The sequence below is a fragment of the Scleropages formosus genome, chromosome 2 (assembly GCF_900964775.1).
Source record: "Scleropages formosus chromosome 2, fSclFor1.1, whole genome shotgun sequence".
Taxonomy (NCBI): domain Eukaryota; kingdom Metazoa; phylum Chordata; class Actinopteri; order Osteoglossiformes; family Osteoglossidae; genus Scleropages; species Scleropages formosus.
The window spans coordinates 7094990-7324595 of NC_041807.1; the positions used below are offsets into that span (position 1 = coordinate 7094990).

Consider the following 229606-nt stretch of genomic DNA (forward strand, 5'->3'; position numbering starts at 1 on the left):
TCAAATGTCTCTTTTTTGTATTTCAAGGCTAAGTAAGGTACACCCTAGATGGGACGCCTGTCCATTATACTATAATTGCAAAGTGTATATAAAAAAAGAAGTGTCTTAAATGCATAATTTCTCAAATCTGTGAGGTCATGTATGTGTCAAAGGGGTTTTGGAAACTGGTCAAATCATGAGTGATGACAGAGAAAAACATGCTTGCAAAGATCATTTAATTATTTCACATTAAACCAATAAGATTCAACGAGTTCCACCACCACAAGAGTAATTATAAAACCAATCACTGACACAATGCTCTTTAAATTACTGCAATCTTGATTGATTTCTCTCAGCTATGCCTGGAACCCAAAGAACATAAAGCCATTTGAGAAAATCCCACGTGAAAGGTAACTTTAACAGGTAAGATGTTGCCAGACATCCACAGGAATGGCACATGTATGTATGTATGCATGGAAAGAAGTGTCAGAATCAGAGGGAAACTACATGACCAGAACACTGCAGGTTTACATTACGGCACAATTTTTTGTGAAAAGCAGCATGTGTTGCAGATGTTCTCAGGGCATGTCTCATTGAGGTTTGAACAGGTGTAACAGCAGTGCTGGTCGTCCCACTTCCTGAGTGCCTACAAAGGAACAAGCGCAGCGTTAGAGGACAAGTGCAAAGGAAAAAGAAAACCCGCCACAGAAGGGGATTGGTACCTCTCAGCTGCAGTGTGAAACATGGTACAGTAAAGAACGGTACCTGTGCACATGTCAGAGGTGGACACACTCTCTCTTTAATCCGAATGCCATCCAGCTGACAGCTGTAGGACACACAAGGGTTGTTGCCTTTCCACTGGTCCCCGACCTGGAAGGAAACAGATTCATATGTTACTGACATACACACACACACACACACACTTTGTTAAAACATACAAACAATTTTGTACATCGTCATAATGTCATAGTCCCTTTGTTCTCTCTCTCTCACACACACACACACACACACACACACACACACACACACACACACACACACAACATTTCCAGTGTTATTTAGCCCTGTTGCTCACTCAACATGTCATAGGATCATTAAAGTGACTTTCTGAATACCTTGTATTTTGTCCCGTTGTACTCACAAGTCTTCTCAACTGCAAAGAAATGTAAAAAATGCTGTAATAATCAGTACAGTGTTCTCAGAATGACACATTTTGAACAGAATGTTTATCAGTGGTATAAAACCATTTCTAAAACAAAATAAATTGTATTAAGAGTTCAGATACCATCTGTTCTCATTCTGGAATCTTTTTTTTTTTTTTTTTTTTTTTACAATCCCCTATTCAGTGAAAATTCTTCCGATTACCGAAGTAACGTGTCCTGTACTATCACATGGATATACAGATACATCTAGAGAGTAAATGTATTACCGCAAATTGCCATGGGACAGGAGTCTGTGCTGTTGAAGGTGATCAGCATCTCGTTGTCCTTGCAGGTGGGAGGTGCTAGTTTGGGTTTGGGTGTGCACTCCTCTGTCATTGTGATGTTATTACAGGTGCATATGTTGCACTTGGACTCCCAGGTTTCACCAGGCTAAGAGGGACAAATTCATCAGAACACAAAAGTCTCCTCATGCAGAACACATAACAATGGAAAGTAAAATAAGAGGATTTCTCTAGTGTGTCTGCAGTCAATTTTAAAGCTTGGCACGATGGCTCAGAAAAGACGTTTAGCATCTGAAAATGTCCTTGATCTGACTGGATGCGTTCAGATTATCAGTTTTGTTATTGTCAGCCCAAACAAGGACTTAAAATTTCAGCATTACATTTCACGTATTATACTTGAAAATCAATTTTTGAAATAATAAAATTTAAGTAAACTACCGTAAACTTCACTCAATCGTAAGAGCCAGGACGCTTACCTGCTTGGGCTCTCCAAGTGGACCCTTGCAGGCTGAGAACAGAATTGAGATATTTGAGTGTGTACAGTATTTCCATTTAAGTAGAAACCTGTTTCACCTTAAGATCAGTTTCTTGACCCTCCTTAAGACAGGCACATGTACTCTACTAAAACAGGTCAATCCTACAGGTATCTAGTATGTTTTAGCATGCAGACAGCTACACAGACACACTACTAAATTGATTATGAATCTTCTTAACTTCAACAGTTGTGACTTCTGCTTTCTCTGCATGTTCTAGCAGTAAAAAATAACTGCACCTTTAAAGATATAGCAATGCCGCCAATATCAATATGAGAATTTGTATGAGGTCCACACAATTCAGATTAATGATTTATTACGTTTACATTTGTTAATTTAGCTGACGCTTTTCTCCAAAGCGACTTACAATGTTAAGGTCACAATTATTACATGCTTACAATCATTTACCCATTTATACAGCTGGGTAATTTTACTGGAGCAATTTAGGGTAAGTACCTTGCTCAAGGGTACTACAGCCGGAGGTGGGGATCAAACCTGCGACTAATGTAAATGTAAATGTAATGATTCAACTAGTAGGAGAACAGCAGTGGAGTCTCACTTACTTGTGCACTGGTGGACACATATATCTTTGTATTTTTCTGCCCGCATCGTGTTTTCAGGGCAGAAACACCCAGGCACTGGGGTGTCATAGCTCATCCCACTAACGCGGTTTCTGAGAAAGGACATGCAGGTCTTACTAGGAATGGAGCCACTGGCGTCACATAAAACATTTTCAATTCAATGACATAACCCATCGTCATACCCTTCAAAGAGGTAAACACTCTTACCTACAATCGCAATAGTCATCAGCCTTGGACCTGCACTCTTGGTAGATCAGTCCATTGCTACATGATACATCTAAAACAGAGAGATTAAGATACAATTCAATTCAGTCGCACAGTGGTGCAGCAAGTAGCACTGCTGACACAGTACCTTTGCTCTTCAGGCATGAGTTTGACATTGGATCAGTGTGTGCGGAGAATGCATGTTATCCTCATGTGTCCGTGGATAAGTGGTCTGAAGACACAGTGTGCTTTGGGTAAATTGTGTGCAAGTTGCGGCAGCTATTTGTGTAATGTGTGACAACAAAAACGAGGAATCACATGCCTGCATCTGTGCTGGAACATCATATTATGTTCACATGAGTTACACATTGTCCATGATATTAATGTTTCCTAGTTTATTTATACATAACCCAGCTGGTTTCAGCCCGAAAAGGCATCGTGGGGGGGCCATGTGGGCCCACCACCTGCAAGGTCCATCATGGGGGTCAGGTGCAATGTGTACCAGACAGCAGGAGGGGGCGGCGTGGTGCATGGCGTCGCAGCCCCTCGCAACAGAAACTGGTCCTTGGGACGTAGAATGTTACCTCACTGGGGGGGAAGGAGCTGGAACTGCTGCAGGAGGTTGAGAAATACCAACTAGATATTGTTGGGCTCACCTCCGCTCACAGTGTTGGCTCTGGAACCAAACTCCTCGATAGGGGGTGGTCTCTCTCCTACTCAGGAGTTGCACAGGGTGAGAGGCGCCAGGCAGGTGTGGGGATACTCACAAGCCCCCGGCTACCTGCCATACAGTTGGAGTTTGTCCCGGTGGACGAGAGGGTTGCCTCAGTGCGACTTAAGGTTGCAGAGAGGAAAACTTTGACTGTTGTGTGTGCTTATGCACCAAACAGCAGTTCAGAGAATTTAGCCTTCTTGGAGAGGGTGGGTGTGGTTCTGGACAGGGCTCCACCTACAGACTCCATAGCCCTGCTGGGGGACTTCAACGCTCACATCGGCAATGACTGGGAAATCTGGCGGGGGGTGATTGGGAAGAACGGCCTGCCCGATCTAAACCCGAATGGTGAAATGTTATTGGACTTCTGTGCTAGCCATGGTTTGTCCATAACAAACACCATGTTCGAACACAAGGATGTTCATAAATGTACTTGGTACCAGAGCTCCTTGGGACAAAGGTCAATGATCGACTTTGTAGTCGTTCCATCTGACTTGAGGCCACATGTTCTGGACACTCGGGGGAGGAGAGGTGCTGAGCTGTCAACCGATCATCATCTGGTGGTGAGTTGGATCAGATGGCGGGGAAAACTGATGGACAGACCCGGTAGGCCCAGACATCTAACGAGGGCATGCTGGGAACGACTGTTGGAAGACCTTGTCCGGAATGATTTTAACTCGCACCTCCGGGAGAGCTTCTCCTATGTCCCGGAGGAGGTAGGGGACATGGAGTCTGAATGGACCCTGTTCAAAACCTCCATTGTGGAAGCAGCCATGCACAGCTGTGGCCAAAAGCTTGTTGGTGCCAGCCAGGGTGGCAACCCGTGAACCTGCTGGTGGACACCGGTGGTGAGGGAAGCGGTCAAGCTGAAGAAGGAGGCCTTTAGGGCCTGGTTGGCTCTGGGGACTTCTGACTCAGCAGACAGGTACCAGCAGGTGAAAAAGGCAGCAGCAGCTGCGGTTGCAGAAGCAAAATCCAGGGCATGGGAGGAGTTTGGAGAGGCTATGGAAAACAACTTCAAAGAGGTTCTGGAGAACCATCTGGCAGCTCGGAAGGGGTCGGAGGAGTTTCACTCAGGCTGTGTTCAGCAGGAGTAGAGAAAATCTGACCTCTGATGAGGACATTGTAGGGAGGTGGAAGGAGCACTTTGAAGAACTCTTAAGCCCAAGTGATATGCCTCCCTTACAGAAGTCAGGGCCTGAGGCTTTCGGGCTGTCAGAGTTCATTTCCCTGGTGGAAGTCACTGAGGTAGTTGGTAAGCTCCACAACGGCAAAGCACCGGGGGTGGATGAGATCCGCCCGGAAGTGCTTAAGGCCCTGGATGTTGCAGGGCTGTCATGGTTGACATGCCTTTGCAATGTTGCATGGACCTCAGGGACAGTGCCCTTGGATTGGCAAACTGGGGTGGTGGTCCCTATTTTTAAGAAAGGGGACCGGAGAGTGTGTGTCAACTATCGGGGTATCACACTTCTCAGCCTCCCTGGGAAAGTCTATGCCGGGGCGCTGGAGAAGAGACTCCGGCCGATAGTTGAACCTCAGATTGAAGAGGAACAATGTGGATTCCATCCTGGCCGTGGAACAGTGGACCAGCTTTTTACCCTCTCACAGATAATGGAAGGGGAATGGGAGTTCACTAATCCAGTCAGCTGATCGGGCTCCGGGTGCATAAAAGGGCAGCCCGGACCATAGGAAGCTGCGGAACCTTGTTCAGCCTTGTTACTCACTCGCGCTGCTAGTAATTGCTCTTCGCCCCGCTCCTCGCCTCCTCGCCCCCTGGCCCTGCTCCTTGTACTCGACTTCCTGGTTTGCCACAACTCCTTGCCTGTCTTCTGGATTACGTTTCTCGGATTCTCCCTTCGGACTACGTTAGTACATCGGTTTCTCTTGCCTGTCTCCTCGACCATGTCTTCTGGATTGCCCCTTGAACAACCTTCCTGTGTTCTGCACTTGGGTCCAGTACACCCGCTCCGGGGAGACACCGTGACAGAATCCCTGGATTCTGTTCCACTATCAAGGTGTTTTAACTCAGAAGGAAAAGGAAAACAGGATTTATTACCGCAGTTTCCATTGGTCAGGTATCTCCACTCCACACAGACATTGGCTGCCCTGCACACTTCAGCCGCTTGACTTAGTGATGAGCAGAGACCTTTCTCGGTTGTGCTGTTTGATAAACACTTGTCTATCCTGCAACTTTTCTCAATGTCATCCAGGATGGTTGAATTGATCTTCTCTCTACAGGAGCTGAACACTCTAACATAATAACAAAGTTTGTGTTATGTGTAGCCAAAACATTTTTGTAGTTATACAGATATGCCATTGTTATTCACACTGTGCTGTGATCCACAACACTTAACTATTTGAAGACTTCTAAGATGTAGTCATTTAATCAATTTCCTTCTATTTCTGGAACTGCCAAGTTAACAGAGCATATCTGCCTCCTTTTTCTGCTGAGCTTATGGTTAAAGTAAAAGAAAGGTGTGAATTAGCAGTATGGTTCTTGGTGGACAAAAAAACCAAAGAGCTAAACACAGATGGACAATTAGCCACACTTAGTTTGTACCATATTGTTGAGAAAACCTCATCACAGTGTCCCACTGTAGCAAATTTCACTGGTGAGAAGATGAACACAGCATGGTCTCACCATGGTATTGCAAGAGTTAGTGAAAAGTGTGAATTATTTCAGAAATGCTGACTTTTTAAATGCAGCCAGAGGACTTGGGAACTGGATTTGTCACCTCTTATGTGTTACAAGATCTTAGTTTCTGATAGAATGCTTGAAATCACAAACAAAATGTTGAGAACAATGAAAAAAACAAAATGTGGGTGGAATTGTACAGTGTCCCTTAAGCCTTAAACATGATAGGAAAGGTAGCATATGCATGTCCTTAGCATTACTTTATTTCTGTACTTGTTATGGGCACAGTACATGCTCTAAAAAAACATAATTTCTATATTTTTAGTACTTATGTTTTTGAGAAAAGCAACTTTCAATATGTGGTATGTGTTATTTGTTTTCACAGAATCTGCAGTCACGAATACAAATAGGCTTCAGAAATAAGCAATGCTTACTTATGTTTGAGGATGTCACAGATGGTGCCGGTTACATTACACTGAGGTTTAGGAGTTGGTTGGGTGCAGGGGGCTTCTCTTGGTTGGCAGTGAGGCTTAGTAGGGTCATTATACACCCACGAGGAAGCTGTCTGTGGACAACAATTGTCATTCTCAAGTGCACCACCCTTGCGCACACAGGATCCTCCAGCACAAACACCTGTGCAACAAGGAATGAGGGTTTAGTCACACACACATATCCAAAGGGCCACATATGTCAGACACACTCAAAGGTACATGAACATGCAAATGTATGATCCAAAAAAAAAGAAGCAAACATGTGATCAGTGTTCATCAGTGATACATATATCCTAATACTACACATGTATAGCTAGATTTATGATTCCAAGCCACAATACCACTGCCATTTTGTACACACACATCTAAAGAATACAAATCAGTTGTATGCCCCACAAGCACACACATTCAACAAATTAATGGAAAAGAAAACATACCACATTGTCCTTCAGTGTTATTAGCAAAGTGTTCCATTGCCACATTCACAATAACACCTCTTTCGCTTGTGACTGTGACACTTGACCGGATTTTATCCATGTACATAATAACCTGAGTTCCAGTTGTCTGAAAGCTTATTCCTTGTTTCTCAGTAGGGGGGAATATGCTGGCTTCATTGAGTGTGCACTGCAAGAAAGATTGTAAGCAAACATTTAACACAGAACATGCTGAAAACAAGTCTAATGTGGTATAACATAGTATAATGTTATCAACATTTATTTATTTATTTCTTGATTGATTACCTACCACAATTTTTGGGTTTTTAGCTGAAATTTCACAGACAACATTGCTCTCATTATATGTCACGATGACCCTTTTAACAAATGACTCAAAAAAGAATGGGCTGTAGAAGCTATTGTCCACAGCAACAAGGAAGTTGTACTGAGGCTTCTTCTCTTTCACAAGGATATAAGTGCAGTTCTCAAAGAAATCGTAAGGTGTTCCCTGAAAGGTGATGTAGTGAGGGTCTCCATAAACATCACACCGACCTGTGAAGAAATTCAGAGAACTTTTGAGTTGTGTTGGAAGAGCATGTCAGGCAGGGGAAATACATACTTTCCGTTTTCCATTTGTCACATGCAACAAGAGTGACTTGTTAGTAAGGTGTGGAAGTAAAAAGTAAAGCATTTGACTCAAGGGTCAAATTCCTTTTCCACATCCTGTAATCCCCTCACAGCCTTAGTGTCACGGGGTTTTCCCCTGGTCGGAGTGGCAGACTCAGGCACGGAGCACAGGCAGGGTTTTCAGGGGTTAAGCCAGAAGACAGAGTCACGAAACAGGCAAAGGGTCACCGATGTGCTGACAAAATCCAAGGGAGGATCCAAGAGACGTAATCCAAAGACAAGCAGTGAGTCATATAACCAGAGAGTCAAGCCGATTCAGGGGAAGGGTCAGGGAAACAAGGACGAGGACGAGGACGAGGACGGGGACGGGGACGAGGACGGGGACTCAGGGAAGACGGGAGAGCAAAGGTAAGTTCCATAAGCAAGAGAGAATGCTAAACAAGGTTCCATGTTTGTGTGTGCTCTGGAGCGTCCTTTTATGTGGTCGCTCCCTGATCTGCTGCAGGTGTCCCTCGTTTCACTGAGGGGGGCGTGACACTTAGCAACTCTGTCCGTTACTGATGTGATGGACTCATTAAACACAAGTAACAACAAATTGTAGATACAATTTACATATGTGTCAAATACTGAAGAACAACATACTAACCGCACAAGAATTTTTTTTTTTAAATATGAGCATACAATTAGGTACCATCAGGGCTTTTGACAAAGAGCCCTGACTGATGTAAGGATGACACACACACACACACATTTTCCGAACCGCTTTGTCCCATACGGGGTCGCAGGGAACCGGAGCCTACCCGGTAACACAGGGCGTAAGGCCGGAGGGGGAGAGGACACACCCAGGACGGGACGCCAGTCCGTCGCAAGGCACCCCAAGCGGGACTCGAACCCCAGACCCACCGGAGTGCAGGACCCGGTCCAACCCACTGCGCCACCGCGCCCCCCATGTAAGGATGATTACTTTTATTATTATTTTCCAAGTTATTTTCTTTACTAAGGCCTTCATCTGATATTACAGTACAGAATTTAAAGCAAAAACAAATATGTACAATATCGCAACTGAAGTATATTGAGCATCAGTTTAATGTGGGTTAAATCCCTGCTCAGTCTGTGTGGAGTTTGTATGTTCTCCCCATGTCTGCGTGGGTTTCCTCCCACAGTCCAAAGACATGCTGTTCAGGTTCACCCATAGTCTGTGAGTGACAGAGAGAGTGTTTCACTGATGTGTGGATGAGTGACCCATTGTAAATAGTGTATCTAGCAGTGTAAGTCACCTTGGTGAATAAGGTTGGTGGGCTGATAGCACTACATAGTAGCCATTGGAAGTTGCTTTGGAGAAGCGCATCTGCTAAATAAATGTAAATGAGAAAAAGAACTGTGCATTCCTAGACCACATCATCTCCATATAGCAGGGCACTCAAAATTAATCATGTAACAGTAATAATAAAATCAATACCAATGTCACATGAAATAAATGCTTTCCCTTTTAAGATAGAAAGGTTAAATAACTGAAAAACTTTAATAAGTTTTTTAACAAATTGTTAACTCATTGAGGAGAAAGATGGAGTATTTAGTATTCCACTGGGTTTGGGTTGGGTATTAGGAAAATACAACTCACAATAAAGCTTTCAATGATCTGTCATCGTGGGGGTGCGGTGGTGCAGTGGTGCAGTGGGTTGGACCAGGTCCTGCTCTCCGGTGGGTCTGGGGTTTGAGTTCTGCTTGGGGTGCCTTGCGATGGACTAGCGTCCCGTCCTGGGTGTGTCCCCTCCCCCTCCGGCCTTACGCCCTGTGTTGCCGGGTAGGCTCCGGTTCCCCGCGACCCCGTATGGGACAAGCGGTTCAGAAAGTGTGTGTGTGTGTGTGTGTGTGTGTGTGTTTGTGATCTGTCATCTAAATTAGACATGAATGTCATTATTCAGTATTTGTCATTCTAAACTGTATGCCAAACTAATTTTTTGCTATGCAGATTGTTATGAAATGAATTTCAGGAGAAATATGTTATAGGGAAAGCACAAAAATACTCGGGGAAAATGTGCAGCAGCAAATTCTGAGCTGCAAAAAAAAAAAAACAGTTTAAAAGGCCTACTGTTTGAAAAGTAACTCAAGTTAGAACTGAAAAGTTTTTCTTGAAATTTGCCTTAAGAAGTTTGCTTCTTGTCACACCCGCTGCCTCATCGGCGCCACCTGCGGCTTGTCAAGTGATCAGAGGATAAAAGGGCACCCCAGAAGCCTGTCCATGTGGAACTTCTTCCAGAGCAACTGCTGCCCTCTGTGCCATGGTGTGGGCTGTGGTTTTTGCTTTCTGGTTTCTTGAGTTCTCGCCTGGCTTTCCCGACTATGATCCTGATTACTCCTATTGATGATGTCTGTCCCTTGCCTGTCCACTGACTACTCTTCTGTCCAAGCCCTTCGAGCACTGCACTTGAGTCTGTCACTCTTACTTGCCGGCCGGCATGACACTTCTGAACCCTTAGAACTGACTGCATTCTTGTGTCCTTAATTAAGCTAGACCAGTACAAAAGAGTAAATAAAGAGTAATGGGGAATAACATGAGGAAAGACAATTGAGTAATAAGAAGAGAAATTATACGATACATGGTAATGACTATAGGCAATGATAAAGTTTTGTTTGGTGGAAGGAAAAAATTGACAGAGAAAAAAATCAGATTGTACTTACAGTCACATGTCCATCTTTTGCAACACCCATCTGAGATTTCTTTCAAGAGTCCTCTAGGACATTCTGGCTGACTTGTTTCTGGACACACACAAACTAGAGAGAGGAAGGGGTGACATATATATATATGTGTGTGTGTGTATGTGTGTGTATGATAAATATATTCATATATTTATATATATATTATATATATATATACACACACACATTGAATACACTCATTAAACATGCATTCTTTTTTAATAAATAGACCAGTTCTATTATGTGCTGAGCAAATTAAAGGACAGTTGTGGCTGAAATTAATTACACCAGTCTCATAACATTCTGCACTGCTACAATGGCTTGAGTCTGTCATCCACTTGACTAGAGAAAAAAAAACATGCACAGTAGCAACAAAGCAGTGAATACTTGAGAAGCCTGCTGTTACTGTATTGATACATACACACTGCCCCTTTTCAACAGTGATGCACCATTCCATAAATCAATAAAAATTTCAGCTCTTGCACAATATGAAGGCTGTAACAAAACTCACCAGTTGTTGTTGGTTTTGGTGTGGTAGTACTGTATGTAGTTTGGGTTGTTGCAGTGGTTAATATTGTTGTTGAAGTTGTAGTCGTAGATGTTGTTGCAGTTGATGTCGTTGTTGAAGGTACTGTGGTGGCAGATGTTTCAGCTGTTGTGGAAGTTGTAATTGTGGGCGTTGTTTCCGTTGTGGAAGCTGTTGTAGGGGTCGTTTCTGTTGTTGTGGAAGGTGTTATTGTGGGGGTTGTTTCTGTTGTGGAAGATGTTGTTGTGGAGGTTGTTTCAGTTGTTGTGGAAGGTGTTATTGTGGGGGTCGTTTCTGTTGTTGTGGAAGGTGTTATTGTGGGGGTCGTTTCTGTTGTTGTGGAAGGTGTTATTGTGGGGGTCGTTTCAGTTGTGGAAGATGTAGTCGAGGTTGTTTCTGTTGTTGTGGAAGGTGTTATTGTGGGGGTCGTTTCAGTTGTTGTGGAAGGTGTTATTGTGGGGGTCGTTTCAGTTGTTGAAGTTGTAATTGTGGGGGTTGTTTCAGTTGTGGAAGATGTTGTTGTGGAGGTTGTTTCTGTTGTGGAAGATGTTGTTGTGGAGGTTGTTTCAGTTGTTGTAGAACTTGTAATTGTGGGGGTCATTTCTGTTGTGGAAGATGTTGTTATGGGGGTCGTTTCAGTTGTGGAAGTTGTAATTGTGGGGGTTGTTTCTGTTGTGGAAGATGTTGTTGTGGAGGTTGTTTCAGTTGTTATGGAAGTTGAAATTGTGGGGGTTATTTCTGTTATTGTGTAAGGTGTTATTGTGGGGGTCGTTTCAGTTGTGGAAGATGTTGTGGAGGTTGTTTCACTTGTTGTGGAAGGTGTTATTGTGGGGGTCGTTTCAGTTGTGGAAGATGTTGCGGAGGTTGTTTCAGTTGTTGTGGAAGTTGAAAATGTGGGAGTTGTTTCAGTTGTTGTGGAAGGTGTAATTGTGGGAGTTGTTTCAGTTGTGGAAGATGTTGTTGTGGAGGTTGTTTCAGTTGTTGTGGATGTTGAAATTGTGGGGGTTGTTTCAGTTGATGTGGAAGGTGTTATTGTGGGAGTTGTTTCAGTTGTGGAAGATGTTGTGGGGGTCGTTTCTGTTGTGGAAGATGTTGTTATGGGGGTCGTTTCTGTTGTTGTTGAGGTTGAAATTGTGGGGGTTGTTTCTGTTGTTGTGGAAGGTGTTATTGTGGGGGTCGTTTCAGTTGTTGTGGAAGTTGAAATTGTGGGGGTTATTTCTGTTATTGTGGAAGGTGTTATTGTGGGGGTCGTTTCAGTTGTTGTAGAAGCTGTTATTGTGGGGGTCGTTTCTGTTGTTGTGGAAGGTGTTATTGTGGGGGTCGTTTCAGTTGTTGTGGAAGGTGTTATTGTGGGGGTCGTTTCAGTTGTGGAAGATGTTGTGGAGGTTGTTTCAGTTGTTGTAGAAGCTGTTATTGTGGGGGTCGTTTCTGTTGTTGTGGAAGGTGTTATTGTGGGGGTCGTTTCTGTTGTTGTGGAAGGTGTTATTGTGGGGGTCGTTTCAGTTGTGGAAGATGTTGTTGTGGAGGTTGTTTCAGTTGTTATGGAAGTTGAAATTGTGGGGGTTATTTCTGTTATTGTGTAAGGTGTTATTGTGGGGGTCGTTTCAGTTGTGGAAGATGTTGTGGAGGTTGTTTCACTTGTTGTGGAAGGTGTTATTGTGGGGGTCGTTTCAGTTGTGGAAGATGTTGCGGAGGTTGTTTCAGTTGTTGTGGAAGTTGAAAATGTGGGAGTTGTTTCAGTTGTTGTGGAAGGTGTAATTGTGGGAGTTGTTTCAGTTGTGGAAGATGTTGTTGTGGAGGTTGTTTCAGTTGTTGTGGATGTTGAAATTGTGGGGGTTGTTTCAGTTGTTGTGGAAGGTGTTATTGTGGGAGTTGTTTCAGTTGTGGAAGATGTTGTGGGGGTCGTTTCTGTTGTGGAAGATGTTGTTATGGGGGTTGTTTCAGTTGTGGAAGTTGTAATTGTGGGGGTTGTTTCTGTTGTTGTGGAAGGTGTTATTGTGGGGGTCGTTTCAGTTGTTGTGGAAGTTGAAAATGTGGGAGTTGTTTCAGTTGTTGTGGAAGTTGAAATTGTGGGGGTTGTTTCTGTTGTTGTGGAAGGTGTTATTGTGGGGGTCGTTTCAGTTGTTGTGGAAGGTGTTATTGTGGGGGTCGTTTCAGTTGTTGTGGAAGGTGTTATTGTGGGGGTCATTTCAGTTGTTGTGGAAGGTGTTATTGTGGGGGTCGTTTCAGTTGTGGAAGATGTAGTCGAGGTTGTTTCTGTTGTTGTGGAAGGTGTTATTGTGGGGGTCGTTTCAGTTGTTGTGGAAGGTGTTATTGTGGGGGTCGTTTCAGTTGTTGAAGTTGTAATTGTGGGGGTTGTTTCAGTTGTGGAAGATGTGGAGGTTGTTTCAGTTGTTGTAGAACTTGTAATTGTGGGGGTCATTTCTGTTGTGGAAGATGTTGTTATGGGGGTCGTTTCAGTTGTGGAAGTTGTAATTGTGGGGGTTGTTTCTGTTGTGGAAGATGTTGTTGTGGAGGTTGTTTCAGTTGTTATGGAAGTTGAAATTGTGGGGGTTATTTCTGTTATTGTGTAAGGTGTTATTGTGGGGGTCGTTTCAGTTGTGGAAGATGTTGTGGAGGTTGTTTCACTTGTTGTGGAAGGTGTTATTGTGGGGGTCGTTTCAGTTGTGGAAGATGTTGCGGAGGTTGTTTCATTTGTTGTGGAAGTTGAAAATGTGGGAGTTGTTTCAGTTGTTGTGGAAGGTGTAATTGTGGGAGTTGTTTCAGTTGTGGAAGATGTTGTTGTGGAGGTTGTTTCAGTTGTTGTGGATGTTGAAATTGTGGGGGTTGTTTCAGTTGATGTGGAAGGTGTTATTGTGGGAGTTGTTTCAGTTGTGGAAGATGTTGTGGGGGTCGTTTCTGTTGTGGAAGATGTTGTTGTGGGGGTTGTTTCTGTTGTTGTTGAGGTTGAAATTGTGGGGGTTGTTTCTGTTGTTGTGGAAGGTGTTATTGTGGGGGTCGTTTCAGTTGTTGTGGAAGTTGAAATTGTGGGGGTTATTTCTGTTATTGTGGAAGGTGTTATTGTGGGGGTCGTTTCAGTTGTTGTAGAAGCTGTTATTGTGGGGGTCGTTTCTGTTGTTGTGGAAGGTGTTATTGTGGGGGTCGTTTCTGTTGTTGTGGAAGGTGTTATTGTGGGGGTCGTTTCAGTTGTGGAAGATGTTGTTGTGGAGGTTGTTTCAGTTGTTATGGAAGTTGAAATTGTGGGGGTTATTTCTGTTATTGTGTAAGGTGTTATTGTGGGGGTCGTTTCAGTTGTGGAAGATGTTGTGGAGGTTGTTTCACTTGTTGTGGAAGGTGTTATTGTGGGGGTCGTTTCAGTTGTGGAAGATGTTGCGGAGGTTGTTTCAGTTGTTGTGGAAGTTGAAAATGTGGGAGTTGTTTCAGTTGTTGTGGAAGGTGTAATTGTGGGAGTTGTTTCAGTTGTGGAAGATGTTGTTGTGGAGGTTGTTTCAGTTGTTGTGGATGTTGAAATTGTGGGGGTTGTTTCAGCTGTTGTGGAAGGTGTTATTGTGGGAGTTGTTTCAGTTGTGGAAGATGTTGTGGGGGTCGTTTCTGTTGTGGAAGATGTTATGGGGGTTGTTTCAGTTGTGGAAGTTGTAATTGTGGGGGTTGTTTCTGTTGTTGTGGAAGGTGTTATTGTGGGGGTCGTTTCAGTTGTTGTGGAAGTTGAAAATGTGGGAGTTGTTTCAGTTGTTGTGGAAGTTGAAATTGTGGGGGTTGTTTCTGTTGTTGTGGAAGGTGTTATTGTGGGGGTCGTTTCAGTTGTTGTGGAAGGTGTTATTGTGGGGGTCGTTTCAGTTGTGGAAGATGTGGAGGTTGTTTCAGTTGTTGTGGAAGTTGTAATTGTGGGGGTCGTTTCTGTTGTTGTGGAAGGTGTTGTTATGGGGGTCGTTTCAGTTGTTGTGGAAGGTGTAATGGTTGGAGTTGTTTCAGTTGTTGTGGAAGGTGTTATTGTGGGGGTCGTTTCAGTTGTGGAAGATGTTGTGGAGGTTGTTTCAGTTGTTGTGGAAGGTGTTATTGTGGGAGTCGTTTCAGTTGTGGAAGATGTTGTGGAGGTTGTTTCAGTTGTTGAAGAAGTTGTAATTGTGGGGGTCGTTTCTGTTGTTGTGGAAGGTGTTGTTATGGGGGTCGTTTCAGTTGTGGAAGGTGTTGTTATGGGGGTCGTTTCTGTTGTTGTGGAAGGTGTTATTGTGGGGGTTGTTTCTGTTGTTGTGGAAGGTGTTATTATGGGGGTCGTTTCAGTTGTGGAAGGTGTTGTTATGGGGGTCGTTTCTGTTGTTGTTGAGGTTGAAATTGTGGGGGTTGTTTCTGTTGTTGTGGAAGGTGTTATTGTGGGGGTCGTTTCTGTTGTTGTGGAAGTTGAAAATGTGGGAGTTGTTTCAGTTGTTGTGGAAGTTGAAATTGTGGGGGTTGTTTCTGTTGTTGTGGAAGGTGTTATTGTGGGGGTCGTTTCAGTTGTTGTGGAAGATGTTGTGGAGGTTGTTTCACTTGTTGAAGAAGGTGTTATTGTGGGGGTCGTTTCAGTTGTGGAAGATGTTGTGGAGGTTGTTTCAGTTGTGGAAGATGTTGTTATGGGGGTCGTTTCAGTTGTGGAAGTTGTAATTGTGGGAGTTGTTTCAGTTGTGGAAGATGTTGTTGTGGAGGTTGTTTCAGTTGTTGTGGAAGTTGAAATTGTGGGGGTTGTTTCTGTTGTTGTGGAAGGTGTTATTGTGGGGGTCGTTTCAGTTGTTGTGGAAGATGTTGTGGAGGTTGTTTCACTTGTTGAAGAAGGTGTTATTGTGGGGGTCGTTTCAGTTGTGGAAGATGTTGTGGAGGTTGTTTCAGTTGTTGTGGAAGGTGTTATTGTGGGGGTCGTTTCAGTTGTGGAAGATGTTGTGGGGGTCGTTTCTGTTGTGGAAGATGTTGTTATGGGGGTCGTTTCAGTTGTGGAAGTTGTAATTGTGGGGGTCGTTTCTGTTGTGGAAGATGGTGTCGAGGTTGTTTCAGTTGTTGTTGAGGTTGAAATTGTGGGGGTTGTTTCTGTTGTTGTGGAAGGTGTAATTGTGGGGGTCGTTTCAGTTGTGGAAGATGTTGTTGTGGAGGTTGTTTCAGTTGTTGTGGAAGTTGAAATTGTGGGGGTTGTTTCACTTGTTGTGGAAGGTGTTATTGTTGGGGTCGTTTCAGTTGTTGTAGAAGTTGTAATTGTGGAGGTCGTTTCAGTTGTTGTGGAAGTTGAAATTGTTGGGGTTGTTTCTGTTGTTGTGGAAGGTATTATTGTGCGGGTTGTTTCTGCTGTAGTAGGTGTTGTGGTCCTTGTTGTAGTCGGTGTTGTTGTGGTTGTTTTTGTTGTTGTGGACGTTGTTGTAGTAGGTGTTGCTGTAGTAGGTTTTTCACACGTCGTCATACATTTTCTTGTGTTCTCATCAAAGTATGGCTTATCCGGGGGACATTGTGGGTAGCAACCTTTGAAGACATGGAAGCATTTTCTGACACTGTAGTTCAGTTTCTTCAACAACATTTTGCTATTTGTAAGTGATAATACAGGACTAACAACCAGGATGTGAAGCCACGGGAAATGACCTGTTACCTTCAAGGCTCTCAGAGAATTTGAATGGCTTCCCACAGGTCAGTAATTCTGGGCTGGGCCCACATGCTCGGTAATGCCAGGTGCACTCATCCTTTTCATTGTAGTAGTCGCAGTAAACCGCTACAGTGGACACAGACATGCACATGAGTCTCACCCTTCCCCATTGACAAGCAACGCCATGGATGAGGGCTCATAGGACTATTTGCAATACAGGTAATATAGCAAAGTGGATTTCATCGCCAAGTGACAGATGGAAGCAACAAGAAAGACCTGGGTGGTTTTTATTTAGCAAGGTGCATACATTTCATAACCTGCCTTGATGTAGTTAATGTACTGTATGTGGCTATCCAAGGAAGGGTAATTCATATTAGGTAACAGCAACTGTATATACAACCTTTCTCTGTTGAATGTGTCAGTAAGTAACTTTAATTTCTTGGGCACTTGAGAAAGAGTACATGTCGTTGTGTTCACTGCAATACGTACGACACAGGTCTGGTGTCCTCCACTTGACACAGGTGCCCTTTCTACTGCATGCATCTGCGTAGGCTGCCACAGCAGTGCAGAAACCCAGGAACTTCCCCTCAAACTGACAGGAACACGTCTCTTTCACACAAGCCTCCAAGTAGTACTGAGGGTCCACCTAGGATGACCACAAAACAACCATGAGTAGAGAAATCCATCGCTAGGCACCCCAAGCAGGGCTTGAACCCCAGACCCACCAGACAGCAGGACCCAGACAAACCAGTTGCACCACTGCATCCCCTGGTTAGAAGCATCATTTCCTGCCAAACAGGAAATTGACTGGTGGGAAAAATGGGCTCCTCAGAAATGCATTACTCAAACGTCTGGAACACATAGGGCAGCTGGTATCATAGTGGTTAGAGCTGCTTTCTTCGGAACCAAAGGTCAGAGGTTAAATCCCAACTCCAGCTGTAACACTGCTGAGCAAGATACTTACCCTGAATTGCTCATCTGTGTGGGTAAGTAGTTTTACATTATAAGTTGCTTTAGAGAAAAGCATCAACTAAATGAATAAATGTACATGTACGGCATATATTACAGCAGTCAGAGGTTGTGGCAGTTGTACTGACAGTAGAAGTGTTTTGAAATCTGAGAACGTTCAATGTTACTTTCTTAAAGATTCTTTCTCGTGACTCTTTTGATAAGTTCTCATGACCTGTTACGATTTCTTAATGAATGAATGAATAGCTTTACATTACACAGACTACACGAGTGAAAGCAGCAGACATTTTTATGAATAAGAGCAGGACAGCATACCTTTTGGTGACACTCTGTGAAAGTGTCCATTATGAGGGCCTTGCAGCGATGCTCTGCCCACGCAGCACAGTAAGAGAAGCGTTCACAGGGAAATGTCTCATTTACAGCATCTAAGCAGGGTGGGGTGGTCGTTTTCCAGCTATTTCCAAACTCCAGCGCGTTGGTCACTTGAACCAGTGACCGTGTTTGCAGGTCGTTTGTCTCATCATCATCAAAATTCCCACACAGTCCACACACTTTTTGCTGTTAATCACACCAAGAAGGTCAGAGGTGAAGATCACACAGGGAGCCCATATTTTCAGAAAAATGTGCACTCATTTATTCTGAATTTAAGTTGTGTTGATGTCTCCCCTCAAACAAAGTATTGGCTGTATTTTCTCAAAGTCTCATTCATTCTCAGTGTGGTGTACTCAGTCAGGTCAGGGTCACTACTTTTTTCCATATGTTAGCAATATATGTGTGTGTTTTTTTTTTTTTTTTAATCATTCTGAGAATTGTACTGTAAGTTACTTTTTAGTGATTTGCTTTCATAAATGCAGTATAAAGAATAAATGTTATGCTTTTAGTAACTAAACTGATACAGTTAACTGTATGTTAGAAATTGTATATAATGTCTATTAATTATACAGTATTTCAATATTTTATATTTACATTTTATATTAAGTTATTAATGCATGAAATTTTAATGGTAAACTAATTATTCCAAAACATGGAACACTATACTTGTAAGGTGTCCTTGCTGAAATTAGTTTTAATTAAGTTCTAATCAACAGGAATGAATTCAGGTTCTGAGTTCAGGATATTTTGAAGGTCCTTCATTTTTAACGTACTCTCGCTGAGGAGTAATCCTGCCTGTGCTATAGTACACACGCTACAATTTTACAACAAATAACTGAATTACCAACCTTCAACATTTCGTCAGCTATGATGGTCAGTCGGGTATTCTTGTCCCAGATGACAGTCAAGCCCATACTGGGAATGGATATTTCAATGTATAGGCCAAAAGTGTGGACTGAGTACAGGACCACATTCTCAGAGGACTGTGGCTGAAGAAGGTTCTCCTTCACATTCATATCCTCAAGTGTCAGTGTAACCTCACCCTGTTCAAACGACAGCAATTTGTGAAAACGTCAGACAAGAGTCAGAAGAGGAAGAAGAAGTGAAAGCATTGTGGAATGACACAGGTCCAGCACCTTAAGATTGATCACAATGACGCGAGCACACGTTAGGGCTGCATCACAGCATGGAACACTCTCAGCCGTGATGGAGAACGACCCACTGGATCTGCCACAGGAGTCCTGCGAAGCAACAAGGCATCATAAGAAACTTGACCAAACCGGAACCCTCTGTTTTGCAACAGCATGAGAACTCATTGCACATCTGAGTTTTTTGCAGTTCTGTCTGTCTGTGGTGAAGTGAATGACTGTGTCGATCAAAGCGTTTACAGCATCAGTTGTGTAAAGCCACATTATCAGAAATTTGTGGACCTCAGCTGAAAATCAACTTCTTAATACTTTTCTGGCCTTGTGTTCCTCCACAACAAATACTGAATTAGCCCACAGTGTGTCCCTCAAGGTTTAGCAGGTCATCCTGCATCTCACTCATATTTGTTGATGAATTAGTGAAATTTTGTGCTGCAAATCTGTCTTCTATGGAGACACTAAAGGTCAGGAAACAGTCTGTCATTCCCACTCTAATACAGCAGTTTTTAAAATTGTTACAACTACTGCAAAGCGTGGAAATGAAGTTGATATTTCACAAGTTCAGTGCTCAAGCTCAATATGACATCCTCTGATCTGAACTGTAAAGAAGCTACAAGCACATCAGGCTAGAACTGCAGCACCAGAAGGTATCTGGAACCCACATTACTGCATCCTGGGAAAACTGCTTTGACACAACCAGCAAAGACTTTGGTATCACACACACACACACACACACATTTTCAGAACCGCTTCTCCCATGGTATCATCTTGTATTAATGTTTCCCGAAACATTGTGAATAAAGCAAGAACCCCAGACCAGAAGTAGTAATCACTGTGAAATTTACCTCAACCAAAGTGTACTGACAGTGCCCATCAAAGTGGTACCATTTGGAGTCAAAGGTCTTATAATGTCCATTCCCGTACACCTGACACTTCCCGGGACATTCTTGGGAGAGACAGTTCCATTTCCCACCCTTGCAAGTGCTGTGGAGTCAGGGTGGAAACCGCTGTGTTATACACATTTTCACAGCTTTATGATATTACATTAAAGTTCAGAAGGAATACCATATAAGTAACATATTTACAACTGCTATCATTAATGAAACATCTGGTACTGCAGTGGTTAGTGCTGCTGCCTTTAGACCTGGAGGTTATAGCTTCAAGGCCTACTGGTAGGGCCCTTTAACAAGGTACTAACCCTAAACAGCCCCAGCAATATTACCCAGCTCCACAACTGAGTAAATAACTATAAGTTTCTTTGGAGAAAGGTGTAAGATAAATTAAGAAATGTATTGCTTCCCAGTTCATTCAGAGTGGGGATTCAGGTTTCAACCTGTTGAGGAATTACAAAATTATTTATAAATGCAAACATCACACATGTAAGCAAAAGAAAAATCAGTCATCGGAAGATTTCTGATCTGGAAATATGAAGGCTCTGCTTTCTTCTTGGGGCAGAAAATTGCATACTCACCATGTTTTACAATTGTCTTCTACCACATCTCCAGATCTGTATTTTTCTTCACCAGACACACAACTGCAGCTCTCACGTGGAACACAATTGCCATAATGGTCTTCATATAGGTCAGTTGGGCAAAAACAGCCGCTCTGACAAAGCTTGTCCTCAATCTAGAAATGGACATTTGTTGGCACATTGTTACGCTGGAAAGAGTTTGTTTACAAGGACTCTATTATTATTGTTGTTGTTGTTGTTACTGTTTCTGTGTTGTTTTCAACTTACCATAGGTTTTGTCAAGGCATCACATGTTCTTTGAAGTCCAGAACAGTGCTTGTATGTTTTTGGCAGAGGGCAAGCTAAGAAACGGTAAAACACAGTAAAAGTGCACTTCCTGCACTTCATACTCATAAGCTTACATAAAGTAGTCAATGGATGCAGTAAATTTACAAAGTTGAAACAAATCCTTCCTACTTTGGCTATAAACCTCTCTTTGGTGTCACAAAATCAAAGTGTAATTATTACATGAGTCTAAATCAAATCCATATTCTTCATAAACATATCTGACAAAGTTTACCTGGTTTCTCTGTGCAAACAGGCTTTCCGTGTTCACATGTGCTAGAAAAAGCAGTAGAGATTGTAAGCTTCTGCAATATGATGTAATTCCATAAAAGTACCACATTAGTTCCAATAGCTATTGACGTACTATCAGTGAAAAACCCCAGAGGTTACATTTTTGTAGGTAGTCGTGTTTCTGAATGACATTCTTCACAAAACGTACCATTTTTGTCCATTGACCTCCACTGGCTCAGAGCCTGAGAACACCTTTCCCCCATAGTAACAGGAGCATTCTATCCTGGGCACACATTTAGAGTTTTCACTGAGGTACGTTCCCTCCGGACACCCACAGCCCTCGACCGGGTCACTGACCCCCTCACAGGTGGGGTCCGGCTCCGACAGAGACCGGCAGGTACGGTTACAAGCCTGCATGTTGTACTCAAACTTTTGGTTGTGGTCGCACTCAGTCGCTGCAATTCAAAATGACAGAACAATGTTTGAAACGCAGAAAAGGCCGCGTTCTCTCATAATTCTGACATAGAGAGAAGCAGAGTTTGAGCATGGAGCGGATGGACTTACTGCAATCTATGACTGTCCTCCAGCCCTCCACTGTTTCCCCCTGTTTGGCACAAGCCTGGGCGTAGTTGGCCAGCACCACACAAAGGCATTCTTCCTTATTTCCGGAACAGCCGCACTGGCTCTGCTCACAGGCCTGCAAACATCACGACACATTGTACAGGTACAGGAACACAGCCCAAGTGTGTCTCTACTCTTGTTTCCTTGCAGACACATTCTTGGGTGTAACCATCTCATCTCGCTCTTTAGTCCACAAGGTCTCTTAAGACCTCATTCCAAGTTCCTACACCTTTTGAAAACCACTGGCATCAGACTGACAACCAAGGCAACGCAGCTTCAGCTCCATCACATGCTCAGTACACACTGTGAGACTGTCTTGCATATGTTTTGCTCCATATCTGGCTCACAAAGTCTGACTTAAAAATGTTTGGCACACGCAACATGCGGCAGTGACGATATGAGAGAACAGAGCCACCCAAAGTGAAGTGCGACAGCCTCCATCAGTCATAACTGTCAGCAGCGTACATAGGGTCTGTTGCAGCTGTGGGCCTGTGTAGTGGGTTCAAAACTGAATAGAAAAAAAGGGAAGAGACGGCACCTGAAAACAATTTTTTCTTTTGCGTTGCGCTCAGTTGTTGCAGAACAGTTCATAATTGACCAGTGTGTGAATGCTGCTCAATAAGAGAGCCTGTAGCTGGTAGCTGATAGGTTCTGTGGAAACTGTAAAAAAAAAAAAAAGTTAAAAAAAAAAAAAGTCACCGCTAGAACCGGTTACATGCTAACTCGTACCTGGTCTCCTTATCACTTTTCAGTTCACTCCCACTCAGGCACCCTTGTCTGAGAGCGGGGTAACAATTTTGGGGCTCGTCTGGGATCTGCGCCACATAGTGGGTGGCAGCTAATAATCACAGAACTGCTGGAATCTGACAGCAAGTTCCGGAGATCAGCAAGCTGAGCAATGGACTTCACGTGTTCAGTCATGGCTGCACTACCTGAGCTACGGTAGGACATCCAGAGACAACTTCATCATCTGGTGAGTGCGGCAAACACCAATGTTCTGTATGCAGTCTCATGTCAGGATGAGGTAGGAGAGGATTTTCCTACAGCGGAGGCGACAGAAATGGAACTCTTCGATTTCCTTGTTGACTTCTTGAGAAGTGAACAACTGCAGAGTCTGGAGGACCAAGGGATGGCCCGCTTGCTTGCCTTCCGTGACCTCATTGACGCACTGCAAGCACCAACTACAGACTTGGTGTCCCATGGAAATGAGAACACTGAGTCAGCAGAGTCCATGGGGCCAATGGGCTCGCCCCCTGCAACAAGCTCACAGGTACAATCAATATCAGGAGTTGCAGCACCCTCTGGGACTGGTCCGATGACACCACTGGTAGAGGTAACTGAACAAGTGCCGGGTGTGGTTAAACTGTCTGATGTTGTATCATGGTTTCCCCGCAGAGAATTCAAGATACATCAGAGGGAACAGTAATCAGGCAGATAGCATCCGCCTAATTGATCTACTCTCTGAAGCTATGAACATACAAAAGGACACTGCTAAGTCTCTAGTTTCGTCTGTGAATGCTTTGCTCCACGAAATGCCAACAAGCTGTGTTGTGAAGACTGGGAAAGGTGGAGTTTACTATCCACCATGGTCAAATACAGGAGCTGAAGTGTCGTTTGGGGTCCTGGCCAGACGGAGGCACAATGATCTTTGAGCCGGCCCTGGACCAAGGCTGCCCAGAGGGATTGGAATTGGAACTGTTTCCGGCTCTTGTAGATGTGCCTCCTGGTGTCTCTAAAATTGTAAGAATCCCTGTTCAGAATGCAGCGCATCATGACATCTACCTTCCTCCAAGATTAGTGTTAGGTAGCACTGAGCTAATTGTAGAAGCCAGACCGGTAAGTGCTCAGTCTAGTGCTCCAAGACCAAAGGATGAGATCAGTGACATTTTGCTGTACTCATCGCAGCTCAGTCCTGTTGATACTGTTTGTGAGGGGAAAGAACAGCCAAATGAAGGTGGATCCATAGAAAAATGGCACCTACCTGTTGATCTCAGTCACCTCAGTGAGCATGAACAGGAGGTAGTAAGACAGCTGCTTTATGAGGAATCAGACATATTCGTTCGTGAAGATGGAGACATTGGATGCATTCCCAGTTTGAAGTTGAAAATCAACCTTGTGGATGATACCCCTGTTCAGAAGTGCTATAATGGTATCCCAAAACCTATGTATAAGGAAGTTAAAGAATATGTGGAAAATCTTTTGGAAAGAGGTTGGATTAAGAAATCCGTGTCGGCTTATTCCTCGCCAGTAGTCTGTATACGGAAAAAGGAAAGTAGCTTACGCCTCTGTGTAGATTTTCGAGAGTTGAATCGTAAGACCATACCTGATCGGCATCCCCTGCCAAGGATACAAGACCTGCTGGATAGCTTGGGTGGCAATGCATGGTTTTCCATTCTGGAACAAGATAGTGCCTATCATCAAGGCTTTGTCAGTGAAGAATCCAGACATGTTACAGCTTTTAGCACACCCTGGGGGCTATATGAGTGGGTCCGCATACCCTTTGGATTGACAAATGCCCCAGCGGTATTTCAGAGATGTATGGAAGAAGTGTTGGAGAGTCTTAGAGATGAATGCTGCATCCCATACTTAGATGATGTGCTTTGCTACTCAAAGACCTTTAGTGAACATGTGGACCACCTCAAACAAGTACTGCATCATATGTGTGAACACGGCATAAAGCTTCGACCAAAGAAGTGTGAGCTGTTTAAAAGGCAAGTGAGGTACGTTGGTCACTTGGTGTCAGAGGAAGGAATTCAGGTTGATCCAAAAGACCTGGAAGCAGTGATGGCACTGAAGGACAGGAAACCTCGCACAGTCAGAGAGGTTTGCACATTGTTTGGATTCTTCAGCTATTACAGGCCATTCGTCCAAGATTTCTCTCGGCTGGCAAAGCCTCTGTTCGAATTGCTCCAAAGCCCAACACATACAAATGGTAGAACCCCCAAAATGTAGTCCAACAATCTGAGAGGTAAAGGTCACAAGCAAGACAAAGGGCAGTTACATTCCAGAACCGCGATCACATGGACTACTGAACATCAGAGTGTTCTTTCAACACTCGTCGATATGTTGACCAATCCACCCATACTAGCTTATCCAGATGTTGAACTTCCTTTTATATTGCAGACAGATGCCTCAAATGAGGGACTAGGAGCTGTACTCTACCAATGGCAGAGTGACATATTACGCATCATCGAATATGGGTCCAGGACATTAATGCCAGCAGAGAAAAATTACCATCTACACTCGGGTAAACTGGAATTCTTGGCATTAAAATGGGCAATTTGTGATAAATTTCGTGATTACCTTTACTATGCTCCAACATTCACGGTTTACACAGATAATATGTCCTCAGCACTGCCAGATTAAACGCTGTGGGTCATCGATGGGTTGGTGAGCTAGCAGATTTTCATTTTAACATAAAATATAGACCTGGGAAAATTAATACGGATGCGGACACACTGTCAAGGTATCCTTTAAAACTCCAGGACCATTTGAAAGAGTACATAGAAACATTGTCTCCAGAAATGGTGTCTGGAGTGTGGCAAGGCTGTAAAGGGGTGAGAGATGATAATATTCCATGGGCAATAGCATTGCAAATGAACTCTGAGGATGAAGATAATCTAGTGGTGGGAAGTGTCTCAGTTGTTACACCAGAGAACATTAAAGAAGCTCAAAGAGAAGATAGTGCCGTCAATGAAATCGTTTCACTGAAAGAAAAAGGTTGGATCCTGAATGAAAAGGAGAGGAAACACCTGAAGAAAGAAACTAGGCGAATATTGTATGAATGGAACAAACTGGAACTGGAGGATGGAATTTTATACAGGAAGACAGCACAACACAAGCAGCTAGTACTCCCCCAGAAACTTAAAGGGATGGTACTAAAGAACCTGCATGATGACATGGGGCACGTGAGAGTAGAAAAAGTGACCCATTTTGCCCGAGAAAAGTTCTATTGGCCCTTCATGCAGAAAGAGATAGAGGAATATGTGACAAAAAAATGTGCCTGCATAAAACAGAAGCACCCTCATGCCCAGCACAGAGCACCAATGGGCTCCATTTCCACCAGTTCACTATTTGAGTTGTTGAGAGTAGACTATTTGCATTTGGAAGCAAGTAAAGGAGGATATGAATATGTCCTAGTCCTCGTTGATCATTTCACACATTTTGCCCAAGCTTACCCAACAAAGGATAAGTCTGGAAAGACAGCTGCTGAAAAGATATTCCAAGACTTTATCCCTCGATTTGGATATCCTGAAAAACTCCACCATGATCAAGGACATGAGTTTGAGAATAGCTTGTTTCAAAGACTACAACAATTGTCAGGAGTTACTCGTTCACATACTACTCCATATCATCCTCAGGGCAATCCAGTGGAAAGGTTGAATAGGACGCTTCTTCAGATGTTGCAGACTTTAGAGGAGAGGAAGAAAACTGAATGGAAAGACCACCTGCCCCATATAGTGCATGCCTACAATTGTACAAGTCATGAAGCAACTGGATATTCTCAATTTTTTCTCCTTTACGGAAGGGCCCCACGATTGCCTATTGATTTGTTGTTTAATCTCAAACCGGAGACTGGGACATCAGACAGTCATACTTTTGCGCAAAAGTGGGCAGCCAGATGCGAGAAGCTTACCATATTGCAACAGAAAATAGTCGGAAATCTTCAACCAAGGGCAAGAAATACTATGACTGGACAGTGAGAGGTGCTACCCTGCAACCAGGTGACAGAGTGCTAGTGAGGAACCTGTCTGAGAGAGGCGGCCCAGGAAAACTGCGTGCCTACTGGGAGAAGGAAGTACACCGGGTGGTGGAAAGAGTGGGAGATGGTCCGGTGTACAAGGTACAGCCAGAAAGTGGCAGCCAGACCTCCAGGATACTACACCGTAATCTCTTACTGCCCGTCAATGACTTACCCATTGAAAGCCAAGCTTCTGTGGAACAGGAGACAAGGAGAGTAAGACAGAAAAGACACTTAGAAGCTCATCCTGTCAGTAAGCCAGAGGCTGATGACTCAGATGAGGAAGAATACGCTTACCATTATGACCTTCGAAGACTACTACCTTGTTACCAACCCTGTGAACCTCAGCCACAGAGCTTGGACAAGGTACAACAGAGCCCTATACACCACTCCAACCTTCGTGCAACAGCAAGCAAATTTTGTCCTTCCATGGAGAGGATTGTCAGAGAAAGTCAGTATACAGGTCTGGTTCAAGATGAACAGGTACAGTCTCCCCAGCTCCCTAGTCACCAGCAAGCAATGGAAGATGGAGATCAAAGAGAGACAGATGAATTGGAGATGGAAAGGGTGGATGAAAGAAAAGAGGCAGAGAATGTAGAGAGAGGAATGGATGCAACTGAAACGGAAGGGAATGCAAGGAGATCTCAAAGGACTGGAAGGCCGAGGGAAGTATTTACTTATGACTCCCTCGGTCAGTCATCATACAGACCGTAGAGAGCGGAAGTGAAGTCACTGTGGTATATCCCGGCTTGGTGCACACTTCACACACCTTACCACTGCCCTATGTTCAGTCATCCGTGCTGTTCCTACTGTCATGACCATGCTTATTGAAGAAATAATGGAGTAAATCACATAGAAGATAAAAATAGAAAAAATTATGGAGGGTGCAGTGGGTTCAAAATTGAATAGAAAAAAAGGGAAGCGATGGCACTCGAAAACAAGTTTTTTTGCGTTGCGCTCAGTTGTTGCAGAACAGTTCGTAATTGAAAAGTGTGTGAATGCTGTTCAATAAGAGAGCCTGTAGGGGGTGCTGGCAGTGATAAGGAATCACTGGTTCTGGCAAAAGGGTCAAAAGTTAAAAAAATAAAAGTCACCACCAGAACCAGTTACATAACGTGCTAACCTCGCACCTGGTCTCCTTATCACTTTTCAGGTTAGTAAAACAGTTTAAAACCTCATAAATGTTGTGCGGTGAGTATGAAGTGACTTACTGAATGTTGTACATCATATTAAATGTGAAATTAAATATGATATTTTACGTTTTGGGAAACAAACAGTTGTCCAATATATTTGTTTTATAAATTAGTTTAAGCTAATGTTGCTCAACTGGAATGCTATAGGCAGGCAATATATAATATGCAATGTGAATCATAATGCGAATGTTTGTGATAATCTGTCACAAAAGTGTGCTGCTATGTCTTAGTTTGTGAAAACTAGAAATTATTTTGATGTTGGTGTAAATGCCGTGATGGGTAAATGTGTTGGTTTATGTGAACTTTTAAAACAATTTTAGCGGCGCAGCTACTGCTACATAGGAGTGTTAAAATGGTAAAGGTTGGTTGTCTTGAATAGAAGTGTGGTGTTGATTACTGAATTAATGACTGTTTTTTTGGATTTGCATTGTTTCTGTGTAAACTGTAAAAAAAAAAAAAAGTAAAAAAAGAAAAAAAAAAGTCACCGCTAGAACCGGTTACATGCTAACTCGTACCTGGTCTCCTTATCACTTTTCAGTTCACTCCCACTCAGGCACCCTTGTCTGAGAGCAGGGTAACACTTGTCAATACCCAAAAAGGAGCATGTGTGTGTCAACAAGACCACCGTGTCACATCTTTGGTTTCCAGTCTTTGCATGGGCCTCAGCGAGGGCTCCTTTCCACCTGTGTACTATACCATACGGTGTTCACAGTAAGTTCCTGCCAAACAGCTGGTAGCGTAGTGGTTAGAGTTGTTGCCTTTAGACCCAAAAGGTTGCAAATTCAATCCCAATCTCTGACTGTACTATGCTTGAACAAAGTAATTACCCTAAAATTGCTCCAGTAAAAATGACCCAGCTGTATAAATGGGTAACTAATTGTAACCTTAATACTGTAAGTCATTTTAGAGAAAAGCATCAGCTAATTGAATAAATATAAATAGAAACAGATGGAGAGCTGAAGAGCAGTCCTTTGCAGATCTTGCACACTGTTGTTCACTTTCACTTTGCCTGATGGTTTGCTCCTGTCACATGGTCCAGGTAAACCATTTATATGTGAAACCACTACACTTGGACCCGCCTGCCTGCCTTGGGCGTTGTCCTTATACTAACCGTGGCAACACTAGTATTTCTCATGGGATGCCACAGGTCTCAGACACATATTGTGGAGAAGAGTGCCTTACCTCAACAAAACTGTCAACTGTTACCATGCTGTGGCACGCAGCAAACTTTCCATTTGGATCTTTCAGGTACAGACATTTAGCTGCAAATTTAAAGAGTTAATGTTGTTGGTTTATGTTACACAACTTTGATTGCTTATTTTGCTACGCTTCTGTGCAAAAAGTTGGTTCTCTACATCATAATAAATATAATGTCGACTGAAGCAGCTGAGTCATGATAGAGGGTAAGAGGAGCGTTACCTGGGGTCTGTGAGATGGTGCATTTCTGACCAGGTGTGCATCCTGGCTCAGCCCAGGACTGCGCAAACACCTCCGACGAGCTCTCAGGATATGACGTAAAGGAGATGAATTCATCCGTCGTGATATCGTTATAGTTTCCACAAATTCCTAAGAAGTCAAAGAACTGCCGCTTCAGCGAACAGCGATTAAACTAGAGGGTTTACTGTATCTCACAGACAAAGTCATACCTTTTGTTTGGCCTTTCTCTTGTGCTGGTAATGTCAGATACAGCTGGACTGTTGGAGAAACTCGAACTTGTAAACTCATCCCAGTGGAAGCGTGCAGTTGAACGAACATTGAACTTTGCCAGAATACCGTAACATTTTCTGGGGGAAAGGAAGCAAAAAATGAAATAATTCTGTTACAGACAGTATATTCAGATTTGAATATCCCTCCATCCATCCATTTTCATTAAGCGTTTATCCTGGTCTGGATCACGAGGGTCCGGAGCCTATCCCGGAATAATTGGCCACAAGGCTGGGGGGAAAGCACCCTGGATGGGACCCCAGTCAAAATGGAACATTAAAATACAAATATGTAAAATCAAACCAGAGAAGGTAAACGTGACAGTGTCTCTCTGGGAGCAGTGTAAAGGGCAGTAAGTAATGTTGTATTCCTCTCGGAGGTGTCGCTTTGGAGGAAAGTATCTGCTAAATGAAGAAATGTCCTTGCACGGGTAGTATTTTGTGAAATAATAATAAATTGTGTTAAAAACAGTACTGTATTTGAGTATGTCATACATCAGGAAGGGGGGTGCGGTGGTGCAGTGGGTTGGACCACAGTCCTGCTGTCCGGTGGGTCTGGGGTTCGAGTCCCGCTTGGGGTGCCTTGCGACGGACTGGCGTCCCGTCCTGGGTGTGTCCCCTCCCCCTCCGGCCTTACGCCCTGTGTTGCCGGGTTAGGCTCCGGTTCCCCGCGACCCCGTATGGGACAAGCGGTTCAGAAAATGTGTGTGTGTGTGTGTACATCAGGAAACTGCTCTGTATGAAATAACAGTCAAAACATGTAAAGAGAAAGCACCGTAAATTCCTTTTACATTATATATATATTAACAGTCCAGCAGTCAAGTTTATTTCATATGATGCACTTGTATATCAACTTTTCACACTATTTTAATGCCACATTTAATGTATTTGTAGTATTCACTTACCTTTTTTCTATATTGTGGAGTTTTATATGAAATAAGTACTAACTGACAGCTAAAAATGTTCAACATTGCTCAGGTTATGAGGAAAACTTGCAACGATAACATCTTCCACAATCATTAAGTATAACCTGCAACGTAACAAATTCTGTGAGTAATTCTCTTTATTTTGTTTCATCAGTATGAAATAAATTGCTTACTACAATCGCAATAATTATTGTGTTTTTCTTGTGCTCTTCTTTTACCATGGTGGGAAAATGCAAAAAAACCAGCTGCTGTAGCATTAGATCATTTTTGATTATACAATGTTCATGGAAAAATTATGCACAGAGATGACTAGACTATTAAGAGTGAGAATTACTTGTTCTCTGCTTTCTGGCAGAATTTGTTTTTATTTACCATTTTTACTGGTTTTCCAGAATGACTGTGGTTTACCATTAAAAACTTTGTTCATACACCTTTCATGGATGTAATATTTAAGACACATAAACTTACTGAACAATCAGAGCAGCAGTGGTGTACTGGCTTAAGCTGTCACTTTGTAACTGAAGGATACAGGTTCAAATTCTTCCCCTAATTTAGTACCTTAAATGAAGTTATTAACCCTGAAGTGTCTTTGCTAAAATTACCACAAATGGGTACATAATTATAAGTAACTGGGTATAGTATTGCTAACACTGTAGGTCAGAATGGAAAAATGTCACAGCTAAATGGTTAAATAATGACACAAGAGAAATAAGGTCTCTGTTATTCATACAAACCGGTGCGATAGACATCTTTGATGTTTTTATCACCAGCTTGCACACTGTCCATGGAGAAGGTAAATGTAGTCTGCAGGGGAAAAAAAACAGCAGATTTCAACATAACTGACTGCAAGTAACACAATTTTATGCTGACAAAAAGATTGAAATATTTATGCTGATAAGAAACAGGACATACCTCAAACATTTTCAGCAAAACTTGGCTAACAGTAAAACTTGTGGTAGAAAAGGAAACTGAGAGAGTCCAGTATCTCCCCTAGTAATAATGATAAAAAAAAGCAAAAAAGTGACTTTGGCAGCCAGTTCACATCTGCAGTTAAATAATGATCAAAGCTGTTGCTCTTTCAACTGTATTTTTGCTTTTGTAAACCTACCACAGCATGATATTTACACGTCCCAGGTAAGGTGTAGTATTTGCCATCGAAAGTGGTCACATATCGTCCTTCGATTGTACAGGTGGCGGGGCACGTCTTCTTCTCGCAGGTCCAGTCTCTGCCTTGACATTTACTGTCAAAAAGATGGGCAGTTTCTCTTTTTCAAGACAGCACTCTCAAGGATCACGAGTATCCAGTGTTTAGCGGATTCCTCACCATGTCTGACACCGTTCATCCAAAACAGCACCATGTGGAAGCACTTGGCCGTTGTGGAAACAGGGACAGTTTTGCGGAGCAACACAGAGATTCCCAGGCTCCAGGTCGTTGAGAACAGTACCTAAGAGGCAGCAATTCCACTGACGGTGTTTACTTCACACTCAGCTGCACCTGTAGTCCTGCTTACCACAAAATCAAAGTATCTGAGGCCTCCATCGACTTGTGCGTATGTATGTGTGTGCATGAGGGTGCGCTTGTGTGAAAGCTGTTTTAGGAGGTGAAATATTTATGAAGGTCTGCTTGAGCTTGATGCAAGAGGCATTCGGTTTGAAAAGCTCCTGAACAAACAATAACAGGAAGCCCTTTGTTTGAATAAATATAGTGCAGTGCTCAACTTGGCAAAAATGATCATTTATTTAAAATCATGTTTTGTGGCAAAATAATCATATCTCATGAAGGAACATTCTAGGGAGAGCCAAGTTATTCGTCAGTAATGTCAAGAACACACACTTTTTGAAACCATTCAAGACACTCACCTGGCGGACAAAGACATGTGGTGATATTTTCTGAATTTGCCACATCTGACTGTGAGCTTGAGCAAATCGGTGAGAAGGCGGGCCCAAATTCTTGAAATATAAGGTTTCCAGGGCAAGTTGGTTCAGCTACATTTGAATAAAGAAAACGTGTTTTAAAATGTGTTCTATGTTAATCCAACAATCCGTTTGAAAAACGCATCAAATGAAGTTCACTCTGATCAACACTCAATACCACAAAAGAGGGTATAAAGAATAAAGAGTATAAAAAATTTCAGGGCCAAAAGCATTACAAAGTGAGACATCAGGCCCTGTATTCCATTCTCTAAAACTACCACACTGAATGAATTCACAGGAGCGTTACCCTTGATTGTTGTTTCAAACATAAATAGCACAATTTCTACTTCAAACGCTGCAACTGTTGTGAAAACGCTACTCACGGCAATTAGTTCTAATCCTCCAGTCTGAGACTTCAGAATAAAACTCCGAACAGTTGTGGGCAATTTCATGAAAAAATGGACAGTAAATTTCCGGCCGTTTTTCAAAGCCGTCGACATTGTGCCCACAAAGTGTCATTGTCCAGTCCAAATCACTGAAACAATTTTTCATGTAGGACAAAGCTTTACAATCAACCTGACAAAAAGAGAGTGACAAATTAAATATCTGGTACGAAATGCAGTTTCAATATTAACCTCAGAGAAAGTTGTTTCATTTTGTCTTAGATGTTTGAAACACAAACCTTTGGAGAGGGTAGCGACTGGTCTGAGTCCTGTGTATACATTGCTTGGACAAGACACTGTTCTCCTCGGAGTACATCATTTGCTGGGTTACCATCTGCAGTGAAATGAAGAGACACTGAGGAAGGTGACACTTCTCTAGTCCTTCCGGCAGCAATTGCAGCGTTAAATGAAAAAGTACCCACCACAAAAGCCGGTCAAGCCTTTGATATCAGATGTGTCCAGCTCCACCTGAAATGGCAGCATTGTTCATCATCTCATGTTGAGCGCATGCATGTGACACTAAGGAGTCCCACAGTTCCAAGATTTCAAGACAGTTTGGCTAAAAGACCCATGACCTCTTACCCAGAATAAACTGATCTCATTCCCAAAACTTTGCCATAAAATGGAGAAAGCTGCTGGCAGGACCTTGCTCTTCATCTTTGTGTAGATGCCATACTGGAAGATGTGCCGATACATGTCATTGTAAGGAACAGACACGCTGGCGAAAGGGAACCACAAGAAGAGTTAACCAGGGCTTTGAAAGTCATCCAGAGACAAATCATTTATCTTTATTTATTTACCGTGCAGCTCACTGTCTCTCTTAACATTTGCTCTTCTCTCACGGGGGTGGCACGGTAGCACAGCAGGTAGTGTTACTATGATACAGCACCTGGGCTTTTAGATGTAGGTTTGAATCTGCTTCAATCTCTGCGGAGTTTGCCTGTTCTCCCTGTGTTCACGTAGGTTTCCTAAACTGCAATAGTGTGTATGTGTGTGTGTGTGTGTGTGTGTGTGTGTGTGTTTGTGAGAGGCTACCCTGCAGTGGACTGTCACCACCCAGTGATCCCATATCACCACCGAGATAAGTGGTTAACGAAAACTGAGTGACTTCTCTCACAGAAATGTCCATCTCCTCAAATCCACCAACCTTTGCCAAAAAACTTAAGCGACTTTGGTGCTATTATTCTAGAGTACTCTGTTAGCATTTGTCAAGTGTAAATATAAAGTAGTGAAAATACATCCCTGACTGGACACACAAACATGCCTCAGTTGGCGTGCTGTTAATAGGATGGAATGCACTAAAGGTCAAAATCAATGATCCTTTGAGCGATCATATGTACAGCTGTTATTTAAAATAGTGAGTATGGTGCAGGGGGTGCGGTGGCGCAGTGGCGTAGTGGGTTGGACCGCAGTCCTGCTCTCCGGTGGGTCTGGGGTTCAAGTCTCGCTTGGGGTGCCTTGCGGTGGACTGGCGTCCCGTCCTGGGTGTGTCCCCTTCCCCTTCCGGCCTTACGCCCTGTGTTGCCGGGTAGGCTCCGGTTCCCCGTGACCCCGTAAGGGACAAGCGGTTCTGAAAATGTGTGTGTGTGTGTGTGTGTGTGTGAGTATGGTGCTCTATTTGATAGTGGTCATGTCTAAAAAAGAAAAAGAAGAAGTTACTGACCTTTGGTCCTCCACAATGATGTGACCGTTCTCCAGAGAGATTTTGGCATTGTTCACATTGATTACAGCTCTGCTGATGAGGCCACTTTTTCCACGAGTCAGAGTGACTATGACATCCACCTTGTCGTGCGTGAAGGTAATGAAGTTGAAAGGACATTCGGACCGCACATAGAACTTTTCTCCTGTAAGAGGCTGAGTGATCCCACTCCCATAGGTTTTACATGCTGCAGAGTAAAGGAGAGTAACCACAGAACATGAACAAATAGGTGAGCAGGGCTGTCACAGCTTCTCTGCTATTGTTACTATTTACCGCAAATACAATAAAATATGGGAGAAAAACTACTTTGCATGACTGAAGGACCATTTAGATTTATTTAGTATGTTATACAAGGATCCTTCTAAAAAAACATTACTGTTACTAATAGATACAATTGTGTTAAAATGTACTATGCATTATTTTGTAAATATAGAAAATACTGTAACACCTTGCGGTGTTATTTAATTGCTAAGTAAGTTTGTTGTTACGTTCATGCATTTTATTGTGTTATTTCCCATCCAGCCATGGTTGTTCACTGTTCCTTATCTCAGGCCGTGGTTGAGAGAATGCGTGTAGCCTAAGGGTTGTGGGAGTGTGCATGAGGGGGAACGAAAGAGTGAAACTGTGAGAGAAGCTGTGTGGGATGAAAATGCACACTTGGTCTATTAGATTTGTTCTTAAAGGTGTTTATGTCAATGGTTGTGGACGAGACAGCAGTCCATCTTATTGACTGGAACCATAATAAACCCCAGTCCTTTTGAAATTATCTCAGAATCAGAATCAGAACGAGCTTTATTGCCAAGTATGTTCACACATACAAGGAATTTGTATTGGTGACAGAAACTTCCACAGCACAGACAGAATGACAGTGACAAGACAGATGAGAAGATAGAAAATGTGAATGAGGGATAAAAAAAAAAAAAAATATAAAGTACCCAATATACAAAAATAGTCACTAGACGTATGTATGTTCAGGTATGTTCTATACAAATGCAATATGGTTCTGTATCATTCGGGTCATTACAGTAAAATAAGCTAAGACAATGGCTTCACTGCTCTGTACACATATAAAATAGGCAGTTATTTGTATTTAATGTGGGGGGTGTGGTGGCGCAGTGGCTTGGACCGGGTCTTGCTCTCTGGTGGGTCTGGGATTCGAGTCCCACTTGGGGTGCCTTGTGGCGGACTGGCGTCCCATCCTGGGTGTGTCCCCTCCCCCTCCGGCCCCACACCCGAAGTTGCCGGGTAGGCTCCGGTTCCCCGCGACCCCGTGTGGGACAAGCGGTTTGGAAAATGTGTGTGTGTGTGTGTGTGTGTGTGTGTGTGCGTATTTAATGTACAACACACATTTTCTAAAAGGTGTAAATAACATCATATGACAATTTATTATTATTATTATTTATAATTAATATAGTATGCAACTAATACCTGTATCCAAAGTGACTGATAGGTATAAAGTACTTACAATGTACTTACAGTGATTACTATGTACACTGTACTAAACTCCCACACAATCACTCAGAGTTTAAAAAGCAGAGCAATATAACACAAACACACACACACGCACAAAAAGCAATTTAGAGTCATCATGCAAACACACAAACTCTAGACACACTGAGCAGGGATCAAACCCACATCCAATTGCACAGCCCAGGTGCTGCAGGACACTATGTCAGCTTGTTTGGTAGATCTGAATTTATTTGCATTGTTTTCATTGATTTATTTAATCTTTAATGTCCTATAATAATAATAATAATAATAATAATAATAATAATAATAATAATAATAATAATAATACTCAACAACAACAAGCCAAACAGTATTATACAGTAATTAATGAAGGGAAAATTTTATGTTGTGTTATGATAACTAATATCAACTATTGAAATAATTGCATTAATTTCAAGGAATTTCATGTTTTACCATAAAATTTAATAGAAATTAGTGCCAGTTTCTTTACTACTGAAATTAATGGTATTTATGTCTTTATCAGTATTTACTATACAAGGGATTTTTTTAGGAACCCATTACTGCGAGGAGGGGGAAGGCTTTGTTACTAACACTAAGGACAGAAAATATCTGGGAAAGGAAGAGCAAACAGGTCCAACGTAACAGTTAAATTTACATATCGGGTATTTGACTATAGGAGGGACATGGTGGCGCAGCGGGCTTGGCTGGGTCCTGCTTTCTGGTGGGTCTGGGGTTCGAGTCCTGCTTGAGATGCCTTGGGACGGACTGGCGTTCCATCCTGGATGTGTCCCCTCCCCCTCCAGCCTTATGCCCTGTGTTGCCGGGTTAGGCTCCAGTTTGCCATGACCCCAGGCAGGACAAGTGGTTTCAGCCACTGTGTGTTTGACTGTCTGTTTGCCTCGGCTACCAGCCCTTCTAGGGGCTGAAACTGAGCTGAACTTTCGTAATAGTGGCATTTCTGACAGTAATATTGCACTGTAATACTGTTATAGTGCAAAATAATATGTCTACAGATAAAATCTTTTTTTGAAAAGTATCCTACTTTAAGCTTCATCTTAAGAATTTTCACTGAAAAAAATGTTTCTACTTTAAATTTAAAATACTCTTTGTCTTGGGGGGGCGTGGTGGCGCAGTGGTGCAATGGGTTGGTTTGGGTCCTGCTCTCCAGTGGGTCTGGGGTTCGAGTCCCACTTGGGGTGCCTTGCTGTGGACTGGTGTCCTGTCCTGGGTGTGTCCCCTCCCCCTCCAGCCTTACGCTCTGTGTTGCCGGGTAGGCTCTGGTTCCGCACGACCCCGTATGGGACGAGCGGTTCAGAAGGTGTGTGTGTGTGTGTGTGTGTGTGTGTGTGTGTGTACTCTTTCTCTTCTGCAAACATCTCCAGTTTTGTTTAAAGAATAATATCGCCTTCAGAGAAGTTACATGAAACTAAATAGCAGGCTAGTAAATGTATCAATGACACATTGTTTTAGTTTGTTAATGATAGACAGTTTCACAGTATTCGCCAAACGAAACATCAAAACTGTGGATTTCCATCATCATATAAAATGTAGAGAAGTATATACCATATCCTGTATATGGACTGAACATTTGACCCTCTTGTCTCTACATCACCTAACTGCTGCATATAGTTGCATTACATTCACTGGTCACAATTACTTTTGCATACTGGCAAAAACAGTGGTACTAGATGCACTGTCCATCTCTGCTTCAACAATCACATGTCTCCATCTGTGACTATTCATCTGTTGTGAAATGCAGTGATTGATTTGAATTGGACATTTCTTTGGACTAAAACATCTGATAAATGAATAAATGTAAATGTCTACTGTTTTGTTTGCTGTATGGAAGTGCTGTAACCTACTGCACTTCATTATATTATGGATATACATACCTTCCAGTGCTGATGTTTTGCCAGCTTTACCTAAAAAGCAAAATTTATAAATATTAACATTTTCCAGTACAAGGAAATCCCAGTAGTTGAACAGAATTGAAGGAAATAAATACATAGAGAGTTTAACTTTTTGATAAAAATCCTGAAAATATCACAAATGAAGTGTTTACTTACAGCTAAATGAACCTGTGACAATGCAGTTTCACGTTAACTGTAAACAACTACTACAAAATTAAAATGCAAAATATATCTCCATTACATTTTCCTGGCGCAAAAAACTATTTTTTTTTCCATAATCACAATGATCTCCTGTGTAATTTCTAGGCAAATTATGTTAATTGAATGGAGTCGAAAATAAAAAAAAAACTGTGTATTTCAAAATAAGCTGCAAGCACTTTGAAACAAACCGATTAAAGTCATTATGAGGACCGTACCTGAGAGTATTGCTAGGATGCCCATAAGTGTGAGCCCCCAAAGAGCTGCCATGGTGCCTGACTGACAGTCGGGTGAAAGTAGAGCACCTCCTTTCACACTGGGCCTTTTATTCCTTGTGCGCACACCTCATCTGAATAGCCCGCCTTTTCTTTGTTCTTTGTTATAAACAAGGGAAATTAATAGATTCCTAGAATGTAGTGAAAATATTTTTTTCATATATTTTACTCATATACTTGTAGAACCAGAAAAATGAATTATATCAGCAATTCAATTATGATGGATGGAACAAAAGATTACATTTCATGTATTTAACACACGGGGGTGCGGTGGCGCAGTGGGTTGGACCACAGTCCTGCTCTCCGGTGGGTCTGGGGTTCGAGTCCCGCTTGGGGTACCTTGCGACGGACTGGCGTCCTGTCCTGGGTGTGTCCCCTCCCCCTCTGGCCTTACGCCCTGTGTTACCGGGTAGGCTCCGGTTCCCCCGTGACCCCGTATGGGACAAGCGGCTCTGAAAATGTGTGTGTGTGTGTGTATTTAACAAACTGCATTGATATTTTATTTTTTCTTGTTTTCACAAGTGATGTAAACTTGTTGATCAAAACAGGATATTATCATCCTGTATCACATTGTTAAACATGCAAACAAAGGGAATTTTAATCATAACATCTTAAACTAACACTGCAACTGGAAGACTTTTATACCCCTGATGTTTAATTCTAAAAATATTGATTTTCATCCACTAAATATTTCTGGGTTCCTATATTAACTATGTAGAGTTCCACAATCACATTATTCTTTTGTATACTCTTATTAGACATGGTTTAGGGTTAACAGTGTTCAGGAACGTGACACCAGATTTTTTAAATTCTATTTTCAGTATTTTTTAAGAGCACTAAATCTGCTGTAATGTTAACTAGGATAAGCACATTTGAAAATGTATGGAAGGACAAAACAGGTATATGAGTAATGTGACGATCTGAGAAAATCCAACAAATTATTATTTTTAAAACAGATTATTTATGATTTATCTGTTGATATTCTCTGATTTAGTTTTTAAATATCTGTAGAACATTAAAACTTTTGGGGGGGTGCAGTGGCACAGTGGGTTGGACCACAGTTCTCCTCTCCAGTGGGTCTGGGGTTTGAGTCCTGCTTGGGGTGCCTTGCGACGGACTGGCGTCCCGTCCTGGGTGTGTCCCCTCCCCATCCGGCATTGCGCCGTGTTGCTGGGTAGGCTCCGGTTCCCCGTGACCCCGTATGGGACATATGTGTGCGTGTGCGTGTGCGTGTGCGTGTGCGTGTGCGTGTGCGTGTGCGTGTCTTAAAACTTTTGTTTAGAATTATTTGCTAACCAAGTATCCAATTTATACTTTTGTTGTGGTATTTTATACCTGTGTCACAGAAAAGGAGCACTCTTTAGCTGTTTTACAACTTTGGCAACAGTAGAAGCACATTAAACTATTAACAGCAGAAATGCTACCCCTTCCACAAAAAATGAACTATTGAACTGCTGTAGATATACTGTGTGTGTGTGTGTGTGTGTGTGTGTGTGTATGTGTGTGTGTGTGTGTGTGTGAGTGTGTGTGTGTGTGTGTGTCTGTGTGTGGCCATTATGATCAATAGAGTGACCATTTCTTTCAATAACAAAATCCTATAAAAGCTAACATTTTCTGAACCGCTTGTCCCATACAAGGTCGCGGGGAACCGGAGCCTAACCCGGCAACACAGGGCGTAAGGCTGGAGGGGGAGGGGACACACCCAGGACGGGACGCCAGTCCATCACAAGGCACCCCAAGCAGGATTCAAACCCCAGACCCACCGGACAGCAGGACCCGGTCCAACCCACTGAAGCTAACATCTAATTCACACACACACACACACATTTTCAGAACCGCTTGTCCCATACGGGGTCACGGGGAACCGGAGCCTACCCGGCAACACAGGGCGTAAGGCCAGAGGGGGAAGGGGACACACCCAGGACGGGACGCCAGTCCGTCGCAAGGCACCCCAAGCGGGACTTGAACCCCAGACCCACCGGACAGCAGGACCCGGTCCAACCCACTGAAGCTAACATCTAATTCAATGATAAATAAATTGAGGGGGTGCAGTGGCATGGTGGGTTTGGCCAGGGCCTGCTCTCTGGTGGGTCTGGGGTTCAAGTCCTGCTTGGGGTGCCTTCTGACGGACTGGCATCCTGTCCTGGGTGTGTTCCCACCCCCTCCAGCCTTGCGCCTTGTGCTGCCGGGTTAGGCTCAGGTTTGCCATGACCCCGCTTGAGACAAGCGGTTTCAGACAGTGTACGTGCGTGATAAATAAATTCTCCACCACAAAAAAAATGTGTTTCTTTCATTGTTTTATATTACCAAGTAAACATCTCCATATATGGAAAAAAATCTACCCATACATTTTCATTAACACCATCTCCTGAGCATGGTCACCTCAATCTGGAGCCTATCCCAGAATCACTGTGCCTAAGGCTGAGGAGTGGAATACCCTGGATGGGATGTCAGCCCATCACAGTGTAGATGCATGGAAATATTTCCTGGAAAATGTTGATTCAATACAATATTTACAGTTGGTGTGGAGCTGGCTGTAAAGCAGGTTCTAGGACTGTTAATACTGAATAAACATCTCTAGGTAGCTTAGTGATGGTGATCTGCAAGGAAAACACTAAAGGTATCAGAAAAAGAGTGTTTTTGGTCATAAAATCATAAAATATATGCTGATGAATATTCTCGCTTTAGCTCTGTGGGCAGATAATTTTAATAAAGGATGACTGCTTCCATAGCCCTTATTTTCTGAACACCAATACTACAAGTACACACACACACACACACACACACATTTTCAGAACCGCTTGTCCCAGACAGGGTCACGGGGAACCGGAGCCTACCCGGTAACACAGGGCGTAAGGCCAGAGGGGGAAGGGGACACACCCAGGACGGGACGCCAGTCCGCCGCAAGGCACCCCAAGCGGGATTCGAACCCCAGACCCACTGGAGAGCAAGACTGTGGTCCAACCCACTGCGCCACCGCACCCCCCGCTATACTACAAGTAATTGTTTAAAATTTCTTTAAAAACCTTTAAATCTGGAAGAGTTTCCTGTTAAATACACACAAGCAAACATATTACATATCACCCTGTAGAGATAAAGGAAAATGAAAAAAATTAGTATAATATTTTCTTCATGTGTTCTTAAAATATTTTCTTTAACATGTTCTTAAAAGCCTTTTGCTTGGGTTTCAGCTCTTTTGCCCACACATACATGTGTGTGTTCAATGGTTAACTGTGTAACTTTTGTGCCATTTTTAAAGTAAACGTATTCAGTCTGGTGTGTTGCATTCCCTCAGCTACAGAGATCACAACAAATGGCAGAGATGGGAAATTGAGTTTTTAAGTCAGTGAAACCACACACACACACACACACACACACACATTTTCAGAACCGCTTGTCCCATACGGGGTCACGGGGAACCGGAGCCTACCCGGGAACACAGGGGCGTAAGGCCGGAGAGGGAGGGAACACACCCAGGACGGGATGCCAGTCCGTCGCAAGGCACCCCAAGCGGGACTTGAACCCCAGACCCACCGGACAGCAGGACTGTGGTCCAACCCACTGCGCCACCGCACCCCCCTCAGTGAAACCAAGACGGAAAAAAATTAAGTGTTAATCCTTAAGAACGAAGCGAAGTACTAAGAACTGTTGTATCCTGATCTTGACAGAGACATGGTTAAACCACAACATTCCTGACTCTGCGGTGGAGTTAGCAGGCTGCCTGCTGTTCCGCACCAACAGGACATCTGCTGCCAGCAAGAAAACAGAAGGCAGACTTTGTATGTAGATGAACAGGGCTTGGTGCGCGAATGCAGTTGCCACGGGTAGACTCTATACTCACGATTTAGAATACACTATGGCGAAGTGCAGGCCCTTCCATCTTCCTAGGGAATTCTATGTGGTTTTTGCAATTGCAGTTTACATACCACCGCATGCTAAAGCTAAGTTAGCACTTGAGTTACTACGCTCGGCTGTTAGCAAAACAACAGAACTCAAATCCAGAAGGAGTCTTTATTGTAGCAGGTGATTTTAATCAGGTAAATCTCAGGTCAGTTTTTCCAAAATTTTACCAGAATGTTAAATGCTCAACCAGAGGTAAGAACACACTAGACCACACACACACACACACACATTTTCAGAACCGCTTGTCCCTTACGGGGTCACGGGGAACCGGAGCCTACCCGGTAACACAGGGCGTAAGGCCAGAGGGGGAGGGGACACACCCAGGACAGGACACCAGTCCGTCACAAGGCACCCCAAGCAGGACTCGAATCCCAGACCCACTGGAGAGTAGGACCCGGTCCAACCCACTGCACCACTGCGCCACCGCACCCCCTGCCTGTAGTTCATCCAGGGCTAATGTAAGGTGAGCACTTTGCCCACTTTGAGAAAGACAGCAATAGTAGGGAAACAGTTATGCCTGCACTGCCACTTGATCAACATCAACTGCTGACACTGGACACTAACAAGGTTAGATGGGTTCTGTGCAGTGTCAATGTGAGGAAAGCGGCTGGTCCTGATGGTGTCCCAGGCCATGTACTTTGCAAATTCGCCAACCAGCTGACAGGAGTCTTTACCAGCATTTTCAACCTCTACTTGACCAGCGCCGTTGTCCCCACCTGCCTCAAAACACCGATTGTGCCCATTCCCAAACAACAAAATGTGAGTTGCCTGAATGACTATTGTTCGATTGTACTTACACCCTTTATATCCAAGTACTTCAAGAAGCTGATTCTGGCACATATTAAAAGCATCATCCCTGCTACTCTGGATCAGTATCAGTTTGCCTATTGGGGAAACAGATCAACAGAGGATGCAATCAGCCTCGTCCTCCACACTGCATTGGAGCACCTGGATAGGCTGAACACATATGTCAGAATGCTCTTCGTTGACTTCAGTTTGGCCTTTAACACGGTCATCCTCAATATACTGGTGTCCAACTCCAGAACCTAGGCCTAAGCACAGCCGTCTGTAGGTGGACTCTGGACTTCTTGACCAACCATCCCCAGAACGTTAGGTTAGGAGAGCACACATCCTCCAATCTCACCCTGAACACTGGTGCTCTGCAGAGATGTGTGTTGAGTTCTCTGCTCTATGCACTCTTCACCCATGACTCCCCACACAACATACGCCATTGTGAAGTTTGCAGCTGACACGACATTCATTGGTTTGATTATAATGATGAGACCACAAACAGGGATGAGGTACGAAACCTCATAGCCTGGTGTTCTGTCAACAATCTGATTCTTAACACCAGGAAGACAAAGGAGATTGTGGTTGATTTCAGGAAGAAAAGGAGAATTGATCTCAGTCCTCTGTAATGGCAAGGCTGTGGAGAAAGTCTCCAGTTTCAAATTCCTGGGCATGAACATAACATTATCTATCTATCTATCTATCTATCTATCTATCTATCTATCTTACTGTGTTAACTGTTTAATTTTTATTTTTATACTTAAGGTTTGTGTCATGTCTAGAAGACATTATTAGTTCTTTTTTGGGGTTTGGAACGTTTTCGTTTGTTGATAAAGTTCGTTCAAAATTGAACACATCACTTCCTCTTTTTCCGAGCGCACCACTTCCTGTTTTTCGCGCATCACTTCCGGTTGTCAGACCAGGAAAAGCAAGGAAGCCACATGGCCAGAAGCATAAGGATCTGATTGCATCCACAGCGAAGGACTGAGAAATCAATGTCGTAAGTGACTGGAATTTATTATTTAGAGTTTAAAGATAGGATATTAAGAATTATTTTATAAAAATATAGAATAATTTATGTTCTAAGAATGTTTTTACAAACGAACATGTACATGTAAGCTGTATGGTTATGTTAATGTTTGCCACATGTATATAATGTTTTGTTATGTAAAATAATGATACAGACTATTTTTGTAAATTGATTTTCTTTATTTTTTTTGTATTTTGGTTATAGTTTTCACTCCATGTCTTGGTGAAGGAGTCATCAGTAAAGTCTCAAAAAATACGACGACGACTCGTCTCTTTATCTTGAATGGAGTTTAGCTTGGTGTTTAGTCTGCGGTTGTTACACCTTGACGAGAACACTAGAGTGAAAAGACAAGAACGGATCAGTAATTATCAGGATGGCTTCCAAAAGTTCAAAATCAGTTGCAAGTGGAAAATCTCAAAGGGTAGCCTCAAGTGCAAAATCTTCAACCTCTTTTGCCAGTACTGCAGGACGTGCACGAGCAAAGGCCGAAGCAGCTAAGATAAGAGCGGAATATGCAACTAAACAACTCGAGCTAAAGCTGGCAGCGGCTAACAAGGATTTAGAGGCAACTAGAAGAGATGCAGAGGCAACTAAAAGAGATGCAGAAATACAGTTTAAAGAACGAAACTACAAGCAGAACTCGAAGCCTTATGTTCTGCCCGCAGATTTGTTTAGTTCATGTGATTAATTGCTTTGTTGAGCGGAACCTTTATTTCCGTAAGTTATACGCAATTTGTGCACATGCGCTATTTCCATGATGCGCTACTGTTGCGATAGGCATAGTGGAAGCGTCTTGAGTTCTGTGTGCTTTCCTACGCCCGTGGAAGCAATAACTGTAAGTTGTGAAGTTCTTGCAGACATTGGCTAAAATGTTTACGTGCTTTTAAGTTTGACCTTTGTAATGTAAACTCTGTTTATTCAGCCGTAACTCCACGTTACTGTTCTTGTAAAACGCGTGTGTGAGTTCGCGCTGTGTCATGCTAAGTGTGCTATCGGCAAACGATTTAACTAGTTATTATAATGATTGTTGTAATTAGACTAAGTTTCCTTTACTGTTTCTGTTTATTATAGTTTCACTCGCATTTTCACATTTGGAGACAATAAAGGAGCAAGACGCTCATAATCCTGGCTCGTGAGAATCGAGTTTGGCTTGCTGTTAAACTGCGTTAACGTACTGGGTGTGCACAACACGCAGGGAGAACAGTACACCTTACATCTACAATGTGAAGCTGAAGCAACAGCCCGTGAGGCGCAGGTTTTGGAAATGGCTGAAGATTTACAAATTGTAGATGAAGTAGTGGCAACAGAGCTTCAAGATAAAACGGAACTTACAAGTGAATATGTTCGTTCACAAAATGCTCTTAAAGAAAGCGCTTCTCCGCCACATTTACCTGTTGAAAGCCAATCGTACAAAGACCAGGAGAAAAGCTTTTTAACCCATCAGACATTGGCAGATGACGCTGCAAAGCCTTCACGTGGCAGCATTACAAGAGATTTTGAAGAAAGGGACAACATGTACTTACCATTAATAACGAAAGTGAAGAAGAAGATTAAAGGGACAGATATTAAACAAGAAGGAACCATAAATCAAAACTTCCAACCATACGCTCCAAGACAGTTCAACGTGCAATGCTCAGCCTTCTTTCCCAAGTAAGGATCCTGCAGTCTTACCAACACCTGCAACAGACCCTTTAGCACAGTACTCAGCCAGACAAGATCTCACAAACTCGGGCCTGTACCAGTTTGATGACAAACCTGAGAACTATCGTGCATGGTACGCATCATTTACTAGTATAACCAGTGACATTCAACTAAGTGCAGTTCAGCAACTCGACCTCATGATCAAGTGGCTTGGGAAAGAATCCCGTGAATATGTCAAACGCATACGGGCAGTTTATGTCGGCAATCCATCCGAGGCACTAAACAAAGCATGGGAACGGCTGGGGGAGTGTTATGCTGCTCCAGAGATAATAGAGAAGTCACTTTTTGAGCATCTTGAGAATTTTCCAAAGCTCAGCGCAAGAGATCACGTCAAGCTCCGTGAGCTTGGAGACTTGTTGACAGAAATACTTGGTGCCCAAGAAGACGGCTATCTTACCGGTTTATCTTATTTGGATACCTCACGTGGCATTTCACCAATTGTAAGCAAGCTACCCTTTGGCCTCCAAGAAAAATGGCTTTCTGCTGGATCACAATACAAAGAGGACAGTAATGGACGTTTTCCTCCTTTTCGGTATTTCTGTGCATTTGTGTGTTATGAGGCAAAAAAGCGAAATGATCCCAGCTTCCCGAACCAAGGGAGCGGCACTGTCTCCTCAAAACAAGACAGGCCAACTTCAAGAAAAAACGACAGAATTTTCTCAGTACAGAAAACAGATATTTCTTCACCACAATTTAACAAAGCAACAAATGTTGATCTCACAAAAACCTGCCCTTTGCACAACAAACCGCACTCACTACAAAGTTGTAGAGCATTCCGGAACAAACTTATAGAGGAAAGAAAAGCCTTTCTCAAAAAAAAATGGCATATGTTTTAAATGCTGTGCTTCGACTTCGCATCTGGCCAGGGACTGTAAGGTATCTGTAAAGTGTCTGGAGTGTGATACCACCTACCACGTCACAGCCATGCATCCAGGCACATCGAGTCAATCATCAAAGGCCCCTCGAACACCACAGGTGGACAGCGGGGAGGCTGAAACCACTAATGCAGACACAGCTGTCATAAGTTCAAGCTGCACGGAGGTATGTGGCAAGGGACAATTCAGCCGCTCGTGCAAAAATATGCCTTGCAAAAATATACCCACATGATGCTGTCCACAAAGTGGTAAATGCATATGTGATAGTAGATGACCAGAGCAACCGCTCATTGGCCAGACCAGGGTTCTTCAGCCTGTTCGGTATAAAAAGTCAGCCTTCTTCATATCAACTGAGAACCTGTGCAGGTTTAGCTGTAACAGCTGGAAGACGCGCTGAAGGATTCATGATCAAATCCATAGATGTCAAAGTGGCAATTCCTCTTCCACCACTTATTGAGTGTAGTGACATCCCAAATAATCGCACAGAGATTCCAACTCCAAATGCTGTGATTCATCAGCCCCATCTACAACATATTGCTAAACATCTCCCAGAACTTGACTCGAATGCAGAGATCTTACTTCTTCTGGGTAGAGATGTATTAAGACTACACAAAGTAAGACAGCAGGTAAACGGGCCACACAATGCACCGTTTGCGCAATGTTTGGACCTTGGCTGGGTAGTAATAGGAGGTGTGCCTAGGAAACATTCATAAGCCAATCATCAGCAACTTCAAGACCACCGTGCTGGAAAGTGGCCGTCACTCCATCTTCCGGCCATGCACAAGTTACATGCAGATAAAGGAATCATTACCCAACCTCAACCAAGCCCCTAAGATAACAGAGGAAACACTAGGAAAAACAGTGTTCAACAGAACTGATCAAGACAACAGACCTGCTCCATCAATCGAAGATGCAATGTTTATGGAAAAGATGGATACTGAAGTCTACCGAAACAGTAAGGATACCTGGGTAGCACCACTTCCGTTTAAGGAGCCACGACCGCACCTTCCTAACAATAAAGAGCAGGCTGTTAAGAGATTCATGTCACTGCAGAAAATGCTCAAAGGGAACCCCGTAATGCAGAAACAGTACTTTGCATTCATGGACAAAATCTTTCAAAATGGACACGCTGAAGTAGCACCACCACTAAGGGACAATGAGGAATGCTGGTTCCTTCCTACATTTGGAGTATATCATCCTCGGAAGCCCGACCAGATTAGGGTGGTGTTCGATTCAAGCTCACAATACCAAGGAATCTCCCTAAATGATGTATTACTGACTGGCCCAGATTTAAACAACACGTTGATCGGTGTTCCGCTCCACTTTCGCAAGGAGAAAGTAGCCGTGTTAGCAGACATTCAGCAAATGTTCTACTGTTTTGAGGTAAGCGAGAACCATCAAAACTTTCTTAGATTCCTATGGTACGAAGAAAATATCAACAAAAACATCATTGACTATCGAATGAAAGTTCATGTTTTCGGCAATAGTCCTTTGCCTGCCGTCGCCATCTACGGGCTGAGAAGAGCCATTAGCGAAGGTGCACCACATTATGGCGATGATACTGTTCAGTTTGTGGAAAGACATTTCTATGTCGATGATGGTCTCATATCTGTACCAACTGATCACGAAGCAATTGACCTGCTTAAAAGGACACAGGCCTCTCTAGCGGAATCAAACCTTCGCCTTCACAAGTTCACCACAAACAGTCAGAGCGTCTTAAAGGCCTTATCCCCAGAAGACTGTGCAACAACTGTCAAGGACTTAGACCTCAGCGGAGAGACACAATCCATCCAGCGCAGTTTGGGCCTCCTGTGGGAGATATCAACAGACACCTTTACCTTTTCTGTATCAACAGATACAAAGCCCTTCACTCGTCGTGGTGTGTTATCCACTGTACACAGCATTTTTGACCCTCTAGGTCTGCTGGCCCCTGTCACTGTCTGTGGGAGAGCCCTTCTTAGAGAGCTCACTGCTGACCTCCCCGATTGGGACACTCCTCTCCCAGAAGAAAAACGTGATAAGTGGGACTCATGGCGCGAATCGCTTCACGATCTCAAGCAGATGCACATACCACGAACCTATACGGACATGTCACTTTGCAACAGTGAGCACATTGAGCTTAGTGTGTTCTCAGACGCCTCGACAAAGGCAATTGGAACCGTTGCATATCTCAAGACCGTTCAAAAAGATGGTCACACTGAGATCGGATTTCTCTAGTCTTCATTCACTCCTTAGAGCTGTTGCATGCCTGACTCACATAGCTAAATCCTGCAAACAATCGGGCAAAGTTAGGGCGTGCAAAGGGTGGCACTGGTGTAAACAACCACGTTCACCCGAGGAACTTGACCAAGCTATGAATGTTATCCTCCAAGCTGCACAAAGATCTGCCTTCCAAAAGGAACTTGTGGCTCTGCAGGCTAAAAAGCCCATTCCAAAGGATAGCTGTCTCCAAAAGCTTAGCCCGATCATCACTGATGGCTTGATTCGCATTGGAGGCCGGCTACAACATTCGAACTTAGAAACTAATGAAAGGCATCCTGTGATTTTGCCTAGGAACAGCCATGTAGCCTTACTGCTGACATGCCATCACCATGATCAAGTGAAACATCAGGGACGCCACTTCACGGAGGGAGCCATACGAGCAGCAGGATACTGGATCTTGGGTGGCAAAAGGCTCATCAACACAGCCATTCATAACTGTGTGACGTGCAGGAAGCTTAGAGGTAAAGTTGAGGAACAATACATGGCAGACTTACCTACAGAGCGTCGCCAAATATGCCCTCCATTCACCTATGTCGGACTAGATGTTTTCGGTCCGTGGATGGTTACTGCTAGGAGGACCCGTGGAGGACACGCAGAAAGTAAAAGATGGGCAATCATGTTCAGCTGTTTAAGTTCTAGAGCAGTACACATAGAGCTGATAGAGTCTATGGATGCATCAAATTGCATAAATGCACTTAGGCGCTTTTTCGCCATCAGAGGACCAGCTAAGCAGTTGAGGTCCGACTGTGGTAAGAACTTCATCGGCGCAAGCAAATAACTTGGAATGGATAAAAACCAACTGGACTCAGGAATACAAAGATACCTCAGCGAGAAAGGATGTGTTTGGGAGTTTAAGCCTCCTCATGCTTCGCATATGGGTGGCAGTTGGGAGAGAATGATAGGCGTTGCTAGAAGGATCTTGGACTCTATGTTGCTAAATGCCCGCCTCACCCACGAAGTTCTCTCTACATTAATGGCGGAAGTTGCTGCGATTATGAATGCGCGACCATTAGTACCGGTTTCTACAGACCCGGACAACCCTCAGGTTCTTTCTCCATCCATGCTTCTCACCCAAAAGTCAGGTGCTCCACCACCACTTGGTGACTTCTCGGAGAAGGATATGTACACTAAACAGTGGAAACAAGTGCAAGCACTGGCAAACCAATTCTGGACACGATGGCGCATAGAATACCTGCCTTATTTACAGTGCAGACAAAAATGGACCACCCATCGCAAAGACTTGCAAGTTGGAGATGTGGTCCTGCTCAAAGACAAGCAGGCCGAACGCAATTGTTGGCCTATGGCAAGAATAAGCTCCACATTTCCTGGAACCAATGGTCATGTTAGACAAGTCGAGGTTAAAACAGTTGAGCAGGGTACTGTGAAGACATTTCGCAGATCAATTACAAAAGTTGTTTTACTTCTCCCTGAAGATGTTTAGGTTGACCTGCGTATACATATGGGTAGTGACCTCACCGAGGTCAGGTGGGGAGTGTCATGTCTAGAAGACATTATTAGTTCTTTTTTGGGGTTTGGAACGTTTTCGTTTGTCGATAAAGTTCGTTCAAAATTGAACACATCACTTCCTGTTTTTCTGAGCGCACCACTTCCTGGTTTTTGTGCATCACTTCCTGTTTTCTGAGCGCATCACTTCCGGTTGTCAGACCAGGAAAAGCAAGGAAGCCACATGGCCAGAAGCACAAGGATCTGATTGCATCCACAGCTAAGGACTGAGAAATCAATGTTGTAAGTGACTGGAATTTATTATTTAGAGTTTAAAGATAGGATATTAAGAATTATTTTATAAAAATATAGAATAATTTACGTTCTAAGAATGTTTTTACAAACGAACATGTACATGTAAGCTGTATGGTTATGTTAATGTTTGCCACATGTATATAATGTTTTGTTATGTAAAATAATGATACAGACTATTTTTGTAAATTGATTTTCTCTAATTTTTTTGTATTTTGGTTATAGTTTTCACTCCATGTCTTGGTGAAGGAGTCATCAGTAAAGTCTCAAAAAATACAACGACAACTCATCTCTTTATCTTGAATGGGGTTTAGCTTGATGTTTAGTTTGCGGTTGTTACACCTTGACGAGAACACTAGAGTTTGTGTTTTCTATTGTTGTCTAAAGGCCTCAGGGAGTACCACTATAGTTTCATTGTATTCCACAGCAGTACAATGACAATAAAGTCTTCAGTTCAATTCAGTTCAGTTGGGGGTGAGTGCCTTGCTCAAGGGTACTACAGCTGAAGGAATCAATCTTGCAACCTTTGGAGCCAAAGGTAGCGGCTCAAACTAATACGATACCAGCTGTCCTATGAAATAAATTTATCTCCTCCTTGTGTCTCCTGAGGAGAGAGTGATGATCCATGGGAGCAGGACTGAGTCCTCAACTGAGTCTCGACACCTGGGAAGGAAGACAGAAGGGGCAAAGAGAGACACACCCCAGGAGCTGGGAGAAAGACACACTGTTGGCGCTAAGCACAAAGTATTATGAGGATTTTTTTACATAGTCAAACAAATTTATTGTGGTCTGTAATGTTTTTAAATGTTCCCATGAGTGCTTATGCCATGTTTACTTGTTGTTGTACCAAATAGATGCTCTGAATGGTAACCAGATAGAGGAGTTGTGTTGTTGGGAATCAGCTATGTGCGCTTGAAAACACACACGTGTGTGGTTGTACGACGTGTTGTGTCTCTGTCAGGATCATGCAAATGACTTGTATGGAAGTAGAATGACCAGAGAGTGAGCAAAAACACCAAAAGCAGTACTGAAAATGGTAGATATTTTTACAAGTTTTCATTGTACTGGTCCCTGTTCTGTGAAGGACGAATGTAGAATAACCAAAGTTATGTCTGCTCGTCCATATCCACATCCATGTCCACATCCACTGTCTGCTTGTGTTGTTTGTGTTACTGTGAACTAAAAGCTGCTCTTCTACTCCCACCCCAGACTGCAGAAACCCGCCTCAGGTGTTTCACTGGCATTGCTTAGGAAACACCTTCAGACAAGGTTTCAATCATCACATCTGCAAAGATTGCTCCATGTACTCCATCCCCACTGTCAAGTTTCTCTTTTTGCTCAATATTACACAATTCAGTTGGATCCCCACCTTAAAGACCTTTCTATCGCTGCTTGTTTTTTGTTTTCTTTTCTTTTTTACTTATCTTATTTATTACTGTTTGCAAGCCCTACAAACAGGGCCATTGCTAGTGGGGTGAAGGGTGGTGACAATTATAGGGGCCCCCACTAAATCCAGTAGTTATGCTATATAGGCCCTTACTATTGTGGCACACAGCACTATGGGTTTGGGCAGGGTGAAGAAGGGTGCAGAAGCAGCATTCATTACAAACGGTTTATTGGAACACCAAGACCAAGAAAATAATGCTCTCAGTCCCAGGACCCGATTTTCTCTAGGACCTGCACTTACACCCAGGCTTTCCAGCCTGCTTAGTGCACCCAGGCTCATCCCCTCAAGACACTGGCAGACACAGCCACCCCATTATTTTCTCCTTAAGTGGCCCAGTGGTTACACACACATTTAACATTACTTCCCATAATGCAACTATTTATATTAGACGGGTTTCCCTGCTAAATACAAGTAATGCGGGTCGTTACAATATATTACAGTTTCAGCTTGTATGCCTGAGAATGTAAGGAAAACCATAAAAACATGCAATTTTGTTAAAGTAGCTCCAAATAGCTCCTCTTCCCTCCATAAAAATGGTTTAGTCCGATGGTTATCAATTATTTCAGCTCAGTCAGTGGCAAACAGCAGAGGGAGCCAATAAAATCGTAAGTCCCACCCCAGCTAGTGAACATTAACCAATCAGAGTTGGGGTTGATCTGCGAACAGTTGAAATTAGAGTTGAAGTTACAGTGGAAGAACAGGAGACTGAGTGTTTGAAAATGTCGGGAATACACACACGCACATTTTCTGAACTGCTCTTCCCATACGTCGGGAAATAAAAAAACATAAATGTGGATACTAGAAACGTCATGAAAAGAAGGAGAAGGAGACCAGGAGAACTGCTGGATCCCTATCTATAAAGACCTTCTTTAAGAAGACAGGTAATGCACTAGGGTGTCATTACGATGGGGTGCCGAACAGATCATTTCTCCCCCCGATTTTACTTTCGCGGGAACAGGACACCAATACTAACACTACATAAGAGTTCATTAGAAGTCTCTTTGGAGAAAAGCGTCTGCCTAAATAAATATAAATGTAAAATGTAATGAGCTGCTGCTGCTCCCCCCCGCCGCTATTGTCACATCATTTTCTCATTACTGTACTGGCGCGCGCTCACCGAATGATACACGCTCAAAGTCCCAAACGTGAATATAAATCGCTTCTTAGGTGGATATATATTAGCTTCACGTGTATAATATGGCGCGCAGCACTGTGGGTTTAGATGGGGCAAAGAGGGACACAGAGATATCGTTCTTCTCGCATGTTTTCCACCCGCCCACAAGGAAGCAATGCTCTCGGTACAAGTACCGTTTTCTCAAAGACCTGCGTCTTAACTTAAGACAATACTTTAATTTTAGCCGAAAAACCAAAATTTTATTTTTTTTAACAAACTTTATTTAATAAAGTTATCAATAATACACACAACCAAAACAATACATTAAAATCCACAATCAAACAAACCCAACACCATTTTCTTAGTTGGTCAACAAAATTACTAAGCAACCATTACATAAAATACATTGTCAAGGCAAAGTCTTTCCCATAACAACCCCCTTTCTGACTACGAAAAATATAACTGACCCATGTCCTCCCCACACCAACATTCCCAAAAAGACGGTCCCCCAATAACAGCTCAACCGAAGCCACCATGCTTCCTTCAAAACACATAAAATACTTCCAAATTACAATATAAAACTTGATCATACCCCTAAAAACAGATAAATAAATACAAAACAAACATTCATATGAGTAATCATCAGTATAAAAACTCAAAGTGCACAGAATCACCTGATAAAACAAGGCCATTAAAATCTGTAGACAAAACACTATACAAATAAAACCCGCAAGTTAAAAATGTTAGTTAAAAGTGCACAAACCCAACAACACAAAATTACTAAAATCTGTGAATAAATATTGCACAAATGAAAACACACAAACAAATATAAAAGAAAAAATATACAAGGGGGTAAGATACAAGAAAGCACAATATGTTTTAAAAGAATACAGTTCCATAAAGCAGACATCCATCCTCATAGCTTCAGACACATTTATCCATGAGGCCTTTCCATCTGTCCTTTGTCTCGTGGTAGCCGAAAAACCAAGAAGCAACTTAAGACAGCGTTCTCAAGCTGCTTAGCACCCCTAAACACAGCTTAGACACAGTCATCCCATCATTTCCCCCAGAACCGCCCCGACTGGTTCCACACGTTATTTACAAGGTACCCACAATGCAAGTATTTACATTAACCAAATCTTCCGCCTAAACACAGTAACGCGGGTCATTACAATAATATGTTCATAGTCAATATGTTCATTACTAATGAAAATTTCTTTTAGTTAAGATTTTTTGCTATCTATTTATTTGTTTTCATATTTAATTTATTTGTTTTTATGTTTAATTTATATTTGCTTTTTCCAATATTTAGTAAAAACCTTTATTTGCATTTATTTATGTTGGCTGTTTTGTTATTTTGTAAGAAATCCCTATGGCACTGTAAATGTGGGCCTACATGCCCATATCTTATACCGTATATAATATGGGTGGAGGGCGGTGGGGTCCCACATCAGTATTTTTTCAGGGGGCCCAGAACTCCTTAGCTTCGGCCCTGCCTACATACATTCAGCTTTAATGTGTTCAGTCGCATGTTGTCTGGATTATGTGTCCACAGTGTTCATGTACGTCCAATTTGTCTTGAAATATCTGTGTATAACTCCTCTGAGTACTGTTTCTAATATTGTTTTGTCCCCAGTACCAGGTCACAGGCTGTTACTCCCCGGTCTACGTGTTTTACGAGTTTCACCTCAGCTCCCATGAAACAGTGGCACAATTAGGAACTTTTGCCTTCCAGGGTGCAGAGTTCAAGGCCCAGCTGCTGTTACAGTACCCCTCAGCAGGGTATTTACAGTAAAACCTACCAAGTGCTTGGGGCGTACAGACGTAAGGATACTTAAAAATAATTAAGTAGGTTGATGTACAAAGCTAATATGGCAAAATATCTTGGGCCAAAGTGTCACTTCAACAGAGAGTACCACACTTGTGTCTCAACTTATAAAAGCAATTGGGCCTAGAAATCTGGCCGTGACTCAATATGTTTGTAAGTCAAATCACTACTTTACAAAATATGAAACATATATTATGTATAATACAGCTTAACCCTTTGAAATGCACATACGTGAAATTCTGATATATCAGATAAAATTACATTCTATTAAAATTCTGTTTTCATCAACAACTCATATAATGCAGATGTCTCATTCTTGTCCTATACTGAAAATATCAGGCATGAAATGAGGAACATGAAAAGAATGAAGAATTTATTCCAGTAAAACTACTCAGCTCTATAAATGGGTAAATAATTGTAAGGCGCTAAATACAGTAAAACAAAGTGTAGTGCAGCTTGTGTAGTAATATAATCAAAGTGTGTACCATTAAAATACTGTTAATGTGTTTTGTGCTTAAATTGTAACTAGAAAACCCCAAAACGGAGTCAAAGGGACCAAAGCTCTTAAGGGAATAAAAGGTGCTCCTGAGCAGCCAGTGTTATGAGTTTACAGAGGTCATGAATTGTGATTTAACATGTTGTCTAGTTCCCTTTAGATACTTCAAAGTGCTGGGCATTCTGCCCCCCCCATACCGCCACCTCTCTCAACAGATACGGCTCTGGAACTTAAAATATATCAGTTCGGTTAAACATTCATGGATCATGATTTTACAGCCTGTTTTCAGGCTTCACAAATGATGAGCGAACGGATGTGAGAACAGAGCAGTGCGAGGACTCACTGAAGATCCTCATGGTTGCTGGTACAAATGACCTCTAGTTATGTAGTGCTCCTTGGAACACCACAACTGGACTGACCTGTTGCTGAAAATGCCACTTTCTTTACAACAGTAGCATCCAGTGCTTATGAGTTATTGTCCATGATGGACTGGAGTTTATTCAGAGTATGCCTGCATGACATCCGCCAAGGAGACCAGCTACACTCCCAGGATTGAGGCGGCATTCCTGACTAACTTGTTGAGTCCATTGGCATCTCCCATGGTAAAGCTTGTGCACCCGCATCCACCTGCAACAATCAAGTGGTAAAACATCAGGACACAGTGGATGAGTCAGCCTGCTTGGACCAAAGGTTCACTCCCATGACCCCAGGCTGTAAGGTGTTGAACACACAGGAGAAACCACAGAGTGTGGTCCTCACAGTGCTGGTTGCCCTGTCCAGGTGACAGTTGTTTCTGCTCAGAAGGAAGATGATGGCATGAGTTTCGTGCTTCTAAGGGCTGACAAAAATAGATAACTCACTGAAGCTAAAATGAGAAAAAAGTAAGCAGAGCACAAAGTACCTACTAACAAGAAATAATTTCACTAAAGTACTGAAGAGTGTACATAGCACTTGCTACTGTTGCATGTACATTTATTCATTTAGCATATGCTTTTTTCCAAAGTGACATACATTTCAGAGAAAAATACAATGAGTGCATTACATCAATAGAAGGAGAGATTTGGATGTAGACACGTGATTCTAAAGTACAGTTAATTTGTCACATTCCACCATATGAACCAGTATACATTACACAAGTAGCTGCATAAAGGTTTATCCATTCAGCAATTTATAATCACAAAATTATTAAATATTTACATTTATCTTGCAAATGTTGTTTAAACATTTACTGTACTTCAAACCATGTAGCACAGCAGCTAGTTTTAATCATAAACTGCTTAAGGTAAAACATGTTGTTTGACTGTCAGCTTGACGTGTCAATAAGGAAATAAAGGAAGGGTCCTATTTTATGTTTATTATGCAAACATTTTAATTTGCCTTCCTCTGTTGCTCAGGGGTTATATTAATATATAGTCATGCCAATACCTTGTAAATTACCACTACTGAATTTCCAGTGAAAAATGGTGACACTCAAACCTGTTGACATTGGTTGTGAAGTCGACTAGAAGATCCTGGATTCTGATCCAGCGGGCTACTGGATAAATATTTTTAAGTCAACTTAGTTAGGAGGGAGGGTGACGCAGCGGGCCTGGCATTCAAGACCTGCTTGGGGTGCCTTGTGACGGACTGGTGTCCCATTCTGGGTGTGTCCCTCCCCCTGTAGCCCCATGCCTCGTACCACTGGGTCAGGATTCATGGAGGGAGGGGGCACAGTGGCACGGTGGTGGAGCGGGCTCGGCTGGGTCCTGCTCTCTGACGGGCCTGGCGTTCAAGTCCCGCTTGGGGTGCCTTATGATGGACTGTGTCCCTCCCCCTCCAGCCCCATGCCCTGTACCACTGGGTCAGGCTCCAGCTCACCGCAACCCTGCTCAGGACAAGTGGCTTCAGCCAATGTGTGTGTAGTTAGGAGGGTCATCAAAGAAAGTGGGGGCAAAGAATCCAAGTGTTAAGTTTCTGTGTAGTTAGGGATAGCAAAAAAAAAAAAAAACATCGCTTATACATGTGATCAGACATGTATACAGATTATATAGTATATTTACTGTCAGTCCCAAGGCACCAGATCTTTACCAAAGAACAACCCATTCCAATTAAAAAACATTTAATGAGACATAAGATTTCACAAGACTGGATTTTACTGAAAGTTAAACTCTAATGATGACAGTCATTACTGAAAATACACAACAGTGCTGTAATGTATGATGGACAATGTAAAGTGTCGGATAAACTAAGCTATCCTCAAATTAAGATGAAGGCAGTCATGACAAAAGCAGTTCAGATGTTAGCTTGAAACACACATTTTCTGAACCGCTTGTCCCATTCGGGGTCACGGGGAGCCAGAGCCTAACCTTGCAACACAGGGCGAAAGGCCGGAGGGGGTAGGGACACACCCAGGACGAGACGCCAGTCCGCTGCAAGGCACCCCAAGCGGGACTCGAACCCCAGACCCACCAGAGAGCAGGACCCGGTCCAAGCCACTGCGCCCCCTTCTAGCTTGAAACAAAAACAGGAAAATAATTTCCAACTATTTCACAATCTGTGCGAGTTCAGTGTACAGAACAATGCTATACAATGACGTTAGAAGAACCTGGAAAAACTAGGTTTAAAATTGTCTTTAAAAATGCAGTATGTCCTGAAACTAATGTAATAAATGTCTCTCAGCTTCAATTTTTATAAAGTTTAAGAATCATTCCGATAAACACTTCTGCCCTAATTTCAATATGCTTTTTAGTGTGAATCTTCAGAGCTGTGATAACAAACACACACAGACACACATCTCCAGATTAGGAGTCAAAGGAAACACACTGTTGATTGTGAGGTGCATTAAAGTACTTCACATCCTTTTAATACATATGAGACAGAAACAGTTTTTTTCTAACAGGTCCCTTTGTTGAATAAATTTCCGTAGACATAAACATTCAAAATAATGCATGAAATAACCAAATCAAATGGCTGAAAAAGTAAATGCAAGTGAATCCATGAGGAGTTTCTGAGATGTCCATTATAGTGTTCAGTCATGTAGTGGCAATCTTATTCTTTCTGTTATTTCTTTCCTCATGTCACAGTGCTGCTGCAGGTCTCTGACCTCCTGCGGAAAAGTGCTGTTCCACACCAACAGGACCGAGTCCTCACCTGGGTCTGGACACACAGGGCAAACCGAAAAACATAATGGTCTGGGAGACTGACATTTTTCTAATAAGCTAAGGTCTGAAAAGCTTAGTTTTGAAATCTGTGTTTTTTATTTTGGGAAATCCACATGCTAAAATCAAAATGTCACTAATAAGAGATTATAATTATAACAGTGATAATTTTAAAGAAAGTCACTGACTACTTTTTAATTGAAAATGGATAAAATATCAAATCTTCCTGAACCACGTGAGTAAAATATCTTTATCAGAACAATGTGTGGGAAAACATTAAACACAATATTTTTTCCAGTGAATTTACTGCCATTCTCAATGACCCGAGAAACACAAACAAGGAAGGGAGCTAACGCTGAGGAAGAAAGATTATAGACACAAAAGGTAGGGCAGCAGACAATCATGCCCTTTGACCAGTAATTTCAGAGAATGTATACAACTGATGTGGAACAACTAAAAGGAACTCAGCATGGTTCAATGAAAGTTGTTAGAATGTCAGAAACTACAACATAAGCGAAATAAACTAAACTGAAAACTGTAACAGACAACATGGATTAAACGTGTAAAAAACAGGAGAATGCACTTTTTATGGCTAGATCTGAATACAATTCTAAATTAACTGTTGAGGATAGAAACAATCCTTGCATCTTTTTAAAACAGTGGTCAATTTGGCCAGTAGGAATTCGAAAAAGGCAACTTAATATTATTCCTGTTACAAATGATGACTTCATGATCTTTTTCAATAATGAATTAGATACCATTGGAGTGTCAATTATTCCACCTATCTCAGATTCTGTGAGTGAAGAGGGATTAGGCTCTAGTCTAGGTATAGCTGATACTACTATGGAGTGTACACGCTTTAGTAATTTCAGTAAAATACTTTAAATGGATATTATGGGCCTAATCTGTACCATGGAAACCATGAATTGTCCTCTAGACCCAGACCACACCAAATTATTAAAAGACCCAATGTCCCTTCTTGCAGAACCTACAAGTAATATTATTAATCCTTCCTTACTTAGAAATGAACGAGCAATAACTTTTTATCTCTAATCGCTGACATAACAGAAGTACTTATGGTAGATGGGGATGCAGTAGCAAAATAGCAAAATCAGTTTTACTTTATGCATTACAGTGAGAACAGCAACATCTATCCATCCATCCATCCGAGTGCAGTAAGAGCTCGTCCTGAGCAGAGTCGTGGTGATCTCAAGCCATCCCCGGAAGCACTGGGTGCAAGGCTAAGGGGAGCACACCCAGGACAGGATCCCAGTCCATCGTGATAAGACCAACATATTTTATAATATTTACAACAAAAATATTGAATTATCACTGATTTTTCAAATAATTAAAACTGGTACCATCAATTGTGCAGGACAGTAAAGTTTTTGGGTTATCAATGTTGCCTTTGGATTTCAGCTTGTAAATAACAAGCAAAAAACTGTTCATAGAGAAACTTTTTTTTTTTAAAAAAAAATTCACGATGTTTCAGTGAATCCCATGAGCTACCATCATTATATGTATAGACAGTGCTAACAGGCTCTGACTAATATCTGATTAGATTCACATTGTAATGGACTCACCATTTTCTGCTCTGGATTCATCTTTCCGTAGCCTACTGCTTCGCCCCAGTCCAATAACGACGTTCCTTGGGTTTAGCGTTACTACATTAAGGAAAACAAAACTTCAGATGAACATATAAAACATCTCTGAGGAGGACCAATACAGTGCTGAGAAATATTTTGGTAGGAGAAATTATGGGGAAATGACGGCAGGAATTAACACTTTTGGGATCCAAGGTTCTCTGAACAGTACTGCAATCTGATAACAACATAAAAACTCCACACAGCACAAATAATTATGGACCAGTGGTGGGCTACTTGTGTCCTGCCGTAACCCATTGTGGAAGTATGTTAGTTTCTAACTTCCACAACACTGCAATGGTGTGAGAAGTGGGATGGTGCTGGAATCATACTCCTGCCATGTCAACTAATACACAACAACAAACTAAGACACATAGTGAACATCTGCAATATTTTAAAACAAGGACCAAGAGAAGATAGAATGAATTTTGTACAAAAACAGAAGAATATTTACAGATACAATATTTATAGTGTCTCAGAAACATTGTGAAGGATGAGAATGATGAGGAAACAGAGATAAACAAAATCTGAGCACAGCTGACTCTCATAAAAGAAAGGAAGGACAATAATGCACCTATATGTGCTGTTGCCAAGCTTCTGACAGACTGGCAGAGGTATCCAAGGACTCGAAGGGGCCGACAGGTCGACAGGTCCAGGAGGATCACATGACCACCCCTGGTTCCAATCCAGAGGATAGCGTTGGGTTGTATCAGTAGAGCTTTCACACTGGCGCTGGAGAGTCCTGTGCCCGGGAGAGGCCACTCTTTCCCTGTACTCAGATTCCTGCTGAGACTATGCCTGGATGGAGAGCACAACACATGTCACTCTGTTCCACTCTTCCAGCATTCCCAGTGGCAAGAATGTAGACATTACAGCACTGATTTTGCACATTTTAGATTATGCAATTTGCATAGGATAAATACCTTCATCATGCATGCAACCACAAACACACAGAACATTTGTTCACATGCTGCTTAATTTTCAAAACCATTTTTATACCCAAAGCTTATGCAACCGGCACAGTATGCATAATGTGTCTTTTCACACGCACACAGGCTGAAACTGCTTGTCTTGAGGCAAGCCAGAGCCTAGCCTAACCCGACAACACAGGGTGCAAGGCTATAGGGGGAGGGGACATACCCCGGATGGGACGCCAGTCCGTCGCAGGCACTCCAAGCAGCACTCAAACCCCAGACCCACCGAAAAGCAGACCCTGGCCAAACCCACTGCGCCACTGTGTCCCCCTATTGTGTCACTGACAGTTTATTTAGCAGATTTCCACCTTGCTCATGTTTCAGACAGTTTCAGGATTTCCTTCTAGTAGAACAGTCCATTTTTCTGCTACACACGTTCCAGGACAGCATGCCAAGCACTGAAGCTGTTCTAACTCCAAAGAGAAGCCTTGCCTATTACATATAAATAGGTGTTTCAAGTATTTTGTACACCATTGCTAAAATATTAACTCATTCTCCCTATGAATGAATACTGAAACCAGTCGAACTCTGTGAAAGAGAGATGCTTGAAATAGGATGCAATTTGAAATACGGTGCATGCAGCAGGATGACATAAAGCTGACCTCAGTATCTGGGCACAGTCAATGATGTCAGTCATTTTCTCGCTTTTCTTGTCCCACAGTTCCACTGTGTGCTCCCCTGCCTTGCTCACACAGATGTGCTTGTCCACCACTAGACGGAACAAGTTGGTGTCACTGCTCTGCTTGTGGCCACGCCTGGAGAACCACAGATATGTTCACTCAGACACTGAGGGGGTAAGCAGATGTTTACCCTGTTTTACACAGCAACTCTCTCAAAACTGCTCTCACTTCATCTAATTCAAACAATGTCCTGCACAGGTCTCTACAGGCCTCATTTCAGCTTATACATAAATTTGTCTAAATGGCTAATACTAGTAATGGTTTCACTGCCCTATAATGTGATACAGGTGGTCCCCGATTTACGATGGTTCAACCTACGATTTTTTCGACTTTACGATGGTGAGTTGGCAATAAACATTCAGTAGAAATCATACTTCAAATTCTGAATTTCCATTTCTTCCCAAGCAAGCGGTATGTAGAACAATATTTTCTCGAGATGCTGAGCAGTGGCAGCGATCCGCACCTCCCACTCTGTCACGTATAGGTGTGTATTAGGAGTATTAAATGCATTTTTGACTTACGATATTTTTGATTTACGATGTGTTTTGTGGAACGTAACCCCATCAGAAGTCGGAGACCGCCTGCATATAGATTTAAGTAGAAACTGAAGTTAGTTTATTTAACAATCTATATATCTATAGTACGGCTCTAAAAGGGTCGTAAGTATTAGTACGGGTGTAAAAGGGCTCAGAACTGTAGTCACTCCATACTGTGGAGACACTGCTGTAAGCAAACCCTGACATCCTGCTTTCTTTTTTGGCTAAATGTACACTGGTTCCTCTAAAATAACTCACTGATGCAGGTTGTTGGATTTGGTTTCAATACTCTTCCAGATGTCATAATCCTCCGTGAGGGACAGGACTCGAGTTCCACAGCCGGCCCAAACTGTGGTTCTATCCAGTGAGTGACTTGACTGGCCAAGGCACATGAGTGGAGTGTTGACATTTCCAATCACTAGTGTCTTCAGTGGCTGGCCATTGTCACGCTGTGAATTAAATCCAAGACAAGCAGCAGTACTGGTTTATTAATGTTCAGCTAGAAACCACGGTAACTTGAATTGTTCCTATTGTGAAAAAGAATTTGAAGTACAAAAGAAGTTGACACGTATATAGCAAAGTATTTCATATCCCCCACAGTACCTGGATCTCTGAATCTTCATAAACCACCAGAACTCCATCTGCAGTTCCCACTAACAAATGGCTCTTCTTTTTGCTTTAACAGGAATAAAGGCATGAGCTGAACAAGGAATCCTCTCTTTTACTAAACAAGAGTAACACAACACATGTTCATGTTTACTGAGGAATCTTAGCCTCTGTACGCTGGCTCTAGACCATGTCATCTTTTCCATGTACGCAGCTGATGGTGTCTTACTTGAGTACAATATTTATATACACCTACCTGTCCTGAAGGTGCGAGTGAAAGTAAAGAGAAGTCACCGCGTCAGTGACGCTCTGAAGACAGTGTTGAATTAACATGTCCCTTGGGCTTATTATTATCAAAGCCCCTGACTGTGTTCCTGCAACCAGCCAATCAGAGCCACTCTCTGAGACTCGCACTGTCGCCACACACAGGACTGGACTCTTGTCAATCTCCTGTAGTAGGCAGGGCAAAATGCTCAAATCCTTTGACAGTGGGTAATAATTTTTTTCAAAACACAGGTGTGAAGAATTACAGTTCTGTTATGATATGTTCATTGTCTTAATGAGTAACCAGAGAGCAAAGCAAGCTGTGTCTAAGAGAGCTGAGCTTTCAATGGAGGAAAAACGAACGGTTTACTATGCACCTGGGTGGTCAGTTTCCCAGATTCCAGCTGGACATATGTGACGCAGCCACGGCTCTGGCTGCTGCTGCCCCCACCGATGCAAATGCATGGCCCGTCGTTTCCATGGGCCACTGCGAAGCACTCAGCATTTGGTGTCCTGCATACTGCCACCTCCCTCATGAGGCACAGCATCTCCCCCGAATTGAGCCTGTCAAACACCTGGAGGTACAAAACACCACCCATGTGACACACCAAAGGACACACCCACCTGACGCAGTCCCAGCAACAACCATCTCCTAATAACAAACAGGACAATATCTTCCCATTTTTCATCAATGTGTGGTTCATGCCTGAGAGGATGTGGGTCTGTCCTGAGGGTTCTCCTTCATGCACTGCTTCATCAGATCCTCAAAATGTGGCCATGGGGAACAGCCATAGTGCTTCACTGGATCTAATGGCAAAGGGAGACACCGTCAGCTGTCTCCTTCACCTCTGGTCACCACTTCTGCAAAGAGCTAACATTTAGTCAGTTGAAAGGGTACCTGGGAGCTTCCCAAACACTGCCATTTCATCAAACTCACTGGGGAATTTCATTCCATCAGAGATCCTCTCGCCACAGGTCAACAGATCATACATCAACAGACCAAAAGAGTACACATCTGCCTGTTGATTATATATTACATTTCCACGGGTAACCTCAGGTGCTCGGAACCCTATAAAGTGAATAAGGAAATTAGAGTGAGCATGGAAACTAGACCTTCTTTATTGTCATGTATGGTAAATGCTGAAAACGAGGCACTGTCTTCCTTGACACAACAAGCATTTTTACATCCAAAAATATATCAACTGGATGTTAACAGTCAGTCCAGTAGCCAAGTCCTCAAAAAAGTTCAGATTTACTTTGTCCCGTCCAGGGTATACACCAGTTAGCCTTGTGCCCAGTGATACCTGGATGGGCTCCAGACCGCAGCAAGCCTCACCATGACAACAGGTTGCTGAAAGTGAGTGAGTGACTGATTTACGTTGTGATCAGGTGATTCTAGTCATACCCCCTCACAAAGGCCTTCGCCTTTTTTATTATTAAACTGCATTCATAGGAAAAAATTACCCCTTGTGATTAAATTTTAGTGAGGCTGACAGCTCATTTGCAAATTGTTCAGCCTCTCCTAACAGCAGAGACATTGTTCTGCACAACAGTTTAACCAGTGCGTTGATTAATGTTGTTTCGGAAATGAAATGTTGACTCTCAGACATTTGTGTTAATAATATTCCTATCTTGTTTGATGCTGGTCCCAGTGTTGCTGGACATGAGTGTAGCGTTCAATACTGTTCACCGTAGTATTTTATTCAGTAGACTAGAACCCTTGGTTGGACTAACAGGCACTGTTCTTATGTGGTTCGATTCCTATTTATCTAACCTGAAACAGTTTGTACTAAATCTGATTACTGCATCGCTTTGTTCCTGTACAAGGTAATGGTGTGCCTCAGGGTTCTGTGCTTAGTCTGTTATTCCTTTTACTTTATATGCTACTACTTGGTGATATTTTTGTGAGCATAATGTGAGTTTTCACTTATATGCTGATGACTATCGGTTATATGTTTCCTTTAAGCCTGATGAAGAAAAATTAATTTTTGCTCAGCAGGCTTAAAGGAAACATATAACTGAACACAAACTACTTTACCAATAAAGAACTATGTGTCACACTCTCGACCAGGCTCCAGCTGGATGCACCTGATCTGAATCAGCAAGGTTGAGTATAAAGGATGCCACACCACCACCCACAGGTTGAGGAATCTCGATGAGATAACTGTCCCCTTGGCGTTCGCAACCTAACTCCTACTCTTCGTCCTGCATTTCAAACTGCTTCTTCCTTGTCCAGCTTTCCTACCCCCACTTCATACACCCCCGGCTTTGACCACGGGCCTGAATTTTGACAAGGGAGAAGGATTCAGTTTCCTTCTCGGTTGCTTGACAAACGCTTGATCCCGACCACGATTCCCGTCTTTGCCCCATCAGTTCACAACCCATGATCCAACACTTGGATCCTACTGTCTCCCGGCTCAGCATTTGTGACAGAAGATTCTGACTTATCAAATAGATCCAGCGAAAATCGAGAAACTCTTGACCACCGCTTCTACCCAGAAGAAATTGCTCGGCTGCCACGACCAAACCCTCCAGTGACTGCCACCTCCCTTTGTGAGATTCTGCAGATTCTGCAGCAGTGAGAGGCATCTGTGGTGGAAGACGCATCTAGGTTCATCACCTCACCACCCGCATCAACTCCTATTGCTACCGCAACGACACCAGCAATGGACCCCAGTCTCGCCACGCCCCTATGATACAATGGCTTGCCAGATAAGTGCCAGGGGTTTTTGCTCCAGTATGAATTGGTGTTCTCCAGCCTGCCTCATGTTTATCATTCAGATGTGAGCCAGGCAAGCACCCTCCTGGTCTGGGCAGTTCAAAAACCTGGTACCAATGCAATTGGGACACGGATGCTTGATCCCAGAAGAAAGACAACACCAATTCAGGGAGGGCCTTTGCTTGTATTGTGGGGACTCGGATCACTATTGCGTGCAGTGTCCGATTCAACCCAGCCCCAGACCACAGCACCAGGAACCTCCTGAAGGTGAGTAACCTCCTTCGGCCCTCCTCGCAACTACTTGCGACTATCATTCTGTCATGGGATGGGAATCAGGTGTCCACAAAGGCATTTCTGGATTCCAGAACTGCAAGTAATTTTATGGATATCGCCTTTGCAGAGGCCCAGGGGATACCTATAAGGGGTTGTGACATGGTGCTTCGGGTTAGTGTCTTAGACGGCCAGCCTTTAGGAACCAGTGTCGTGAAATCTAGGATGGCGCTTCTTCGCTTGTTCGTGCCTGTAGCAAGAAAGACATTTATTTTTACCTCATTAAATCCCCAGACAACCCTGTTATCTTGGGGTACACATGGCCGACTCAGCATGACCTGTGTTTTTCCTGGAGCACGGGGGAATTAGTGTCCTAGGGGTCCAAATGGGCCACGCTATGTTTGTTCCTGCCATGTAGGACCACGTCCATTGAAAGTCCAGAGGCAAAACGCCCCATCGAGGTTACTGACGTCTATCATGACCTCATTTCTTTGCAATAAGAGATAAAGGACGAGGAGGAGGAGGAGGTGGCGGAGGACACAGAAGGGATGAGAAGGTGGCAAAGAGTCTGTGTGGTTTTTTTAGTTACAGACTGTATTTTGTTGTGGTAGAAGGAGGTTTTAGCTGAGGAGACAGCAGAGTGAAAAGTAGCTAAGAGTAATTGGTAGACATCCAGGTCTGAGTGAGTTCTGGATTTTTGCCATCTTCATTCTGCAGCCCAGAGTTTGGTCCTGTTAACACCTAACGTATCAGTCAGCCATGGGGAGGCACTGGGGCGTGCTGGTCTGGAAGACAGTCAACAGAGAGAGTCAAAGGTGGAAGATAGGGCAGAGAAGAAAAGGTTAGTGGCATCGTCTGTTGATAGATCTGAGAATTGTGCAGCAGAAGGGAGAGCGTTGTGAGTAGCAGGGGATTGGGACAGGGAGAGGTCGAAGGACTGTAGGCCACTTGAATGAATGCCGTCGACATGCAGGTTGAAGTCACCCAGGAGAATCAACAGAGCGTTGTACCCAGGGAGAGAGCTCAACAAGATGTTAAGGTCATCCAAGTAGGAACTGAGAGGGCCAGGAGAGCAATAAAGAACAACCACAACAAGAGTGACTGGGTCAGTGATAGGGGGAGCATGCCATTCAAAGGAGGACAGATCATGCAGGTGAAGAGGGAGAATAGAATATTCCCACCGGGGAGAGATGAGCAGGCCTGTGCCTCTACCTCTGCCGTAGGGACGAGGGGTGTGAGAGGAGTAGTATTTAGTAGAAAGTGCTGCGAGTGTGGCTGAGCTCTCTGGGGTGATCCAGGTTTCAGTTAGGGCCAGGAGGTCCAGTGAGAGATGGAGGCGTAGGCTGGTATGAAGTCAGCCTTTCTCACCGCAGACTAGCAGTTCCAGAGTCCCATGGAGAAATTAAAGCAGAATGGAGGGTAACTCAGGTTACTGTAGCAGCGAGAGCGTTCAGGTGTCCGGTGGTGGTGACATCACATGGCTCGGTTGCTGTAGACGACTTTGATGGTCGATGTTTTTGATGCATGATCCCTCATGGAACATGGTACCAGTGGCCTTCCTTGGGGGACTCCCACAGGTAGACTCCCTCGTCTTTGCACCAAGAGGCTGCTGCTACGAGTCACCAACCGCTATTTAAACCGGGCTAATTACTGTCAGCTGAGATTCCTAATTGAAATCAAAACTACTCCGACACTGGCGACCAATACAAACAGATGTGATTAACTGACTGATGGAGTCACGCCCACTCCACACTATGGGACACAGAATTGTTTAGGTGAATGTGTGCCCTAACAAACCACAAAATACAAGTTAACAAATTAATAAAAATACCAGCCACAACAACTACACAGACACACAACCAATTGTGTCCGTCTATCCACAGTTACACAAGAATTTGCGTCAGAAAAAAGCGGTAGCAACAAAACACTTACCCAAAAAACCACGAGCTGCAGCGACAGACCTCCAATGAAAAATATGGTGCACAATGAACAGGATCGATAGCTTCCATGGTATTTAAGGGGTCAGGGGCGGAGATTCCTAATCAAAACTACCCAACAATTGTGACCAAAACAAACAAACAAACAGACGCAATTAATCGATCGACGGAGTCACGCCCACTTCACATTACGGGAAAACAAGTGAAGCACATTAGGCTGGTTCTGAGACAGCTATTGAGCAACTGTCTGTTTGTAAAAGGGGAAAAATGCTTGTTCCACAAAGATCATGTCGCGTTCCTGGGTTTTATCCTGAGCCTGAATGGTGTGGAAATGGAACCCAGAAAGGTTCAGACTGTTTTTAACTGGCTCCAACTAAGGTCAGCGAAAGCCTTGCAGAGGTTTCCGGGATTTGCAAATTTCTACTGATGCTTTATACAGGGTTTTAGTATGGTCACAACCCCCCTGACCTCCATGTTGCATGGGAAGGGAATGAGGCTTATATGGTCAACAGAGGCCCTGAACACCTTTCAGGAGCTTAGGGAAAGATTCACTTCTGCCCTGATACTTTGTCACCCGGACCCTATATTACCATTTGTGGTTGCGGTAGATGCCTTGGTGATGGGGAGGGGCTGTTTTCTCCCAGTGTCAGGGGACCTCACCAAAACTGTTCTCTTTCCCATATTTTTTGCAAAAATTAACCCTGCTAGAGCATAACTACAATATTGGAAACCAAGTTGCTGGTGATCATGTTGGCTTTGGAGGAATGGAGGGGGCCGTTCCTGGTTCTCACAGACTACCAAAACCTGGAATATCAGAAAAAAGCTGGGAGGCTTAATCCGGGACAGGCACAGCAGGCATTGTTCTTTACCTGCTTTCATTTCTGTTTCGTATTGGCAAAGATCCAAGAATACCAAGGCGGACACGGTATTCAGGATCCAGGAACAAGACCCTGAAATGGCTGCCCAACTCCTGTTTTGTCACACCTGTACAATGGCAGTTCCTTCAGGACCTCCAAGCTGCCCAGAAAAAAAGAGTCCAGGCCGGCCAACCGGCCCGAAGGGAAAGACTACATCCCGGTCCGGTTCCACTGCAATCCTCACTGCTCCACTTGGGAAAACGACTCCCCGGTCACAGGACATTCAGGCTATCGGAAGACCCTTGACATGATACAGAACAAGTTCTGGTTGGCCTCCCTCCAGGAGGATGTCCAAGAAAACGTGGAGGCGTGTGGGGTACATGCACAGTTGAAAACCTTGTCCAGAAACCTGCGGGGCTGCTGGCCCTGGTCCCACATGGCCATAGACTTCCCCCATCAGTAGGTTGTGCCGTCATTCTAGTCGTCATTGACCGTTTCTCCAAGGCATTTCGACTGCTGCCTATGGCCCAACTCCCATCAGCCCTGGAGACAGCCAAGCTCCTGTTTTAACAGGTGTTTCAGATCTACGGCTTTCCTGAAAACAATGTCTCAGATAGATGGCCACAGGTTACCTCTCAAGTGTGGAAAGCGTTTTGGCAGAGACTGGAAGTGTTGGTGAGCTTGACATCAGGGTACCACCCACAGCATAATGGACAAGTGGAGCACCTGAACCAGAACCTGGGATGCTTTCTGTGCAGTTACTGCAACTAGGATCTGGTCCAATGCTCCTGGTTCCAGCCGTGGGCCAAATATGCCCATAGCTCCCTGACCCACTCCTCCATGGGGCTGTCCCTGTTTCAGTGTCTTTTAGGATACCAGCCACCTCTTTTCCCATGGCATCCAGGCCCTAGCAAAGTACCAGCAGTAGATGTCTTGTACCAACGAAGTGAGAAGGTCTGGCACTCTGTACTGGACCACCTACACCAGAAAGTACAGCAGCACAAACAACAAGTGGACAAGCAGAACCAGACCATTTTGTTTCAACCAGGACAGCAGGTATTGTTATCCACCAGTATCATTAAATTGAAGGTGCCCTCTAAAAAACTCAGCTCCAGGTACATAGGCTCCTTCAAGATCCTCCAGTGCATCACCCCAGTCACCTATCGCCTACAACTGCTTCCCCAGTTGTGCATCTATCTCAAGTTTCATGTTTCCTTGCTGAAACCCTATAAAACCTCCCTCTTCTATGCTCTCGCCAAGGCCATGCCTCCTCCCCCGCTGGAGATGGATGGCTCCCCGGCCTACTCAGTCCATTCCCTCCCAGACTTATAGTTCTCACCTTCCAGCAGCCCTTGTTTGCTAGTTTCACCTGTTAAAATCAGTGATCATGGATCAAAGAGTCACGAAATAGCTGAGTGAGCGCAGGTACTCATTCGGTATTATAGAGTAATTAGTAAAGTGAAACTGCCTTGTTGTGTTGTGTTATGATAGCTAATATAAATGATCAAAGTAACTGTGCCCATTGTAATGGGATTTGGTTGCAATTCAGCATAAATGGATGTCACTTCTGGGGACTCAGGAACACATGACATTTACATCTTTGAGTTATGAAAGTTCGCACTGAAAAGGGTTCTTCTGGAACGCATTACCTTCATAAGGCAGGGGAGCACTTTACTTGAAGAGCCAAAAAACTTTATCCCAGGCTGAACTGAGCAATGATGGTATTAATGGTATTTTGTTCTGGAACAAGCCCTACAAGGTTCTGTCTCAGGCAAAGTTTTTATTATTACCCTCTGGAAGCCATGGAATATGAGAATATAAGCTGAGGTGGACTGTACCAGGAGTTCCTTCAGATGTGCGAACACCGATGCTGCAGCAGTACTGCGCTATGCCGTAGTCCGTGATCTTCGCAATGATCTCAGAGTCCATCTTGAGGTTGAACAAAAGTATATTGTGGGGCTTCAGGTCCCGGTAAACAATCATGGAGGCATGAAGGTATCTGCCAAAAAGAATAGTGACAGTAGAAAATTTGAGCGGCCATAAATTTCTATTGAACTTGCCTTGCATCACTCTACGTGTTTTAAAAATATATCAATAGCAGTACTTTCATTTGCCACATAACTGGGTCCAGTACAAAAAAATTGCTATAGCAGCTTTTGTAAATACATTTTTTCATATAATGGTCTTATAAATTCAGTACAACAGCATTTTTGTCTGTTTTACATTCATAGATGAGCCTGTGGTCCTGACAAGGACACAACGGCCAAGTCAACAGCACATGCACTCAATTCCACAAAGGCGATTCTCAATAACATCTCACATCCCAGGTGATCAGTTCACTTAAGTCATTTGGCACAACAGCAATAAAGTAAATGTTCATGGGAGCATAGAGAAAATTAACAAAAGTCATGTTTTGAACAAGGCAACACAGAACAACTTCCTGTAAAACAGAAAATCTCAACCAACCACAAATATCATTAATGTCAAACTAATATCACAGCTGAAACATTAGATTCATTACTATAATTATATTTCATCATTCCTCTCAATCAAATGTTTCAATCGGTTATTGATGAATTCAGAACTCAACAAGAGACCAAAGAAATTCATCCAAGCACTTTGCACAGAAAATATGTGGTTCCCATCAATGTGATCTTCTGAACTTCGGAGGCATTTAGTTGGCCTGGGAGCATCTCCAAGTAGTCAGAGAAGCCTCTCTTGAGTGTTTTTAGCTATTCCATTACTACTGCTACCACTCTGGTCTGACATTCCACATTCTACTGACCTCAATTTCTAGGTCCTTATACTTGCAGTTTTTCAGCATCTTTCAGCATAATGTTTGCATCATCTGTGATAGCTTTATCAATCAATAGGCAGGTCTTCTCTTTCTTAACATGCAGCACTATGTCAGGACGATTTTCTGATCGTGTATGATCTGTGACTGTTGGTAACTTCCAAGTCCCATGGATTTAAACTAAGCATTAACATTGAGAAAACAATCTTTTACTAGAATCATGGGTAAATCAGCATACATACACAATCACGGTCAATCAGGCATCTCCTGATGACATCACAGACTTTGGGGGTGAACATGGCTCAATACATTATAGGCTATATCTTCCATTTCTGTCTTTAAACTATGATCCTACTATAAACTGCAAGCACAAATTTAACACAAACACTCAGATAGTACCCAAACTGCAGACAAGCTCTCAACCTGGTCTATGTGACACATCTGCCATGTCCAAACTCAAGCAAAAAACTATAAGACAACAACAACAGTGGACAAAAGAGCAATACAAGGATATTATGTGGATCCTATCCAACACATTACATGGCCAACAGCTATAAGTTATAACCAGATGTCCAGTTTGGACACTGCAGTGAGCACACCTGAGTCCGTCAGCCACCTGAAGGGCAATCCTATGCTGCAGCTTGCGGTTGAGGCTGCCGTTCTCACGCTCAAACAGTGAGTCCAGGGACCCTCGAGGGGCTAGCTCCATGACCAGCAGAGGAGGGCAAATACTAGCAGCCAGGAGGGACACCAGGCTGGGGTGGAACAGGTGTCCCAGCACAGTCAGCTCCTGAAGAAGGGAAAAAGAATTAGAGACACTGTCATAGCAGAGTTAAACGGACACCACCGAATCCAGAAAAGGCATCGTCTGTCATTTCCTCCTGAAAAGGAAAGCACACATTTCTGTTTCAAGGGAACTGCAACGGCTGTAATATTAATATATTCCTTCATGTCTATCATATCAGGAGTCAGAGGCAAATGTCATATTTAGTGTATAAAACTGCTTACAATAACAAAACTTTTTTTTCTATTTTTGGTTTCTGAAAATATCACTGGAGGAAATACCTTACTATGTTTCTGTGTAGCTTCTGTATCTATCCTGTGACAGAGTACCACATTTTCAACATTTCAATCAGTATAGCAGGCATCGGTCCTAGTTTTCATGTGAGAAGACTAAGTACATTTACCTGTCTAAGCAGCCTGTGGATGTGCACCTTTGATGCATGCTTGTTGAAAATTTTGACAGCCACCTCTTCGTTCTTATAGAGAGCTCGATAAACAGACCCAAATCCTCCATGTCCTTAATTCCAAAAAGGAAAACAACAGCCTCTATTGAGCTTCTGAAGCAAGTGGACACTGCTAAAGCACCCAAACTACTGTTTATGAAACCTTCTGAAACAAAGTTATGTTTAAAAATGTCTGGTCCCCCAAAGTATAGTTACAGAAACAAACAGCACGTTCTGATATGCACCAACATACAAATCCATGAAAACAGATTGGAAAACATGGCCCGAAGATCATTTCTGTGAAAAATACCCCACCGTAAGCACATACCCAGCAAGTAGTCTTTGGAAAAGTCTATCTCTAGTTCTTCGCTGTTCAACATCAAAGTTGAAGGTAGATCACTCAGAAAGAGATCTGGAGCAATCTGAGAAATGTGAACTGTGGACTTAGGGTTCCTTGGATTCACCAGCAGGCAATCTGGGAAACAAAGGCAGGACAAATATCACACTTGGATAAGGGTTGGGCCTGAAGGAGTGGCGTGACATGACAGCAGAACCTTCTGAGAATCATAGGGTCCGTATCCTGGTTCTGAGTGTGTCATTCCTGTCTTCTTTTCAGCTTCCTCAAAACCTCAGCTGTCCTTCAATGAACACAGAGCAGTCAAGATTTACATTCTACCCTGTTAAGGATTTAGAAACTGAGCTTACCTTCATTAATGTGTGTGAACAGCTCTTCCAGCAGCATCTTGTTCCACTGCTGTCCATCCTCAAAGCTGTACAGCACCCACTTCTTTAGTAGTGTTTCACCACTTCCATGGACATCAGTGGTGAGAAGGCCAGGGAACCATTCTTCCAGAAGGGAGTCAATGTGGTCCACAACTTGAGCCAAAAGAACACGACCTGGAAAACAAATTACACTCAGGAGCATATTTATTCATCACTGATCTCTGCACATGTCGATGCAGAACTCACTCACACAGTGAGAGAGATGTGTGCTTGGGGGCATGGTACCTTTGCGAGAACAAGGCACTGTTATCTTGATAAAGCTCTCGGGAGTGTTCTCCATAGTAGCAGACTCCACCAGGCAGTAAGCCTCAGGTGACCAGCTCAGATAGATCCCAGTCCTCCAATAGATACGGTTTGGTCTCAGACCTTTTTCTGGTTAAAAAAAACTAAATATTTTAAACCAATAACTGACAAACACTGAGAAATATGGAATCATTTCAGTGAATCTCACAGACTATTTCAGTCATTTCCAGAACAGCAGGTGGCATAGTGGTCATTTACTTTGTTGCTGCCTCGGGATTTGTAGGAGCCAGGTTTGAATTCTACCTCCTGCTCTAGTGCCCTTGAGCAAGGTTCTTACCCTGAATTGACACAGAAAAAATGACCCTGCTATATAAGCATTTAACTACTTTTTTGTTTCTGACATACATACTATACACCGATCAGCTACAACATTAAGACCACCTGTCTAATATTGTATAGGTCTCCCTTGTGCTGCCAAAATAGTTCTGATCCATTGAGGCATGGACTCCACAAGACCTCTGAAGGTGTCCTGTGGTATCTGGCATCAAGACGTGAGCACTAGTTCCTTTAAGGCCTGTAAGTTGTGAAGTGGGGCCTCTATGGATCAGACTTGTTTTTTCAGTACATCCCGCAGATGCTTGACTGGACTGAGATCTGAGGAATTTGGAGGCCAAGTCAACTCTGTGTCATGTTCCTCAAACCTTCTGAATAATTTTTTGCAGTGTGGCAGAGCCACTGCCATCAGGGAACACTGTTGCCATGAAGGGGTATACGTGGTCTGCAACAATCTTTAGGTAGGTTGTTTTTGCTTGCTTGTGTATCTTATAATATAAAAAAAAAAGAAAAAAATTGGTAGGAGGGTATCAGGATTTGTCTGTCCTTTGTTTTATGCACCTGCTTGAACAATGAACCTCGGTGCAGCAAGTGGTAGGCAACAAACTAGGTTTACTTGAGTCATGTCTGCAGCTATGTCTCTTTCTCTTAATGTAATGCATGAATTGTACTTTTGCTGAGATGTACGTCGCTTTGAACAAAAACTTCTGCTAAATGAATAAATGTAATGTAACATAAATGTAGGTGGTACATGTCAAAGTAACATCCACATGAATGCCAGGACCCAAGGTTTCCCAGGAGAACATTGCCCAGAGCATTACACTGCCTCTGCCAGCTTGCCTTCTTCCCATTGTGTAACCTGCTATCATCTTTTCCCCAGGTAAATGACACACACCCAGCCGTTCATATGATCTAAAAGAAAATGTGATTCATCAGACCAGGCCACTTTCTTCCATTGCTCCATGGTCCATTTCTGACGCTCACATGCCCATTGTACTTGCACTTTCAGCAGTGGACAGGGGTCAGCATGGGCACGCTGACCGGTCAGCGGCTATGCAGCCCCATACGCGGCAAGCTGCAATGCACTGCGTTCTGGCACCTTTCTATCATGGCCAGCATTAAGGTTTTCAGCAATTTGTGCTACAGTAGCTCTTCTGCAGGATTCGACCAGACAGGCTAGCCTTTACTCCCTATGCCCATCACGAGCCTTGGGTGTCCATGACCCTGTCGCCGGTTCACTGGTTGTCATTCCTTGGACCACTTTTGGTAAGTACTAACCACTCCATTCCAAGATCACCCCACAAGACCTGCCGTTTTGGAGATGCTCTGACCCAGTCATCTAGCCATTACAATTTGGCCCTTTTCAAAGTTGCTCAGATCCTTACACTTGTCCATTTTTCCTGCTTCGAACACATGAAATTCAAGAACTGAATGTTCACTTGCTGCCTAATATATCCTACCCCTTGACAGGTGCCATTGTAACGATCAATTTTATTTACGTCACTTATCAGTGGTTTTAATGTTGTGGCTGATCGGTGTATATTATAGTTACCCCTGTGAGTGCTGGCCTTACGGCCCTATAACACTTTATTTCAGTTTGTTTCTAGAGCATTCAGCACCAGTTGTAACAGTTTCTCCTGCATTTTTCAGTGAGCATGTATTTAATCTTGCATTAAATGTATTAAATCAAATAAGGTGCTAGGTTGTGTACCTCTCCCACTGAGCATGGTGTACGATATCTCGAGCAACCGGTTTAACTGCCTGGACCAGAAGCCCATGGGGAAGTAGGGCATCTCATAGAGTCGGATGATGACTTCAGAGTTCTCACTGTGGGGGAGCTCTATCACCGGCCGGTGGTCCGACAACCTGTAAAGAAAACCAGCAAGTCTGTAATGGGGGCTCTACATTGTGAAGGCAATATGCCAAATACCACGTCTACTGCAGGAAGTGGTGACATCTCCTACCTGCTCGGAATAAGAAGCTGGTCTTCACAAATGGGAAGGGCAATCTGGAACTTCTCCAGCAGTTTCAAGTACTGGGTCAAGTAATGCCTGGGAAAACATTTGCTCTCCAAGAGGAACTTCTCTACAGAAGAGCGTTGCACGATGCCTTTGGGATGCTCGGAAAAGCCAGAACTTCTCAGTATTAATATCTATGTGAACAAAGAATTACTTTTTGTGAGTCAAGTAATTAATCCTTGAAATTCCTGCCTTTTATAACTTCCTCATTGCTATAATGTCTGAATTCTCTGCATATTACTTTTATGACTTTCATTATCAAGGGCCTAACAAAAAATGGCTTACCCAAAAACACATTTAACTAGGTGTAAGAAAATGTTTCTGAGCCTTTGGAATTTGGAATAGAGATTTCTCAGCGAATGCTACCTAAAATGTAAACTAATTTTCATCTAAGTTATAATAATAAATAAAGTCTTGTATAACAAACAACACAAATTTTACAGTTCAATTTTTTTTATGAATAAATGGTTCAAACAATCAAGATCAATGACAGAAAAGTATGTGAAATCTCCTTTATTGGCAATAACCTCAACCAAGGTACCAAGGTATTTTGCCCTTTTCCTCCATTCAAAATTGTTTCAGTTCATGTATATTTTTAGCATGTCTCGCTTGAAAGGTCTGCTTCAGATCATATCACAGCATTTGAATGAGACTGAGGTCAGGAATTTAATTTGGTCATTTTAAAATACAGAACTTCTCCTGTTTCAAACCCTCTGTTGTTGAGTTATTCATGTGTTTTGGATCACTGTAATGTCCCATGACCCAACTTTTTTGAGTTTTAGATCACACACAGATGTCCTGACATTCTGCAGAGAAGTTTCCTGGTACAACCTGAATTCATTGGTTCCTCAACAACTGCAAGCCATCCAGACCCTTAGGTAGCAAAGCAGCCCCATGGTATTATACTCCCTCCACAATACTTCATAGCTGGGTTGAGATTTTGATGTTTGTATGCAGTGTTTGTTTTCTTCAAAAGTAATACTGTGTACATTTATTAGAAAGATCCACAGAACACTGGCTGCAGAGCACCCCAGTGGTCCTTAGAAAACTTGAGAAGAGCAGCAATGTTTTTTTGGAGAATAGTGGTTTCCTCCATGGTGACCTTCCCTGAATACCACTCTTGTCCAGAGTTTCTCTGACAGTCAACTCATGAACACAAACGTTGTCAAGTGCCAGAGATGCCTACAAATCTTTAGTTATCATTCTCGGGATCTTTTCTGAGGATCGTGTGGTACGTCCTTGAACTGACCTTTGCAGGATGCCCACTCCTAGGGAGAGCTGCAATGGTGGTGAATGTCTTCCATTTCTAAACTATCTGCCTGACTCTTTACTGATGGAGGTCCAAGTCTTTAGAAATGCTTTTTTATCCCTTTCTAGTCTTATGAACTTCAACAAACTTTCTTCTGAAGTCTTCTGCAATCTCTTTTTATTGTACCATAAAGCACTGTAACAGAGTTTTGTTGTGAAGAGCAGGTAACCAAAATTTTGTTTGTTTTTTTTTTTAAACAGAGCATTGCATGCCAAACTCACATCTGAACTGACTGGAACACTTGACTCATTGACGAGAACGCTCCAATTATTGCCTTTTCAGGATTTCCTCATCCTAGAGCTTCACACACTTCCATCAATGACTTACTTAAACCCTTTAAGCAATAAAGATATGAAAATACAAAATGTGTGTTGTTTGCTAAATAATGCTATCTTTATTATTATACCTTAGATCTGCCGTTCATGCAGAAATGAAGATAATTCCATAGGGTTCAAATGTTTTCTCACAACTGTGGTTTTGGCAGAGGAAGCACTATGTGCCAAACCTGTGAGATGATGCTGCAGAGCCACTGTGGTTTAATGAAGTAGAGTTCCCGAAGTTGGAGAGCTGGGTCATCAAAGTGCAAAAGAACACCTGAACACAAAAAACAGTAACTTTTCAGTTTCCCCATCAAAGCCACATGCATCTGGCACAAAACAGCAATACTGTCTTTCTCCACCTTACGGAGGAAATTTGTCCCTGAAAAACCCATTGTACCTAGGGAGGTATGTGAAGTCCAAATTTGATCCTCGTAGATGCAAATAAATGTCTAGTAAGCCAAAGTAGGGCTGTAAAATGAAACCATTAGTAACTTCTATTTCTCGTATCGAATTCTCCCATCTCGGGAATGAATGGACCATGTTTCACTTTATTAAACACGAAAAAGATTTTTGAGAGGTGGTGGAAGCCCTCTCTTTGAAAGGGTGACATCTGGGTACCTGAAGAGATAAGAGTAGGGCTCAGGGTTGGGCCTGTGGGTTCTGTTTGATCCATACCAGCTTCACTGAGGAAGTGCACAGCATGAGCCAACTCCGTCTCGTCCAACTGCAGCTGCTGCTCCTGGACGATATCCATGAGCTTCTGGTGAAGGAGCACTGGAAAGTGGGGGGGCCCTCGGGACCTCTCCAGCAGAAGCCTCCTCTCCAGCTCCAAATAGCTGTCTGGGATGCGCTGTCCAATCACCGGCTGACCCTGGATCTGTGGGTGGCCCAACAGATACTCGTCAGAACACATTTTAAACGAGAAAACCTGATTCCGCTGTTGTAGAAAGGGCTGTAACACAAAGCACCAGATATTTGTCATTTAAGTAGCTGCATTTTAACTTTATTGCCAAAAGTGATATGAGCACTGCTGTGAGCTTTCCTGGACAACATTACCAGACTTAATGATTACGGGCCAGTCGCTTTAACTTTGGTGGCTAAGAAAGCCTTTGAACATCTGTTGCTGGCCTACCTTAAGTTCATCACTGATCCTCTCCTCCACCCTCTACACTTTACACACACATTTTCAGAACCGCATGTCCCATACGGGGTCGCGGGGAACCGGAGCCTAACCCAGTAACTCAGGGCGTAAGGCCAGAGGGGGAGGGGACACACCCAGGATGGGATGCCAGTCCGTCGCAAGGCACCCGAAGCAGGACTCGAACCCCAGACCCACCGGAGAGCAGGACTATGGTCCAACCCACTGCGCCACCGCATCCCTCGCTCCTCTACACTTTACTTGTAGGGCAAAATGCTCAGTTGATGATGCAATCAACCTGACTCTCTATAACATCCTTAAACATATGGACTCCCCCAACACCTGCGTAAGGTTCTTGTTTGTGGATTTTACCTCCACCTTCAATGCTACCGTTCCGGAGTTACTCCACAGCAATTCAACCCCCCCAGTACCAGCTATCTTCACCCCCTCAGTACCTGTCAGTGGATTACTAATGTCCTGACAAGACAGAGGGAGGGCGTAATACTGGGTCCCCACCTGTCTGATCCAATGCCAGGTTTGAATTCCACCTCCAGCTGCTGTACCTTTGAGTAAGGTTCTTACTCTAAATTGCTCCAGTAAAATTACCCAGCTGTGTAAATAGGTAAATAATTGTAGATATCTCAACACTAAGTTGCTTCGGAGAAAGGCATCATGTAACTGGTCTATACTGCATATTTATACAAGCCTATACATTTACACTATTTGCACAATGTTATCCTTGGCATTGTTGTCTTGCAAATTGTGATTGTCTTGTATATCGTTATTGTTCTGCTTTTTAAGCTTGGCTCCAAACCACTACCAATTCTTCTATGTTTTACATACTTGTAATAAAGTGTGCTCACTTCCATTTATAAATGAGTGTAAACATTGTAAAATGTTTACAATTACATAACTGTTAAGTTGTTAATATTCTTGGAACATGCTTTTATCCAAAAACACTCCGGTATACGATTTATGATTTTTAATTCAAACAAGTGAAGTAAAATTAAATGCCTGTTCTATCCTAGGTAGGCATAAACATTCATGTCTTCAGTCCAGGATCGTATCCCCCAATCCACCTGCATCCAGCATGTGAACATGAGGTACCTTGAAACTGGTGGCCTCCCTCAAGATGGCCCTGCGCAGCTTCCTCAGGGAGTCAGACTCCTCACAGGCATTGACCATGTGATGCTCTCTGATGGTGGCGAAGCTGTGGTGAAGCACAAGCTCTCCTTTGAACTTCGCCATACACGCCTGCAGGTGGTGCTCCTCACTCACATCAGTATGCGTGCCCACCACTATGACCGGGGACACAGGAGCCATGGCCTTGTGGAAAAAGACCAGAACACTTAAGAATTTGGTAACAACCAGGCGATTTGAACTGAAGAGAACAGAAACATCAGAAAATAGATCAGATCAGATACACCAACGTACCGAAAAATTTTCCAAATCATAATTCACAGTCAGCTCACCGAAATTCTGATCCGCTACTGACCGAGGACACTGACTTTTTATGATTTCTATTAATTTACCGAATTACGTGCCCTTCGCAGTGTTTTATCCTATTAACTATATTTTTCCTTTCTGTATGTTTTCATTATTTATTGATACCCCAAAATGTTGCAACACTTAACTTCTGCAGAGCATTCTAGAAACTTCAGCACAAAGCACCCATTACTGTAACTTTCCATAAAAAGAGATATAAGACTATATGAGCTTGGATGGCTTTTGTTGTGGAAACACATTCATAAAGTTTATGTCTTGGGGTGTCCTAAAAGGCCCAAATGTCTTTCTATAGTGTTCTGCCCTGTAGCTGCTGTCAGAAAACATCTGGAGGAACTCTGCCCAAAATAAAACACCTTTAAGATTTAATGCACCTCATCGCTGAGTATCCACAGAACCAAGGACTGTGTGGGAAAAAAAAAAAAAAAAAAAACAGCTCCAGCTGTGTTGTCCTTGGCCTCACCTTGATGTTGAAGAGCCAAGGCTTCAGCGCGTCCACTTCGCCAGAACCTTTGCTGAGGTCATACACAACGAGGTACAGCGCTCTCTGGGTCATGAAATGGTGGTGTGAGGCCTTGTACTCCTCCCCACCTTGGGAAGAACAGAAAGCTCATGAACATGTGTTAGACAAAAAACATTCACATTTACAACAGAAGTCTGAAGTAGCGTGTGGTGGAGATTGAACACTTCAGTTAAAAAAAGAACATTTCGATGTGCTCCCTTAAAGCACAACGTACTTAGCATTTCACAGGCAGCTAGTGGCTGGTTGGAGCTGCTGCCTTTGGAGTCAAAGGACCCAGGTTCGAAGCCATCCTCCTGCTGTTGTAACCTTGACCAAGGTACTTACCATGAATTCCTCCAGTAAAAATGACCCCGCTGTATAAACGGGTAACCCATTACAAACACCTTAACATTCTAAGTCGCTCTGGTGGAGAAAAGCATCAGCTAAATGACTAAATGTTATTTCACCAGTACACCATGGAATTTATGCAGCGAGTCAACGTACCTGAGAAGTCCCACACATTGAGCACTATGTTCCTCTTCTCTCGGTCCCGGATTGACCAGTCTTTGATGTCGATGCCCGAGGTTGGTAGCTCCATGTGCTGCTGTGCCCGCTTCAGCTTCATCAGCCGACGCAACAACGTAGTCTTCCCACTCCCAGAGTTCCCCACCACAATGAGCTTCATCCTGAAGTAGGGTGTAGCGTTCTTCAGACGCTGTTGCAGAAACCTGGGCTCCGGGAAGAGGGAGGGGTCCGGAAAGAGAGGAGGGTCACTGTGGGCTCAGCACCAGCACTATGCGGTCTCACATCCGCCACAGAGAAGAAATGATAGACTCGGAGAAATAAGAAGGTTCAGCCTTTGCAGAACATCACAAATTCATCACACCAAGTGCGGAAGCTGAATTCCCCAGCAGCCTGGCCTCCTTAGTATTATACAGTTTCTGGTCTTTTTCTGTAAGGCTATTTAAGAGTAGAAATACGTGGGCACTGTGAGCATTCCTCAAAGCGGCACCCTTGCGAGAACTGAAGTAAATAAGAACATTAATATTACTTGCCAAACTCTCGGCACCGTGCTCTACCTTACAATGTCCTTGGTCCTGCTGCCAATGTGCTTCAAGTCGAGGTTCAGTTGCAGTCCCTCCAAAGGCAGGTCCCACAGCCTTCCCAGCATGCCCATCTCATCCGGAAAGGAGCAGAGGCCCTCGTTCCTGCTCACATCAAGGGACGTCAAGTTTTCAAGCAACCCAATGCTCCCAGGGATCTGAAACACAACAGACAAAAAAACATGTCATTTCTCTTGAGTGCTTTTTTGTACCATCTCCCATCCCATCATCTCCCAGCCACTGTCAGCCCCCCTAAATGGTCAGATATCTGCTGCCCCCACACACTGTCTGACCCTCAGGCCACTGTTTACACTCTTTTTTATCTGTTCACTTTTTCCATCAGAGAGACCCACAATTGTCCACCCATTTATACAGCAGGGTAATTTTTACCCAGCAATTCAGGGTGAGTACCTTGCTCAAGGGTAATACAGCAAGAGGTGGGATTCAAACCCAGGGCCTTCGAGTCCCAAGGCAGCAGCTCTAACCACTGTGCTCGCTGCTGTTTTCTTTTTCTTTAGATATTTCCAACCTACTGCTGCATGACTTACTATCACAGATTTATATCACTGATTGAGAGCGGGCAACCTTCAAAAAATAATTAAAAAAAAAAAAAAATCACGCAAGGAGTTTGTATTTCTACATACATGTTTGTAATACGGCGAGGTGGCCCGGGAAGGGGGCGGAGACGGGGGCAAAGCAGCCACAGCTGGGGCTAATTACGTTCCCTATTTCTTCCCCGGTGCCCAGCAGTAGGGAGGAGAGACAGATGAGGAGAGCGAATCCCAGCAGACAAGCCCGAATCCAAACCCGAGCCCAGAGATGACGCCGACATCCAGACCGACCTGAGGCTCCCAGCCCCCCTGACAAACACGAAGCCCCATCCTACCTGTTCCCTGGCCCCCCTTTTCCATCCCCTTTCTTCTCCCTGCACTGAGACCAAATAAAACCTCTCACAAACGGGCACCCCATCTGTTGTCTCCTGCCTCGTCTCTTACAATGTTATAGTCTGTTTTCATAGAATTTTTTATATGGCTATGTCACACCCACAGCTGCGGGCTCAACCTCCCCTGCTGCAGGGCATCAGGGCATGGGGGTATAAAGAGGCGTAACCCGACCGGAGCACATCACGGAACATCCTTTGGAACAACCGCACCGGTGCCTTGTGCTCTGTGCTGGTTTCTGTCTGCGTTTCGCTTACCTCCTACTCTTTTCCCCTTCGGACGACTCCCTTGGCTTCTCGACTTGTGCTCCATTTCTCAACCCTGATTTTCGCCTACCCCTCTTCAGATGACATTTGCAAATCGCTTGAACCCTGATCATTTCTGACTATTCTCTTCGATCGCCCCCTTGGAATAAAGCACCAGCACTTGAGTCTGCCGAGTTTGTCTCCTCATTGCGCAGTGACAGGTTACAGTTACCCTTTATTGCATACTGCCCCGATGAGTGACTTTGTTCCTCTACACAGGGACTGACATTGACACAGGCTTCTCAAGTCACAAACGGAAGGGGGACTGGAAGTGTTTCTAACGCATTTTGCCCACATGTAACTCCAACGTTATTTTTACCAGTAAACCACAATCAATAAATGACTAATAATACAGACATCCTTCAATGCATTGCCTTCTGTAAATATATCAGGTATAGCAATAAAAAATAAGAAATACTTAAGACTTTTAATTGTAATATTTCTTATTAACATTGACCTACATTAACACAGAAACTCATTTAAATGTGACTTAAAACAAAAGCACAATATCTTCCCAAACTCCTGTGTGCAACATTCAGCCTCTTGTCACTGATCACCGACACCCAGGAAGAGCAGACACAAGCTGTAATCACCGTGGCAGTGAGTTGAACCAAGGCGCTCTGACTCACATTTTGTTTGCATGCGTTTTAATGGCACGTATCTGCAGGGCAAATAAATATAGGGCACTTAGAGAAAGTTTTGAAAATATGTGAGCGAGGAAAATGGAATTAAAGAAATAAAGTGGAAAATGTTGGGATCTCTGAAATTGCACACTCGACCTTTGGTGACACGGATAGCCAGCGCACTCTGCACTTCGGCACAGTAGCTAATAGCCATAACAAGCCCCGTCACCCACATGTGACTTCGGTTCCCTCGGCATCCAGCAAGGGTCGTGGCACTACCTCGGTCAGCCTGTTCTCACTGAGGTGCAACTTCTCCAGGCGGGTCCACTTTTCAACAGGGTCCCTGATGTCCAGAGTGGTGATGCGGTTGCGGCTCAAGATGAGCTCTCTCAGGTTCACGGAGGTCCATGCTGACGGACCAGGCAGGAACGCGATGTCATTGTTCCGCATGTCCAGGGATCGTAAACTGACACCACGGAGGAACAAAAGAGAAGACAAATGTTTCTTAGCTAATTGCTGGACGCTTACTGAATACGCTTGACACTCTCGAATGCTGTAATTGCACTTACTGAGGCAGTTGGAGTACAACTTCAGGAATACAAGTGAAGTGATTGTCACACAACTTAAGAGTAGCTATTCTTGATGGAAGGAAGGACAAATGACCTGTGGAATGGAACCACAACGATAAACCAGCACATTCCACGAGACATGACCTGGTGAGGGCGGTGCCACAACACGCCGTACTGTCCAAGGAAACATCGGCCAAACACACTCACAGAGCTTGTTCACAGAGGCGCTGAAAGTCTCCAGCTTGGGGCAGCCGCACAGGAAGTGGGGGGAAATGTGTTGGATGCTGTTCTTGCTAACATCCAGGAGACGCATCTCAGGCAAACACAGCACATTGCAGAGCTCTGTTATCTTATTTCTGAAACACGTGAGAGAGACAAAGTGGTGATAAACAGATTGGGGGGCTTGCAGATGCTCAAACAACATGTTCAAACGACACAAGAGAACTCCTGAACACACTTCAAGCTGCACTTTCCAGCATCTCCTCTAGTAGCATGCAGAGCAGAGTGGTAGCAGGACACACCCTTCGAGACTGAGCTCTTCCAGTCTGTCCAGCACGTGGCCCACATCGCTGGGGAAGACGGCGATGTGGTTGAAGGACAGATTGATTTGTTTCAGTGAGGGACGTCTTGTCCCCTGGGGCAGCATCAGCAGGGGCCCCACGCAGTTCTGGGACAAACTGAGCGTGCTCAGGGATGGCAGGCTCAGCAGCCCTGCCGGCAAGGACTGGAGACGGTTCCCGTGGAGGTCCAAACGGGTCAGACTCCTCAGGTTCTGGACAAAGCAGTTTTCATATATAAAATGTTATATATTTTTTTCCAAAGGAAAGGCGCAGATGAAATGGCTCTGATGGATACAGATGCTGTGAAACCCAGAGGACAAAAATATTAGACTGATACATGCAAAGTACTGTGGTAAATGAAACCTAGCAAGGAAAAGTGAAGAACGTAATGTGTGCTGCTAAGAAGTCAGAGCATGAGTAAAAAGCACCGCGAACGTAATGTTAACGAGAGGATTACGAAAGAAACCGTACTTTTCACACCGTTAAGCAGGGCTGCTGGTCCTGGAAATCAAGGTCCAGACCTTACGTGTTCCAGAGAATAAAGAGTACCGAAAGTACATGTGACACGGCACATGTGAGACACTTACAAGCTGGCGCTTTGAGACACTTGGTCCCAAAGAGAGTTACCTCACAGAGTAGATCGGGAAACTCGCTCAGGTTGTTCTGGCTCAGGTCCAGGCGCACAATGTGCTCCAGGTGCTGCCGAATCAGGTCCTCATCCGTAAGGCAGGATAGGTTGTCTAGCTCATTCCCCGACAGGTCCAGCAGCCTGATGTGCTCTCTGGCTCTGCCCACCAGGGACAGGCTTTCCACCCCACCTGGAGCTGGGGACACATTTCCTACCATCGCACGAGTTCCCCTGAACAGACATTTGAAAGTACGACATGAAGTGGAAAGTCTGGCAACACTGACCTCCATGGCTCCGGGCTGCCCGAGAGAACCTAGGTTCCGAATCGGCACGACTTCCCTGCAGAAACACAGACTGGTTGTTTCAAAGCAAACACAAGAGTATTCGGTTTAGGAGAGCTTGAGTTATGAACAGTTTGTTCCATAGCCCTACTTCATTGTACAAAACCTTGCTTTGCACGTATGAAAACCGAATCTGGATTTTGATCCTCCCAACCACTGAGCACTTTGGACTGTCCAGACCATGTCCGTCTGTCCACTGAGTGTCACCCCACACTCATTAAGTGTCAGGTGTGTGTATGTTTTGGCTTTGATCAAGTTTTAAGCGAACGTAAGAGCGGAACACACAGGCACAGCATCACATGCCATTATTAATGAAGGAAAACTGCAGTGTTGTCACATGTCATGATAACAGATGTTAATTAAACTGTGTACATTTCAGCGGTAACTACTAAGGTAACTGTGTCCATTTTAATGGAATTTGGTGATATTTTAGAAGAAATTTTGGGGCTCAGGAACACGTGGGGGGTGATGTGGCATGGCGTGGCATGGCATGGTGGGTTCAGCTGGTGCCCACTGTGTGGTGTGTCTGGGGTTCAAGCTCTGCTTGGGGTGCCCTGCGACAGACTGACGTCTCGTCTGGGGTGTGTTCCCTCCCCCTTTAGCCTTGTGCTCTGCATTGCTGGGTAGGGACCGGCTTGCAACAAGCGGTTGCAAACGTTGGCTCAGGAACACATAAAAGTTTTTACCAGTTTATGCGATTTCTCTTTTTCAGGAACAGCAACTACTATCGCAAAACGGAGGGAATGTAAGAGGTAAAGGAAGCTGGTGAACAGACCATTAGGAAACGTCGGGGTTCAACGCTCATTTATAGACCTGTTGCCAGACCCGGTCATACCTCCCAGCTGGGCCGCCGCTGTTGAACTTTTGGCAAAGTCACCAGCTGTCCATTGTGATCCTCAAAGACGTCACGCTGGCTTTTACTCTTTGCATAAGACGTCTCGTCACTCCCTGTGCAAAACGAGAACCCTGCCCTCAGCACTAGAGTTGAAAAAACTGATTACTGAGGGAACAGCTGAGAAATGAAAGTGCACTCCAGCCCAAAACCTGACTTACCATCACTCTCCAGGTCTTCACTGGTGAAGACAATGCTCTCATCCATGGAGATGTAGCTGAGCTCATCGCTTTCATCTGACAGGTACGCTAAGGAAGAGGGATCACTGGGTATCCTCTGAGAACAGAAAGTGGACTTTCTCCGCTGAAAGGACAATATGGCCCTGGCCAGAGACACTCCTCTACCTGGAGTGCAAAAAAAAAAGCAGAGTTAATCCATAACAGGCAATGAGGATGAAGAGCCACAACCATGGCAACCATCTGCTAAAAGCAAGAGAAAAAACCATTAGAAAATGAGACTCACTGCTCCTTTTCCTGTGACTCAGAGCTCTGCGCTCAGAGACCAGCGGAACCAGCCACGACGCCTCGATGTGGCCCAGGCGGAATCCCCCCAAGCAGAGGGCGTTGTTGTTGGTGTCGAGGCCCAGCTTCCCAAGCAGCTGACTAACCACGGGCCCATCCTGCTGGTGCACGCTGGCGCTCAAGGTGCTGCGTAGGTTCTGCTCGTGGATTCCACTGGCGAGGAGCAGCTCCACCAGCTCCAGTGGCCCACCTCTCTCGCAAACCTACAGCATACTCATGTGACTTTCCCACTTTTTCCAACTAACCACGAGCTCAGTGACAACATAATCGGCATACACTTAGGGTTTGGTTTATGCAGTCCTAACTCATTCCTGAGAATGGGTCGCATATCAAAAAGATGGATAATGGAATTACTTCCACTATATCTGTGTGACACTTTTCTCTAAAGCCACTTAAATTGTTAAGCTACTCACAATTATTGACCCATTTATATAAGTGGGTAATTTTACTAGAGCAATTCAGGGTAAGCACATCACTCAAGGGTACTACAGCAGGAGGTGGGATTCAAACCTGCAACCTCAGGATCCCCAGGCAGCAGCACTAACCACTATGCTACCACCTGTACCATTACTGCATTGCTTCTTATGGGGAAAAAGTGTAAATTTCTGCATTAATTTTCTGTATCAACTGCAAAAGCCCCCCCCCCCCATGTGCCGCAGTTTATACTTCACTTGCAGGCAGCTCATGGTAGCATTTCTTGTGGTTTAACTCTCACCTGGTAGATGAGAGACTCCGTCTTTGTTTTTCTGTTGACATCGGCGCCCAGCTGAATTAAGCACTCTGCCATGATGACATCGCCATCCATACAGGCCTTCTCCAGCATGGCGTACCTGATGTCACTGTCAGCAGCCATCTGGGAAAGGCACGAGCAGCTCAGTTTCTGCAGCTTCAACAGTGGAGGGGGAAAAAAACAAATGAAACAAAAAAGACAGTTAGTGCAATTAGGAATTGTCAGCACCAAGCATTTCATTAATCTTTACACACAAACACTCAGTACACTTTACACACTCACTGGACCAGGGTTTCTTTCTGGAAGACCTGCTCTCAGCTGCTCAAAGATGATCCTGTCAAAGTCTTCTCTCTCCAGTTGGGCAGCAGATCCTGCACAGGAATCCAGCAGCTTTCCTGCCACCTGGAAGCCCTGTGGGGTAATGGTCCACGTCTCAAGGTGCACAGGAAGTGCTGAGGAAGCGGCCAGGGCATTTATGGCACATGTACACACGTCTCCAGGTAGAACACTCATTATTCAGTTATTCTGTCTTTTCCATGTATCCCATCCTAGATTATTAATACCGCTTGTCATTAATTGCTCCAGATTCTCATTTGTAAATTCTCTAACGTCCAGTCAGAGCGTGTGACGCTTGGGTCGGCATGAAAAAACAAATAGTTCATTTGGAAACTAATCTGTCTTCAAATAATTTGCATTTATTGTAATTTGCATTCATGTATATGACATGTATAACTCCAGAACCAAAGGAGGTAGAATCGCGGTTTAAATGGCACAAATCGGCACAAATGTAGCACAAATGAATGAGCTCCAATTCGAGTTCCTGCGGGGTTGTAGGGGGACTGGAGTGACATCACATGCCATGTAAACAACCTTTAATATCTCCAGTAAGAAAAGAGATAGAAACGCAGTGTGAACGGCACAAACGTAGCACTAACGAAATATATGTATTTCTTTATTTGTGCCGTTTGTAGTGGGGGGAACTTCATGGTTCCGGGTGACATCATGCGAAATACTATCCTTTATATTTAAAAAAGTAAAAGAAACAGAACGGCGGTTCGAACGACACACATCGATACAAATGTAGCACTGACAAATGAGCCTGAATTCGACTTCCTGGAGTGAAATAAATAAATGTTAATATCTCAAAAACTGCAACAGCACAAATGTAGCACTAACGAATCATAAGGCTAATTTCATTTGTGCTGTTTGTCGGGGGGTCAACTTCACGGAGCTCCAACATGTCTGTGTGTCAGTGACTGCATTGTATTTACAAACACGTTGTTTCAGTCATAGAACATTTCCTTTATTCGGCCACTACTCTGGCACTGTATTTGCTTATTTGTGTATCTTATAATATTTTAAAAAAAAAAAAAAAATTGGTGGGAGGGTATCAGGATTTGTCTATCCTGTGTTTTATGGACCTACTCGATCGATGAACCTCCATGCAGCAAGTGGTAGGTAACAAACTAGGTTTGCTTGAGACTTTCATGTATGCAGCTATGTCTCCTTCTCTTAATGTAATGCATAAATTGTACTTTTGCTGAGATGTACGTCGCTTTGGACAAAAGCGTCTGCTAAATGAATAAATGTAAATGTAAATGTAAATGTGATTACATTCAAGTTCTTTTTCACAATGCATAGCAAGTGAAAATTTGAGAATTGTAGCAGTGCGGAAAAGAAAAGATAGAAGAAAACATTTAGAAATGACAGAATATTGATAAAAATAGTAGAACAGCATGAAAACTGAATTCATGCTATTATGCAATATTGTTTTACTGTAACATCAGTAACATGAGAATTTATGAAAAAATAGAACAAAATGAATCAACCATATGAACCCTACGTATTCATGCATGCTAACTGTTTATATATCTTTCTGGGTCATACGATACAGTGTATAGGGATTTGGGGCTTACAATGAACTCGACCTTGGACAAGGTCACCATAACAGAACCCCATTGTACGTTAAGGACCACCTGCATTCATTTCGCAGATGCTTTTCTCCCAAGCGACGGACAACTCAGTGACAACAGAGGTACATTCGGATGGAGATGCAATTCACAAAATACAGTACAGTCAGTTAATCCAACACCACCATTATTCATTTTCCCCTTCAAAAGTAATGAAATAAGTAACTTGTGCTCACTGCGCAGTTTTAATACAGTCTGTTTGTTTCTAGGATATGCCAACAGGGGATAAGTGCACACTGGAAAAGGATCCCGAGCATCTCAAATCGTTGTGGTCTCATACCTTTAGGACGGTACTGACATGTACGGGACAGGAATATGGTGAGGACAGCAGAAGCTGACACACGAGGACAGGAAAAGGAACACAATGAGGTGGTACGATGACAGTCAATATTCAGGATGTCAAGAGCAAGAGAGCTACCTTTAAGAGCAGCTCGGTGTCCGTTTCATATCGTCTCAGAGAGCTCACAAGAAGAGAGGCCAGGACAGGCAGCGCGGTGCTCGACACTTCCTTCTTCAACACCAGGCACTGCAGCAAACTAAGGCCCCACAGTTGTACTTCTGTGAGAACGAAAAGGAAACGTATCGGGTCTGAGTTGAACATGACATCAGGGCTCCTTTAAAGCACTTGTCTCGTGGCTCAGAGCAACTCACCCCTCTCACTCGGGAACATCAGCAGGGCATGAAGAGTAGTGTCTATCGCCCCCTGCTGGCAGAGAAGCTCCAGTGCACCGGAGCAGTCGGCAAGTGCGCACAGAACACGGAGGCCCCAGATCTGAATGTGCGGCATCCCGATGAACTGGACACGGAGACACAACGAGAGCACCTTACTTTGCACGCACAGGCAAAATGAGCAGGCGGGAGCGGTCGAGGGATCACAAAGCGTCATCTCAATTGCAGGTGGGAGAGGGGGGCACAGAGAGAACTGCATGCCTACCCTGTTGAGGGCCTCCAGACACACCGTGAGTGCGCCCTCCAGCACACACTGGTTCTTCAACACCTTCAAGGAGATGTCCACGGTGTCTGGGTCTCCAACTGAGGCTCCGTGTTCCCTCAAGCTCCGGTCTGCTCCAGAGACAAGTGAGCCAATGGGGTCAGTAAAACACACACAACCTTCAATACACGGTTAGAAGAGTTCGCACACACAGTCGGTCCAGGCAAGAGGCAAGACGGCGCAATGCAACAACACAGAACTGGACATCAGCAGCTGTCCCACTGTCATACTGTCCGGGACACCAGATCATTTGCTTCAGTTTTAGAAACCACACAGGTAGAGTCATTCTCATACCTGTCCAACCGACAGGTGTACAATAAAATACGGTAAAACATGAAGAAATTTCAGGCAAAATGGTGATGGCTGGCAGGGGGTGCGGTGGCGCAGTGGGTTGGACCGCAGTCCTGCTCTTCGGTGGGTCTGGGGTTCAAGTCCCGCTTGGGGTGCCTTGCGGCGGACTGGCGTCCCGTCCTGGGTGTGTCCCCTTCCCCCTCCGGCCTTACGCCCTGTGTTGCCGGGTAGGCTCCGGTTCCCCGTGACCCCGTATGGGACAAGCGGTTCTGAAAATGTGTGTGTGTGTGTGTGTGTGGTGATGGCTGTCATAATAAAGAAACTGTCGAAATCTGTCAAAAAATAAAGTGAAATAGCCACAGTCTCTTTTATATTCTGAGCATTTTCTTTATGTGGGAGTCCTTTGTTTAGCATACCTCCTTTCCAGGGACACTCTGATCAATTTTCACCCATTCTTATTATGGGGTATCTCCCTATTTCAGTGCTTATTTTTGGTTTAAATTGTATTGCAGGAAAAAATGTTGTGGGTAAAAGTGAAGAACAATAAATGTTTGTGTTAAATTCCTTTCTATTAAAAGATATGTTAAACCTAGATATTTACCTATTTTTGCCTTTCCAATACGTTCCAAATTTGGACAGGTGCAACATGTGATGGGACATGTACAAAGTAAAATGTACCTGTCTAGTGGACAACAAAACACAAAAAAAAAAAACACAAAAAAAAAAAAAAACAATGACCCATGCAAGGTTTACCTCTAGGAGACACACCGGGGACAGCTACTAATAAACAGAGCGCCTTATTTCAATCAAGTTTCACATCCGTGAACAAATGCAATATACAGAATGACCCCATAGCATGCACTTCTCATGCTGAACACTAGAGTACAACTAATTATACATTTGGTAGAAAAAGGGACCAAACCGCGCACCGGGGTTCAGAAATGTCAGGCTCGCTTTGAGAGCTTCGAACTGGACCCCAGGCAGGAGGTTGTGGACCTTCATGACTCTCAAGATCTCACACATGGCCATAGCCAGCTCGTCGAGACTTGCAGTCCTGCAACAATGTTTGTTTAGCTGGCAGTCTCACTGTACTCCACAGGCACATTGGCTAAAAACTGCCATCGCTGTTAGCGTGGCACATCGAAGAGAACGCAAAAAAACATATCATTAATACGCTGGACATTGCTAACATTTATTTGTTTAGCTGACGCTGTTCTCTAAAGTGACTTATAGCATTCAGGTACCTATAATTATTTATACAGCTGGGCAATTTTTTACTGGAGCAATTTAGGGCGAGTACCATGCTCAAGGGTAGTACAGCTGAAAGTGGGATTTGAACCTGTGGGTTCAAAGGCAGCAACTCTAATCACTACATTAGCAGCATGTCACCATAACTTTGTGTTCAGAAAGAAATTAAATATAACACAGAGCATACACTGTGCAACTATTTGCCAGGTTATCAGTGCATGAGTTCCTGTACTACGCAAGTAAGCAAAACATGTGGCGTACCTTCCTTGGAACAGTTTATAGAGCAGCTCACACGCACTTTCCGCAACCTTGGGAGAGGAAGGGTGTTTTTTCATCATTTCCACAACGTTGATGTGGATCCCACTGGACAACAATAGCGCCCGTATTTTACCTGGAAGAGCGTTGGTGAAACAAGGCCAAGTGAACAATGAGAGCACTAAGGAGACACAGGGGATGAGAGTCAATTTACTCGTACAACAGCTACTAGTTTATACTGACGCTCCGAAGCTCTTATTTATCGTGTATCTAAAAAGCAAGGCTGCGGTCAGGAAAACTGACGGTTCTCGCTGGCCTTACACTATACTCATGTTCATGGACATTTCCAAAGGACATTCCGGTCTTGGATTTAACAGTGTACAGAGGCTGTACGCTTACCCTCCCTAACACACTCCTGTGAAGAGGTGAACAAATGTAAATCATGGTGAGCCAGCTCTAACAAGTATCCTTAAAACACCTAGCAGTATCGTCATCTGAAGAGCACCGAGAACAAACCAGTCAGGTATTCTGTTAGTAGCTCTCTGAATTTAGCGGAAAGCGCAAGAGGGACGTGACCCACTGTTGTGGTCGATGAGGGTCCCCAGTGTGGAGGCAGCAGTTTGGAAAACTCCCCGAGAAGACGAGTGCAGCAGCATGACAGCCATGACCTGTCTGTGGATGGGCGTCCTGGAGCACACAGAAAAACACTGAAAAGACAAACTGCTAAGTACGGCCAGTCCAATACAGACACCCAACTGACTGGGCGTTACATAGTGCAGTCCCTGCCGAAATGCGGCAGACGCAAACAAACTTTGCTTTTCTTCAACCATTTGTCCTGGTGCAAAAAAAAAAAATACAGAGGCGTAGACTATCCCCAAGTGCAGCACTCACCTCCTTTAGAACACTTTGCATTTCATGGAGACGCGGAGCAGATGCATGGCTTTAACTCATTAGCATGTGAACACTGAGAAACACTGTCGCACCCTTTGCTGTGGGTTATTGCGATACGTACTCAATGCCTTGGGAAAGGGCTGCCCTCCAGTCGCTCTTCACAAACACAGCAGACCCCTAACAGGCCAGGCTGGTTTCCCTTACCTCCCGTCTACATCCCCAAACATCTGGTGGAGCTGGCTGTTGTGCAGCAGAAGATTGTTCAGCGCCAAGCATGCAGCCTCCTGGAAGAGCGTGAGAAGAGACCAGTCAGATACACCTTTATTCGCGAGGGACAGTGTATCTCCTCTCTGAGGTGGCAGGGGGTACAAAGAGAGAGGGAATGTTTTCGTCCCTCCCGAAAGCTAACGACGCCATAGAGCAGCGCAGGCTGGTGTCCGGGACACAGTGAACCTCACGGAGACAGAGCATGTGGCCTTGTATACGTTACTAGGTCTCCTAACATGCGGTTTTTCATGTATCCAGTCCACAACTATTAACAGCACTTGATCACTTCAGACTGTCACTTATCTTCTCTGGGACACTGAAGTTAATTGAAATTTCCGTGAATAGTTTGCCATTACCCTATGGAACCATTAAAGTTTGAAAAACAGGAACTGTAAAATACATGTTTAATTTATGCATTAATTTTCACAGTAGTTGAACATAAAATACAGTGAAACAAAAAACTTACTGTACCTTATTCCAGGTGTAGACATAAAAAAAACTCTCAGAGATAGAATGGTGAGAAAGCTATTTACATAGAAGCCAATATTTGCCACGGCAGGGCACAATTCAAAAAGCATTGTGAACATGCTCGAATGATAAAATTAAAAGTGTTTTCAATTATTTTCTGTGAACAAACTGTGAAAAACATAACAATATAAACATAAAATTTTAATGTGTTATGCTGCTTTTTCTTTACAGTGGGGTGCAGCGGCGTAACGGGTTTGGCCAGGTCCTACTCTCTGGTGAGTCTGGGGTTCGAGCCCCACTTGGGGTGCCCTGTGGCATCCCATCCTGGATGTGTTCCTTGTGCTGCCAGGCTTGGCTCCAGCTCACACACATATATACTTTTTCTTATGACATTAGGCATCATTTATAGTGATTCTAAGGTGAATTTGGGACAGGCTTGGAACAAAACAGAGTCTTTCCACATAAAAAATGCTGGAATATTTTAGTTCATGACCTGGTTTTGTGATATTCAGTCCATTTCAGGAACACATTAGGACCTCATAACAGAGATGAAGTGTACACAGTGTTGCCTCTTTCTATGGTACACATGCTCATTTGGAGCTAAACAGGAAAACTCATCACTGGTTTTGGATTAATCACTGTGTAGCAATGGTGAATTGCAATATGAGAGTAAATAATGCATGAAGAAAACTATTATAGGGGGGCACAGTGGGTTGGACCAGGTCCTGCTCTCCGGTGGGTCTGGGGTTCGAGTCCCACTTGGGGTGCCTTGCAATGGACTGGCGTCCCATCCTGGGTGTGTCCCCTCCCTCTCTCCAGCCTTGCACCCTGTGTTGCCGGGTTAGGCTCCGGCTCACTGCAACCCCGTATGGGACAAGCGGTTCAGAAAGTGTGTGTGTGTGTGTGTACTAGTTAGTATTACTTAGCCATTTATTCAGCAAGGTAATTTTTACTAGTGTTATTAAGGAAAGTGAAACTGGGTTATCTGAATGCAAGGGTAACAGTCCCAACCACTATGCTGTATGCTGCCCCATACGATACATTGAATCAATGAATATTGGTTTAGGATCTGTGTTTTGTGATTTGGTCTTTTGTTGATCTGAGTTTTGTTGTGCCCTTCCACATAAATACAAAGGAGGCTTTTTAAAGGATATTTATTTTTTTTTGCAGGAGGGTGGTGCAGATGTATGCTGATGGTGTATTCATTAACATTTCTTCACTTAGCAGACGCTTTTCTCCAAAGCGACTTCCAATGTACTCTATGTAGTGTTATCAGCCCAAACTTACACTGCTAGCTACGCTACTTACACTGGGTCACTCATCCATACATCAGTGAAATACACTCTCTCTGTGACACTCACACACTATGGGGGAACCTGAACAGCATGTCTTTGGACTGTTGGAGGAAACCAGAGCACCCGGAGGAAACCCATGCAGACACGGGGAGAACAAGCAAATTCCACACAGAAGTGAATGAAAGTGCTTCACGTGTCTCCACATTCGCAGTGGAGACATGTAAAGAGCTTTCATACCTACTGTATACAGTTTCTGCTCCCCTTAGCCACTTAATATGGCACCTCTGGCATAGAACAAGTTGCTACCATCTACCATCAGGTGAAGAAAAACCCTGAAGGATGTACGGTCATCCTTCTCCTAGACACAAGATGCGATACTCACCTGTACCTGGGCAGAGGCAGTGTGGAACTCCAGGGCTCTGCAACAGATCCCTTCCCAGCTCAGCTCCTGCGAAGCCTTCCCTGCGCTCTGCTCCTCCTCCAGCTCCTTACTTAAGAAAACTGTGTGAGCTGAAAGGGTGGAGTTAAACACGAAAAACTAACTCAATTCATTTTTATAAAGTTCTCTTCATAACTACAGTGTCCATCAGAGAGCGCTCAACAACAGAGCACACAGAGCAGAACAAAAGTTACGACAAAATCAAGAAAAGACAAAATAAATGAAGGAAGCGGTTTGCTAATGTATTATCCTAAAATGAGCCATCTGGCAGCTGAGGAGAGGACAACAAGCACCTCCGAGGCCAAGGAAACGGGAGAATACTAATCCTATGTATGTGTGTGTGTGTGTGTGTGTGTGTGTAACTCACTTAGTGCAGCGAGACAGAACAATCCAGCAGCCTGCACTTTAGCATTGTCCTCATGCTCAGCACACGCTCTCGCGATGACTCTGTGCACTCCATTCAGCACCAGGATGTCATAGTAGCTGTCTGCAGGGACAGCAGTGAAACAAATTCACACATGGACCACCAGATCACCAACACCTAACCACCTTCTTTACCGCAGGTGTTGGAAGATAGGAAATTACTAATGCATCTTTATTGCATGATGTTCTCTGCTAAAATAGGCTGGCCAACAGCAAAATATCCAGCGATCACTGTTGGATTTCGACCCCTAAATATCAGCACAAACCTGACATAAATTTCTGGAACAAGCAGCACCCAACTTCTTGCAGCGGCTCGTTGTTTGGAAAAGACTCCATGGCAAGCTTTATAATACTGTAGCACTTCTCATTTCCCGACATCAACATCTCCACATTACCGGCTACAGAAGAGGTGACAAAATAAACAAAGAAATTACTTTATGCTGAAATCCCCCAACTGCTTGTAAAAAGAATCTTGCTCTACATTTAACTGGTTTCTAATTTACAGGGGACAGTTGGTAGCATAGTGATTAATGCTACTGCCTCTGGATCCAAAGGTTGCAAGTTCAATCCATCTCTCTGACTGTAGTACCCTTGAGCAAGGTACTTACCCTAAAATTGCGCAGCTGTATAAATGAGTAAGTAACTATAATATCTTGTAATAAGAGTAACCGTAACATTGTAAGTTGCTTTAGAGAAAATGTCAGCTACACGAATAAATGTAACTTGATCATTTCTGGGAAATTCACAAGAACCAAGTGGGGGAAAAAAAAAAAAAATTATATTACTATTTACATTTCTCATTATTCTGGTTGTGATTGTGTATATGGATTTATATACAATACTTTTCCCTTTCAACATGATATATTTTGTTACATACAGGTAGAACAAAATAATTAAATGTAATCCTATGTACTGCCGTGTGTTACAATCAAGGGGCTGACAGACTGCTGTTACACATCCCGTCACATCCTCTTGCACTGGACATTAAACAGCTGATTTGCATATTTCAAAATGACTTACCTGGATCCGCTAGTGGGAGTAGAACCCTGAGAGCTTGTAGAAGCACCTCCTCAGAATTGTGGAACACGCGGGCTGCATCCAGAACCACACTGTGGTCCTGCTTATTGACAAACTCCAGCAAGTGCTCCTCTGGGACTGACGATGGAGAGAAACGAGCATGTGACACACACAAATCACACCTATTTACGTTTACATTTATTCATCAACCACACACAAACCACACAAATCTCACAAATTAATGGTGGGCAGAAATGTCACGCTGAGGCCAGTCTAAGCTCTGCCATTACCTTGGTCCAGAAGCTGCTGCAAGCACCTGCAGCCATGAACGAGGATTTCTTCACTGGTGTGGAAGCACCTCATGGCATGGACCAACAGGTCAAAAACATCCATGTCGTCTTCCAAGACCAACAACACTATGACATCTTTCAAAAAGTAATGTCATTAAATTTTGATGCAGAAATTCATCTTGAGCTATTAATCATGAATTAATGGTTATACCAACACAAAACAACAAACACTATTAAGCTGCCAGTAACACCATTCTTTAATACTTTTGTCCAGGCGATTTCCAATGTCAGGCTCATTAAACTACTTACCAGCATTTACTCCTTTATACAAGGCCAGTAGCTTTTCTCAAAGGTACTACAGCAGGAGGAGGAATTTGAACCATGGTACCATCGTGTTGCAAGGCGACAATTGTTAACACTAGGCTAACTGCTTCCACTATACAGATATACAAATTTAAGACATACATGAATTCATAAGAGATGTCTAGTTGTTCTGCAACATACTGGACTGCAGCCTGTCATGTAAGATGGTTGGACATTTTGGAGAGAGTCATGCAGGATTCTAACCTGACTTCAGAAGGGAAGCCAAGACTTTAAGCACAACCAAAATCACCCCGCAGTGCCTGGCATGTACCGACAGCACCTTGAGAATTTGCCTGTCGAAACAAACACACACACACATGCACTGCTCAAAATAGTACAGAATGAGATCAGACCCCAGCAACACCCAAGTCACTACGCAAAATGGATGTGTTCATCTGTATACGTGTTTTATAGATAAAAAATAAAACAGATTCACTAGATTTTATTAAATCACGTAATTACACAAATGCTTTCAGGTGAGGGATACTGTTATTGTTCTGGGGGAAAGTGCATTTAAATAAAGCAAGTTAGGTCTAAATAACTGACTTTAAGGACACTCAGCGACCCCACCTCATTCAATAGCAGACAGAAACATGCTGCATCTACGTTAACTAGACAAATTTTTCAAAATGATAATTTTTTCATAACTGACAATATTTTGTGTCCAGATCATTAGTTTGAGTTGTTCTTCATTTTCCTTTTTCGGCAAACAGAGATGTGTTTCTGTAACTCTAATGGAGCAGCGTGTCCCTCAACTGCGCTATTATAGCCAGGTTGGTTGAGACTGCCATGGACTTGGTAAAGATCACCTACTGTAAGACCAGCAAAGCAGCCCCGCATCATGATGCTGCCGCCTCCATGCTGGACAGTAGGAACTACACAGGCACAGCTCATGTGGGATACTGTCACTGTGTCTTATGAATACTCGGGCCCAAATACAAATATAACTCTGACTTATAGGTCCATTAGCATGTCATCCACTCAAATAGCCAGTTCTTGTGTCTTTGTCCTATAATGCCTGTTTTCAAACAAAGTGACTTTTGGCACTCAGACTTTTTTGTCCGGTGCTGTATTTCTGTGTTTATATGTATTATTCTTTTTAAAGTGTTCTGAATCTATCTATTGGAATGGAACCTGCACAAAAATAAATTTAATTGGCTTGAACTGAATGTGTGTCCAATATGACAATATGAGACTGTTCCTCTGCAGCATCTAAGAATTGAAGCTAAGGAGTAGTTCAGTTTTTCCTAGAAATACGGATATGTGCCCAAGCCCCAGAAAGTGGCTTGTTTTGTTTATGACTAAAAATATCCTCAGAGTCTTAACAGTCGTCTGCACCTTGACGAACACCCCATTGTTTCCCGTGAGGCGGAAATCTGACACGCTGCTGGACAGCGTGCCCAGTCGCCCCCACACACTCACTGATGTATTCCCAGGACATCCCAGTCACCCCCTGCACACAGTGGTCTGGACAGCTGGTCAAGAGTAGCAGAGCAGATTTCCACAAGGCGACCAAGTAGCGAGAATCCCACCTGCAGAGCAAAGGAAGAAGCCTGAGATGGCAAGATGCTCGCCCGTAACTGAGGTTTGGACAGCTGAGCAGACACGCGTCACAGGGGACAGAGAGTAATCCAGTGCCCTGGGTCCTTACTACCTGCTGCACAGCGGGACTGTCTGTGTAGGAGCTCAGCACCACCATCAGGGGCTGGAGGACTTCACTGTCTTCAAAGAGTTCTGGGGCTGCGTGCAAGGAGAGGGAGCGTGTAGTTCCAGAAAAGACGAGTTCATATTTTGAGAGAGAGAGAAGAACAGGACAAAGAGAAGTGTGCAAACCTGGCCAACTCCACTTAGTTATTACCACGAGCCTTTCCCAAGGTGACTTACATGCTTAAATGCCTACACTGACTACTCCCCCACACAGCAGAGTATTCTCACTGCATTAGCTGCGTGTAAACACCTTGATGATACGGGTGCTAGAGCAGAGGACTAGGATTCGAACCCACCACCTTCACACTACGCCTAGCGCTACACTCTCCGCTGAGCCTCGTCTCATTTTAAAACGATCACATAACCGCAGATTTCAGGAAGAAGGAACACCAACAGGAAGAAATGTGCAGCATCATGACGTGTGTATTATCTTGACACGTAGTCCCCTCACCGGAGTCGTGGGCGTCCGCGAGGTCGAGCAGGTCCAGTAGGATCTGGACCAGGGTGTCCAGCTGCTTCCCCTCCTGCATGTTCCGCAGCCGTACGGTCAGTTTCCGCAGCCTGGCCCGCAGTTCCTCCGTGTCGCCCGTGTCGCCCCTGTGACTGTCGCACATGCTGCCCGCGGGACGGGGCGCGCGCCCCCCACGCGCTCGCTGCGCGCGTTAGCGGCGCCCTGTTGGGGCGAGCGCGGGGAATCGGCGCAACGGGAACTCACGCGACATTGCGGTCACGCACCCTGTTTTACAGCGAAAGCAGCACTTCCCGGCACTCGGTCCTCCCTCATATGAATCATATGACGCCTGAGCTGTCACTTCCTTGAGGCGGAGGAGCGATCGAATTTGAAACCTTTCCGTCAAGGTATCCTTCGCTCCGATTCATATTTATTTTTAATTAATCTAACATTATTTCACTTATATGTGCTCGGTGCGATTTTCGGCGAAGCGCTTCGTCGTATGCGTTTGAGATGTTTAGAGGTGTTTTGAAATATGAAACTGGGGAAGTGAGGGGCGCGAACCACTTTACGGCACAGGACGAGCTCGCGCCGTCCTTCGCCCCTCTGTCCGGGTTTTTTTTTTCGCTGATGGAGCGCGCTCACTTCGCAGCCGCACGTCAGGCAGAACTGTACGACAGACGCGCAAGTTTGACAAAGCGGTGCGAGTTCTCTGAAAACAGAATCGTCCCTCTTAAGCACACTAAATGGGGAATTCGACTTTGTTACGTACATCACAACCTTGACGCCACACTGAGTACGGATATTTGATTTTTGCACTCATGTTCTTAAATCAGCGTGGTTTCTGCGGTAATTGTGTGTTCTACACTGAGTCACTGTATCGTGGGCAGTTATGGTCATCTAGCAGATGCGATAGACGTGTCACACTGCTGTCTGCCTGCAGACGGCGCGCGGGGTCAACCCTCGGTAAGTAATACATACACATACAGTACAGTACTGTACAGTGGAGTAGCACACTGACTCTGCACAAGGCTTCAAGGACAGCACTTAAACGGCGAAAGTGAGGAACGGGCAACAAATGGTGACCCGCTCGCCTGCTCATTGATTTAAATAGAAACGACCTTCTGTCGGATCTGTCTGCATTTCCGTATGATCCTCATCGTACTGTACTGTGTCTCTTATTACAGATATTATATCTCCTCATGGGATATAGTTCACATAAGTTTTAAATATAATATATAGCTCTACATATACTAATAGACCATGCATATAACAATTATCGAGTAAAAATGTTTTAAAGGAAATATAAAATATAGATCTTTGATGGTTTAAATGATAAAAAGTGGAAGGAAAAACTAGGTTTCACATTTTTGCAACTATGTTTCACTTTCCCTAATGTAATGCACAAATTGTATTTTCTCTGAGATGTACGTCGCTTTGAGAAAAGCGTCTGCTAAATAATGAATAATGTTAATGATCTATATATTAAGAAATTCACCGAAGTACATATATTTTACAAGTTTACGCTTATTTGTAACTCAGGGCGACCGTGACGTACTGTTTTTTTATGAGCCTTTGTGACTCTATGGATTTGTACTAAGACGCCTGTTCCGGGAACACGCAGCTCTTTTCCTTAAACGACCTGAAGGCCTAGGGGGCGCGGTGGCACAGTGGCGCAGTGGGTTGGACCAGGTCCTCCTGCTCTCTGGTGGGTCTGGGGTTCGAGTCCCGCTTGGGGTGCTTTGCGGCGGACTGGAGTCCCGTCCTGGGTGTGTCCCCTCTCCCTCCGCCCTTACGCCCTGTGTTGCCGGGTAGGCTCCGGTTCCCCGTGACCCCGTTTGGAACGAGCGGTTCAGAAATGTGTGACCTGAAGGCCTTTCCTCCATGTTGGGTTTTTAAAGAGCCGCGGGCTCCGCGTGACGCCGCGCACACGCCCGCTGTGACGTGTGGCTGAGTCCACACCCATCGTCTCACTGACGGTGACGTGTCCCTTGGCCCCGCCCCCTCTCTCGCTCTCCGTTTTTCCACGCTTGTCATCTGCATGTTGACGGCGCCGGGGGCTCAGCTCGCTCGTCGCGGCCGCGGAGATGGTGCACGGAGGTCTTCCTCGACAACTTTTAGTCCGCTGACGCTTTACTGAGCGCTTGCGGTTGCGCCGCCTTGCTCTGGTTGTGCACGTCTATCGAAGCGCGCGCTCTCAACAGTTTGTGCTCTCTCTCTCGCCTGTCCTATGTCCCGGGCGTCCAGCAGCGGCAATGACTACACCCTCCAGAGAATGAGCAGCCTGATGGAGCAGCGCGGGAAGAAGGCGCGGGACGAGGGCGAGCGCAGCCTCATCGAGGCGCGCTCCCACAGCGACCTGGGCAGCAGCGCGGGAGCGGCGGCGGCGTCGTCGTCGCGGGAGGAGCTGGAGCGCGCCGCCCGCGAGCAACTCCAGCGCGACGTGACGCCCGCCTTCGTGTACGTGCTGGCGCTCTTCTCTGCCCTGGGGGGCTTCTTGTTCGGCTACGACACGGGCGTGGTGTCTGGGGCCATGCTGCTGCTCAAGAGGGACATGCACCTGAGCGCGCTCTGGCAGGAAGTGCTCGTCTCGAGCACGGTGGGCGCCGCGGCGCTGTCGGCGCTGGTGGGCGGCTCGCTCAACGGGCTGCTCGGGCGCCGGCGCTGCATCCTCATCGCCAGCTTCCTCTTCTCCACTGGGGGACTCGTCCTGAGCGTCGCGCCCAGCAGGGAGGTGCTCCTGCTCGGCCGAGTCGTGGTGGGGCTCGGGCTCGGTGAGTGGGTCCCGCGCCACCGAACCCACCCGCCACCGTCACCTACACATTTGCAGGCCAGCAGGTGGCGCAGTGGTTTGCGCTCGGAAAACTGGGGTCTGAATGCCCGCCTCCTGTTGCAGTACCCTTGGCCAGGGTACTCACCCTGAGTGGAAATGATACAAATTACCCAGTCGACGTGTAACCGACCGAATCGGTGCAAGTAGCTTTTGAGAAAAGCATCAGGTAAAGCAGTGGACACATATTGATCTTTCATTGTCTCGCTCCCTTGTCCAGGGCAACGTATGCTGGTAGGCACTCAGCTTTTACCGGAGATCCATATTCGTATCTCCGGCGTTGATGGCCTATTGAGTCGTGTTTCCGCACTCACTCAAAATGCAGTTTGCTGTTGGTTTTCCCTCAGAAATATTTTTTTTAAAAAAAAAAACAAACCATAACTCTTGTTGCTCACAGGTGTAGCAGCTTTGTAAATTGTTGATCCATAACAAACCTGACCACAGCGACAGGGTGGTGTGAAAGTGAATATTCAGTCGTTTTTAGTTAATGAAGTCTAAAGTGTGCAAGACATTAGAATATTAGTAAGTACAGTAGGAATATTTCTATAATTTGTGTAAAATTCTCTCTGCACCCTTCTAACCCGATTCATATGAGCTCATTGTTTGCCCTTTCCTTTTCTACTATATTACCTCACTTGTTGGCCTCGTGTTGCCCTGTGGAGCTCCTGCCTCCAGGGCTGCCGTGACTCCTCCCAGGAGCCTGTTTTACCTGTGCCGTGCCATTCAAAGCTTTGTTTTGCTCAGGACGGCTTGACGTCAGCAGGCGAGCCAAATTACCCTTGGTTTCAGTGGAAGGATTTTTGTGTGTCTGAGCCCTGAAATTTACACCCATTTATGCGAAAATATCACCGAATTCAAAGATGGACACAGTTACATCAGTAGTGAACATTAGTTGTTGTAATACAACATAAGTGCAGTTTCCCTCCATAAATGACCATTAAAGTGTATTACTGTTCCTACACTCATTCAGCTCTTCCGTACCTATTATGTATTGTACACTTAACGACTGGGTGTCGTATGTATGTTTATCTATTAATTTAACCTTTAATGCAAAGAACGGAGCAGTAAAGACAAAAGAAAATAATGAAAACGGTGTAAATGAACTGGCACTCAGTGGACAGGTGGACGTGGTTTGGACAGTCAAACCGGGGACATGATCACTGAGATTATAACAGGTGAAAGTAGCGAACAAGGGCTGATTCGGGGTGAAAACTGACTGCAGCATGACACAAACTCACTGTGAAGAAACACTTGTGGGTGCTCTGGTTTCTGCTCAGCTCTAGGGAGGTGTGCGAAGTGCAAATTTGGTCCGCTTAAATGTGAAGAAATGTTTAGCACATCGAAGCAGGGAGGAGGGCAAAATGAAGCCATTTATAATATGCATGAGTTCTCAAAAGCAAAGCGCTTGTGTCTCGGCATCATTGTCTGTGTCCCCTTAGCCCGGGAGGGTTGGGGCCGGTTCCTGTTGCTTTTCTTTGGAACCTTTTTCTCTCACTTAGTGCCATTTGAAATGAATTTAGTGTGGCCCTTATGCCACCAACTGTGTTGAAGGTGTTTGTCACACGTTCTGTAACAGCTGTACCAGTTCGACTTGTATGGCAGGTGACACCTCTCACTCTTTGTTCTCCGCACCGTTCCGGTTCTAGCCCTTTGTTTGCTGTTGTTCATGGTGATGCTGGAGAGCTCTTTATACCGAATGAGATATTTCTCTCAACCCTCACCGCGAGCTGGAACCCGTGCGCAACGCTGCCTGCTGAGCCTGTGAGGGGACCGACTCGCAGCATTAATGACAACATTCACTTAGTGAAGCCCTCCTGCTTTGGACCAGTCCTGTAATGTCACCTGCTCGGGAAAGAATGCGGCGGTCACTGCAAAAAAAAAAAAAAAAAGTGTTCTCCAAGAGGGGGTATGCGAAGACACTCGCAGCCGGAAGGACTGTTGTCTCTTCTGACAGGAAGTTGTCAATGTCCACAGCCCTGCAGAGCACTGTCTCTTCAGGAAACAAAGGTGTCACTGCGCTGACCTCGGTGTCACTGCAGCGTCTCTGTGGCTGCGGGGGATGAAATCCGCCACGCTATGAACTCGCGTGTCAGGTGGAGGTCACTGAGAACGCAAAGCCCCGCGCGTCTCGGAGACATAGTGGGACGTGTCAGCAACATGTAACCCTTGTTCGCGAAACGCAGGTGTTCCTTGAGTTGTGCCGGATGTGAGCGGCGACAATCTGCACTTATGATGGTCACTGTCTTATAACCGGGTTGTATTTTTTCCGAGTCCTGGTGTTCGGTCCTAATGTCTAACTTGGAGCGATCCGTCCGTTGTACTTTACCACGGTACGATACCACGGGCGCCATGTTCCTTATTGACTTAGTGTGTCTGTGTGTCAGCAACTTACAAACGTGTTTATGTACATAACCTTTTGGTTGTGTTTCCCTTCAAGGCAGTTTTTTTTCCCCCTTTCAACATCAGAAGCGAGTTAATTCATGAATGTACACTTAACTGCAGTGTTGATAAATAATCTGTAGTGTTTTATTGTTGCTATATTTACATTATTACTTAGTAATATTATTTTAACATGAATAATGTGTGAAATTTGTGAGGGGAAAACACAGCAAGGAACGAAAACTTTATTAATCAGAGGAAACTTTACTTTGGTTGCAGCGGCACAGTGTAAAACACACACGCAGGACACCCAGCCAATCATGTAAGTATGTGGGGAAAAAATAATGTTATCAAATGAAATAAACACACACACACACACACGTTGGCTGAAGCTGCTTGTCAAGGGGTTGTGGTGAACCGGAGCCTAACCCGGCAACACAGGGCATATGGCTGTGGGGTGGGGGGACACACCCAGGACGGGACACCATTCTGTCACATGGCACCCCAAGCGGGACTGGAACCCCAGACCCACCAGAGAGCAGGACCTGGCCAAACCCACTGCACCACCGTGCCCCCTACAAATGAAATAAGCAGAGTACATAAATGAAGTGAACAGGCAGTCATGTTTCAATGCAGATAGAGGGAGGAGTGGCTGAAGACGCGCAAAGTGCGTGAGGACAGTGCAGAAGGTGCAAAGCAGCGGAAAGGCGAGAAATGTGGTGCTGCTGAACCTGTCCGCCATCCGGCGCAGTACCACCCATATGGAAGCCCTATAGTGCGGTACAGCTGAGGGAGCGCGTGTCCTTGCGCTACTGTTGTGAAGTGAAAAGGGCTTTTCAGCTAATGGCGCAGTGGACTTACCACGGGTGCGCAGGGCCAGAATTGCGTCGTAGGACAAAGGCCACCTGTCTGCAATAAAGTTTTGTTTGTTTGCTAGTCTACTTTGTCAGATCGTCACACCTTTTCCAGCTCCCTGCTTCATTTTTAAGGAACAAAACCATGGGCTGACTTGTGGATATTTTGGGTGAGGTTCTGGACAGTTTGCTTATGCAAATCAGTATATGATGTTTGAGGTGCAGTTGTGTACTTTGTCATGTGGTGTGTCCTCATCCTGCTCCTTTATCTCTGAGCGCTTCGCTACCTGTGACTGACAAACTACTGCACGCAGAAACCAAACGGGCTGTCTTGTTACCTTAGAGGGAACTGTGACAATCACTGTAAAATGGCATTTGTTTTTCTGCTACAGCTGTTTTGACAATAAATGTGTGGTTGTGGATGTAAAATTCAGCTTGGAAAATGTGCATGTTTGCTTGATTTTTCTCTTTCCGGTGCACCCAGGTGCAAAATTTGTTGGTACAGGAAAACTGTACTTGTCCTGTGGACAGGCAAGTACATAAAATCAGCGTTTTGCCTTCAATGCTGGGAATAGGTAGCGCCATTTCTACTTTTTTATGGGCATCTTATCAGTAGCAGCACAGCTTTGCTGTGGCTGTCACTCGTCTCGTTGAGTTCGACCTGCAGGCTGTTCGTCGGTAGAGATCCTTCGTGCGCCAATTAGACTACAGGCTGCTAAACAATCGCCATTTTCCCCATTCTGACTGCGAGTTGTGCACATGGAGCCCTGTTTGCCCAAAAGATTTGTCAAATTAATTGCATAGTTCTTTTGCAGAGATGAAAGGGCCCCTTCAAATCTGGCAGAGGACCAGACCGTTGCACTGGCATGATTTTCTACCGTACTGTTCCGTCTCATGTGTTTTTGTCCAATTATCTGTGAAGAGACTTTTATCAGCGCTCCCGGCAGAGTGACCAGTATGGATCTTCCTAGAAGTCGAGCATCTCCAACAGCCAGAAAAGCTCGTGCTGGCTTGGGTTCGGCAGTACCTGGTCTCCTGGAGATGTTTCCATTACTCTCTCACAGTGTGTCTCGTTTCATTGGCCGGGTTCTATTAAATCCGGGTAACAAATGTGGTGTGACCAACGAGGTACACTACTCGCTATTCAGGCCGACCTGTAAAGAGCAGAATGTATTGGGCAGATGAGCAACTTGAACGTAATGTGAATTTTTAAGCAGGGATACAGTGGAGGGGGGAGGTGGTCTGGTCAAATAACTTACTTTCTACATTACAGGCAGTCCTTGGATTACGAACGAGTTCCATTCCTAAGTCTGTTTAAGTTGGATTTGTACGTAGGTCGGAACAGTTAGCTATGGTTGGCATCTAATGTAAATTACTGAAACGTTTGTGTTAATATATAGTGTGTTTTTCTGTGCATAAAAACATTAAAGAAACACTTCTGGATACACTAAAACACCTTTAATATAACAATACAGTAATACGATGTAACGATAGTAACAATAAATGTAATAGTATAATAGAGAAACGTAGACAATAAATGTTACTACAGTATAATAGAGGAGAAAGAGAGAGTGTGTGTAGGTATAAAAAAACATTTGAAACTGTTTGCTTTTCCAATGTTCATTGGTGTTTCATCTTTTTCCAGTAGCTTTGTTATTTCCACTTTAGTTTCAATCGTGATAATTTTTCCTTGATCCATCACCATCACTTGCATCACATTTACTCTTTGGTGCCATGGTTAGAAGGGTAAAAACAAAAAAACTTATAGTAAATACAGTAATGTTGTCCATGTCATACTAAGCAGACTGGAGACAGAGGTCAGTGTGTGTGGACCCAAGTGGCGAAATCTTCATTGTCGGTACACAAGGGAGCAGGTAAGCTTCATGGTTGGGGAAAGGCGTGGGTTGGTTGATGGACAAACGTAGGTCTTTGGGAGAATCCGGTGTCGTAGTTCAGGATCAGGAGCAGGAACGAGGGAATGAGCAGGACGAGGGACTTGGACAGGTGGGTAGATTGTCGATGGTTCACTTGAGCACTGGAGAAACGGGTTTCTCAAATGAGATCCCGTAACCAGGGCATGCACATACAGCTTCTTTATACTCTGCTGCTCTGATTTCGGGCAGGGGCAGACGTTCTGGGCAAGGTTGTAGGTGTGACAGTCTGTCGTTGTCCTACCTCAGGCTCAGAAGTTGACAAACCGCTGTAACGAAGCAATGTTATAATGCCCGTCGCAAAGTAGCGCCCGTTTATTACAAATCATTGTATGTAACTCAAATTTTTAATATAGTAGACCTTACTTTTTGGGGTTCTGTTCGTAACTACGGGTTGTGCATAAGTTGGATATCCATTACCCAGGGACTGCCTGTATCGGCAGCACACATGACAGCTGAACAATGAGCAGTACTCTGGTATGGGACCTGCAGAGGTGTGACATCACAGCCTAGAGCTATTTATGTCACTGTGCTTGTCCTGGTAGCATGCCCTTTAGTCTTTACTGTGGGCTCCCCATTCCCTGTCTGTAGCAGTGCTGTCTGAATCAAAAGGAGGTGCTAAAAGTCATTCCATGGTGTCTATGGCTGTAACCTCTTTGGAGACTCAAGGTTTTCGCTGCAACGTGCCAGTTGTTCCTCAACTGCTCTGTTAGTTGACTGCTAAGGTCTGCACTTTCCCCACAGCTCCCTGCTTGATGTTGTTGAACCATTAACATAATTCTTTTTTATATTTATTAGGGAAAACGAACAATATAGATATGCTGCGAGTTACATATTTCCCGTGTTTTTATAACGTCACCCCCAGACTACTAGATGAAGAGTAAAAGGGTGTAGCACAGAGGTAATAAGTGCAGCGTAATACGGAACACGCAATACACAAGATATTGATTGGCAGTTTGGTGGCTTTGTGTTCTTGGGCCAAAGACTGGTTACAGTTTTATTCTGAATTAATCTGGAGGAAGAGTTTCCAGTAGGACTTTGGGGTCCCTGGTCTCCCGAAATGTTTTTGGTGACCCTCTCAGCATACGTGATCCTTCCTCATGTGAAGAACAGCGTAAGGTCTCTAAGCTTTCAGTGGATGCGGTCATTTCCAGGGTAACAAGAAGAGAGGCAAACGTTGACCTTATTCTTCACCTTGGAGAATCGCTAAGTGGAGCCGGCCTGTCCGGAAGATGGACGAGAGCCACTTGGGCTGCTGCTTCACGTTGAATTCATCATTAGAGAGGCTCCACAGGGGTTCAGCGTAGGTCGTGGTAGGGTGCTGAATAAAGGTCCCTGTAGGACTCCTGTGTGAAAGGTCTATCCATCTCCACCTGCTGCTTTTGGTAATTTTAGTCCTGACATTCACTCATTTTTGCCAAGAATTTCTCCGGTTTTACTTTCTACTTGTAATACACATGTCCCTTTGGAACAGGTCACTCACAGTGCCATTTGAATGAATTTGGCCATTTCTTTGTATTGAGACAGATGCATTGAGAGAAATGCAAATGTGTGACACGCACCTCACAGTGGGGGCATGTCTAAGTGATTGTGTGAGAGCCGTGAGAGCCCTGCGTCAGGGGTCTGCAAGGCCAATCAGGTGACCCCCAGCAGCTCTCTCTTCTTTCCTGCTCCTAATGAATCTGCTGGCCTTCAAACCATGGATTTCAGGGCTCTCCTGCACTGACCGGAAAGCTTACCTCTACCCAATCCTCGTGGCGTCCAAACCGTTTCAGCGATTGCAACCATGTTCTTCTTCTTCTCATTGTTCTAACCCAAGCAGGACGCTCCTGGCACCACGGTTTGGTCCCCGGCTCTATGGATTTTTGCAAAACACTTTGTTCTTGCTGACCTTTGTACAGCTCGCAGGGCAGAAAGGAAGACGTGTCAGAGTAGTGCTTCACTCCAGAAGAATGTGAATTATAGTTTGCCATTAGGCTCAGATGCTGAATTTGCCATTTTTGATTAACTGTCACTTAAGATGCTTTTGCTTGCTTGCTGAGGAGTCTAAGATATTACTCATGCTTCAGTGAATATACCATGAATTTTTGTCTGCACAACAGAGCTATGTAGCACACACACACACCTCCTCCAAGGGCAATCCATTCACCAATCCACCTGACACACGTCTTTGCAAAACCAGAGCACCTGGAGGAAAGCTGCACAAATTGAGGGGGGATCAAACCCACGTCAAGTGGCCCAGTCCAGGTGCTGTGAGGAACCCTTTTTACATGTTTTGTATCTAATGAAATGTCAGTGAAGCACCTTGGCCCTTTTTCTTGGACCATTGCTCAGCTTTGCATTCAGTCTTGCGTCCAGAAGGTTCCCATGGCAAGAGGTACGCTGTGAGCCATGAAGCTGTGCACACAGACTTATGTTTTGCAAGCAGGGATGACGTTCCCATTTTCTGATGAATTTTTATATATGTATATAAAGTGGTTTGTTCTATTTTTGTGTCTTGAACGGCAGAGAGACACAGTTCTACAGTACCTGAGCTAAACCATTAAAGTACACCCACTGTTTTTGCCAGGAACACTTACTGCCTTCCAGCACAGTTATTTGTTGCAATAATATTCCTTCTTGTAGGTACAAATAATTACTTTTTCACCCTGTTCAAACCCTCCACAGGAATAGCCTCCATGACGGTGCCAGTCTACATAGCGGAAGCATCGCCTCCCCACCAGAGAGGCCGGTTGGTCACCATCAACACGCTCTTCATCACGGGGGGCCAGCTCATCGCCAGTATTATTGACGGGGCCTTCAGCTACCTGCGCCGGGATGGCTGGAGGTACGGTCCTTGATGGGTACTCCATCATGACCTCGTCTTGTTTTATGTTGTTACCCAGCCTGGCCACAAAACACTGACAAGATCTTATCGAGTTTGGTTTTATTCCATGCTCCATGTTCAGGTGTTCCAGGTGCTCCAAATACTAAACACTTTTTTTCAGAATTCAGGCAATGTTCCGAAATTATTTTGGTAATTTGACAGAGACAAGTGTGAAAAATCAGCAGCTGTGCTTTCAAACATTTTGGTTACCAAGAAAGCTGTTTAAAAAAAAAAAAAAAAAAAAAAAAAAAAACAAAAAAAGGGGGTGTTGGTTTGTATCCCTCTGCGTCTCACTACCGTTTGCAGCACGTTACGGCGCCAAGCTGGCAGCAGCTGGTCGTGTACGGCATGCGCTCGGTAACCTTCTCTGGACCTTCTCCATCTCTCACTCAATGACATTTACAGCAATCTTGTCAAAGGTGCAGCAGAAGCTAATAAATCAGAGCTCCATGTTAGCGGCCAACTGTCTACGACTGGTAATTTGCTTAAATTTTCATGTCAGACGGATAAAATCATTCTGTTACCAGACAGATTTGTTTTAAGGAGTACTGTGTGGTGAAATTCATGCGAACTATGGCTGGCAAAAGGAGGAAGCAGTCGACTGTCAGCTTTTTTTTTAATGCATAGATGTGGTGTACTTGTGGTTTTATGGATACATTTCCCTGGTTCAGTTCTGTGCGTGTGTACACTCTCTGAACTGCTGTGAGAGAACAGGTTGTGGTTCCAGTGAATTAGTAAACTTACCTCAGATAAATCCGGATCAAACACACATGTGACTGGAAATTCAGTACGGGGAAGACATGAGAAAGGACCGATTCTGTCACATCTGTTATTTATGATCAGTTGTGGCAGTGATGCAAGAAAATGTCAAAAACATAGTCAGAGACAAAGACTGGGAAGCAGGTCGGGGAAGCAGTTTAATGTTCTACAGGAATCTCCCGACATCCAAGTATTTGGGTTATGAGAAATAGAGTTGCTCCTGGTCATCCCCTCAGGCTCTCTCAAGTGGCCGTCCACAGGGCTCAGTGCTGGGCCCCCTACCACTGCTACGCTGAAGACATCAAGCCCTTCTTTTCGTTTACCCCCTGAGCGACAGATGTTTCTTCACTTGTCGCCACCAACCTATCAGACATCTCTGCCTGAATGTCTGATCACCATCTACAACTCAACCTCTCCAGATCAGAAACCCTTCACCTCTTAGCTGGTCTGTGCTCATGTCTAGGACGCTCTGTCGAGCTGGACAGCTTACCCATTTCACCAAGCTCATCGGCTAAGAGCCTGAGCATAATGGTCAACTCAAGTCTGTCTTTTTCTCAGTGTGTTGAAGCTACAAACCAGACCTGCAGATACATCTTCAAGATCTGCCCTCATCTCACAACAAACTCTATACAACTTCTGATCCAGGCCATGGTGATATCCCGTCTGAACTTCAACAGCTCTCTCCTGTCTGGCCTTCCAGCCTCCTCCGTTAAACCTGTCCAACCGATACTTAATACCGAGGCATCAGATGTTTGACCTAGCAAAGTGTTCCTATGTGTCCACCCTTCTCACCTCTCTGCACTGACTTCCTGTGGCTGCCTGTATCAGATTCAAGACTCTGGTTACAGTCTACAAAACCATCAATGGATCTGTTCCCCAATACTTCTTGGGTATTTTAAGACAAATGGATATCAGTTTTGGGGTTCAATTTTTACCATTGAAGGTTATGCCTTTGATTTGTAAGAATCAACCTTATAGAGATGTTCTTTCTTTCCTGAAAAACCTTTTTAAGGCAGGGAAAGACTACTCACATTTGAAATGGGTCCCCACTGCATGCAAACACACATCACCTCAGGCACAGAAACCTGAGAGTGTGTTCTGTTCCCTCGTGGGCAGTATTATCCATGGTGGAGCTTGAGTCAGAATGTCATCACAGACGTTGGAAATCTGTCCTCAACAACTTTAAACATTTGCACTGAGCTCATGAATCTGCTGGGAGGATAAAGTCTTTTGTCCATCTCTATTTTTGTTCCAGTTCCTTTGATTATGCTGAAGCCTCTGCCAGACAAATGATACATGTGGTTGTTGTTACTTAGCCGGTGCATTTGGTCTAAAGAATTTGTCCTCTTTGCTAATTGGCGAGCAGTAATAATAATAATAATCATAACGTAAACCTGTAAATGCAGTTGATTATCCTTTTTAGAAGTGAAGATTATGGAGGTGGCAGTTGTTTTATCAGACCTTCAGGTGCTATTAGTGAACAGAGAGAAGCAGGTTCAATCCAATCAGTCTCCATTATGTGAAATGCAAAGGTCTTTTATTAATGTCAAGTTACATGTGCTCAGCCTGAGGACTTTCTTTTAAAGGTCAAGTATTGCTTTTTAGACAAAACCCACAAACTTTAAGTGTATGGGATTATCTGTGGGGTTGGAGGGTTTCAGTGAACTAGTTGACAAAAGGCCATTGTTGCTGGTTCTCGAACCCTTGAGCTGAGCGACAGCAGGTCCTGCAGGAATGGACGGAGGTGGCGAAGAAGGTTCAGTGGTCTCCCTGTTGGGTGTGTTTACAGAGCGCGTATAGGCTGTAGTGTGGGGTGTGATTCATGAGTTGAACACTTCTAAGATGTAGACTGACGCACTTGCATGTTGGCTGATGTGTGAAGGAATACAAATTTACAACAGATTCCCCACGTCGTCACCAGATGTTCACTTGACCCTGGTGCTTCGTTTCAAAGTTCTTGGTGAAAGGAACTCCACAGTTTTCCTTCCCATTCAAAACACTTTGCAGTGTTGCATGTGTTTGTGGGTGGACAGGGTGAGCAAAATGTTTGCATGAAGAATTCTGATGAAGGAATAAATAATAAATAAATCGAACCTTGTTCTCTCCTTGGTGTGAGGCCGACTATTAAATTTGTCCATTTTGAGTCAATTTTCAGTTCTCTGCCTGTAACCCTGCTTTTCCCGTAAGCCCTGTTGTTCTCGTTGCCTTGTTTCCTGTAGTTCAACAGCCCCACAGAAACGAACTATCGCATTACAGAAAATGCTTTGTCCTTGGGCTCTTGCCAGTGCCTTACTGTGCCATCATGCACCAGTGTTTGCTGGGATGATTGCTAGGATGATTACTAGGATGATCTTGTGACCCTGGCTGGGGAAGCTCTGAGCGTCGTTCTTCTCTTCTCCTTACAGGTACATGCTAGGCCTGTCAGTTGTTCCCGCTGTGCTGCAATTTGTCGGCTTTCTCTTCCTGCCCGAGAGCCCACGCTGGCTCATCCAGAAAGGTCATGCACAGAAAGCACGTCGTGTGCTCAGCCAGATCCGTGGGAACCAGAACATCGACGAGGAGTATGATGCCATCATCACCAGCATCGGGGAGGAGGAGAAGGACTCTGGAGGGGGTGAGCAGCTCTGTCGCACCGCCATGCTGTGGCTCAGGCCGATGGGGAACCCGAGGTATACAGGGTCCTGACTGCGGTGACAAACAGCCATCAGGTGTGAAATAGCGTTTCTTCCTCCTCCCCCCCCCGATGCAGCACTTTGCAGGCAATAATCGTTTTTGTTGAGCACCAATAAAGGGTAATTGAAGTGGACATCTAAGGAACTGGGCATGAAAACCAAGGCCTGGCAGGTAGTTTAGGGGATAGAGCTGTTGTCTTCCATCAGAATGATTCGGGTAAAATCTCACCTCCAGCGCTGGTACTCATGATCAAGGTAGTTACTCTCAACTACTGCACAAAAATTACCCAGCTCTTTAAATGGGTAAATCATTGTGAGTGGCTTAATACCGCAAGTCTCTATGCGGAAGGTGTCAGGTACACAAATAAATGTGAATGTCACGTGATGTTAAAGGCCGGGAGCGTGGTGGTGTTTGCAGTAAGACCTCAAGCCTAGTGAGGAGGCATCTCCTTCTTACCCTGCTGGTCAGTGCAACATGTGTCAGAAGGTGATGCGATCGCCACAGCCTCGCAGGTCTTACATAGTGGCCTAAATGATGAGCAGCTCTTTCACTCCAGGGGCAGCACTTCGGTGAAACACTTGAACTTGTTTGTCAGAGCTAAGTACCTTACTTTACCTCTCAGATTGTGTGCTGTGGAACAGGTCACCTCTAGGGCTTTGGACCCTGAATCCAAGGCTGCCCAAGCGCTCGTACTGCACAGGCCATGGGATGCGTTGGGAATTCAGTTTGGTTCGGTTTAACGTTATAGAGCTCTTCTCACACAGTGACACGGAGCGCTGAACAAAGGATCAGAGACTCAACACGAATAACAGCTTCGCTATCTGTTAAATTACTACAATAACTATGTCATTATTAAAATGTCCACTCTGAACCTACAGAATGTCCCTTAATGCTTCGGAAAACCCTTTTATGCATTTTCTTCTCCCTCCGGTGACATTTTGCTAGAGGATTAGTGTGAAATGATGGTGTTTACAGGCTCGGCATAGCAGAGCTGCTGGAGTGCAGCAGCTTGACCCTGAGACTGCAGTGTGGTGGAGCCTTTGGTCCCGGGATGTGTACAAGACGACAATGGCTACAAAGTAACAGTAACGGTGAAAATGACGGTGACGACAGGCTCGCTAAGTGCCGTGCGCCATAACCACCACTTTGAGTTGCTCTGATTTGCACAGGTGTAAGATGAGTGTAACAGACAGAGCGAGAGCAGTAAACACAACAGCTCTCCTCACAGGCGTAGCTGACGGGCGACAGAGCGGGACACCAGTATAAAAACATACGTGGGTTGAAATCCCCGAATAGTGACGGCTCTCGTTAAATCTAGAATGCCTTTTTTTCCAAGGGACATCAACACACTATTAACTCCAAATAATAGGCTAGTCAACCTCGAGATTCAATTCTGTGTATAAGAACTAATGTCATTTAATAGCCCTGCTTCAATGTGTAAAACACTTAATGTTTACAAGGATTAAATTTGGACTTTACACACCTCCCTAGAGCTGAGCGGAAACCAGAGCGCTCATGAGCTCTTCGCAGTGATAGTGCGTCGTGCTGCAGTCAGTTCTAACCCCCCCATCAGCCCTCGTTTGCTACTTTCACCTGTTTGTGATTGGACTGTTCAAGCCATGTCCATTTGTCCACTGAGTGTCGCTCCATTTCCATCGTTTTCAGTATTTTCTTTTCTCCTTACTGCTCAGTTCTTTTCATTAAAGATTAAATTAATACATAAACACTGAGTGTCATGTGTGTGTCTCCGTCTAAGTGTGCAGTGCATAGTGGGTACAGAAGAGCTCAACGAGCGCGGGTACATACTAATACAGTACTAGTATTAAGGTATCAGTCACAGTATTAATCATACACTATTATAGCGTAACGAAGGTGAACCGCGCTCATGTGTTAAGTTAAATGTTAACCTTTATATGTTACTCATACACACAACTAAGGTGTGCGAGTCGCAGTGCGGTGAGCTTTACTCTAGAAAGCTGAACCCCATCACACTGACTCCTGCTTTACAGGTGTTTCGAAGGAGAACATCGCTCACGTCGCTACAACTCAGCTTCCCCCCCAGAGAGCTCAAAGGGTTTACTGTGTTTGTGCTTGGTGCTTATTTGTGTGTCCAGGAGTTCAAGCTCGAGTCATTTGTAAACATATTAGTGAACGGAAGCATGGAGAAGAATAGCAGATTGAGGGGGAAACCAGACTCCCGCTGAACGGTGGATCTGCACTTGAAAATTCACTTGGGGAGAGTGTATGCTGGATTTAATTTGATTTTCAATTATTAATGAAGGGATAAATGGCAGTAAAGCCTGCTAATTTCCTCAGCATTACAGTTTTCCCATTACTTTACATCAGACTTCCTCTTCAGAGCTTCATTTCAGTCTAATTGGAAAAACAAGATTTTTTTGTTACGCTGATGACACTTTCTACAGGCTACCGTTTCCAATTGAGTGTCATTTTGAATTAATGGAACTTCTGCTGATCAGATTAAAAAAAAATGCTTTATATATTACAGGCATACCCCATACTTTGGCATGGGTACATTGTTAATTTTAACTGTAACATGGCGTTACATTCCCTGTCGAATTGAAGTCTCAACTAAAACCATTCTTAGCTCAGCCGAGACGGTCCTGAGAGAAGCGCTGCGTTCTTGATGTGCGGTCACTGTTTACGGTGACGCTGCTGTCCCTACGGGGTCTTTTTTCGTGATCCTGTGGGGACAGCAGGACACCAGCGTCACTAGTGCTTGACTGCCAGTGATCAAGAACTGCATCGTTCCATGTCCCGACCCAACCTCGACTTCTGTCTGACCTAAGGGGGAAAATGCCGTTCAATCTTCGGTCACGTTTTTTTCTACAGTGTAATCTAAAATTTGAAAAATCCAATTAGTTGTGCCATTTTGAGTGCTTTCACAGAAGCAGCTTTTGGGAATCTCGGTGGGAGGCCATTTAGGAAGGTGGGTGCATTTTGGGGCTTTTTTTTATTATTATTTATTTTTTCTTATTTGTCAGACAGGCGAACACTGGGTTTCTCTGTGTTTCACTGATTTATTAACTCAAAACACTTGCTGCAGAGATTTCAGTCCCAGCCCTACGTGCACTTGCTATGGAGGGATGGCTTACTGTCTCGAGCATAATGATTGGTGGCCTCTGTAGTCAGGTGACCTGGTGTGGTGAAATGATTGGCCGAGGTGAAGGTTACTGTGACTGCGATGCTGTGTTGGTGCAGTTGGGGGCGGAAGGAGCTCAGTCACTCGGTGTTAGACTGAAAAGTTCTCTTTGTTACACAGATGAGTTGCAAGGGATTGGTGATGCACTGCGCAGTGCATGTGCTCCTCGTTCCTGCTTTGGACGGTGGACTGCTACCGTGTTCCGGCTCTCGCTGCGCAGATGCTCACTAACCCAGTCCGTACCCGTCCTGCAGAGTCTGGGTCTGTAACTTGTGCTCCGCGCTCCATGTTTCGCGCTGCAGTCTGACTCTTGATGGCACTCAACTTGTGTCACGAGAAGAATTGAGGCCCGCTCTCACCGCTGAGACGCCTGGGCTTCTTGGGTATCCATGTCCTCTCCGATGGACCACAGAGGCGCGCAGCTATTAAGAGTTCCATCTGCGCCTGTGGTCACGCGTACGGGGCCTCCCACCAATTTACGTGTGCAGTGTGTGATGGGACACTAGATGGGCCGTGTGTGTTCCTCAGTCACCCAAATCACAACTGGGATATGTGACACCAGAACCTGTCCTGGGCCGTCCTTACGCCACATTTACTGTGCGTGTGTGCGCTCGAATGTATATGTTCACAGCAGTGAGTTTTATGTATGTATCATCACTTTGTGTGTCGGGACCCTTTTTTTCCTCCTCCTTGATGCCATGAATAAATGCCTGTCCCATGAGTGGTGACGGTGTTTGCTGGCGGTGTCTTTGTACTAGCAGCTGTCACTGAGGTGTCCAGAGACCATGGCTGAAATGACATCACAGGTAATACTTTGCATGCATAGGTGGTCTTTGTTTATGGTTACCGCCTGTAAGGAAGGAAGGAGCCTCAGTACAAATTTATGTGCACAGTCAATATGCATTATTTACATTGACAGCAGGCATTATGAACACATTATATACAGAGGAGACAGAAGATGTTCAGTCCATACACATTATATATGCAGGCAGTGTTACGCTGTGTTGAAAAAACCAGAGATCTATAGCGGCAATGTGCGGAACCAGTGTTTACCAGTCTCCCCTCCGTTCTCTGTTGTTTTTACGCAGTAAAAATCAATGTGGACTGTACACACAGTTGAGTGCACCAGTAGAGTTGAGGTCAGTGTCCGCAGCACCTTAGTGTCTTTTAGACGGATGTTCAGCCCTGCATTAGTCAAGGGGGCCTTAAGTGACAGTACAGTATGGTACTCTGTTCACCGCAGGCATGTGTTCGTGAGTATTCATCAACAATGAGCCTTGTTCTCCTCTTGATCACTAGAAATATTCATAGGATAATTGTTTGGGGTCTTCATTTTGCATTAAAATGTTCCATTCCGTTTTGCTGAAGAACTCCCATTAATGTAGAGAGGCACTGGTGAACGTCTGGGGGACATCTGGTGAGGAGCTCTGTGTGCTGTTGCAGAACTCCGTGTGGCCGAGGGACCGAGAAAATAGCATCAGGAGCTCCTGTGTGGAGCTGTCGTGAGGGTTCCGGTATCGCTCCTCACTCCTCTCAGTGACGGACAGCAACTGTGCTTCTGTGCCCCCCCAGGTGGTCCAGTGATGTGGCGCATGCTGACTTACCCCCCAACCCGGCGGGCGCTCCTTCTCGGCTGTGGACTGCAGATGTTCCAGCAGCTCTCCGGGATCAACACTGTCATGTAGGTATTGAGCTTTTTGTTAGGCTGAGTGCTCCAGCACACGACCCTCCGCGGTGTCCGTAGCAACTGAGGCTCTATAGCATCTGCTTTTACTATGCTTGCTTTGTAACACTCCCGAGGACACGCACTCATGTGCAGTGTTTCAGAGACTTGGAACCCAAGTAGCAGCTGTGCTTGTTCTCAATCTCGTGGACCAAGTATGTCGCCCTGCCTTCTGTTTTGTCGTTTTGGACTGAGTCAGGATCCAGAGCGTTTCTTTAACAGAGCTGAAATGAGGGCAGTCTTAAAAGTAGATGGGAAGCAGCCAAAGGAGAGCAAGGAGTTGATCTTGAAGATAGTGAGAGTTGTGGGAGGATGGTCTGTATGAGTGTCGATGGGATTGTATTGAGGGAGCAGGTGGTGGCTCTGTGTGACAGCAGGAGGTTGGAAATTTCCGTTTCTGATAGGGGCTTGAATTTGGAGAGCATGACTTTGCAGGGAAGTCCAGCATGATCAAGGCAGGCATATGCCGAGAACTTGTCCGTTATTGCGCTGACTTTATCACTGAAAAATAAAGCAAAGTCATCAGCAATGAGAGAAGTTGGAGGAGGAGGCAGCAGCAGAGGACAGAGTATGGATAAGAAGGTGGTGAAGGGTCTGGTTTAATTGCAGACTGTATTGTTGTGGAAGAATGTGGTTTTAGCTGAAGAGACAGCAGAGTGGAAAGTTCCTAAGAGATCCTTGTAGACATTCAGGTCTGTGAGAGTCTTGGATTTTCACCATCGTCGCTCTGCAGCCCAGAGTTTGATCCTGTTGGCACGTAGTGTATTAGTTAGCCATTGGGTAGAACTGGGGTGTGCCAGTCTGGAAGTTAGTGGACAGAGAGTCTAGAGAGGAAGATGTTTTTAGCATTGTCTATTGATAGATCTGAGAATTGTGCAGCGGAAAGGCGAGCGGACAGTGTGACAGAGGCCAGGCAGGAGGGCGAGAGATTTTAGGTTACGGCGGAAGGTGACAATGGACGCAGAAGGAGAGAGATTAGTAGTGATGCAGTGCTGGAAGAAGAAATTGATCAGAGACATGCAGTAGAGTAACAGAGGACAAGGCAGCCACAATTATGGGAGAAGACAAGGTCAAGGAAGTGGCCAGGAGGGCGATGGAGAACCATGACGAGTATGATCGGGGAAGTGATAGAGACAACATGCAATTCGAAGAAGGACAGGTTATGCAGGTGGAAAGGGAGGATTGAATATTCCCACGGGGGAGAGATGAGCAGCCCTGTGCCTCCACCTCTGCCAGAGGGACAAGGGGTGTGAGAGAATGAGTAGTTTGTGGACAGGGCTGTGGGTGTGGCTGTATTATGTGGGGTAATCCAGGTTTCTGTCAGGGACAGGAGATCCACTGAGAGAGACAGGCCAGGATGAAGTCAGCTTTCCTTCCAACAGACTGGCAGTTCCAGAGTCCCATTGAGAGGTTGAAACAGGATGGAGGCCTTGATAGACATGGATAAACCAGGTTACTTTAGCAGCGGGAGCATCTGAGTCTGTAATGACGGTGATGTCGCACAGTTCGGTTGCCATCAACAACTTTAATGTTTGACGTGTAATCCCTTGCGGAATACGATGTTGACGCCAGAGCTTGTGTGGTGGCGGAGGCCTCCTGCGGTGGACTACTGTGGTTAGGCTCCCTTGTCTTTGCACCCTGAGTCTTTGCACCTTGAGGCTGCTGCTACACAGAACAAATAGGGCGGCACAATTAATTGAAGCACCTGAATGACACCCAGACTACAGTATGGGACATGGTTTAGGTTTCCGCACACTCTGACAAACCACAAATTAAATAAATACAATTAACGACTGCACAAAACACAAAGACAATACTTTTGTCTATGAGCACAACCACACAGTAAGAATACATGTTGGGATATACGTAGCAGTACCAAAACAAAGTTACAGGCATCACAAACTGCAGCGGTGATCCTCGAACATGAATACAATGCACAATGAGTAAAATAAAACAAAGCTTCTAACTTGACTCACAGCTAAAGAAAAGACTTACCCTCTTCCAGCAGTTGCTGGTTTACAATGCACTATTTACATAGTTACACAAAATACACAGTTGAGGCCCTTACCACCATTCATACAGACATTACACTTCCTAAGCACAAACAGTATGTACAAGTTCTCATTCCCAGCTAGACAGGTCAACCTTAGCACTTCAACAACAGCAAGAACAAAATCTTTCTGGGGTAGCCGCCCTCTCTCTGGGCCAGTGGCTATGTGACTTTTCAGTCATCTTCCATTTCTGCTGGCCAATCACTTTAAAGCATGAAAACATAACTCATTAACCTTTGGAAGGTATAAGGAGCATTTGGAGTACTGCATGGCAGTGTCTGATGTTAAACTGCTCCCAGCTATTTACAAGACTTAATCAATCGGTACACCCCAGCCAGGCCCCTTTGCTCGTCTACTTCTGCTCGCTTGGTGGTCCCGCGCACGAAAGGCAAAGCTTAGAGGTTCTTGATTCTGGGTCCGTTGTGGTGGAATGACCTTCCCCTGTCACTCAGAACTGCGGAAACTCTGTCTATTTTCAAGAAGGGTCTGAAAACCCACCTTTTCCAGATCCACTTTGCCCAAGATCTCTCCAGCTCATTTATGGTGTAACTGTTCATGCATTGTAACTCTGTAAGCATCCCCAGATACAACCTTTATTCAGCCATTACTCTGGCATTGTACTTGCTCATTTGTGTATCTTATAATATTAGGAAAAAAAAATTGGTGGGAGGGTATTGGGATTTGTCTATCCTATGTCTTATGCCCCTACTTGAATGATGAACCTCGGTGCAGCAAGTGGTAGGGAACAAACTAGGTTTGCTTGAGACTTTCATGTCTGCAGCTATGTCGTCTTCTCTTAATGTAATGTATAAATTGTACTTTTGCTGAGATGTACGTCGCTTTGGAAAAAAGCATCTGCTAAATGAATAAATGTAAATACAGAAATCTCAGATGCTCTCTTGGTCACATACTTAGCTGAGCGAACATTGTCGATGCAATCTTCTATACGTGGCATAAGAAAAGATTCTAGGACTGACAGCATTTACCTTTCTATAGTCTGTGCGGAATCTAACGGCACCATCAGGCTTAGGTACTCGTATACGGGGAGAATTATACGGACTACTACTGGGAACAGCTAAACCATTTTCAAGCAAGTATTGCACTTCTTGCTGCATTAGTTTTTACTTTTCAGGGCTGACTCCAAGTTCTGTCAAATTGGTGGAGTATTTGAAACATCAATGTCATGTTTTAACACATTTGTGTGTTGTGACACATCAGTGAACAAGTTTGGGTATTTATTAATCATGTTTATGTCTTTATATTGGTTTTTATTAAGATGGTTTACACAAGAGTCAAAACACTGTAGCATTTCAGAATTATGCAATCTAGCAGCTACAACAGCAGGCTGACACACCAATCTGTCACGCTCTTTTTCACTATGTACGGATAGGAGAACTTTGTGCGTAGAGATGACACAGGCGATGGTAGTAAGACCAGAACTTTGTCTTAGGGCTTAAAATCTCTAAACAGCTTTCTTATCAAAACAGATCTTTGTCCCTTGTGCAGCAGATAGTGAAGCCCTTGCAGCATCGCAGGCCTTTTGTAAGCGCTCACAGAACTTAGTCACATAGTCCAAAATATTGCACTGAGGTTTGGACTCTGCCAGGAACTGTTCCGAAGGATTCTTGAACTACTTCACGTAAGGCAAATTGCACCCAAGGCAACCCCTCATCCCATTCTTTTCCTTATTCAAGACAAAAGGTATGAAGACGAGAGTTCAATGACTGACTGAAACTTCCAAAGTTTCTCGTAGCTCCTTGTGACTCTGGATAAAATTTACTAATTGACAGCTGTTGTAAGACCTAGGAAAATAACTTCAAGACAAAGTTTATGCCTAGGTCTGTTTGTATAGTTTTGGGAAGACTAAAGTTTGAACAAAACTTAATCAAGGCTTTGGATATGTCTTTAGAAGAAATTGAACCTCGAGGATGAATATGGAACGGATAAAGCATTGTCAGTATTGATAGCCTCATTCACAGAACAAAATTGTGAAGTATTGACAATCACTGTTCAGTGGTGCAATGGACATGTCTCCAGGATCATGCAATTTGGAGAGGTCTATTACATCTCAATTCTTGCTGCTGTGCCCATGTCAACATACAGGCAGGAAATACTTTGGGGAAATTCATGCTTTAACAGATCAGGATCTGCCTCCACTGACTCATCCACAACCTCTGGTAGAGGAAAAACTACCTCCCGCCACATCATTTCATCAAAGTATCAAGTCCATCCCTTCAATGGGTAGCTGTGATCGAACAGCCAGACAAACATGACCAGACACTGAATAAGAGGTCAGATAAACATTTTGTAGTGGAATTCTCACAGGGCTGAGTTCAATTCCACACACTACAACATGTACTAGACTTCAATGAACAAACATTTTGTGGCTCAAATCATCACAAATAAATGACTGTGCAGCATCTGTACCTTGCAAGATAGAAACAGGTACATAACGATTTGTTTCCCCAGACACTGACACATGACCCGTTAAAATGAAAAGCTTAAGCAGATTTACACTGACTTGGGTCAGTAGAATCAGGTTTACAGTCTTCATGAATGTTACACTGTTTGGTTTATGTTTCTTTTTGTTCCACACATCACAATTAGCAATTAAATGATCAGGCTGACGAGGAAAACAAAGGCATTTATGTTGTGAAGGGGAAGGTGACCCATTACCAGACCAGGATGTAGGTACATCACTTTTATTCATCCTGAAACATGTTTTAGAACTTACCCTCTTTTCTTTAGAAACAGCATGTCTTTTACTTAGAGTGAGAGTCCCTGCCAGAACAAGAACTAAGAACAATCTTGAGTCAAAACAAACTTATCTGTTAGTACTGCAGCAGTCCATCCGACAAAGATGTTAGCTTCTGCTCATTGAAATAAACTACAATACTTTTAGGCAGACCGTTTTTAAAATCCTCTAAAAAAAGCTCTAAGTTGCTCAAATGTCATCTTAGAAGCATGACACCATTTGTCAGAAAGGACAGTCTTTCCACAAGCATATTCAACAAAAGTTTGATGTCCAGCGTTTTCTTGTGACCCAGACTCTTGCCTATATGCTTCTGGTACCAGCTCATATGCTTGGAGGACTGAAGCTTTTACTGCCTTGTAGTCAAGACTTTGTTCTACAGACAATGAAGAACATACTTCTTGGGCTTTCTCCACTAATTTGCACTGCAGTAGCAAAGCAAAACCCACATCTTTGGCCAGCACAATGTTGCAGCAACCCGTTTAAATGCTATGAAATATGAATCTACTTCAGATTCTCTAAATCGGGGAACCAAGGCAATGTTAGCTTATTTAGAACCCAGATACGGCGGTGGTGGTATCTTGAATGCTTGATGCAGTATTAGAACGAGACTCTTTGGCAGCTTGAAGCTCCAATGCACAAAGCCGTAAGAGCTGTCCCTCTTGCTCTTTCTGCTTAATGGCTAATTCCAGCTCTTTTAGCTTTATTGCCATGTCCGAATCAAACTCATGAACAGAGTCCACTCGATGGGGGTAATTGGATTTATGCTGTGAAGCTTAGCTGAACTGATGGCTGCCTTCACAACCAGCAGAGGACTAGCCTCTTCTAATGCAACACCTGAACTCCCAGTGTCAGGTTGACCTGGCAGCACATGTTCCTCCAAAAAGGCCTCTATTATTGCTCTCGAGTTCCTCCTTTCTTGCACCATGAGTTACATTGATATTATACAACTATGATAATCAAATCTGTTTTGACAATTACTGAGTGCTGTAACAGAAGACAAAGGAACAAATCTATCCAAACTTGAGAGACACAGAGACCTTTCCAGAGTACAGTGGTCCTTTTTGTCTCCGTCTCGTGCAGTTGCAGTGGTGTCCGCTCCATGTGGTCGCACTTCATATTGAGGGGTCTGAAGGGCGTTGTGCAGCAGGCGGTCCCCCCAAGACACTTTGCTGTCAGACATGATGTTGGTGTTCTTATTTTTATGTCCACGTAGGTATTACAGCGCCACCATCCTGCAGATGTCAGGAGTGCGGGATGACAAGCTGGCCATCTGGCTGGCAGCAGTAACTGCCTTCACCAACTTCCTGTTTACCCTGCTGGGTGTGTGGCTGGTGGAGAGAGTTGGCCGCAGGAAGCTCACTATGGGCAGCATGATCGGTAAGGACAAGTTCAGTTATTACCTCATCAATACCGTGCGGGCAGCTGGGGTTCAGATGGTGGTTCAGACCCTACCTCATGTTATCGCACACTTGAGAAAGGCATTTACTATGAACTAATACAGTAAAAAATAACCTGCTGTATAAATGGGTACAAATTTGCAAATGGCCTAGTGTACAAACAAGTGGCTTTGAAAAATAAGCATCAGTAAACAAATGTACTGTTATATTCTGTGCCCGAAATCTCTCTGTAAATATGTGATGACATTGTTTAATTTTCTTCCAGTAAAAAAATTAACATTTCAACTATATGGTAATTCAGAGGAATTCTGGGATGTCTGGACATCCTTTGAGAATATATTAGTATGTATAATATGTGTTAGTATATAGCAGTATGGCTGCCCTTGTCCCTTAGGAACCTGTCTGAGTCTGGCAGTGTTGGCCACCGGCTTCCTGCTGTCGGCACAGAGCTCACCGCCTGTCACAGTCCACCCGGCCAACCCATCCGTGTCGAACTCCAGCTGCATGCGTTACGAGTAAGAAGCGCACTCTGCTTGTGTCGACAAGGTCTCTCGGTGACAGGCTTCAAGTACAGTGCCATGTTCACACCAAGTGGTTTTCAGCACATTTACCTGGGGCAGTCAGAAGGTTCCTAGTTCCAATCCCCTCTCGATTGAGTACCATTGAGCAAAGTACTTATCCTGAGCTGATACAATAAGACCACCCTGCTGTATATCTGAGTAAATCAGTCTAAAACCAATTCTGCAGCATAGCCACTCATTCTGAACAAATGTTCATAAATGGGTTTGTTGCAGAAACATGAGTATCATAGACCTATACGAGCACCAGCACTGTTTACAGCAGCTGTAAGGCTCCGTGAGAGGCCGCCTCCCGACAGGGTCCTCGTGCACCCATGTAGCTCGGCTGGCATAGGGCTGAGAGGTGGAGAAGACGCAAAGCCACTGTGGCCCTCAGATCCACTCCCCAGAACTGACCACTCGATGTTTGGCTTTGCACCTCTTCTTAACTGTGATTTGTTTACTAACTAGCAAACATATTATAATCTGCTGCTGGAATTGACCAAGGACAGAAGAACTGTCAGATGCAATTTAAAAAGGCTATCGAAGGACCTTCATGTCTATGGCGTGATACTTACCACTGAGTGTTACTGCACTTGCCCATGCACGCACACACACACACACACACCACTGCATCTGAGGTGCTGCTACACTGCAGGATCTAAAGGAACTTGTAATAACTGGAGAAAGAAACGTGTGTGGATATGGAGACTCATGTAGGACATGCATCTTCTCTCCCCAGACTGTGTGAGCCCTGCATGCTGGATCCAACCTGCGGCTTCTGTTACCGTGAGAACAGCACGGCCGTGTTCGCCTCCTCCTGCATCCCTGTCAATCCAGCATCCACCGAGGAAGCAGCTTGGGGCAGGTGAGGACATCTGGGTACATGACCTACTTCAGCTCCTTTCTCAGTTCTGTCGTTCTGTGTAGCCTTAGTCTTCTGTCTCCCTTTTCACATTTATTGCTCATTTTATGCTTCTGATGGGGGGACAGCAAGTTGTGCAGTGGTTAGAGCCTCTGCCTTTTAACTGGGGGGTTCACTTGCCACTTTCTGCTGTAGTGCTCCTGATCACGGTATCTTTACAGTAAAAATAACGCAGCCATAGAAATGGAGAGATCACAGTAAGAAGTTTAGCGTTCTGACTCACCTTGGAGAGAAGTGTCAGCTGGGTGACAAATCGCTGTCAATGTATTTTCTCTGCGTAAATCCACACCCTCACACCCAACTTCCGTTCACCTGTGTCCTCTATGTCACGGGCATTTGATGTCTGTGTTTGGTGACGCTGTGTCTTGTCACTGCCTCGTACCTCATTGTTTCCACGTCAGCAAACGCTGGCAGGTCACGATGAAACTTGTACTCTGCACCGTTAGCACTTCTCCTGGTCACTGCAGCTCTGTGCAGAATGACTGCATTGACCTCAAAGGGCTGGACACTCAAGACGCTGTAAAGGAAGACTGAATCTCTAGTTGTTCTTTTCTGTGGTCCACTTTTATCTCACAAACACGGGTACTCGCAGGTTGCTTCTAACACAGCATATGTTGTCCGCCTAGTTTTAAATCAGCGTTTGTTGTGGAACAGGTGTCTTCTGAGGAGCTCAGCCTACATGTTTCAGTGTAGGCAAGTGCATCACACTCATCTGCATGTCCTGTGGGTCTGCACAGGTGTTCCAACATGACGGAAACAAGCGATGGGCTCTACTGGGCCTATAACTACTGCCCCACATCCTACTCCTGGATGGTCTTGCTTGGCCTCATCCTGTACCTGGCCTTCTTTGCCCCTGGTGAGAGGAACAGTCCCGCATGTGCTGTCTACTCAGTGTGGTCCTGCGGTCTTTGTTGTTCCAGTGTCAATGTTTTGGCAGGAATGGGCCCCATGCCCTGGACAGTCAACTCCGAGATCTATCCCCTGTGGGCGAGGAGCACAGGAAATGCCTGTTCAGCGGGCATCAACTGGGCCTTCAACGTCCTTGTCTCCCTGACTTTCCTCCACGTTGCTCAATATCTCACCTATTACGGTACACACTTCACCTCGCCGATCGAAATCATGTGATCGCCATAATTCCTTACATGGCCATGTTCCCAATACACCATAGCACCTTTGTAATGCTGCTGTTCCTATGGGACTGACTTACTAACATTGTAAATCATTTTGGCCAGCCAAATGAATATATAATGATGAAGTTGCAAGTATACTAATCCTTTCAGGGTTTTGATGTGCATGTGTATATAAACACAAGAGATGTGTCATTTCAGTTTATACTTTGCTGCACACACTTTACTTGCCTTGCTGTAGGTAAAAGGCTGAAGCACCACTTCTCCCACATCATATATTTTTGCCTGATCATGCCTGTCTTGTGCATGCTCCTCCTCCAGGTGCATTCTTCATGTACTCAGGCCTGGCTCTGGTTGGCTTCCTCTTCATCTATGGCTGCCTGCCCGAGACCAAGGGTCGCAGGCTGGAGGAGATCGAGCTGCTGTTCGAGGGCCAGCTGTGCACGTGTGGCATGTCCGACTGGGACGAGCACCGTCACATTGAATACGTCAGGGTAAAGGGGAGCAATTACCACCTATCTGACAATGATGCATCTGATGTGGAGTAGTCCTGGCACCTGTCTCCTTTCCCTCTTTTCATCTCAAGGCCTCCTGGGTACACCATGTGATCAGCTGGGGAATCCTGCTTCTAGTCCTCCTAACAGTGGGTGTACCATGATCAATATTGCAAGGAACTGACCATGCACTTTGTGTCTTAACTCCTTCCCAACCAGAATTTAATATTTTTGCACAATGTTTCTGTAGCACCACAATGTGACATCCCCCGTGATCTGTACTGCTGTGAGACTGGCAGCACTAGACCTTCCAGTCCTCTGCAGTCAGTCAACTGTATAAGAATTTTACTATGTTTCTGTATCCTTGAATAACATTTGGCCTGCAAAATAATAGTTTGACATGGTACAGAAAACATCAACTGACAGCAGTGAACATGAATTCTGCATTAACAAATTGCAGCTAGCCACTGGCAGCTTTGTGTGGGGGAAAAAATTAAACCTTTTTAGGTTAGTATTTGTTCAATATTTTCACTGAAGAATGACATTTGTATATTTTTATATTCACATTTGGAAAAATTATCAGTGTTAGCATAGATTTTAATGGTGCGGGATCCAATGATGGTGGCAAAGGTGAATTGTTCTCTAACAGAACTTTCTCGCTCATTCCACTAAGCAGTGCCTTCATTAGTCCGGTCTCCCTGCGGTGGTGGTTATAAGTGGTTAATGGTCATTCTCTGCTGCTCTCCAATATGTTTTTCTACTTAAGTACAGTTTCACTACATTCAATGTGTGACAGTCAGTACACTGTGACACTGATACGAGCAGTGCTCAATTTTCTAGTCTCGTGTGGAGTTGGTCCAGTTGCACAGAATCCTGGAACAACAGAGCGGAATTTCATATATACAAGTAAGTAATGTGGCACAGTCAGCACTTACTCCCATGCTATTCGGTAAAGAAACTATTACTCAAGTATTGCTCATACATCTGTAATTGATAATTACTCCATTTCACTCTTATGATTAATAAAAAAAAAAAATTCTTTTTCAGTTGCAGTAGTTTTCCCATTGCTAACTAACCATGAAGATGTATGAATGTGTGGGACCATTGCTCTTCACAAAAGCTTCAAGAAGGACATTTTTGTTAAGGGTATTACAGTGTGCTTTCATTTCAACAAAAAAGTTAATGTTTACATAAATTGGAACTCATTGCAGAAAATGAAATCATGCACTAACATTCTTTTGGTCTCAAAAAAAATCTTAAATATTTTTAACATTTTTTTCAGCCTTCCTTTGGCTGTGTGGAAAAACCAAACTGCATATTATATTCTTTAAATAGGAGAGTGGGTTATGTAATCTTCTGGTTTTGTAATTTGTAATCTTTTTTTAACCTGGAGTACGGTAATGACAATCATCTTTAGGTAGCAGTTTAAACCTCTATAGTCAAGTATTAGGGCTTAGTGCCCATCTTGTGCTGAATTACTTAATCAGTGATCTAAGTGAAATTACTATGAACATTATCCATCAGTGCAGAACAGCTTTTTCCCGACCAATAGTGAAAACTGCCGATAATGCCGTTAAAATGCTTTGTGATCAATAATCTATAGTTTATCTCTGAGATTCTGGGATTATGCACTGTAACATTGTCAGATTAAAACAGCATAGGTGTCAAGCAGCTGCAAGGACCTCAAAAGAAAGCAATTTTGGGTAGAATTTAAAATGTAACCTGTTAGTTGTAGCAGGACATGGGTACGGGTGTCCCTGTGATAACTGGTAATATTTAGTAATGGATTGGGAGTTAAACTAAAATAATTAAAACTAAAATATTCAAACTTAATAAAGCATATAAAGGAATTCTTATTCTAAATAGCCATGTCTTTGAAATGTGTTGCCTTCAGGTTTATTTCTACATGTTTATTTTCTACACGTTCCATTCAAGTAAAGACCAGTTCTAAAATCATGTGCAATGTGATTAAGTATTCCATATGAACTGTCTGAGATTTATGGTATTTAATGAATTGTGCTTTAAGAACACTGATAAGAGATTTTCAGGTTGCACCAGCCCATTGTGTTGTATTTATATCTTTTTAAAGAATGGAGAGATGTAATGTTTAAGTAAACAAAGTGCAATTTTTTTATGTAAACCAATAGCACTAAAAATGTTTGCACAGGTTATGAATTGCTGGTGAGGTAAAATGAGTTATGTGCAGTAAATTTGTTTTTGCTGTATATTTTACTAGAATTTATCTTTGTATAAAAACTTTATTCATGAAATCTAACTTGAGTATGTAAATGAACAACAAATCACTGTTTGGTTTTGCTTTAATAAAAAATGAGTCCACAAAATGACTTTTTTTCCCTAATATTGCAAACTCCCTGCAGCTTTACAGCGAGTTAAAGCATGTTGAATTAAGTTCTAACACCAGAATGCTCACAATCAGTCCAGAAGTGTACCTCTTTCCTCCTTTACTTTGAGCCACTCTTTTCTTTCAGCATTAAGAGTATGTTAGCTATCTTCTGCAGCACCACCATCTCTTCGGAACGTGTGAATGTCATCCCGTCAGCTCCAAGCTCGTCTTTGCTCGCCTCATTCACACCTTCAGCAGGGTCGTGTAGCACGTGTGCACTGAGCCCAGCTGATTGTACTGTGTTCTCTGCTCCTTCAGTTCGTTCTGTTTTCAGTTCCCCTCTCCATTCTGGAAGACAAACATATAAGTATGGTAATGATTGCTAATGGATTCATATACTATGGAACCTCTCATCACAGAATCATCTCTGTTATGAAGCATCTGTAAGTAAAATGCATAGACAATGCTGAAAAGCTTTATATCTTAGAAAACTAATGTCCTAGAGGTTGCATCTAATTCTTGTTCACCTTCAGTATTGTTTACAATGATGTGCTTTAGATGGGGCATTGTGCTGCTCTTCAGGACAGCATGCTCATCAGAAATGTGATGGACCTCTCTTTCACTGCAAAGGGAAGTCTGTCCTGTCACACCACACCTCAGGTGGCATGGCGCCCCTGCTGAGGACTTCCTCCATTGCGGATACTTCTCAGCTCCGTTCCTGTGTGGAACTGGAGCACAAAATGCCGATTCCAGCAGGTTGTCACCTTGAGCAAGTTTCCCCCTGGTGGGCATGTCTGTGGTGGTGATGTGCTCATGGGGAACAGCAGGCAGACTGACTCTTTCTGTCCCCATGTGTTTGTCACACTCCTGACCCAAGTTGCACTGCACTGAAATATCAGATGTGTGTCTTGTCAAAGCCCTGTCAGTCTGTGTTCCTGTTTCCTTTGTCATAATGTGGGAATTCTCCACTTGCATCTCGGTTTCCTGTGAGCACAGTGTACCGGGCTGGAGAGAAGCTACCTCCAAAGGGTCATCACCTCTCTTCCTCTTTATACCTCCAGTACATAATGGGTTCTGCTGGTCCCCCCGACTGTTGGGTGTTGTCTTCTTCACCTGTAGTACATCATACGCAGTGCCTTTAGTCTTCCCGTGTAAGCAGACTGCAGACAGTAGGCCGGTGGAGGTGTCTGAAGAGTAGGTCTCTCTCCATGACTCACTTTTCCTCTGGCACTGGTCTTCATCCTTAGTGCAGAAGGAAATTCATGCGCAGGGGTTTATACATTTTCTTTGCAAGAGACAGTAGGTAAGCAAGGGAAGATTTGTTTGGCATTGTTCTTTGGTACGGGTTCTATAAAATGTACAACTGTGATAATTCCTTCAAGAATGATTCCTTAAACTCTGAATTCAATGTCATTGTAGATCATTTACTGAGTGTCAGAAGCAGTAATTGATAAAGTAAATTAGTTAAAGGTAAAACATTTACATTTGAATCTGTACTAAGGATGTCTCCTTTGGAAGAATAGCTTGGAGTTCCACTGCTGTGTCTCCAGCATGCTGTAGAGTATAAAATGTTTTGTTTGAGTAGAAAAGTGTTACATTTCAGAAAATACAGCAATATGTGTAAAATTTAACTTACATGGTTCAAATGACTGTGTGCTTTCAGGCACCTGCTTTAAATACCAAAGTGGAAACAACACATGCATTAACACCACACAAGCACAACAAAATGTAAAGTCCATCATCTGCTACTTTAAAGTGAATTTGTTCTCGGGGAGACTTCCCAAGCTACACAGGGCTAGTCTTAATTCTGTAAAATACTGTAGTTCCTTGTTGGGTTTATTTGATCACATCAAATGATGCATATAGTACTACAAATTACTCAGTCCTTACTTAATGGGGTTCTGTGCAATAAAAGACTGATAACGGCTTATAAAAAATACATACCATTTTTGGATAATGGTTCTATTGTGCAATACAACGGCATTCTGGCTATAAGTCATTGTAGAAAGTGTTTGTATAATAGTGACCAGTCACCTTTTTTTCAGCCAGTGGCCAGTTTTAAAATGAGCATGTTTCCTCTCATGTTTACAGTACTGCTCTTTTATCTCACAAAAATTCAAACCAAGTATAAAAATCTATGAACCAAATCAAAATGTCTCTGCCTTGGGTAAACCATGTCAATCCCTATGTTGTTTTATAGGCTCTGGACCACTGTAGCCCTGCACTGGACAAGTGGATTCTGACAATGAATTCATGAAAATAAAACATTAAAAGACAAGCTAGAAATCATTTTGTTGCAAATTTTTGAAATATGTTGCTGTTATCACTCTTGTGCATAAACATACCTTTTGTTTTGGTACTGAATTTTCACTGGCATTTTAAGAAACAATGATAATTCCACCCTCTCAAAACCAGAATTCATCTAACGGGGTGATTTTACTAAATGAACGGACCCAGTTATGAATCGCTGTGCTCTATTGTCAGCATAATACATTCATGTACAATACTACAGACACCCCTCTATTTACATAAATTTGACTCATGTAAATCTGGATTTATGTGAAAAAATTTCTGGCATACACAATATTTACGGATAGTGCTTATACAAAACGTGAAATACATTAAGCACAAGTCAGCATAGTCAGACAAGGCAGGAAGCTCCATCTTCCCAGTTCCTGAGCTGTGAACGAATCTCCTTAGTGTAGTGCTTTTTGTTGCATATTTTTTACCCATTTCATTATTCATAATGCCTGGTGGTAAACATGCACTAGAAGGAAAATTTTAACTGCCTCACGAGCGTACAGCAATTGATTTGGAGATGAAATTGAAAATAATATTCTCAGCATTTAATATGTCTGACATTTACTATAGAATTACATTGTGTAATTTTTTTTTAGCCATGTTTACAAGAAATGCTTAGGCTGGGCTACGGTTGGCTGCTCTATCTTGGATTGTGGGGTAGGAAGAGGAATCTAATATAACAGGTTGAACGGTCTTTCCCTAAGTTGAGGGGGTGTCTGTATACTGATTTTTCCCCAAGATGGCGACATTTCCACATATTGAAACTTTACTGACTCATGATAACCGCTTAAAACTATAACTCAAAATTCTGCATACAAAAACTATTTAAATCTGTTTTTTAAAGACCAATCTGCTTTAAGAAAAACAGTAAAAAAATTCAGCATCCAGAATTTCATTTCACTTATGTTATAATGCTTATGGGTGACACAGCGAGTAGAGCTGCTGTCTTACAGCGCCTGAGTGGTGCAAGAGGACGTGGGTTTCATCCCCGCTCAATCTGTGTGGAGTTTGCATGTTCTCCCTGTGTGTGTGTGGGTTTCCACCCACAGTCCAAAGACATGCTGTTCAGGTCCATCCATAGTGTGTAACAGAGTGTGTTCCACTGATGTATGGATAAGTGACCCATTGTAAGTAGTGTATCTAGCAGTGTAAGTCACCTCGGTGAATAAAGTGTGTGGGCCGATAACACTACATAGAGCTCATTGGAAGTCGCTTTGGAGAAAAGCGTGTGCTGAATAAATGTAAATGCTTTTGCAGTGTAACTCTTACCTGAGACCAAAAATCACATTCAGAAAATGTGTATTGTGATTCTTTCAGATCACTTTAAAAGACAAAACAGAAAAGCTGTCATTACAAATGGAGGTATTGCCACATTTGTTGTCTTTGTTCTATACCACAGCAGCAGAGAGCTCACCAAAACACTGCAGAATAAGGGGATGACTTTCCTTTAATGTTGGTCTCAAAGTTTTCACTTTCAAAATGGCCTGCTGTTAAAAAGAAAAAGCATTTTCAAATACCTTCAGGTATTAAGAGAAATCACACAAATTAAATATGACACATTGCAAATTTGAAATTGTTATAAAGTGATGCATGAAAAAACAAAGCCCATAAAAAGGCAGGTGACCTCTGTCGTCAAAGTCCAGGAAAAGCATCTGTTCCAGGTTCTCCCCAGTCTCATGAATGAAACTGCGGTGGCCTACTGATGTTTGCAAGGCAAGCCCTCTCCCCCCTAAATAACTGCATAGGTCATGTAAACACTTAATTTTCCATAAGACACAAGATAATACCATGAAGTTCTATATAAATTAGCACTGACTTTGACTCCATGCTTCCAAACTGGACTCTGGTTACTGAGCTGTTCTGGATATGCTGAGAACCCCTGGATGCAGTGACTGTGTCTCTTCTCTGTTTCAGCTGGGAGAAAGGAAGAGACTGTCAACAAGTACTATAGTTAATGAATATTATGTGAGTACAGTGTTAAAATTGGGCAGTTTCAACAATATATAATATAGACAATGTTAAGTTTATTTGATAAAAGTAGATTAGACCTGACATACCACTGGCTTAAGTAAGATGAAGTCTACTGTAAATGGAACTTATGTGCAATGTTTTAGCTTTATTATTTTCCCAGTACACATACTGTGTATTTTGATTTTCTTCGGTACTTGATTGTATTGCACATGGAGTGCTCTTCTAGAGAGGGAGAACCTCACACCTCAGGCCTGTGCTGAAGATTAAACACTCCAGAGGAGGAGTCAGATGCAGTCAATGAGAAGGGACTCAACGTATCTGCCGGGTGACACTGGTAATCGGAAATGCTGCCATCAGAGAAGCTGGATTCCAAAACAGGTGAGAGCTGGTAGCGAGAAGAAGGACAGAGCTGACTGTGTTATTGCTTTACAGAATAAATGCACTTCTAACAATATCTTAAATTAAATATTATTGTTTAAAAAGGTTTAGTGTACATACACTAAATGTTTAGCTTTAACGTTAATATATTTAACTTACATGTCCATAACTCTGTGTCTGAGGTCTGAAATTGCTGCTCTTTAACACTGTGCCCTGGGTGCTAAAAATAAAATGGAATACAATCAAATTATAAAATTAACAAAATGCCTAGAAACTACTTTTTGGCTGGAAAAGTGACAACTCACCAAATCTCAAGAACATAAATTGTATAAATGCTGTAATTTACCCATAGTGAGGCTGACTTTCTCCAAGACACAGGCGGGAAGGAGAGCACGGACTCATGGGTAAATTTATGGGGCCTTCTTTTATAGATCTCTGGACTCTCTTTGCTTTATTTGCATGGGCCACTTTTGGGGTATCTGAAATTAAAAAGTTTGGGGTCACTTATTATAATATGGCACTGGAAATATGGCAAAAACAAAATTACCCTATATCTAGTAAAGCTTCCATAGCTTGGTCTATACTCTTTTAAGCTGAAGGTCTTCAGTTCAAATCCCTGTACGTGCTGTAGCACCCTTGTTGCTTAACCTGGATTCATAAGGACACAATATCCAGTGCTGTAAACCATGATTGTCTACCATTGTAAATCATTGTGAAAGGAATTAACAAAATAAATGAAGTTAACTTTTAGAGGGATACAGACTTTTAGTACGAGGCATGGTGGCATAGTGGGTAATTCTTCTGCATCACAGTGCCTGAGTAATTTGGATAAAGGTTTGAATCCAGTTCAGTGTGGGTGGAGTTTGCATGTTCTCCTTGTGTCTACGTGAGCAGTTCAGGTGAATTCAGTGCTGTAAATTGTATGTAATGTCTGAATGTGTTTGCGTGTGGCTACTCTCCAATACACTAGTGTCCTAGCCATGGTGTACCCCACCATCTCGCAAGCAGTGTTTTCAGTATAGATTCTGTACTGCCACAACTCTGACCAGGACAGCTGGTTAAATTTAAGACTCTGGTTATGGTCTACAAGACCATCGATGAATCTGCTCCCCATTACCTCACTACACCCTAACCAGACTGCTAGCGTCTCAAAATATATCCCTTTCAGGCTCACTTCTCTCCAGATCTCCTATTATATCATTTTTCAAAAATACATTTGTATTTCATATTATTTCTATATGCTGTTACTCATGTAATGCTACAGTTAATGTTATCTGATGTGAAATTTTTTATGCTATACCAATTCTGCATGCAGCTACCCATGTCATGTATGCTGGTTTAAACAGCGACATCAGTCAAACTGACTACTTTGAGAATCACATCTCTGTCATTTTGGTGAAATGTACTTGTCTTCAATGAGTTATACATCACTTTGGAGAAAAGCATCTGCTAAATTAATACATGCAAATTTAAACTGCATTATGCTGGATAGCTCCATGTTGCTGGAAGATGTCTGAGATGTCACCATGTTTGATGCTGCTGTGTTGCTCCTTTTTGGCTGCAATCTGGTTTACAATAAACAAGGTCAGCAGGTCCAAACTGCCACCACTTTGTCCCTGAGGAGCTCCTGGTAACCCTAAATCCTGCATCTTCTTCTCCACCCTCTTCTTTTCAAAGAACTCCTTAAAGTCATAAATTACACAATAAAAAAAATTGTCGGAGGACATATAAATTATGAGTAGCAGGAATATTACTATTTCCATCCTGTTAACACGGATATTATGGGAATATGACCTACCTTTTGTTTCCGAGCGTCATTTTTTATCATTAATCGGTTCCTAGGAGATAAAATATTTATTAGTATAGAAACATATTTATATAAAAATACCTTAAAGTTTAATATTAGTAATACTAATAGGAGTATATATATTTCCTTTTAGCTTTGAAATATGTGTATGCATTAAGAGATGTTTAAAGGTAAAAAAGTACATTTATAATGTACTGAAATGGATATTTAGTTTATTGTTCATTTTTTGTACCGTACTGATCGTACCGGGAACCTCCGACCCAGTTCATCTCAGCCTTAGCTTCTTCGTAGCCACCGCGTCGCTGTTTTTTTACCTTGACTACACTTTTACAGGAAAACCGTTATTAAACGAAAACATCAGCACTTACATCGCTATATAATATTAATATTGTTATATTAATATTGTTCCATTGGCAGTTTAACCTAAGGTTTAACTACAGCCACGTCAGGTTAGCTACTTTTTCCACCCGTGTTGCCGTGGCGTGTTGAGCTTTCTGTGTGGCGCGAGGTGACGCGCCTGCCGCGCTCTTTCAGGCGGACCTTAGCGCAGCGCGACGACTCGAGCCGTCCTCGTGACGGCTGGCCAAAGGAGGCGCGCGATGGTCTTCTCTTCCGCCTAGTTCTAACGCAATCTAAAGTTTATTAAGGTTGCAGGTTCGAATCCCAACTCCAGCTACAGTACCGCTGAGCAAGGTGCTTACCAAATTGTTCCATCTCAGGGTAAATTGTGTAACTGTAACTCGCTTTTGAGAAAAAAAAGTGTCAACCAAACTGTAAATGTAACTTGGGACGCTTTTCTCAATGATGAGCAATACGTAGGAGTATCAGCCCACAGGTGACTTACAATGGTAGATTGACTCGTTGCAAGTTTGGTCTCAGGCATACACCAGGAGAAACACACTTTCTGTCATTCACACACACGCGCCGCAATTTTACAGTACTGTATTTGCATCGAGGAGGTAAAGAGCCAATCAGATGTCTCTGGTGGCGTGGCCACGGCAGAGCGCCGCCCACTACGCACCGCAGCATCCGTGCGCGCACCGCTTGTGATCCCCGCGAAACGTCTGGCTTCATCTCCACTTGAAAGGGATTCTCGCGTTCTTTGGCCTTGCGCAGCAGCTCCGCGCCCTCCAGATGGACAGCATAAAGAGCGTCAGGAGACATCGCTGACAAGGTTGAAGTTGTCGCCTCGCTGCGGGGAAAAATGTCCAATATTTTGCACGCCTCGTCTCAAGTGAGGTGGGACCGCGGCGCTGCGGCGAGGCGAGCGGTCTTCATGGTGGCCGCTGCCTACGGGGCGAAGACGCTGTACCCCATCCTCTGCAGGCACGTCCGCCGGCGGAGAGACCGCCAAGCGATGAGCGTGGTACCGGCGGGGCACAATGGCTTGTTACTGCCCCCGGCGCCCGATGCTGCGCCTGGCAAGTGGTCTCCTGCAGTGAACGCGGATTTCCTGAGGCAGATCGCGGAGCTCGTTAAGATCCTCTTCCCAAAACTCATCAGCAAGGAGCTGGGGCTGCTGTGCCTGCACTCCGTGGCCCTGGTGTCGCGCACCTTCCTTTCCATCTACGTGGCCGGCCTGGACGGCAAGATCGTGAAGACGATCGTGGAGAAGCAGCCGAGGAGCTTCGTGTTCAAGCTGATCAAGTGGCTCCTCATCGCCATTCCGGCCACGTTCGTTAACAGCGCCATCCGCTACCTCGAGGGCCAGCTCGCGCTGGCCCTCCGCACGCGCCTCGTGGAGCACGCGTACCGCACATACTTCACCGAGCAGACGTACTACAAGGTGAGCAACATGGACGGCCGGCTGGCGAACCCGGACCAGTCGCTCACCGAGGACATCATGATGTTCTCGCAGTCGGTGGCGCACCTCTACTCGAACCTCACCAAGCCCATCCTGGACGTGATGCTCACCTCGTACACGCTCATACAGACGGCGCGCTCCCGGGGCGCGGACGCCGGGGGCCCCACGCTGCTCGCGGGGCTCGTCGTGTTCGTCACGGCCAAGGTGCTGCGCGCCTGCTCGCCACGTTTCGGCAAGCTCGTGGCCGAGGAGGCGCATCGCAAGGGCCACCTGCGCTACGTGCACTCGCGGATCATCGCCAACGCAGAGGAAATCGCCTTTTACAGGGGACACTCGGTGAGTCGAGCCGCGCGCGCGCGCGCCGGTGCCTACGCGCCCAGGTGTTGCCCAATAGCCGTACTCAGTGTGACGCAGTGGGGCGGGGCCAAGCAAGCTCATGTACTATTGTCCCGCGGCCCCGTGTCCTGGGTAATTGAACCGCTGTGCTCTGTGGAGTGTGCTGCAGTCGCAACATGCATCTCGTAGTTCATCACTTGTGTGATGAATGTCGGTGCATATGAAGGAAACAGACTGACTGTACTTAAGAATCGCACATCTGCAGCTATGTCTCTTTCTCCTAGGTAATGCACACATTGTATTTTCTATGTCATGAGATGTACGTGGGAGAAAAGCGTCTGCTAAATGAATAAATGTAAATTCTTTAGTCCGGTCGAAGCTCATCAAGGAAGCTTTCCCCCTTGATGTTCCAAGGAATCCTTTCACCTGAGAACTCATTTTTAAACCAGGATCCACCCAGGCTGTGGGGAAATTCACGCCAAGACTAGTCAGAGCTAGGAATTCTGGGCCCCCTAAAAGAATATTGCCCTGCCCCCCCCCACTTCAAATAAAATAAGTTAACTATAGATTCTTTTTGTGGGCCCTTAGGGTTGCCCTGACACCCCACCCCCTGACTCGTCACCACGCTCGTGTGGCACGGGGCCCTCATGCTGTGTGTTGCTGTACCAGGTGGAGATGCGGCAGCTGCAGAAATGCTACAAGGCCCTGGCAGAGCAGATGAACCTGATCCTGTCCAAGCGCCTGTGGTACATTATGCTGGAGCAGTTCCTCATGAAATACGTGTGGAGTGGTAGCGGACTGGTCATGGTGGCCGTGCCCATCATCACCGCCACGGGCTTCGCAGACAACGGTGCGTCCTTTGGGTATCCGGTGCATGTAGTGTGCTTTATGTTACTGCCGCAAACTGTGTTTTTAAAGACCCCAGACATCCATCCAGTACTGTAACAGGTATCTGTTTGTATTAATATGTTAATTATCATAATATGCCTACTTAAAAATTGAACGTAACTTTGTATTCTAGCTCTAAGGTTACAATGCAACAACCCTAAATTGTACAGTAACTGCTGACGTAAATTGTCTCACTGTATTCTGCTGTAGGAAGTTCTAGGTAAATTCCGTGTATGACATGTGTATGTGGAGCAGTGCTCCTGCTGCAGCCTCCACATTGTTCCCTTTGCCCATCATTGTGTAACTGACACGTGAAAACCAGTGTGTGACTTTTAAACTTGTAGGCGGAAATCATTTCTGAGCAATCTCAAAATTTAAGGTCATATCTGCTTTTGAGAATCATCTGAGGAGGTGCAATTAGAAATTATGACATTTTGTCACGCTGAGTAAATAGTTTTTACATGTTTGTATATTGTAACAATAAAAATATTCTTCATTTCTAATCTTTTATCACAGATCTGACGAGCATGCAACAATCTAGGTGTTTGTATTTTACCCAGATCAGTAGAATGCAAGTTACCCGAAGGAATGATCCCCAATTGATCTTTAAATAATGAGCTAATAATACTAATTTTTATTATAATAATAATATCACAAAACATTATACCGTACTCAATCTACATTGTAATTACACTCATATACTATCATTGTACTCAAAGCTTTCCTAGCTTGACATTTACATCTCTTTGCACCAGTGGCCTCGATGGTCCATAGTAAGGAGCAGGAAAAATTAGTGCCTCTGTCTGAATTGTAGCCTCTTTCTTGCTAATAGGTAAGATAAATGAAATGGCTCTTTCTTTGCGTTCCCTAGACATACACACAGGGCACTGTGAATAGTGTTGGTGGCCTGCGGTGCCACCGGCTTTCAGAATGGCTCTGGTGCTTCTCTTGTTCTCATGTGGAAAGAAGATCAGTCTCCGAACTGCGAGTGACCCCCGGATTGTCTCCTCTGTCTAAGAGCTCGCAGACGGTCAGACGCAGGTGCTGGTGAGCGAGAGGACCGAGGCGTTTACCACGGCACGAAACCTTCTGGCTTCGGGGGCGGACGCCATTGAGAGGATCATGTCTTCCTACAAAGAGGTGAAGTCAGAGTTTTTGCCTCTGCTTGGTCATGATTTACATCAGGGCTCTTTGGTCATGGTCCTGGAGCGTCACGTCCAGGGGGTTTTTGCTTTGCTTGTCCATGTCCGCTTGATTCAAGTTACTGATCCAGTTTCACTCCTTTCTGAGGGCTTAGTGCCATCGAGAGAGTTGGAGATCCTGCCAGACTCAGGCCACTGGGCCTGCAGTTGATCAGTGCACATTTGTAAGGTTTGGAGGTGTCGCTATGCTGTTGGAGAGAGAAGTTAAGCAGAAGTGAGAAGACTGTTCTTAGCACATGTTATGTGAGTGTGCCACAAACACAATGAATATGTAAATTGAAGAGGAGGCCTTACAATGTCTGATGAGGGATTGTTGTCAGCTATCTGCACCGTTTCCCATCTCCTAGTAATATTTTGGCACAAACAAAAGGAATAGGAAGGTCATCACCATGCACAGAGTCTCCCACCTGTAGAACAGTTCATCTCAAATGTGTGTATCTGTTTACATTGGCAGTTTTTTTTTTTTCTGAAATTGTGCAGAAAAAGTTGCACACAGGACAGCCAGTGTCACTGATTTATTTGTCAGACGATAGAGAGTTACATCAGAATTTTGAGCTTTATGAATTATTTTTAAACACGTAATACCACCAAAGCTGGTCACTAAGAGGATGTCTTTGGCACAATGCAATGAGCACTGCTGCTGTAAAAACAGCGCGGTCTGGCAATAAGGGCACAGAGGCACAGCAGCCAGATGACAACCTCTATTTTTAGAGCTTCAAAAAAATATCGAGCTGCCCATTCATTTCCTTTGGAGCCACAATTTGCTAAATCCACCGATTTCAGCTTCATTGTGATGAATGAAAGCAACTTTTACACAGAAGCCTCTCTCCACACACACACACGCACACGCACACACACACACACACACAGAGACACACACAGAGACCCAAACCACTGCCTCAGATGCATTGCTCCAGCATCAGGCAGGTCAGCACAGCAGCGCTGCAGGGCCACTCTATTGTCAAACAAATTGATGTGTTTATGGTATGATTATAAGTCGTCAATATTCATCAGACTTTGGATCCACAGCTCTAAATTACAATATTAAGGATAGAGACACTGGATGTTTTGAGGACCTTCTCAGAAATGCTTACAATAAACCACAATGCTCAGATGCCAAAAATACTCTAGTTTGTTGAGGATGTAAGAAAAAAAATGCCTGATTGTTGTTATCTGAGCTGCCTGCCCGTCGAGGTCAGTTCAGGATAGGACAGCTGTGAATTCTGCCCGTTCTCCTTGGCTGTGGTGTGAAAGCAGCTGGCGATGCAGTGAAAGCGTGGAGCTCATTGCTTGAGAGGACAGCGCTCAGTGACATCGCTGTGGTGGCATTAGGATGGGTATGTGGCCCAAAGGCTTGGCCTACTTGTGAATAATCCACCATCTGTTTAGCATGCAGCAGGACTCCTGCAGTGAGCTGCACATGACCGTTGACTGGCGCAGGTTCACACGCTCGCCGCATACCGAGTGGCCAGTGGAAGAACCTGAATGCGAGCACAACGCTTCAGTAAATGGAATCAGCAACCTCTTGCCATAAGAGAAGCAGCCTAGCACCCTGAATTAGATCTAGTAATTGCTCGCTATGATTCTTATGTATTATTTAGTAACGTGCATCATATATAAATATTTATTGCCAATTGGAAAGAAAGCACACAAACTGTTGTGCTGGGAAAACAAAGAAACCTGGGACACTTTTCTTATTTCCTGGTCTTTATTCTATCAGTCAGATTTTTTGAGTGTGAAACTTTGTGTGGGGCTCTGCCCCCTTGAGACGGGCTGCTTGTCTCTTCCAAGGCCCTTCATGAGACATGATGTATCTCTGTTTTGGTTCTGTGGTAGACAATTCAACTTCACTCCTCACATCCTCTGGCTTTGTACGTATTGGTATCTGACACAGACACAGGCTGTTTGACCTCTACACCTCTGCTTTGCTTTCTCTCTTTAGCGGAGATACTCCCCCACAAGGCTCTGGGGCATTCCTGTTTTCTTTTTCTCTGCTGACACTGAGTGCCCAATTTGCAGAGCAAGTATATTTTCCGACCAAAAATTAGTCAGTGCGCTGGTCATCACCTGTCGCCTGCGCGCTACACACAGTGCTGCTTGTGAGACCGTGTGGTTCTGTTAATGTCAGAATGCTGGTGAAGTAATTGAAGCAATTAAACTTTCAAGGGAAAAAAGAATGAGTTTCCCTAAATCACGGGTTTCCTTGGGGATTCTGGAAGGGACCGGTCATCGCCGATGTGTGTTTTGTGTTGAGTTCAACCATGAAGCCAGAGTACAAAACAGCTTCTGTGGCCTGTTCTGTGAAGTCATTAACCATCTTCTAAAAATGCTATTGGGGTTCCTGGATTTCCTCATTCTGTGCCACGGCTCGTGGTGTCAGTGACCGCTTGACCCATCAAGTATGTGACAGGTGTACTTGGATGCTTTCTGCTCTTGCTCCCCCAGGTCACCGAGCTGGCAGGGTACACAGCCCGCGTACACAACATGTTCCTCGTGTTTGATGAGGTGCAGAAAGGTGTGTACAGGCGATCTACACTGTCCCAGGCACCTACAGGGGAGAAGAAGACTGCAGCCAAATCAGAGATGCACATTGATGGCCCTCTGGAGATAAACGGTAAAATACCACATGGCGAGTTGCTGTTAGCAGCAAGAATGGATTGGCCTTGTTACAAAGTACAGCAGAACACAACAAGGATAAATGTTTTTAATAGCAAACAGCACACGCTGACATTATAAGAACTCACTTTTAGAGTACATCTAATTTGTGCTCTAACATCTGTATAAGGAGCTACTTCCTTACACTTAGGATAAAATCCTTGAAGTTATTAAATGTTACTGATGTGCATCCATGAGCATCTACTCTGTCCAGAAACTATTTCTATGTTTCACAAGTTAATTTTTTATGATAAGTGCTGGTGGCACGGTGGCATAGCAAGTAGGTGCTGTCTCTCAGCACCTGGGTGGTGTAAGAGGGTGTGAATTCACTCCCTGCTCAGTCCGTGTGGAGTTTGCATGTTTTCCCCATGTCTGCATGGGTTTTCTCCAGGTCCTCCGGTTTCCTCCCACATTCCAAAGACATGCTGTTCAGGTAAATTGGTGACTCTAAGTCACCTATAGTGTGTGAGTGACACAGAGAGAGTGTGTTCCACTGATGTATGGATGAGTGACCCATTGTAAGTAGTGCAGTGTAAATCACCTTGGTGAATAAGGTTTGGGCTGATAATACTACATAGCGTTCAGTGGAAGTCATTTTGGAGAAAAGCATCTGATAAATGAAGTAACATAAACGTAAGTGCTACTGTATACTCAGAAAAGGCATAATTAGTTGCATTTATTGTAACATTAGTGCATAATATCCATTCATGCAGTTACTGGAAAAAATGTTTAATTAACAAGATTAGCATTTATCCTTTTGTAATATGATTTTGTTTCTCTGACCGCATTGAAAAGAGTGTGTTGATGTTTCAACAGGGAAGGTTGTTGACGTGGACAATGGTATTGTATGTGAAAACGTCCCCATAATCACTCCAAATGGCGACATGGTTGTGTCCAGCTTGAACTTCAAGGTGAGGACTGAGCCTGACTTTGTTCATCTTGATGTAGAGCCATTTTTCTGACATTCATCATGTGTCTGTGTATATGCAATTATCCGCAGGTCGAAGAAGGGATGCACCTCCTAATCACGGGACCCAACGGATGTGGGAAGAGCTCCCTGTTTCGCATTCTCAGTGGGCTGTGGCCTGTCTATGGTGGTCTCCTTCACAAACCCAGCCCACAACACATGTTCTACATCCCTCAGAGGTGAGAGTGCTATATGTGTCTGCCTCCTTTTCCACCACACCAAGGTCTGGAGCTCCACTTAGATCCACGCTTTACACATACTGTACATGCAGCACACCACTCACCATCCAAAATCCCAGCCAACAGATGACCCGCGTCTTTCCAGGACCCACTGGGTCCTGGGGTCAGGCAGCTTCAGTGGTAACCTGAATCAGTAACTGCACCCCTGCCAGCACTACTAGAAGGAAACCAAAGCCCACAACCATGAAATATTTACTAGGACCTCCAGGTGCCACAGCGCAAAGAGAGGAGTAAATATTTTATGCATGAAGATGCAAAAGTGAATGAAAAGCCAGTACAAAAGGGGCCTGTCTTTTTCCCAATCAATAAGAGGAGAGGCTATGTGGTCTCAACCCCTTGCTAACTGATGGAGTGCTGGAGAGCATGTTGCTTGCCACAGCTACTGCTGACTTTGACCTGACTTTGCACCAGAACCTCTGCGTCTGAGGCCAGTTGTATTAAAAACCTGTTTGTTAACAGTTTTGCAATGGTGAATTCTTCCTATTCATTACAGTGATCAGATAGTTGGATGCATCTGTATTATGAAAAATTTCTCTTCCACAGTGCAAAAATGGCATGTTTTCTACTTTTTGCCATTAGTTAGCAGCAAACGCCCTCAGAATAAAAATTAACAGAACAGAAACAGAGTGGTGCAAGACCGATTCCATTCAGCATATATTTTACGTATTACAGGTATGTCTAAGACTTACAGAAATAACTTTCTCTGAAATTTGTTTTACATCATAGCAGCTCTGTCCTTCAGGGGTAATGACTTGTAACACATCAAAGGCAAATACATAAAGATGGAAGATACAGGAGGAAAACATAGAGGTATATTACTATTATTACAATTCCATGATTGCAAAATGAAAGTGACTTGATGCTGGAAAATTTTGCACCTGTTTTTTGTCATGAATTGGTTGCTTCCTCATTGAAAGTTTTCTTGTCCTCAGTCACAAGACACGTAGTTGGTACTTAAGGTGAAACACTTTTAGTACATTCTCCCCACACAGTCTTTCATTACACTCCTGTACCAGGAACATATCATGATACTTGCATGTATGAAGCAGAAAACTTACTCACTTGCTTTTGTTAGCTGCTTGTCTTTGTTAGAGTCGCTGTCATACAGAGTCTATGTAGGAATTCCTGGGCCCTGGGCTAGGAGGGGCAGATCCTGGATGGGACACCATTCTATTGCAGTAAAGCAGAATGCACACAGAACACACTGAATACAAGGTTATGGGGCTCATATATTTTTATTGTCAGTAGGTTTAAAGGCATTCTATTTTTAATACTGATTAATTTAATAGATAATATAAGATTTTAAAAAAAAATAAAATTCCTGCAATAGACTAGTTTCCCATCCATGCAACCTGATGTTTCCAGAATAGAGGGATGCTGAGACCATGCATTGTAGCAGCTGTTAATAAATCAGAAAAAAATGTCTTATGGCAAATTATAGCAAATGTTTACTTCATTATCACATTCTCTGATTTTTGACTGAATTTAAGCCATGAATAAATCAAGGGATCTCGCTTTTCCATAGAATTGTGCTGTACTTCTCAAACATTCATGGTTATTGACCTACAGTATCATGGAATGTAATGAAACCCTGACTTAGAGGTTGATAAATGTTAAAATGAAAAGTTAAGAATTTTTGTAGAACCCTCCTGTCCTTGTAAGATCCAGATTGGCTAAACTTCTACCACTGGTCATCCACAGGCCCTACATGTCCCTCGGAACCCTACGGGACCAAGTGATCTACCCAGACTCAATGGAGGACATGCAGGAGAAAGGGTACAGCGACCTGGACCTGGAGGCCATCCTGGACATCGTGAACCTCAACCACATTGTCACGCGTGAAGGAGGTGCAGTGCGGGAGGGAATAACTGTCCAAGAGTTGCAATGCTGAGTGCGTGTTGAAGGGATGACAGTACATGGAAGAAACTGCCCCTGCAAGGCCACCTCCTCGCAAATGTGTGGAAGCGTTCTAACCAACCACGGCTACTGTGAAATAATCCCTTGGGATCGGTAACTTCCAATGGAGTTGATTACTGTACTCTGTGCATGCAGCACTCCCGTTTAGCTCTTTACTTCTGCAGGATGCTTTGGGGTCTTAGTTTGGGTTATGAGACATTTATTTGAGTAGCCCAACAGGATATTTCCAGAGTTTGATGTTCTCGCGAAGCCTGCCAAGTGTTCATCTTGGCTTGAGTACTGCAATAAGAAAGTCTGCAGTTTGCTGGTGTACACCAGCTACCAGCCCCAGAGTGAGTGCTGTGTCCCACACATTTTCTCAGCGGTTCCTCTTTTTGTCTGTTAACTAGATTAATTTTACACAGTTCACAGTTTCAGGTGAAAGTATCAGTGGGAACATGTTCTCAGGTGATCGTCAGGTGAGAGCTGTCTCTAAAACAGCAACAGTGTGTGTGTGTCTGGTCTGCAGGTTGGGAGGCGGTGATGGACTGGAAGGATGTCCTCTCTGGAGGAGAGAAACAAAGAATGGGCATGGCTCGCATGTTTTACCACAAGTAAGGAGAGTCTTTGCCTTGCCTGGGTAACCTGTGCTCTACTCTGTGAAGCAGTGTGTTTTGTCACATGGAACAAGGAACACTCTATCCACAACAGCAATTCTTTAGTCCACCTATCTGTCCTTTATCAGTAACTGCTTGTCCAGTGCAGGGTCATGGTGGTCCAGAGTCTGCAGCAGAAGTGTAGGATGTGAGGCAGAGTACGCTCTGGACAGGACACCAGTCCACTGCAGAACAATCATACATACTCATTCACTCAGTCACATACTACCTGAAACACCTGTCTTTGGACTGTGGGAGGAAGCGGGAGCACCTGGAGGAAACCTACATGAACACAAGGAGGATATGCAAAATCTACTCAGACTGAGCTGGATTTGAACCCACATCTAAAACCCACAGCACAGGACATGTAACACTACCCACTACATTACTGCACTACCAAAATTTCTTCCCATGACACTGCAAGTATGATTTGTGCCCAGAAAGAGAGAGCTGATCGAGTGTGTGTGGCCCTTCCCTGTGCTCAGGCCCAAGTATGCCCTACTGGATGAGTGTACAAGTGCCGTCAGCATTGACGTTGAGGGCAAGATATTCCAGGCTGCAAAGGATGCTGGGATCTCCCTGTTGTCCATCACACACAGGCCTTCTCTCTGGTGAGTAAAGGCTACTGAATGGGCTGCTTTTGGTCAAGTTGATTAGGCCCCGGGGGGTGCGGTGGCGCAGTGGTTTGGACCGGGCCCTGCTCTCCAGTGGGTCTGGGGTTCGAGTCCCGCTTGGAGTGCCTTGCGACGGACTGGCGTCCCATCCTGGGTGTGTCCTCTCCCCCTCCGGCCTTACGCCCTGTGTTGCTGGGTAGGCTCCGGTTCCCTGCAACCCCGTATGGGACAAGCGGTTCGGAAAATGTGTGTGTGTGTGTGTGTGTGTGTGTGTGTGTGTGTGTGTGTGTGTGTGTGTGTGTGTGTGTGTGTGTGTGTGTGTGATTAGACCCCCCTCAGTGCGACCAACACACTTCCTCCACCAGTGAGCTGGTTTCTCTCTGGTAGATCTGCCCATGTGCGCTCTCATGTCCCACAGCATTTACCATCAAATGACGTTGCTTATTGACAGACAGATCAATTCTCTGAGCCACAGCCTGTGGTGCTCAGAATGAGCCAAGGGCCTGAGAGCTGCTGCAGCCGAGCCCCAATGATCAAGAGGCCACACAGCAACGTGCTGGAATTAGACACGGTCACCTTTTGGAACTGTGTAGCACCGCATCCACTGACTGAGCAGCAAATGGGCATTGTACACCAGAATGCAGCTCCAGTAACGTGTGGCAGAGTCATGAGCGTCAGCCTGACTGAGCCTACATTACCTGCTCTCTCTCTCTCTCTCTCTCTCCCCCCCCCCCCCCAGGAAGTACCACACGCACCTGCTGCAGTTTGACGGAGAGGGCGGCTGGCGGTTCGAGCAACTGGACACGGCCACCCGACTCTCCCTCACCGAGGAGAAACAGCGTCTGGAGGCCCAGCTGGCAGGCATTCCCAAAATGCAACAGAGACTGAATGAGCTGTGCAAGATCCTAGGTGAGGACTCAGTGCTGAAGACGGCCACCACGGAGGAGTGACAGCCAGAGACACTCTCACAGACAAGTGTTACTGTTCCTCACGGACCGACACACAGGTCTCATACTTTAACCACTTCTAATGGTACATCTTTCATGAGGCCCATATTTGGAGTCCTCTAAAACTAAATTTAAATCAGGGATAAAGAAACCGCTGTTCAAATCCAGAATTACTCCCTTTTCACTGCAGTAATAGTCATGCTTTTCTTCACCACATTGTTCTCTGCACAAACTCTCTGAATATAGCAGGTCTGTTTTAGTTTTCAATCCACTCTTTTCCATAATCTTAGTTACATGTGGTAAAAAGATATGGTCTTAAGCAATGCTCCCAGTAAGCTGTGCGCTTGGTTCATTTCCGGAGTGCACTCAAGGCCAAACACAGGACATACATCAGGCCACCTACAATTTACTTCTTTACACAGCTGGACAATTTTAGTTAAGCAATTCCAGGTAAAAGTCTCGCTCTGTGGTACTACGGCAGGAGGTGGGACTCAAATCTGCAGCCTTCAAATCCGGAGGCAGCAGCTGCAACCACTACGCCACCTGCTGCCCCTTGTAATGGACAGACAGTGTAAATTCCTGGTGGCTGTTGCTGCTCTCTGTCCACTGTACACGGTTTCTGTCTTTGTCTTGCTGCTCTCGCTGATACTGTTTCTTTTTATAGTCTGATCCTTTACATCGCGGTGGATGTTTTAACTTCGTCCTCATGGTGCACATATTTCAGCAGTGTCTAAAAATGTTGCCCAGAAATAATTTATTGTGCAAATGCTGAGTTGGAGATTAGAGGGAACATTGCCCTTAAGTAATACAAACACACACACATTTTCTGAACCGCTTGTCCCATATGGGGTCGCGGGGAACTGTAGCCTAACCCGGCAACACAGGGCGTAAGGCTGGAGGGGGAGGGGACACACCCAGGACGGGACGCCAGTCCGTCGCAAGGCACCCCAAGTGAGACTCAAACCCCAGACCCACCAGAGAGCAGGACCCGGTCCAACCCACTGCGCCACCGTGCCCCTCGTAATATGAACAATTCAGTTAAAAGTTATATAAGGATAGCTGTGTTTTAGGTTTAAATTTATTTTTTTTTTAAACATTGTGACTAATAGACAGGTTAGGTTCTGTATGTCTACAGCATTTTATTTTTAAGAAAAATACTCATCTTATGCACTATCAACCATACACCTTTGCATCAATAATAGCTTTTTGTATTTATTTTGTTGCAGTAGGAAGTCATTTTACTGTTTTCAAAACAATAACTTTCCCGTAAAGCGATAATTAAAGAGAAGAACCCGATGTCATTCTCAAACCATAACTTTGTATTTTTTCTGAAACAGTTGTTAATATCATTAATGCTTCCACACTGGAAATGATAAATTCACTCCTGTCAATGTGCTGTCTGTAGCATGTGGGAAACTGGAATGGTACTGTCACAGTCAGGTACGGGAGACAGGAGGTAGGTGGTTCGAACTCAAGCGCGGGTGAGGTCATCCCAGATTCCATCCAACACAGAGAGGCAGGTGAAATTGGTGGTCAGGCACAGGCGTAGGTCCATGACGCAAGACAGTACTCAGAACAAGGGAAAGCAAGCAGACGTCGAAAGCCAGGTAGACACAAGAACGAGGAACAGGGTACAAGGGATTAAACACTGAATATGCTAGCCAGGGCACTGCAAGATTCCGCAACCTTGTGCCGGGATGGCGCTGCCTTTATCCCTGGCCTTGATTACCGTCAGGTGCGGCTGCTTGGCTTGTTGGTGTGACAGGAACCCCTCCCCTTATGGGCGGCTCCTATCCTTAAACACACTGAAACGGAGTGAGACTTGTGGAGGTATGGGGCAGCGAATTCTGGGAATATTTGGCCAAAGGAAGAAAACAGGCCCATTGGTGTTGTTTCTGGCCACAGTATCTGTGAAAAACCCTGCCCAGCTCCTGATGTAATCTTTCCACCTGCCCATTGCCCTGTGGGTGGTATCCCGAAGTTAGGCTTATGGACACCCCTAGTTTACGCCAGAACGCCTTCCACAGCCTGGAGGTGAACTGCGGCCCTCCGTCTGACACGATATCCTCTGGGAGACCGTAGAGGCGAAAGACATGATGAAACAGGGCAGATGGGAGTTGTGGCAATGGCACCAAGCAACAGGCCTTTGAGAATCGATCAAGAATGGTTAAGATCATGCTATTACTTTGAGACGTGGGACGGTCCACCACGAAGTTGATGGAGATAAGGGACCAGGGCTGTGCTGGGACTGGCAGGGGCTCAAGCAGGCCTGCCGGTTTCTGGGTCGACGACCGGTTTTGTGAACACATTTCACAGACCTCGACATATTCTTGGACATTCTCCCGAATGGAGGGCCACCAATACCATCCGTGGAGGAGGGAGAAAGTCCGTCTGGGGCCTGGGTGCCCTGCTGCTGGTGAATCATGTGCCCACTGTAGAAGGGAAGGTCTGAGAGCCACAGGAACGTATGTCTTACCTGCAGGTTGTCCGCTGGCCCGGGGTCCCCTTCTTGAGCCTTCTGGGTTTTCTGTTCCAATTGCCATCGGATCGGGGCCTGTACCAACTGCTCAGGTATGATGGGTCCGGAGACCCTCGGACCTGGGTCTTTATCATATACACGGGACAGGGCATTGGCCTTGATGTTCTTCCTCCCAGGCCTGTAAGACACCGTGAAGTTGAACCAAGTAAAGAATAGTGCCCAGTGGGCCTGGCACGGGTTCAGACGCCGAGCCTGTTGCAGGTATTCGAGGTTCCGATGATCCGTGAGCACGAGGAACGGGTGCACAGCGCCTTCAAGCCAGTGCCTCCACTCTCCAGGGCTAGCTTTATGGCGAGAAATTTACAGTTCCCAATGTTGTAATTGCGCTCGGCCTGGGTCAACTTGTGGGAAAAGTGGGCACACGTGTGTAGTTTTGGTGGGGTACCCTGCCGCTGAGAAAGAACTGGTCCGACTCCTACCTCAGAGGCATCTACTTCCACCATGAACATAAAGACCGTGCTCAAGCAGCCTCTGTAGCACCTGGCGCATGAGCCGCACATGCTAGGTCATGGTGTGTGAATAGATCAAGATGTCGTTGAGGTATACCAAGACTCCGTGGTGGACTAGGTCCCCCAGCACATGGTTGACGAACACCTGGAACACTGATGGTGCGTTGCACAGACTGAACAGCATAACAGTATACTCATAATGCCTGAGGAAGGTGCTAAAAGACATCTTCCACTCATCCCCTTCCTGGACCTGGATCAGGTTATAGGCCTACGCAGGTCAAGCTTTGTGAACACCCGAGCTCCGTGGACCTGTTCTAGTGCCACGGTAATGAGTGGCAGGGGATGCGGATACATTATCATGATAGCATTCAGCTCGCGGTAGTCAATACAGGGGTGCAACCCCCCATCTTTTTTCTCTATAAAAAAGAAGCCCGCTGCAGCCGGTAACGTGGATGGCCGAATGATCCCGGAGGCCAAAGCCTCAGACACGTACTTCTGCAAAACCTTTTGTTCAGGCAGCGACAGCGGGTAGATTCTACCCTGAGGTGGAGTGGTGCCCAGCAACAGACTGATTGCACAGTCCCAAGGTCGGTGCGGGGGAAGCGTGGCGGCTTTGCTTTTACTAAATACCTCAGCAAGGTTCTGATATTCAGCTGGGATAGCTACCATCACCACGGTGTCTGGGCTCTCCACGAAGATGGTATAGCACGGCAGGGCTAGGCATGAGTGAGTGCATTGCAGTCCCCACGTCACTAGTTCCCCAGTGCTCCATGAAAAAACCGGATCATGTTTCACTAGCCAGGTGACTCCTAGTACCATAGGGGTATCTGGGGACCGAATCAGAAAGAACAAGAGCTCCTCCATGTGACAAGCCCCCACACACATGCATAATGCCTCGGTCTGTCGTTCCACCATTCCGGTGCCCAACGGCTGTCCGTTCAGGGCGCTGATTCATAGGGTGACATTGCACGCCCGCACTGAGATGCCCTGACATTGAGCAAAGTCTGCATCCATGAAGCAGCTAGCAGCCCTGGAGACTATTAGCGCTCTCGCCTGGACCCGGGCAGTTCCCCAACACACCGCTATTGGCACCGTCACCTGGGCATCTGAGCAACATAGGGCACTCACCTCTGATCTCTGGCGGAGGTCCCTGGGAGGTTATCTGGTGGCGCAGTCGGCTCTAGAGTGCCCGGACCCTCCGCAGTAGAGGTACAAACAAACGGCCCTGGATTCGCCGCTGTCTTTCCTCTGGGGTCAGGTGCCCTTGTCCCAGTTGCATGGGTTCCAGGGCGTCTGGTGCCACAGAGGGGTCCAGGAGGGCCGTCTCAATAAACCAGTCCAACATCCAGCCTTCCCCACGGTAGGCGAGCCAAGACCGGGTGGTCAAACACCACCTGAAATTGCTTCTGGAAACATTCATAGGTGGTGGTCTCACGTTTGTGCCAAACTGCTGTTGCCCAGTCCAGTGCAGGTCCGGTCAGCAACGAAGTCAGGTGTGTGACACGGCTAGCCTCTGTCTGAGAGACGTGCGGCTGGCTCGCAAATATTAGCTCGCACTAGAGGAGAAAACCCCGACACTTTTCTGGGGAGCCGTCATACCGGTCCGGAGTGGCCAGCCAGGGGGTCGTCGCAGGTACATTCGCTGTGGTGGCTTCTGATGACGCAGAGGACGCTGCGGATGCGGCGCTGGGGGCATCCTCAGCCGCCATTGCAGGGATGTTCCCCTGGGCGCGTTCAGCAACCGGCCGCGCTTGGAGTGTGTATAGGATCTGCTCGTGGGAACCTAGCAGTACCTGCTACGCAGACACCGTCTTCTGCAGGCGCTCCAACTCCGCTGCGTCCATTAAGATGGCGGAATCTTCTGTCACAGTCAGGGATGGGAGACAGGAGGTAGGTGGTTCAGACCCGAGCGTGGGTGAGGTCATCCCGGATTCCGTCCAACACAGAGAGGCAGGCGAAATCAGTGGTCAGGGACAGGCTTAGATCGATTGAGATGCGTTGCAAGATTTCGCAACCTTGTGCCGGGACAGTGCTGCCTTTATCCCTGACCTTTTTTACTGTCAGGTGCGGCTGCTTTGCTTGTGGGTGTGACAGGTACCATTATACCCAGTCCAATCCTTGAAAAAAATGAATACAAAACCAGTTTTAATTGGTTAGCTTAGACTGTAAAGATAAGGCCAAAATTTTCATTGCTGGAACAGCAGTTAAACCCACTGCATCATGGGTTCTGAGAGTCTCTTTGACCAGCCCAAAGTAATTGAAGGAAACATTTCCAAACTATAAGTGCAGCTTAGAGTCCTCGCTACTCTGCTCTATACAGCATAGCTCTGAACTGCTAGTACTGTTGCTCAATTTTCTCTTCTCAGTGCAGGCATTTGTCGCAAGTCCTACATGTGTCACATCTTTTAAAAAAATTAACAAATTAATCATAAAAAAGACGAGATTTGAGCACTCAGCCAGTTTCGTTGACTTTTCCTGGTGACGGTTGTTGTGGTAGCAGGCAGCACAGGTGGCCCAAACCTTCCCACCTGCAGCCATATGCTCTACCTTCTCCTGGAGGATCTGCAGATGTCTCCAGAGCTACCAGAGAGATACCACCTCGGCAGTGTGTCCCGGGGTTGTGGGGGTGTCTTATGACAGGCCCAACCCACCTGAACCGACTGCTCTCGATCCAGAGAAGCGGTGAATCTCCTCTGGGACTCTCCTGAGTAGCTCATGCCTCATGCGTGTTCCACCAGCTAGGTGGCAGGCATGATCAATTAATTCAATTTTCAGCACAATTTGTTTTTCTTTTGTTAGAAATATTTCACACAGGATTGTGAAATATGGTTCTCTTGCCTTTTGCTGTATTTTTAACACCGTCAACAGTTTTCAGTTATATTTTAAACACGTCTGTAACCTGCATTTTCATCATTTGTTACCAGCTTCTTATCTCTGACTGACTACAAAATATGTGTTTTGGACAGTGATATGTCATCTTATTTTATGTGAATTCAAACTGGACCATTGATTTGTAAACACCACATGTAGATTTAAACAATATACATCAAGAGCAGCATCTACATTTTAAGTGAAGTTCTACTAGAGTTGTTTTTTTAGGTGTTTTTAAATGTGGCAAATTGCTCTGCAGAGGCAGACAGTGGAAACATCCCTGTATTCTGTTCTTCTGGCACCAGATTCACCTGCAGCTCAGCCAGCCGCTCTCCGTTCATTACGTTGCTGTGCAGAACGGTGCGGTGAGGTTATTGACAGCACAGCGGTGCTCAAGCCCATCCTGCTGCCGGCATGATTTCATGCCGTAAAGAATCAGTCGCATTTTTGCCTCGGTAATTGTGCCTCTATGTGTCAACGGGGAGTGGGGTTGTCCACTCCACACCGTGGGAAACAGTGACTATGTTCATCGTTACCCCTCCGCCCACCCCTCACACGCAAAGAATACAAAAATATCAATGACTGCAGTGTGATTTTAAAATGTTTTCTGGTCTTATTTCTCAGGCAGACTTCTGTAAAGGCTGATTCGAACCTTTTAATACGGTTATGAGTGAGAAATGGCTGCAGATGCTGAATATAAGAAGATACCTGTAAATAATGCTTGTGCATGGTGCTGCAGTGAATGGGGAAGGACATGGATGTGTATGAAACTGTGGTATTTAAACTGATCCCCTCAGGGGAGAGATTGTGGGTGGGGCATGCAGTTTTTTGCCTGGAAATGCAGAGAGATGTCACATCAATTAAAATGCTGCTGCATATTACAGCACTTGTGTCTATTAAGTGTCTCACACTTCTGTCTGAGCACATCATGAAAACACAGGTTGCTTTCACTCCACAGCATGCAACTTTTATAAGAAAATAAAATTATAAAAATAAATACTCAAGGGGGAGTCAGTGCATTGCAGTTCAATCACATTTGTGCACTATGGGATATTTTGAGTCAATTCACTGGAAACACATGTCTTTGGACTGTGGGAGGAAACCAAGATAAACATGGGGAAAACATGCAAACTACACAGTGTGAACCCCACTCATCACACTCAACACTCCGGTCACAGAGGAACGTTGCTGTGACAGTTGGTGGCAGAGTGGGAGAGGAAGTCTCTTAAGAGAGTTCATGGATCTGCAGAAAAAGATAAATTGCACAAAATGCATAAATTGTACTTTTGCTGAGATGTATGTTGCTTTGGACAAAAGCATCTGCTAAATGAATAAATGTAAATGTAAGGGAAGGAATGAGGTCTGATTGAGGAACTAGGGGATCTGAAGACTTCCCTGCTGAGAGTACATGTACACAGCAGCAACCCACATGCCAGAGATGCAGCCTTAACTCTGTGATAGTTATTGGCGTCCCCTTCCAACCCCAGCACCGCGAGAGGACAGAACAACATAGTACCATACATTCAACACAAGTCCAGAGGCTGCATAGCTTTGCAGCCTGACCCCAGGATGCTTCCATATGAGATAAGAGAAGGACTGAAAACTCCCCTTTGAGGAATGAGAGGATTGTGGGAACTTGGGGCTGGCCAGAGGATCAGCAGGCATAGGCATGCAGACTTGTGCCACTTTTATCTATCATAGCACTGGAGGCATACACAGCAATGGACAAATACTTGGCACACAATAACTATGAGATGAAGGAGGCGTTGCTATTGAGGTCTGATGTCTCACCAGAAACCATAAATTCAGACCTTCCCCAACACCACCAGGGTAGACATCAAAAGTGACATACGACAGACTAAAGGCCCTTTATCGGCATTAGCTAAGACTCGAGATCTGTATCAAGGACGAAATTGGTGAGACCATCATTCCAGAACAGCTGTTGCCTGCAGACATACCTGGGTGATGGACCATTCAACCGGTCATGGACTGGTGACTGAACCAGCAGATCAGTTCCACAATGACCACTGGGGGGTCTCAACACGGGCCAGCAGAACAGAGCACCCAGGTGAACCAGCCCAGCAAAGGAATGGTGGACAATGGGCATTCAGGTAATCAAGGGATCTTTGAGTCCCAGGGAGTTGAGAAAGGGGAGCAATAGGAAGTAATGCCTACTATGCTTTTACCGTCAACAGAGGGCACACAGATCATCTGTATGTCCAATGAAAAAGCCTAAACTATCTCAGTTTTGTTATGTTCCAAGACCACAACCTAAGACTGAGGATTGCTTATCCATAAACCAACCAGCTCTGTAAGTCAGTGTTGATGGTCTTCCACTTTTGGCTTTATTGAACTGTCTAACCTTGGCCAGAAGGTGGAAGCTGCATGATAGCTGCATAGGGCGGCATGGTGACACAGTGAGTAGCGCTACTGTCTCACAATGTCTAGGTGGTGCAAGAGGATGTGGGTTTGATCCCTGCTCAGTCTGTGTGTAGTTTTCATGTTCTCCCCATGTCTGTGTGGGTTTCTTCCCATAGTCCAAAGACATGCTGTTCAGGTTCCCCCATAGTATATGAGTGACAGAGAGTGTGTTCCACTGATGTACGGGTGAGTGACCCATTGTAGGATGTGTACAGTACTAACAGTGTAAGAAGATGTGAATAAGATGTGTGGGCTGGTAACACTACATAGAGTTCATTAGAAGTTGCTTTGGACAAAACTGTCTGCAAAATAGGGGGTGCGGTGGTGCAGTGGGTTGGACTGGGTCCTACTTTCCGGTGGGTCTGGGGTTCAAGTCCCACTTGGGGTGCCTTGTGATGGACTGGTGTCCCGTCCTGGGTGTGTCCCCTCCCCCTCCAGCCTTACGCCCTGTGTTGCCGGGTAGGCTCCGGTTCCCCGTGACCCCGTATGGGACAAGCGGTTTGGAAAATGTGTGTGTGTGTCTGCAAAATAAATAAATGTAAATGATAGACAGCTCTCAAGGGTCTGCCCCTGTCCTGATAGAATAATTGAGTAATTGAATGACAACCATCTGTGGACACTTAAGGGCCCATTAGAAGAACCTAAAGGCAGCTGGCCAGACTGACAGAGTGTCTGTGTGAGAGACCTAAAAACCCTGGGCCTGTTTTTGTTGTATTGGCAAAAACATTTTATATTAGCTCTTTGCTGTTCAGTGCCTTAATCCTGCCTTGTGGCCACAGTATATGAAATACTTATTTTATGTATTATGGCTGTATTTGAGGGTTGCTGGATAGCATCATTTCAAGTGAATGGATATCAGTATTGTTAAGCAGGGTTGTGACAAGGGTAAAAGTGATTTCAAAGTTTGGAATACATAGTTAGGCACACAGCTCTGATCTCAATTGTGGTGAGGACCCAGTGTTTTCATTTAGCATCTTTACCATACTTACATGACTATTTCCTGAGCTGACGGGTGAGCTTTGTAAGGGATACAATAGAACTATAGTACGTGGGGTACGGGGTGCTCTGGGTTTGGATGGGGCACGAAGGAGGCACAAGCAGTGTTCATAATGGATGTTTTATGAGAATAGCCGTACGCAAGGAAATAATGCTCTCAGAGCAAGAAGCCCCTTTTTGCAAGAACCTACGATTCCCAGCCTGCTTAACGCCTCCAGGCCTTTTTCACACGATGCTAAACGCAGCAACCACGTTAAATTCGCCGGAATTCCCCCCAGTGGTTGAACGCTTTATTAACAATTTACCGACAATCCAACTGAATTATTTACAAAAGGCGGGCTTCCCGCCCAAGCTCTAGGTAACGGGGGTCGTTACTGTACAGTACAGACAATCGCGGAAGGGTGCTGACACAAGGGGACGCTGTTTCCCAGTCATAGCCACTCCACGACACACTTGTTCAGGACATACAGGGTCAAAATTCGTGGAAAAAACATAGAAATCTCACACTCTGCGTGCTTTATGTATAAACCCGTGTTGGGTCTACAGCCTGTGAGAGATAAGGACAGAACAGTCTGGTCAACGGAAGGCAACAACGCACACCATGTCCTAAGGGAGGGTGTAAAACTAAGGGGGGTTAAAAGTGAAGTGTGTGTGTGTGTGTACGTGTGTGTGTATCTATGTATCTGTTTATTTGTCTGTGTGTCATTGACAGGATTGAATAAAACTGTGTTGTACTTTAACATTTGGGTCTGTTTACTCAAGACACGTGTAAAATAGACCAAATTCTACCATTTTTGTGTGAGGTGAATCAATAAGTTAAGACAAGTTTATTTTCGGTACCAAACTATTCTCTGAAAAAAATAAAAGGTATTTAAAGACATGACGCTCAAAAGCGGTGTCGCACGAGCCAAAGGTAGTGGGGGCGTGGCTTAGTGACGCATTGCGGCTCCACCAGCCGGCTGTAGGAGCGCGCGCAGATCGTCCTCCGCGCCCATGCTAGTCGCGCCCCGTGAGTCTGGAGGAGAGGGGCGCGCGCGTGTGCAGTGTTGCCAGCGCACGAGAAACGGGAGAGGAAAACCTGTGGCCTGTTTTTTTTTTTTTTTTCTTTTTTTTTGTTTGTTTGTTTATTTTAAATGGCTGAGAGCCGGCCGTGAGCTGGCGCTTTTGCTCTTCTTCCACTACTGGCCATCTTGCAGATTAAATAGTAAAAAGTGGTGTCGCGGAGGACGGAAGGATGTCGGGCGCGCAGGACGAGAGCTCGGTGCGCGTGGCTCTGAGGTGGGTCTCGGCGGATGATGCTCTCGCCTCGCCGTCTGTCGACAATCAATGGCTGTACCTGCTGCTGCGGCCATTTGTGGCCCAGGAGGATTGCCGGCTTGTTCGCCCGCAGCAGGCCCTGCGCTCCTCACTGCATCTCACCGCATTCACTTTTAAAATTAAAAATCGTTTCGGAGCTGCGCGTTTTTCTCGGTGGCGGCAGCACTTGTGTTGTTGTGTTGACTCATTGTTCCACACGTTGCGCGAATTACCGTGCTCTTGTTGTGCCGTTCTTCTCAGCTGCTGGGGCCCGACCCAGCGCAGCGAGTAATCCGCATGAATAATTTAAAAAAAAAAAAGAAAAATGCGTGCGTGTGTGTACCTGCTGTGCACAGCAGCCCCGGGGCGCGAGCACACTGGCGCAGCAGGAGGCGTCGGCGTGCAGGTGCGCGAGCTGCTGTCGCCGCCGTGTTAGCCGCGGACGGCGCATGATTTGGCTGACGTCATTGGTGGCCGTGCAGCGAGCGGATTCTGGGGAGGGGAGAGGAGAGGACAGTAGACAGTGTAGGGTAGAGCAGAGTACAGTAGCTCTTTGTGTCATTAACTGTTTAACGGATGGCGATGATGGACAGCTGATCGATGTAAGACTCTAAGGAGCTTCTGGCCTAGATGCGCGTCTCCGTGCGCGCTCTCGCTCCCCCCCCCCGTACAGTTGAATCAATGTGCTTTGTTGGCATGATGACAGGGCATACATTTGTACTGGCAAAGTCATAGTAATAATATCTCTTTATAATGCAAAATGACATCATCTGAAATTAAGCAGAAAACTAGTAGCAATAACAAGGGGTGGGGGTGGGGGGGCGGTGTTGCATTCAATCACTCCTCTACTGTAAGTGTGTCCTGTGGGGAAGGAACCAGGTCATTGTCTCCTGAGGGTCTGCAGACTGGGCTCACTGTTTATAAGAGGGGCAGTATTTCGACAGGTGTGTCTCTGTGTCTCTCTGTGCCGCTCTCTGACTGCTCGGGGGTGTGTTTGGATGCACCATGCTCCGTACAGTTCCGTCCTTGTGTCTTTGTTTCGGTATGACCGCGGACACAGATGTGCTTAGGCTGCACAGACGTGTTACGGCGCACATGCACGGTGGTATTATTGGACTGAGGAGTGTGTGTGTGTGCGCGCTTGCTAAATTAGTAGTGCCCCACCCTCACAGGAGTTCATAGCTGGCACAGGGCAGACCCACTCCTAAAGAGGGGAGACCCCCGCAGTGTGAAAAACCTGCCCAACACACCCTCAGGAACCTGACAAAGAGAGCAAGCCCTTGTCTAAATCGGGGGGGGGAGGCGTGTGTCTGTGTGCGCGTGCATGTGAGTGCGTTCAAATGCTGCCGCACAGTGTTGCTTTCGCTGACCTTTTACTGCCCGTTTTCGACACGGCAGTCGTACATTAACCGAAACGCGTGCGTGCCTCCGCATTCAACGCGCCCACAGAGCAGAATTCGCCGTCACTGGGGAGACTGACAGACATGTCTCTGTTTGCCCTTCAGCTCATTTGGGTGGTGTCCCACACACAACGTGTTTCTCCAAGTTCGCGTTTTTCCTGCTGCCGGAGCAAGGGTGTTTCAGCGGCTTGTCCCTGTGCTTGTCCCGCTCGTCAGGGGTTATGTTGTTTGCCCAGTAGAATCCGAAAGCCTCTTATCTACCGTGGCAGGAGTCCACGGTGAAGAGACATGTGGTCGGGCTCCTGTATGGCGTGTGTGTGCGTTATCCATTGAAGGTTGACCTGTAGAGGCTGGAAATGACCCCTAGCTAACCTGTGGTGCTCTCTGTGCTCGGTGCATTTCTCAACGGCGGTCGCTCCCCTGTGCCACAGACCTGCCAGTACGCTGTGGATATGCGCTCTTTGAATGGTGGCTTGTGTGACTGCCCGACATGGCTCTCAGGGGGCATCCTTTAGTTAGGCCCTTCTGTTTTGGTCATCTAATGGGTGCGAACGACATCCCAAGACTCGGGAGGGCAGCGCTCAGTTTCTGCTCTCCTTGATGAGTTCCGTACAGCCGTTTGCTGCGCGTTATGGACACGTTAACTGCATGCCATCTGCGTCCGTCAATTATTAAAACGCTGCCGTGGGATGGCGCGTTTGCCAGGTGACGCAGCCTCTGTCACCGTAGCACAGCATGGGTAGCGTGACTGTCGCTTGCGCTCGGGTAATGGCACGACGCCCAGCGGCTTTGCGTGTTGTAAGCACCGCTGCGTGGCTTTATGTGCTGTCTCCTGACCTTGGCTGTCCCCTGGCCCTACTGTGTGTGTGTGTGTGTGTGTGTGTGTGTGTGTGTGTGTATACATTACTGATAGTGCTGCTCAGGCCTGAAGTTCAGAATATGAGCGTCTGTGATTGCAGCAGACAAGTGTGAACTTTTTTCGTGCTCTTAATAAACCCCCGAAGCTCCTCCCCCCCTCCCTCAACGAGTTGCCGTTTCCCGTGATCTGCAGCACGTTTAGAGGGAGCGGAGGAAAATCAGCCTCGGTTCCACTTTGTAGCTTCGCTTAAATTATTTTAGCTTCAGCGATAATGAGATAATTTCAGGGAAGCTTGAAGTAATTCTCAGTGCTTAGTCGCCGAAAAGGGGAGGACAAAGAGGTGTTGGGGGCGGCGTTGCGGCCTGTGGACACGGTGCGGTCATGTGAGACCGGAAGAACAATGGTGTTCCTGGAACAAAGCTTCTTCGCTGCCCTCGTGTCTCGGCAGACTTTGACCCGGATTGCTGTTTGCGGATGGCTGGAGCCCCCCCTTCCCGTTAGCCGTGCACGCAGAAGCGGCCGGCAGGGTTTTCGCACAGTAATGGGGAGGAGTTCCCGCACGACGTAGAGTGATGGTCATTTTTCATTTACAACCTGTGTTGTACGTTTTTTTGTTTCCCCCCTCCGCGTTAGTTGTTTGTGCTCCCAGGAAATCCAAAGATGTTGGTGTTTCTTGAACTTTCAACTCCAGGAAGTGCCCTGAATTAAAGAAAGTGAGGGAAAGCACGGCCCGGCAGCAGGCGAGTGCCAGAAGCACAGGTTATTTTGCTCAAGATGGAGGGTGTACAGAAATAAAACCAGCTGCAGACTGTATTTTTGTCTGAGTGAGTGAGTATGCATGCATGCACAGCTTTGCCCTGCTGTGTGCAATAAGACCCCGAAACCCCAGGGCAGTGGTTCCTGTCACGTCTGCTCGCGTGTGGAAGCCGTCGGTTGTACGGCCCATCGCTCCACCGTGTGTGTGTGTTTATGGGATTAAGGCACAGAATGGAAAGTATCCTGCTGTGCTCGAGCTCTGCTTAGAAACTAGAGGCTCCGTGCAGAACAAATTGCTGGTAATTATATGGCTGCTTTCTGCTGCAGCCTGCACCGCACCCCTGTCTTTATGCCCTGCATTGCCCCTCTCATTTGAAATACTGTGAGTGGAAAGTGACTCAATTTACTAACACCTTGCTGGACATTTGCTCTTGCTGAGCATTACGATGTGTTGCGTGGCTGCCTTCTCAAAGGTTCCTGACAATGGGGGAACGTCCGACCGGGCTTCCTTCCAGGCGGCCCAGCTGGCGACTAATCCGTGTCGGAGCACCTAAGGTCATGAAGTCTGTCGGTCAGAGCTCCCGAGTGGAAAAGCCACACCACTCCTGTGTTTCCTCGACAGCGATGCAAATCAGTGTGAAGTTGATTGTCAAACACCGCGGGTCACCTTGGACAATGGTGCTAAGTAAAAGGTAAAACAAAGCCTTGACATGTTCTTTTGTAACATAAAGGTGTCTTCATAACATCAGATTGTTTGGTTGCCTGTGATGACTTTGAACTGTGAACCGTTTCTTTTTGGGTTCATCTTTGTCGCCTGAGTTGCTTTCCGGAACATTTCAAGCCTGGGCGCCTGCGTCCTAGCGAGTCTTCATTGTTGCCACATGCCATAACTTCTTCTGTTTCTGGGCCTTTTCCCCCACAGTTCTGTTTGTACTCTTTTTCATTCTGCGTATGGCACCATTTGAACCGGCGCCTTGTAACGCTTGAGAAGAGGGTACTGTCTGAAAAGGAGTGACGTGTTGCTGCTGAGCGAAGAGCTTCCAACCATGGAGACTCTCCTTGGCTTTGGGTAATTTGTACCCATGTTTTCCCTGTGATGTAGCACATGTCTGTACCCGTGCGCTTAATACCGGCTGTTAGTACCCCTTGATCCCTCTTTCGGGCTCTACAAATGGCTTTTCAAATAATTTTTTTGTTTTCCCATTGCAGTGGAAGAGAACTACTCAGCTTTGGTCACATGGGCAGAACAACACAAGACCCTACCGATTGGGCTGAGGGGGGGGACTTTTCTGTACTGTCCTGAAATGCAAACATGACCATGGATACAGTAAAATGAGTTTTGCACATTTGCTTGGGTGTTGTGGTTCGGATCTAGGGCTGTGGATAGTAACTGACAGAGGAGAGCTGTCTACTGTATGAATGGACTCATCGAGAACATGTGCCTACGTGTGTACACGTACACCCACGCTGTCTGAAACCGCTTGTCCTGTACGGGGTCGCGGGGAGCCGGAGCCTAACCTGGCAACACAGGGTGCAAGGCTGGAGGGGGAGGGGACACACCCAGGACGGGACACCAGTCCATCACAAGGCACCCCAAGCGGGACTCGAACCCCAGACCCACTGGAGAGCGGGACCCGGTCAAACCTGCTGCGGCCATTGCACCCCCCCTCTGCATGTGTACAGTACTTTATTAGTACCTTTGTTTAAAGGTCTCATGTAGATGTATAACAGTACCAGTTAAACTCTTTATGAATCCTCTCTCTCTATGTTGTAGTTCTTGCAGCTTGATGATGCATCATTTGCTTTTGGAGAACCTCCCCCATGCAAGTTCTGGAGAGCTCTATGGTCCGCGTGGAGCTTTTATTAGAGCTTTTGGGGGGGGGCATTTCTGGTGTGTGTGCCTGGGTGGTTTGCGAAGGGCTGCTTTGGTGGTGGTTATGCATCCAAATGCTGAGCGGTTTTTCACACTACGGAAACAGTCCGTCGGTGGGACGGTTGGCACGTGAGAGCGCCATATGTCACGGTGAGCGGGAGCGCCAGCCGGAGTGACGCGTCTGCGCAACTGTAGAGGGAAATGTGCATACACGTATCCATTAACGGTGGTGATACAGAAGGAGCGTGATGAGCAAACGCAGCTGTCATGTTCTGCACATCAGGCACGGGCACCAGGGCGCCTCATTGTGGAAGCGGTCCGACAGCTCCGCACCTTCTCTGCTACGGAGGCGTCACTCCCATCCCCCGTCAGATGTTTAATGTTTAAACTTCAGTTAAGTGACCTACTAATCTGCCTTCAGTTTGAGCACATTTGCAAATCCAGATCTCTTTGCTGTGGCCAAAATGTATTCTGCGAGCCCAGTTTTCCAGTGCTCTTGGGTTTCTTCAGTGTTCTGGTGCGGTGACCCAGTTGGTCCTGTTGTAGGGAAAACACATTTGAGATTGTTTCATATTGATTGCATTTCATGTGATATTTCATTGCTGTGTAAATGGGGTAAAGTTGAGTAGCGCAGGGCTGATTAGGAAATGGTACAAAATCCCCTCCTTGCTCCCTGATTAAGAAAGCTGCTCTCTGTGCGTGCGTGCGTGCGTGCGTGCGTGCGTGCGTGCGTGCGTGCGTGCGTGCGTGCGTGCGTGCGTGCGTGCGCGCGCGCTAGCACTGAACTCGCCATCTGCACTGGGTCTCTGCCGACGCAGCGTGTTCTCTGTGCTCTGGCTCGGCACGCCCCAGACAGCCCCAGCTTCCTGTTGGCCATTGCTCATTATACAGGATACCCTAGTAGGCCAACAGGACTCCACACTCTGGTGTTTTTTTTTTAAATCCCATGAGTGACATTTTGCAAGCTGCTGTCCCCGGCCAAAGGGCCAGACCTGTCAGGGCCAACGCCCGGAAGCAGACCGTGGTGGTGATGTACTGTTTGTGTACAGCCTTGGCTTCCTGCCTGCAAAGAAACAGATATTTAAAAACTTAGTGATCTTCACAAACAATAGAATAATGATGTGGTGATGCGGTACCTTTCACACCATTGCACCACTTTATCTCTCAGTGAGCATTATAAACTAAGTGATGGACTGTCAGTTGGGCATCCCACATCATGTGCTCTTTGAAGTTCTTTGTTCATTGACCTACAGTTCAGTTTGTTTTTCCTTCTGCCTCATTCATCCTCTCGGTTGTTGTTTTTTCTTCTTCTCCATGCAGTCTTTTGCAGGGTTGTGAAAGATGTAGATGCAGATAAAGATCGTCACACACGCTTGCCTTTTTGTTGCCAGCTGGGTGCTCTGTGCCCTTTGTTGGCCAAGCGATGTCATCTCAGGGTGCTCTGGGATGTGCGGCAGCTCTGACTGTTACAGGCCCTCTCCACCCGAAGTGTGCCGAACTGTGCGCGTGCAGCTCGGGGCCTGGCTCGGGTTCAACAAGTGCCACGGAAAGCGCACGTGTCCGCTTAGCAGAACTCTGAAGCGACTTTGTCTCACTGGGCTTCTCTTCCTCATTACAAAAATGATTGTTATTTTAAATGTGCTTTGCCTGTGTATAGTATATGAAAGTGCTCAGAATGTCTGTAACTGGTTCTGCGTGCTTCCTCTGAAACAACCTTGGAGCAAACAGGACCTTATCTCATAATTCCAATTCAGGGTAATGGCTCTTGCAGCGATGCTGGTTTTTCCATGTTGGGTGTGTCTTTGTTCCTGCGCCATTGCCCAATGTGTGCCCTGGATGCTCGGTGCCTCTTTCCTGGAGCTTTGTGGAGATGAACATCATGAACCATCACCCTGGGGTGGAGAGCTGGCAGTCAGGCTCTGCGAGGGGGGGGGGAGCCCATCTCTGCCTGTGCTTGCTCTGTAGGCTGCAGAGTATCCCTGTCTAAGTGCTGGTGCTCTCCACTGACCCCTTCACACCACAGCTAGGAAAATGTGTAAGGTGTTAGTGCTTTTGACACAGTTTGTACTTGTTGCGATATTGCTGCGACACACTTATGGAGAAATACCTGGTCACAGCATCATATTATTGTGTGTTGACTTATGCCTGTTTGTCTCGTTTTTCCCTCACGACTTCACAAGTGACATTGTGCAGGCGGAAGGTTTGCCGCCGGGCTAAATGATGCAGGTTCAAAACTAACATCTGTGACGTCCGTTATCCTTCTGCGTCAGTCACACTGTGCTAACCGGCACATCATCCTTGTAGGACCTGTACACGAAGGCTGTTTGGCATCTTTACCAAAAGGCAGATTAGACTCTGCATCAGTCGTGTTCTAGGCCTCCCTGGAAACTTGGAAAGTTGCTGTTGGTAGTTACCATGAAAGGAGGTCCAGTCAAGCTCTGTCCCCTCTGTGGTCTATAGTACGAAGTTGACAGTTTCACTCGTGGCAAGAGGGAGTCTTTTGCTGTCACTAAGAGATTTGCCATTGTGTTATGAGCGCATGTTGCGCTTGAAGGGTAGCGGTCCATAGCATACGCATCATGCAGGATATGGAAACTCGGGTGAAGCCCAGATGTCCATTAAAAGAAGAATGGGGTCATTAGAGAGCAGTTCCAGGTACATTGTGCAAGTTGCAATGCCTTACATTAACACTTACTCATTTCAAATACTTTTCTCCAAAGCAGCTTGCATTGTTGTTGCAACTATCTACCCAGTTGAGTAATTTTACTGGAGCAATTTTAGGTAAGGACCTTGCTCAAGGGTACTACAATTGGAGATGGAATTTTAACCTGTGCCCTTTGGGTTCAAAGGCAGCAGCTTTAACCGTTTCACTACGAGCTGTCCCACGACATCAGAGCCCAAACCGAAAACCTTGAGGCGTTTGATTTTGGAGGTGTGTAGCAGGTTGGCTGGGGAGTAGCGACTGATCAGGTCTTGAAGATATTGACGAGCAGATCTGTTGATGGTTTTGTAGGTTATAACCGGAGTCTTGAATCTGTTACAGGCAGCTACAGGAAGCCAGTGGAGAGAGGCGAGGAGGGGAGATGCATGGGAACACTTTGGTAGGTCAAACACAACTAGTACCTCAGTATTCTTTATCTGCTGGACAGATTTGATGGCAAAGATTGGAAAACCAGACAGGAGAGAGTTGCAGTAGTTCAGGTGATGTATCCCCAAGGCCTGGACCAGAAGCTGTGGAGTTTGCTGTGAGATGGCAGTGGATCTTGAAGATGTTATGCAGGTAGATGTATTTGTAGACCAAGTTGTGGCTTCAGTAAGCCACGTAATTAGCCGATGAGACGGTAAGTGAAATGAGTTGTCCACTTTAACAGAGCATCCTCGACAGAAAGATGGACCAGCTGGGGAGTGAAGGATCTCTTTTTTGGAGAGGCTGAGTTGTAGTTGGTGATTGGACATCTAGCCAGAGATGTCTGAGATGCAGGTGGTGATGAGTGAGGAAATGTTTATCTCCAGGGAAAAAGGAGAGGAAGAGCTGGGTATCGTTGGGACAGCAGTGATAGGAGAATCAGTGGGAGTTGATGAGGGCTGAGGGAAGAGGTGTACATTGAGAAGAGCAGGAGACCCAGTACTGAGCCAAAGCGTTATGAGTCATTAATGCTCATTCACCAGGTAGCTGTAACACTTGTCTTAGTTGGAAGTAAATTCGCTCATATTTCTCCATTTAAAATTGCCTTGTTTTCAATGAGATACATGATAACCTTTCCTCTGCTGCTGGGAGAAGGTCTTACTGTGTTGTTTTTCTTGTTTTGTCCAACTTATGAGAGGCTTCATTTGTCACCTTATTCTGTCAACAAAGTGCACTGCAAGTGTTCACATCCTGCTTGCTTTTGCTCTCCGTGCAGTGCCTCCTCTTCCATTTGCCTAGAGCGGTGGTTAGGCTCGGAGTGACCTTGAACCTAGCCCTTCCACCTCGGTAGACCCTCCATTTGGGCCTCGTTCATCCTCGGAGGTGCACAGTAAAATGTCTCCTGTGGTTTACGTGCAAGAAAGAGAAACTTTCAGCATTTTCTTTTTTCAAGTTAAATAAAAAAGCACCACATTGGCATCCAAAAGACCCAAAGGCCTCAATGTTGCTAGGGTGGTCAACCCTGCTGCTGGAACTCAGGGCTGATGTGAGTGAAACCCTCCCAGGTTCTCTCTCCTCACAAAGACAGTGGTAAAACTTTAGGAAATTCCCAAGTTCAGCAGCACTATAGCAGGCCATCAGCGAGGACATTCAGAAGGCATGCGAGCAATGCTCTGATGCTCTTACCTTTTAAAGGTAGCAAAAGGTACATTCTTCCGTGTGGAGAGAGACCCTGTAATTGCTGGATGTTTAGTAGCCGGATGCAGCCCGGTTTCACGGGAGGCACTGATGCTTTTGCGTGGTGTCCACCAATGGGATTTGTCTTCTTTTGAGCGAGTCGCATGGTGGAGCAGGAGAGAGGCAGATCCCATAAAACTCGAGCATCTGCCAGACCCCGCATCCCTGGAGGTGGGCGCATTGTTCCTTCAGACCAAGCTGAATGGGGCTGCACGCTCAGCCCTCAGGGTACTGTGTTGCTCTGCCGTTCTTGTAAAGGACACTTTGTCCACAGGGAAGCAGCTCTGACCCAAACAGGTCTCTTTTTACAGGTTAGCAGAACAGTACTGGGCCATAGTGACACAGAGACAGGAATGAGAAATTGTACATAGTTTGCTCCAACGGAACAGGCTGACATGGCATCTCAGAGTGCCTGGGTGGTGTGGTTGGACCTTGGTTTGATCCCTGCTCAGTTTATGTGGAGTTTGCATGTTCCTTGTGTGTTGGTTCTCTCCCACAATCAAAGACACATTTAATGTGAACTGGTGACTTTAAACTGCCTGTTGCATCTGTGTGTATTATATTCCAGAGATGTCAGTCACTGCAGGTTGTGTACCCTTATGTCTTTAACACTTTTGGTCATCTTGGGTAAAGGTTTCAGATAAATATGACATAAAAAATCACTGTTTGCCACTTTGGAGAAAAATGACTGATAAATTAATATCTTGTACCCCTCAGCCATCGAGGTGTGTGTGTGTGTGCGCGCGCGAAATCCAAAATTGGTCCTCGTGAACATAAACAGAATTTCAAAGTTACAATCATGTACCAAATGATCTCCAGACTTTGTGAAATCTGCCTGAATTGTCTTGCCCCACAAATGTTAAGGGAGTGTTAGTGTCGTTGTGATCAAATGAAGCGAAAGAAGGTGTTGAGTAAAAGCGTCCTACTGCACAGGCCGACCCCTGCAGGCATCTGCATGCTGTGGGAGTCTCCTTCTTTTGGCATAACATAGCAGCTAATGATTTTGAGTATGCGTGTGTGCGCTGTAGGGACGGCATTAAATGCAACACACAGGTTCTGCCAGTGGGCCCAAGTCCAGATCCTCACTCCTGCTGTAGTGCCCTCGAGCAAGTTGCTGACTCAATCGAAACAGTAAAGCGGCCACCCTTCAGGCTGCCAGTGAAATGTTTGGCTGGGAACATTTCCTGCTAGGAAACTTCTCCTGCTTCAGAAACTGCCAGGTATACTTACTTCCTGTTTTGGGCGTTGGTATCAGACGGGAATGTTAGCAGCGATAACCTGATGGTTATAATATCTGCCGTGTGTGTTCTACTGTAATGGGTAAGGTCACGTGTACACGTGACCCTGGTTGTCTTGGGCCGCCACTCAGCTTTCAGTGGTCCAGCCCCCGATCGCACTAGTTGGGCAGGTGACGCCTTCTCTGGGATCTCCACTTGGCTTAGTGTGTGCTGGGGCTGCAGCGGCAAGCTTGTTGGGCTCACATTGTGCTGCGGCGCCCCTGCCCCCCTGTCGGCTCCGATACCTTCAATGGCGGATGGGTTTGTGCAAGAGTTTGGAGTCCTGCCGTAGCAGCGGCCTCAGGCAAAGGTGTCGGCAAAGTAAAGAATGATGATATGAATAGGAAATCTGGTGAAATGCAACGTGTGAGAAAGATGCACAGCTTTGAGTTGTTTTTCGAGTCGCCTGTGAGGAGCCCGTGGAATGAATGGAGTCCATCCTTAGTTTGGGAGGAGCTGCCAGGCTCGAGGGCCTTTGCACGTGTAGGACACCATGCTCCTCCTCTTCTAGCCTCACATTACATTTACGTTTATTTATTTAGCTGATGCTTTTCTCGAGAGTGACCTACAATGTTAAGCTACTTAGTTATTTACCTGTTTGTACAACCGGGTAATTTTACTGGAACAGTTCTAGGGTGCACCTAAGTAACTTGCTCAAGGATACTGCAGTCGGAGGGAAGATTCAAACCTGCAGCCTTTGGGTCCAGAGGCAGAAGTTCTAACCACTATACTACAACCTGTCCTCGTTGTTCCTCTCAACTGCTGCACCTACGTGGCGTCATGTCAGAGTAGCACCGATGAACACCTTATTGTGTCCATCTTGCACCTGTATGGTGCAGTCTGCTGTGTGCTCACGACACCGCTGTTAGTGCTTGCGTTGCACATTTTTTTGGCAGCACGAACTCTGCAGCGTTTGGGGAAAACTGGCTGGAGGGGATTAATGCGGCTTTTCTCAATAAATCCTCCCACCTATCAACTTGTGGGGTGTTGCCGGGAATTTACGGCATGCATGTTTCACTGGAGTGTGCCGTGCCTGGTGTTACTCCTAGTCCTTATTACAGAACGTGACTGAGAAGTGAACAAAATGTAAAGTTTATCTGGGTTGTGTAATCAAAGTACCATCGATGTGGTGTTATCTGGTTGCATTCTGAGCTGAATAAGCAATGATGGATGTGTGGTAGGCCTGATCGTTGTTTTAAATAGCCGTGCCTCCCGTGGGGTGTCCACCTCTGGTCCTGTCCTGTCCTATCCTGTCCTTCCATCGCTCTCTGCCCTCCTCTGATCTTTTCTGAGAGTCTGATGTCAGTAGGACACAAAAGCCATTCTGTGCTCTGCACTCCTTTGTCCAGGTCCACAATGCTGCCCTTATATCATCAGCTGTGGGCCCTGCGCTGTCAGGTGATTAACGGTCTGTCCCTTAACGACTGGACGGATGGATGGATGGCTGGGGCACGGTGTGCGAGAAGAGAGCGCAGTTTTCCGAGGGAGGTGAATAGGGGTCAGGATGTGGCCAGTCAGTGTGTCATGAAAAAATAAGCTGGTGAAACATTGGCAGTTGCTGTTGGACTTGTAGTTTTCCACTGCCCCCCCCCACCGCCACTGCCTTTCCCTCTCATCGGCCAGTGTTGCAAACGGTCTCTGTTAGGCACCATGGAACGACTGAGTGCACAGTCACGCACGCATGAATACAAACACGGATGCACACACGCGCAGCTTGGACCGGATTCCTTGGGAGACGTCTAGCCCCCATGTTTAGGGTACGAGGCATGATCAGAGATTGACTTTTCCACTGAGACTTTTTTCTAAAAGGTCCCACTGCCTTCTGACTGAGGGAGTCGCGTAGCTCAGTGGTTAGAGCCGTTGTCTTGCAGTTGAAGCACCAGGGTTTGAACCTTTCACCAAGGCATTTACCTTGAATTAAGGCTTAAATATATTTATAAATAGGGCAATCATTAACACACACTGTATGTCACTTTAAAGCAAAGTGACAGCCAAATGAATGAATAGCGGTAATAATAATAACTGGACTGCTGTGTGAAATACTGGATGTGTTAAAGCGCATTGTTGCTGAAACTGTTTTATGGGCAGGAAATCTTCAGAAGGCAGAACACTGTTTGTAATCTGCGGCTATTTTCCTCGTGAAGCTGTGTCGGTTGTGAAAGACTCACTGGGGTGCAACGGTGTTATCCTGAGGCGGAGGTGGAGGAGCCTGGGAGATGAAGCTGTCTTTGAGGTGTGGCCGCTCTGGCAGGAGGCACGCACTGCACTGCACTGCGTTCGCCCCTCTTTTCGCTGGAGGCTTTGCCAGAGCAGTAGATGGCTTCCTACCTGCACAAAACACACCTGCGTTAAGTGAAGGTGTAGACATATTTTGAAATATAAGGTCATGCCGTATCGCTTGTGATTGGACAAAGCAAATTGCTCCTGTTCTGTTTTTTGCCTCCTTCCCTCGTTCACCCTCTCTCTGCCAAGGATCCGACCCCAGCTCGCCAGAGAAAAGATTGAAGGATGTCACATCTGCACTTTCGTGACGCCTGCCGAGCCCCAAGTGGTACTGGGGAAGGACAAGGCCTTCACTTACGACTACGTGTTTGACATGGACACGAAACAGGAGACCATCTATGCCAACTGCACTGAGAAGCTCATCGAGGGCTGCTTCGAGGGCTACAACGCCACCATCTTCGCCTACGGACAGGTGAGCGTCGTGTCGGCCCCTCTTCCATTTCCTGCCGTTGGACTGTTGACCGTTCCTGGCAGCTGGAAAGGGATGGTGGCGGTAGAGCTCCTCTGCGAGCGTCACATGAGCCTCTCGCCTCATTGCGCTCTTAAAACTGCAAGCTTCTGCATCTACAAACTTATCGTTGCAAGACAGTTTGCAAACCCTCTGGAATTAGCTGGATTTCTGCATTAATTACTCATAAAATGTGCACTGCTCTACCGGTAAGTGGCAATAACAGACCAACGCAATGTGCCTGAGCTAGTAACTTTTCTGGTCAATAATGAATACTTAAACATTTGCTTCCCAGGCTTTAAGAAGTAACTCTACACATGATTGTCTTTGAACCCATAATACAGGAAAACTGAATAAATATTAATGTCTGTGATCCTTTGCCAGATGTTATGGGAATTTGTCAAAGTAACACACAAACACATTCTAGTGTTCAGGCTGGAATTTCAGGTGATTTCTGTTAAGCTCCGTACATTTGGCTGCTGCTTTGGTGCTTCTCTTTCCCTCTTGTCTTCTGTCTCTTCTCCTCCTCCTCTCCTCCATCTCTGCTGCTGCTGCTCTCCCTTTTTTTGTACAGGATGCCAGTTCAGGCTATGAAAGCGTCAGTGTGTGAATTTGGGCACAGTGTCACATTTTTCTGCCAGTTGCCATGACAACAGAGTCCCCCAGCTGGACTCACGTTTCCATGGAGCTCTTCCAGGAGCTCACTGAAACCAAACTGAAAGGGCAGTCATTCAGCAACGTTTTGCATGCGTTACACTCGATTTGAGTGTATCCTGCAATGACTTCTTACCTAGATTTCTGTGGCTCCGCGATGTACCGCCATCGTGAATGTTGCCTTGTTCCAGTGGCGCAGCCCGCTACTCTGCCCTGGTTCAGTGGGCTTCACAGCTCCGCAGATGAAATCGTTCCAGAGGCAGTCGCACATTCTTACCCTCTTTCTGGTGCCTGCTCGTGCTACTGTTCTGCTCTGGCCAGGCCCACATTTCTGGTGTGATGTGTGTCAGCACCTTACGTAGCACATTTTTCAGGAGGGCATGGACAAGTGGCATTTTAATAGAGATGGGGCTCAAAACGGTGGTGTGCTTAATGTGCGCAACCTGACTTGCCCCACCTTCTCTCCTGCTTTCCCCGCTCCCCAGACAGGCTCGGGGAAGACTTACACTATGGGCACTGGCTTTGACGTGAGCATCGAGGAAGAAGAGCTAGGCATTATTCCCCGGGCCGTTGGCCACCTCTTCAAAGGCATGGAGGAGCGTCGAGCGGCCGCCAGAGAGCAGGGCCACCCTGTCCCAGAGTTCAAGATCAGTGCTCAGTTCCTTGAGGTATGGGGGAGGGGTGTGTCAGGGAGGATTCCGGAACCTCACCGATTTGGTTAGGGCCCGAAGGGTGTCCCACACCGAACCCCCGACAAGTGTGACCGCAGCTGTTGGCTCGCACAGGAGGGCACCACCAGATTCCATGCGGACAGTTGTTGTGGATCGTAGAAATAACTTGGGATTTCACAGCTAAGCTGATGCAAGACGTGGAGTGCAGTCACACTGTGGCACCAGGAAAGAGCCACAAAGCTTCTCCACACTGCTGTGTTTGTCCTTCCACCTTGGAAATGTCAACTATTCATACAAAATTTAGGCAAATGCTATTAGTGAGCTTCATAAATCTGGCTCATAACTCAAATTATTTCAAGTAGTGGCTGTTATTGTTCAGTGTGACTGTGTGTTTTTCTCACGCACCAATTCAGAAGTCTCGCACTGCGTGTAAACCTGTGCTTCGATGCAATCTCGACTCCTACAGCTCTACAATGAGGAGGTGCTGGACCTGTTTGACTCCACGCGTGACATAGAGGGCAGGAAGCAGAAATCCAACATTAAAATCCACGAGGATGCTAATGGAGGAATCTACACCATGGGAGTCACCACACGGACGGTGACCTCCGAAGCAGAAGTCAGTGTGTGCGTGCGTGCGTGTGTGTGCATGCATGTCTCTGCGTGCTCTTGTGTGACACCCCTGCTGTCCTCCGCAGATGATGCAGTGCCTGAAGCTGGGTGCACTCTCCCGCACCACAGCCAGCACTCAGATGAATGTTCAAAGCTCTCGCTCACATGCCATCTTCACCATCCACCTGTGCCAAGTGCGGGTCTGCACACCAGATCCTGTAAGTGTTCCCCTCCCATCCTGCAGCAACAAAGAAGCCCTCAACCTCCTCGTGCAGCGAAAGTAACCTCAGGTCTTCTTCCTCTTCTCGGCTGTGCAGCCCGACATGGAGACGGACAACAGGATGGCTGATGGCTCCTCAGACATGAACGAGTTTGAGACGCTCACGGCCAAGTTCCACTTTGTCGACCTGGCCGGCTCTGAGAGGCTCAAGAGAACGGGTGCGACGGGCGACCGCGCCAAAGAAGGCATCTCCATCAATTGCGGCCTGGTGAGACTGCCCGGAGTTGAGTTGAAGTGGCTGCACTAGGCACACGGATATTCTGGGTTTTAAAAAAAAAAAAAAAAAAAATCTGCTGGCTCGAGGAATCCGGTGCCGGGAGGGGGGACGTTACCCAACGTAAAGGGCGTCGTTCTTCGCTGCGCTCTAATAACCACCTGCTGTCGAGAGCAGGGGCTGCAGACACCACTCACAGCTACACCCTGGGCAGCACATAGCACAGGGTTTACAGCTGTCGAGGTCCCTGGTTCGAATGTCACTCCTGCTGTAGCACTTTGGAATCTCTTTAGACAGAGTGTCAGCTGAATAACTGATGATGCTCAGACCACCACCACCTCATTGTTTCTGGAAGGTTCTGGATAATAAGCTCTCATTTGTTTTTATCCATTTATCAGATGCTTTTCTCCAAAATAGCTTGCAGTGCATAGCTGCTTATGCTGCTTACAGATTTATCCATTTATACAGCCAGGTAATTTTTACTGTATCCATTCAAGGTCAAATACCTTGATCAAGGGTGCTAGACCATGATGTGGGATTCAAATCTGGATCTTTTCAGTCTAAAGGCAATGGAAATATTTGTGTAAACACTGCACCAACTGCTGCCGTTTGCACTGTGCTTTCAGAGTACATTTACATTTATTCATTTAGTAGACGCTTTTCTCCAAAGCAACGTACATCTCACAGAAAATGTGTGCATTACCTTATGAGAAAGACATAGCTGCAGATTTTCCTTCACCAAATGCACCAGCATTCATCATACAAGGAGCTGCATGAAACTTTACCAGAATATTGCCGATTCCTAATCACCTTCCTAGTAGGTTTTTTTTTTTTGAGAATATATAAACAATTTACATTACATTGCAGAAGTAATTCTGTAAAGGACTGATCCGAGCATGATCATGAACAATTATACCTTACAGCCGTGAAAATTTATACCTGACGGGCATGAACATTTATACCTTACATGATCTTAAGAGATTATTGGCGGAGTGAGTTCGGAAGAGATGAATGTAATACCCTGTTACACAGGGTATGATGGTACTTTATGAATCCCTGCAGGGAAATGTCCTATAACCCATGAGGAAGTGCTGTTCCCAGGCAAAATAGACAGACATTAGTTCAGTTACACAAGACAGTTAAATAAGAGCAGCGAGTCTGAGGGCACATGGCAGCGCCCCTTTGTACACTATACTTGAATAGTCCTGTGCTCTGACATATTCCCTGGTCTTGTTTTTCTTGCCGTTCAGCTGGCTCTCGGCAATGTCATCAGTGCTCTGGGAGACCGGAGCAAGCGAGCAACCCACGTGCCTTACCGCGACTCCAAGCTCACTCGCCTCCTGCAGGACTCCCTCGGGGGGAACAGGTGCGCCGGTTCTTCCTGCCATCTTGTTTGTTTAGGACTGTGATGAGTGGTTTACAGAGGACCTGATAGAGAATTGTTCATGTTTTTTGCGGCACCCCCCAGCCAAACGGTGATGATCGCGTGCATTAGCCCATCAGACAGGGACTTCATGGAGACCCTGAACACACTGAAGTATGCTAACCGGGCCCGGAACATCAAGAACCGGGTCATGGTTAACCAGGACAAGGCCAGCCAACAGATCAGCGCTCTCAGGACCGAAATTGCCCGGCTGCAGATGGAGCTCATGGAGTATAAGACGGTGAGAAAGAGAGGGAGAGAGGGTGGGGTGTGTCGGGTAGCTTTGCTCCACTGAGAGGGCCGCAGACAGGAGGTGGGTCACTGCTCAGGGTCACAGAACCCACAGATGCACAAATTTTTCCAACTGCTTCTGTGTATATCCTTGTAAAGAGAGAAGAGGTATGCTTTTAAAATACAGCACAAGACACAGCTGTGTGATAGATTTGTAAGTGTGTGTGTGCAGCAACTAAAAAGCACCATAGGCGTAACTCCACAGAAGGCTGTCAGCTCGGGCACCTCCTTTCTGACAGTTTGTTTTACCGGGATGCATCTCAGCCTGCAGTGCGACTTGATGTGCTCTTTGTTTGCCCCCATTCTGCGGAGCAGGGCAAGCGCATAGTTGGGGAGGATGGCGTAGAGAGCATCAACGACATGTTCCACGAGAACTCCATGCTGCAGACGGAGAACAACAACCTGCGTGTGCGTGTCAAGGCGATGCAGGAGACCATTGACGTGCAGAGAGCCCGCCTCACACAGCTGCTTAGCGACCAGGCCAACCAGGTGCTCGCCAAGGCAGGTGGGTGTGTGTCTCCCCCTGCTGGCTGCCAGCTGCTCTGTGCAGGTGGTGAAGATGATCGCAAGTATGAATCTAATCACTTGTGTTTCAATCTTCAGGTGAAGGAAACGAGGAGATTGGCAATATGATACAAAACTATATTAAAGAAATTGAAGACCTCAGGTATCTGCAGTGCTTTTCCATAGCTCGGAAAATGGGAATCGTAACCACGGTGCCTCGGTCATGGTTTGGTGGCTGTTTTCAGGGCGAAGCTCCTGGAAAGTGAAGCAGTGAACGAGAACCTCAGGAAGAATCTCTTGCGTGCCTCCACGCGGTCCTCCTTGTACGGCGGTCCCGGCTCCTTCTCCCCTGCGCTCCTCGCTCCTGAGAAGGAAGCTTCTGACATCATCGAGCTCGCGAAGAAGGACCTGGAAAAGCTGAAGAAGAAGGAGCGCAAGAAGAAGAAGAGGTAGAGGCGGGTGACGGGCTCTTGATCTCTGGTGCCGATGACCAGTGGCTGGGGGCTAGTGGGTCTGGTATTTATCTATCCCATCCTCCTCTCATATCCTGACATGTTCCCCTGTTTAACAACCTGTGAGGAAGCGTGAGCCAGAACTGAACTCGTGATTCTGCAGTAGTGTTCACAGTGCAGCTCTTCTACAGGGTGTAAAAAATACCACAGCTGTGTCAGTGGACCTAAGAGCCCCGAGGATGAGATTACATTTCTAGACGAATATGGTACAGTCCAGGTAGCTTTAGCTCATTGCGGTATGGTACACATTTTCAGCGAGCTGCCATACTGTAAGAGCCCATGGGGCTTTGAGCTTTATGCTGCGATGCACGTGGAGACAGAAGGGCTAGTGCTGCCAGCGTTTCTTCATCCTCTCCAAGTCAATAGAAGCAGGGCCCTTCAACACACAAGAGTGGCCAGGAGGGACTGGCAGCCACTGCTGCTTTGCCCCTAGAAGTTCATTCTTTAGCCTTTCCTATAAGTTGTAGGTTTTTTGTTTTACTCGCCTCACCTGCTAGTTGTCACTTACCTACTGTTTGCGTCTTATTTTTCTCTCTTGCGTTTCTTATATCACTGCTACGCTTAATAAAACTGAATTGAAACTGAATTCGGTTTGTCCGAGAGGAAGTTACCAAGCTGTCCCCCTGGGAGTACTGTAATTGGGACTGTGACCCTTTTTAATGCATTAAGAGTGCATGTTTTATATGGAATTTAGTGAGGTTTTACTTGCTCAGTCAGAAACTGCTGAGCTTTCCGGTATCGCTTCGGCTTGAGCACAGTGAAAATAGTATGGTATATACCACAGTATGGTGCTTGTGGAAATATGATGGAAGAGAGAAAGGGTGGATGCGTGACATTTGAACATTGACACACACAGGTAGGGTTTTCTTCAGGACCTCATGGGCCAAGAAATCCAGTAGGTGGTTAATTTTATGGAAATGACATGCTCTGCCTGCATTCGAACGTGAGTTTCCACATACGGTGTTGCGCACTTTGTGAGGCACCTGCCATGGAGGTTTTTCCCAGGTGACCTCCAGGCCTGCAGGCATGGCTGGCTGCCGCTGTGTCGCCCATCTCTTGTCTCTCTCTGACCTCTTCTTCCTTGCTGCCCCTGTGCTCCCCGGTGTGCCCTTTCCCCCCACCCTTCGAAAGGCTTCAGCTGCTGGAGGAGAATCGGCTGGAGGTTGAGGACAACAGGTTGGATAAGTCGCTTCCGCTCACTTTGCTAACGCAGCCTGGGTTTCAACAGGTAGTTGCCACACCTGAAGGAAAGCCCACCAGCAGCTGCTGAGCTTCTTTAACTTCCCCGATCCCCTCCCTGCCAAAATACCCGTGACCAGTGGCTGTGACCAGTGGCTATGACCCGAGGCCCTTACATAACACGAAGGACGCCTTACTGCTCTTGGCTCCTTCTCACCACATGCCTTCTGGGTCGCACTTGGTCTGAGTGGATGACCGTCTAGGCGCGGCTGCGGTAAAAACAGTGGCACAGTGACCGGAGGTGATCTGTCTGTGGTCCTTCTGCTCTTATAAATAATCTCTCCTATAAAGCTGCACATACCACAATACAATATAGTGTCAAAGTTTTACTCAAATGTAACATATGCTGTTTCCCAGTCTGTCCAACAAATGAATCCCTTTACATGTAACGCAGTGCTGTTTGAAATCACACAGGTGGGTTTTGTCAGCGTGGTCTGGTAACTACCCTTTTTACCGCATAATATCCTGGCCTCTTGTGTAATCAACATGCCTGAGCTGTTTCTTTCCCACCTCATGTACCAGAGCTCCAGTCATTCACCGACCTCTCTGGGATGATTGAAATAGTAACACACCTTGACCTGTTTGATTCTCTGGATTTTATGTTTTTTTTTTTCTTGTACAGCTGCTGTTGGATTTTTTTAAAATTAACCAAAGTGGTTTTTTTGTACCCCTTAATTTTTAGGTGTTTGTTTGGGTCTCGTTAGGTTAGGAAAAATATATTTTAGAATTTGTCTGTGTATACTTCATGCATGTTATATATCTAACCTGGGTATTTCATATCTGCTTGTCCAGTCATATACCATAGAATGTTGGTGCTATTTTTCTTAACTATTAATACCATTAGTTAAGTAAACAAGTGCAAGGAAGAGAGGACTGTGCTAAGTTATCTCCAGTGTAAGCTTGCTTGTGCTCTGTCCCAGTGTGATCAAGGAAGAAGTTCCTGACAACGAGCAGGATAAAGGTGCAGAGAAAGAAACGTCGGAACGAGCCAGTGACGAGGTGGAGTTGGTATGTCGTGTTCCCTCTGCTTGCATGTGCTCTTTGGATGCCCAGTCACTGACAGGGCTTCTCCCACTGGACGGCACCCATCGTTAAATGCTTATATTTCTGTAGTCGGACAGGTACAATTGTTCTGATACCTGTTTGATAGAAAAGTGGCAATAAATTACAGTAAAATATTGATGTCATGGAAAATAACGCAGTTTCTTTATGATAGCTTTCTTGCTAGAAGGCACCAAAGTTTGTCAGAAATTAAGTGAAATATCGTGTTATTTTGGGGAATTTCTCGTTTTATGTTTGCTTCCTTTCATGTAACCAGCTGATTTTTTTTTTAAACTTTAATTGCAGTTCACAGGGATATTTCAAACCCTAACGTTTACTTATTTTGGCCTCTCCATTATATTCCAAATTTGGGCAGGTGTAGAATTTGAGAGAATTGTAGGTAAAATGCTTGTAAAATGTAGATGTCAAGTGGGTGACTAAACACAAATTAATGTCGAACCCTGCCTGTGATTCATGGTGCCAACAGGAGGGGCAAGAAGGTAGTGATCACGAAGATGGAGATGAAGAGGATGAGGAAGAAGAGGAAGAAATGGAGGCGGAGGAGAGCTCTGATGACTCTGATTCTGATCTTGATGAGAAAGGTGAGACCTCACCCCCGAATCCTGAGAGTGTTATGGATGCTTTAACTCACTGCTGTTAAACCAGTGGGATAACATCCTTGCTAATTCCACTTGGTTCATTGCTGCTCACTGTCTGTGGCAGAGAACTTCCAGGCGGATCTGGCCAACATCACATGTGAGATCGCCATCAAGCAGAAGCTGATTGATGAGCTGGAGAACAGCCAGAGGCGGCTGCAGACCCTCAAGCAGCAGTATGAGCAGAAGCTGATGATGCTCCAGTGCAAGATCCGTGACACACAGCTGGAAAGGGACCGCGTGCTGCAGAGCATGAGTGAGCCCCACATTCACCTGATATTGCTTCCATGTCCTCTCATCCCTGTCCTAGGTGTCTTGTCAGTTTGGTGTGTGCAAGGAGGCCTGACCCAAGCATTTACATTTACTCATTTAGCTGACACTTTTCTCCAAAACAACTTACAATATTAGGCTTCGTACAATTATTTACTCATTTATACAGCTGGGTAATGTTTTACTGGAGCAGCTTAGGGTAAGTACCTTTCTCAGAGTACTACAACAGGTGCTTTAACTGGAGATGGGATTTGAACGTTACATTACATGTACATTGATTCATGTATCAGATGCTTTTCTCCAAAGCAACGTACATCTCTGAGAACAATCTAAAACATGCACAATACCAACTGAAGGAGAGATTTGGATGCAAACTCATGATTCTAGAGTACAGTCCGTTTGTCACATACTACAGTATAAACCAGTGTAGATTACACAAGTAGCTCTATATAGGCTTTTCCATTATAAATCAAATTTTTGGTAAATTCTTAGTCATAAGACATGTTTACTGAACACATGGGAAATCAGAGGAGCAGTAAGTCAGAGGAGAAAGAGGTGAGTTTTGAGACTCTTCAATGTAGAGAGAATTCAGCAGTTCTGAGTGAGAGCGGGAGGTCATTCCACCACATCAGCGCCAGAACCAAAAACCTTTGTGCTTCTAATTTTGAGTCAGTTTTGTGTGTAGGACCACCAAGTGAGCAGAGGTGGAGGAGTGTAGCAGTCTGGTTGAGGTGTAATAATTATCAGGTCCTGTAGATATCGGGGTGCAGATACATTGATGGTTTTGTGGACTGTAACCAGAGTGTTGAATTTGATCTGGGCAGCTATAGGAAACCAATGTAGAGAGACAAGGAGGGGGGCGATACATGGGAACAAGTCAAATATAACTCGTGCAGCACCGTTCTGTATAGGCTGTAGAGGTTTGATGGCAAAAATCCCAGAGTGGAGAGAGTTGTAGTAGCCAAGGTGAGATATCAGTTGTGTAGAGTTTGTTGTTATATAGGGATGGATCCTGCAGATGATATGCAGTATGTATCTGCAGGACCGGCTGTGACTTTGACATATTGACAGAAAGACTTGAATCAGGCTCTTAGCCAGTGATATAGGAGAAATTAGCAAGATGTCCAGTTTTAGAGAGTTCTCAATAGGACGGCCCAGCTGGGAGTTGAAGGATCTCTGTTTTGGGGAGACTGAGGACCTGTGACCTCTGAACCCAAAGGCAAAAGCTCTAACCACTGCACTTCCTGCTGCACCCTTTGACTTTCTCCAGGTTCAGTGGAGACATTCACTGAGGAAAAGGCCAAGAAGATCAAGGCAGAGTATGAAAAGAAGCTGAGCCTGATGAACAAGGAGCTGCAGAAGCTCCAGGCAGCGCAGAAAGAGCACGCCAGGCTGCTAAAGAACCAGTCTCAGTACGAGAAGCAGCTGAAGAAACTGCAGCAGGATGTAGCAGAGATGAAGAAGACAAAGGTACGCAGCCAAGAGTCTGTTCAGTGGTACATTTTTGTACTGTTTGAGCAACATGGGAACTTCTTGTTTCCCGTTTCCGTTTGTTCAGGTTCGTCTGATGAAGCAGATGAAAGAGCAGCAGGAGAAGAACCGCATGACTGAGTCAAAGAGGAACCGAGAGATCGCAAGCCTGAAGAAGGACCAGCGCAGGCAGGAGGTGGGAGTGGGTTACTTGGTAGGAGAGCATCTGTTTCTGGACTACTGGGTGTAAGGCCTGCAGGAAGTGGCGAGATGCCTTGTTATAGGGACTGAATAGCCAATCGACCACAGCCATGTGATGGCTAAACCAACAAGAGTGGCGGACGTAGCGTCTCAGGGATTCACATCTCAGTTTCTTCAGTTTTTAAGGTTAGTCCACAATTAGCTTTGCATTTTGGGTAATGATGCATCTCCTGTACTCCTGTGTTTGACCCCACAGCATCAGCTAAAGCTGCTGGAGGCCCAGAAGAGACAGCAGGAGCTGATCTTACGCAGAAAGACTGAGGAGGTTAGAGAGACTTGTCTGAGCTGCTATCTCCTTACAAACTTCATCTAGTTCACAACTTCTTTTCAAGCTTTCTAAATTCTGTCTGCTTTTAATTACTTCTATATCAGTTACCTAAGTTCTGAAACCTAAAATACAATTTAGGCAATAAAGAAAAGCAAGTTTTTTGGGCTCTAATGACTTTCTATGCCCTGTGTAATTTTTCTGTGGTTTTATCAGGTTACAGCCCTAAGGCGTCAAGTGAGACCAACATCTGGCAAAGTAAACCGCAAGGTGAGCTTGCCAGAGCCACTTCAGGATCCATCCCATCGGACCTCCGCAGGCCGGATGCCCTCCAGCGGGGTGGCGTCTTCCAATGGAACCAGGTATCTCTGTGATCATCTTTCGGTTCCATCCAAGTGCAACAGTAATGTGGACACATGTCCTAGACTAGATGGCCAAACTGACAGTTCTGATTTTGCGGTACAGGAAGTACCAGCGGCGGGTAGTGGGCGTTTATTCAACCAAGGTGGCAAGGGCCAAGTGGCAGTCCCTGGAGCGCCGCATCAGTGACATCATCATGCAGAGGATGACAATCACCAACATGGAAGCTGACATGAACCGGCTGCTCAAGGTGCGTCCTGCTGGAATGATCTTTCAGCAGTCAGTGATGGCTACCGTTGATGATTTGCAGCAATGTTCATTTTTGTGCTGCCTGTTCCTGGCATGGGACTGACAGCAACGCGAGGAGCTGACCAGGCGGAGGGAGAAGGTTTCCAAGAAAAGAGACAAGATGGCCATGGAGGGAAGTGATGCCGAAAAGGCAGTCCTGTCTCTTAACGAGGAGATGGAGTCGCTGACAGCCAACATTGACTACATCAACGACAGCATTACTGACTGCCAGGCCAATATCATGCAGATGGAGGAGGCCAAGGTACTTGATTTGACTCTGCTAAAATTCTCATATTTAAGGCCTGTTTGAGCATCCTAATTTTCTCACAGGGATTCAGTCAGCATCTCTTTTATTCTTCAGTAACAGTTTAGTATGGCCAAGAGTTTTGATCGGAGCCCATGTGATTTGGTGAGAGAATATAAATTTGACATGGAAACTTTGCTGTTTGTGATCCACAGGAGGAAGGTGACACCATGGACGTGGCAGCAGTGATCAGCTCCTGTACCCTTTCAGAAGCTCGCTTCCTCCTGGACCACTTCCTTTCCATGGCTATCAACAAGGTACTCATCTAACTCCAGCGGTTGATATCTACCGTTGGATGTGACTTTTACTTGGTTTGCAGGTACACTTCTACAAATGGTATAATGTTAAATACAGACATTCCTCGATTTACGAAAATAATCCCCTCCTGAAAATGGTGTGGATATAGAAATATCGAATACCTAATGCTGAGTTCCCATTATTTTAAATAGGGGAAAAATAATACTGTGTTCCCATCCTATCGAATAACCCCAAACCAATTGTCTCAAATACCACTAAAATGCTGTAAAACACTTTTAGCACAATATTAAACACTTACAGTTGCACTTACTAGCAGGTGCCTTTGTCCAAAACAATGTACATCTGAAAACAATACAAAAGTGCATTAGACTTTTGCTGTCCTGCTTCCAGACCATGCTCAAAACCCAGGGGAGTTACTTCTCTAAAGTATTTCCGTACTTGTCTTTTTAATTGATCTATTCTCTGTAGGAGGAACAATACACCAAACAGGGATCCACTGAACTTATCACGTTTATTTTGAACAACTATCTAAAACTGCACACTGCTGCTAAAATGAAAGAATACCTAAAAAGCATCAGCTAAAATTTTCCTGCTAACTGCTCTGCTGTCTCCACAATCATTCAGTTATACTGACACAGCACAATAGGGCTGACAGACACTCCTGTGGAATTTCATACACTTCTCATAATGCCTCCCTCTCTTAAAGCAACACTCACTTTTGCACGCCAACAGAGATTTGGATGCAAACGCACCAGTTACATTAGTGCATTTCTGCTTCACTCATGCAATGTGCCACTTTCAAACGCTTTGGGTAAATTTAGTTTTTTGTTCTGTAAATTGAAAACTCGTTATCAAAAGCTGAGAGCCATTATTATGAAATTTCCGTTAGTTTGTGAATTAAGGGATGCTTATATATGCTTGTTACAGCATATAATGTAAATATGTAACTGTTCCTAGGGTTCGCTCAGAGTAAATGTATGAAAGTCTCGTATCAAACACCACCATGTGAGTACCTTGTCTGCACCCTGCCGCTCTCAGGGCCTGCACGCTGCTCAGAAGGAGTCCCAGATTAAGGTGATGGAGGGCCGGCTCAAGCAGACTGAGATCAACAGCGCCACGCAGAACCAGCTGCTCTTCCATATGCTGAAAGAGAAGGCTGAGTTCAACCCAGAACTGGATGCTCTGCTGGGCAATGCGCTGCAAGGTAGCTCCTCTGCCTGTCCAGACTCACCTACTGCCATCACACCACAGGGCCCCACTGCATGCTTTGGACCCGAGGGTCCTCTGTGCTGCAGCCTCCAGAGCAGATGCTGCTTTTTATCGCGAAAATGGTGATGGCGACTGATGGCCATGGCCTGGAGGAAACTTACGTGTTCTGCATAGAGTTTCTACATGTCTGCAGATTTGAACCATCTCCTAGTTGCACTCTGAGTGATTGATTAATTATTTCTTGAATCGGCATCCTAGACCCTTGAGAAATTCTGTATCTGTTATTTTCCTACCTGCTTGGCGATGACGAGGGCTCCAGCCTCAGCCTGCCCACATGGGTGCTGTTCAAACTGGACACGTCTGGCATTTCTACCACGTTCAGTCCTCTGATGTTGGCAGCAGCATCTGTTCCGGTTGCTTGCTTGATACAATTATAAGCCTCTGGTACATGGTTGATCGATGTAGAATGTTGTCCTTTCTCATTTCACGTGGGTTCACTTGAGGGACTGATTTCATTTGTGTGCCACTTTTTGTTTATTTTTGTTCCCCGATTGGCTGAATTCAAACAGAACTAGGTAACATACCAGTGGGTGAGTAACGGTCACGAGACTGTCCATCCCTTCACTGTGATGCGTGCATGGGTCCCAGGACTAACGAGTGGGCGTAACATCGTGACGCAGTGCATGTGGTGTTACGCTACCAGGCTTCCTGCCATCCTGCCGCTGATATCATCTTTGTGGAAGACACCGCTCCTCTCCCCACCTTGCTCTGCCGTTCCCATACTGCAGCTACACATTAGGAACCCTTAACTGCCATTAGTTTCCCCTCCAACATAGGGTGCATAGAAAACATGCTTTGTTAAATGGTACTTGCAGGTGGAGCCAATTGGTTTGTATTAGTTTCCTCCCTTGTTGTCTCCTCTGAAGTTGCCCTGATGTTTTTTCAGTCCACCAGTGACCTCCTAACCCTTTACTTTATAGTTCTTTTGAATTCAAAAATATATTAACTAGTGTTTTGCTGCAACTCCAAAACAGCATGACGGCGAGAGTGTCTTCATTGGCTTACTTTACTTTTTAATTGCAAGTTTGAAAATAGCGTCTGCTTGTATCTTTATTTTCGTATGTTTTTATATAGACCAAAAAGGTGGGTTTGAGCTTGTTACCCAAGTAACTTACATAAACACACAGCACTTGTGTACAGAATGTGTGTTCTACAAACTTTAACAACAACAAAATTATGCCAGTTATTCTTGTGTATAGTATGTTCCTAGTGTGAACAAAGTGCAGTGAAATGACGCTTTTCTGGTTGCACAGAGAACAGAGACGAGAGCAGCAGCGATGAGTCTGCCCAGAGTCCTGGCGCGGATGGAAGGTAAATGTCCCAGCTTTTGCCGTCCATCATGGAGTCATCCCAACACCGAGCAGGGCTTTTTGTGTACGGGGTCGCTATGTTGCCTCTCAGTGATCCTGTTTCAAAGAGGAACAAGTTGGAAATTCACCTTACCTTTGTCACTGCAGCTCCTTGGCCTCTGACCTCATGAAGCTGTGTGGTGAGACACGACCAAGGAGTAAGGTATTTCCACTGTGCTCTGGTGGCACAAAGACAGATAGAGATAAGTGCAAGGGGGGTATTACATTTATTCTCTTAGCAGATGCTTTTCTCAAAAGTGACTTACAATGGATACTATGTAGTGTTACTATCCCACACACCTTATTGACCAAGGTGACTTATACTGCTATATACACTACTTGCAATGGGTCACTCATCCACACATCAGTGAAACATTCTCTTTGTTACTTACACACTATGGGTGAACCTGAAGAGCATGTCTTTGGACTGTGGGAGGAAACCCACGCAGACACGGGGAGAACATGCAAACTCCACACAGACAGAGCGGGGATCGAACCTATGTTCTCTCGCACCACCCAGGCACTGAGACAGCAGTGCTACTCACTGTGCCACCGTGCCGCCCTGTATCAGATGATGCTTTCAACTCTGTGTACGGGTTACCTTTGTTTCTCATGCAAGGTTGAGCGTTTTCCTGCTTCTGTCCCCTGCACAGGCCCGCAGAAGAACCACTACTCAGATGGAGCTGCTTTATGCCAACAGCAGCGATCCCTTTCCGGACACGTCTGCTGGGGAATTCTCGTCCCCACTCCTGCCAATGGCTGAAAGCCAGGAAGGGGTTGGGGACCTGGATATTGTGGGGGCATCACATAGGGATAGGGACCTCATGGCTCCTCCCACAGGCTTGTCCTTAAAGCTGGGTAGCATGTAAGTGTGGACGAGCACGCTCTAACTGCACCAGCCTTGTTGCATGATGAACTGCTTGACGTTTGCCGCCGCTTCTTCTGCACTCCAGTTCCTGTCTTTGTGATTTCCTCCCTTCTTTTAATGCGCCTCTTCAGATTCCCTGCACCTTGCTGCTTACCTGTTGAGGTAATGGAAAACTAACTAAAAGTAAGCCTGAAGTGACGGTGATTCAGGCTCTCTTTCGCTTGAGCGCTCCGCGGGCAAGCCGTGCCCTTTCATTCTCATCTCTGCACACACTGAAATATCTGTTAGCCGCCCTACTTGGCTCTGCACTGTGGACAAGGCAGCTTTTACCTCTCTTTGCAGCAGATTGCACTCCTACATGTTACACTGATCTTGTTTAAGTATCATTTGGACTCTGGTGTTGAGGTTACGCCCCAACACGTACATTCCCGTCCCAGGGCTCTTTCCTCTGCACGTGGTGCTGTTTGCCCTGCTTCACACCGCAGTTTTCCTCTGCTGGTTATACGGCTGTTCCATCACTCTGTGCAAAGCAGCCAAGCTTTTGGACCACTGTGGCTCCCAGAGATCCAGACACCACCCATAACTGAGCTTCCTAATACCGCTCTTAGTGAAGATGTGAAGTTAATTCTAAAAAGTGCTTCCTTCCAAAACCCCAGTTGAAGAAGGACCTTTGAGTTGGAACTCGGTAACAGGTAATGGTCTGCATTCTCGAACCTGTGCTGCACGCCGGCCACAAACGCTGTCACGGGGTCTTGTCATGTCACTGTGAGCTCCAGCTCCTCCACAGCAGCCCACATGCTGTTTAACTGTAACAACCGCCTGTCTGAATGTCAGCTCCAGCGTCAGACCTCCATCAGGGGCCGAGAAGAGAGCGCCCGAGTCATCCCCTCTCACCCGGAGGAAGATGTATGAGAAGGGACAAATGGCAGCTGACAAGGTCAAGGGCAAGGAGATGAAACAGTAAGATGTAGCGCCGCCCTTCTGACCTGGGGCTCAAGTGCCTGTGTTTAACGGCAGGGCGTGTTGCCCTCTGCAGCTCATGGTTGGCACGCTCTATTACCAAATGAGCAAGGAATCTCTCTGCTCAGACCTTCTTTAAGTCCTACACTGAATGTATTGGCATGCAGTATAGTTACTTATCAAGTAAGCATTCTTGTTTCATGCAGGAATTTTAAGTTTTCATTTTTTTTCCTGTATATACTTCCATAAGTATAAATCAACTCAGAATTCCGAATAATGTGGGAACTAAAATAGGCCCTTGACATAAATTAATAGTGCATTCAGTGTTCGACTTGCCGATTAAAATCATTATTGCCTTTTGATTTGACTGAGAATTTCACCTCGCAAATGTAACACTTCAACCAGTCTATTGTTTCTCTAATTTACCCCAAAAGGAAACTGCTCCTTCGGGGTTAATGGAAACATGGGAACAGCTGCTGCCTCATATCACTGCAGTCCAAGGCTTATGCTGCAGCACCTCGTAATGCGTGATTAATAAAGCTGTTCAAGAACCATTTCCAACTAGTGTGGGCAACACACAGGAACCTTCATGCAGAAGCACTGTTCTGTGACACCAGAGAGTGTGTGTCCTTCAGAAAGAGTCCAGCACCACAGTAACAGTAAACTTTTAATAGTAGCCCAGCAAAGGGATGTAGGAAAGATGCTGTGATGTTGGTGTGAGCTGGTATGCTCTTCAGTGACAGTGGACCCCTTACTGCAGTTCTAGAAGTGTGTGTGTGTGTGTGTGTGTGTGTGTGTGTGTGTGTGTGTGTGTGTGTCTGCCTGATTGGACCCTCAGCCTCTATGTCTGCTGTTGCAGCTCCAGTTCAGGGACCCCTGAGGCCAGCCCATCACCCCCCTCCTCTCCTGTCGGCCGCTCCCGTAGCCAGCAGAACGTTTTTAACCGTCTAAGCATTTCTCTTGAGAGTGGAGATGCTCCACATGATAAGTAAGAGAAGAAATCCATGCAGAAATAACTACTGAAGATTTTTTTTTTTTTTTTGGGGCCATAGCACTGAGAAAATATTTACAGCTGCATTTATAGCATAATTATGCATAAACATCCCTCATTTAGCTGACGGTACAGTTTAAAAGACACAGTATGTATGTGTACGCACAGGAATGTGAAACCAGTTATATGATGACAGTTTTAGTGAGGCTAAGAGCTAGGTGATGATTAGGAGTTAAACACTTAGTGTGGAATAGAAAATGTTTACACATCATAACATGATGCTTATTGTCAGCATGGTGTATACTTTGATGAGAGCACAGTGGACTCAGCCAGTCCTGCTCTTCTGTAGATTCCTTTACTCCTGTTCATCATCCTCGTCTTTTCCCTATCTCGTTTTGGGCTAACCCTCTTTGTTCCCTTTCTCTTTCTCTTGATCGAGTGACATGTCTTGGGACAGAATAGTTCCTGCACCTGTTCTGTTATTAGACATGACATCACAATCTATCTCCTGATCTTCTGCCTTGGCTCGTCTTTACCAGCCAGCGGCTACCAGGCATCAATAGAGGTGACCTCCTCTCGCACTTAACTACCCATCCAGCAGGGTTACAGGTTACACTGACTTTTTGCAGTGTTACTCTGCAACAACATAGCTCTTGTTTTGGTCCTGGTTATGTCGATACATCACCACTGCCTTCCGATCCTGCAAGGCCTGCTAATACTACATCTCCTGGTTTGCGTTCGTTTTCATACGTTACATTTGTAACGATCATCGTGTCTTTGTGGACCATCATTAGACCCACTTGCTGGCGTTCCACACCCACCTAGGGTTCCACTCATGTTCCTCTCCTGCTGGTTGAAAATCCTCCTGCCCCCTGAGCCTCTGGCTATCCCTCTCAGTGACTCTGCAGCCTCGTTTTGGGTGTTTTGACAGTGCCTCCAAGGGCTGTATACTGGGTACAGGTTTACAGGGTCTTTTGGGCATCTTTGTTTTCTGCCCTACCCTGTTATCTTGCCACCTTCTCGACTGATGCATCTTGCTCCCTCTTTGTTTGGTTTGTTTTTGTTTTGCCGCATGTTGCTAGGCAACTGCATTGTGTGCCTGCTGTTGTGCCCATGCCTTTTGGTGCTTGTGCTGCGTTTGTGAATGTGCCAGGGGAATTTCCTGGGATGTTGTGTTACATATGAGCATTGCGAGTCCCTACTTGTAACATCCTGTCTTGCGTGCCCCGCCCGCAGAGGCGTGATCAACCCTGTCCCGTCCTTCAAGAGCAGCAGGGCATCCATATTACACTGCGTCCATGTGGCGGAGGGGCACGCCAAGGCCGTGTTGTGTGTGGACTCCACCGATGACCTGCTCTTCACTGGATCGAAGGGTCAGGTTGCCCATTTCTCAGCCCACCTCCCATTCATCTCACTGCACTACTCATTACACATTAGAAACACTATCACACTCCACTTTTCGCTGTGGTAATGCTTGAAAATGTACCTCATCAATTATAGCCAATTGCACATGATTGTCATTGCTTGGATGATTCTTCTCAAAGTGTTCATTTAGACTACATAAGTATGTAAATGGATAATAGCTTTATTAATCCAAATTGAACATTTTTGTTGGCGCAGATCTAAAGATATGACAGCACAGTTTTAATATTCATTACCTTCAAATTTACCCACAAACAATGTCATTTGTTACAACCTGGGTATGGTTATACCTCAGTTTGTGATACAGTGAATACCAAGTTCTCTGAAATGGATAGGGCAAAAGGCTGTTCCTTTCACCTTACGTTCCAGCTTTTCTTGCCTTTAAGCATGCAGGGTGAAAGGGCTGATCTCCTCTTATTGCTACCCCTCAGACCGTACCTGTAAGGTGTGGAACCTGGTGACAGGACAGGAGATCATGTCTCTTGGGGGCCACCCCAACAATGTGGTGTCTGTGAAGTACAGCTCCAGTTTGGTCTTCACTGTCTCCACCTCCTACATTAAGGTGTGGGACATCCGTGACTCGGCTAAGTGCATCCGCACACTCACGTGAGTCCCTGTCACTGCTTGTGTCTTTTTGTAGCTTTACAGAGTCTTGAAAGATCTTATTTGCTCTTGAGGCCACCATGTTGGGGATGACACAAAAAAACAATAATTACATTTAAGTGATGAACAACTCTGCGAAAGCAGATGGGGAGAGATGTGATTGTTAAACTGCAATTAGTTTCTGTCTGTTTAAACCATCTTGCAGCATATGTTACATGGGTGGCTGCATATAGAATTAAGGGCACAATTTTTAAAACAACATTAGCACTACAGTAGCATTACATGAGCAGTGGTGTATAGTGTTAAGAAGATATTGTGACAAAGTAAATTTATGGAGAAGATGGATCTTGAGAGAAGTGTCGGAAACAGATGTATTTTGAGTTCCTCCTTCAATGCTAAGAGGGATACCTCTTGTGCATGGGACCACCAAGTGGACAGAGTTGGAGGAGTGTAGCTTTCAGATTAGGGTGTAGCGAGTCTTGTAGATACTGGGGAGTAGTTCCATTGATGCGTTTGTAGGCCTTAACCAGAGTCTTGAATCTGATACAGGCAGCTATGGGAAGCCAGTGCAGAGAGATGAGAGTAGGTCAAACACAACTCATACTGCCGTATACTGTATCAGCTGGACAAGTTTCTTGGAGGAGGCCAGAAGGCCAGACAGTAGAGTTGCATTGGTTCAAATGGGAAATCACCATGGCCTGGAGTTCTGTAGAGTTTGTTGTGAGATGATGTATCTACAGGACTGAGTTATGGCATCGGTGTGTTGAGAGAAGGACAGACTTGAGTCAATTGTTGCGCTGAGGCTTTTAACCAATGAAGTAGGTGAAATGAGTGAATTGCCAGTGAGTTCTCGACAGGAGGACAGGCCAGCTGGGAGCTGAAAGATATGTTTTGCAGAGGCTGAGTTGTAGAAGCACTTTACGCTAAATAATTGACATTTCTTAATCTCTTTGCAAAGAAATTTACAATAAACATCAGGCTTTGAAAATTACAGTGCAGGGTCACGGTGGTCTGGAGCCCATCATAACAGTAGAGGGATTAATGCAGCTACACCATAGATGGGGCACCAGCTTGTCAAAAAGCAGTTATGCACTTTCACTCACTAATACACATAATATGGACAATTTAGTCAGTTTTTTTTTTTCACCTGGAACACATCTTTGGGCTGTGGGAGGAAACCAGAGCACCCAGAGAAAACCATTGTGAACAAAGGGAAGAAATGCAAAACCTTTGCAGACTGAGCTGGATCTGAACCCTGGGACCAGCAGCTGTGAGGCAACAGCACTGCGTGCTGAGCCAGTATACCACCCAAGACCATAGTAATACGTATGATGCATAAATGATGGGGATTTTAAGCTTGGATTCATATGTGTCCAGAGCAGTTCTGACATTCTACACTTTCTGATTTCCTATGTGTTTACAAAATAAGGCAGAAATTGCATTTGATAGGAGCAGATTTTCAAGAATGATTTAGGCAAGGGAAACCAGTGTTTGACAATGGCTGTCTTATGTTCTCTGAACAAAACTTGACGCCTGTGTGTGTAATGTATGCTGTAGGTCTTCTGGTCAGGTGGCAACTGGAGATGTCTGTGCTTCAAACACTAACCGCACGGTCACTATACCCGCCGGAGAGAACCAGATCAACCAGATTGCCCTAAACCCCAGGGGTACCTTCCTGTTTGCTGCAGCTGGCAACTCAGTCCGGATGTGGGACCTGCGAAAGTGAGACACCTTTATTTGCACACCTAGTCTAGGGACAGCTGGTAACATAGTGGTTAGACCTGCTGCCTTTGGATACAAAGGTCACAGATTTGATTCTCACCTCCAGCTGTAGTGTCCTTGAGCAAGGTACTTAGTCCTAAATTGCTCCAGTAAAAATTACCCAGCTGTATAAATGAGTAAATAACTGTAGATTGATTCACAATGTAAGTCACTTTGAAGAAAAGTATCAGCTAAATGAATAAATGTAATATAACAATCTGATGTTATGCAGTTGACCGGCCTGATTTATGGGTGTGTCTTCTCTGGGGCAGATTTTCGTCTACAGGAAAGCTGACGGGACACCTGGGTCCAGTCATGTGTCTCACAGTGGACCAGACGGATAACGGCCAGGATTTGGTCATCACTGGCTCCAAGGACCACTATATCAAGGTGAGGAGTCTCTGCATGAGAAGAGCACTTTATAAAAAAAAAATAAAAAATAAATTGAATTGAACAACATGCTCAAAAAGGGATGTATCCTGCACTCTTGGAATATGGCTTCAATCAGCTTTATTTTAAAGAATGAGGGAAAAACAACTAGTATGCGTCTGCTTTTATCCTATTAGTCTGCTGAATATAGATTGTAAAATTTTTAATTTAGCAAACTTTGGCACCTAGGTTTGAACCTGATAAAACTATTTTTTTAAAGCCAGGTTAAGTCCGATAACAAACATCATGCTTTAAATATTGTAAACGTCATTGCTGAAGAGCAAAAACCTGCTTTGAATATCTCTTGATGCAGAAACAGTGCTTGACTGGGTAGAATACTGTTTCGCATTTGCCATCATAGAGAGGCTCAGGTTGGGTAGTAACTTCATTAGCCCAATTTACCTGTTATATTTAAACCCTTTAGCACACACCAGTACAAATGGCTTTCTGTCTGAGAATTTTTCTGTTGGCAGAGTGTTGACAAGGCTGTTTCCTCTCTACCACACTTATGATTGAACCTTTGGCAGAAGCCATTAGGAGGAATAAGGACATGGCCACCATAAAAGCAGGGGAGGAGGACCATCGAATTTCTCTGTATGCTCTGTATGATGTTCTGCTATACCTGAGCAATGCTGAAACGTCAGTCTCAACAGTTTTAAAGGTCTGCAGCTTTTCACCCCTCGCTCTGCCTTCTGGATTATTCTTCAGCTGTTTGATGTGACGGAAGGTGCCATAGGGAGTGTCAGTCCCACGCACAACTTTGAGCCACCACACTACGATGGCATCGAGTCCCTGACTGTTCAGGGTGATGGGCTCTTTAGCGGATCCCGGGACAATGGCATCAAGAAGTGGGACCTGCCTCGCAAAGACCTGCTGCAGGTAATACAGGGCCACAGGTGTGACCTTGGTAAGGCTTATAAGATGAGTGTTTTTTTTTTTTTTGGTAATACCCATAAGAAAAGGGGAAGAGTTTGATTGAGAAATAACGTATCCATGTTGCCGTGTCCCTCTGCCCACAGCAAGTGCCGAACGCACACCGAGACTGGGTGTGTGCACTGGGCGTGGTGCCTGGCTTGCCTGCCCTCTTGAGCGGCTGCCGTGGTGGAGTGCTCAAGCTGTGGCACTCTGACACACTGGCACCGCTTGGAGAGCTGAAGGGCCATGAGAGCCCCATCAATGGTATCTCAGTCAACAGCAGTCACCTGTTCACTGCTTCTGAGTAAGTGGGGCACTCGCACAGCTCTCAGCGATCACACGTTCACAGTCTGGAAATGGGGGCTTTAGCACTTCCTGGCCAGCCACATGCATGTGCGCTCAAATCTACGTAGACAGTAAACAAAATCGAGGGACAGACCTGTGCATATTACTTTTATTGTGAGGGCAACAGGTAACATAGTGCTTATAGCTGTTGCCTTTATAGTTGAAAGTCCCAGGTTTGAATCCCACCTACTACTCTACTGCCCTTGATCAAGGTAGTTACCCTGAACTGATACAGCAAAAGTTACCCTGCTCTATAACTGGATATATACCGAAAGTCACTGCTGAGGAAGATCACTGAATGCAATTGAATGTAAATTATTACTGCCTTACCCAGTTACTTTTAGAAAAAGGAGACTTGGTTTTATGTTTTGTGGTGTTATCTGATCAACTGTATACCCATGGCTCCACTGTTAACTGACTGCTGCTGTTTACCTATGTGATTTACAGTGACCGAACAGTGAAGATCTGGCGTGGGAGGGGGTCACTCGATAACATGTTGGATGCAGCAGATGCTGTGGATGAGAGCGGCAGCAATTGAGCAGAGCACCTCCTCACTTTGCCCTTTTCTTGGGCAAATGCAGCAGAAGAGTTCCGCATCACAGTGGACTTACGGAACTGTGGGGTTCAGGGGGCAGCTGGGCTCCTGACGGGCCCACCAAGTCACCAACTTGCCTGTTTCGTCAGCCACTACTCAACATTTTAACTGAGGGCTTGCACTCATGCCGTGGAAGACCTGCCATGTCGCGTGTGTGTGCGTGCGTGTGTCCGTGCGTGTGCGCGTGTGCGCTCCTGCTCTGGCGGGAAGCAGGAATCAGCAACCGGAACACACACTGGTCCAGCATGGGGAATCCAGCATTGTGTAGCCAGAATCGCATGACACATCTCGGTGATTCCGTGTGCTGGGCCTACACACGCTGGCTTGAGCTTCTGTAGTCGTAAGTGCAAATGTGTCCATGTTACCCAGACTAGACCGACACGTACGCTTCAGCCATTAAGGACTTGCTTTAATGTCAATAAGTGCAGAAGGATTTGTGACCAAAGTGCGGGACAGCAGACTTGTCGGCGCTCTGCAGTACAGCACTATGTTATTCACAGTAGAAGTGTAATCTTTCCATGTGCTCCACAGTAAGTGTTCCTGCAAGTAGAGGTCAGCTATTTGGTCTTTTTGTGCACTTGTTTTACATCCTTGTCATTCTCCAGATGTTTCCTAACATGATGCTGTCGACCCCCTCGACATACTGAACTTATACCCATGCTGCTAAGTCGTCTGCACACTAACTCGTAGAGATTCCGGGCAAGCTCCACTTGCTGTAGGTATGAGCTGTACGCAGTGTTCTGTGTGAAGAGGCGTGTTACTGTGCCTGTACTGTATGCCTCATACTTTAGAATAAGCCCCTGCCCCCCCAGGTTCATTCAGTTTTACCTTTATGTTTGAAGCTTTATGTATATAAGAGATCTCATTTTTCTTAGTTGCGGACAATTGCCTGACTTTCTAGCAGATCTAATGTCAGATGCCGTGTAAAATAAATGTCATCTGTCAAAAGCAGTTTAAGGCAAGTTGTGTTTTTCCACACTATATCATTAATGTGAAACTGGTTTACACATAGTGTGTTGTTGGTGAGTTATACTGGAAAAAGGTCACAATTATAAATAAATACTGTCATGAGCATCAAATAGCATCTTCCCAGATATGAGTCCTGCTGAAACCTGAGCGTTGGTGACATCCAAGGAGAGAATGAAGGCCCTGCAGTCGCCTGCAGGTAATGAGTGCCTCCTCCTGCTGGGTGGCAGTGTTCTTCCATTAAAAGCCTTTCTAAAGGGCCCAGTACTTCAGTAAACATTTTGAAACATTTCACCCACCTTTGCTGTCAGCAGCTTGATTTTGAACATTTTGTGTGTTCAGTGACGTCACCTTCTAACAATGAATGGCACCAGTTGAGTATTAGCGTAGGTCTTCATCAAGATCCCCCTTCAGAACCGTAGCTTTAGAAACCTGAGCGCCATGGTGGTGCGGGGCGAATGACTCAGCTGATGCACTCTTGGATCAGCAGCGTGAAAGTACCGTGCTGTAATTTACCCTCATTCCAACAGGCCGCTGTGCATCTCTAACATACCACAGCTCTGAGTCACTCCGGTTGACTTGACGGCCGCGCTTTCACCGCACCTGGAGCCTGGGGCCCTCCTGCTCATCCAGCTTTCAACAGCTGGCCCTGACGTGTGGCAGTCACGGGACTTCCTTCCTTACAATCGGAGAGAAAGGCCTCTGAGTGGAGACACATCCGTGTCTGAGCAGTGTGGGACGTGAAAGATCAGAGGCCACCTCTGCCGACCGTGGTGAACATTTCAGAATGATGACTTTACTACAACAGTTCTGATTTGAGTGTATGGTAGGTGTTGCTGGTCAGCGCAAGGTACAATTCAGTGTTACATTCTGAGAACACACTGAATGAAGCTCATGACAACTCATTTTAAGTTTCAGAATAGAAAAAATGCTTTATGATTAAATAATTTTAAATCACTGTTACCCTTTGTCAAACCCCTCTATGGACTTGTGTGTGCATAAGGAATTAAGACTTTGTCAACGTCCCAGTTACAGTGTTTGTAGTTCATTGTATAAAGTGTGTGTGTGTGTGTGTGTGTGTGTGTGTGTGTGTGTGTGTGTGTGTATACTATGTCCGGTTGGTTAGCCATTACCAGTTTGTCGATCTGGAAGTCCCACAGGATCTTAGCTTGGTCATTCTCGACCACCCTTGGGGGTGTATCCCACTTTGATCCTGGGACTTCCAGCCCATACTTGGCACAGATGTTCCTGTACACTATGCCAGCCACTTGGTTATGGCGTTCCATGTATGCCTTGCCTGCTAACATCTTACACCCTGCTGTTATGTGCTGGATTGTCTCAGGGGCATCTTTGCACAGCCTGCACCTGGGGTCCTGCCTGGTGTGGTAGACCCCGGCCTTTATTGATCTTGTACTTAGAGCTTGTTCCTGTGCTGCTATGATTAGTGCCTCTGTGCTGTCTTTCAGTCCAGCTTTGTCCAGCCACTGGTATGATTTTTTTGATATCAGCCACTCCTTCAATCTGCCGGTGGTACATACCGTGTAGGGGTTTGTCCTTCCATGGCGGTTTCTGTTCTTCCTCGTCCTCCTTCTCGGGTTTCTGCTGCCTGAGGTATTCACTAAGCATCTCATCAGTCAGGGCCATCTTCCCGATGTAGTCAAGGATCTTTGTTGTTTCATCCTGGATAGTGGCTCTGACGCTCACTAGTCCTCGGCCTCCTTCTTTCCGCTTAGTGTACAGCCTCAGGGTGCTGGATTTGGGGTGAAACCCTCCATGCATTGTCAGGAGCTTCCTTGTCTTGATGTCAGTGGCTTCTATCTTTTCTTTTGGCCAGCTTATTATGCCAGCAGGGTATCTGATGACTGGCAGGGCGTAGGTGTTGATAGCCCGGACCTTGTTCTTCCCATTCAGCTGACTTCTCAGGACTTGCCTTACTCTCTGTAGGTATTTGGCGGTTGCTGCTTTCCTTGCGGCCTCTTCATGATTCCCATGCGCCTGCGGGATTCCAAGGTACTTGTAGCTGTCCTCAACATCTGCTATGTTGCCTTCTGGTAGTACAGTCCCCTCAGTTCTGGCTACCTTCCCTCTCTGTTACCATCCGGCTACACTTATCCAATCCGAATGACATTCCAGTGTCATTGCTGTAGATCCTGGTGGTGTGGATCAGGTAGTCGATGTCTCGTTCACTCTTGGCATACAGCTTGATGTCATTCATGTAGAGGAGGTGACTGATGTTTACTCCATTCCGTAGTCAGTGTCTGTAACCAGTCTTGGTGGTGATCTAGCTGAGGGGGTTCAGGCCTATGCAGAACAGCAGTGGGGACAACGCATCTCCTTAGTAGATGCCGCACTTGATGGTAACTTGCGCAATTTGTTTGGAGTTGGCCTCTAGGGTTGTTTTCCACTGCCCCATTGAGTTCCTGATGAAGGCTCTTAGTGTCCTGTTGATCTTGTATAGTTCTAAGCATTCCAGGATCCATGAGTGAGGCATCGAGTCATAGGCTTTCTTGTGGTCAATCCAGGCGGTGCACAGGTTGGTCTGTCTGGTCTTGCAGTCTCGAGTGACTGTTCTGTCTACCAATAGCTGGTGTTTTTGCTCCTCTGGCATTTCTACCAATTCCTTTCTGGGCCCCGCTCATGTATTGAGCCACATGCCTGTTCATCTTAGCCGCTATGATACCCGAGAGCAGCTTCCAATGTTGTGCAGAGGCAGGTTATCGGGTGACAGTTGGATGGGACTGCTCCTTTCTGGGGGTCCTTCAGGATCAGGACTGTCCGGCCTTCTGTTAACCATTCAGGGTGGGTACCATTCATTAGCAGCTGGTTCATTTGTGTTGCCAGATGCTCATGGAGTGCAGTTAGCTTCTTTAGCCAGAAGGCATGGATCATGTCAGGGCCTGGTGCTGTCCAGTTCTTCATACTTGAGACTCTTTCTTGGATGTCTGCCACTGTGATGGTTACTGGGTCCTGTTCAGGGAGGTTGCTGTGGTCTGCTCTTAGATCCACTAGCCACTGGGCTTTGTTGTTATGTGAGGCCTCCTTCTCCCATATGTTTTTCCAGTATTGCTCAGTCTCCAACCTTGGTGGGTCTGCTCTCATGTTATTACCCTGCCACTGAGAGTACACTTTGGAGGGTTCTGTGGAGAACATCTGGTTTATTCTTCTGCACCTCTTCAGGCGGTTAGCCAAGGCTGAGTGTCTTTGCTTGGAAGTTTCTAAGGCCTCAGGTATAGACAGCTTGCTGTACTTCTTAGGCAGGGTCTTCATCACACCTTTCTGCAGTTCCGATAGCTGGCTTACTTCCCTTCGTGCTGCCTTGATCTTGGCCTCTAGCCTTCTTTTTCATGGAGGATACTGCTTCTTATGCTTGGTATTCATCTTGTATCCAAGCATCTCAAGGATCACTGTTGCTGTGTTGTACATCAGCTGGTTGGTCTCAGTGATGGTCACAGTAGGGATTGTTCGTAGTGCTGCATTCACATCTTCTAGTAGACTTTCAGTAGGTACTTCACTTAGTCTTGGTAATCAGCCACAGGGGCTCTAGGTGTCCTTCTTAGCCATGATCTTATCTCTTAGGTCAGATGCTCTTGCATTCAGCTTAAAAGGGTTCATTGTTCTTGGGGCTTGGTATCCAATCTCAGAGTGTGGGGATGATGATATCTCCCATCATTCCAACAGTTCCCTATTCTCATCTCTTGTCCATGCATGCCCACTTATCGCCAGTATGTCCTGGTTCCCCAACATCTGGCGCAGACCTTGTTAATCCGGGCAACGTCTGAGCCGGCATGACTCTTTGTATGTTTCGCTTAGGCAGAGCCAAGCGTAAAGAGGTCTTGCCTAAAGACCCCCAACTGGAGGTAGGCCATGACTGGTATTCAAACCCCAGCTTTCCCAGGTGAAAGGCAGCGATCTTACCACTACACTATCCAGCTGCTATCTATATATCTATATCTATATATATCATATAAAAAAAAAAAAAAATTCTACACACATTTTTTTGTACTTCTATCCATTCTATTATACTGAGCTCACTTCTATATCACTAATTATGACCTCTATTATCTTATACTGAACCTGATTCATTATTAACTATGAACCTCCATTCACACCTGCTTTAGCTGATGCCTTTGTCCTGGGTTTTACAGTGTTTTTACAATGCTTAAGTCACAAAGATGACAATATGGGGTGAAACCCTGCTGCACAAAAGCAGTCCAGGAGTGAATTACATAGTTATTAAAGAGAGGAAAGTTGAACAAGAGAAGAAGCCAGACTGCTGCAAAGGATTGGGGACACAGTGGGGTTGGGGTACCGTGGGAAGGGTCTCAGGTACTACAGAGGGGGTGTTCAGACAGAGCGGAGCTCTACTGACAGCTGTGTTGGGTGTGTTGTCTGTATCTGTCACAGCTCCGGAAGAGAGACAAGAGCAAATGCGAATGAGCGGCAGGGTTAGCCTGAGATGTGATCAATAAGGAGCTGGTGCCCTCTGTCCTCTTCCTTTTGTGGGGAGTCCATGGTAGGGGGGTGGATCGAAGGACTCCTCTGCGGTTCTGTCAGAGACAGGTAGTCAGATTGCTGCCCTGATGGGTTTGGGGGGGGGGGGGGGTTACTGCAATGCTAAGGCCCTTTGTTCCTTACTCATCTTGTACATAGAGTGTAAGAGAAGGGAGCAGGGTTCATGTGTTGTGGTAATTTTGAACACAGAGACAACTCATTTTAGTAACCATTCCATATAAGTATTTTAAATGCTAATGGATGCTGATGAACTGATCCAAGGGAAATGTTTAATTTCACACTGCAAAAACAATCCTTTAGTGTCCTCATCAAACCTACAATGATTTTAACCTGAACAAAAATTTCTATTGTTACCGTGGGTGTGTGCATTTTTTTTTCCAGACTGGCTAGCGGTTTTAGTTAGGTTTTTAATTACATCTAACGTTCTGGGGGAAAAAAAGGCATTTTCAGGGACTTATTTAAAATTCAAGCACATTTCAAACCTTGAAATCACCACTATTAAGACAGCACAAACATAGTTATGTGAAAATTCTTTGGGGGGGAAAAAAAGAAGAGAATTTAGCTACCTTGAGACATTCTCCAGTGGAAACTTCACATACAGTTAGAATGGAGGTGTTCTGGGCTTTGTTCGGCCAACTCACGGGAACCTTTTCATTGGTAACCCACCTCACCATGGCAATGTAATATTCACTAGAAGGAACAAAACCCTGACAGTGACTTATGGACTTCTTACGTTTAGTCGTCATCATTAATCTCTTTATTTACACCTGTAATTTACACCTTTCACTTATGCCTTTTACTCACGCCTTTTAACCGTGAATTCCTGGAAAACAGAGCAAGTGAAGTTAGTAAAAGCTAGCTTGGTGTTCACATGCTCTTCCTACAACTCAGTCACTCACTTGTCACTTGTTTTCATGAGCTCTCAGATGCCCTGTTGCAGCCCACTGTTAATACTAAGTTTTTATATCTTTTACTTATGCCTTTCATTTACACCTTTTACTTACACCTTTTCAGTTAGACCAATACATGACTAATTTTTTTTAATACTTCAAATGAAATTGGTGCTCAAAATAGTAAAGATTAATGCACTTAGTTATATTTTCCCTGACATGTTTTCTGTTCTTCGGTTTAATAAATCACTTTGCGTTGCTGACAGACTTATTCAATTCATTTTTATGGAGCGCTCTTCTCACGCATTGACACAGAGCGCTTTAACACAGGCATAAGGCAAGAATGACTACCATAATATACTACTTTTTTAGAGCTATAAGTATGCCTACTGGCCATGGAGGAAAGGAACAAAAACTCCCAACTGAAAGTTGAGGGAGAAAAAAAATCTCTAGGGTGTCCAAGGGCCTGTGGTTGCCCACCTCTCCTGGGCATTCTAGATTTAGTAACAATTCTAAGCCAGTTAACAAGTAATGATAGTGTTGCTATTAGGTATCTTGAATCCCCAGTTCAGCATGGAACTTCTCCTCCATCATGGTAGTTGATCATCATCTTCAGTCAGCATGGAATTTGTCTGTCACCTGTGCTCGGCCTCCTCAAGTCTTATGCAGTGAGGCAGTGCTCGACAAGAAGAAATAACAGTAATTTGTAACTTAAGTCAATTTAATATGCATTTGTATAAATGTGGTAAAAACAACCAAGGCAAGTAGGATTACATTTTGAGGTGGAATGCCTGAGTGAACATGTAAGTCTTTAGTCTGGATTTGAAAACAGAAACAGATGGGACATTTCTGACAGTAACTGGTAGACTATTCCACAGTTTAGGAGCTATATAACTAAAGGTGCAACCTGAGGTCTTAGTTGATCACAGGTACTTTAAGGAAACCTGCATCCAATGAACGAAGATATTGGCCAGGGATATAAAAATCAATAATCTCACAAAGGTAAGTTGGAGCAATGCCATATACTGCCTTATAGGTTAAAAGAAGGATTTTATAATCAACTCTAAGTGCGATGTAGTAATGATTTGAATGTAATGATTTAAGTACCGGTGTTATATGGTCATACTTCCTAGTTCTAGTGACAATTTTTGCAGCAGCATTTTGTACCAACTGCAGCCTGGATAGTCTGGTATGGACAGCCTGACAAAGCATTACAATAGTCCAGCCTGGTTGAGACAAAAGCATAAACCAGTCTCTCAGCAACCTATCTACACAAGAATCGCTGTAATTTAGCTATGTTTCTTAACTGAAGGAAGCATGACTTAGTCAAAGCATTTACATGAGTTACAAATGACAGCTTCCTGTCCAACAGGACACCCAAATCCTTGACACAATCCATACCCTTAAAAGTAATACCATTTGTTGTGAAGACTGGTGTGATTATGTTGAGAGTTTTGGCATCACCACCCACCACAAGTACCTCTGTTTAACTGGCATTTGGAGATAAATTTAACTCATCCATAATTTTATACTGGTAAAACAATTACCTAAAGCCCCCACCTGTGCTGGATCATCAGGCTTGAATGATACATATAGCTGTGTGTCATGGGCATATGAATGGAAATTCACAGTGTGGTTACGAATGTCACCCAAGGGTAACATATAGACTGAGAACAGTAATGGCCCCAACACAGAGCCCTGTGGCACACCATACTGAACCGTAGTTGAGATGGAGGGGGTGCAGACATCAGATTTCACTACAAATTGCTCACGGTTAGCTAAATACGAGTCAAACCACTTCAGAATGGTACCTCTTAGTCCAACCAGGTTTTCAAGTCTACTCAGTAGGATACTGTGGTCTACAGTATCAAAGGCAGCGCTCAAGTCCCGTAACATAAGAATCGAGATCTTACCATCAGAAGAGGTGAGAATGTCAATCATTAACAACACGTGTGAGTGCCATTTCGGTGCTGTGACCAGTGCAAAAACCAAACTGAAATTTTTCAAATATATTATGATTAAGATATTTTACAATTCGGGAAGCAACGATCTTTTCTAGAATTTTCAATAAAAACGGTAGATTGGAGATGGGTCTATAATTATTATATGGGTTATTACAATCCAGATCCGATTTCTTTAGTAGGGGTCTAATAACAGATTTTAAAAGCTTTTGGAACACAGCAATTTAGTAACGACGTATTAACAACAACAGGTTCTGCAAACACGGAAACTGCAGCTTTCAGTAATTTAGGGGACATTGGGCCTGATTGGGTCTAAAAGACAGGTAGCACCTTTCATAGAGCGAATAAAAAGGTGTAAGTAAAGGCAAATAACATTTCACTGTCCTGACTGACTCGACTGGTTTGCGCTAAAATCAAATACATTTTGTACATTTTTTCCTTATACTACACACCGAAACACCACTTTTGTGACGTTACTATAAACATTTAAAACAATTAAACAGGAATGGAGGAAAAAGAATGCACATTTGACTGCTCAAACCTAAAGAGCGCAGACTGAGTTCTCCTTTTTATTGGAAAACAGGGAGCAGGCAAGAGAATGGCCAAGGCACAGGGAAGGGTTACGCGACCGGCGAACGTTGTTGAAGGACAAGAACCGAGGTCGGTAATCCAGAATGTGCTGCGGTAACCGCAGGTCGAGCAGGAAGCAGCGGCTGTACATTACTGAGGTTCCGCCTTGGGGAACCCTCGGCGTTGCCTTTTATCCGTTATCCCATCAGGGTGCAGCAGGTGTCGCCGATGTGCTGGCAGATGGGGTTGTGACAAGCGCAAAGTTCGACAATACAGGAAAATACGTAGTTTTATAATTATAATGTAAGCAGTTTTACTGTACAGTCTATCAAAACATGCAGGAATACGGCAGTTAACTTGCCAGCAGTTCTTTCAGGGGCCAAATATACATGAGCCGTTTAACCGCATAAGATTTTCAGTAATGAGATAAAATGACAAGATATTTGTGATGTGCTTATAATTTTTAATTACATTTTATGTAATTTTATGAACAGAATAAAAATTAATTGTAACATGTAAAAGAGCTGTTACGTGATTTTAACTGCAAGAATAATAGCGTGCGCATTTAAAATCAGCAAGAACGTGCTGTAATAGGGAAACTCAAACTTGGAAGGAAAACGTGTATTTTTACTGACACCTGTGGCTGTGAATGTCCGCATCTGTGGTTTATAATCTGTTAAAGTTTGGATTCCCTGCCACAACCAACGTGCGTCTTGAGTGCAGGTAGACTCTGATTCTGCCTTCCTGCTATATTCCTGTTTCGTGCTGGCGATGGCTTTGCGGAGCTCCTACTTACACTTGTACGCGTCCATGTCTCTGGACTGAAACGCGCGATATGCGCACGGATCTTATTTCAGATTTCAGCGGTAATCCACGGTTTTTGGTTAGGGAATGAGCAGATTGTTTTATGGGGTATGCAGACACTTACACAGTACCGGATGAAGTCCGTGACCACTGTGTGGCATACTCGTCCACATTGGAGGATGAGTTTCTGAACATGTCCCAGGCCACGGACGGAGTCAAAGCAGTCCTGGAGCCTTTCCTCCGCTTCTGGTGTCCAGCGCTGCACTGGACGCGTCACGGACTCCTCTCACTTCAATTTATGCTTGTAAACCGGGAGCAGTAGAATCGAGCTGTGATCTGACTGCCCGAGGTGCGGATGCTGTAGGGAGCGGTACGCGCCTTTGTGTGAAATGTAGCAGTGGTCAAGGGTGTTTGAGCCTCTTGTGGGGCAGAAGATGTGCTGATGGTATTTTGGGTATACGTTCCTGAAGTCGGCTTGGTTAAAGTCCCCAGAGATAATAAACAGGCCATCTGGGTGCTTGTTCTCATACTTAGTGACGACGTGGTACAGTTCGTTCAGAGCGCTGTGTGTGTTCCCTTAGGGTGGGATGTAAACTGCAGCCATGAGCACAGCCGAGAACTCTCTGGGCAGGTAGAATGGTCGGCATTTGATCAAAAGGTATTCAAGGTCTGGAGTGCAGTTCTGTAAAATCACTTCCACATTTGTACACCATGAGTCGTTAATAAGAAAGCATAGGCCTCCTCCTCTTTTTTCCCCGATGAATCAGTCCCATCTGCGCGCCCTCGGACTGGACCACGTGGTCCGGCGTGCTGGCGGTGAGCCACATCTCCGTAAAGCAGAAAACACAGCAGTTCCGTAGGTCTCTTCGGAATTTAAGTCGTCCTCTGAGATCGTCCAGTTTGTTGTCCAGAGACTGAGCGTTGGACAAGAAAATGCTGAGCATTGGAGGTCGTAGCCCACGGCGTTTTGCTCTCACCTGCGCGGCCCTGCAGCCCTGTTTCCGGGCTTGGGTCTTCTGAGTGGTCCCAGGTGAGTTGCGGCCGTGTTGTTTGCGGCAGAGTGAAGGTAGCGATTTCAACTCTCTAACACCAAGAATTGCGTCTAATCGCACTGTTTCATGCATTTTCAGAAGTGTTTGGCGATCATAAGTAATCAGAGAGTAAACTGGCTGGAAGGATAGCGACACAAACAAAACAATACACACTAACAAGTCTGCGAGGATAAGCAATCAACATGTCACCACGCACCGGTGCCATGTGACGGTGCCAAAAGGACATCATCATCCACAAAAAGCAGAGACGTCACCTTCCGACTCCCACACTGAATGCCCTCCTGACCTTGACTGCGCCTTGATATCCTGTCCATGAAGACCACAAACAGGAGTGGAGACAAGGCACAACCTTGGCGGAGTCCAACACCCATACTGAAGGAGCTTGACTTAATACCAAGTATGGGGATACAGCTTTCGCTCCATGTGTACAGAGACTAAATGGCCCGCAGTAGTGGCCCCGGCACCCCATACTCCCTAACAACCTCCCACAGAATTTCTAGGGGAACACAGTCATAGGCCTTCTCCAAGTCCACAAAACACATGTAGACTGGATTAGCGAACTCCCATGCCCCTTCATTTATCTGTGAGAGGGTAAAAAGCTGGTCCACTGTTCCACGGCCAGGACAGAATCTGCATTGTTCCTCTTCAATCTGAGGTTCAACTATTGACCAGAGCCTCCTTTCCAGCACCCTGGCATAGACTTTCCCAGGGAGGCTGAGAAGTGCGATACCCCGATAGTTGGCACACACTCTCCAGTCCCCTTTTCTAAAGATAAGGACCACCACCCCAGTTTGCCAATCTAAAGACACTGTCCCTGAGGCCCATGCAACATTGCAGAGGTGTGTCAGCCATGACAGCCCTACACCATCCAGAGCCTTAAGCAGTTCCAAGCAAATCTCATCCACCACCAGTGCTTTGCCACCATGGAGCTTACCAACTACCTCAGTGACTTCCACCAGGGAAATGAACTCTGACAGCCTGGAAGCCTCTGGCCCTGCCCCCTGTAAGGGAGGGTTTAAGAGTTCCTCAAAGTGCTCCTTCCACCTCCCGACAATGTCCTCATCAGAGGTCAGAGTTTCTCCACCCTTGCTGAGCATAGCCTGAGCGAAGCTCCTCCGATCCCTTCTGAGCCGCCGGATGGTTCTCCAGAACCTTTTTGAAGCTCACCGATAGTCATTTTCCATAGCCTCTCCAAACTCCTCCCATGCCCTGGATTTTGCTTCTGCAACTCCAGCCGCTGCTGCCTTTTTTGCCTGCCGGTATCTGTCTACTGAGTCAGGAGTCCCCAGAGCCAACCATGCCCTAAAGGCCTCCTTCAGCTTGACAGCGTCCCTCACCATCGGTGTCCACCAGCAGGTTCTCGGGTTACCGCCGTGACTGGAACCAACAAGCTTTTGGCCACAGCTGTGCCTGACTGTTTCCAGAATGGAGGTTTTGAATAGGGTCCACTCAGACTCCATGTCTCCTACCTCTTCCAGGTCATGGGAGAAGCTCTCCCGGAGGTGCGAGTTAAAATCATTCCAGGCAAGGTCCTCCGACAGTCGTTCCCAGCACACCCTCACTAAACGCTTGGGCCTTCCGGGTCTGTCCATCAGTTTTCCACACCATCTGATCCAACTCACTACTAGATGGTGATCGGTTGACAGCTCAGCATCTTTCTTCACCCAAGTGTCCAGAACATGTGGCCTCAAGTCAGATGGAACGACTACAAAGTCGATCATTGACCTTTGGCCGAAAGAGCTCTGGTACCAAGTACACTTATGAGCATCCTTGTGTTCGAACATAGTGTTTGTTATGGACAAACCATGACAAGCACAGAAGTCCAATAACATTTCACCATTCACGTTCAGATGGGGGAAGCTGTTCTTCCCAAACACCCCCCTCCAGATTTCCCAGTCATTGCCAACGTGAACGTTGAAGTCCCTGAGCAGAACTATGGAGTCTGTAGGTGGAGCCCTGTCCAGAACCCCACCCACCCTCTCCAAGAAGGCCGAATACTCTGAACTGCTGTTTGACTGTTGTGTGTGCTTATGCACCAAAGTTTTCCTCTCTGCAACCTTAAGTCGCATTGAGGCGTACTAAGGCAGGGAGGTCAGTGGGAAATCATAGCTAAAGCACACATACACACATGCACTTGGACAACATGCTTCCTAATAAATCTCTATGAAATGGCTAAGACACAGGACTGGCTCTTCCTTATACAGATATTCAAAACTGACTGTATGACTAATTTATGGAACTATGGAAATTGCCTAGAGTGCTCAGCGTTGTACAAAGCAGCCTGAAAATAATTGTAAGATTTAAACCATTTAATGTAAGAAAGATCCCACATCTGTACATTCATCCGTTTTCACAAAGCACTTATCCAGTTAAGTTCATCAAGACTTTAAAATCTTAAGGACACAAAGTAATGCATTTCCCACATATTTACAGAATTTTCTGTATTCCTTTATCTATTCTGAACTATGCCTTTGCACAGATTCCAGGAGAACTGTCTACCTGTTTACATACTCTTTAATGATTGGAAAAAAAATGTAGATACAGTTTGTGAAGCACATTCAAACATGTCCCTCATGGTCTAAGGCTTATTGCAATGTATTTCTGACTTGCTGTGACATAGTCTCTCTAGGACATGCTGGCTGAAGTGTTATGGCAGGAAAGCTGCAACAAGATCACTTCTACCGAGTGTGTGTTTGGCAGGGGAAAGGAGGGATGAGGTTTAGGGAGAACTATTATAGTGGGGAATGAGAGAGATGATCAGAGATTTACATTCATAATTAAAGCACAATTCCCCAACTGTGACCTCAGTTAAGAGCACCTCATTCATCCTTTAGAACCACTGCATACACACTGAATACTACACTGAATATGGTGAAGTAGAAATGTTCAGGACCTTGCAACAGCACTGAGCTTCTCCACCTCGGTCACTTGCTTGTCCCACTCCGAGAGTATCTACAGTTACAAACCTCAGCAGATCTGTCACACTGGAGGGGGCAGTTATGAAAAGGCCCTGCGATATGCTGACTCCGCTCTCAGATGCAAGACACATTAGAAACAGAGGGCCATTTTTAGCTTCTGACTTTCACTCCATCTTCTTTAATTGAGCTGACTCCTTGGAGCTGTGAAGTGTATGATTAATTCCCTTACTTTCCAGGAATACTCACTGTGGTGAGAAAGCAACGGTGATCTGCTACTCACTTGCACACTGAAACAGAAACACACATGCTCACACATACACATGCAGAAATACACAAACCTATGCAGAAGTGCAGAAACAATTGCATGATGGGGAAAAAAAGACAAAAGAAACCCAGCATGAATGTGAGAAAAGTTCAGTGGATTGTCACTGAGAGGGCCATCCTTCTTCCTTCTTAGTGACAGGGCTGTCATCTGTGAACTTGTAGTGTCAGGTCTGCTTGCATGGTAGCACACAGCCACCTCACAGAGCCCCTGACCCTACTAAAGAGTGCGCAGTCATCTGGCCTGACATGGTACAGGGATGGTGAAAGAGGCTAGTGAGGAAGACTATAATCAAACCTTGGCTCTGGAAGCCAGGTTGCCTGGCACACTGCCAAGTAAATTTTCAGTGCCATCTTCAGCAACTTTTCCCACACCTGAAGACTCACAAATAGCTGGGCCTCTGGCCTGTTACGCTCTGTCAAGGTGTCCACTGGCAAGAGGATTGAGCAGAGGGGGTTAATGGAGTCTCAACACACAGCACAGCTCACAGCTCTTGCTGAGCACAGGGGTCTCTGCACTGGTCCGTTACAGTTCTCACTCTGCCCTAAGAATCCCTCGCAGCTCTATAGCAGCTTACTTCCTGCTCAGGGGGCAGACTGCCTTATATAAGTAGACAAAAAAGAAGAGTTGAATCAAAAACAAACATTCAGCTGGCATTCTTCAGGTTACAAATCTACGTGCCAACTGTACTTACTGCTTCTGCCATCTGTACAAGGCAGTGATATGTATGATGGTCTCACTGAAGCCACTGGAACTGTAGTGTGTGTGTCACTTCCACCAAGTCCACTTTGAGGACTGGCTCCTGTAGGTGGGGGATGTTTTCTTGCGGATGCAAAGGCACACAGGGAGAGCTTCAGCTCTTCCAGCTACACCACTATATAGCAACGGTTTCTCACCTGTGTGGAAGACACCTGCTTACTCCCACTCAAATGAATGTGGGTGGGATCAGTGAATGGAGGGGTTGGGAGAATGTTGCTGTGCTCTTCACAGTTCGGAAAGCAAGTCAGTTTTTGACTTTGACACCGATTTGGTAGCGCAAATGCCTTCTCTCCCTCAGAGTTGAATTCCTTTCAATTCAGAAAGGGTCCTAGAAGTCAATTTCTTTAACATGGTTCTTTCAAAATCACCTTACTGCTTTATAAATTTGCTCAACACCATCTACTATGATTAAGTATTTGTTATTTTAACACCACTATAGACAGCTACTTGAGTAATGTGAACTAGCACCTGGTATTAAACTGTGCTTCATCAATCATATTTTTCAAGTAGCTGTATAAAACTTCACCACAATATCGCCGATTACTCATCACCTTCTAGTAGTTTTTCTTTTGAGAGACACAGACTGTCTGAAACCACTTGTCCCGAATCGGGTCGCAGCAAACCAGAACCTAACCCGGCAACACAGGGATCAAGGCTGGAGGAGGGGGAGGACATTAGTCCACTGCAAGCTGCCTGGAAAGCGCGACGTTTGCTACAGGTGGCCGCAACTTGTCAGCAGTTTTTTCAGGAGCCAAATATACGTGAGTTGTTTAACCGCATAAGATTGTTTCAGTAATCAGATAAAGTGACTAGATATTTGTGATGTGCTTATTTTTAATCACGTTTTATGTAATTTTATGAACAGAAAAAAAATTTATTGTAACATGTAAAAGAGCTGTTACGTGATTTTAATTGCAAGAATAATAGCATGCGCTTTTAAAATAAGGAAGAACGTGCTATAATAGGAAACTTAGAAGTAAAACATCATTGTTAGATGTCGCTTTATTCATGTGCAGCTCCAATGAATGCTTAAGAACAACTGGACTGAAGAGGAGAATCCTGCTATACGGGGACCGCTATACGGAACCGCGCTATGCGGGAACGCCACTATACGGGGACCCGCTAGTCCAAAGACATGCTGTTCATGTTCCCCCTTAGTGTGTGAGTGACACAGAGAGCGTGTGTGTGTTCCACTAATGTATGAATGAGTGTAAGTCGTGTATAGAGTGGGCACGAGCTCTGGGTTTAACGTTTGTGGTTCGTTGCTAGTGGCTTAATTTTTTTGTCAGGTTGTACAAAAAGACATGGCATCAGTGGAAGTTGCTCCCTGTCAGAATGTGGTCACCCGAGTGGTGAGCCTTCCTCTGGTGAGCTCCACCTATGACCTGGTGTCCTCTGTCTACAGCAGCACCAAGGACAGCCACCCCTACATCAAGTCTGTGCGTGAGGTGGCTGAGATGGGAGTGAAAACCATCACATCAGTGGCCCTCACTGGTGCTATGCTCCTCATTGGCAAGCTGGAGCCCCAGACTGCGATTGCAAATGACCTCGCCTGCAAAGGCCTGGACAAGATAGAGAAGAAACTGCCGATTCTGCACCAGCCATCTGAGCAGATCATTGCTACGGCTAAGAATGTAGTGATGGGAGCCAAGGAGGCAGTGGCTGTCACTGTGAGTGGTGCCCGGGACACAGTGTCTCACACTCTGACGGGTGTGGTGAGTAAGACCAAAGGGGCAGTGCAGGACAATGCAGAAATGACCAAGGATGTGGTCAGTGGCAGTGTTAATACAGTCATGGGTGGCTGTGTGGCTCAGCTGGTCGGTAGTGGTGTGGACACTGTGCTGAGTACATCGGAGAACCTGGTGGATCAGTACCTTCCACTGACAGAGGAGGAACTAGAGAAGGAGGCCAGAAGCCCAGCTACTACGTGTGGCTGGGGTATCTCTCGGAGAAGCTGCGCGAGAAGGCATACCAACAGGCCATTGACAAGATTGAATATGCAAGGAAAAACATTGATGGGGCCAACCAGAAGTTGCAGGAGAAATTTCACTCCTGGGTTGAGTGGAGGACAAGTGGACACACCACTGGGGAGCAGAATGAAACTGAGCACATTGAATCACGCACACTGGCCATCACCTGCAGCCTCACTCACCAGCTGCAGACTACATGCCTGACCCTAGTCTCCAACCTCCAGGGCCTCCCTCAGAGCATCCAGAGTCAGGCACTGTCTGTAGCTCGTTCCGCCTCCGAGGTTTATGACAACTTCAGCAAAGCTTCCGCCTTCAGGGATATCTCTGATGGCATGCTGACCAGAAGCAAAGTGTAGCTGACCAAAATGAAGGATTCCTTGGATGACATCATGGACTACCTGGTTAACAACACGCCCCTCAACTGGCTGAAAAGAATCTTCTAGATGTAAATGCTTTGCGTTGAATTTCTGCTGCCTGAGACCATGTTTGCAGACCTAGCATCTGAACCTGAAGAAAGTGACGCACCCACTGCCTCTGTGAACAGCCTTGCCCCTCCAACTTCATCTGTGCAACATTGAATACATCAATGAAATTCCTTGTCACTGGTATTTAGGGCATCTCACTTGATTTTTTGAAAGTTTGTGTAACAATTGTCCAAGTGTAATGTACTGATTTACAATAACAAAGCATTAAAATCACTTTTGGATATTTTCTATTAAAACCATGTGCATGTAATGGGAATAAAAAAAAAATCTAGCAGTGTAAATGACCTCTGTTGGTCATGTTGGTGCCCTGCTGGTTCGGTTGGTTGGAGGGTGTGTTGGTTTGGTGGATTTGTTAGTTTGGTATGTTTGTTACATTGGTGTGTTGGTTTGGCTTGGTGGACTTGGTGGTTTGGATTTGCTAGCTTGGTGGATTTGTTGGTTTGGCTTGGTGGATTTGGTAGTTTTGATATGTTAGTTTGGTGCATGTGTTGGTTTGGTGCGTTTCTTCTAGTTGCAAACTATAAGCCTATTTATAATTTCACAAAAAAGTTTGATACTAAGATATAGCCTGATATCCCATACAATTTTAAATGAATTAGTTAAAATTGTAAAGGACATCTGTTATTGGAAATGCTGCAGGGTTTTTTTTTTTTTTTTTACACTCTTGAACAAAGCACACACACACACCCTTTCTGACCCGCTTGTCCCATACGGGGTTGCAGGGATCCGTAGCCTAAACCAGCAACACAGAGCGTAGGGCTGGAGGGGGAGGGGACACACCTAGAACGGGATGCCAGTCCGTCACAAGGCACCTCAAACAGGACTCGAACCCCAGACCCACCGGAGAGTAGGACCTGATCCAAACCACTGCGCCACCACGCCCCCAGCTTGAACAAAGCAAAGTTCGAAAATACAGGAAAATAGTTTTCTAATTATAATGTAAGCAGTTTTACTGTACAGTCTAGCACAACATCCAGGAATATGGCAGTTAACTTCTCAGCAGTTCTTTTAGGAGTCAATATACATGAGCTGCCCCTCCTTGAACCACCACCTTACCGTGGTGGAGGGGTTTGAGTGCCTGAATGATTTCAGGAGCTATGTTGCCTGGGGCTATATGCCCCTGGTAGGGTCCCCCATGGCAAACAGGTCCTGGATGACAGACGAGACAAAGTGAGGTTCAAAAGCCCCTTATGATGACAATTAAACCAGGGCTTTTGTTTACCCCGCCCGGTATGGGGTCACCGGGGCCCCACCCTGGAGCCAGGCCTGGGGGGGGGGGCTCGCATGCGAGCGCCTGGTGGCCAGGTCTATGCCCACGGGGCCTGGCAGGCTCAGCCTGAAGCCATGACGTGGAGCCGCTCTTTGGTGGGCTCACCACCTGCTGGAGAGACCGTAAGGGGCCGGTGCGTTGTGATTTGGACGGTGGTCGGGGCCGAGTGCCCGGCCAACCCAAACCTCGGGTGCCAACTCTGGTTTTTGGGACTTGGAATGTCACCTCACTGGCGGGGAAGGAGACTGAGCTGGTGCGGGAGGTTGAGAGATACCGTCCAGATATAGCCGAGCTCACTTCCACTCGCAGCTTGGGTTCTGGAACCACTCTTCTTGACCAGGGGTGAACTCTCCATTATTCTGGCGTTGCCCAGGGTGAGAGACGGCGGGCCGGTGTGGGCTTGTTAATAGCCCCCCAGTTCAGCCGCCATGTGTTGGAGTCTACCCCGGTGAATGAGAGGGTCATCTCCCTGCGCCTTCGGGTCAGGAAACGGTCTCTCGCTGTCGTTTGTGCTTATGCGCCTAGCAACAGTGTAGAGTACCTGGCCTTCTTGGAGTCCCTGGGGGGCGTGCTGGAAAGTGCTCCCACTGGGAACTCTGTCGTTCTACTGGGGGACTTTAACGCCCACGTGGGCAGCGACAGTGACACCTGGAGGGGCGTGATTGGGAGGAACGGCCTCCCTGATCTGAACCTGAGCGGTGAGTTGTTATTGGATTTCTGTGCTAGTCACGGTTTGTCCATAACAACCACCATGTTCATGCATAAGGGTGTCCATCAGTGCACTTGGCACCAGGACACCCTAGGTCGGAGGTCGATGATCGACTTTGTAGTCGTTTCTTCTGATCTTCGGCCATATGTCTTGGACACTTGGGTGAAGAGAGGGGCTGAACTGTCAACTGATCACCACCTGGTGGTGAGCTGGATCCGATGGCGGGGGAAAAAGCTGGACAGACCTGGCAGGCCCAAACGCATAGTGAGGGTCTGTTGGGAACATTTGGCGGAGGCCCCTGTCAGAGAGGTCTTCAACTCCCACCTCCAACAGAGCTTCAGCCAGGTCCTGAGGGAGGCGGGGGACATTGAGTTTGAATGGACTATGTTCCACACCTCCATTGTCGGGGCGGCGGTTCGGAACTGCGGCCATAAAGTCTCCGGCACCTGTCGCGGCGGCAATCCCCGAACACGGTGGTGGACACCGGAGGTAAGGGAATGCCGTCAAGCTGAAGAAGGAGTTCTATTGGGCCTGGCTGGCTCATGGGACTCCTGAAGCAGCTGACAGGTACCAGCGGGCCAGACGGAACGCGGCTCTGGCAGTCGCCGCGGCAAAAACTCGGGCTTGGGAGGAGTTCGGTGAGGCCATGGAGGAAGACTTTCAGTCGGCCTCAAAGAGATTCTGGCAAACTGTCTGGCGACTCAGAGGGGGGAAGCAGTGTTCCGCCAACACTGTTTACAGTGGAAGTGGTGCGCTGCTGACCTCAGCTGAGGATGTCCTCGGGCAGTGGAAGGAGTACTTTGAGGATCTCCTCAATCCCTCCGACACGCCTTCCGTAGAGGAAGCTGAGGCCGGGGACTCGGAGGGGGACTCGTCCATTACCCTGCCTGAAGTTACTGAGGTAGTCAACTCCTCGGTGGCAAGGCTCCGGGGGTGAATGAGATCCGCTCCGAGTTTCTCAAGTCTCTGGATGTTGTGGGGCTGTCTTGGTTGACACGCCTCTGCAGCATTGCGTGGAGCTCGGGAACGGTGCCTCTGGACTGGCAGACCGGGGTGGTGGTCCCTCTTTTTAAGAAGGGGGACCGGAGATTGTGTTCCAACTATAGGGGGATCACACTCCTTAGCCTCCCTGGGAAAGTCTATGCCGGGGTACTGGAGAGGAGAATCCGACCGATAGTCGAACCTCGGATTCAGGAGGAACAATGCGGTTTTCACCTTGGCCGTAGAACACTGGACCAGCTCTATACCCTCACTAGGATGTTGGAGGGTTCATGGGAGTTTGCCCAACCAGTCCATATGTGTTTTGTGGACCTGGAGAAGGCGTTCGACCGTGTCCCTCGTGGCATCCTGTGGGGGGTACTTCGGGATTATGGGGTTCAGGGCTCGCTGCTACGGGCTGTTCATTCCCTGTATGACCGGAGCAGGAGCTTGGTTCGCATTGCCGGCAGTAAGTCAGACCTGTTCCTGGTGCATGTTGGACTCCGCCAGGGCTGCCCTTTGTCACCGATTCTGTTCATTATCTTCATGGACAGAATTTCTAGGCGCAGCCAGGGAATGGAGGGTGTCTGTTTTGGTGGCCGCAGGATCTCGTCTCTGCTTTTTGCGGACTATGTGGTCCTGTTGGCTTCATCGAATCAAGACTTACAGCGTGCACTGGAGAGGTTTGCAGCCGAGTGCAAAGCGGCGGGGATGAGAATCAGCACCTCCAAATCCGAGGCCATGGTTCTCAGTCGGAAAAAGGTGGATTGCCCCCTCCGGGTTAGGGGGAGTTGCTCCCTCAAGTGGAGGAGCTTAAGTATCTCGGGGTCTTGTTCACGAGTGAGGGAAAAATGGAGCGGCCAGTTGATAGACGGATCGGTGCGGCATCCGCAGTAATGCGGTCATTGTACCGGTCTGTTGTGGTGAAGAGGGAGCTGAGTCGTAAGGCGAAGCTCTCAATTTACCGGTCAATCTACGTTCCTGCCCTCACCTATGGTCATGAACTCTGGATCATGACCGAAAGAATGAGATCGCGGATACAAGCGGCAGAAATGAGTTTCCTCCGCAGGGTGGCTGGGCGCACCCTTAGGGATAGGGTGAGGAGCTCAGTCACCCGGGAGGAGCTCGGAGTAGAGCCGCTGCTCCTCCGCATCGAGAGGTGCCAGTTGAGGTGGCTCGGGCACCTGTTCCTGATGCCTCCTGGACGCCTCCCTGGTGAGGTGTTCCGGGCATGTCCCACTGGGAGGAGGCCTCGGGGCAGACCCAGGACACGTTGGAGAGACTATGTCTCCCGGCTGGCCTGGGAACGCCTTGGGGTTTCCCCAGAGGAACTGGAGGAGGTGTGCGGGGAGAGGGAAGTCTGGAGGACTCTGCTTGGACTGCTGCCCCTGCGACCCGGCCCCGGATAAGCGGAGGAAGATGGATGGATGGATGGATATACATGAGCTGTTTAACCGCATAAGATTGTTTCAGTAATGAGATAAAGTGACTAGATATTTGTGATGTGCTTATTTTTAATTACGTTTTATGTACTTTTATGAACAGAATAAAAATTAATTGTAACGTTTTATTAAAAGAGCTGTTACGTGATTTTAATTGCAAGAATAATAGCGTGCGCATTTAAAATAAGCAAAAATGTGCTGTAATACTAGTGTGTGAGTGACACAGAGAAAGTGTTCCACTGATGTATAGATGAGAGACCTGTGATGGAGAGACATTTTTCATGGAGACCCTTCGCTTCAGTCGGTTTTAGACTCGAGGTTTCAGTGTTTGTTTAACCAAACCCTGTCCAGTGGAGCCCCACAACGCACACAGTGTCAGGGTCAGTCGGTTTTCACCATGTGCTCACTCTGAAAATGAACAATGAAGGTAGTCAAAGTAGTCAGCTAAATTAGTAAATGGATAAATGTTAATAAGAGTGAATGAATGTTGAGATCTATGTCGCTTTGGAGAAAAGTGTCTGCTAAATGAATAAATGTACATGTAAATATACTCTATAAAAGACACATTAACCAGGCTCTCGAACCAGCTTACCAAGCGTAACTTTTTCTAGTCAGTCCTTCATTTTTACTTGTAAAGGGGTATACAGTTTAGAACACAATGAATGAAAATGACAATATTCTGTGCCCACTTTACTCAGGCTTTCAGTGTGTAGGGAGTAATATCATGCAGTTCCCTTTTGGCGAGACATAGCAATACAGTATCTTTGCCAGTTAACTAGTCAGTGGCCAGTTTCCAAAAATCCCATCAGCATAATAATCGCAGATAATCAGAAAGTCGGTGAATTTGAACATTAAAATGATCACATGGAAATGATTTGGGAAATTATAGACTTTTATTAGTTGTCCCCGTGTCAGAACTTGTCACTAGCACTTTAATACCGTAGGTGTGAGTGCAGGGGATCCCTGATTTAGGAGGGGGTTACATTCTGCGAAACCCATCATAAGTCGAAAATGTCAGAAGTTCAAAATGCATTTAATACACACCTCTGGGTGGCAGACAGAGATGCGGATCGCTGCCGCTGCCTAGCATCGCAAATCGCTTACCTAGGAAATAAAAAAGAAATAGATTTAAAGTACGGTTTCTACTGTCTATTGCCGGCTCACAATCGTAAAATTGAATCGTAAATGATCAAACTATTTTTATATCAGGGACCATTTGTAACGAAACACTGAATATTGTAGCATCCCCCCACAGAGGAGGAGGAGGAGGAGGAGGAGCTGGTGCTGGTGCTGGTGCTGGTGCAAACCAGCTTGACAGACAGGGTAAAAGAAATGTACTTTTTATTAAAAGCGTACATGTACAAGACACAGAACACTTCAGAATCCCCCTGGGTCACTCCCAGCCCCCCTGCTGCACCCCATGGTTAAGGGGCTCCTCCCCGGGACTCCCCAGAATCCCACTCTTGAACACTGAACATAAATAGGACAACAACCAATCAGAAACCACACACAACTATGTACACACACATAAACACTAATACCAACTATTTACACATTTACTCCCCTCAGCGCTGTTACATTGCCGCCCCTTTAGCAGTCGGCCGTCCCGGCGACTGTCGACCCTGAAAGCACAAAGTCCCTGAGGCGCAGAAGCAACCTGCGCACCCTCTTGGGTCTGTGCGGAGACGGTGAGCCCGCTGGACCTGGTGGACTCTCTCCGGGAGGCCCCGGTGCAGGTTCCTTGGGATGGTAGGGGACGAGTCTGTCACGGTGTAGAACCACCGGCCGATGCCCTGGCCCCATCCACACCCTGTAAACAACGTCCGATAGCCGATCCAGAATCACGCAGGGACCCACCCAGCTGTCTGCAAGCTTAGGGCGGAACCCGCGTTTCCTCCGGGGATTGTATATCCACACCCGGTCCACTGTGTGTCGTATGCACATTTCTGCCGCCCCCCGGCCTCCGTCAGATGGCTCCTGGCAAAAGCGTGCGCGGACTCCAAATGCCACCGCAGTTGCTGAAGGTACTCCAGGCCCACTTCACCCCCCACCTCGGGCTCCAGCGGGCTGCCGAAAGCTAAGTCCACCAGAGTCCTCAGCTTGCATCCAAACATGAGCAAGGCAGGGGTGCAGCCGGTGGACTCCTGGACGGCAGAGCGGCACGCCCACAGGACCAGGGGCAGGTGTCTGTCCCAGTCGTGCTGATGTCGGGAGATGAGCACAGAGAGCTGCGTCGTGAGTGTCTGGTTGAAACGCTCCACCAGCCCGTCGCTCTGTGGATGAAGGGGCATGGTGCGCGTCTTCCACACCCCCAGCCGGTCACACACCTCTTTCATGACTTGTGACTCAAAGTTCCTGCCCTGGTCACTGTGCAGCTCCTCCGGCGCCCCAAAACAGCAGAACATCTCCTCCACCAACCGCTCCGCTGTGGTCGCGGCACTCTTGTCCGGTACTGCGTACGCCTCGAGCCACTTGGTGAAATAGTCCATGGCCACGAGCACGTAGTGGTTCCCCCGATCAGTGCGGGGAAAGGGTCCCAGCACGTCCACGCCCACGCGCTCCATTGGGGTGCCCGACTGAAGTTGTTGCAGGGGGGCATGTGACCGGTCACTGGGGCCCTTACGCGCCGTGCAGGCATCACAGCAGTACATGAACAGCTCCACGTCTTGGCGACACCCCGCCCAGTGAAACCGCTGGCATAGCCGGTGCAGCGTCTTCGCCACGCCGAAGTGCCCAATGCCGGCGGGACCGTGCACTCGCTGCAACACGTCTTCCCTGAGGCTACGGGGGACGAGGAGCTGCCACAGGACTTGGCCGGGTACCGGCCCCTCCCTCACCGCAAGGCTGTCCCACTGTGAGCAGTACGACTTGACGATGGGTCCGTGTGGAGCCACAGCAGTCCAGGGTGGGTGCTGCCCCGACTGCAGGAAGCCCTGCACCACTGCCAGCTCTGGATCGGCTTCCTGGGCCTGGCGGAACAGCTTTGTGTCATCAACGGATCCTCCATCGCTCGCCGCATTTGCTGCTAGCACAGCGCAGGTCTCGTCTGCAGTTGCTCGCCGCTCCTCCAGCCGAACGTAGTGCCTGCACGAGCCTGCACTACAGGGGCGCCGAGAAAGTGCGTCGGCGTTGGCGTGCAGGCGTCCTGGCCGGTGTTGGACCTCAAAGTCATACCTCTGCAGCAACTCCAGCCACTGCTCTATCTGCCCCTCTGGCTCCTTGAAATTTAGGAGCCATGTGAGCGAGGCGTGGTCGGTCCGCAACAGGAATCTGGTCCCATAGAGGTAGGGACGGAAATGTTTAACCCCTGCCACCATGGCCAGGAGCTCTCGCTGTGTGACACAGTAGTTCTTCTCTGGGCGACTCAGCCGGCGGCTGTAGAATGCGACCACCCTCTCACCTCCATCTCCCGCCTGCGACAACACAGCTCCAATGCCTTGATTGCTGGCGTCCGTGTCCATGATGAAAGCCCTCCCAGGGATCGAGAGAGCCAGGACGGGGGCAGACGCCAGAGCCTCTCTCAGGCGGTGAAAGGCGGCTGCGCACTCAGGGGTCCACTCAAACGGGGTGCCCTTAGCGGTGAGGCGGTGCAGCGGTGCTGCGATGTCTGCAAAACCACGTACGAAGCGGCGATAATACGACGCCAGCCCCAGGAAACTCTGCAATTCCGACACGTTCTCTGGGGTTGGCCAGTCTCGCATCTTCTGCACCTTGTCGGGGTCCGTGGACACTCCATTCGTGTCCACGACGTGGCCCAGGAATTTCACCTGCCGCTGGAGGAGGTTGCACTTCGCGGGGTGCAGCTTCAGCTCGGCCGCATGGATGGCAGTGAACACCTCCTTCAGATTCGCCAGTGCATACTCGAAGGAGGAGGCATGCACCAGCAGGTTGTCCAGGTAGACAATGCACTGGCTCCTGGGCACATCTGACAGGACCCGCTCCATCAGCCGTTCAAAGGTGGCGGCCGCATTACACAGGCCAAAAGGCATGACCGTGAAGTGCCAGAGGCCCCGCCCCAGGGTGAATGCTGTCTTCTCGCGGGCCTCCGGTGCCAAAGCGACCTGCCAGTAGCCACTCCTCAGGTCCAGAGAGCTGAACCACTGTGACCCCGCGATGCAGTCCAATGCATCATCAGTGCGTGGCAGGGGGTAGGAGTCCTGTTTCGTTACTGCATTCAGGCGACGATAATCCACAGAGAACCGCCAGCTGCCGTCCTTCTTTTGCACCAGGACCGCCGGCGCTGACCAGGGGCTGCTGGAGGGCTCAATGATGCCTGCTGCCGCCATCTCCCTCACCTTTTCCTCTGCAATCTGCCTCTTCGCCAGCGCTAGGCGATGCGGCCACAGGCGGATGAGGGCCGTGCCACCTGTCTCAATGTGGTGCTGCACCAGGTCCGTCTTGGTGCAGTCTTCATCCCGGCCTGCGAAGATGTCCATGAAAGCATTCAGGAGCTCCTTCAACTGCTCTCGCTGACCCTCTTCTAACTCCGCCCCGCTGCGCTGCCACAGCATCTGCACCGCTTTGCGAGTTGTAGCCGAGGGCTGTGTGACGCACCCTGCACCGGCGGAGCCCGCGCTGTGTGCCTCGGGCTCTCCCTCAACTGCCGTTTGGTGTGCAGCCCCGGTCCCCTCCACTCGCGAACTGGCGAAGAGGGCGCATGTTTTGAGGTTCTTCTGCTGCGTGTGAGTGAGGGCAATGTTCTCACCTGCCAGCTGGAGCGACCGTCTGCCCAGGTGCAGCATCGCCCCCGACTTGGCCAGGAGGTCCATTTGTACAATGCACGAATCCTGGATCTCCGCGAGCCAGAACTCATGCTTCAGTAGCTCGTTGCCCACAGCCACGAACATAAATAGGATGACAACCAATCAGAAACCACACACAACTATGTACACACACATAACACTAATACCAACTATTTACACATTTACTCCCCTCAGTGCTGTTACAATATGAAACTCATTTTGAAGAAGTTGTGTGTAATGCTGTTGGCTGTCATGCTGTCGCACTGAAAGGAAGCCGTCAGACCCAAGTGCAGAGCGTTGGAGTTTAGTAGGGGAATCCAAGAAACGTAATCACAAAACAAGCCAAGGGTTGCCGATGAACAAACGTAACCAAAGGGACAATCCGAAAGCCGTAATCCGTGAGACAAGCAGGAGAGGAGAGGAGAGGAGAGGAGAGAGGAGAAGAAAGGAGAGGAGAGAAGAGTTATGCTCCCGTTCCCTGATCCGCCACAGGTGATCCTCGTTGCGCTGAGGGGGGCGTGACATTGACTTCTAGACCTATTATTTCAAGTAGTTTTTCCTCAGACATACTCTTGACTTTGTAATGTACATTTTTGAAAACATTACACATTTAATCATCATGAAATTTATGTTCCAGTGATGTGAGGCTCTAGTCCTGCGATTTTGATTGTGCTTCATCATTTTCATGTAATGTTTTTAGCTGCGGGGGTGTGGTGGCGTGGTGGGTTGGACCACGGTCCTGCTTTCCGGTGGGTCTGGGGTTCGAGTCCCGCTTGGGGTGCCTTGCGATGGACTGGCGTCCTGTCCTGGGTGTGTCCCCTCCCCCTCTGGCCTTACGCCCTGTGTTGCCGGGTAGGCTCCGGTTCCTCGCAACCCCGTATGGGACGAGTGGTTCTGAAAGTGTGTGTGTGTGTGTGTGTGTGTGTGTGTGTGTGTGTGTTTTTAACTGAGATGTTCCTCCTTAAATAAAATTCATATGTTTTTGAATGAGATGTTCCTCCTTAAACAAAAAAGAAAACATGCAGGCTAGATGGACTCATGACATTGCAAGATCAAGAAAATAAGTCTGTCGGCAACACAAAGTGATTTATTAAACCAAAGAACAGAAAACATGTCGGAGAAAATGTAAATCTAAGTGTATTAATGTTTTTTTGTTTACCGTTTTGATTATCGATTCATATAGTGTGGTAAATGCTCCACCTCTCTGTTTTAAGTATTTAATGTAATTTAAAAAAAAAAGGTTTGTGAAAGGTGTAAGTAAAAGACAAATAAACACAAAACATTTTACCTGACTCTTTACTGATTTGCACTGAAATTAAAACAATTAAACAGGAATGGAGAAAAAAAGAATGCACATTTGACTACTCGAACCTAAAACAGTGCTGCAAGTTGGTCCAACCCAATACAGTTCATGGAAGCACTTTCAACTCCTTTAGCTTCTCATCCACAGTATTTGACACTCCACTCTTTCTAGAGCCTGCTCTTTTTTTTTTAACTTATCAGCTCTTCAAAGTTCATTCAATTTTGAAATTAAGCTGAGTTTTCCAAGTTTCTCTGTGTTCTCTGCACTATGATCAGCAGAGGTGCACAGAACCTGAATATCCTCGGTTATCCTCTTTTTTTTTGCTTTTACTTCCGCTATCTTCTCCATCAGTCCAAAGTAATTCATTTAGGCATATGAATTAATACAATTTTTTTACATGTACATAATAATTAAACATTTCTTTTTTTTTTCTGCATTACATGGCATGGTCCCTTGCTACTGCTGGACTCTGCTTTGCATGTCTACTTCATCATTTAACCAACAAACGGCAGTAAAGAGAACCATCTAGAAAAGTTCTAAGCAATGAACCCAATTAACATTAATTAATCGCATATCTTAGCTTTGAAAGCACTAATGCTCTGAATCTGAATGTTGTTTTCTATCACACACATACTAGGGTGACTTAGCTACAATAGAGCTCTACAGTATAGCGAGATAACCAATGAGCCCAGAGCTAATTTACTACTCCACACACACTTTTTAATTCTGTGACTAATTTTCACTTATAAAAGCATTCACACGATTACGATACTGATTCCACATGAAAAAATTTCATCCTTTTAAATAAAATCTGTGGAAGAAAAATGAGCCACACGGACAATTAGAGCTGCATAGAATATATTCCTTTAATGAGCAATACACATACACGTTAACATGGGAGAGTCTCTTTACAGAGGGTCTCCCAGGACAAAGCATACAGCAGTTACTTATACACCTGTTGCGCTGAGTCGATACGCCCCCTTCAGTAACTTTCCGCTTTCTCAGGCTTGTTCTTTTCTGGGGATTTTCCAGGCCTGTGAACATTATTCTGTTTTCCACAATTGACGCAAACACATTATCTGTTTTGTCTCCAACCTTGGGTCACCGTGCCCTGTTTCAGTCTACTTGCGTATGAGCGCATCAACATAGCCATTTTCTCAGCCAGCCTATCTTTGTTAGTTCCTGCACTTTGATACAGTGTGCAGCATTACGTCTTACAGTTATTTTCCATAAGCACCTACTCTACTGGATACTGCATAGTTATATGTTGCTTCTAGCACTAATGTCTAATATTAAAATTTCTCTCACAAATCATTCCAAGTTTTATTAAGTTTTAATGGAATATTTATGCTATCTCTGCTAACCTTTGGAATGGCTGGTAGGGGCTGATTCTCCATAGCGCATACATCAGTGTCTTTCTTGTATACGGAACAGTATCCTATCCCTTTCTGTCTGTTGTTCCTCGACACAACCACAGTTTGTATTTATCACCTTCCAGCCAGTTATTGCTAAAATGACAGCGGGACATGTTAACGGAGATGGATGCGCGACAGGGGAATAGACGCGCCAATAAATCGAATGACACGTGATGTGTGTTTTTTTTCGGACTGGCTAGCGGTTTTAGTTACATTTTTAATTACAACTAACGTTCTGTAAAAAAAAAAAAAAAAATCAAGCATTTTCAAGGACTTATTCAAAATTCAAGTACATCAAACCTTGAAATCAAGCATTTTCCAAACTTTCAAGGCTCTGTAGGAACCCTGATAAAAGAACTTTACCAGCACCCAGATTGCCAAAGCACCTGTGCTGCCATATTGTCTTTTCTAATGTCTGAGTCAGGTGAAGACAGACTGGCTGAGCTGGCTACCCACTTTAATTATTGTTCAGTTACTAGGGTTAATCTGAGTAACATTAAGACTTAAAGTAACTCAGTGAAAGAAGAACTTGAAAAAAATGACCAGGGTGGAGGACAGTCTTAAAGTTGACAAAAAATGGACATAAATGTGATCTTTTTAGTTTCACACTATTGTGCTACCCTATACCCGTCAATGCAGATTATTGTTGTATATATACCATTTTTGATAATACTGAAGTACTAATTTAAAGCTCTTTTGAAAAGTTTCATTGCACAGTTTGAAACAAATTGTGTAAACATCTTCATCTCATCAGAGCAAAAAGAGCCCTTTAATTAGCCTCTATTTCTTCATATTGGAAGGACTGAACCATTTCACCCAAAAAGGGTATCAATGATAGACATGAACTCAGTAAAACAGTGACCTACAGATGGTTCAGTTACAAACAAGCATGAATTTCATTTTCCCTTATCTTACCATTCCTTATTTCCTTAAAGTATAATGATTAATGAAATCCAGTTCAGGACACAATTCCCCAGTAATTTGTTTTGCCACTTCCATCGCACTGAACATGGGCCTCCCCAGAACAGGCAGTATTTTAAGGCCACCTAAAGCAGTGCTTTGGTCTTTTTCCAGGACTGTAGTGACAGTGTTGGGTAAGTGGTAAGGTAAGTGTGTTAGTGAAACACAAGCATAGCAGGAGGAATTTAATGTGTTGAGTGTTTGTGCAATATGAAGAATGTTGCCAACTCTGTGTGCTCACCCACTAAGTTAACCAGAATAAAAGAGTAATTTTCCTCCTGACCCTTAACTGGGACAGACCTGCTTTGTCACAAGGTCCCATTAAGGAAAGGATGGGGGGGGGGGGGGGGGTCCATGTATACCGCATTCATTAGTTTTTTTATTCAAAATTGAAAAACAAAATGTGAATTATGAAGGGGGGTGCGGTGGCGCAGTGGGTTGGACCAGGTCCTGCTCTCTGGTGGGTCTAGGGTTCGAGTCCCGCTTGGGGTGCCTTGCGACGGACTGGCGTCCCGTCCTGGGTGTGTCCCTTCCCCCTCTGGCCTTATGCTCTGTGTTGCCGGGTAGGCTCCAGTTCCCCGCGACCCTGTAGGGGACAAGCGGTTCAGAAAGTGTGTGTGTGTGTGTGAATTATGATGCCTTCATTAGTTTAAAAATGAAGTGAAAATAAATGAATTTGTTAAAAATGAAAACAAATTATGAATTAACCGTTTAAAAACTATTTTTTGCTCAATTTAAAATATGCCTCATTTATAGTTTTGTGCCATCTTATTTTTGGACTTCACCACAAAACAAAATAACTTATTCTTGAACACCCCACATGTACATGAACTAAAACCACGTATAAGCCATCAGTGGCTTCATCAAACATGCTAGCTTCACTCCGAGTTATTCATTCAGTAAGGGAGGATGACATGTCCACCAAGAAAATCGGCAGGATTTTTCAGGTGCTACTTCATTATCTCATTACTAACTCAGCGCAGGTGTTAAAAGCACCATGAAGTTCTAGTTCACATTTATTTAACAGATGCTTTTCTCCAACAAACTCTTAGTGTTACCAGCCCACACACCTTATTCACCAAGGTGATGTACATTGCTAGATACACTACTTACTATGGGTCACTTATCCATACATCAGTGAAACACACTCTCTTCACACTGTGGGTGAACCTGAACAGCATGTCTTTGGACTGTGGGAGGAAATCCAAGCAGCGATAGGAAGAACATGCAAACTTCATGCAGATGGAGTGGGGATTGAACCCATGACCTCTCACATCATCCAGGTCCTGTGAGGCACCAGTGCTACTATGTGCCACCTGTTCTACCTACACTGTGCCACCTATTCTAGGTTAGGCTACTTGTTAGATTGGAAATAGTGTGTACTTTAGGGCATTCATCATATTTGGTATTGAGATTTTGATTTCTACACTTTGTATGGTTAAACGAAAAGAGAAACCAGTCCCTTTATTTTTTGTGTGCGCTCAGAAACAATAAAAAGCAGTTCTTCTTTTCTGCTTTCAGTAATAAAAAAAGAAATGAAGGCTTTGTAATTCACCTTTTGTTTTTCAATTTCGAATGAAAAAATGAATGAACACAATGCACCCGGACTAGGTGGGACCATTCTTCTTATGCTTTCCACCTCTCCTGAGGCACAGGCCACCAACATGTCCTTGGCAGAGTAGACTGGGACCATTAGTGACACAAAATTAGATGGTTCTCATTTTTGTTATAATGCCTAATAATGTCACAGAATACAAGTTTAGGGAGTATATATGTATTAAATGACAATATCTCTATTTCATTTGGGTAGTAGAGGGTCAAAGTTGCTAGCTTAGTAGTAATTCACAGTATACCTAATATTGTGTAAAGTGAGGAATATTTTACGATTGGAAAGTGCTGCATGGGAAAATTGTGCGTAGTATTTGTCTTTTCTTCACCAGCAGAAGGCAACATATATGAACTGTGATATCTTCAGTGCTGAATTCCTGAGAGTGTATCGGCAACTGGGCCTTTTTTTAATTATTATTTTTAATCTCATTGCAATTGCATGACCAGTTTATTTTTGGTTTTTGATGTTTCTGAAATACCATGCCACGTCATATGTATTTTCCTTTTAAAATGGTTTAGTTAATGAAACCAGACAGTAATGTGATTAACATGATGTTCCTTCAGGTTCCTTTCCAGTTCAGATCGGTATGAATTCAGTATACATCAGTTTGGTGCCTCAGAAACCAAGAAAGTTACAAAAAACATAGACAAAAATAAGCTTTTTGTCATGTCTGGTTCCGGAAGGAAGCAGTGGACCTAAGTGCAGAGCAGTATACGTGGTGTATTCAGGGAAATCCAAGAGAGGTGGTCAAAGAACAGGCAATTAGTGTTCGAGGTGCAAACGTCGTTACAGGGAGAATCCAAAAGGCAAAGTCGGTACACAGGCAAGAGGTCGATGATCATAAAGAGGTACAGGATCGTGGGAACAAGGGACGGGATCGGGGAAGGCGTTAGGGAACACGAAGTAGAAGAGCTAGGAGGCCGCAAACAACAAG

The 229606-nt window shown here is 45.4% G+C and overlaps 7 protein-coding genes, 1 long non-coding RNA gene and 1 pseudogene across 32 annotated transcripts; 5 read left to right on the forward strand and 4 right to left on the reverse strand.

Moving 5' to 3' along the window:
* Nucleotides 1-204: 204 nt before the first annotated feature.
* LOC108934897 (mucin-2-like) lies at nucleotides 205-32665 on the reverse strand. The gene is made up of 38 exons (XM_029249957.1): nucleotides 32459-32665; nucleotides 32022-32147; nucleotides 31486-31606; nucleotides 31243-31402; nucleotides 31074-31151; nucleotides 30896-30965; nucleotides 29179-29316; nucleotides 28952-29098; nucleotides 28715-28794; nucleotides 21542-21674; nucleotides 21186-21432; nucleotides 20982-21022; nucleotides 20690-20763; nucleotides 20423-20577; nucleotides 19742-19935; nucleotides 18943-18980; nucleotides 18655-18849; nucleotides 16955-17111; nucleotides 16472-16591; nucleotides 15980-16347; nucleotides 15542-15943; nucleotides 15080-15460; nucleotides 14885-15019; nucleotides 13180-14608; nucleotides 12118-13137; nucleotides 10852-11976; nucleotides 10323-10415; nucleotides 7324-7565; nucleotides 7017-7203; nucleotides 6523-6721; nucleotides 5510-5703; nucleotides 2745-2814; nucleotides 2520-2629; nucleotides 1900-1931; nucleotides 1409-1571; nucleotides 1095-1132; nucleotides 745-849; nucleotides 205-625 (listed from the first exon to the last, which is right to left on the reverse strand). The coding sequence occupies exons 1-38, from the start codon at nucleotides 32592-32594 to the stop codon at nucleotides 512-514; spliced, it is 8817 nt and encodes a 2938-aa protein (XP_029105790.1). The 5' UTR covers nucleotides 32595-32665; the 3' UTR covers nucleotides 205-511.
* A 17676-nt stretch (nucleotides 32666-50341) lies between these two features.
* LOC108927229 (uncharacterized) lies at nucleotides 50342-51776 on the forward strand. Its single transcript, XR_001965575.2, has 3 exons — nucleotides 50342-50376; nucleotides 50995-51129; nucleotides 51595-51776. It is a non-coding gene; the product is annotated as an uncharacterized LOC108927229 (long non-coding RNA).
* Nucleotides 51777-57733: 5957 nt separating this feature from the next.
* lrrk2 (leucine-rich repeat kinase 2) lies at nucleotides 57734-101042 on the reverse strand. 3 transcript variants are annotated; one of them, XM_018740366.2, is made up of 51 exons: nucleotides 100642-101042; nucleotides 100138-100223; nucleotides 99906-100015; nucleotides 98688-98776; nucleotides 98121-98255; nucleotides 97834-97968; nucleotides 97080-97211; nucleotides 96758-96877; nucleotides 96334-96461; nucleotides 94126-94205; nucleotides 93611-93717; nucleotides 93037-93166; nucleotides 92457-92581; nucleotides 91180-91307; nucleotides 90897-91041; nucleotides 90664-90803; nucleotides 88558-88686; nucleotides 88261-88431; nucleotides 87487-87748; nucleotides 87186-87368; nucleotides 86968-87080; nucleotides 86076-86130; nucleotides 85791-85987; nucleotides 85125-85375; nucleotides 84811-84959; nucleotides 84604-84697; nucleotides 84314-84500; nucleotides 82142-82323; nucleotides 81567-81790; nucleotides 81024-81151; nucleotides 80165-80383; nucleotides 78595-78796; nucleotides 78105-78193; nucleotides 76237-76424; nucleotides 75984-76138; nucleotides 73922-74068; nucleotides 73619-73810; nucleotides 73242-73388; nucleotides 72875-72987; nucleotides 72287-72477; nucleotides 70732-70892; nucleotides 64048-64179; nucleotides 63817-63917; nucleotides 63488-63685; nucleotides 63103-63296; nucleotides 62844-62916; nucleotides 62499-62689; nucleotides 61627-61779; nucleotides 60625-60848; nucleotides 59991-60071; nucleotides 57734-58405 (listed from the first exon to the last, which is right to left on the reverse strand). In XM_018740366.2, the coding sequence occupies exons 1-51, from the start codon at nucleotides 100802-100804 to the stop codon at nucleotides 58278-58280; spliced, it is 7557 nt and encodes a 2518-aa protein (XP_018595882.2). In that variant the 5' UTR covers nucleotides 100805-101042; the 3' UTR covers nucleotides 57734-58277. The 3 variants fall into 3 exon arrangements, with proteins under 3 accessions (XP_018595882.2, XP_018595881.2, XP_018595883.2); XM_018740365.2 differs by having other exon boundaries at nucleotides 64009-64179; XM_018740367.2 differs by lacking the exons at nucleotides 57734-58405; nucleotides 59991-60071 and having other exon boundaries at nucleotides 60778-60848; nucleotides 61627-61735; nucleotides 64009-64179.
* Nucleotides 101043-101254: 212 nt separating this feature from the next.
* Nucleotides 101255-129675, forward strand: LOC108927225 (proton myo-inositol cotransporter-like). 5 transcript variants are annotated; one of them, XM_029248700.1, is made up of 11 exons: nucleotides 101255-101437; nucleotides 102889-103415; nucleotides 111303-111462; nucleotides 114666-114874; nucleotides 119666-119774; nucleotides 125836-125999; nucleotides 126414-126534; nucleotides 127319-127444; nucleotides 128239-128357; nucleotides 128439-128591; nucleotides 128950-129675. In XM_029248700.1, the coding sequence occupies exons 2-11, from the start codon at nucleotides 102917-102919 to the stop codon at nucleotides 129174-129176; spliced, it is 1887 nt and encodes a 628-aa protein (XP_029104533.1). In that variant the 5' UTR covers nucleotides 101255-101437; nucleotides 102889-102916; the 3' UTR covers nucleotides 129177-129675. The 5 variants fall into 5 exon arrangements, with proteins under 5 accessions (XP_029104533.1, XP_029104532.1, XP_029104528.1 ...); XM_029248699.1 differs by lacking the exon at nucleotides 101255-101437 and adding an exon at nucleotides 101530-101607; XM_029248695.1 differs by lacking the exon at nucleotides 101255-101437 and adding an exon at nucleotides 101620-101722.
* Nucleotides 129676-130107: 432 nt separating this feature from the next.
* redic1 (regulator of DNA class I crossover intermediates 1) lies at nucleotides 130108-139162 on the reverse strand. 13 transcript variants are annotated; one of them, XM_018740379.2, is made up of 15 exons: nucleotides 138768-138932; nucleotides 138170-138247; nucleotides 137915-137954; nucleotides 137642-137798; nucleotides 136463-136595; nucleotides 136276-136336; nucleotides 135983-136123; nucleotides 135584-135681; nucleotides 135392-135504; nucleotides 135182-135254; nucleotides 135037-135088; nucleotides 133103-133136; nucleotides 132950-133020; nucleotides 132504-132708; nucleotides 130108-131814 (listed from the first exon to the last, which is right to left on the reverse strand). In XM_018740379.2, exons 2-15 carry the CDS (start codon nucleotides 138190-138192, stop codon nucleotides 131585-131587), a joined length of 1431 nt encoding a protein of 476 aa, XP_018595895.2. In that variant the 5' UTR covers nucleotides 138193-138247; nucleotides 138768-138932; the 3' UTR covers nucleotides 130108-131584. The 13 variants fall into 13 exon arrangements, with proteins under 13 accessions (XP_018595895.2, XP_018595894.2, XP_018595893.2 ...); XM_018740385.2 differs by lacking the exons at nucleotides 138170-138247; nucleotides 138768-138932 and adding exons at nucleotides 131994-132194; nucleotides 138945-139162 and having other exon boundaries at nucleotides 131741-131814; nucleotides 132580-132708; XM_018740378.2 differs by lacking the exons at nucleotides 138170-138247; nucleotides 138768-138932 and adding an exon at nucleotides 138945-139162 and having other exon boundaries at nucleotides 133103-133133.
* On the forward strand, nucleotides 139115-150994 carry abcd2 (ATP-binding cassette, sub-family D (ALD), member 2). The gene is made up of 10 exons (XM_029248680.1): nucleotides 139115-140063; nucleotides 140733-140913; nucleotides 141970-142091; nucleotides 144599-144767; nucleotides 145625-145719; nucleotides 145809-145954; nucleotides 147716-147861; nucleotides 148440-148524; nucleotides 149052-149177; nucleotides 149920-150994. Exons 1-10 carry the CDS (start codon nucleotides 139128-139130, stop codon nucleotides 150128-150130), a joined length of 2217 nt encoding a protein of 738 aa, XP_029104513.1. The 5' UTR covers nucleotides 139115-139127; the 3' UTR covers nucleotides 150131-150994.
* A 424-nt stretch (nucleotides 150995-151418) lies between these two features.
* Nucleotides 151419-154824, reverse strand: LOC108927223 (uncharacterized). The gene is made up of 3 exons (XM_018740360.1): nucleotides 154692-154824; nucleotides 154244-154439; nucleotides 151419-152784 (listed from the first exon to the last, which is right to left on the reverse strand). The coding sequence occupies exons 1-3, from the start codon at nucleotides 154822-154824 to the stop codon at nucleotides 152301-152303; spliced, it is 813 nt and encodes a 270-aa protein (XP_018595876.1). The 3' UTR covers nucleotides 151419-152300.
* Nucleotides 154825-160335: 5511 nt separating this feature from the next.
* Nucleotides 160336-198610, forward strand: LOC108927230 (kinesin-like protein KIF21A). Of its 7 annotated transcripts, XM_018740370.2 has the most exons (36): nucleotides 160336-160681; nucleotides 173700-173922; nucleotides 175098-175280; nucleotides 175750-175899; nucleotides 175979-176110; nucleotides 176210-176380; nucleotides 177637-177752; nucleotides 177855-178050; nucleotides 178416-178605; nucleotides 178704-178767; nucleotides 178850-179053; nucleotides 180248-180292; nucleotides 181276-181363; nucleotides 181884-181998; nucleotides 182120-182308; nucleotides 183593-183792; nucleotides 183881-183988; nucleotides 184250-184318; nucleotides 184535-184680; nucleotides 184784-184928; nucleotides 185034-185228; nucleotides 185426-185527; nucleotides 186567-186732; nucleotides 187307-187327; nucleotides 188051-188108; nucleotides 188255-188309; nucleotides 188800-189011; nucleotides 189849-189974; nucleotides 190834-190962; nucleotides 192202-192338; nucleotides 192819-192993; nucleotides 194548-194712; nucleotides 195024-195141; nucleotides 195889-196059; nucleotides 196200-196399; nucleotides 196888-198610. In XM_018740370.2, the coding sequence occupies exons 1-36, from the start codon at nucleotides 160638-160640 to the stop codon at nucleotides 196976-196978; spliced, it is 4899 nt and encodes a 1632-aa protein (XP_018595886.2). In that variant the 5' UTR covers nucleotides 160336-160637; the 3' UTR covers nucleotides 196979-198610. The 7 variants fall into 7 exon arrangements, with proteins under 7 accessions (XP_018595886.2, XP_018595888.2, XP_018595887.2 ...); XM_018740372.2 differs by lacking the exon at nucleotides 190834-190962; XM_018740371.2 differs by lacking the exon at nucleotides 180248-180292.
* A 14080-nt stretch (nucleotides 198611-212690) lies between these two features.
* Nucleotides 212691-214366, forward strand: LOC108927227 (perilipin-2 pseudogene; annotated as a pseudogene).
* The last annotated feature ends 15240 nt before the right edge of the window (nucleotides 214367-229606 follow it).

Coding starts and splice junctions, on each gene's coding strand:
- LOC108934897 (XM_029249957.1), bottom strand. CDS start 32,594: ATGACACTTTGTGGGCACAATGTCGACGGCTTTGAAAAACGGCCGGAA. Junction 19,936..20,422: donor GAAGACAATTGTAAAACATG/GTGAGTATGCAA, acceptor CTGACTCCACAG/CACTTGCAAGGGTGGGAAAT. Junction 2,815..5,509: donor CCTGACCAATGGAAACTGCG/GTAATAAATCCT, acceptor TCTCTGTTTTAG/ATGTATCATGTAGCAATGGA.
- lrrk2 (XM_018740365.2), bottom strand. CDS start 100,804: ATGTGCGACAGTCACAGGGGCGACACGGGCGACACGGAGGAACTGCGG. Junction 100,224..100,641: donor CGCGGACGCCCACGACTCCG/GTGAGGGGACTA, acceptor CCTTGCACGCAG/CCCCAGAACTCTTTGAAGAC. Junction 58,406..59,990: donor TGAATCCAGAGCAGAAAATG/GTGAGTCCATTA, acceptor CTGTGTGTCCAG/ACCCAGGTGAGGACTCGGTC.
- LOC108927225 (XM_029248691.1), top strand. CDS start 102,683: ATGTTGACGGCGCCGGGGGCTCAGCTCGCTCGTCGCGGCCGCGGAGAT. Junction 111,463..114,665: donor CTGCGCCGGGATGGCTGGAG/GTACGGTCCTTG, acceptor TTCTCCTTACAG/GTACATGCTAGGCCTGTCAG. Junction 119,775..125,835: donor TCCGGGATCAACACTGTCAT/GTAGGTATTGAG, acceptor ATGTCCACGTAG/GTATTACAGCGCCACCATCC.
- redic1 (XM_018740377.2), bottom strand. CDS start 139,087: ATGTCTCCTGACGCTCTTTATGCTGTCCATCTGGAGGGCGCGGAGCTG. Junction 135,255..135,391: donor CCTGGACTTTGACGACAGAG/GTCACCTGCCTT, acceptor TCTTTTTAACAG/CAGGCCATTTTGAAAGTGAA. Junction 133,137..135,036: donor AATGTGATTTTTGGTCTCAG/GTAAGAGTTACA, acceptor TGGTATTTAAAG/CAGGTGCCTGAAAGCACACA.
- abcd2 (XM_029248680.1), top strand. CDS start 139,128: ATGTCCAATATTTTGCACGCCTCGTCTCAAGTGAGGTGGGACCGCGGC. Junction 140,914..141,969: donor CACGGGCTTCGCAGACAACG/GTGCGTCCTTTG, acceptor CCTCTGTCTAAG/AGCTCGCAGACGGTCAGACG. Junction 142,092..144,598: donor TCATGTCTTCCTACAAAGAG/GTGAAGTCAGAG, acceptor TTGCTCCCCCAG/GTCACCGAGCTGGCAGGGTA.
- LOC108927223 (XM_018740360.1), bottom strand. CDS start 154,824: ATGGCGGCTGAGGATGCCCCCAGCGCCGCATCCGCAGCGTCCTCTGCG. Junction 154,440..154,691: donor TGACGGCTCCCCAGAAAAGT/GTCGGGGTTTTC, acceptor TGGTTTATTGAG/ACGGCCCTCCTGGACCCCTC. Junction 152,785..154,243: donor ACCTCCGCCAGAGATCAGAG/GTGAGTGCCCTA, acceptor GGTGTCTTACAG/GCCTGGGAGGAAGAACATCA.
- LOC108927230 (XM_018740370.2), top strand. CDS start 160,638: ATGTCGGGCGCGCAGGACGAGAGCTCGGTGCGCGTGGCTCTGAG. Junction 178,051..178,415: donor AGCTCATGGAGTATAAGACG/GTGAGAAAGAGA, acceptor TCTGCGGAGCAG/GGCAAGCGCATAGTTGGGGA. Junction 186,733..187,306: donor GCTGGGCAATGCGCTGCAAG/GTAGCTCCTCTG, acceptor GAATTCAAACAG/AACTAGGTAACATACCAGTG.